A 237,718-nucleotide genomic window follows, 5' to 3' on the forward strand; every position below is an offset into this window, starting at 1 on the left:
GAGGGAAACACAAGAATCTGCCGCCGTGGCCAAAACTCACAGATCGAACAGTTGAATCAGCTGAGGAATCTGCCAGGGCGAGCTGCAGAGACGGAGCCCGAACACCCTGTCTTTTCTGAGAATTTTGATCCACTGTGGGGGGCTGCAGTGTCTCAGATACTTGAATGATCAGAATGCTCAAGTATGTTAGTTTAATGTGGACTCACACAGGACCGTGCACAGTAGTTAGTCAAGCAAGTCCGGAATGGCTTCACTCTGAAGGGTCATGAAGGACTTGGTATCGGTCTATGGTAGATGATGAAGAGCCAAACAGCAAAGACTTACCTGCTAATCTGCAGTTCCTTTGGACCAAAAGGAGTCCTGCAAGGAGGGACTCCACAAGAGGAGCTAGTGGAATTGGCCCTGGCTTGGATGCTCCCTGGACGCCTCCCTGCTGAGGTCTTCTGTTCAACGGGGAGGAGGCCTCTGGGCAGACGCAAAACCCAACCCTTGGATATGTGATGGAATAGATGAATCGGTCAATAGCTCCTCCAGACTGAGGTGTGGCCCAAGAGTCAGTTCCAGGCCCTTTTGTATTTCTGTTTTAAATGTCCGGCCTTCTGCTCCCTTATCGCAGTGAGGGGTTTGCATACCTCGATGATGAACAAGATCCTGGATACAAGCAGCTGAAATGAGTTTTTGTGGGTGTCTCGATTAGTGATAGGGTGAGAAGTTCTCGGAGTAGTGCTGCTGTTGAGAGGAGTCAGTTGAGGTGGTTCGGGCATCTCATGAGGGTGACCCCTGGATGCCTCCCTTTGGAGGTGTTTCAGGCACCGACAGCTGGGAGGAGACCAAAGGGTCCACCCAGGACCAGGTGGAAGGATTCTATCATTTCTCTGGGCTGGGAGCATCTCGGGATCCCCCAGTCGGAGGTGGTGGATGTTGCCCTGGGTTAAGGGGTGTGGCGTAACCTCCTGAAGCTGCCGCCCCTGCGACCCGGTAACGGATAAGCGGATGAGGATGGATGGATGGCAGGTGGCAGATTTGAATGCATCATTCATCTTGCGAGGCCCCATATGTTTAGATCCATATGCTTTTTTTAACTCAAGCTATTATCTTTAAAACCTGTAACACTGCGATGGAGGTCCGATTTCCTTCTTCAATCTTCACGCCACTCGAGGCTGGTGATTGGTTCATCCACCCGCATAATCGTATCTGCCCTTTGACTCCGTCAGGATGTGACCGACAATTATTCGCACAGTGGATTTCGAGGTTTCGGTGTCTTCCTAAAAACCGAACAGGGGCCTCAAATTGTGCAGCCATCCGAAATGCACTTTCTATTTTTTGCTGCAGAACCTTTGTTCTGCCTCAGAGCCGAGCGATGAGCCCTGCCCCTCTAATTAAGTGGCTGTAAACGCGGCGCAGCCCGGCTGCTCCACGGGACGAGAATGAGTTCTGTCAGGCCGATAAACAAGGTCTTTCACCTCCAAATTATCCGCAGAAAGAAAACTTCGAAAGCCGGCCTTTTTTTTTGTGACAGGCTCTGTGTCTGTAGCGGCTCTCGTCACGAACGACAACACAATAGCACTTATGTTTTGGGTGATGCCTATATTTAGGCTTTTACTATCCAGGTCCATAGGCGCCAATGTACGTTTCTGTAAGTGGATGTTTGGCCGGGCTCCTCCCCGCTCCAAACTAAACAAGAGAGAGCGCACGCAGAGCTGCCACTGAACCTCGCTGGCTGGATGACCTGAACCTCTCCCTCACGAACATCACGAAATCCTCCTCACTGCAACACTTTGGTGACAAACTCGACTGTTAGATCCATGAAACTAGCAAACAGAAACACAGGCTTTACAGTGAAAAGCGATTGAGCTCATGTGGAATGGCGTCATCTTCATTCCCATCCCATCTTTTTCTCTGCTCAGAAGAGCTCTGAAATGGATGCGGCGGACACGGCACAAAAAACAAGGAATCACAATGGCGTGGACCAAACAGTCATTTCTATTACAACACAATTCTCCACAAAAAAATACAAGTTTTCCTAACTACTTTGGCGGCTTTTTCAGTGTCGTTTTCTGACACAAACATACCCCAAAGCTCACCAGTTCACCTGGGTCCTTGACAGTGTTGCATGCTGGGGAATGTTGGACTATCGTACCAGGGAGCTGGAACCCTTGTGAAACTCCGGAGTGTGTTCTAGGGTGCTGCCGCTCTTTCGGCCGAACAGATTCACGCTACATCACCTAAACCTCTTTTCACATGAGGAAAAGTCCTCAGGATTCACAAAGATCCATGTTTGAAATTTACAGCCACACATTACCTGGATTACGGAATCGTCGTTTCGGAGGGTCAAATGATCGTAAGAATGCAATAATTATTGTACAAAATTGTTTTATATTTGTGATTTTTGTTGGCCAATTCACACAAGTCCCAGCCTCAACCCTGGCCAGTGAGTGTTTCCACCGCGGAGGGCATCTCCATTGGCGGCCATTTTATTTTGAACGGTTAAAAAAAAGGTGTCAATTTCTATCTCAGTAGACGACTTCAGTGGGACGGAAGTGCCTCCAGCTGTTCGAGGTTCCGCTTTGCCATGACTCCATAGAGTGGGGGAAAAACTGCTATGCCACCTTCCACATGAAAATACGCCAAGAACATCAACTTGAAATCGTGTCAGACCAAGTCTTCTGTCATAAGGGAGAGGGGAGTCTATGACATCATTGTTTTTGTGTAGCTGCTCTAACTGAGCAAAACAGACCTTATACAACATATACAGCCGACATGTCTTGGTTTTGACCAGTCCTTCCCAACGTAGCATGACTCAGCTCTTTGGCTTATGCAGTGACTCGGGGGGGAACTGAGCATCTCCATCAGAGGGCCAAAGTGGCTGGCTAGCAGACTGACGCGCCATGAGAGCGTCAATGTCCTCCATTGTTTTGTGGGCGCCACACAATAAAGCGCTTGTTACAGCCCTGAGGTTGAGCGCAGAACCAGCTCATCTGAGCCAAGTCCAACTCTGTGGTGGAAAAGTGCCCCGAGACTGTCGCACTCGTCTGCCATTCCAGCGCAGTGCTATTTCGCCGGCACTTTGCTTTGTCTCCGGCGGCGCCGAGGCCCAGGTCCGATTCTTTTTTCTTGTAATTATTCGTCAAGTAGAGGTGATAATCAAAATAAAGACGTATAAATCAGGCGTCATGGCTCGGCGCGGCGTTTCTCGCTCTCATCCGCGCGCACGCTGTTATTACGGGTGTGAAATATCGTCTCCCCTGACAGGCTCCTCTGTCGTCTAATAACGTTGCCGGCCTTCCTGGACTTCCCCGGCTTCTTTTATTTCAAGGGCTCCCTGCTCTAAATAACAGAGGGAGACAAGCTGGGCTCTCGCTGCAGTCGCCACACCTGGGCCCTCACTTCCTTCCTGCCCTCCCCGGGAATTCTTCACTTTCACCACCTGCAGAGGGACAGTGGTGAGGGGGGAGCCGTCCACTTTTCCTCCCACTCGCTTTGCCTTCAGTCCCTCTCAGCACCAGTAAAACCACCTGTCCAGGCTTGTTTCGGCGCTGAGACACACTTTTACTGCACGAGGGAGGAAGTGGACCTGTTAAAGATCCACGTGCTCTGGAGGAGAAAAGGCAGCGGACGACAAAGGTTCTTCAGACCTGGAGGTAGAGTCGGTGAAGCGAGGGTTGTGTATATAGCTCCCTCTCGTGGCCAGAAGCGTCACCGACACTTAGAAGGTTAAATTATGTCTCTTTTGGAAAAAATGTGGGACAATTTGGTGGCACATTTTCTCTCACCTTTCTTAGCTCAACTGTGTCAGACAATCTACTACTTTTTTTAAAGCTAAATATCGCTTCATGTTCTCCTCAGACCAATTGTCCTTTTGACACATCAATCCTCTTCTCCGCTGCTATTGCAAAAAGCGTCTCTTCTGGGATATCAGCAACAGTATTTTCAGTCCTATCAAGGTCATGGTTCTGTTTACTTTTATGCTTTTTCTGGCATCTCCACCTTACGTTTTCTACAGATCACTATATCATCCGCAAGCATCATGGTCCCCGGGAACGCCTCCTTACCCTCGTCCTTTTCTTTCGGACAAAACCATAGCAATAAAAAAGGGGAAAAGATGGCGAGTCTTTGAGTCTTAAAAATGACCAGCGACGTCTCTGATGGTATCCTTTTCGTTTATTTACAGAAAACAACAATATACAAACAAAACATTTTGTGATACAAGCAGAGGTCCAGTACGGTGTGAGATAAGTGAGGTACGCATATGTGGGAGAAGAAGAGCAGAGTTAATGGCAGCAGCTCCCGGTGAGGGAAATGTAGTTTATTCAGTCGCCATCTCATATACAATACAAGCAAGTCTCTAGCTGAGGCGTCTCTATCTCACGTGTTTGCTCATGTGGGTCCACACTGCTCTGTTTAAAAGATAAAACTGAACGTTAGCTTTAAACTGTCACAGATCACAGAAGACTGTCTTCTATAGTACGTAACAGACGTCGGTAGGAAGTACAATTTGACTTTTTTACATCGTCAGAATCGATGGTTTTAAGCTCGTAAAAAAGAACTGTTTACATTTACAACCAAGTCGATTAAATTCCTTTTGACGTTTCACAAGAAAATGAGATCTCATTGCTCATATATGTCAAACTTGGTGATGAAAACAGCTGTAGTTGAGAAATTGACGCGTACGATTAATTTAAATGTATTCCAAAATATCAGAATTGATAGTCAAATCTTTTAAGATTACTTTATATTAATTTAGATTTAATAGGTTTGTAATGTCTAGAGTTATTAGTTACTTAGTTATTAGTTCACTTATGGAACATGCTTTGAAAAACAACATTTGAAGCCAGAACTGACAGCAAAAAGTTCAACACTGAAGATAACAGAAATGACAACATTGGTACGTCTTATCAGCGTATTTTATCTAAAAACAGAGCAGTGTGGACGCAGCATAAAACCTCCCGACACTAATAAAGCCATTTCATTTTTGTAGCAGCGTTGTAAAAATACATCAACACTGCAGTGATGTCTGACGCGACGGAGCCCCACAACTTAAGACTAAATTTCTTTTTATATATACGTATATATTATTAAAATATTCTGGCACATTCACTCACTCTTGCACACGACAGCTTTTACAACCATATACATCAATAGAGCTCATAAAATACACGTATTGTACACGACTGAGATGATGAGTATAGAAAAATAAATGTACATTGCATAGGGAATATGCATGCAGGAGAGCTTGAGGTCAAGAAGGCCGTTCATCCAGTTATGATAGCTTTATATTTGAAGTCAGGAGAGTCGCGTTGGAAGCACATCAACTGTTTTCATGAAGCCTTGTCAGCAGAGCTAAGTAGGACCTCCTCTCGTCCTCCTGATGCCCGAAGCTTGACCGATATGTAACAGTGTTTTTGGTTACAGAAGCCAGAACTAACTCCTATTCCTCCAATCCAATCTCTCCAGGAGATCGGCTTCTCCACGCTCCTTCTATTTACTCTTCTGAGACCCGATCATCACTTTGGACACGAAATTGACGATGGCGCTGGCCGGCTGTTCCGGGTCGTGCTCCGCGAAAAGGTGACAAACATTGTCAGTGGAAGTGCCGCTTTTCCTCGCCACGAATCCGAATATCCTGTCGAAGAGAAGTAAAACAGATGCAGGTGAGTTAAGAAATACAAGGAAGGCGGCGATACGAGGAAGAAAACGTAGAATATTGAGAAGAAAAAAAATAACTTTTAAAATTGGATTAGAATACAAATAAATATTTAAAAAATATAAATACAGTATATTTGAAAATTTGAATTACAAATATTTTTAAAGAAGGATATGGAGAATAAAAAGGATAGCAAAGCCGGAGAACAGTACAAGGTACTTAAAAACACTAAAAATATCAAGTTGCATATGAGTACGCTAAATAGAGTTCTCTTCCAATTATGAGTTGGAAAAAGAGAGAAAAAATTATATAAAGAATGCATCAATAAGTAGACAAATATAGAGAAAATTAATAAATAAAAATGCATAGAAATGTATAGAAAGAGGAATGTACATAAAGACTACAATATATAGAATTTATAGAAATATAAATTTATATTTCTATAAATTCAATATATAGAATTTATAGAAATATAAATTCTATATATTTATATATTTATAGAAAATGTTTGTTATGTAGAAAAGATTTGTTAAACACTATAACACAAAACTATAGTGGCAGGTCAGTAGTATTACGGGTTGTGTAAAAGGCTAAGTTTCAAAAGTAGCAGGAGAAAGAGCAGTAGAAAACTGAAAGGGACGACAGTAATCATCAAAAAATAAAAAATATATAATAAAATACACAAAAGAATGTTACAAAAAACACTTCCATCAAGTAAAGAACAAATGGAGTTTGAAATAAAATTCAGCATGTCACAGCTGAAGTCTATGAGGAAGTAGAAAATGAGGACATAGTAAATAATATACGTAAAGTAAAGTAGAATAACAAAAATCATAACGCAGGTCGCGGGGGCAGTAGCTGAAGTTAAGAGGCCCAGACTATCGTCTTTATTATCTCACAATTCAGGGAGATGTAGTCTCTCCAGTATGTGCTGGGTCTGCCCCGGGGCCTCCGCCCACCTCCACTGGCTCCACTCCACGTGAAGAAGCAGTGGTTCTACTCTGAGTATCTCCTGAATGACAGATCTCCTCGCCCTATCACTACAGTAAAAATCATCTCCGCCGTAGCTTGTGTGGACCTCGGAATGTATGTGACCCCTCCTCAGGAAAGATCTCTCTTTGAACGACCCTGAACCATGATCTGGAGACGATCCTGGTCTGAATATAAATAGCAAAGACGAGCAGCAGGAGACTCACTTGGCGGAAAGGCAGCCTTCTTTCTTCCACCTAGAGAAGAAAAACAAGAGAATGAGCTCCTCCTGCTGGTCAGGGATTATCATGTTTTCATCGCTTCCTGTCTGTGCTATTCGGAGACGTTGCATCACACCTTGGTAATAACACGTTGCTCTGATAGCAACCTCGGAGTAGCAATCTGAAAAACCCAAAAATGACATGTTTTCAGCCTCAGCGATACTCACTTTCTATCTTGAGGGTCAAGTGCACAGAATATGACGGTGTTGACGTTGTAGTGTCTCCTGAAGAAGAGTCTGTGAGGAGACAGCGGGAGACAGTGAGACGCTGGGGCGAGCCCGAGTCTGTGTGTGTGTGTGTGTGTGAGGAGAGGCGGGAGAGGACTCACTTTCTCTGGTTGTCCGTGAGAGTGATTCCCTGCGAGGACACCTTGAAGTGGACCACCGTTGAAATGGGAAGAGGGCTGCAGCTCAGGGTCATGGTGGTGGCTTTCTGTACGGCCTGGACTCCGGTCAGAGACTCCATGTCCACCGAGCCCAGGTACCAGACATTACAGGCTGCCAAGACACGCTCAGTCACACACACAGGACAAACACGGGAGGACGGGTCGCCTCTTCCCACCTGCTCCCTGTTTGAGCAGCTCCGCAGCCGAGTTGGTGACCGACTGAGGCGTGGTGTCCACCACGTCCTCCAGGGGATCTGGGGTCACAACGACAGCCACTTCAATTCACGTTTCTAATCCAGAATGTTTGTGTGTGTGTGTGTGTTACCTCGGTCTGGGATGATGAGTTTACAGGGCAGAGCCAGCGGTGTGATGGAGTGTTGACACACAAGCGCAGTGAGGCTTCCTGTTGAACAGAAGCACATTAAATACCAACGCAGATGTGCGGTTCATCTGACAGGAAGCAGTCAAGTGAAATAAGCAGGAAGCTTGGAGATCCCAAACAGGAAAGTGTCTGAGAGTAAAGAGGACTAGCAGGGAACATAGATCTATTTAAAGCATATTTTATCCTCATAAAGTGCCAACATTTTAATACGGGTGCAGTTACAATTACGACCGTAGGGGGTCAGTATTTTGCAAGATGAGTTTGCAGTAAGCACTGACAGTCAAAAGTAGTCGCTGTTTCACTTGAGTCTGAACTGAAAACTGACTTATTTAATAAGATGTTTTGGTCTTGGTTCCTCCTGTAATGTAATTGAGGTACTTTTTCATTCCATTTTTAAATGCACGGATGCATGGATTATTAGATTAGATTAGACTGCCTTTATTGTCCCTGTAATGAGGAGTGTTTGTGTGTGTATTCACATGTTTGTAGCTTCATTTCATGCTCTTTCCTTTCTAGATTATTATTCTTTATGTAACTTTACATTTGCCACTCCATGTGTGCTTTTTAGGGGAGTGGGTGGATCCAAGCCATTGTGGTTTTACTTGGAAGAATTACATATTTATTGCATTTTGGGGCAAAGAAAAATAGAATTTCTTTTTGTGTACCACAAATAATTTAATATAAATTAAAATTAATGAATACCTTTTTACAGAGGGGAAAAATAATTTGATAAACTTCATGAAATAATGAAATATATTAAAATGGTAAATGATTTAACGGATGTTTTATTTGATAAAATATTGAAAATCATTGTGTTTAAAAGTTAAAATAGTTAGGTTAGAGTTAAGGCTTTTTTTCATTAAAAATTAAAACACAAAAAAACATGGTGATGGAAAATGTCTTCACAGTGGACTCACCAAAATAGGGCTCATTGGGGCACCCCTTCAACCGGACTCCCTTCTGTGTGCACTCGATCAGAAAGTGCCGAACAAGTTCATTGGATAGGTCGCCCCCTGTTGAAATAACATTTGTCTTCGGAGAATTCCAAGGAATCACAAACAAAAGTGTTTTTTATGACTTGAGATTCAAAGTCTGCCCTCAGTCTGAAAGTGAATGGGATTATGGTTCCAGAGAAGCGGCGGAGAGGGGGCGGGACGGGTCTATGCACGGAATGCTAGGACACAAAAGCTTGGAAAGAGGCCAGCTCCTTAAGATGGGTAAGGTTTCACGCTCAGAAGAGATCCACAAAGCCTATAGCTGAAATAGCCGAGAAGCAGCGTGACATGATGTCATCAAAAGTAGGAGGCCAACAAAAGCGCAGGTGTGATGACGGGAGGAATTTGTTGCTCACTGAAATCTACCTGAAACAATGGCACTACTCCAACTTCTACGACCCTCACCGGAGAAGCGTCTTCAAGAACTGCTGTATACATTCCAAAGAAACCCCCTTCTTGTTTGTGAAGCCCAAACAGTCTCTGGATACACATGTAACCTTTAAAAGTAGGACAAGAGGCCTCCCCGGGAGACGTTCAGTGTGGGCTCAAGGTCCGAGATCTTCCTTTTGTTGGGGGCTGAAACGTTAGCCGTCAGGCAATAGATCAGCGTTTTGCCTCATTACGATGACACCCGGGAGAAGAGCCCATAGTGGAGTGCTCACACGCAAAAACAACAACGAGAACATTCTCAGGTTCCAATTTACAGGTGAGTACAGTGGCCTGTAACTGGAGAAGGCTTTGTTTTTAGGTTGATTCCCAGGTTGTCTCTCGTCCTGGACCAAACCCACTGACAAACTGTGTGGGCTAAGAATTAGTTTCGGAAACACATTGGTTTTCTTCGGTAAACTGAGGCGACAGTGCGGCTTTCTTCTGGGTGTACATCATAATTTGGCCATCTTCACAGCCCTCACTCCTCACGGTTCATATAAAAAGCTTAAATACCTTTCTTGCCCTGCTGCAGAACAGAAGGTGGGGGCGTGGCCACTTTCATGGCCAGCCCGTACGCGCCTCTGAAGGAGTGACTGTCCCGCACTATGAAGCATCCTGGCTCCTTGTCCTTCAGGACTGAAATGGCTAAAAGAAAAACAAAAGATCATTTTGCGAATCAATCTGAAGGTCGAACATGAAGCATACCTTGATCCCTTGAGATGTCTGGCTTGTACCAGAACTTGGAGGTGTCCTGCACAAATTTAACGGTGACCTGCTTGCTGGTCAGCACGTCTGAAAAAGACACAGACTTGATAACCCAGTTACGGTGGAAGGGCGTTTTTGGCTGGTGAACTGCTGACCTGGCAGTGGGGAGGTGGTTCCTGCTGTCTGAGATGAGAGGTCAGGCAGAGTGTTGGGAAAGGGAATACTTAAGGAACTTCCACTGTGAGGACTGGAGAACCCACTAAGGGCTGGAGAAGCAGTCCCCAAGGAGTGTTCTCCATCGGATACCCGCTTTTTCTCAGGCAGATTCGGCGGCTGCATTTGGTCCAACTGCTTCCCATCCATGTGGCCGAGTAGGTCCCTTTCCATGCCTCCATTTCCCAGCCGTGTCGAGGTAGACGAAGGACAGTCCATTCCGTAGCCAAGACCTGAGTCCTCTTGCTCGTCCAGACATTGAGCGGGACTCTGGCTGAGAGCGTAGCGAGCCATTCGGCTTCGCTGGCTGCTCCGAGGGGAGCTGTGAGCGTTGGGCGCTGGGTGGATGTGAGGGTGATGAAGAGGGGGAGAGTGGTGGCCATAATCCAGAGACATGCTGTGCTGGAGTGGCGGTCGAGATGACTGGTAGCTGCTGAGAGATGAGTGACGACTCAAGACGGGATGCTCCGGCCACGACTGGTTCATCGATGAGCTTCAGAAAAAGACGCAGTTAGCATCAGCAATTCCTCTCTCAGACAGACCTACCAACCTGTCAGCTCTTTGGCTGGTGCCAACGACCGAGATGGACTGAACTCCACTCAGTGTTCGGTGGTAGTTCATGGAAGCGTCCACTAAACCGTCTTCACGGTTCGCCACTTCGGAATATCCTCGAGGGTCTGCATGAGCAAGGGCAAGTTTCAATATTGATTCTCATGACATAGCCCGAGTATCTCCGCTGAACCTCTCAGTGAGGTGGGATGAGGTGACATCGAGCACCTCTAATGTTAACCAACGTAACATGGGCAACACCGTAGAATACAAACGCTACCCCCTTCAGTAGCGCTAAAATCATTCTCCTTAATTTTCCTTGACAAGGCTACATTGTGGACGAATCAATATCAATACTGTCGGCTCCTCTTCTATGGGCCCGGCTTCACTCACTGTCATCTATATTTCTTTGTCATCGCTAGGAAAATATTTCTGTCCTCCAGGTTTTTTCGCGTTTGCCTCTGCACCCAAACTTCTTTGTAAGTCATTTTGACTCCCTGTTTTAGTTTGTTGGTGTTTACAGTCTTGAAGGCCGGTAGTTTCAGTTCCCCCAACCACACCTGTCACTTTATTGGACTCATTATTGAACTTTTTTTTTTTTTTAAACCTTTGTTGGAGGTCTCTAAATATGATTTGCTCCATTCCATTTGTATTATTTATTGTGTTATTTATTATATTTCTATAATTTACCCTTCTTATGAATCTTATAACTTCCACCAAGGAGGTCATGTTTTCAACGGTGCTGGTTTGTCTGTTTCTCTTCAAAATAACTTTAAAATTTCTGGACTGATTTGGATTAAACTTTCAGGAAATGTGTGGAATGGGACAAGGAACAAATGATTCTATTTTGGAAGTGATCGAAACAAGGTTTTTGTTCATTATTATCGCACATGTCCCTGACAGGGACTTAGTTTCCTGATTATGTACTTGCTCACAAATCCTTATTTCTTCGCTCCGAGGCTCACAAGCTCCCTCATGACACACCATTCTGACGTTTAGGGGTTCAATTCCCTCATGAACCAATAAAGAAACAACACATATTTTTATGTGTTGTATTGCTTTCCTAGTTTGGCATTCTTTTCTCTGTGCCAGACATAAAGTTTTTTTAAGCCCAGTCTGATGTGCACTAGTAAAGCGATGCTAAATATTTAGCAACATTAGCATTTTAGCAAAATTAGAATCTACAGCCTTTGTTGTTCATCGTAGTTTAAGGCTACGCTAAGAACACTTTCGTCAATGTCCTGACTTGAATAGACCTCCATGCAAAGAGAGACAACAAATTAAAAGAAACGAAATCAGAAAAATCTTGTTGAAATTCGTCAACTTGCAGTTGCAAAAATTTGCTTCTTCTCAAAATGGAAAGCAGTTTCTAAAAATAGTCAGCAAAACCACTCTAGGGTGAACTAGTTTTAAAGACTGGAGACAAGTGAACACCATTGTGTTTTTTGTTTTAGCCCTCTAATCCAGGACACCACAACTTTGGCTAACAGTGCATTAGCTTGGACTGTTTTGCTGCCTGTATTCAGGGAAGAGAATTAGATTCAAGGAAGTCGCTTCAATCATTCTCACAGTAATTCCAAACAATACAACGTATATCATTTCAGGTTCTGTCAAAGGTTCGCAACAAAGATACTTGTTCGCAAACAATGTCATTCAAACAGGCTAACCTTGCTAACCGTTAACTGAAAGTCACAAATACCATGAAGCTAGACAAGCAGGAGGCCGAGCTGACAGCCAGGATTCCATTAAAGTAGGGAACTCAAAGAGATTTCGGCGTGTTCCCGTCTCCCCACTGTGTACAGAGACACTTTAATAAAAGAAGAAAAGTTTGCTGTGACATGTTTCCTGACCCGCGGTAACCATGGAGATGTCTGGGCTGAGAAGGCGTACTGAGGACCCGGCTCCGTTCCCAGGCCTTAACGTCGTCCACAAGAAAAGTTGCCTCGATATACGTGTGTGGTATTAAATTCAGCCAAACTGCTATGTCTGCAGGAAAGACTGTTGTTGCTCTTCTCCAAAGAATCCAAATGTAAAGGTCGTAGACTGGTGAGGAGTTTCCCTGCTTTTCATTTGAGACATGTTTTGTGTTCAGGCCCGATCCCAAAACCACAACAGTACCACAAACAATGTCACTGTTGTAAGTCAAAACCTGAAACGCTGCGCTCCTCTGGTGTAATTGTGGTTTGCAGTCACACAGCAGACATGAAAGAAACATTCCTAAAATCTATCCCTGCATTATCTCGGTGGGGAAAACCTACCGTGATCCGTCCTGTAGCCTCCGTAAGACTGCACGGTCGGAGGGGTCTGTCGGAGCTGAGAGAATTCCGACATGTTTTTGACTGAGAAGATGAAAAAAGCATGAATCAGACTGCGTTCATCGGTTGAAGCGTCACACCATGTTGCAACTGTTTAGGACTGACCATATGGCGTAGGCGGCGATATGGGAAAAGCCGGAGTGGGTGGAGTCATGTCACTTCCCGCTTCAACCCCACTGTCCATGTCCTGTCCGTGTGTTCGACACTCTGCGCTGTCGCTTCTGTACAGCGCGTGCTGAAGGATAAAAACGCACATTTACAAACAAACCTGTGAAGACTGCGGACTTCTGGGGACGTACCTGAGATTTCGGCACGCTAGGAGAGTAAGTCCTCTGGTAGTCATCCGTCGCTCCCCATCCTGGACTGCAAAACCCAGGCAGATCCGGTGCATCACTTCCTTGTCGACTCAGGGTCCGAGTGAGCTCTGCCTCGCTGGACTGGACCGCTGGACACACAAGTAGACAGGAACCGAGCTCTTATTGGATCCATCACCAGATTCGATGAACGTTTATCTGATCACATAGCTGCCCACAGGGATGTTTTCAGGAGACAGCTGAGGAATGCTGACGGCCAGTGTTGGCTGTGGGGTGTGTGTGGGTGGCTGGAGGGGGTGGGGGTGGGGGGGGGGGGGGTCCAGTGTTGTGACTACTGAAGAGTGCTGCCACTCAGCACCAGGGTGTTAATTTGAGCCCTCCCCGTGAGCTCCGGCATGTCAACCCTGAAGAATGCTAATGATGCCGAGGTGCTAATGCCCAGGGGTCATTACTCACACTGTCTGGGGCCAAAGTTGATGACAAAAAACAACAAAACTGTCCCGCACTTACCCAAGCACAGCCAAGATATTTACATTTCACTTGGGGTAAATAAGGGAAAAGTTAAATAAACACAGTGGAAATTGCTATTTCATCCCATTTCCTGAATGAATATTGTGACTTTTTGGCATGAAATTCTGAAGGACTATCCTCCAAGCCATTCCTCAAGTACCTGAGGAGGCCGTTGGGATGAGAGTCAGGGTCTCGAACTTCACTTGGTTGGTTTTTAGCACAAGAACTTCAGCCTCAAATATTTCAATACATTGACAGATCAGTGATTTGAACCAGAGATCAGTATCCAGCTGCAGACAGCACCATGAAGATAACCTTTACCTCAGACAAAGAAAAGGCTCTTTCCTCGCTGGTGGCCCCTGAGGGACACTTAACATTGTTGATCTGTAATTTTCGAGTTCAGACTATTCGGGATTCTGTCCCAAACCCACCACAATTGTGGTAAGTAAATTTAGTGAAGTTGCTCTGTCACGATAAACAGCTGGAAAAGATATTAAAGCCAATGCTAAACCGAGCCGGTGCTGAGTTGCTGCGACAGGTACGCCTGAATCAAATATCCCTGCCTCCGGGCTTGCTTGTTCCCTGTTTTGGAAATTCCTTGAGGCCTCCCCATTTTGTGCCACCCTGCAACCACATAAACATACCAGAGTGTGATTCACACTTGAGCAGACACTTTTACAGCCCTTTGCCTCTGTGCTGAAAGAGCCCCGTCGGACTGAGTTACTAGCCGTGACGCACGATCTCCGAATGACAGGTGGTGTCGTGCAACCGGACTGTACGGAAATAATGCTGTCCTTAAGAAGTACCAGTACCAGTCACTTCAAAGATCTGTGAACGCTAGAATTCACCGCTGAGCACTTCCCTTTCTTTGGTCGACTATGCAGCTTTGATCCACAGTCAGCTGGGAAAACGCCAGTCAAGTGTCGCTACTGTTGTAGCGGATCAAATGATCTGCTTCCTATCAAGCCTTCTGTCAGCTATTACAGTGATGAAAGACCCGTCTCGAGTTCTTGCATCCTCTACCACGGCAAGGAGCCTTGTCACAGCAGTAATGGAGTGATACTGACCACAGACACACAACACCATGAATGAGTCTCTGTCATACGCAAAAGTATCCCACGCTATCCGTAACCAGCTGCTGTGGCCTATAAACGTCAAGACTGATCCATACCACGTACAAACATGGAGGTTCTGATCAAGAGGAAAGGTTGTCAACAGATTCCGAATGAATGGGACCAAAATACAAGTAACGTCCGACTTATGACCGGGATCGGTTCCGACCAAGCGGTCGGAAGTCGGATTGAATGTAAGTCGAATGCCATTCAAAACAGCCGACGCGAGGGTTATAGGTACCACTGTGGTGGTGGATCGCTGTGTGACAGTGAGATGCTGGGATACTGTGCCGCCGTAACTGTGGTACGCGACGTCAGACATTATATACAAAAAAAAAAAGCGTCTGCTGGCAGTATAGGTGGACGTGTAGTGATCCATTATGGCGGGTTTTGAGAGAGAGAATGTGTTGTCCTGGTGGTCTCCTGTAGGACCTCCTTGTGGCTGTAGGTCTGCACTCTCTTGCTTTTTGTATCATCACGATACACGTGCCGAGAAACACTGCCAGAATTAAATTGAAGGAGTCAAAACCACTAACAAAAAATGCAATGTTTGTTGGCTGTAGAGGAAAGTGCAATCTTATGTATTGTACAACACCGAGTCCAAGCCTGAAGCACAACATTTCAGGAACCCAGATATCAGTGGTATTTAATTAACGGGATCTGGTTGTCATGATCAAAAGCTGAGAGACATTCTTCAGCTCAGAAGGGTTGATGAAAGCCTCGCTCCTTCTCTTCATGTACCATTCCGATCCCCATCAGATAGCTCACCAGGCAAGTCTGGACAAGGAGTTTTTCTCAGAAGCATGTTGAAAACATCTGAAAACCTGGCAGCAACCCTGCTATTTCTGCCACTGAAGCACGCCAGGCGGGGGGGAGGAGGAGGGGGGTTGGCGCGCTTTGTTAAGTGAAGGAGAAGAATAGTTGATTCTACCTGAGAGGGGCATTTTTCTCGACAACCAGAGCACATCACCGCACCGCCACCAATCTTACCTGGCTGCTGCCTGTTTTTCAGCGTCCCACCGTTAGAATCATTGAACCTGAGTTTGATTCCGTTGGAACACTTGGTCCCAGAGCCGTTCACGTGTGTCCCGCCGTTCCTCTTGATGGAGTTGCTGTGGTTGGATATGGGCACGAAGGTCGGGTCCAGGTCCATGATAAGCTGGTTGAGCTGGTCGATTGAGTTGTCGATGTCCATGGTGAGGGTTTTGAACTCCTCGTCTCTTTTGTTGTTGTTGTTGTTGTTGAGCGTGGCTCGATCCTTGCTGAGGTCCGAGCTTCTCAAAGTGTCCCCGTCCCTGTTGGTGTCCGGCTTATTTTTGGACAGTTCTGTTGGAAGCGGATTGGCCTGTTTGTTTTCAGGGTATCGTTCTGCGTCACTTCCATCCTCTGGCATGTAGACGAACTGTTGTGCGGCAACCATCTGCTGTTGGCGGACCCAGGACTGTGTGGAGTAGCTCCCTTGTCTGTAGACATGCTGCTTTGGCATGGACGCACTGCTGGGATTAGAGGAAGCCACAGAGTTGCTCCTCGAGCCAAGACGACCCACTCGAGTGTCGGTATAGTTTCTCTCATACTCCTCCATGGGAGGAGGTCCAGCAGTATGGTGCTGGCTCTGCTCCTCTCCTGCCGGGCTGCTGAAGCCATCTGACAGCAGAGAGTTCTGGCTGCTCTTGTGGCAGGAGGAAGACAACGTCCCAAGGCTGTCCACACTGTGTAAATCATGACCTGTGATGACTTCGTCATCTAAGATGTCGGTCTCCCTCTCCTGAGGGCGGGGATCGCCGTTGATGTGCACTTGAGCCGGTACGATCTGCTGGATGCCCGTTTTAGACTCCTGGTCATCCATCTCTTCGAGGGAAGGGTCCTCCACTCCAAACCCACTTAGAAGACGCTTCAGCTGAACCTTCTCCTTCTGGCTGGGACCCTGGTTGTGCTTCGCCGCGGCAGCAGTGGTGGCGGCGGCGGCGGCAGGGACGGGAGTGGGTTTATCTGCCCACAGGGAAGTGCTAGACAGGCCAGAGTCGCTGCTGACAGAGAGGGCGTGGTCACTGTGGTCCGGGCTGGAAGTGGCGGAAGTCGTGCGGGTGCCTCGGGCGAGCGTTGCGTCTCCTCCGTTGGGGGTCCTCTTGGCGGTTGCCTTGTCCTGGGCTATGGCTTGCAAACGTGGTGCTGGAAAATAGAAGAGATGCAGCGCTTCATACACTCAGCTGGGACTGACAGAACACAACACTTTTCCAATAGTCGATCTGGGTTGGAAAAGTTACCGGAGATTATGACCTTAAAAGAAAGTGGCTCCTCATGTTTCGACAGCTGTAGGTCCTCACATGTCCCACCGTGTCTTTACAATAGCCCCTCTTGACCCTCAACTACCGCCTTAATCCTCCGACTACAAGAGCTACACACAAAGGTCAGTCGCTTCAGAAAGCCTTTTTTCGTCAACGCAACAATCACAGGAAAAAACCAAATACCCTTCCTCTTTCACAAACCACAGGATCTATGATAAAAGCTCTTTTCCATGTATCACTTACCCCCTCCCCTTACACAAACAACCCAGTGGAACTCACATCCGGACTCTGTCAGGCCTCCATGCAGGACAGTCTCTGACAAATCCCTGTTTCTGCATGTCTCCAAGCAGGAGTTCAAGACAGATGTTCCATCTTGCTGCCCCTTATGTTGCCCTGCCTCTATCCCCTCCCCCTCCATCTGTCTCAAGTAAAGAAGTCTTACCTTAGTCTTCCCTTCCAGGTAAGAACGCAAGACAATCCTCGTGTCCAGATTAACAACCCACGAATAGAAGAAAAGGTGGACGGCAGTCTGGAGAGCATGCATGGCTCCTCCACTGATAATAGTCAGGGTCAAACCGAGTTACTCCGAGTGACTTGGCTCTGCTTTCTTTCTGCGCTGAGAAGGTGAGAGTGTTTGCACTCCACACAAGGGGGGACCTTGAGATCTCCAAATAAGGGCACTGGAATGTAAACAAGTGAGGCGGAACTTAGGAGGGAAGGCGGGACGGAGAAAAGCAGTAACCCGACCTCTTGCCCCTCTATCAGGGGACTACCCCTCACAGGAGGGGAGAAAAAAAAGCCCTGAAAGAAAAGAAAAGAGGCGGCCGGAGAGGATCAGAGAATCAAAACAACATTCCCGAGACTTTTTAAAAGTCTTTTTAATCAACGCAATCCTCCCGGTGTCATGAAAAAGACGCATCCGAAGTAACGAAAACACATGTGCGTAAACTCAATGACGGATTTCTGCAGCGGCATTTATCCGACCTCCGACATCCGTCAAAACATTTATACGCAGCATTTATCATTTTGGTCGCAGCGGTCTGGCAGGTCTGTAAATAATCCCGGCTCCCGAAGCTCTGTAGCAGGAGGTCGCGAATGGCTATGCAATTATCATTCTCCCTCCATCTTAGTTCCAGCAAGCCCACAGCTCCAGAAAAACACAACAGCCAGTCGGAAGCATGATGAGGATAATAATCATCTTTGGGGTTTTTCCATCCCAAAACCAGAGCCTTCCGCGGGGGAGACAACAACCCTGGGAATTTTTCTGCACTGTACAAGCTGTGCGGAACGCTGTGTTCAAAACTGAGAACTAGCTGTTAGCTTTTCTTGCTCAGCAAACATTTGATAGCAGCAAAATAAATTCAGCAAAAATTTACAAAAAAAACGTGACTGAGCAAAGAATGTGATCACGTCTTGTTTTTAAGGACTGGTGGCAACAAGATGAACAGGTAGCTTGTTGCTTTACAAGGCAGTGATGTCACAAATGCTGTCATAGTTTTGAACAACAGTCAGCAAATTGAAGCTGAACTTATTGAGCTTCAGTGAGAGGAACGATACGCAAGATGAAGCCGCTAGTCATAATATAACCTTTGCCCATTTAAATTCTACAAACAAGGTTAGAAAAATGATTTAGTTTGGGTTACACTGTCAAGAAATGATGGAAATGTGTAGAAATAAAGGGTGTTAGCAGTACATTAGCTTAGCATTGTCAACTAACTGAAACTCAGCTGTTAAAACCTGTTGATAATTGCCATTTGTTTAAAAAAAAAAAAACAGGGAACAGGGAATGAAATAACATGTTGATTATGACTCATTTTGTTTGCACCAGAAATCATTCCAATAACTCTGTATTTATAGGTTTGCCTCACTGCTAGCTTAGCTGCGAGCTACACTTGTTGTTTATCAATGTAAACACAGCGCAAAGCCTGAAACTACTGGTAAATGTTTTATGCTATGGATGAAGTCTTTCTCTTTTTGGCTTAAATTTGTTCAAAAGTATGAGTGAATTGTCCAACATATCATGACATTTTCAGCAAGTGATGTTCACTTCCTTCAGCGTGTAGGTGAACCATCTGTTTGAAACTTGGAGGAGGTTTGCTCTACGCTTACGCCTTGCTAAACTCGTGGTTAGTTACCCTGTTTAAAAATATGCAAAAATACCAGAAATATTTCACATTTGATTTGGATGTTGATGTATATATATATATATATATATATATATATATATATATATATATATATATATATATATATATATAGAGTGGGCAGAAACTACTTTGAATGAGGAGGGTTGGCGCTAAAATTAAAAATAATAATAAAATAACAAAGTCCTTTAGTTACCTTGTAGACCTCCCGCGGAATTGAACCACTTTTTCGAATCCATTTGTGTCAAAACTGTCTATTTGTGGACAGTTTTGCAACTCCTTTTTACAGGCTAAGAGTGCACTCTTCTCTTTGCGAAGCCCAGGTTGAGAAACCACAAGATTTTGAAAAATAAGAGCCAGACAGTAGCGTATGCGAAAGTGACTTACTGCGAATGACTCTTCTTCAGGTGCCGTAGTGACATCTTCCTTCTTTACTTATTCCACTATTCATATTTATTTTATTTAGTTATCTATAGAAAAAGGTCTTTTAAGGTGCAGAAATTGTGATTTGAAGGCTTTTTTTTATTAAATCCTCTGATCCAGTGAAATATTCCACTTTATTAAAAATAAAAAAGTGAAATATATGTGTAAAATAAATATTAGATTTATATTTATTATCATTTTTAAAGAAGCTAATCACAGTTAGCTTTTTCATCTGAAAATCATGTCACAAATGTATAAAAGTAAGTAAAAGTATTCAATAAAAAGTACTCAAGAGAAATTAAATAATACTTTTAGGATCTTTTTAAACCCTTATATTTACGTATAAATGTGATTTGACAAGTCAGTATATATAATACATTCTAATATTTTTTTTAAATATTGTCAATGCTACCAGCACAAACGAAAACTTTTCCGACTCTGCTGGCAGGTTTGTTTTAGCCCAGCCATCTTTTAAAATGCCGCTCTTCATTCCCACTCGGGGATAAACACACTCTGGCTAGCGATTGAAGTAAATTAGCTTTTCTTTTCACAAGTTTAGCACAGCTGTGGCAAACGCTTTTTAAGACTTCCTCCGCCCGTGCGGCCGGCGAGTGACCGCCTCTCCAAGGGCCGGCGCGTCTGCCGGGGGAGCGCTGGTAAGTAGATGTAGAATTCCAACAAAGCTCCCAGTCTTCCCTCTCAGTTCTAGTGTTTACACGAGAAAACAAGCCTGTAAATATCCCACATGAATGCTCCGGAATACATGGCTTTGATGCCGCTCTTCTTTCATCACCCGAGGCAAGAATGAAACTTTATATGCTTCAAATGGATATTTTCATCAAGTCGTCTTATAAAATTGAGAAAATGAGGCCTGGGAATGGGAGGATGTGTTGGAGCGCCACCGCCGCGGCCTCTATTCTGGGAGGTTGTTGTGGTTGCGTCGCAGAGAGGCGACCGCAGCGAGGACAGGGTGGCTCTGACTGTGTGGGATGGTGGAGCTGCTTCTTGAGGAGTGACTGACTTCCTCTGAAGGGAACAAAAACTTCCATGCTAAAGTCAGTACCTTCGCCGTCACAGATGTTCTGGTAGGAGTCCCAGCGCGTCAGGGGGTCGGCCGTGTTGTAGTCCACCACAACATCCACGCCGTTATGCCATCTTTCAGCTCCTGCAAAGACATGACATCAAAGGAGGCTCCTTCGAAGAAGAAACTGAGGGGCCCCAGAATGGATCAAATGTGACCCTATACAAGACAACGTCTGAGTCGGGTCTGGTGCTTTCAGCCACTGTCTTTTCTTAAATTGAGTCAGGGAGTGAATACATTTTGAGATTTCAGGTTTGCTTCCACAATTCACAATTTCACTCTTCAGTCACCAGGTCGATGTCCACTTGTAGTAAAGAGTGACACATAACAATGGCCGTCTCCACGTTCAGGTTCTTATGCTGATGTAGCACTCAGGATTCTTAAGGCTCATGCTGTGTACTGTCTTGAGTTTTGCTGCTTGAGCTTGACAACGCCACCCTCAGGCCTGGCATGTGTACTACATCTTTTTTTCGTCGTTCTCAGTGGATTTATGTGGACACCTGATTTGACTCCATTTTTTCAGATTACTTTTTTGAAAACCAGAAGAGAAAAAGATCAGAAAAGAAAAGACAATTTTAAAAGAAAAAAATGTTCTTGTCGATTTACCAGTAAATGACAAAAAAACTGAACAGTTCTTTTGCTCCCTGATATAATATCTTTTTATGACGCTTTGTGATAATAACCAACAGTGGTTATTTGTAGACATGAAATGACACAGAAAATGTTTCTAGAAATTGACTCGCTCTACATTATTTTACTTTAAATTACATCCAAATAATGGGAGGGTTTTTTTTGCCGATAACGTGTTTGGGTTTTTATTCTACTATAAAAAGTACTACAGTATTTTACATTTAAATGCAAATAATCCCTTCATGAGGAGTGTTCTAAAAGGCGTAATAAATATACCATGATTGTTATTATTATTGTCATTATTATTATTGTTACTGATATTTTATCTGGTCTCAAACCCTGAAGCACGAATCAAAGCAGTTGACTTCCAAGCCAGACGAAGGTAAACACATGAAAGAGCAGCTCGCTCCGTCACACAAATCATTTCCACTGGTGTGGGCCTGCAGGGCTGCGCACGCTGAGCTCCTTTCCCACTCTGTCAGCACACACTTCACACTACATTTCCCCTCTGCAGCATTCCACATCGCATCACCCCGGGGGGCACGGGGGGGTGGGGGGTGAGGGGGAGTCACGTAATGGCACGGAAGCGGAGGGGAAAAAATCCCGCTTTTTCGACACAGTGTTGTGTTGTTTTGGACCTACCTGGAATCTTCTCCGGCCCCTCGGAAAACACCAGCTCCACTTTCCCGTAGTCGGGAAATCTGGGATCTGAAATGAGAATCCAGTCCTGTGAGCGTGTGGATCCGAGAAAATAAAAAAGCAGGAGAGTCAGCGGACCTTTGTTGGCGCTCTCCATGTCCTCCTTCTCGAACATCAGGTTGTAGCCCTGCACGGCTCCCGTGTGGAACTGCAGCCGGAATATCACCTGCCGCTCGGCCGTGATCTCGCTCTTGTGGTAGCACTTGATCTGGAGCAGATTTGGAGCAGAAGTTACGCATATCGCTGTGGAGGCAGGAGCATGACGGAAGAAGTTCTCACCATGATGTCTCCTTTGAGAAGCTGCGCAGGCTCCAAGACGACACAAATCCGACCCCTGTGGCCCGCGCCCACGTGACTGAGACACAAGCAAGACCTCATTTAGTTCAACCACATGATGCTCGGTCCCATCTGAGCACATCAAGTTCAAGTTAAAGACTGAGAGGCTCGGGGCCACATGACCCCTTTTGGCAGCAGCCCCTTATACACAACACGATAGGTTCTCAAAATATAGTTCAAAATGCCTCTATTTATCTAACAAAAAAGTGTCTTACATTAAGCGAACTCTCCTATATTCTTATTATAAAAAATCTGTAGAATATTGTTTTTTTTATATAATACCAATGTTATTACTATACTACTATATTTATTTTTATTTATTTTTAAACTTTATTTTCACCAATCTTATATGTTTATTGGAATAAAAATAAAAATAAAAATAAAAATACAAATAAAAATAAAAATAAAAATAAAATAGATAAAAATATTTTGTCAGGGTTCACAACTAGTTTCCTCGCTCGCTCCTGTGTGTTATGCAAGCAAGCTGGGGAATGTACTGCCACCTGCAGCCTGATAAGGTAAAAAACAAGGTATCTTCTTTCCATTTTTTAAAAATTTATTTAGGTTAGGTGTTTTTCTAAAACTAAACAACGTATTGTAAAAATTCATTTTTTTTCTGTGGACTTAGCTAAAGATTGAACTAAAAGGCAGATTTGGCCTCTGGGGCTTTTGTCCACTTCATTTCAGCAAAACAGTCCCAGATGAGTAAACATAGGCAGGAAAATGATCCTTGTACAGTGTGGAAAGTGACTTACTAGACTCCAGAGGAGTAGACCGCCTGCATGCCCTGGTACACCTTGATGTACGGTCTGCAGACTGAAAAGGAATTTGGTTAAAATATGTGACACCAGCTCAGTAAAGAACGATCACCTGCGACGGGGCTGGAATTTATTCTCAGAAAAGTGACGTTTACGAGCGAACAACCCGTAAAAATACGAGCCCTGCCTGCGGAGTCCTGTTTATTGATCTGCCTCTGATGTCGAGGTCCAGATGGCGTAGACGGAGAGCAGACCAACCTCCGGTGGAGTCGAAGTTCGGCATCCCGTGAAGAATGACGCAGTGCAGGAACAAGGGCGACGCGTTGATCTTCATGGAGCCGCTCAGAAGGCTGTTGAGGATCCAGACGTACCTGATAGAAGAGCATTGGAATTCACTGGGGAAGTGGGGCTCAGTGGCGCAGTGCCCTGAGGAAACCTCCCCGCTGTGATGTGTTTTTGGAGGCCGACTAAACCAACAGATATCGTTGGGATTAGCGGCAGATTATCACAGGAAGTCAAGCTGATCACAATAATTTCCACGGCAAACAGCCGCGGCTGGTGTGGAGTCGGGTGTCAGCGGCGCGAGACTCAGCCAGACGTTGGGCGGATTACAGGAGGGCGTGCTGGTGTTTTGGGGCTTACCGCTTCTGCGAAGGTGTCATCAACGCTGAGACCTTATCATCGTAGTATTTCCTCATGGCGAAGCGGTCCAACGCTTGGTCAGCACTTTGAGGGAGACACAGCAGATCTTTCAGGCAATTACGAACAAAGCTGGAGACTCAACCGCGGTCACTGTTAACCCTTTAGTTACAGCGGAGCAGGGGTGAAGGACAGGAGTGAAAGTTGGAGAGACAAGAGACTCCAGCAGGGAGGAAGAGAATGCTGGCTTTAAGTCAACATGAAGGGGGGGCGGAGGACGGAGTGTGTGTGCTCAGCTCGGCCATTCAGACCACATAAAACCAACAGGCTTTTCAGCGCAGCTCTGTTTCTCTCTCGTCATCCATTCACTGCCGCCTCTGCTCCATTGTCAATATGCCTCATTGTTTTACTATCTCTTCCTCTTTCTGCCCTCTTGTCTTCACCTTGGTGACCCGGTGCTCCTCCGGGACACAGGCCCCTGACCGCACCATGAAAGAGTTCATCATGTGGATGCAGGAATATTGTTTAAACATCATGGAATAGAGAGAAGCATCACAGGAGGAAAAGGGGAAATAGTGACTGAGTAAACAAGCCACACTATGTGACCCAACATATTGGTTTGTATGTTTCGTTATGATGAAAACTGGAACAGTTTATTGAAGGTGAATTGATCATTGGAAGGATTTTGATCAATGATCCAACAAAAATAAAATCATACTCTAGATTCTCTGTATTCATATGGATTTTGAACAATATAATAAAGGGAAAATAAAATGTATATGGAAAGAATTCCATGAAAAATATACATGATAAAAAGAATAAAAACAAAAACAGTCAAATACTATAGTACATGGTAATATATTGTTAAAATGTGTGGTATTCATGCAAATACATAGAAAGAAATCAATTTATTAGTATAAGCTTATTTTTTCTAAAATTAGCAAATTAGAAAAAGGGCTATTTTTATTTGAAAAATAAATGAAAAAAAATCTTATTTCGATAAAAACAGTAGAAGAAATAGAATGAAATAAAATAGATTAAAAGATAATCTGAAAAATAAATGAAGTTGTAAAAGGCATCTTGAACTATAAAAATAAACAAGAGAATAAATCTAAAATAATGAAAAAAAAATCTGCTTTCAAATACAATACATGGGAACAGCTACTTTATATTTATGAAAATGTATTAAAAGTAAATGTAAATAGAGAAAGGCAAGGACAGTATTTGTGCTTCAAAGAGTATATGACTCTTGGATGAAGCCTCTGCCAGCAATTCTTCTCTGAGGACCAACTCTGACTCCAACTAACGTGACCACCAGTGTTATGAGAAGTCAGTTTTCTCCCGGAAGCACGGCGTTCCCGAACCTGATCCCGTTTCCAGGAGCGAATTCAGAAGCCGAGATGCTTCGCAGCTGAATCATGCAACTCAATCCGCGGTGATTCACGGCTTTAATTGTGTGGTTTTCCCTTTTGGAGCTTTGACTCACGTCTAGATCACATAGAGGCCTGAAGTTGGAGCCTTTGACTAAATCTGCTGTGACACTTCTCCATGACCTCGGGAGGATTGTTGATACGGTTTTCCAGAAATGATTCGTCATCAATGGAACGGCTTCAAACAATTCCAAAGAGGATGAAGTTACCTGGCGGAGACGTCGGTGAAGTGGACGAAGGAGGAAATGATGACACCGATGCGGCCTTTCCCACCCTGAGGAGAGAAGAACGTTTGAGGTTCTCCTAGCTCTATTGGACCGTGAGTCATGTTCAGGCGTGAGGTGGAGGAAGGGCCCTCACCCTGCAGTGGATGACCACCACGTGAAGCGGGTCGGCGTTCAGCCAGCTCTCCATGGCTTTGCAGATGGTGCAGATCTTATCCAGAGGTGGAGCATGCAGGTCGGGCCAGCCTGTGTCCAGCGTCTGGAAGTCAAACATCACCACAGTAAGTTCACCCTCACAACAGTTCAGGCTGTTTCCAAGCACATCTGTCCCACAGGTGCGCTTCAGACGCTCACCTTCTGGTTCATTCTGGAGAGGTCATGTCTCCTCTCTGACAGGTTGATGATCTGCAGAGTCAGAAGAACAGATCACCAGTCGAGTCATGCGTGAGGGGAAGGAGTTTATCTTTAAGGTTTGGAAGGTCACCAAAATATACATTAGAAAATGAAGGAGTATCATACAGTCGGGAGGAAAAATGTTTATATTCATGTATAATTAGTTAACAAATATATTACAGTAAAATTAATATCATACAAATTTTGAAAATGATTTAAAATTATTTTTCATAGAGAGGATTAATAAAGTGTTGATAGCCTTATATTAACCATAAATTAAAAAAAAAATAATATTAAGTAGCAGCAGTCAGCGAAAAAAAAATGACACAAAATCTATTTTTATATTATATATTTACACTATTTTTTACCAGCTGAAACAATAATCTTTTTAATTTAATAAGAGAAATTTAGATTAGTCATGTGGTTAAGGATGAGAAAATAAAAAAAATGTTATTACTTAGATACCTATTATTAAAACAAGAGAACACTAAATAAATCGATAATGAAAAATTATGATATGAAAAAATATATATATATAAAAAAATATATACATAAATTTTGTATCTAAATATTTATTTTTTATGATTAAAAAAACTAGAAAAAAATAGAACAAATTCAACAATTTTAATTGAAAAATCTTTATATAGATATTTTTGGAAAAATGAAATAATTCACAATTATATATTCAAAATGAAAAAAAAAATATGACAGAAAACAAAATATAATAAATGTCAACTAAAAGCTTAACAAAAAAAGACCTTTGAGAAACAACAGTATCTATATTTGAAAGTTATGGAAAAAAGCAAATTGTGCATGTAATTCAGGTCATTAAATTTAAGGGTCACACGGGTCAGGCAGGGGTCAAAGTAGAAGAGGTCAGACCACAGTGGACTGAGCAGCAGCTTCTGTATTGATCTTGACAATAACAGATGAGCTGTGTTATCTGGGTCTTGGTCCATGAGCCGTGACATGATCTCAGCGCGGCACTGACCAGGTAATTGTCCGCATGCTTGGACTTGAGCATGCGGGTGACGTCCTTCAGGTTGTGAGCGTAGATCTCCTCCGAGCAGCCGCGCGGGAAGGACACGGCAATGATCCGCTCTGTGATGTAGGTCAGGTCCAGCTCGTATCCCTCCTCCATCTTCGCTCCCAGACCTTCCTGCAGACAGCGCACAGAGAGAGCCGTTACCACCATCCCACTCGCGGCCCGAGTCAATATTTGACGGCCAAAGTCCTCCGCTCCACTCATTGTGTCCAAGTTTCCCGCCGATATCTTCAGAGGGCGAGTGTGACAGTGGGTGTTTTGTTTGCACTGGAACGGTCAACAGTGTGTCACACTGACGGCAGCTTTCTTATAACAAGGGAGATGATTAGCACTTATCTCACAGCAACAAAGGGAAGATAAACTTTTCCAAGAATTCCGGTTGAAACCAGCGGCTGCAAATCCCAGAGACAGGCCGTGTCCCTCTGACCTCATGGTCATGAACTTCCTGTAACGGTGGTCTACCCCTCCTCATCCTCTTATCTGCTCATCTCAGGCCGCGCCGCTCCGAGGTGGAGGTCGTCCTAAAATAACATGGACGTCATGCACCAGCCGCTTCTGCTGAGCAAAGCTATGAAAATAATGTCACAGTATCCCCCAAATTCCGCCTCATGAGTCGGAGTGCTACCTCCTGAATTCACTTGCTACAGCTCAGCCGCCCATCTGCACGAGTCCATCACAAAAACAGACCATATTTCAGCATGACTTTTCTAAATCTTGATAGAAACTGAAAAGCACAAACAGATTTTAAGTCTTTGTTGACATGTAGCAGAGCCAGGATGAGCAGACGTTCCTCCTCCCACTGAAGGGAGTTGAAGTTTGAACCAATCACTACAGCACTGAACAACAATAGTGCAACAGTTTCTACCCTGAAAAGGCAAATTTGTGCCTCAAACTTGGCGTTAAACGTTTGCTGTGTCGACTCTTTTGTGTGAAAATGTTTGTTTTTAAATGTAATACACAGCTTGAAAATGCTGCCACATGTTGACAAACAACGATGTATGTTTTTGGACCGTGGGAGGAAACCTGAGTGCACAGGGAGAAAGTATCAACCCCACACAGAAAAGGCTCAAGAGTTGCTTCCAGCTGTAACTGAAGCTGTGACCTTCTTAACGTGAGGCTGTTTAGCTCAGTATTCAAGGGCGTATTATTGAGAGTTAAAATAGAAATATTATCAGTTTTCTCTTGGCCAGTTTTCTGGGGCGACATATCAACTCTTCATTTTATCTACAAATCTGCTATTAAGAATTTTGAAACCTTTATTTTTGTTTAAATGGATATTTTTTAACTCAATATTCTGACCTAACTTTTAACTGTTTTTAAATTTGTATTCGTTTTTTTTAATTTCTGCACAATTTTTATTTTTATATGATTTGTTTATATATTTAAAGCCCTAATTTACAGAAATTAAAATTTTATTTCTTAAAAAATCAAACATAAATTTGACCTAACACTATCACATGATTGTTTTTGCTGTGAATCACAGAATCATTCATGAACCATGAGACATTCAGTCAATCATCAATTCAGTAGTCAGTTGCGTAACAGTCTGATGGTCAAATCTAGGTCATTTCTAGACTTAAAACCTGAGTGTAACCAGTGTATTAACTGAGTCTGCGTGATGCTACTGTGACTCCAGCAGCTAAACCTGCGTATAACGGACGTGAACGCCATAAAAAATATCAAATATCTCTGTTTTGCTGTTGAGATTGTTTGCTGTGACTCAAGAATGTGTCACAAGTGAAGCCTGAAACGGCTGCAGGCCGCATCCAGGAGGGGGCCGGAGAGGGAGCCGTAAACCAGGAGGACAACTCTGCCACGGCTTTGACTCGCCCTCAGAGCGGAAAGAAAGAGGCCTGAGTGTATGAAGGGGTCATCACACAAAGCACCGTGGAGAGTGTGCTGAATAACAGGCGCGAGGGGTCTTTGGGGATCCCTGGAATTAATGGCACGGTGAGTCTGGATCCTCGGAGACTGGAAAGAAAAACTCCTGATGGATGGAGAATTAATTATCAGGTGCTTGTGCTCTGTATCTTCAGGGCAAAGGCCTCCAAAGTAAAAGGCCCTGGATTGTTTTGAGGGGTCTGACTGGAGGGATGGCGGGAAATTTGACCCCTGGCTGACCTCTGCGAGAATTTGACTTTGTAAATTGGTCACTTTTCAGTGTGTGTGGAGAGTTAAGCTTCTATAGGCTCAGGTTCTGTAGCCTCGACAGACCTACAGAATTTTCTGAGACAGTTTTGGGGTCACTTTCAACAACAATTGTCACCACAAAGATGTCATCCAAGTTGGGGATGAGATCTAGTATATTAGGCTCCTGTTCACAAGTGAGGGAAGGCAGGAGGCTGAGTGCCACAGGCCGATGAGTAGAGGGGCATCCTAAAGAACCGAGCCATCCCAGGGAGGCAGGAAGAAAGGTACCTTAACCCCGAGCGATTTGGTGACCCTCAAGTGGTCACTGGTTCCCTCGGCCTCTTGCCTTAAAAAAAAAGACTAAATCAGATGGGGGCAGGGCTAAAGTAGCAATAAGATTTGGACACCATCGTCCCTTGGAACTTCAGCCCCCAGAGTGGCGCCATCAGCTCGGTGAGTGGTGGATGACAGCAACCACGGCTAAGTTTCTATTCCATAGGATCTGGGCTCTGAGACATATATTGCAGTTGGCATGAACACGTCTTTGTAGTTAGGCTATGAGCACCACCCGTGAGAGAGACTAGCGTCTAGCAAAGCTTCAGCAGGCATCCCAACTGGGAGGATGTTCAAGGTTCAAGCCGTGACATAGTAGACCTAGGAATGCGCCTGTATTCACCCAGATCAGGAGGAAGTTTCTCCGTCGAAGGTGGTCTAATCGCTGCCCTATTGAGAAAAGTCCAGTCAAGTTTGTCAAATCTTAGGCTGTGTCCCATTTCTCACCCTAACCCTGGGTTTTGCCCGTTCACCTGTAAGTGTAGTGTGTCCCAATACACCTCAGACCGAGGGCACTGGCCGTTCACCACTTGAAATGATCCCTTCAAACCAAGGCGGCTCCGGAGCTGACTTGAAACCAAGTGGGAATATGAAGTGTGCAGAGGTTTCCAGGAGACCAAAGTACTTTATTTAAAACCAGTGTTGGATAGGACAACAGGGACTCTTTAGTAAGGAGGACTACTACCGTTTGTTGACTTTCTCTGGTATCACATGTTGGTCGACCGTGTCTGACAACATGAACAATACAACATGTATGTACAACAGTATGTTTTTATTTCTTCTGAACTAAAGTTAGCATCCACATCCCTCTAACAGATTTATCACCACAACATAGCGGCGAAGCCGGCTTTGGCTCCGCCCATTTCTCCTCCGTTGGTTCACCAAAGCGAGTGAGATGATCAGCGCCGATGCAAGAGGTTGCAAAAACTGGCGTTTCCAAAACACGGCAGCCAATGACACGTTGTCTTTACATGTGACGTCACTTCACTTTGTCGTCGTAGTGGAGGGCACTCAGAACCAAGTGCTAGTGTTACGTGCTAGTGTTAGGGTGAGACATGGGACACAGCCTTACTCTCAACTATTACTGAAGCGACTTCAAGTATTTGCACTTATTAAATTCCAAAACTATTAATCCGCAGCGCGACAAATGAGCGTGAGCTGAATCAGATAATTGGAGCAGGTTCACTTTGGGTCAGTGAACTGCTGATCACACAGACTGGGAATAGTAATATCAAAGAAGTTTCCACCTAGAAACTCGTAGTGCAACAAGAAAAAGAGCTGGCATGTTGTAAACATATCACCTCATCCGGATCTGGTTAAATCAGTTCGTCCAGCTGCTTCACATGATGGAAACACCTTCACAAAGTTCTTGGTGAGAAAAGATCGGATTTAAAGACCCAAGATTTACGTGTTTTGGCGCCTTATGACTCGATGAGTTACTTGTTTCCACAGATATGAATTGGTTTGGTAAATATTCTTGTCCTTAATTGGATCTTGGCACCACATGCAGGAACCAAAAGAGAAACACGAAAGTGAAATTCCAGTATGTTCCAGTAAACTCATGCAACACCCCTCCTGATCCAAAACCTCTCACTTCTCATACTTGTCATTCGGGCCGAAACGCGCCGTGCCTCAGCACGCACCGAACATAATTGCACTTTAATTTGCCCCAACTGCTTTTGTTCCCGGTTCGAGGCGAAGTATTAGCTCACAAAAACAGAAAAAGCCAGTGCCAAGGAGCTGAAATCCCTGAAGCCCACCCATGGCACTGTGAGAGCTGCCGAGGCCGATGTGAAAAAAAAAAGGCCAGATCTTCGGCAGACAAGCCGCGGCAGGTTTATTAAGATCAGGATGTCGGGGGATTAGGGTGTGTCTGGCTCCCCGCGCTCCAGCCCCTGCAGGTAAGAGCTTGACTGGGCAGCCAATTGATCTCACAGCTACGTCTATTTTTTTTTCAATTTTTACTAATGTTTCCTCCAGAAATGAACCCCAGTTGATATCAAAGACCAGAGCCACACCCTCCACCTGGAATATTCCATGAAAGAGCAGGGGCCTATCTGGACTCGACCATGTCTCCGGTGGGTTAAACCAGGCGAACAGTGACCTCATGGTTGTTTTTGAATCCACTGTGGCGACAGAAGTTGGCAGAAACCATGCATACTTGTCTCTCGCGGACAATAAAACTCGGCGGCGCGGCAGTAACGCGATCCATTAACATGAATTTACATGGTTCGTACATGTCCCGGTCTGCATTTTCCATTAGGCATTATTTAATACTTGTTTTCGCATTCGAGTGGAGAGTCATAAAGAATAAGAGGCTTTGAATGTCAAAACAAAACACGGCGTCACATGTTCACTGATGGACGTCACCCTCGCTGAAAACAAACTGAGTCATAATTCTTTACTCAATATAAATATTTTGGTCAAAATACGATGGGTTGCTGCACTTTTCTAGATAGCTTTTATTTTAGGGTTGTTATTATAATTCAGTTTCTTAATGTTCGATTCTGGACATTCCATTTGTGAATGTTACAATTTTATCATTGAAATAATATTCATAAAAGGCGTGTTATTCAGTTCAATGTAGCCAACACTAACACATCATCTGCAAAATGAGGCTGAAAAGTGTATAGTTGCATTTAAATCTAAGATAATAGGATTTTAATCGCAAGAAAATCACCAAAAGAAAGAGCACATTTTTCCAAATATAATGGCTCTACTTTAAGTTTCGGAGAGCCCATGTGCTTCTCCAACCTCTTTCATAATGTACTAGAGCCACTAAAGCAGTTTTTGTCTCACCGACCAGGTCCATCTGACAACCATGGCCTCTGACCTTGTGACAATGTTAAATAAGCTCCAGAGCTTAGGGCAGATTGTTCAACAATGGACAATGAACATGTAAAATCTATACAGAAAACAATGTATCAACACCAAAATTAGCCAACATGGTTACCGTTTTTTGGGGGGAAAAACACTTCTTTGGCGGTTTCCATTTGAGGCATCTACAATAAGTTCATCACCACATCCATGAACCTCATTGGACATCATCCTCTTTTGCCCTGTCACATCCATCACCAGCATTGGTCTCCTCTCCACTCATTCCACCCTGCCTGCACTCTCTTCTGCACGAGCTTCAGTTGACTGAGCTGGTGTAGTTTGGCCATAGGGAGCAAGCCTTGACACTCACCGGTGTCTACGAAGCCCTTGGCAACCTGGGCAGACCACCCCTCAAAGGTCAGGGCTGTTTAAAAGAAACAGTGGAAGTTTGGCCCGTAACACAGCCACTAAACAAGACATACAATTATGATACATAACTACAACCTGCAGCTAGAATTGACTTTTACCATATGGAATTACATGCGCCAAAATGGACGGTGAAATGAGCGCGGTGACATAAGCGTTTCGTAGCAGTTACACCGAACTACCCGCTAGGATTACGCACACATATGACAGCAATCAAACAGCCCCTTCCCCCGGTTCCACTCTGACATGTTTGACACACGATTTAGCTGAAGAAAGCAGCTGAGTCAGGCTGCGCTGGAGTCGACATGAAAAAGGAAACATTTTAAGCGCTGTCATAACAACTGGTTCTATTTTGTAAGGGAGAGTAAACTGCACAAGCCGCCGTTCTGTTTGTTTATTTCAAACTTAACAATCTCCTGTCTGCAAACCTGAGTAACGCCTATGGTGCCATAAATGCTTCAGGAAGTCTGGCTGCCTGCAGGGGAACCGACGGGCTGAAATGTTCTTCACTATTTTCAGTTTATGTTTTTCCTCCTGTGGAAATGTTGCCACGTGTTTGTTTATCCAGGCGTTGTGCAACAACTCTTTTTTCCAACTGCCCCTCGGCTGATAGTTTCTAACAGCCCATTCTCCAGGAAGCGATTTCACAGAGTTTAAGAAAAAAAAAAATCATTAGTCTGATGACGGTGAAACAAATGGAGTGGCATGTTGCTGGAAGGCTTTTATTTCATGCTCAGGAGCTTGTTTGTCTTTCCTTCCTGGTCTGTTTGTAGTCAAAACTCTTATGCAACGCAACTGTGAAACGCATTATTATTCCCGTCCTGGCTTTTTTCTTCAGGAAAATTTTTGACCTTTTGCCTAATGGTTAGCTAGCTAGCTAGCTAGCTAGGGATGCAGCTCAAACATCAGAGCCTCAGGAAATATTCTCAAGCTCAAGTTTTTCAGTTACAGTCCAAATCCATCCAGTATCCCAAAAGATATTTCCCTTTCTAAGAATGCCACATAGCGGGATGGCGAATTTTGCGAGTTCCAGTTATTGAAGTCGGGAAACAAGATAGTGGCAGCCATGAGAGCTATTGTCACGTGTGCCTTCTCAGGATATAAGCAGCTTGGAGGAAGGACGGAGAGGAAACAGAAAAATCTCAAAATATGTGTGTTTGCTGTAGCGTATTTCATTAATTCAAACATCTACTTCTTGTTTACATTCAGGGAAGCCATCTTGGATTGCATACTCAAGGTGGTGATCACTTCCGACTAGTTTCTGCTTTGGTTTAATGGACCTTTCAATAGGGCCCAACATCTGATTTTGAAAGGCAAGTTCAGGCTTTACGAAAAACAAAAAACTGGTCCAAGATGGACACCGACTAAATACAGGGTTCTTTACCCCCAGTGTAGGCAATACCATCCTACTGTAGCCACATTAGGGGATTCACATTTTCACAGACCGTAGTGCCCTCACCATCCTGGTTTCAACATCCAAGGTTAAACTAGGGTTAGGGCTAAACGCAAGGCTAGATTTATGCCTATGATCTGACCTAGTCTCTAATCGAATGAGCACTTTGTATTCCCTGGTAAACATACCAGAAGGATGAATGACATCGTACTATGGTCAGTTAAGCGCTACGGAAACCCCCAAAATCTTAGTTCTGTTCTTGGGTTGAGATGGAAATACCAACCCAGCAGCTGGGCTTTTTTCTGTCTCCGTACATCCTTCACCGTCCTCCTTAATGGTCCACCTTAAAAGGCCTCCGATGATGGTAAGGGAGCGCTAACATTGCGAGTCACACTTCATGCAATGCGTGATGAAAACTGGGGTCCAGCATAGATGCCCCTATGCTGCTACAGTGCTGGGGAGAGCCAAATGCTAAAGAGCTAATACGTAGCAGAGTCATCAAGGCTGAGAGAAACACCTCAAATTTACCTGCAGACGGATGAAAATATGTTCATTGTGAGTCATAATAACTGAAAAATGTGGGGTAAATTCATGTAGAGAGGCGTTTTGCGCTTCAAAATAAACTTAGCTGAGGAATATGCCGAGCGTGACGGAACATTTAAAGATGCTGAAGGGAAACAGTCCTGATCTCATGTTGAACTCTCAAACGTCGTATTGGATATTGGATAGGAAAAGCCAAGGCAGACAAGACTGCGAGTTCAAGGAACTTATTATCAAGCCAGTTTTGATCCAAATGACTTCTATTTTCTTCATATGTGGGCGAGGCTGTCTGCAGCAAAATAACTAGCCCGTTAAAGAGCTCAGAAAAGACACAAAGCCACAGTTTGTTTGGGTTTTTTTTTTTCCCTCTCCCCGGTCCTGGAGCCATATGTACGTACTTTCATTGTGGTTTCGACACCCATTGAAAAAGAGCCCGAAATAAACAAAACCATGAAGTCCATTGAAGACAAAAGACGGCGTGTGGCGGGCGGTTTTATGAATCTGGAAGTCTAACGTGTACTTGGAGATTTTTTGAAGGCGAAAAACAACAACAGCCCGAGTTTACTGTGTGCGCTTAAAGTATTCCCTAATTACCGCGTTCTATCCCAAGGTCATAGAGGAATGCGTTCCGACACGGATGGGGTTCCCACTCTTATTATTCACGCCATCCCCCTTTATTTCTCTTTTTTTCTCCTCTGTTTAATGGCTCACACATGGCCCCCATGAAACCAGTTCCGCTTCCAGTACACGACCCCGATCAATCCAGAGCTCATTTTTTAAAAAACGCTAAGCAGTAGGTGAAGTGGCTGGAGGGCAGATATTATTCATACAAGTGACCTGAAAATAGAACAACGGCTATAATTGCCAGTTCTGGAGAAAGAAAAAAAAAAGTTTCTCATCTCTCCCTGCTCTGTAATTATAAGCCTTATCTTGAAGGTCTGAAACCTTCATGCCGCTTGAAAGAAAAGGTAAACGCAGGTGTGTCCGACTTCATGTGAGCGACAGGTAAAGAGGACGACAGCTGCTGTGATGTAAGCAACAATGGCTGCCGGAAAATCTACAGCCCTCCGGCCACAAATACCACGCAGCAGCTGTGGCGGTTTAGAAAAAACATTATCTCCCAAATTGTCCGACGGTTTATCCAGCGTAGTGACCAAACTGTTTCTTCCACAATAATGCCTTCCATGTGGCTCCCATTATGTATAAAAGGAAACCTAAAGGAAACCCGAATTACAGAAAGCAGGATAGACTGAGGAGGACGTTCAGATCTCATGATCCACGAGAACCATTTCTCGGAGCAAAATGAAATACGCAGTGGAAATATCATATATTCACAACCGTTTTGTACAAATAAGCATGATTTTTGTCATGAACTTCTGGTTATTACTCACATTGTTTTGGTCTTTCAATATCATATCTTCATGTTTGTTGTTATTGAATTATTAGAATCTAACACATGCTTTTGTTATTTCTATTGTATTCCTTTTCCCTCATATTTTCAACGTTTAAATAATATTACAATTATTCAACTATTTATACTCACATTATGTTTATTTCGATATTCTATATATATTTTCCCAAGTATTTATTTGTATTTATTTATTGATATTAATGTCATATGACAACTTTAACTCATAGTGTACCATGTAGAGATAAAAATGAAACTTTTTTTTTTACTGTTAATCCTCTTTTTAAGTCGTCACCTGATCAATAAACTTTATTCATCTTTAAATGCACCTCCACAAAATACTTTTAATCTGAGGTGTTTTTTTCTGACCACACTGCTTTATTTTCGGTCGCATTTTCGCGCTTTCCTTATGTAATATCAGGGCATTTCTCTGACTGACTTTAAGACCATCGCCTGCAGCAGCCCACATTCTCCTGACGACCTTTCGGGGGGCATAAAACGTCATAAAAGGAGTCTTTTATTTTGAAAATATCACGAGATCAATGACTGCCCCGTTTGAATGGGTCTCTGTGTCCCTTCATTTCTGCGAACACGCACACACTCGCAGACACGCACAGCCAAGGTAAATATTGAAAGCGGTGGCCTGTTTCCCTCTTTGAATAAATGGGCACTTCATAGACCCCCTCCGCCCCCCACACACCCTTCCCCAAAAAAGTTGAATAGTAATCCAGTGCGTGTGGAACTTTAATCCTGCCTTTATGTACTGACTCGCCGGAGATCCAAAAAAGCCCCCGCGGTAAATGATTAACCCCGAAAAACAGACAAGTTTAAAAGGCTCTTACTTTTGAGGAGACTGTGATTCGGAGCTTCTCTTTGTCGCTCAGAGCCGCTGGCCGTCACACGCGCGTATCGAGGCGCATTTCTCTCTGCAGGAATGTGGCCCCTCTGAGTTCTCACGGACTTGCGCGGGTCCAAATGGAAGTCCGCGCTCGATCCGTGTTGATCGGTCGAATCTCTGCGCACTTCTTCCGAGGCGAGCAGCCGCTGCAGCCGCCACAAGTCCTGGCACGGGACGGTCCTCCTCCTGGCGCTCGCTGTTCCCTCCCCCAAAACATCCTCCCTCCGCGCGCTCCATTTGTTCTCACCCGCTCCCCTCACACGCAGACAGACTTCCTCCCCCTCACACCCCCCGAGTTGTTGGACCCCCTGGAAAGTTTTTTTTCTATCTGACACAAACAGTTTTAAAATAAATCACACTGTTATGAAACATTGAAAAGGCAATCCAGCGCTTTAAAAGCCGCAACAACGTTCCGTTAAAACATACGTTAAACGAGTAAAATACACTTTTTACGACGCTCTATAACGGCAGATGGAGTCTTTAAAGGGAAAACGTCGCCAGCAGTTTCTGTTTAAAATTCCGTTTAACATGCTACAAATATGCATTTATCTATCGAATATAACTTTATATTTTTGTTTTTCCAAACAAGCACCAACAGTTAAGTTGCTATGATATTTGTCTTCACATTTCAGAATAAGTTAGTACTAATGTATGGTATTAACTGTTATTTTATTAATAAATAAACTATTTTAATGTGTTCTACATACAACATTGTCCATGTTCTGCAATGCATCACAATATTCAAATCAAATCAAATATTATAGTAGAATAATGGTATTCAACTGTAACTGCTGCATGTAATTTAAAAAATATAAAAATAAATAGTGCCGACTCAAGTCTTTCTTGGCCAGCGTCCAATGTTTTAATATTTGAAAGTCCTCTTTTGCTGTTTTTACCATGATTTATTCTCTTTTTTGCGCCACAATAGTAAGGAAGGGTGTCCTTCAGTGAGTTTTGCAGAAGATGGAAATTGGTTCATTCCGTTTTAAACTATTTTTATTGAACCTTTCTTGTCCTGTAATTTATTCATCAGTTCATTAGTCAACATTGTAGGTTGATAAATAAATGAAATGACCTGTTTTTAAACTATTTTTTGATCGCTGTCCTCACCACACCCTACGTGACCAACCGATGACTCAGCATTTACCTTCCGCCTGCCCTCAAGAGAGTGAGGAAGTTGGTCCGTTTGGTGCAAGAATATTCTATGCTACTGATTTGCTATTTTGAATCACACTTCAAACACAATAACAAACCCGAACTTTGGTTGTATTAACGTCTTTATTTCTTCAATCGTAAAGCAAGCCATGTTAAGTGATCAGCAGTTTCGAAAATCAGGCAAAAACACTTGAACTCAATAATAAAATGTTTCTATAACAGACACAATACAGCAAGCTACAAGTGTCATAAAAAAAACCAACAACAAATTGTTTAGGCGTGTGACGCAGCACCGCTACACAATGTGTCAATGAAGCCATATATTAATATCAAGACAAAACTATTCATTCAACTTTCCAACTTTGATCCTTAAAAAGATGAAATCACCAAATCCCCCCCCCAAAAAATGCAAATCCATTACAATCTGTCGGCGTCGAAACATACAGTATGTCTACCTGTGAGCTATTTTAGCAAAGCTAGGGAGTAAATATGGCGGACAGCGCGGCTTGTCAGTGGGTGCTAGAGCTGTGGGTGGTGCTGCTGGAAGAGAAGCTGAAGGTGTAATTTGAAGAATAATCAACGCTTTGTCTTCGAGATCCGTTTCTGGAGCTCGGGCGGGAACCAGGCCTGGATCCAGGGTTGGAGACGTTGTAAGGGCTGCTGATGCCTTTGCTGGATATAGAGGAGGCCTGCAGCAACTTCATTCCGTTGCTTTCTTCCACCATGCAGCTATCCATCGCGTCCTTGTATGAGATTTTCAGCTTGGTTTTGGGGCAGGTCAAGTTCTTCTGGTGGGTCTTCACATCCTGAAGCTTCTGTGCCGCCTGGCCGTCGAGCCAACCCTTGCGAATAGCCTCTTCGATGGAAATCCGATGTCCGCTCTCGGGCTCGATCAGGCCGCCGGTCAAGTACTGGAACTCCAGGAACCTCTGACCGGCTTCATAAGGCAGCCATGACTCCTTCACAGCCTGAGCTGCAGACATCTTTCTTTTGGTCTTCACATCCTCAAAGCCGTTAAAGGCTTTCTGGGCGGGTTTCAACTTTGAAGCGAAGCTTTCATCGATGACGCATTGATGGACAGCATCCTGCAGTGACAGCCTCTCACCTGTGGCGGGGTTTATTATACCCCCGGTGCACACTTGCGCCTCCAACAACCTCTGTGCTGTTATGGTATCAACAATCCCTCTTTTGAGCCCCTCTGCTATAGTTATCTTCTCCATGGTCTCGGTATCGAATATGGCTCCTACGGGACTGTGGTCGTCGAACATCTCAGGGGGGGAGACAGTGATGGAAATACTGTTGAACCGCCTGCGGACAGTTGGGGAGGACGGCGCAGCTTGGGTGGGGCTGCTGCAGGTGACCATGTCTTCAACACTGCTGGTGGAAATAGTCATCTCGCTGCTACTGCTCCTGCTGGATATCAAATCGGCAAACTGCGTCAAGGACATTTTTCCAGAGCGATAGTTATCCATGGTCCCTTGGTCAATGATGGCACGCTCAAGGCAGTCTTGGATGTCATACTTGGTGCCGGTCTTCCTATCCACGATCACGACACGTGCAGCTCCATCTGATCCTGTGATTGTGATTTCCTCCCACTCACACTCCTGTTCTGACAAGTCTAAGAAGGTGTCGTAGTCAATCAGCTGCTTGTGATAGGCCTCCCTCACAGACATCTCCAAACCCGTGTCAGGATCAACAATCACCACCCTCCTTTTGCGGAGGACATTGGTTCGGCTTTCCTCTGATGTTTGGGCCTTATTTTTGTCTCCGAAGGGCAGAAGAACTAGGCCTGTCTTTGGATCTGTAATGCAACGCTCCTTCAGCTGAAGGTACGTGAGGTTCTCTTTGGTGTTGGGGTCAAAGAACCCTTTGGTGTCATCTCCCTCATAAGTCAAAATCTCATTCATTTCCTCGTCGAAATATCCCCTTTTGTATGCGACGTCAACATCGATACGATGACTCTCTTTGGGATCGATGATTCCTCCGCTGGCGATTTGAGCTTCAAGCAGGCGGATTCCATGACCCTTCTCAATCAGATCCTTCTCGATGGCCTGGAAGAGGGAGATGGTCTTGCCCGTCGATGGGTCTCTGTAGCCAGTCACTGCCTTTTCTGCTGACAACAGCTTGTTCTTAAACTCCTTACCGATAAGAGATCTTTTGGCAGCCTCCTCAACTGTCAGGAAAATATTGTTCACCGGATCAACAATGAAACCAGACGCTGCTTGGGCCTCGAGGAGCTCCAAGGTGGTTCCTCTCATGAGTAGACCTTCCTTCATCGCCTGGTAAAAGGGCATGATTCTGTCTTCCGCTTCGACATAGAGCCCAGCGATACAGGTCGAGCCATAAAGGTATGACTTGAGCCTGTCCTCGATATCCTTGCTGGATATTTCGCCTCTGTTGAGTTTGGCCAGGTCGGTTTCGTCGAGAAGCTCGGCATTGACGAGTTCAGTCAAACTGACTTCCCCTCTCAGACCCTTCACCGTCATTGGCTTCTCTGGACCGCGCAGCAGGAGCAACCCATTCACAGGTTCTATCGTGCATTTCTTGCGAAGGTCGCTGTAGCTGATTTTGTCTCCTGTCGCTGGATCCAGGTAGCAGGTGGGTTTTTTATTCAAAGCCCTGTACAGATCCTCGTCAATGAGGTTGCGATCTAAGGCCAGATCCTTAGGGAGGAACACACCCAGCACCGGGTCGATGATGCCTCCCACGGACTCTTGCGCCTGCAGCAGGCGTACCGCCATGTCTTTGTCCACTCTACCCTGTTTGCAAGCCTGACCTACAGACAAGACTTTGCCACTGAATGGATCTTTGAAGCCAACACTGGCAGCCTCTGCTTTCAGCAAAACATCTCTGTCGTCTGTGTCGACAATCCCCCTGGAACAGGCTGTGTCCACCGACATCTTTTCATTGAACGTGGGGTCCACAATGTAGCCAGTTGCTGCCTGAGCTTCCAGGAGCATGATGCAGCTCTCGGGACTAAGGAAGTTTTTGTTTTTAGCTTCAGTGAAGGGCATTTTTCCTTGTGAACCTGATGTAATTCCAGAAATCACACCGGTGCCTTTGAGGGGAACCTGGATGTCTACGGCAACGTCATCAACCGTTCTTTGTCCCTTCAGGAGCTGCTCCAGGGTGGCCTTGGTGATAATGCCGCAGTCGCAGAGCTGGTGCGCTGTGACCTTGCGGCGGACACCATTGAAAACAAGCTTGGACGGATCGATGGTTGGGAATTTCTCATCGGTCTGGGTCTGTCTGGCAAGAGTGCTGGGCCTCTGCTTCAGCCTCTGTATCTCTTTCTGCAAGGCGTCTCGTACAAGAGCCAGCTCGGCCGCTTCCTTCTCTGAAAGCAACAGCCTGCTCTTGAACTTCTCCTCAATAGTACGGAGCTCTCTCATGAGCCTTTCGATCTCATTCTTCAGAGAGAGGCGTTCCCGGTCGGCCTTATCCCGATCTGACTCAAACTGGCGGATCTGGCTTTCTTTTAGCTCAAACTGACTCTTCATGTATTTGGAATCTTTAAGGGTAGAATTGAGCTCGTCCTGAATGCGCTGCTTGTTGCGCAGCTCGGTCTCCAGCGTGATCTTGATACGGTTCAGCTCTTCTTCCAGGCGCTGGTAGCGGAGCTTGTCCTGCTCCAGCATTTTGAGCTTGGACAGCAGGCTGTCCCTCTCCATCTGGAGCTCAGTGTACTGGCTTTGAGACTCATGCACCATCATGGACGTCTGCAAAAAGAACACAGGGTTACGCCGAGCACAGACACACTTAAATTTTGAGCAGAAATTTCATGCATGGCTGCAGAAGCATTCGGAAGTTAGTTGAAAGCAGTGACACTCCCAACACTTTTGTTGTGGCAGCCTTGTGAAACATGCAGAAGCAGGAGCTGATTGAAATGAAGTAGAGATGATCCCGCAATCAATACCTCAAGAGATTGCTTTCGGAATTTCTCTATTTCCAGTTCTAACTTTTCTCTCTCCGTGGTCAGGCCATTGATGAGCGCCTGGAGCTCCGCCGTCTTCTTGGTGCTAGTCTGCAGCTGGACGTGCAGGGCCGCGATCTGAGTGGCGCTCTCTCCGTCGATGGCGTCTTTGCTCATCCTCAGCTCCTCCCGTTCCTGTCTGACCGCCCTCAGCTCCTCCTCCAGCCTCAGCCTCTCCTTCGTCAGGTTCTGCGTCATCGTCTTCAACGTACCGATCTCGGCGGTGGTCTCGTTCAGCTGGCGGCTCTTCTCCTCGATGGTCCGGTAAAGGCCTTCGTTTCGCTGGTTGAGCTCGTGGACTTTAGCCTGCTCTTGCTGGAGCTTCTGTTTCAGAGCCCTGAGCTCGGCGGTGATAGCTGCGAGTTCTTCTTTTGTTATTCTGTGGTCCTTCTGGCTCCTGTCCAGGGCGTCCTGAAGGGACCTGAGATCCTGCTCGTATTTCCTCCCAGTGTTGGAGGCTTCCAGCTGGATGGACTTCAGGCTGCTGATGGTAGTCGTGTGCTCCCTGCAGGTCTGCGTCACCCTCTCCAACTCCGACTCCAGCCTCTTTCTTCGAGTGAACTCTTCCTGGTTTGCCCTTTTCTGTTTCTCCAACTCAGCTTCCATTACATCCAAAGAGTTTTGAAGGTCTTTGATGCGGGTCTGAAGCCTGACAGAGCTCTGCTCGGCTTTGGCTTTTTCACTCGCCTGCTTCTGAAGTTCCACTTTGGTGATGTGGATCTCTTCCTCCGACACTTTCAGCCTGTTAATCGTATCGACTTGGGACGCGTTCTTGGACCTCAGCTCAGCTTCTGTCTGCCTCAGCTGATTGAGCTCCAGCTCTAACGCTCTCCTCTTCTTGCCTTCCTCCTCCAGGTTGAAGGTCAAGACGCTGATTTGCCTGCTCTTCTCCTGATTACCCTTCACTGCCTCCTTTAGATTCTGCTCATCGTCTCCTCTCTGCTGCTTGAGGGTTCTGATCTGAACCTCCAGCTCACTCCGAATCCGAGTCTCCTGCGCCACAGACGCCCTCTGCTGGTTGGCTTCCAGCTCGGCTCTGTTTTTCTGCTCCTCAGCGTAAGACACGGACTGCCTGAGTCTCCTCAGCTCCTCTTCCACATCTCTCTTCTCCGCAGCGAGCCTGTCCAATTGCAGTCGCAGATCTGCGGTGTCCTCTTCTTTCTTCTGAGAGGCTTTCAGGATGGTGGTCTTGGTGACGTGGATTTCTGACTCATACGTCTGCTTAAGCTGACTTATCTCCTGGTTGCACTGTGTTCTTACCTTTGAGATATCAGATTCAGCAATTCTTCGACGTCCTGTTTCCTCTTCTAACAGTATCTTCAGCCTCTCCAGTTCACGTTCCTTGTCCTTCACTGACTTCTCTAAATCAATCTTGGCCCAGTTGAGCTCCTCCAGCTCTTTCTGTCTGCGCCGGATGACTCCCTCGTACTCTTCCTGCTGGCTGGCGTAGCGCTCTTCGGCCAGCCGCTTCTTCCTCTTCTCTTCTTCCAGCTGGTACTTGAGGCGGGTCAGCTGCTCTTGGAGTTCCTGGATCTGAGTTTGTGTGCTGTCCAGACTCTCCCGGGCAGCATTGACTTGGAAAGCCGAGGTTCTTTTCACTTCTTCCATTGAGATGAGCTGCTCTTTGGACAGATTGAGATCCAGCTTGTACTTGGCCAACAGATCTTCCAGGGTCTTGTATTTCAGGCCTTGATCCTGAAGGTTCTCTCTGAGGAGCCTTAGTTCTTCCTCAAGCATTTCAATCCTGGTGTTGCGGATCTGTGATGGAGCACAAAATGGTGCGTCATTTATATTGGCATCATAGACTACATCTGAGGTGGTCATGGGTTCAGTGTGACACCCACCTTCAGCTCCTCCATGTTCTTCAGCAGCTCACCAAGGAACTTGTAGTAGTCGCCTGAGCGGGTGAGCAGCTCAATGTAGTTGGACTGAACCTCAGCTGCCTGTCGTAAACACATAAATGAAGATTCAGTTTCAATAAATCAGTCATGAATCTGGATACTACACACCTGTTGTGTCATATACTTTATGAGTAGATGCACGTTGGATTAACTGTTTTAACGGCTGATGATCTGCTTGAACTTGTGTGGTGAACAAGCGCTAGCGCTAACTAGTCAGTGGGCGGTCTATTATCCAATTGAATTGAAAACATTATTAAGCAAATGTAAGTGGATGAAATAAGGCATTTATAAAACGGATTTAAGCTGTAAATATATAGTAGCTGTGGTTTGTATGGACTAAAGTTGGTGGCTAAGGCAGTTAGCATTCAGGAGCATTGCTAACTTCAACATTTATTTTTTAAGTTGCGATTATACGGCTTTTAATTTAACAATAACCAGAGATAGATAAAACCAATAACACTACAGTTTAGATTGTGTTCTCACCTCTTGTCTGACGACAGTAGCTGGCGACTGTAGCATCGTTCTCTTGATGGGAATGTTGAGCAGAGTCTCCAGGCCGGAGCTGTAGGAAGCCAGCTCCATCTCGTAGTCCTGATAACACGTCACAGAGTTCTCATTATTTCCACCCTTGCTGCTGCGCATTCCAAGCAAAGACAACTCCGCACCTTGATGGAGGCAGCAAAGGTGTCCGCGTCTTTCTGGACATGATCTACTTTCTCCTTTTTGCCAGCAATTTCACTGTGAAGCGCCTGGAAAGGTAAGAAATGTAAATTCATAAGTGAGTCAGGCTCATGACTGTCTGTGGTGCTTTTATTATTTCATTGTAAAAAAAGGCTAAACTGTTAGCGGGTCATTGAGAATTTACATTTCATATTAGCATCAAGCGAGTTGATACCTTTTGCTTGTTGAGGTGTTCCGTCACCGTCTGGATGTCATTGAGCTTGACCGTCTGGAGACTGTCCTGGCGCTTCTTGGCGTCCTTGATCCAGTCCTCAGCCAAGGTCCGGTTCTGGTTATAATCCTTGAGCTGCTTCTCCTGCTTGTCCATCTCCCAAATCCTGAACAGAGTCAGTGGAATGAATGCATCGATTTCATTGGAGGTAAAAGCACAGCGGACTGTTGGCTACCTGTTGTCTATCTGGGCATGAATGCGGCGCCAGCGGTCCGACATCTGACACACCAGCTCGGAGAACTTGGACAAATCCACGTCACACTTGTGGTAGGGATCCGTGATCTGACTGTTCCAGTGGACGGCTTTAGACAGGTCCGACTCCATCGCAGTCAGCAGGTTTCTTTTCAGCTCCAAGTCACTCTTCATTTGCTGAATTACAAAACAACTTCATTTAGTATTTCTTCTGCACCACAAAATAAAAAAAATGGCTTGTAACCTCCAATAAGATATATGACCAACCAACGTCACATATGATTTTATGTTTACATTTACATTTTTTTACATTACATACAAGTGTAATTCACACCTTAAAATTAAATAAAAACTAATGAAACTGTGTTTAGAACACTTTAAAATATATATTTAAAAAAATTCAAATCTATATTTTCAGGTCTGTGAACATTTCATTGTACAATTATTATATTATTATGTTACAATAGTGCAATTATTCACTTATCCTGTGAAATAAAATTTAAATTTTTCCACGTACTGTGTAACATTTTACATAAAATGTTTTTTTTTTTTATAAAAAATTAATTTGCTTGCAACCCAACTCACAGTCCTATACATCTATATTTTCAACTTATTTATTTATTTTAACTAAATCTATATTTATTGTCATTCAATAATTTATTTCCAAATGATTTGTTTTAGAACGTAGTTTGACATCCACCTAGCTTCATGTCAGTTAGCTACGCAGCTCAGAAGTACAAACCTTGAGGGTGCTACGATAGTTGTCCAACTCCCGCGGGTCCAGGGAGGTGGTCTCCTTCTCGGTCAGCCGAGCCTCATGGACTTTGATGATGTCCTCAGCCTGGAGGAGACTCTGAAGCAGAGCTTGGAGGGCAGACAGTCTGGACAACAACATTGCAAGACAAACTTATATTAGGGTTTTATGCCAGTAACATAGTGGGATATGAACACAAAACATGAGCTCTCCATCATGTTTTGAGTTCAACGCTGCTGACCCTCAAGCATGTTCTGAAACTGAAGCTCACCTTTGGATGTAGGCGGAGTAAAGTCCCTGCAGGCCTCCGAGTTTGGCGTTGATGATTTCCAGCTCGGAGCGCAGGAACTTGGCGTGCTCCGAGTCAGCAGGGATCCCCTCCAGCTGCTTGATGATCACCTCTCTCAGACGGATGTACTCGTCGTGAATTGAGTCCAAATCTTGGTGCACGTTCTGAGAACACACACACACATACAGGGATAGATGACAATATTCAGCTGACAGTTAGGTGGCGTGAGAGGGGAAGCTCATACCTGCATCTTCTGGATGTGGACGGCGCACTCGTGAAGGCCGTTCTCCCCCATGTGGACGTGGAGGTGGCTGGTCAGGCCCGACTCGGCCAGCTCCAGTCTGCGTCGGATCTCCTGCAGGCTGTTGAGCAGACTGAGGCTGACGGCAGGGGCCGGCGGCTGCACCGACACCTTGGTCACCGTGGTCTTGGTCACCTTGGAAGACTTACTGGTGTCCGGTTTTGTGGGCTCCACCTTGACCACCTCCTCACCTCCTAGCAGAACCGAAAGAAAGGAAAGGGTGAGATGAAATGAAACGTTTGTTAGAATGAGCCAAGCTCCGAGCAGCACTGACTGTATGAGGGCAGCTGAATGATCAGTGTATCGTAGTGGTTCTGGGCTTTGTCAAAGTGGCTCTGGATGTTCTTCTTGTCCTCCTCGCCAAACAGCTCTGAGCCCTGACTGGTGCGCAGGAACTCTTGGTAGTGGGTCTCCAGTCGTTTGATGAGGCTGCGGTACTCGTCTGGACGCATCTTGGACAACTGGTGCGCAGAAGACGGTCAGTCAACGGAAAGAGGGAGCGTGGTGCTCACGGACTCACCATGCTGACTGTCAGGGAGTTGATGTAGTTGATGTCTTTCAGGCAGTACTGCCACGAGATGAGACTCTTAATGTTGATGTACAGTTGGTTCCAGATGCCCATGATGGCTTCATAATACTGCTCATTCCTAATGGACGAAAGTGCAATTTTAGCATTTACAATGACATTTTCCACCACCAGGGCGCCTTGTATCGACGCAAGAAGCCAGCGAGCAGGAGCATTTCACCACGTCTGCTTTTGCTGAGCTTCTAATTCGACAGTTGAACAACTAAATAGCGTGGATGTAACGTTTTATGTGTGGATATAGCTCAGAATTTGCTGAACTGCTCGTAGAGGCAGTGTGTTGTAGACCCTTAGGTTTCTTTTATCGAATATAAAAGCAGAAATTATTGAGCCATAAGAGCCAGAATTGAGGGAATATTTGGAGAAAGAGGACACTGTTTGTTCACTTTTGTGTCTAGTTTTGTGTCTAAAGACAGTTTCTCACGCTGGGGTCAATGGGATTAACGGACAGACTACACAACCCAGAGGCAGCCAACAGTGTTAACTGTAGATTCAACAGGTAGTCTTAGTGCCAGACATTAACCGCACTTTCTCAAGGATTTGCATCAAAAATATATATTTTTTTGACTGCCCGTTCAATAACTTAATGTCATCATTTACCACAGAAATGTCCTTTCTGTCCTGACTGTTTAAAAATAAATAAATAATAAATAACAAAATAAATAAATAAAGTACTAATAATAATAATACTAGAATTAATATTATTATTAACTATTAATAATAGTATATTACTTATAATAATAATAATAATAATAATAATAATAATAATAATGCTATTATTGATAATAATAATAACGTTATTATATTATTATTAGTAGTAGTAGTAATAGTAGTCATAGTAGTAATAGTAATAAAACAATAAATTGAGATGAAAAACCAGATTAGTACTATTATTTAAGTATTTAAAAAGCTAAATAATATGAATTTAATTACACATCTATTTGAACCAGTCAGAAGGTCACGTGGATTTCAGGAAAGCGGCTAAATAAACGTGTCTTTCAAGTTTCACTTCTCACTTGGTGGCGAGGCCGATGCTGAGCGGGTTGGGTGGGGGGATGAGCAGACACACGGAGGGGATCAGCATGTCCAGACCTCCAGGACCGGTCACCAGCCACTTGCTGCGCTGCGAGTTGTCCTTCAGGATGCCCTCGTTGCCCTTCAAAATCCCTTTCTGCAGCACCGAAATGAGAATGACTCCCACTGCTTTTCAGGTTTCCTGCACCTGTGTCTGTGTGTGTGTGTCTGACCTGGTCTTGCTTGAAGTCACACAGGGCCTGGACCATCACCTGGCCAGTGTTCCTCTCCTCAGGGTTGCGAGGTTTGAGCCTCACGATGCTCTTGGACTTGTTGACCAAACTTTGGACTTGACGTTTGTTCTCCATGATGCGCTCCTTCTCTTTCTGCGTGGCAAGAAGTTTCGACTTACGTTCATGACATGACTATATAAATAGACTTGCTGTAACCTCAGACAGGTCATATTTGAAAACTCTTACTCCTGCCTGAACAAAGCTAAAAGCAATTATCTTTTGAGTAAACACTCCTGATCTGACCCGATAAGAACCCAGATCTGTCTGGAAACGCTTATACTAGCAGCCAAACCAGTCAAGCAGGTGAGCTGCTCTAATCTCATATGTAGGACAGTGTTACGCTTGGTGACATACAGCCCGAGGCGTCCGCCATTTCAAACTCACCTCCAGGTTCTTGAGCAGCTCCGTGAGGCTCTCCAGAGGAGTGTTCTTGTCGCAGGTGAACTTGTTGCGAATGTTCTCGTGCTCCCTCTGGAGCTTGGCGTAGGTGTCATTGGCCTCCTTGAAAAACTGCAGGAAGCGATGGCTTTAGCAGGAGAAGGAGTGGCCTGTAGGGGGTGCTGATAACTCACCTGGCTGTAGGCAGCATTCTCCTTCAAGTGGACGTGAATGCACTTGGTGATCTGGAGTAGCCAGCTCCACTGGGTCTGCAGAGTGTCCATGTAGGCCTGCAGGTATTTCAACGTCAAAACCCAAATTATCCGAAGCAGCGGTGACACCAATCGTACCTCAATTTTATCCGAAGCGGGGTGGTTGTTGCTCAAGAGTCCATCTGCTTTCACTTTCAGCTTGTTCAGCTCCTTCTCCTTCTCCTCCAGGTCTCTCATCAGCCTCTGAGACGTGGATTCAGACTTGTTTAACACCAAGCGCTTTACATTAACACGGGTTTAACAGTCCTACCGAGTAGCTCTCTTGCTTCTTGGGGATGTACTGGTCGATGTTTTTGTCGCCCCAGTCGAACACCAGCTCCTCCTCTTCCCTCTCGTTCACCCACATGATGGCGCGGAAGATCTCCTCGATGATGCCCTGCAGCTCTCGCAGCTGTCCGATGCGGTTGTGGGACATTTTCTAAGGTGTTATGGAAGAAGAAGTTTCAATCACAAACAGCAAAGAAGGAGCCAGCGTTGCCATATTATTGGCATTGGGCAAAGATTTAATAAAACTCCAGCAGCTATTCCTAGTTTTATGTAAAGACACTGCTCTTTCTTTTTTTTAAAAAGAAGCTCATTCTCTTCTCCAAAGCCACGGAAGCTAGCAGATGAAGAGGGATGACTGCAACTAGTTCTTCCTGATGATGCTTATGTCGGGTCACGGCATCCACTGGGCCCTAAATGGCCTGCAAACCATGGGTTTGAGACCCCGCTTTACACTTAACACAGTGATGGAAAAATCACCTGCAAACTGTCCCATTCTTGGTCCAAAACATGAAGATTGGCTCTGTCTCCACGCATGTTCTAATGAATAAAAAAAAATTGAGTCATAAATGAGTTTAAAACTTGAGTTAAAGTGATACCGAACCACAGAAGTGAAGCTCACATACCAGGTCATCTCTGGCCCGGTCCACCTCTGGACTCCTCTGGAGTGAACTGTGAACTTTGCTGTGGCTCATGATCTGGTTCTCGATGGTAGCAGAATCGTCCCCCCAGGGAGCCGTCTCGATCATCCGCTGTGGAACAAAGTGAGCTTGGTTCAATTCCTTGAGATTTAAAGGTTCGTTTGGAATAACTGAAAGATTGTGCAGCTCTTTTTTCCATGCCTTCTGCACTTTCTAACAGAACCATTGACCAGGAACTGAAGAAGCATCATTGTTCTAAACCATGGGAACAGAAGGTCCCAGGGTCTTTCAGGGACACCACACTGTAAATCTCTGAACTGAGAGTGTTTCAAAGAGTCTGGCCAGTGGCAGTAAAAATGTGTTCCAAAGTGACTGTTGTTGTGAGTGATAGAGCTTCAACAGTTGCATGTTAAAAAGCGAGACCACCCGGCTGCCACACTATTCCCCTTTGATTTTGAGAAAAGATGGAATATTTAGGAGATTATTTTGTAGAACCAAATAAAGACAGACAGATAGATAGATTCAATATAATAATAATAATAATAATAATAATAATAATAATAATAATAATAATAATAATAATAATAATAACAACAATAATAATAATAATAATAATAATCCCATACGGTATAAAACCAGTCTATTTTTGGTACATAGCTTCAAACATTTGCTTTTTCTTGGCCCGACAACTAGATGTCAGCATTTCACACCCCACAGTCAGGAGGAAACTATTCCAACAATTCCTCCCCTCGCTGTCTGAGCTCAACTCTGATAAGAGCGTTCAAACCAAACACCAGGCCTCGCCCTTCACATTTTTTTTCCCTCTTCCACCCGTCTCAAGCCTTTTGTTCTCTTGCCACTCCCTTATTTTATAACAGCCAAAACATCGAGTTAGACACCAGCGATCGAGCTGGTGCAAAGGTGCAAATACCAGTGGAGTTGTATAGTCATAAAAAGAGGCTAAAGTGTGAAGGGAAGATAAGGGTAAACAAGTGCAGTACTTGTGAAAGAATAGACCAGAGGTCAAGATCGAGATGGAGGTCTGGCTGGATTGAGGGCGTTTTCTCACGAGCATGTTTGAGCAGCAACGCTGTCATGCCCTCAACATCTGACTACACAGTGTCACATTTCACACTCTTATACTTCTCCTTCGCCGCCATCACGGCCGCTCTCTCTCTCTCTCTCTCTCTCTCTCTCTCTCGCTGTCTTCCTGCTTCTTTGTTTCCAACCTCCTGCATCTCGTCTGGCCTCTTTTCACCCATGGATCAGGTTTTGGCAGCGTGTCCAGATGGTTTCAGTTTCAGGAGGTCAGAATATGCTGTAGAGTGAGTTCATCCCCTATACCTCCCCCTCCACCCAACTCCATGCATGAACTCAGACGTGTGAGCACTTGCAGATGCGAGCGCACACAGCGCTTCTGATGCAGCCCAGTTTTTCCTTCAAAACATCACACAACAATCTCTGGATGCTAGTAAAATCAAACACCCATCGTACTACAACTCTATTACACAGACGTTTGAGTTCTGTTGAACGTAAGAATTGTTTTTTACATCAATAATGTTGATGCAAATTCATATTTTAGTATTCATTAATAACATTATTTCTCTTTCCACAGCCACACCACTATGGCGCCTTATAGATAAGCGAGGCAGGGAAGCCAGATAAGCCCTGGAAGGGTTGTGTAAAAGGCAACGGAGCTCACTTTGATGCAGAATCACAGGGAATTTATTTTCTCTCTAAAGTAAATCAACTCATCACTTCTCGGACTCAGCCTCCTCTGACAAAGCCCCTCTATTTACCTCCTTCAAAGGGAGCCCTCCCCTGGGGTTTGGAGCCCCCTGGATTGCAGCAGAGAACTCGACTCGAAGTTTAAATCGAGGGTCTATGCATAATTCATCACTCTCTCCTAGCAAAACACAAATACTAAAAATACAAAGAATGTGTAGTTTGATTTTGATATATATATATATATACTGTATATATATTTTTATGTAAACAAGACAAATAAATGAATAAAAATAACTTATGTTTTACTTTTTTTTAAAAACGGATTTGCATTTTTTGTATTTTGGTATTTAAAGTGATTTATTTTTACATTACAAGTTCATTCTTCATTTTTTGTACATTGTTTAAATTTAAAAAATATCTTTTAGCAACATATTAAAGCAAATATTTTCCATTAATGACAATTACATTTTCTTTGATAATGTCCTTCCACAGGGAAAGAAATATAGTTTGATTTTATTTTTTCTATTTATTAATGACTGTAGACATGTATATACATTGATCTTCATCCATCATTCACTTGTTACTGTACCTTCTGCTGGGCTATCCAGGCAATGGCGTCATTAAAGAGCCTCCCTCCATCCATGGACCCGACACTCCCTCTGTTCCGCCTGGTGGTCATGGATCCCATCAACTGCTGCTGCATCATAGAATGCATGTGCTGGAATTGGTCGACGCTGTGGATTGTCGTAAAGACAAAATGAACATCTGTAGCTGAACACTAAGTGCACAGTAAGTAGTGCTTTATTACACAGAATTATCTCCACATAGTTTGAGTTCACTTTAGCGGGGCCATTTTTAATATTGCCTCTCCAGTCAGCTGCCAAACTTGAATCTTTAAAGTCCTATACAGCTGAATAATAGAACTAAAAAGTCCGACCTCCTGAAGACATCGTTCGGGACACGCATCTGCTGAAGATCCCGGCCAACCAGCTTCAAATACTCCATTGATTCAGACGCAGCGATCAACAGCTTCTCCACCTCCACGGCTGGACCCCCCTGCACACAATCACACAACCATTTCCTCTTCCTGTTTTACACATTCTTCTCCATAGGCGCCGAGATTTTTTTTTACTCACATTCTGCAGGATCATTTTGGCTCTCTGCAGATATTCCTGACACTGGCTTGTCAGGAACATGGCCTTCTGTTGTGCACCCTGGGCACTGCCATGAAAGACAACAGGATTTAGAGCTCACTGCTAACAACAGATACTGTGCATGAAGTTTGCCTGTTTGTGCTTGAAATGATGAGTTAGAAATATTCTAAGTTAGAAATGTAATTATGCTGCACACACACACACACACACACACGTATATATATATATAGATGGATAGAGAGATATAGATAGATATATAGATCAGTAGTATTTAAGTTATTGGAATGATGGAAAAAAAGGTCAAAAACAAAATAAAAAATAAAAAATTCTGCATTAATATTGTGTAAAATATAGTAATGAACAGGTGAGTAAAAACCTTAAGTGTAAAACCAAAGTGGAGGAAACTCATTGCACAGAGAGCTAAATCATTTTTGGGTTGTTTTGCTGTGGAAAAGGAGTAAAAGTTTTATTGTTGTTAATGATTGTGGTGGGCAGAGTTTACAGCGTAAAACAAAGGAAGTGGAATGCAGGTGAGAGATGGGAAAACAGAACAGGAAGCGTAAAAGATAAGTAAACAGAAAGGACGTCAGGCTGCATATAAATGCGGCACTTGATTATTTATTAATTGAATTAAATATAGTTTTAAAAAGGACTTGGAATTGTGACATTGCTTGATCTAAACTGAAACAGAAACACGTATTTATATTGAATACAGTTTGAACCACTTTGTTGTTTGGAATAGCTATATTTATTATTGAGCAAAAGTGACACAGTATCGCCTGAGAAAAGCGATATATCAGTGACCTTGTTCTAAACTTCGGTGAAGTCAAGTATTTTTCAAAAATAACGAAAAGTTTGAAGACGAGGACCCTTGCTAACTGGGACAAAACGCGGTGATGAATGAATGAAGGAGCAGATTTGGTATTCGAGTCAGTTTTGTGACAGTGGCTGTTTAATTTTCACGAGTTTTCCGTTTAACCCGCCACAATTTGCTTTTGCTGACACAGTAGTAGCTGGATCCATGTCGGCAGGTGTATCGGGGGTCTCTCACCTGAGTCCTCCGCCGCCGCCGCCGCCGCCCACCGTACTCATCTGGATCCTCTGCCCCCCTCCCCCCGGCATGGAGGACCTGGAGAAGGTGGACGTGTAGTGGTATCCTCCTTCGCCTCCCTGGTAATCCACCGGAAAGCCGTTGCCGCCGACAAAGACATCGTTTCTGAAGCTCGGACTCGACAGATCGGGTCTGGAGTTGCTCCTCAGGCCCATGGAGGCCAGTCTGGACGTGGACCCTCCGTACTGGCTCATGTTGGAAAGTGTTGTGGAAAGTGTTTTCTCCTCGCTGCTGGCCGGTCAGAGGACAGACTGCGCCGCTCCCCTCCCCGTCTCCTGTTGCGCAGACTCTAGCTGTGGGCTGAATAGACGGAAGCTTTTTGGGGCAGAGAAACCACACCTTTACTGTGGTGTTTACGAAACACTGCTGGGAACCGAACAGCCGAACACTGAGTTATCCGCCTACCCTTCACTTGGCAAACGCAAACTTAATAAACATAACAAAAGAATAAAAGTCTCAATTACAACGACGGTTGTTTTCTTTTAGGATTCAAAAGTCGATCAATGCAATACACCTGTTGAGTCGCAGTCGCCAGTAGGTGGCAGTATACGGGGTAGCAAGCGAAGTGAATTATGGGTAATGTATGCTAGTGCTAACCGCGTAGCGCAACTAAAGTAGCCACTTTGAGGTGAGCTTCGGCAACTTATGGCAGTATTTGTGAGTTTTATCAGAAATAATTGAGTTTTTCTCCACTTTTATATTATTGTATATTTCTTTTGAAAATGTTATCGGAATAAAAGCCGAGAAAATATTCGTGACTCACCGGAATTCGCTTAGCATCTGATGAGTTTTTCAGTGGTTTGCAATGAGCTTCATGGCACGGAAATTCAGTTGATAACAGTTCTCAAAAAACTTGGGAGGCAAAGTTGATGTTAACAAATGTGAAATATGATAGTTGGTGGTCTGACTAAAATCCCTGCATATTAAATAACATGTGAATGACAGGTCGTGTTTTATGGTTTACAAAATGGCGACGTGAAATCAAACTATAAGATCACTTTTAAAAACTGAATTGTTTCTTGAGTGTTCAAGCCATTTTGTCAACAGCAAAAGTGCTTCACAGAGCAGAAATATAACACAAAACAGAGATGAGAAGTGATGCCATGAAGTATTATCTTTTATATTTGACACTGCTGGCTCCAGACTTTTGTCTTCTTTTATCAATGCAAGTGCTGCAGCCATGTGTAAACTATTACTCATACGCACTGCTTGCCATCGTTCGAAGTAAGTTAACAGAAAAAAACAGTAACCCCTTTGAATTTCTTCATGCAAAGGCAGATTTTATTTGTCAGTTATTTGTGTTTACAAAATGTGGGTCCTCTCTTAGAGTGAGCAATGGTTGTCTTTTGGTCCTCACAAACCCTAATAAATCAGCCGCTCGGTGTGTCATGACTAACGGATACTTCCATCCACACCCTGGACCGTTTACTCACCTATTTTTTGACTTGTTGCCAGGCGATGAATGAGTAGCGCGTACAGTATACTCGTATTATAAGTTTATCTTTCACATTTTATACACACAAACAACATTTCAGCATGTTCACATAGGAATACAATTGTTTATGTATAGCAACAAGCGAGTGAATGTTTATCAAGCAGCATCTCGGCTTTGTTGTGATACAATCTGGCTGTTCAGTCTCATTTCAATGGAGCACAGCAAATGCTTGCGTTGTTGACAGCACTTTCTCTGTTGTCATGGTTACATCAGTATGTTCTACTATAACATTTGGCTCAAACATTCTTCCTCTCCTCTCAGGCGAGACCCAAGCTGATGGCCTAACTCGACACTATTTCACAATCGACATTTACGCCAAGTACAAGGTAATTATTCACTTTCAATTGAAATATTTTTTCTACTCATTTCAGGCGAAAATAGCCCAAAAATGCTTTTAACGTCACGACCTGATTGACACTTGTAAAATCTGAAGTGCCCTTTCTCACTTGAGCTACATATTTTACTTCTCCCGAAGTGTCGTGCGGCAGCCCATTTGTCACCACGCACTTGGCTGCACTCACACACACAGAGATGGGCGTGTTTGACATTTGAAAAGAGTGAAAGGGAGTGAGACGTAGACAGCTCAGGAAGGGTCTTACATTCCTAGCCCCAGTGTTTATAAGCACTTCTGGACACAGTTTGACATTACGACTTCATTACAGTTGACCGTGCTATCTAACAAGCACCATTCCGAGTAACCCTATCTTTCCTCTGTCACTGAACTCCCAGGCTCTGGGAACGTGTAATTATTTTACTCTGGAACCGATGACACAACTCATCTGTTGCAACCACCTTTTCTTGACAGGCCAGTCTCACTGACACACCTAACCTGAGGATACGCCCAACATTTTTGCCTTTTAACCTCAGGTGGGTTTTCCCTTTTCTTTAATTTATTTTGCCAATACAAACAACAGACTGCAAGACTGAGCATGACCACAATTCCAGAAACTCACGGTTGGATCCCACGCCCTCACAACTAGCGCCGGGAGCATTGAACCACTTGATGAAAGCGATAAAAAGCAGACTGTTTTATGTCACATTTACGATCATCAAACACAGAATATCAACGATTTAATTTCCAAAATAAACCACCCTGTTGGTACATATTTAATGATTATTCAGAGGGCAAAGCTTTATTTTGGTTTTCACATAGGCCTCCTGCACGCTGTCAAAGTCTACTGGTAAATATTTAACATATATTGCTTGGCTAAGTACACTAACCACCTGAGGATTGGGCGGTCGATACATTTGGGGGAGGAGGGAACTTGCTGCTGCAGGAGAAAACAGCTCACTGTCTGCACTGTGAAATGAATCAGCCCAGTCACGTATGTTTATTGAAAGTGAGTCATGATAACAAAAACAAAAAGCAGTTGGCAGACATTTGAAGACATTCGTCAATCCCAGACACCTGTGATGACATCGCCAATGTCATGTACAAATAAAGTGACAGCAGGTCTGTTGACTTGCATCACTGAGAGTGTCTCGCCGCCGTTTCCAGCGTCCGTGCTGGTGGTTGGTCGATCAAACCTGCAATCACTTCAGTAATATTTATTTTGGTGATGTTGAGTGTTTTTGAAGTGACAAGTGGTAATATGTGCATTTCAATATTTAATTATGTTTCTGGATTATGTTTATGTTTGTTTTTGCAATTAATCATGAATAAATTTAAAAGAGGAGAGATAAAAAAAAGTACTTAAAATAAAGGTTGCCAACCAAAATAAAGTCCGTAAAATTATGCTTTTACACATGTGATCATACTCAGTTTACAAGGTCAACATTAAAGTTTTCACTTTAATGTTGTGAACCATATTTTAAAATTAAAATGTAATATTTTCTGATCTTGAATTATCAAGAATTTAAATGCCATCTGATAAAAAAGGTTTCAGTCATGGTTTGATTGCGTTTGAACCACGGTGAACAGCAGGTGACACACCCATGCTTTATCGCTCCAAAACGCCTCTGTGTGTGTAACCAGTTCATGACAGACGCAACTTCACTCTCATTCACACACAAATCTGGGCTGACTCACCCAGACGTGGAGGGGTGTGTCCCCTGGACACACCTGAAGCAGTTGCTAGGCAGGAAAACATGCAGATTTGAATGATAACAACGGTGTAAAAAAGTGTTACAGTGTAACAGATGAAAAGCTTCTGTTGCAAAGCAACCCATGTGATGTCTTATTGTTCACTTCAATGTATATAGGATAATGTACATGTACGATGTGTGGGATAAAAAATAACCATCATAAATTTAGAAACATTTGTGTAACGTGACTATAAAAAATCAATACAAAAAATCCCAACAACAAACCCATATCTGGAGAGATTAAAAAAAAGCACGAGGTCATTTTTTGGTGTCATCGTTTATGTAGAAAATTACTCACCTGCAGGTGTCGCAAGTGTGCAGCAAAAGTCCTTGATATTGTTAGCGTGATTGACAAAGAAAAATAGTTATATGTTTTGAGGGGTTTATACCAGACAGATTTTGATCGATTTGAAGCTTCATACACCACTTCTCTGGGAAACCTTCTAAAATTGAATAAAATCCGGACTAAAACCTGTAATGTAAGTAAATGTAACAGTGGCCTGGATGCGTTAGCACTTTGCGGTCTGCAGGGGGGAGTATTGCACAGCTCACCGCTGAATTGAAAGCTGTGGGAATTTGTAGTCACATGGCCAGATAAATATAGTTCACAAGTCAGTAGGTGTGATTCGAACCTCGCCACATTTCATTTTATCATATTAGTTTTATGTGGAATTTGTTCCGAGGGAAATAGTAATGTGGAAATTTTCAGTCGATATGAATCAAAAGTTGTGTTTCTCAAAGGATAGAATAAATATTTATTTGTGAACAATGATGTTTTCCCACACAGTGTTTTTGTTTAAGCTTGTTAGGGTTCAAGTTGACCTGGATGGGAAATTGCGAAAGCTTATATGTTTTTCAAGTACAGTTATGTATTGTTTTAGACATTTATTCATTTATTGGCCATTTAAAAAATTGTTTCATTGGACAGTTGGCTTGTGGTGAAGCTCATAGGTGTCAGGTGTCAGTTGAAATGGTTTGGACTACAATGGTAGCTGGGTTCTCGACCACAATCCGTTCCAGACGGCCGTTCGAGAAGCAAATTGTTCGAAATCTGAATCGATGTTTCCCATTACAATGAATGGAAAAAGCAATGATGCGTTCCAAGCCTTAAAATAGTCTTTTGTAGGAGTGAATGTAGAGTGTCTGCTGCAGGTGGCTGTTCCTCTATGTGTGTGGCCGCTGCATGTGGGAGGGGTTGCCGAGTGAGTGAGGTCTCTCCAGAAGTGAAGAGGTGCCCGGTGCGTGTCCAGCTCTGAATGTGCGCTTCTGTGCAGTTTGGCTGTGACAAAGTCATAAACCAAGTCACGCTCTGTCCCAGACTCGCCTCATCCCTGTCCCAGCTCCAGCCCACAACAGGACATCAAACCCTGGAGGAGAGGTGTGGAGAGCGAGCACCTCCCCTGTGACACTCTACCACGGTCCAGTGTGGAGACAGGAAAGGTTTTACAACTCAATATGAAGAAAAAACAGTCAGTAAATGGAGCTAACGGGACACGTCTGCATACAGAGGCTGCGTTATACACAAATAACAAAGTTGTGGCGCACGTTGTGTTTTTGCCAGCTTCTTTCGGGGGCGTTCGAGTTCTGGATTTTCGTTCAAAATTCGAAGCAAAAAAATCTTGAAATTTTTGTTCAAACTCCGATTTGTTCGAAGTCCGGGACGTTCGAAAACCAAGGCACCACTGTACTAAGGATTTGATCAGCTAGGGAGGAGACCACAAGGCGAGGCCAGGTGGAGAGAATGTATTTTCACTCTGGCATGGGAACATCTTGGAGAAAGGGATGTTTTAAACATTATGGTAATTTGTTGCCATCAAAATGCGTTGATTGTACCAGAACAATTTTACATTTCATGATTATGAACGTAATTTTAATAGTTCATCACATACAGTGGTGTCAAATCTGGTCGTACATTATTTGCATTGAGAGATGACACAAAGTATATGAAATAGAATTAAGAATACTAACATCGATGGTTCACATTTTATGATAAATAAAAGTTTGCTGTGCAGATAAATTATAGTTGTGCGTCCCAGACAGTTGTGAGGTCAGTAATGTAAGAGTTGCCAAAATGTGACATTCGAACAAGAAACTAAAGATTTGTCTCTGGACTCCAGATGCCTTTAATGCTCCATAAAAGTTACAATATTTGTTAATCTAAATTGATTTTATGCTTCAGATTGATCTGTGATCATGATAATCTTAGAATTTAAAAGAGGTTTCACCTCATGAGACGATTGGATGCTTACGTTTCTGATCTCACACTTTTCATTCTTGAAGAACCGTAATATCCTGACGTCCTGAATGCACCACTGGCAAGCATGACCAAAGTCCTTAATAAAGATGTCCATTGTAATATTGTAAAAATCTAGTGACAAAGTGGTCACTGACAATAAGGAAGTTATGCCATGGAGATTCTTTCTTTTACTATCTCCAGACTTCTTGAGTATTATGGTTATCACAGACGAAGAGAGCCTTGTCACAATTTCATACCGTATCATTTAGATTCCCCTCCCCCCCAAATTCTTGCTCCAGCTACTGAGTCATTACTACCTATAAAACATATCCCTACCACAAAATTAATAATTGCCACAGTGTGTCAATTGAAATTGACACAATGATATTCACATGTTGAATTTGCCAATATATACCTTACATTATAGCTTATTTGAAAATGCAGCCTGTTTTCTGGATCATGTAATGTACGTTTGTGTTGCTTTAAGTGCAGCATTCGTGTAGGTTCTTTTCTGGTCAAAGCAAGTGCGGACCACTCCCCTATCTGTGCGTCAGGATAAGGCCAGGCATCCAAACAGTATATTGATATAATCATGTATACTGGCGAGACATAAACATGAACGTTTCCCCACTTTTAGCTGGTGCCATTTGAGACAATTAAATGTCGTGAATCTATGGAGCAATAAAAAATATTTGAATATGGAATTAAAATCTTAATTCTAAACATGGAGTTGAATCCTAAAATTTACATTTATATACTCACAGTTATGACCCTAAGGGGGAGGTCCTCCAACATCTGGGAGTCTCAGAGCAGTGCTGCTCTCGCTGCACATGAAGAGAAGCCAGTTTAAGTGGTCCAGCTTTTTTAGAACGCCTCTGTGGTAAGGTGCTCAAAGCATGTACTGGGAGGAGGACCTGGGGCAGACCCAGGACTCACTGACTATACTTGCTATTCCAGAGGACGTGGAAAAAGTTTGCAGGGCAAGGAAAGTCTGGGCTTCTTTGCAGCAGTAGCTGCCCCTGTGACCCAACCTATATAGATAGATGGATGGATATATATTGAGAGCCATTTCATTTGACATCTAATATTAAGATTTAGGCTGAAGATTTAGTAGTACTCTGTTTTAAAAAAATGCCTTAATTTTTTTTTCCACCCCATATATCTTTGTGGCCTTTGTACGTTCTCCATCTGCTCATGTCGGTTTTCAGCATGGTCTCTCATTGAGTTTTAGTTGTCACATAGTGTTTGTTTGAGTGACAACCGCTCATATATGACCTGATGTAGTGACCTCCAGGGGGGCAACCTGCCTCACACCCCAAGTAGCTGGGATGGACTTCCTGTAACCTCTGAAGCGTAGGATTGCAAGGTTGCTCAAGTACTAAATTTTTTTATATCCCCACAATATATCTATTAAAATGACTGAAATGCAACCAGTATTTTTTTTACAACTAGATCAAATCTACCTTGTTTATTAGAAAATGATTACATTTTTAAGTAATTACTTCTTAATTCTCATAAAGAAGGCTTCTATTTTCCACTATTACTAAATCTCGTTATAAATCATTGAGTGGAAAATCGGATTTTGATTTAGGCAAATAGGCTTCTCCGTCACCGAGTGGCAGCCTATGCGCGCACAGGTGGCCATGTTGGGTCGGCGTCAACAACAATACGCCGCCTCGACGCTGCGTTTTATGGGCAGGTGTGTTACCTGCGCCCCCCCCCCCGCTCCTCCGCCTCCTCCCAGGGAGACACTTCCTGGGACTCGGTTGGCTCGACTCCTCGCCGGCGACGAGCACGATGAGTTAGAGAGCAGCGTTTCCCTCGTCACTGCAGTCCGACGGAGGGAAGCGCTTCCTGATCGTAGAGAGGTGCGTCTTATTTCCACTCCATTGATTGAGTGCACACGGCTTTCACCGCCGGAGCTGGGGCACTGACGCATTGTGGAGTCGACAGGGGGGAGCACTGCAACCCCTCCTTCTCCACACAACATCTATCGGCGGAGACGGAGATGGCCGTGGTGCAGCGAGACAGCGAGGACCATCCACCGGAGAACGGCTTCGTGGCGGCGGACACCGCGACACCCGGGCTGCTGACGCGCATCGACGGATCCGTCCTGCCGTTTCTCGGGGGATTCGGGAAGTACCAGAAACAGCTGATCGTGCTGACATGGATCCCGGCGTTATTCATCGGATTCAGCCAGTACTCGGACAATTTCCTCCTCGCCCAGCCCAACAACACATGTATCCAGCCGCTGGCCAATTTCACCAATGTGACTTGGAGTCATGCGTCTTTGTCGGGGAGCCCGAGGAACGGCAGCCGCGGCCGGCCGGTTTATGCCAATGGAAGTTACGGCGCCCACAATGACTCCGCGGACATGCAGTGCAGGTGCAACGAGTGGACGTTCGAGCTGCACACGGGGCTGGTGCAAAACGTGGTCACTAAGGTAAGATCATCCGAGGGTGGGCATCAGCCCGCCGTCCACACCCCTCCCCAAACGGCGTGTGCTCCCATCTGACAGCTCACTGTGACAGAGCCTCATTAATGGATTTTTGCCTCCTAAATATCAATTATTCATCCATTCTGGAACTAAATTTATAGTGTGCCCCCTTCCACCATCATCCTCTCCCTGGAAAATACATGCATTATGTATTATAGCCGCTCAAACACACTCTTATTTATCATGCCTTCCACCTTATGAACAATGGAACTTAACACTGTCTTGCTGATAATATCGGTAGGTTTGACTCGAGCTCTTGTGAAGTTTAACCTTAAATATCAAGCCCACTTTTGAGGCTGATGTGATGATCATTTTTTGCATTTTTTAATCTTAATGAATCAAACTGTTCTCTGATTTGAAAGTAACTTAAAGGAAGATATTATCGGCACAAGAGTGGCCAATAATGCTTTCCTCATAAAAAGCAATTGTTTACAACAACAACCCCCAAATCTTTCTTTTAAGTTGCATTAAAACGCATACAAAAAGTGTGATTAATCGTGAGTTAAATCTGCTATAGTGCGATTAATGGCGATTCAAAAATGTAATATATCGACAGCCTATGCATTAGTACAAGATATAAAGGGCCAAACTCCACTTCGGGGCCACAGTGATTGCCCAAAGTGAGGTGTTGCCTTTTGGCTCCACCAGCTCAAGAGCTAGCAATATTTGTGTGGCCTGATGCACAGAATAGATATGGTCACTTTGATTTGGAGTAAAGGTCATCAGAGTTCTCTGTTAAATAGCGCAACTCCATCCCTGGCCAAACATCACCCGCCCATCACGGCCCTAACCAAACACGGGGGAGAAATCGACGCATTCTGTAAACTTTCAATCTTTAAACCATACTTTTACGTCTTTACCTTTTTATGGCTGTGAATTCCCACTAAAAACCTCCAGACCTTGAGGTGATTGTTGAGATCAGAAACTGGAGGATGCAAAGTTGTCAGCTATAGTACTTGAGAACTCTGAGCCTAGATGGTCACTTCACAATTCTATATTTCTGGTATTCTATTATCATTTGACTCCCTTTATTTATTTATTTATTTATTTATTTTAATCAATGCATTCCTCTTACATCTTAGCTTGTCCTGATGTGGCGTTAAGCTAGCTGTGGCTTGTTTAAGTCTTACACCTGTAGACAGGGTGTGCAAGAATACAGTGTATATCATTCAATTTTTTTATTATATTTATCTACTGTATATAGATAAACAAATGTAGATAAAGACAATTCATTATGGATAGAGTCCATGTTGTGGCTAAAATTATTTGCCGTAGTCTAATACAAAACACAAAAAACACTGGCTGATAGGCAGCAAAATTAAAAGGGCTTTTATTGACTCATGAAAGATTGTGTTTGCCTCTCACAATCAAAGCTTGATGTGACGCCAGCGCGGTTGGAAAGATTGTGACGCGGGAGATGCCAGCAGCCCATCTGCTAATCAGTGATGTGATCCAAATTTAAATACAGCAAACTGTGGCTTTTGTATTGAGGGAGGAAAAGTGAGTCTTGATTCAATCCTTCTCGACGTTTGAGTGATTAATGGGTGGAGTCACTTGATAAAACAAAAAAAGGCTCCTGACCTGCGGCTGAGTGGATAGAAATGGGATTAGGGATTGTGGGTGGCTCATGGTTATGATGGGAAAACAGCTGAATTCTCACGGTTAGACAGTGAAGCACACACGACTGAAGTTAGGTTAAGTGGATATACTTTGGACCAAGTTCCTTTTTTTGTCTCTGAAAAGCTCTTTCCGACCTGTACTTCCCTGTTCGACTTGTTCTTCAGTCACTACATAGGAAATTCAGCTTCATTGACAGATTGATCAACGTGGTATGAGATCTTGATAAACAAAGAAGTGAGTTTTGTGTGGAGGAGTTTCGTCTTTAAGCCTTCTCCAACGGAGCCACATTTTTGCCCTCACCCGTCGAGTTTTGGGTAGTGACCCAAAGAACTAGATGCAACACAGTCGGCTGGACTCTCGCTTTGAGATAGGGTGCGAAGCTTGTTCATCGGGGTGAGGTTCGAAGTGGAGCTGCTCATCTTCCACATATCTTGACTGGAAGCATTGAGTGTTGCATTATAGGTTGAATCGGATGCTGCCGCTTCAGGACAGATCTTGACAACAAACGCACTATTGAACCCCATACGTTTCAAAACAACACCATTGAAGTATTTTTGTTTCACTATTTTCAATACAGTCAGACGAGTCGCATGTTCGTCAACTTGTACACGTCATGTGCGACAAGTTGACTTGTCATTAAGATAGTCCTGACTAGTTGACTGTCAATATGGTTGAAATTTAACACATAACTAGCACTAATGGCTATTTACGACACGATACTCATGTGAGCCTGTGTGTTCATCAACCTGTACACATCATATGCTGTCGAGTTGACTTATTGTTTAGGTCGTTGGGGACCAGTAGTTGGAAACCTAGAAAGGAAACTGAAATTTTCATTCATTTACAGTGGACGTCGTCAAAAAATATGCACACGTAGTTTTGGCAAAAGTGGCTCTTATCCTTCTTCTTGGACATGTAAGTGAATATTAGTTGGATTTTCTAAATATGTTGTTGTATTGGCCCGTTGTCAGAACTGGTAACTTGGCTGTAGTTGACCATGAAAGTGAATCTGTATCAACGGGTCATCTCTCATTTGGCATTGAAATGTAAGGTATTCAAAAATAGAGTGGCAGATTTTTTTTTTTTCGGGGACCTAAAAATTTGACACAGTCACAAATGTTATCATGAAATATTTCTTTTGTGTACTGATATATATATGTATATATATATATATATATATATATATATATATATATATATAGACAGTGTGTTCAACATTGAACCAATAAAATGAATAAACCATCACGTCATCTATAAAAGTTATTTCTGTAGATATGCTGTTGCTTTTATGTACCAAGAATGTTGTATTGACACAAGTATCGCTGCATCACTGACAGGCCTGGACAGTTGGGGAGAGTGTAAAGCTTTGTTCACCTTTCTCTATGATCCATGCTGACTACATTCTGACAAGGTCACCGCCAGGGAATTGAATCAAGGGCACACAAACAAATCCCAAAATGGAGACGCAGTTGAAGTAGAATTGATCCCTGCACTTCTGGTGCACTTTGTTTGTATTGACAAGCTGCTGACAAAACCCTTGTTTCCCCCTCAAACTCCACACAAATAGGGATGTGTGACTGTATTTCAGGAAGTGATGACTCGGCATTTCTCTCATTGGAATGCATAGCACAACTTCACATGACTAGTTTAGCCCCACAGCCTGGTCTCCGGGAAGGCGAGCGGCAACTAATGAAATGCAGCGACACGCTGAAGCCACGTGACTGTCATCGCTGTTGAATGTTGAGAGCAACATGAACAGCCTCCGGTTTCCCTCCGTGTTCTCAGAGCTACTGTAACGCCGCACATCAGCACCCCAGAAACGAGGCTTTGATAAATGTGTCATAGGTGGAGGTGTTGTCAATGAAGGGACCCAAAGTGGTTAATGTGAAGGCTGGGTCTAATTGAGTCTAAGCTCTCCTCAGGGTGCATCTTAATTAGACCGAGCTGCAGAAATGAGACTGTATCATTACTCAGGCAGTCTCTCGGTAACCTTCTTTCACTTCGCTGTCAGGCGCTCAGGCCGCCCGAAACACAGGCATTCACTTATATGAACAGAGCCGTTTCCTCAGCTTATTGTCCAGAGTTGCCCTTTCACACAATTAGCGGACAAAAGCAGAATGTCAGGTGCGACACATCCTCACCCTGACTGAGCATGGAAGTGATTATTGTATTGCATGTAAGAGACAAAGCCTTATACCTAGCTAGCCCAGCCTCCAGTATGTTTCTATCCTGAGCGGGCTTTTAGGTCGGGGGTGTCTGGGCGTCTGCTAAACGTGAAAAAATGGATCTCGACTGTAGCTTGGTCGCCATACACCAGCATAATCTGGCGGCCGAGCTACGCCAATTTTTTCACGTTTTGCAGACGCCCAGACGCCCTCCTAGCTAAAATCCTCATCCTGAATTTGTATTACGGCCATGTATTTCTTCAGTCAGCTTGAAATACAGTCACTCACAAGTCCAGAGTCATAGTGCTCTTTTTTTTTATTGTGCCAGCTTTTTACGAATTTATCAATGTACACAGAGACATGCAGTGCTGCCCACACTTTTTGCCTCAACCTTTTCACACAGCAGTTAGTGCCTCGGCCTCCCACCACTTTCCCCTGGCCACCACACATTCCTGCAGCGTTTTCAAGACAATATCATGGCCCCTTTAATTCCTTACTTTCCAGGGTGCTTTCACCATCCTCTCCGTTTTCTTTCTTCACATCAGCTGGACGGTTGTACAGCGTATGATATGTAGACAATCTTCAACGCTTGATTTGAGTTCAGTAATTTCCGGACGGTGAGTTGCTCGGAACGCTGTTGCTTAAACAATGATGTGGCTAATATATGGATTTACCACCAAGATATTTACCCTTATCTCAGACCAATGAAACTACCCTTGTTTTACTTCCATTAAAGCGCTGAATGTGGTTGTAGGAGGTGCTACTTGTCAGCAACTTTTGTGCATCTGGCTCCATCAAAGGTTTAGGTTGTGCTGAGTTGGTGTAAAGTGATTACTACTTATTGTTCCAAGGTTTGTCCTTTCTTTGTTTGGAATAAAGGCGTGACGTTTCCAAGTCCACTTGCCACCCTCTGGTAAGGAGCACCAGGTTGAGGGACACATTTTGATGCAGCCGGTGGGATAAATGTATGACAATGATGCAATGTAAAGGCGCATGGGCTGGTACAGCCAGACCCACTATCATCTCGCTGGAGGCTGCACACCCACAGATCTGAAAGACGATAGTGCGCATGAACACCCATGCAGGCCTCACTGCACTGTGTCCCTTCACTCTGTTTACCCAGCTGGTTGGCTTCTTCCACAGATCCGGGATCAGTGCAGGACACTTTGAAAACGGCGTCAGCTGCGAAGCAATGACCCTGATGTAGAAAGCCTGAAAGCACACAATGAACGCCACTCACAGTGTCAGCTGGAAGGAAAGACACTGGTGTGAGCAGAAGATAAAACTCTGAGCGCCCTTGTGCTGTACAGGCTGCATTCTGATAAGTGTTGTGTAGTGACAGGGAGGGGCGTGGGAGCTTATCGTTCTCTTTAGGTGGCTGTAATGGAATGTACGAGTGTGTGGCTCATCCGCCAGACTATTCCAGTTTTCATCAGATCAGGCAGAGGTTTGGAGCGTACCAAAAAAATAAATAAATAAATAAATAATGCTGAAAAGTGGGACAGTGATGATAATTATTTCATTCACTGAACTGTAATAAACAAAGAAAGCCTAAAGACTATTGACTTGTAAGCTTCAATGGATCCAGATTACAAGTCGATACAGTCTTTCCTCATGTTTGCAGCACTATAGATGGCAGGCGGCAGAGCAACAGGTTTTCATCTGGGAAATATGGCTTCATTTCCCGTTCATGCAGCACGAGACACAGTGGTTCATTTCCACTTGGTAGCTTTATTTAATCCAGAATGACAAATGGAGTTTTATATTTAGCAAGACGAAGATTAGGGTCATGGTTAAGGACGGTCCGCTTTGGTCGCCTCAGTGTTGTTTTTCCCGCTGCCAAGTTACATCTCCTTGCGTCTCCGTAAGTTGCCTCTCCTCCTCATTCCCTCCATAGCCACTTCTGACCCTGAACAATTCTGCCGCAGGATGCCACTCCAGTATTTCTGCACTTTTATTTATCTTTCAACCCTTCTCATTGTTTCTTTTGGCATTTTCCATCAGGGGATGCAACAACAACCAATCTTGATCATCCTTTTCGGTCACATCTCTCCTCTCTACTTCCTCCTCTGTTGCACCCATAAACCTCATTGGTTGTCTTCCTCTTCTCTTTTACCTGGTACCTCCATCACTCGTTGTCCTCTCCACCTCATGTGTCCGAACCGTCTGGCCTCCCGAACTTCATCGCCAAACTTCCATCCCTCTGATATATTGATTTCTATTCTTGTGCTTCCTCATCACTCCTTGTGACAACTCTGTGTCTCTTCCATGTCTCACCCTGCTTCCTTTGTGTCATCAGTCTCTCATGCACCGTGAAGTTCTTACTACTGTCCCAAATGCTCCAACTTGTTTTTTGTTTGTTTTTTACTGTACCTGAATTATTGTTTTCAAGCAAAACCAGCTTACAAATATTATGTTTCCATATCTTTTTTTACTTGTGATTTCTGGAGTTTCACCTGGTCAATGCGTTTTAGTTTTTTGGGTGAAGCAGTGTATCATTAGTACTTGGTAGCAGACTGATATTCTGCGTGACGCTCTGTTGCTAGGCAGTAACTATGCAGCACTCTCTCGACAGGCTCCTTCCACACATCATTTTTTCGCCCAGCATCTCCGCGCCTCATTATTAAGCCTTTTCATTTTCGTACCCGCTGCTGATGTTCATATTTTACACTTCTTATTTCATCCTCACCCACAATGCCTGCACTTTGCGATTCCCTCCCCCCCCCCCCCCCCAGCTCCTCGCCTGATCCCCCGTTGCTCCCCCCTCCACCTTCAAATCTGTAGTTCATCGAGTGCAGAAATGTGCAGCTGTAGTCAAGTGCGTCCTCAAGTGAGCTAATGAGACTCGGCGGTGTCGGCCGATCATTGCGGTCTTGTCATTTGAGAGTGGTCAGCAGACATCCCTTAGGTTTTAGACTGATCTGCTTCGCTTAATATGTCTGGAAGGAGGGAATCAATTGGAGCTAACTTGAGTAATCACATCTGACGGAGGTTTCTTTGGCAACTTTTATTTAATACTTAAATGAGGAAGTGACTATCGATCATGTCAATAAAACGCATTCTGCAATTGGTCATTTAATGTGCTTTCTCAGTGCGGTCCATTTGATCATCTCAATAGCAAGAGTTGACAAAAGCCCAATGGACTGTCCAAGCATTCTTTTTTTATTCTGTCACACATGTAAGCTGAGGTTTTTGTGAAGTGTATTAAGCACTATGTGTTTTTGTTTTTCATTCATTTGCGTTTAAAGTTGTAATGATTCTATACTGTTCAGTAGTATTTAGTTGATTTAGTTGAAAAAAGAAAAAAATAATCGGCCAAAAATGTTATCGGCCAAACAAATGGCCATCGGTAGTTTGGAAAAAAAATATGGAAAATGAAAGCATGATTCGATTAGTTTTATTATGTCATGTTCAAAACATTCAATATTAAAACAACGAATGAATACCGACAACAACAACAATGTTGCTCCAACTGAAAGAAGAATCAGTGTTTATGCTGACATCCTTCATGTTATTGAGTTGACATGACAGAATATTGAGTGACTAATACAGGCACATGATCATTTGACTCAGGTGTTGACTGAATGACGGATGGTTGGGATCCAAGGTAGTTCCACTTATGTTCTCATCAGCGTGTATTTCCAATGTTGCCAAAGTGCTTTTGGACCTTGTTAATAATGCATGCTCTTTAAATAAAGCCATAATTCGAAGCCTGATCTTTTATTATAGCTCTTTCAACATCTGTGATGAGTCAAATCTGCCGTGTCAGAATTTGGAAATGTGCTGATACATGCTCGGCCAGTCGTCCTCCTCAGCGTGCGGTCATGTAAAGTGTGACCACATGCTTCAGGGTCACACTGGTTTGTCACAATAGTGAAGGAGGTTCTTTTATTTTTTTAAGTGATTGCGTAACAGGAAGTAGTCGGCCTAGCGTAGGACTTTTTCTCTGCTGACATCGATACTGAAATCATGAATGAGCGGCATTCCAGGATCATGTGATGACTGGGTGGCTCTGGGTAATCCTTGAGCGTTCCATTCTGAGCAGGTCACTGTGCCGGAGGTTATCAGAGGTTAAAGCCCCACTGAAGGAAATATGGCGTGAATTTAAGTCTTTGTGAGCATGTGTTTAATATTGTAGGCTCTGACTGTGTAGGCAGTCGGGTCATCACAATGCGAAAATTGCAACTTCTATATCAATATCCAGGAAGATACTCGATGTCATTTTTCATCCCTCAGTGATTTAAAATCATAATAATTCAAACTTCAAAAATCAATCGAATACAGTAACATAGCCTAAGAAAGAAATAAAATCAACAACAACTAGCTTTAGTAAAGTAGCGTTAGTAAACTTTCATACAGTAAGGAAAACGGGATCCATCAATCCATTGCTCACCATGAAGGCCATTGAGTCCCTGTCTGTGTATTTTCCCTATCTAGTTATTTGACAGTAGTATCAATACTTTCGGAGAACGTTTTATATAAATCAGCAAGCCATTGTTGTGCTAATGCATACCTTCAATCATTCTTTGTTTGCATACCTCCTTTAAGACTATTACAATAATTTGAGTCAACATTTAACTCCGAAAGAACAGAGATAAAGGGATACATTTATTATTATTATGTATTGTAAATCATAATTGGACAGTATAATGTATACACTACACACTGTATTCACCACAAAGCAACATTAAAAATAACAGTCCTTTTTGGTTTTCAGTTGCCACTGATTTTATTGCGTTCACCTGGTAGTAAAGAAAGACAAATATTAGCTTTGTAATTGACGTAAGTCCTGTTTGGTTGCTGGTGAATGTCATGTGACTGGTTTTACCCATGTTAGGTGGTGTCATGTTCAGCCTTGTTTTTCTTCGTAGGCCAGACATTCACGTTCCAGAATGTCATCCTAAAATCTATTTCTGCGCACAAGTGCTTGCCAAATGATGTAACTAATGAATACTGATCGACCGTAGCCAACACAACATGTGTGGATATTCAGTCTAAAGTTCACTCGTCGCTTGCTCCAGTGATTAAGCCGCCATGTTCACATGTTCATGAAGAGTCGAGCTTGTAATGCCTCTTCATGTGTCGCATGTTTGTTTGTGTTCTGTGCGCGGCTACTGTGTTGACATTATTGCTCAAGTCAAATATCCCTGCTGGAAGACAAATTTATTCTAATCTTAAATTGATAAGTGGCAAGGAATTTTATTTGCGTCACCGTTGTTGTACCTATAAAGTAGTGTAGTGTAGTATGACGCATGTTGTCACATAATGTCTGGGAAACATGCAGGGAAGTCTCTGAACAAACAAAGGTGGAATCACCCGACGAGACCAAACATATTTACAGTCTTATAGTTCAGAAAAATGCTGCATTGTTTGCTGCTAAATATCTAGTCACTGGGTCCCCTGCTGCATACCAACGCTCAGCTGCATTAACAGTTTTCCCAGTGAGCGCCCAGTGACCAGGAGGCGAACTCGCAGCCTGCTGTTTCAAAATATGCCCTTATCATATTTCAATGTTGCTTGTTTGGTGTGGTAATAAAGCTTCATGAACGGGACACAGGTCGCATGTGATTCTGCTGCCCGTCGGAGGAAATGGTATCGTGTTCTTATGTAGGAATGATGCTGAAATGCAGAGGTGTCTGTCTGCTCTGTAGCATTGAAGGGTTGTGTGATATATGGACTTTTGATCTGCTGTCATGGGGAGGCCTTGTTGAAACCAAGTCCAAAGTTCATCTTTCATGCTAGGAGCTGTACAGCAAGGTGTTAGATTAAACACACATGAAAAGTGTTCCATCTTCAGTTGAATTGAAAAATGCATTTCATTTATACAACTAAAAAATGAGAAGTTGGCCAAGCTTCACGATCCACATCTTTCATTGTGAAGTAAAAGAACTTGTATGGTGCTGAAAAAAAAGTAGTCGACTGAAGTACTTAAAGCAACAAAAAGTGTTTTCCCAGACACAATACAACGCTTGACCTCGCCAACATAACTATCCCCTCATGTTCAGTTTGCCACGTACAACCTTTCCAGATGTTCAGTTACTGTCTGAAGGGACTTTCTGGGCTCTCAAATCCGTGAGCTTCGTTGACAGCTTCACTAACACAGTAGAAATGAGTCATATCAGCAAATATTAGAATAAACATTTGACCTTGGTAGCAGAGGTTTCTTAAAACTCGAGGCTTAAAATGCAGAGGTGCTGTATTTCACGTGTCGTTGGCATGTTTTCGAGTGTTTTGTGCCAATGAATGACCTCGCTTTTCTTAAGTTGGTCACATATGGGTCGCTGTGTTTGTCATGCCCTCTGGCTATGTTCGCTGCCTCTTCCTCGCTGCTACTGCTGTATCTTTCATTGCTCCTTTGTTTTGTGTTGCTCTGGTTTGTTCTGTGTTCCTTCATCGTCTGAACTTTACATCTATCAGCTTTATGAATGAGCAAATTGATGCCAGTGAGGAGGTTTAGATGAAATGCTTTTCAAATTCAGCCACTTTCTAAAGGCTCCAGTCGTAGATTAGTTTGCCTTTATTCTTCTCACAATGTGCCGCCTGGAAATAAATGTCAACTTCAAACACCTTTTTTTTCTTTTTGTTCCTGTCAGAATTTTAAATCATTGGAGTAGTTTATGCTTAAGTTGCTAACTTGTACTTTCACGCTGTTCTTTGGTCCGCTTGAGTCTTCAAGTTTTCTTACTTTGTCCCTACAGTGGAGTCTGGTGTGCAATTCGGCATGGAAAGTCCACATCGCCAAGTTCTCCCTCTTGGTGGGTTCCATTTTCGGGTACCTAGTGTTCGGCATCCTTGCAGACTGGTATGTAATTTCAATCCGTAATTTGAGCCCAGTATTCCCTCATCATTTTTTGGTTCTAAGCTTTTGATTCCTTTTTTCAGGTTTGGCCGCCACCCGGTGCTGATCATATCCGTGCTCTTCATGCTGGTGTTCGGACTGACCGTGGCCTTCTCTGTCAACGTCCCCATGTTCAGCACGCTGCGTTTCTTTGAAGGCTTCTGCTTAGCCGGCATCATCCTGTCTCTCTACGTCCTCCGTGAGTGTTTGAGTGTTTTTTTATATCTTTTATTTAGACTACCAAACACATCCTGGGGACATTTTGTGGCTCGGGTACCGTCAAATTGTCTACAAATGAGCCTCTACACTGATAATTTGGTGTGAAACAGCAAGTATTTGTCAGCAAGGATGAGTGAAGGCTGGAAGAGTGGATCGAAACCCAACGGTCTGTTACCAACATACTCCAGACCTATTTTTGATCAGCGCTTGCTGTAGTCTGAGTACAAACTGAGCCGCTCTCAGGCTTTTTGTTTTCAGCTCTAAAGCTCGAGCCGCAAAAAACACCTGCATTCCGTTTGGCGGTATTCACTTCGGGTAATAAGCGCCACTGCAAGAATTCATTTGAGTCAAACTGTGACCGAATCAGCTTCGTTCTGCTGCTGCTATCAAAACATCCGATTCAGTGGCAGGAGCATCCTTAATTGGATGGCTTCTGTCTGCTGTATGATATTAAGCTCCTTATTTAAATAATAAAACTAGAGATTAGAAAAACCTTAATGAGTTTGTGAAGATACAATTTGCCATTTCTGAGAGGCTTTTTGTCTTAACTTAGTGGGGTGCTGGCAGGATGATATTTTTGAATAAATATCAGGCATTTATAGCTAAATAGTTGTGTATCTGAACTCCTAAAATAGTTGCAAATGAATGTCAAGTTCACACATGAGCGTGAGCAGTAACCTTCTAACATATTGACCTAAATGTCATGAAACGAATGATTTCTCATTACATCAGCCTACTTACCCTGCGAGTGAACCTGTTCCATTAAATGCGGTCCAGTCAGAATAAAGGCTGTTTTACTGCTAATCTCGTAGCCAGTCGGCGACATCGCAGGATTATTTCCGATCGCGGGAGAAAGTCGCCAATATGCCGATGTAACGTCTCATTAAATGATCAGTTTTTGGTGAGCAGCAGCGGACGCTTTCATCAAGTGGAATATTTCTTGGAGCAAAATCAGAGCTGGGCTGCTCAAAAGCGTCTCTGGCTCCATTGTGGAAGGAGGCGTTAGTAGCAACAAGATGATGAAGCGAGAAGCCTTCCGTGTCCTTGGCTGTCTAATTTACAACCCATTGTGTTCCATGTACCTTATAAAAGCTTCTCCTAAAATAGCTTGCTAATCGTCTGGCACAAAAGACGAAGGGAAGATGAAGGTCGGCGGAACAAGGAAGTTATTAGAATTATATTAGAAGGTGTTAAACGATATCGACCTGTATTTTGTATTTATTATTCAGTTCAGTTTGTACCAAGGGACGTTCCCTTTTTGGGGCCGTGTTGTTTTGTGAGCGTGTCACTTTGCTATAATGTTCCACATTGGTGTTTTGATCAATGAAATCTGTGCTCCCCTGTTTGAAAAGTACTCAACACATTAAACACAAAAGGGTTCAGGAGGAGGCGAACTTTTTTGTATAGATTCTGTTGCCATACTGGCTCCCATATTTCTGATAAGGCCTGACCTCTGTCACATGATATTTACCCTGCAGCCTCTCCATATTGACAAAACTCTGTTCAAAAAAAGGCTCTGCTGCACTGAGTCAATCTTTTTCCACGGCAGGTTCCATTTAACATGCCGCGAAAATTCCATACGTTACGTGAAAGTCGGCATGCTGTAGCTCTGAAGCCGAGTTAGTCATATGACATTTGTGCGTGTAACCTTGCAGAACACATGACTGTCTTTGGTGGCTGGTTCTGTTTGACTCTGCTTGTGAAGGAAAGTCTGAGACAAATTCTCTGCTTTGTATGCGCTGAGCTCAGATGACATTATGCTCTTTTTTTGAAGGCTACAACCACAACACAGTATTAGCTTTCTCGAGGAGACGAGTTTACATTTTAAAATCCATCAATAATAGCTACACTTTTTAATGACACTTTATGCATTTTCTTCATTCATTCATTTGTTAATTCATTCAATATTAGATGGGTTTTTTTAATCTATTTAAATTGTAAATTTTGCATAGACTTATAGTAGCCTTTTATATTAGTATTATTATTATTATTATTATTATTGTTTTTGTAGCTTCACAAAACTAATTACTAATTTACTGATTCATTTTCAACCTAAGTTTATGCTGAATGACTGGAGCTGAACCATAAAAATCCCCTAAAAGTCCAGTGGCTGAGTGGAGTGTCTCCAGCTGATCTTGGATGTGACTAATGCACTGCCACCATTAGAAGGAGAAGTGAGACAGACCTGTCTGCCTCTCTCCACATTAACACCCACCTCAGGTGAGATTAAGGGAAATTAGACAAACATTTTCCAGAGTACTTCTACCATGCTGCTGCCCTCTTGGCCAGAGTGACCCGCACGCCTACAGCTGGCGGGTGTTTTCTGGCACTACTGTAGCTCTTGCTACACTGACTGTAAGACCGAAACACAGAGACTGAAGGAGGTGCAAAATGAGGATCTGAAATCGGTGACTAAGGAGTATAAAGCAGTGAATCATGGAATGGCAAATACCGACAAGCATGTATAATGATTTTTATCATCACAGACCAAAGATGCTGTTTTCTTCAGCAGCCCTCTTTATCTGTCTTGGTGCTAGTGTGTGTCTTTACTTCTTAAGTAACGGTGGCGTCTTGTTAGGATGCCGTCCTGGTTATATTTTCTGGGCATTCTTGTCTGTGAGAAGGCCCTGGGAGATCTAATCTTGATGACCTGGAAGTGGTTTGGGGTTAGGGAAGTCTGGGCTGCTTTGCCTCAGGACTTGAACTTTAGAAGATGGATTCAGCACAAATAAAAAAAGGAATTTACTGAAATGAGTATCTGCGACTGGAAGTCAGGGCCGTCTGGTGGACATTGTCTTTGGGGTGTAGCTTGATGTAGAACTGCTACAGTGAGGAGGCTGCTCATCGTCAGCTTAACTTGGGACTTGTTCTTTGATGAACAAGTCATGTTATTCTTGCTAAATAGCAGTTAGTACATGGATAAAATGTCTGTGTGAAAAATCGTGTAGTAATGACAGTGGCGTTTAAAAATTTGTGGAGGATCCTACCGAACGTTTAGGGTCAGCCTCTGGTCCTCTTAACAGTTTGTGGCTTCACATGCAACAATGAACAATAATCAAGTACCTCGAGAAGCCTCAGCTACAGATAATAAACTGCAATTTGAAAAACTTTTCCTTTTTTTTTTTTTTACATATTTTAAATGTCATTCAACAAGCTTTTGGTGCTCTTGAATTTATCATATGTCATAAATGTCAGTAAATGGATGTCAAATGGAACTCCAGAGGCCTGGACTAATATCGATACATATCACACAATAGAGCAGCAGCAGGTGCCAGGGTAGCTGTCAACACTGACTTTGGACTCAGTTCTGTATACAAAGTACATGTGCGTCTTGTCTTTCCAGGTGTAGGTCACCTTAGTGACAGGTATCAGCTCGATGGTCTGGCGCTGGGAAGAAAGAGAAAACGTGTTGAAAAAAACGCTAGAAACTGCTCACGAAGAAGCAAATCAATGGTGAAATTGAAGTGAAAAACCCACCTGATGTAGGATTCCAGTCGTCTCTGAGAAATTGTTCTTGTGTTTATCGACAAGGCGCCGGGAAGCTTCAAGCACAGAAGGGTCGGGGAAGCCAAGAACTGGGAAAACCAGCAGCAAGACAGAGCAAGTTCAAGTACAAACAGGAGTACTCTTCTCTTGTTGTGGAGAGAAATGTGTTATTTTGTGTTCACCATGGACTGTGTGTCTTTAAAGAGCTCTTTCCCAGACGTTTGGCTCAATCTTTCCAACTTAAGTCCAGTAGATTTTTCAACATCAACAACATCAGTGTTGTTGTTCCTAGAATGATTTAAGACTGACTGGACTCCCAACTTTTCTTATTTTTTTAAATGAATGAATCGATCGTCTTGCATCTTTAGTAGCCCAGGTTGAGCGCCTCACTCTACCGCAAGCTACATGTTGCACAAACCCAAAACGCAGCTTCACATCAACAACTTCAAACATGGTTGAATTCATCCCGTGTATGTGTTTTCATGTCAGGATGCTCTGGCCCAAAGCTTTTCTCCTCAAGTGTTTCTACCAATGCTATCTCGAGTGAACGCTGAAGAGGAACGCTGGCTGGCTTCAGTCTCTCCATTGTCCTTTACTTTCATTTCCAACGGTCTCTGCCGCGCCCACACATCTGAATTTCCCTGCATCAAAACGGATTAGACAGGTTCCCTTGGCAAAAATGGCTTTGGTTTAAGAGCAGCCTTTCCTAATGTATGGAGTAGCTAAACCTATAAACGATTGTTGTGCTGATCTTACACGGCTATAGAAAGTCTCCCGATGGAGTCCCTCTATTTACACTCCCAAGCCCTGACGTTGTATCACAAAGCACCAGATGGGTCACAGAGGACCATGAAGTGCCCAATAGCTCAGCGTCATGGTCCAGCTCATGCATTTTTCACAGTCAACACGCTCCGCCCCGCACCTAACCTTCTGTTGCCTCCAGCACAAACACGCTGGAGATGAATAGCTGATTCATGCTAGCTGGCCGCACTGCTGTTTATTTGTGATGAGCTTGTGGTGACTGGAATGGGGTTGTGGGGGCAGTGGGTGAGGTTCATTCGGCCAAAGGCTGTTGTTTTGAAATCATTTCTTGAATGGTTTTGGGACTGGCTCAATATAATCTTAGTACCTGCTGCCTGTGGTGGAGTGTCCAAGTGGGAGGAGGCCCAAGGCAGACCAGGGACATCACTGGAGAGCCACTATTTTTCTAACAATAAGCATTCTTGGGGTGACGGAAGACTGTGGCAACTTTCCGTTTATCGGCAGTAAACAAATGTTTTGTTTTTTCCCTGACAGACAGAATTACACTCTTTACACTCTGCACTCTTTTTAAATGTGAGCTCACGCCTAGATCAGAGGTTGCGAGTCTGTACGTGCTGAGGGTGTGAGTGTTGAGCAGTGGTGTCTGAATCAATGTGACTTAGTGGAAGGTACAGATTTAAATGGGGGGAAAATATCACATGATTGTCTAGGGTGATGCGTCATGAGCCAGCAACTTCTCTGTCTGTAACCTTTGACATGAAGCATTTGCAGAGCAGGGCTGGTAATAGAGAAGTGAGCTGGCGAAACACAGCCGTCATTGTGCCCATCAAACAGCAGAACTAGCTCAAGTGAAACTGGATGCTGCCCTTGTATCTTGTCCGCTCATTCCGAAACCCCTGCAAAGTTTATAGCTTGGTTTGTGTTTCTCTTTTGGCAACATATCTCTCTTTTCACCCAGCTATCTGTCCGACTATAATTATATTTTACTTGAATATCACTGGTATAAACACGTCTTATTTTATTCATCATTTAATGATTCCTTGTAACATTTCCAAGGGTTATTTTTTTCCCTCAAATAAAAATAATAATTACAAATAAATGTGACATACAAGTATTTTTTGCTACTAGCAATGTAAGGAAAATAAAAGCTTCAGTAAGTATATTATTTTACCCACAGTGCACCAAAATTGCACCAGGAAAGATGGCATTCCTTCTGTCTCCATCATGGCTGTTTAGTAAAATCATGCATATATTTCTTAATAATGCAATGTAAGTTAGAAATACAAAATTGCTCTGCACTCATTTCTAGATTATCATTTAGAAAGTGACCTCAATTATGAGTTAATTTTGATATTTGCAGCCGCTCCGCGCCACAATGGAAGCGTGTTTGCTCTTTTATGCAGGTTGGCATCAGGTTCCCGCTGCCGCGTTCATTATTTCTGCTTTCATTCAATGTTTTATTAAAAATGTCATGGTTTTGGAATTGCATTTTTCATTTGCATAATGACCGACGATGCTCGTCCCCATGTGAGCACAGAGTCTCGCAAACAGATGACAAAGCCGTTGCTCAGTAGGCGACGTTATTGTTCTTTTCTTGTGTAAATATAGAAGTGTTGCTCAGAGTTGCTCGGCGTTTGCTGTGTGACTGTTGTTTGCTTGTTTGTTTGTTGAGTCTAGTGAAGTATACGACACAAGGACTGGGTTATTTTTTACCATCTACATATGCGTCAATCATTTCTCTTGATCTGCCACTTTATCCTTGAGAGGTAAATACAAGAGTTACTGGATCTGCACTTCAAATCTGGGAATGGATTTGTGTACTCTTCACCAGCCCATCATTGTGTTTCGCACCTGCTGAAGAACTCATACAATCAGTGCCTTGTCTTTAAAAGACTATTGAGTTGATCAGGAGTTTCTGAGCTTCCTTCACGAGTGACATATTGAGCTGATGATACGTGGGATTTTTGGAAGTATGTGTTATAAAAACTGCTTTTGCAGAGTCGGCACTAGTGCTTTTATTTCCTGGTAGCTATAAATCTAAGCTTGGCGTGAACCTGTTTTTAAATAGCAATGAAGCATCATTTCACCGTGCAACATCAGATTTTGTTGCATAATAACCACAGTATCTGTGCCAGTACTCACCAGAAGAAATGACCAAAAATTGAATCAGTTTTGTGGGGCATCTGACAGGAAGAAGCGAAATGTCTCTGAAAGTAGTCGCAGTAAAATGTGTATTGGGTATTGGATGTTATGTTCATTATTTTAATATGGTTTTAATTATGTAAATATAAATAATCATGGCCAATAAGTGACCCTTGTTTTCCTGACAGATGTGTGCCATTTCCCCCTCATAAACAAGTAAACAATACCGAGTTGCATCCCCAACTCTCACGGATTACCTTGGCGTCTATGCTGCAGCACTGACTACGAGACTAGAAACCCCCTCTTTTACTTGCATCACCCCAGATAATACGTGTGTGACATAACCTAAGCTATCTCACGCCGCTGCTCCTGAGTGAAGTCCAGGCATTGACAAAATCATTAACAGAAACCTTTGCACTTTTCCTCCCCCGTTGAGTGTGGAAAGCATTAATAGCTTTATCATTTTTGTGGTCCTGCAGATGAATCTGTTAATCAGTTATTGCTCCACTCGTGTCAGCCGTTCATCACCATTTCCTTCTCCCGCAGAGCTTAAAAGCTAGTTTATTGTTCCGAGCGTTTCGTGAGTGGGAAGGAGACGGAGGGGGGGTTAGAATATACAAACCCACTCAGCCGCAAAAAAATGATCAAAAGACTCCCCTTGTGGCATGTTACTTATGGTTTCATTGCTGGGAATGTCGGCGCCCGCGGCTGATGCCGGCTATTTGGCATTCTTTACAAATCCAGATAAGGATCTTATCAATGACTCTGACCTGTTCAGAGCCACTAGATCTTTTTCAAGGCTAAAATGGGGCAGGAGTGACCTCAGGATATTTCTGTGCTCTTCAAACCCTCCTTTATTTATGAGGCTAACTGAACAAGTGACACTTACTTTGCTATCTTTCCTGGTGTCAGCGGTTCGTGCTGTGAAGTGAAATGGATAGCATTCTCACCGACTGTAGAGATGTATTCGCATCAGTCGGCACAAAATTGAAAGCGGTGGCGACTGCACACCAAATAGACATCATCCAAATTTACATGCCACATGTAACTCCCGTCGCCCGGTTCAGTGGACCCTGTCTGTTCAACTGTCGCTTTTAATTACAGGTCCCTGACTCTGCATGGACACAGCAGTCAGTTTGTGTTTGGTTTGACCTCGTCGCTTCCTGGGCGCTCTTTCCATTTCCTTGATTTCAGTTCACCTCTGAAAACATTCTATTGATTGAGGAATAAATTATGTGTTATTTACAATGTGCATACCTGATCATTCAGCTTTTGTCATGATGGTAAGATGAGATAGATACTGAGTAGTATTTGAATTCATCTGTGGACTCTAGGGTGCTGTCTTTATTCGGGACCAAAGGTGTAAGAATACATTGAGACGCAGTATTTTGTATAGTGATATTTTTGGCTGAATTGCATGCACATGCAATTATCTGATTTTCCGTCTTAAAATGATGGATTGCAATTATGATTGCAATCCAAAATGATTATTGCAATATATTGTTGCAACAGTATCGCAGTATGCTGCAATGTATCGCATCATCATCATCGTATTGCAAGATACCTGCCGATAGACATAGATAGTTTTTTTTTTATTCTCCCCATTTTTCACATTTTTATTAAGACACTCTTGTCTGTCACCGGATGCGATTGTGTCCTCGGAGCTGCTGTAACACGACGTCAAAGCATTTGAAGCACATGTAAGAGACGCTATTACGATAACACAAAATTTACCAGTAAATCTGATTCATCTTGTATCATCAATATTAGCCGACTACTCCGTTACAAGTCAGAGCTGAAACCTTTCGTGGTGACCAAGTTTTCGAGGCGACTCACTACCTTATAGGTTGCGGCCCTTAAAATTCTTACTTTACTGCCAAAACTCTGTCTAGTCACGTCTCTGTTTCGATTAATATTAACCACCATGCCAGTACTTTTCCAGTTGGCGTTTCCAGTTGTTACCGTAACGTCCTAAGTATTTGTGTTGGATGAGTCTTTCTCATTTGGGAAACTTCCGCCGGGCTGCACAGGAGATATAATGGCCTTCCATTACTGCTGGTATTATATAGCTACTTTACAATGCATACAGAGAGCTTTTCAATCTCTGGTGACTGCAAGCAAACACCAAGGTTCACTAGGTCTTAATCAGGGAAATGCTCTTTGCTGACAACGCTGTTGTAGCATGTCAGTCAAGGGGAGGAGAGACCCATCAGCTGCTCTGCACATGCCTGACATGAGTGTGGTTGCAGAGCAGGTCTGTCTTGGTTTGCATCTTTCAAAGTTTGTTTGTCAGCAAGGCATAGGGGCTGCTGAAAGCTCTTCGCCCTAGCTGTGGAACACAAAGTGAAACAATGCACCACCACCGAGTGAGCACTTTTTAGGGCTGCCTTTAAGGCCTAACCTTTTGTTCAATTGCTAAAATATTGAACCTTGAATTCATTGGGTTGAAGATGTTTTTTCACCGCACTGAAGTCTAAATAAGGCCTGGTGAAACTTGGGTTCACCTTGATGACCTTCTGGACGATCGCTTGAGGCGATTACCAACCAGAGCATGCAGAGGGTTGATGGCTGGAGGCCAGCAAGACCTCATGTGACCAGCAGGAAAGGTCGCGACACGAGCATGTGGTGTCAGGAAGTGCATGCGCTGCTCGCCAGCAGCGGTTAACCAATCAGTTTGACATGTAAAACAATGGCCCGCCTTCAGAATTGAAAGAAAACTGTGTGCTCCGAACAAGAAGGTGTGATTCATTCCCTTGTTTCACCAAAGTCAGCAAACCAGCAAAGCTTCTTTTGGGATTATGTCAATTGGATGTAGTCTCATGTTGATGATGTAATTTTGCGCCATGTGGATCCAAATATATTCATCTTTTCACTTCAATCCCAATTCAAACTCTTCATCCGTTCACAGACTCAAAAAAAAAAAAGGTTCTGCCTCACATCTTTTTGGAAAATATATATGTCAGTTGGAGCGACTTCAAGTCTGGCATTATGAGAGTGCTGATCAAGTTGGTTGGATTAGGGTCACAAGTGTAAGAAGCTCAGGCCGCCGTTGATTTCCTCTCTCCTTATTCGGCAGTTTAATAATTAATCATAATTAATATTCTCTGGATGTATTTTTAATGTCTGGCTCCCGGCCCCAGTGAGCTTCCATCTAGTACTCATCACTTACAAAGTATGTCTCTTCTGCTTTAGTTCTTTTCTCTCTGGAAAAAAATGGCCAAAAATAACTGAAAGATTTTGTTCTTTAATGTTCCATTAAAATATGTGACATGAACTACACATAGGAACAGAGGAATTAGAGCTCCGACAAAAGAGCGTGGCGTCCGTGGAATGCAGTACTGGAAGTGTGCTCCCCGCACAACAAGAAAAGATTTTTGTTTGCTGCACATGACTGTGTATACGCAACTGAACGGTTCAAATCCGGAGCAGCGTGTAACTGGTGAATCATCACTATTGTTCCAGCAACAGGGGCTGAAGGAAGCACAAGGTTAGTTGGTTCAAACTCAGCGGGGCTTGCACCCTTAGCCCTGCGCGATGCTTATTGGCTTTGTCATTCCAGCTGCGATAGTGTCTGAGAACACAGAGCATTATTCATGTCCTCAGAAGGGGCCAAGTCCTAATTGAAATTCCACTCTCCTTTACTGGAATGAGTGGGGCGGCCGAAAAACCCACCGTATTATTCAGTTCCCGTCACCTTGAGAGACCCGTCCGCAGACAGTGCTGCAGAAACACCCGTTGTGATGGGAAACTCGACGGGGGAAAAAAAAAAGTTGCTTCACTCCGAGAATGTCGGTTCCAGTGGTGTTTGGCGGCGCCTCATTGGTGCAGCAGGAGCAGGCGTGTGTTTGCTGCTCGCCAGTGTGGCGTGAATGCTAATGACCCCGCGATGAATAAGCGCCCCTCTGATCGAAGACGAGTGAGCACAAAGAACTTCTTTCTATGATGTTCATTCTTCTAGCTGCCCACCACCTCAGGCTTGTCACAATCGCTGTGGAATTTCTGGGATATTCAACAGCCTGGAAATTGTGTTTATTAATGTGTACGACTTTAATGAAATGATATTTCCAAACATTGATGAATTTATTGAGGGATGTAAATACGTATTGACTGGTTAGCCTCACTTCTGTGTAGCTTTGTGCAGGTAGCATGTGCTTGCATTAGCATGACAGGGTAGAGAACATCAAGAACTTGTTGTTATTGAGAAGCAGTGAGAAATTACCATATTCTCTGGAATCATTAAGACATGTTAATTTCTGTTCCTTCAACTGGTTCCTGACTGAGGTTGGACTCCAACTTGCTGCGCCCCTGGCTCCGCATCACCACGAGGAGTTTGAGCGGCGACGGGTCGTAATGTTCAGAAGTGTGGCTTCATTTTGTTAGCAAAGATTACGTTTCTAAAGGATGAGCAAACCCCTTGGACACCATGTTAGAATGGTGAAATAGTGTTCCGTGCGATGCCACACTCGAGCTAACAGCTAGCATGTCAGTTAGCACGGAGCTAACTTGTTGTAAGTTTTAGATGTTGTGAAGTGTTCTCGGTTTCTCACCTCCTCATAATAATAACTGGAACTGAACTATGGAGCTACACTGAACACATGGTTTCAACACATTCAAATAAGGCCTTTTGATGTGGATGTTGATCCGATATTTTATATGAGATGCACATAATATTCAACCACATAAGGAAGCTATGTTCCATTGGGTGGAAGTTAAAGATGGCCGACGCCCAAATGGATTCGAAGCATTTCATTCATTCTCATCTAGAATTATTCTGTGAGGCTAAGGTCTATTAAATTATTCTGTTAAAACACACCTGAATGCTGCTGATATGGGGGAATGACAGCATGCTGTGCTTTCTCCTGCCAGGAATTGAGCTCTGCCTGCCAGGATGGCGTTTCTCCATGACCATGGTGGCCAGCTTCGTGATGCTGGGTGGTCAGCTGCTGATGCCTGTGGTGGCCTACCTCTGCCGGGACTGGCAGGTGCTGCAGGCCGTCATCATCTGCCCGCTGCTGCTCATGCTCTCCTACATCTGGTAAGCAAATTTTGTCTTGTTTTTGTGGTATTTTTGGTTACACCTTATAAGGATTAGGGAGCTAAATGTGTTTTCCTTTGAACAAATGTGCTCTAGTGACGCTTTACTGTCAAAGTAAATATTTAAGAAGGACATTAATAATTCACAAACCGAAAAGTGACATGTTCCCAGATGCTATAAGAGTCATTTAGAGGCTTGTTTGTCGTAATGCGTCCGTGTTGCCCTCATATTTACTTTTCTTAATCAGGCCAGACCGAATTTACGAGCGCAAACTGCCTTCTGTGCAGACAAAAGCTGACTGTGCGCATTCGGAGACACAGCCCATTGGGCCCAGTCGTTGAAACACTGCAGCTGATCACAGTTTGCTGAGTCGTGGAAAGGGCTCCGGATCCCTGGGAAGGAGTCCGGCCCACAAATCAGCGCCGCGCACGCAGGAAAAACACAAATAGATGAAGTCACTTTCGGGGTAATGCTGATTGAGCTGCTGACACTCTGGAAATATTCCGCCACCACTCTCAGATCTGTCTTGTTGAAGGGGAAATACAGCGCAAATCTCACTCGGCCAGGCCACGAGATTTAATACGTTCATTAAGGAGAGATACGAGTCGGCCTTTTAACAAGAACATTTTATGGCGGTCATATTTCAAGTCTTATTAACGAGGATTCCCCCCCCTCCCTCCTTCCGTCAGGATCTTCCCTGAGTCACTGCGGTGGCTGCTGGCCACTCAGCAGTACAGCCGCTCAAAGTGGATCATGGCGTTCATAGCCCAGAAAAACCGGGCCAACAGGGAGCTCGACACAGAAAACATCCTCACAGGTAATGAAAAAAGAAAAAGCTCTTCCACTCAGTACCATCCTCTAATCTTATTTTTGACAGTCGAGGGGTCGTTTCCCTGTCATATCCTTTTTCCACGTGCCGAGTGTGGCACATTGACAAGATTATCACGGTTTCCTGTCGAGTTGCCGTGGCAACGGACCCCTCCAGGGGTTAGAGTGGGTGTTCGACATAACATTATGGCACTGAAAAACTTTGTTATGTTCATTATTGCTGAGGCTGGTGGACAGTCGGCAGATGGATGTGGGTTTGAGGGTCAGGAGGAGTCACAGGAAGCAGACTGGAGCTGAAATGGAACCCAGGACGGCAAAGTGTGTCTGGTGAAAGTCTGAAGGAAAGCGTTGTTTACGTTGGTATAGTCAGTAAATTAACAATGAATAAGCCTCAAGTTTAAATGACGGCTTGGACTACACAGTTGTACAGCGACACCCTTGCTAGCTTGACCTTGGGAAACGTCAGCTGCAGAAACTTTATGAGGACTAGAAATTAGAATTTCAAATAAAATGCAAATCTAAAAACGTAAACACACTCAATCACACACACACAAGCAAAGAACCCAGAGACACACATTTGCCTGGAGACTAGATACATAGGCAAAACCCACACAAAAACACTCATAAGTATTCACCTGGAGTACTAGTACTATACACCATCCTGAAATTAAAATGGTAGTCAAGAGACTCACAGAGAAATTTGCTTAGGGATAAAAGAAGAAGAGCTCAGACACATGGGAGAATCTGTGTGGCTCACTTGGAGCTCCAAAAGAGAAGCACATGCAAGTAGAAACACACTGGAGGTCACACCTGGCATTGTTGTGAGTCAGCATCATTATTCCAGGAGATCATGCAAACAAGGAGACTCACACAGGTGACGACAGACACAGAGATGTTACGCTGGTATCTAGATCAAAAACGGTGTGTGAAGTCTAATGGCTGCGCCGTTACACAAGGCCATGGCAAAGTCCCTGGAGGACTGAAAAATCTGTTGGAAATCTGAGAAGATACTCAGGTCATCTGTTGCTGTGTTTCCCAGGATCCACACTCTCCTCCTGATGAACTCTTATGTTTGTCTATTATTCAATTCAAACTTTAGTTCAGCTCATTTGTCATAGCAGATTTAGCTCGGCAGAAGTCGTTGATCATGAATTGGCGGGGGATGTTTAGCGCCGCCGCTGTGAGCGGGAGGGAAGCATGAGCGATACAACCGGAGATGCCCTGAAGCACTCGCGTGTGGAATGTCGTCACATGAGTCAACATGAGCACAGAGCAACACAAAGCTGTTGTGTTACTGTGGAAACTCACACCTTGATTCCAAAACATCGACGGAGTTTCATGTCATGTCACATTTGATCCAGTTTGGGCGGGGCTTCTCGCCAACTGCTCTGCTGGGTACAACTCCCCTCTGACAAGACAGGAAGTGTAGTTTAGTTTTGAGGAAGTTGTTTCTTGGACTCGTGCATCCCTGTACAGAAACATCCCTGTTTATAGACATTTAAAGTTGCTAGTGAACTGATGAACTGCAAGAGGAAGAAGTGTGTTAGTTCTAAGTTTAGTTTCCTAAGTCAGTATTTTAACTGCATCAGAGTAGCAGGAAAGGGAAATTATATTTGGCTATATTTCTGTAAAAATATTTGTATCAATCCTGTAATATAAAATATGGATTTCATCTCACAACATACGGGAAAACGTTATTTTGTATAAATGTTTTGAAACTCCTTTAAATGATGTGATGTCAGTATAAAATGCAAGTAAAATAAAACCGGTATGAGGAAGAAAAACTACAAATGTTTCAGTTATGAAAAGTAGTGTGAATTAAGAAATTGGAAATGAATTTTACTTCAAAATTATTATATCAGCAGCTAAATAATAAGAAAATGATGATACTTATAATTCTTTTTCATGTGTTGTTTAATAATGTTTTAAATTTTATTGTTTAGATACTATTATATATATAATATGAATCCATTAATGTTATTTTACATCCAAATATTGACTCAGCTTCCCCCTTTGTGATGGCCTCATATGAGCTTTTGCTTTGTCAATATTGGCGTTTAATTGGAAGCTGCTCCGTTTACTATCCTGCCATGTTTGTTTTCATGGGCCTGTGCAGTGGTGTTATTGTTGTGATTTTGTTTGTCTCAGAACTTCAGAAAGCTCTTCAGAAGAAGCCAAAAAAGACGTGCATTGTGAAGATGGTGGGGACGAGGAACCTGTGGAAGAATATCGTCGTCCTCTGCGTCAACTCGTGAGTGGAAGCCATTTTCATCACAACATTAGAAGCAGCGTGTGTCTAAGTGTGTGCGGAAGTGGCTGCTGCCGGTCAGATGCTCCTCTAAAAAGACGGATTAACCTGGAAACTTGATACGGTATTGATCAATAAGCATCTCTACTTATGCTCAAGTGGTCTAACCTACCATTTGGATGCCGCCGGCTCCCATCTCCACTTTTGTTTTCTCTCTTCACACACCGCAGCTCGACCCGCGTTTAACTCTGTTCCAGACCAGTCAGCATAAATTTTACATGAGCTTTGTCTTTATGAAATATGAGACAGAGGGAAAAAGATGGAGGGAGTGCCTGCCTGCTTCTCCTTATGGCTTTCTGAGGACCAGTGTGGCCATGTTGAAGAGTCACCTGGCTGCTTCATCCTTTCAGATTTCTGTTCATCTCCATTTTGTTGCTCCTAGTAGAGTGAAATATAAATATCTGCCGTTCATTTCCATCACTGTAATTTATCATAGAAAATGTATTGGTTGCTGAAAAGATAAAAAGAAAATGTAAGGATCATCATGACAAAAAGTGTGTTTTTAAAGTGAAGTGAAACTTAGAAATTCTAGAATGAAATATTAATTATTTGAGTGTATGTGATGGAGCTTTATCTTCTTCTCCGTCAGGCTCACTGGCTACGGAATCCACCACTGCTTCGCCCGCAGCATGATGGACCCGGAAGCTCTGGAGACCACCATGTTCCACAACTTCTACGCCGACTACTACACCATGGCGGGCATCGCCGTGGCGTCCTGCCTGGCCTTGTGTCCGGCAGTGGGACTGATGGGGCGACGAGGGGGTCTCCTCATGTTCATGATCATCACTGCTCTGGCCTCGCTGCTGCAGCTCGGCCTGCTCAACTGTGAGTTTTGTGTGAAGCCGAGTGGTCTGCTTTGCCTCGGTATCATGGAGACACGACTTGTGAACAGCAGCGGCGCTTCATCGTTTCATCATCCTGAGTCTCATCAGTTCTGGCTGCTGCCCAGCCGTGATGCAATGAGAGTCCATTTGCTTCAATGATGTCATCGCCGGTGAAGAGAGGATCAATAGTGGCACACAAGCTGGCCACATCTGTCACCGCCGTTCACCACGTGAACTGCCAAACTCTCACGCCTCACCCTTGTAATGGCCTGCTCCGACATGGTAGTCAATGTGTACCCAGAAACTGCTCCGGTACACAACTGCGTTTACTCACTCACAACCCGCTGAATGTTTAACCAGAGTCGGGCGTTGTAATTGTTGTGAATCGCTGTGTTGACTAAAAGTTTGCGCTAATGTGTCTCATTCTTTTCCCTCCAGTGCTGGGAAAGTACAGCGTCCACCTGAACATCGGTAAGATCTTCACTTTCTGAGCCACACTACATGAAGCATGACAGCAGTATTGAAGTTGTGCTCTGCTACCTACGTGTAATCCTGGCACTCTGATTTCCTCCCATAGGCTTGTCAGCCAATTGAACTATATTCCTTCACACAAATGAATGTTTCGACTTAACAAGTCATCCATTCTACTCTATTAAAATCACCTTTATCGATGAGGTTTTTCTGGACCTGGCTGACTGGTGTGTGTCTGTGTTGGCGCTGCAGACAGGTCAGACATGCTGAATAAGAACTTCTCCATCGCCTTCTCCATCATTGGCATGTTCTCCTCCCACGCCGTCAGCAACCTGAGCATCTTCTTCTGCGCCGAGATCACGCCCACAGTCATCAGGTGAGCTGCCCTCGTGGGCCTCCTTCTCACAATACACTTGGCTTTTCAGGACATCGCTTCAAGTCTCACCTCGAGTGTGAAACAGAATCATTGACACGTTTTGGTGTTGAAATATAAATAATAGTCGACACTGGAGCTGTGGTTCATTTTAGGAGCGCGCCATCTGCTGGTCAGCAGGTGGCGGTGAAAGGGTTTTAATAGTAGCGCTGCAGCGCCCTCTGTTGTCGTATTGTGGATCCTACAGACGTTTTTGCCGTGAAATTCTGAGGGAGTGTGAGGTTCATTATTTCACATTCTTCTCCGTGACCTTTGACCTCCTGTCCTTTACATGCACCCTGGTTTTCCCTGTTCTTTTTCATAACCTCATGGTCGTCCACTCTGCAGGGGCGGGGGAGTGGGTTTGGTCCTGGCCAGCGCTGGCTTCGGCATGTTGACCGCCCCCATCATGGAGCTCCACAACCAGAAGGGCTACTTCCTGCACCACATCATCTTCGCCTGCTGCACCCTCATCTGCATCATCTGCATCCTGCTGCTGCCCGAGACTCGCTTCCAGCCGCTCCCCGAGACCCTGGCGGACGGCGAGAACTACACCCGCCAGCCTCTCCTCCCGCCACGGAAGCCCGGGGAGCAGCGCCTCCTGCTGCCCACATCTGAGAGCGCCAGGGACTACACCCGGGTGCACGACACGCCGCTGCACGAGGCCGCCGCCACCGTCGTCTCCACCATGGACTCCGCCGAAGAACTGACCGCTGCGGCCCACAAAGAGGACCCCAAAGACCCCAACGGTCACTCTGTGTTACCGTTCTCAGAGACCCCTCTGAGGGTCCTTGGCCGGGACACCGTCATCCACGCCAGTAAAGAGCGCCTCCTGTCTTCCTCTCCTCCGCAGAAGAACCTCACAGACCCACTTTTAGCCAAGGAATCTGCCGCCGAACTCTCACACCAGCAGAATGAGGTGTCACCCCCTGATCCTGCGGCCGACCCCTCCGCTGCTGCCCCCGCTTCCTCATTGATCTCCACCACGCCCATCATCGAGCCGGTACCCAGCTCCACTCTGGAGTCCCCAGAGCCGCTGGTCAACAACATCGGCTTGGAATCTGACACACCTCCGCCTGAGGCTCCGCCAGTCGCCTCCGTCAGCGCGCCCTCTGCTGTTCATGTCACGGACATCACCCCCGAGCCACCGCCCTCCAGCTGCCCAGACATTCCTGTGATATTAGAAATGGAACAAGAAGACTCCCTCGTTCCTCTTGTTGTTGCTCCCCTGCCGTCCAAATCTCCCTCTGATAATGACCCTTGTCCCACTTCCTCCACCCCCCCGAGCCCGGTTACCATTTCCCCTTCACACACCCCTCCCTCTCCTCTCTCAGAGGACTCCTTAACTCACACCACTCTACCCTCCATTCTCCCGATCACAGACATTGTCCACCCCCCTGAAACAGACGTTGCTCAGCCTGCACAGGACTCCTCTGGCTCCCTCCACCTGGACTCCATTCACTTACAGGATCTGGGCCGGTCAGAACCAGCCCCCCTCTCTCTGATCGACTGCACAGTTTCCTCCCCGATAGACTCTGAAGTTCTCTCCATGAGAGACAGCGCTAGCACAGAAAGCAACACTGTTAACGGAGAGTTGTGACTCACCCGCACACAACAGTCAGACGGGGAGGAGGTTTCCGGAGCTTCCCTCATCAACAGCAGGCTGGGTTTAGGAAGATACCATCTCCTCTTCAGTTCTGAAAGTCACCAGCCGAAAAAAAAACAAAACAAAAAAACACAGAACTGGGCAACGGAACGCACCAAGAAGAACGTCCCGCGCAGAAGTGTCGCCTGAACAGGTCAAAATTTCCCGCCATATTTTCCGCTGTCATGGTCAGAGGGACGCCGAAAACTAGCAAGGCCAAGTCTACACGTGCCAAACGTCGTGTTTCGGTGGAGCAAGGCGGGTTCAGAGCCAGAAGAAAGGTTTTCAAGTTTAAATCAGCCACTCTATCAAGATGTTTTTCTTTTAGCATCGCCAAAGTCCACCAAAACCAGCGTGCCAAAATGAAACGTGGAATATCATTTCCGAACCAAATTGCATCAGACAGACTGAGGAAAATGTCGTACAAATAACTTTTTTTTTTTTACATTCTGACATTTATAGTGATGTTAAAAAAAAGTTTATTTGACGTTCGGCAGTACATTAGTGGTAGATGTTTGCGTGTACTGTCAAGAGTAGCATTCATCTTCTGGATTCTTAGAAAAAAAACTTGAAATTTTGTTCATTTCTGATTTAAACTTGAACCTTTTGAGCAAAACATCAGTGTATCCGAGTTTCAAACCGCTTCAAATGTGGTCTTTGACCCTCTTTGGCCTGATAACAGCTTGACTCTTCCAAATGAACTCCTCCTGATAGCAGGGCTTCTGCTGGCTGTCGTCCAGTCCCTGTACCGAAGCGGCCATCTTTCCTCGCAGTATTAGTGGCGCCTTATTCTGCGGAGCATGAGAATGATTGACAGACAAGCAACGGCAAAACGGCACATTTTTTTTACAGCAAACACGTGCTCAAAATATTTCACGTTTTGGTGCTTTAAAACAAAAACCCGCCACAAATGAGTCCTGTTTGATGATGTCATAGCAAGTCACACCCCACCAAGCTCCACCGTCTTTCAGGGAGTGACATGAACAACGTGCTGCAGGTTTCAAAGTCCAGCTTTTATCACCTTTTGTTGCTCGCGATATCAGGAAGCCTTTTGTGTGAAGGTTGGAGCTGCACCAACCTTTCGTTTCCAGTTACAGACTGAAGAGTTTAAACCTCACCAAACTTTAAAATCCCTGTTGACGCACCGAAAAAGGATTTTAATTCCATGGTGCAGCCGGATTCAGAGCCCAAGTTGTCAGTGGCTAGCAAGAGCATGTTTTAGCTCAGAAGTACAACTGCTGTTGCGCTGTTCTCCCTGAATTTCTTCTTAAAAATACACTCAAGTTTGACAGTGGCATGTGAGTTGGCTAGTGGCCGCGTGTTTAGCTCCACACCTTCAGTTCCGAGTCGCAGGTTTTCTACAAATGACAAACCAGTCTGGGTCCTAAAAAAGTCTTTCATTTGGACGTTAAATTCTTCAATGCCAGTGTTGGTTACTATATGTCCCATCAGGTGGCTAGTTAGCTTCTCCTTTAGCAAAGCAATGTTGGTCACTAAAGGTGTCAGGTCTCAACCGACTATTCATTTGAAATATGCAGCAACAAATGACACATAAATAAAACAACCCCCAGCTGTTTGCACATCACTTAAAGAAGGCTATTAGCAGGTTAGCATGGAGTGGAGGCTAACATGCTAAGAGGTTTTGAAAAGTCAGTTATTTGGTGACGTATTGCGTCGTAACAAGAACAGAAAACTTTTACGTTGCATGTGCAGGAATTCACAACTCACATGCTTCGTGAAAAAAGTCGGAATCTATTGCTTTCACTGGCGACATACTAGCACTGGTCGCTCACGACTTACTGCACAAGTTGTGAGCCAAAACTTGACCTGGTACTTCACTGACTGATCATGTCTCCCGTGTACGCCGTCTTCAAACGCAGCTGGATTTTAACCAGGAAAGCATTCAGCGTTGGAGAAGAATTCCACTGATGTGAACGTTTTTATGTTGATGTACGGCACATGCATGCCACGCTGCTACACAGTCCAAGCACAAAGCCCTGTAATGTGAGTCGGAGGCGTCTGCTCGGTGACGGACGGAAGAAAAACGAAACAAAAAAAAAAAAAGGGAGTGGGAAGACAGACGTTCCATTTTCCACGTCTGCTTCCGACGACTGTTCGGCGTTGTGACAAGACGACTCAGCACAATACAAGTGCCGACGAATGCTTCCATTTTTAAAGCAGGTATTTTCACGATACATTTTTAATCGGGGTAAAATCGACGCCGTCAGCACCAGCGGGAGCATCGAGTTGGCCACTCGCAGGCGAACAAGCAAAGCGGAGCGACTCTTGCGTGAAGAATAATCGACACTTTCAACCGACTAATTTTCAGGAAGGGAGCGTTGAATGAATGTAAAAACAGAATTGTATCATTCTTTAATTTCTGGTTGTTTTGTTATAACATACATGATGCACTTGTACATAAAGCCATACCTGTTGTTAAATAAACTACTATTTATTGATCAGCTAGCCTGTCTGTTGTGTCGCCATGGCTTTTCAGCGAGAAGGTCACAGGTTCAAATCCAGCTCGAGGCGACTCTGTGTTTGGAATTCTGCATGTTGATGCGAGTTCACTCCGCACCGTGACGCTGGACCGCATGCGCTGGTTATCGTAGCGTTAGCCGTTGCGTCGGAAATGGAAATCCGAACAGTAAAACGCCTCACAATTTCGCGATTATAATGTTACGGATTCTATCGGGAAAAATCTGTAATATTCCAAGTAAAAAGTGATGCACGACTTGTGATCCTTTTTCAGAAAAAAAAACTGGCTGGTGACCGTAACAGAAAATGAAAAGGAAAATCAGTAAGACTAGTCATTGTCCCTCCTCTATGGGTCCTTTGATTTAGTTACGTAACTTACGCTGCGTTCCAGTTTCCTCTGGAATAACGTCCAGTTATCCAAGTTGAAAAGAAGATTGTGACATCCACGATAGGAACATGCTTTGTTTGCAGCTAGAAAACCCCAAGAATGCAGAGGAAACACGCATTCATGAAATGTGTTTGTTTTTTGGCGTGTGTCATTGATTCAAAACTACTTCCTGTTTACGTTCGGGGAAGCTATCTTGGATTGCAAACTGGTGTGGATTCTCCCACATTCAAACTGAGCTAACACTAGTTAGCGTTAGCCTTAAGAAACCACTGTTGTTCACTGTACAGTGTTATTTTTTAAACCGTAAAAACATATTTATCTCCAGAATATTTCTGAATATGAAGCCTTTTTTTGCCCATCGATCATTTAAAGAAGGCTTTTTACAAATGAACATGACTTGATGCTAATTTGCTCAGCGGTCTCATATTTTGAAAGGTCATAGATGCTTCTAGATTGTGAAACTGTAGTGTATCATCGTTTGAATTTGTGCGACCTTGCTGACAATGTGTCACAAACTTCGTCATGCGTGACAAAGACGCTGAATAAGCGATATTTATCAGCGCACTTCTTTTGTCCAGCCGAGCTCCTCCTTCGCAGAGGATCATCCCGCCGATTCAACCTGGACTGACATTCCACGGCGAGAGGTTTCGACATCTGCTCGGCAGCTGAATCACGAGTGACTGATCGCAACAGTGCGACCAAGAAACCAACTCCCAAACTGGCGCACCTTGTTTTCTTTATTACGCCTGCTGAGTGATGAAGATGAGCTCTGCCGTCACGTGGCCTCCTGCCAGACATGTACAGAGCTGCCACAAACACAATGCCGACGAAACATCGTGAATGTTCTGGGAGAAAACCACTGGCTTGTAACCTGTGCTTCGGCTCTTCTGAGGCCACGATTGACTCCAGCTGGTGGAGAGGTTGTAAGTATGTCTCCTTCTCATCTCTGCTCCTCATGGTTGTAGTCAAGTCGCAGGCCGGTTGCCTCTGAAAACAAACGTTTTAACAGCCCATGAAGATATTTCTGTCAACATGATGACGCATCACAATAACGCCACCTACCTGATAATACAAGAAAATGGCACCAACGTCCAATCCCTGCTACGCTAGCCTGTTGCTAACCATCTGATGTTTACCTGAAATACATTTGTTTTTGTGTTAGTGAACAAACAAGCACAATCTTTCCCCCAAGTGACTTTTCGTTTAATTTCTCCCAGTGAGTTTTATCCTGTAAACTTCTCTTTTTTTTTTTTTTTTTTTTTACCAGTGTTTTATTTTTTTTCTGGTCACAATTTCTTCCAATGTTTTTTCTTTACCCGTCACTTTTTCCTTCTCCTTTCCAAATATTTTCTTTATGCTCACCTTTTTTCAGTGACTTTTAAAAAAAAATTTATTCTTAATTTATTTTTTTTAAATCGGGTTTCGTACATAGTACTTTTTTGGGTTCGTACATTATTTCAAATGTATGAACAAACAAAGAAAAAAAAGTAAATTGATGCCTAGATTCATTCAATGTTCTGATCATGTTCTGTTCCTCAGACTATTAAATGCAAGGTCATAAAGTGAACAACAAACGTAGCTCAGTCGTGGAAAAAAAACAGCCATATACTTAAATAAGTTGTTCAAAATAAGCTTTTGTTGAACATGATCTCTGTGTTTGGATCCCTCAATGTGTTTGGTCCCTTAATCCCTCCGCTGTTTTTGTTCGAAACCCATCAGTGAGATGGTCATAATGTTTAGTCCCTGTGTCGTTTTGAGTGAAAGCAAGTATAACTGCTACTGTTTGCATAAAGAGAGCAGCATCCTGGAGGAGGAGGAGGAGGAGGAGGAGGAGGAGAAGGGGGGTGATGATGCTGCAGAATCTCCAGCGCCACTGCATCAAGCTGCTGCGCTCCCATTGGCCCGGGCGGATGCTGGGACGCTGTGACGTCACCGACCCGCAGCCGGTCCCTGCATCTCTCCGGCTCAACAGTCGCCGTGGAAATGCTGATTCACTAGAACGAGCAGGGAGCGAGAGCAGCGCCACAGCAGCGGAGCCATGAGGGAGATCGTCCACATCCAGGCGGGTCAGTGCGGGAACCAGATCGGAGCCAAGGTGCGGGGACTCGGCTCACATCCGTTCTCACACTGGACCTCAGATAAGTTGCTTTAGATTCGGGGCGTGGTGTCGCCTTCACGGACGCCGCAGTGACCCGCGCGTCACCGCAGAATAAACGCCCCAGGAACACGTGGCGCCGCGCGTCTGCTTCGTGATGTTCGGTACAGACACGTTGCTCCTGTGTGTCGCAGTTCTGGGAGGTGATCAGTGACGAGCACGGCATCGACCCCACCGGGAGCTACCAAGGTGACAGTGACCTGCAGCTGGAGCGCATCAACGTCTACTACAATGAAGCTTCCGGTAACCAAGCATTCAGTATTAGGTTATTAATGGTGAAATGTCTTGAGAGACTGAAACCAGTTTGGCGGTGAAATGAGTCACAGGGAGGCCGGAACAAAGGTGGGTCGCGGGGGCAGCAGTAGAGGTGAAGACGCCTGGGATTCCTTCACTTGAAAGACCAGCTGACACAGGAAGAGGAAGTAAATCATCACAACCGTTTATGTTTCATTTACTAAATATTAACTAAAAAAAATGATCAAGGATAAAAATGCATCTTCAATTTTGTAGGTGAAAACAACCAAGAGTGATGGATCAATAAATCATGACCTCATGCAACGTAATCTCAGGAAACAGGAAGTAGCGACACAAAATAAACCAGCAAAAGCAGTGACTTCCTGTCTCTCCTGGCTGACTCAGCTTCCCACGCTGAAAAAAAAGAACTTTAATAATGCTAATCCCACCTCTGACGCCCCCTGTCTGCAACATAGTCATTTGGACTGAGAAAAATTCAACGTAAAGTCTTTTGAATCTGCTGTGCTGACGGACTCTCCTGGCATCAGCCGCTGCTATTGACCGTACTTTCCATGCTGCTGTGCCAGAACCAGCCCTGGCTCCACTCACGGACGCACCTCCCTGACTCTCATCCTCCGACCCCACAGGCGACAAATATGTCCCTCGTGCCATCCTGGTGGACCTGGAGCCCGGAACCATGGACTCTGTCCGCTCCGGCCCGTTTGGTCAGCTGTTCAGACCCGACAACTTTGTCTTTGGTGAGTCTACAATCCACCCACAACACCAACACCACCCAAACACCAGGCGCTTCACCGCACTCTTCTCTGAAAACTAGGCTTACATCCAACTGTGATTCAGAGGACTGGTGACCTTTGAGTCATTGTTTATCTCCTCCGATCGTTTTTCATGTCACATTTTACGAGACTGACATTTTTGTATTTAATCAAAAGCTTTTATTGGACCTATTACCGAATGTTTTTTGGCAACCATTGCCCTACATTCTCGAGAACATACCGTGAATCGCCGAAAGTCTAAAAGGTAATACACCAGGTAGCTACAGAGAGTGTTACCCTTAGATATTTCGCCTCCATTTTCACCCTTATCGGGTCAATTTTTTTGTTTGTGTCTTCAGTCGGGAATGTATTGTGTCGCGGTGGCATGCGACGTTACCGATGGCGTTTCTTGTCTTGATAGTCAGCCCCCGTTGGTGTGTTCCCACTTACGCCCCCTGGTGACTGTAGGATTTCCAGGATGGAAAGTGGGAGAATCCTAACCCCCTCAAGTACGCAATCCAAGATGGCCCCCCGAACATAAACAGGAAGTAGAAAAAAGTATTCCGCAGATTTGTGTTTCCTCCTCTGATTTTCTAGTTTCAGTTGTCGCAAATTTATCGTGAAGTTGCTTATATCCATGCGTGAGAATAGACTTTGTGGTCACCATTATCTTCTCCGCTCAACGGGAACGGGGCATGTATCCGTACGCAAAGTCAAAGTAAGGTCGTTCTCCACCTCCCGCAGGTCAAAGTGGAGCAGGAAACAACTGGGCCAAGGGTCACTACACGGAAGGCGCCGAGCTGGTGGACTCGGTCCTGGACGTGGTGAGGAAGGAGTCGGAGAACTGCGACTGCCTCCAGGGCTTCCAGCTCACCCACTCCCTGGGCGGCGGCACGGGCTCCGGCATGGGCACGCTGCTCATCAGCAAGATCCGCGAGGAGTACCCGGACCGTATCATGAACACCTTCAGCGTCATGCCGTCGCCCAAGGTGTCGGACACGGTGGTGGAGCCGTACAACGCCACGCTGTCTGTGCACCAGCTGGTGGAGAACACGGACGAGACCTTCAGCATCGATAATGAAGCTCTGTACGACATCTGCTTCCGCACGCTGAAGCTGACCACCCCCACCTACGGGGACCTCAACCACCTGGTGTCGGCCACCATGAGCGGAGTGACCACCTGCCTGCGCTTCCCGGGACAGCTGAACGCGGATCTCCGGAAGCTGGCGGTCAACATGGTGCCCTTCCCTCGGCTGCATTTCTTCATGCCGGGGTTCGCCCCGCTCACCAGCAGGGGGAGCCAGCAGTACCGCGCCCTCTCCGTGCCGGAGCTCACCCAGCAGATGTTCGACGCCAAGAACATGATGGCCGCCTGCGACCCCCGCCACGGCCGCTACCTCACCGTGGCCGCCATCTTCCGCGGACGCATGTCCATGAAGGAGGTGGACGAGCAGATGCTGAGCGTGCAGAACAAGAACAGCAGCTACTTCGTGGAGTGGATCCCCAACAACGTCAAGACGGCCGTGTGCGACATCCCGCCCAGGGGGTTGAAGATGTCCGCCACCTTCATCGGCAACAGCACGGCCATCCAGGAGCTCTTCCGCAGGATCTCGGAGCAGTTCACCGCCATGTTCCGCCGCAAGGCCTTCCTGCACTGGTACACCGGAGAGGGGATGGATGAGATGGAGTTCACCGAGGCCGAGAGCAACATGAACGACCTGGTGTCCGAGTACCAGCAGTATCAAGACGCCACGGCCGACGAGATGGGCGAGTACGAGGAGGACGAAATGGAGGACGAGGACGACATCCGCCACTGACGCGCGGCGTGGCGCGGCGCGGCGCTTCTCCCAGCTGAACAATGTTCGCGGCTGCCATCCTCAAGTTTAGTCTGAAACTGAGTCATCGAAGGCTCCAGCAGTGAAGTCATGCTTTGCTTATTGCAAAATAGGTTTCAGAAAATGACCTGCTTTGAATTGTAAGCGCCAAATAAAACCCTGACCACAGTTCATCTGTCTCACAGTTTGTGCGTGCGTACGTGCGTGTGTGTGTGTGTACTGGTATAGCTGTCCTTGTCGGGACTAATTCTGAGGACACTTTTACTTGTGTGAGCATTTTGCATTGTGTTGACTTTTGTTTTTGCCGCTCCCTCCAGTCCAAGCCTCAATTTGAGGATCAAAACTTCAGTTTCAGTGGATGCTTAAGTTAAGGGTGAGAGGCTGGGGAAAGGGTTATGGCAATGAGAGGTCCTCACAAGGCTAGAGACACACACAAGCTTGTGTGTACCTGCTTTATTCTTCTTACTTGTTGGCCAGTTCTTGACAAAACACTGTCCTTGTGAGGACCTGACGCTGTTGTGACAGGTCCCCACAAGGACAGCGATGAGAACCTGTAGCAGTTGCGTGTGTGTGTCTGAAGCATTCCTCGGATTGTGTTGGGATGTGTGTGTGCTTGTCTATAGCTGGTGTGTTTACATGTGTGTCGCAGACCTCTACTATTGTCCACTGTGTTTGCTGTCCTCCCTTTGAGTGCAGTGTCTTCCTGGCGGAGCAGGTCTGTGCAAACGTCCTCATAAGTCCTGTTTGTTGGTGTCTACTGCAGGATTGTGCGTACGTCTTCCGTGCAGTTGCGTTGTGCGTCTCTAAAATAGCCTTGTTGGTGTTCATGTCCTCACAAGGGCAAGTGTTTTTGGTGTGTACGTGTGAACCTGTGTGACACTGCAGCAGGCCTGAGGGTGTGTGTCAGACCGGTGTGTGTTAGCCAAGCGCAGAAAGACAGTCCTGGAGTTGATCCATGATCCATCACCATCACAGAGCAACTTGTCAAAAACCCACTCTCCGACTGAGAAATGTGCTGCCGCTCCGACCGCACCTCCAACTGTCAGCAGTGGAAGGGATTTTCCCTCCGTTGTAAATGAAAAACATGGTGTTGACAGACGACTGACACAAGTCAGTTTTGTACTTTCTTTTCTTTTCTTTCTTCTTCTGTGGGCAAAGTAGGATGCAACCAAGCCTGGAGTCGAACCCCTCCGTTTCCTGGCGGCCGCGAGCGGCGCTTGGTATTGCAGGCATCCTACGGTCAGACGTCTTAACATCCGAAACTAACTCGCACTAATGACTTCCTGTTTGTCTGTGAAAAGTTGGCTCCACCATGTCAGACCGCAGACAGGAACCAGCCGACCTGATTCAGAAGATAATGGAGGCTGTCAAAATCCTTTGTAGGCAAACTAGTCCCAAGGTGATGCGGGCAGGCTGAAGGCCATAGAGGGAAAGATAGTTCCATTTCAGACGCCAAGAGGAAGTCGCTCGGAGCGAAAACGCTCCCTTTGGTCGGAACCAAGTCATGTCGCCTGAATTGTTTTTGGGGTTCAGTTCACTCTTTCAATCACTTTAAGAAACGTCGGGAATCAATGGTTCCCGTCCAAGTCAAATTTCACAAACCTGATTTTCCACCGGCACTTGTTTACACGAAGCCTGACCTGACTTCTGACACACTTCAATTCAAAGTATTCACTTTATAAAAACTTCATAAATTAACACATTAACATATTTAAGTAAATTTTTTAAATTCATTTTTAGCGTATACTAGCTGTCATTATTTTAGCGAAGCTAGAACTGGGGTTCAGTTGGAGGTACATATTAAAGTCTCTCATTCTTCATGACACTGTTTGTGACCGACTTTTTGCATGAGGAGGGACCAGTTTATAAATCTGAAGGCTGGAAGTGGCCCACCAGCCTCATGTTGTTTACCCTACTGAGGATGAGCAACTCGGGGCTGCGGCATAAAAGTTTAATTCCATTTGTCATGAATTTATTTTTTACTTCTGTTACTTCAGAAGAAAAAAAAGCATTTAAATCTAAATTAATTTTTAATATATATTTTAAAATCTTTTTTTTGCCACAGTTATCATCAAAATAAAATGAAGAATTATGTTATACCGTTTATGTTGCAGATGTGTTTATTGAAACTATATTATCTAGATTTAATTTGAATATAAACAGAAATATCAAACCTAGGTACAATTTGAAACAGAACATTTCTTCCTTATAAAAAATAAATAAATGAATAAAATAAAGTCCAACATATGGGACATAAAGAAAGACTTACTTAAGAGTGAAAAAAAAAAAGAAAATGTAAATAATATTTCAGGTGAAGAATCCTTGATTTATTTTCAATCATATTTTATTACAAGGAAAACCATGTGCACATCTTCTGCTCCGACTCGAGGAAAGTTCATCCTCAGCGCCACGAGCGACACAGAATATTTCAGTGCATTAAAAGCCATTTCTCATTCATGAGCCCGACAATAGCGTTATCAAGTTCCCGCACGCAAACACACATCCCAACCTAATTACATCTGCATTAATAGAAAAAAAAATTTAAAAAAGCATGTTCCAACATGATGGCAGAGTCCCTGCAGGAGAGTGCAGGATGCTCATGGGCAGACAGCAGAAAACTCTTCGATCAGTTGCTGGTGCGATTCCCATTATGTGCAGTTTATTTAATATTTACAACTGTCAGGGTTTTGTTGCATGGCACCAACAGGCCATATCCACACAGCGCCCTCCGCAGGAAGATCTCTATTTTTTTGCCTTTAAATCTCTTGTTATGAGTCACACACACCGGAAAGACTGAGCTCTACGAAACACATGGCGGGAGTCTGTCCTGCTCTATCTGCAGCATCGGGAATACTGGAGGGCTTTTTCGTGGAATACCGACATCCAAAAATCCTCGGAAATTCTTTCAATTTCATTTGAGCTCATTTCTCAGTTCAAGTTATTCTGAATTGAAGTGGACGCAAATGTAATTTTCAAGTGCGAATCCTAAGTCTAACCAATCAGATGACTCACATTTTATGGGGAGAGACACGCATAAATCTGGAGGTGTAAAAGTATAATAAAAGAAGACAATTATTAACTAACAGCGAGGTGAGCCTCAGATGAGTTTGTCCGAAAAAAAAAAGTCACAAACCAACAAGCTGCAACAAGAAGACGACAAGAATGGCTGCTTTTAAAGGCTAAAATTCAAGCTTTGCACCACCGGGGGTCTCTCTGTGCACGACCCTGCCAAAGATGCTACAATGTGAGCTTCGTCCAACTGAGGAGAATCCAAAAGAAAGCGACAGCTGGAAGTTTGTCGTCTTTTTAATGCGTCGTATTCATTTGACTCATCAGACACTGGCGACGTGCATCAAGTCAAACTGGTCTCCAGTGGTTCCCTGAAGCGAGCGTGCGTTGGCTGACCTACATCATTTTGAATCATCTCTGACAGGTATTTCGGAGTCAGGGGAGGGGTTCGTGATTTGATGTTTATGGGTTTGCGGTGCCAAATCTACGCTCTGGAACTGGAATCGGCTCTTTCGGTGACTGACACCTTCTTGTGCTGCACGACAACCCTCTGGCTGGCCTGCGCTCTGGGTGCGGCCGACGCGGTGAAGTCCTCGTGTGATCCCGCTGAACCCAGTGTACCGCGTGAACTGCGGGAAACAGTTCGGCCCTGCAGCGTATGGCCGGGCTGCAGAGACCCTGTCTCAATATAACCCCTCTCAACATGTCTCCCACCCGTGGAGGAGCCGTTCTCCACCACTAAGACTTGTCTGGACTTGGTACCGTGTGAGCGACCGTGCGATCCTTGACCGACGACTCCACTCATTCCAGCCTGTCTATCAACGAGTACGACGCCCTGAGAGCTTGGGATGCCGCCCACTTGGACCAGGCCTTGCGATAAGCCGACCTGGGCCACCTGACCGACCGCCTGCTGAGCACCTCCTGTGACAAGCATCATCTGGGGATTGGACTCGACCACATACATGGGTGTGGCCGCGTAGTACATGGCGGGTTGCTGAACAAGAACCGTCTGACTCGGAATCACAACATTGTCCTGAACTTGTACCCTCGACAAGGTAGAGGTGGATAGTCCCGAGGTGTTGATCCGGTCCCGGTTGGTGTGGGTTTCCGTGTGAGTGTGCACGTGGGTGTGGCTGGACGGCGGCTTCACCGGCGACACCGGCCGAGGCGGAGGAACAGAGACCTTCGTTTTGACGGACTCCGTCACAATGGTGGATCCTTGGCAAATTTGGGCGAGGGTTTTGAATTTAGGCCCCAGGTCATTCAGGAAGTCCAGGTTGTCGTCAGGGTCGAGGAGGCTGCAGCAGCCGACGGAGCCTGCCAGGGACCCTTCGCCTTCGTAGTCGAAGATCTCCAAGTTGTCCGTCAGCTGGGTCTGCTGACTTGCGTGCTCAGATTTCTGCAAAAGTCACAAGTCTGGGTTAAGGGATGGGACTTGCAGTGGCGGTGAGAACCAACAGATGATACTCACGCTGAGATAATAGCTTCCCAGGAAATCACGTGACAGCGCCATTCCGTCGAAGACCCCGCCACTGTATCCACTGCTGTGCTGCCAAGTCATCACCCCTCCATCCATGTAGTCCAGGTTCTCAGTGAATCCGGATTTGTAATAATGCCCCGTTCTCTCCATGGTTTCCATGTCAACGTTGTGAGAGTAACGTCCATCAGCGTGTCCGGCTGCACCCCAACGGCTTGTGTCCACCATGCCCCCCGCATGTAAAGTGTCGACGTTTTTGGTGGTTATTTTGCCAACGTTGCCATGAAGCAGGGGCACCTCCTGAGGGGTCAAAAAACAACTGTTATCCTACACTCAGCATGTGGTTAGTGAAGGCAGCATAAACGGGCCTTAAGGGGCTCATTGTGGAGTGTAGGTTCTCCCTAAGTCTATTCTTTCCACCCCAGAAACATTGGATTCTTGACCTGTCTTGTTGACACAAGTGTCAACGCAAAATACGTTGAGCTAAACCTGTGCGTCAGATTGTTCTTTCCCTCAAGCAAGCATCAAATAGTCAGCTGACAAACCTTGTCTTCTCCTTGACTTTCCGTGTGGTAGGAGATCAGGTGCTGCTTCGTGTCAATGGGAATGGGCTTAAAGTCTCCTGAAGTGGCTCCACACAGACAGAACAGCAGCAAGAGGGGCAACACTGGAAGAACAGACATCATGTTAAACAGGTCTGCAACCTGGCTGGTGAACGTTCTACGTACAAAGCAGGAGCAGGAATCCCAGCAGCATCAGCAGAATACCAGGAGCGCCGAATTCTGACGTCTTTCTGTTGCGGGCCAAACAGGTTTTGGTGGTTTCGTGGCAAGTGCAGACCACCACGTCCATCACCTGCAGGTCAGTGCACGACTTCCCCTGCTGGTCTTTCACCAACAACTGCACCTTGTAAATGCCTGGCCAGAGGCTCGCTTGGTCTCTCAAGATGGCCGTTGTGTCTGAGCAGAGATGAAACAATTATTTTCTATAAACTGCATTACAGGACTTGGCCTTGCTGCGGCCCACCGGCCTTGAGTTGGATACCCCTCGCTTTATCAACCCTGTTTCATGAATTGAGTGCAGCACTGCTCAGCAGCATGTGGATGCTGAACCTCTGCTTCACTCTGGAAGACGCTCGGCATCATACAATGCTCACGGTTGCTTCTAAAAACAATGGCTACCTTCGCAACTCCACTTTGTTCGTTCACTCCCGACCAAACAGCGGCATAAGTGGGCAACCCACAAGGCATACCAGACGTTGGTCAGTACACGGTCCACATTGGGGTCGTAGTTTTGTCCCCACAGTAGCAACAGCCATTTAATAGATCTCTTGCCTGTTTTAGTTGCCCGGGAGCCGTGTAAAAATCGGCCGGTTGTAGCCTCAAAAGAATCGGTATCGGCCAGGAAAAGGGGAATCTTAAGTTAGGATGCTGTCCACACAAAAACAGATTCCGGGATTTACCGTTATAATGCTCTACTGTCCACTTCCCGGTGCTTCCGTCCGGAATGACCTGGAAATCGAAGGGTGCCGAATTAGGGAAGTCATCCCCGTCTACAGCAGTGACGAAGACCACGTTGTCCTCAAAGCACATGGTCTTGGTCGTGGCGGTCAACTGGGGGCAGTGATCGTTGAAGTCCTCCACCTGGATGGCGATGGTCCCGGTGGCCGTCTTGGATGTGGAGTCTACCGGGAGCGACGGTTGAACGCGAGGTTCCCAAAAATGAGCCACGGTTGTGGGCCTTACCTTGCGTGATGCAAATGATTTCAGCGTAGTACGTTCCATTTATCAGGAACGTGGACTCTCGGTCAGGCATTTTGTTCAGCTTAATTTCTGCCGTGTTTTTGTCCACGATTAACCAGTTGTCTTCGTCCCGGTATTTGGCGTATCTGAGAGCAAACAGCACCAGGATGAGAGCACGTGAAGGACTGGACGTGAACGGGCGTCTTACATGACGTTGGTGGCCGTCTGCTGAGTGTCACTGTCGATGGCCGTGTACGTGGTGATGACCTTATTGATGGAAACTGAGGACGAGTCCTCGGAGATGGTCACCACTTTGACGCTGGGCTGGAAACGAGGCCCCTCCTTCTGGTTGACCACGTTGATTTTCACCGGGTAGGTTTTCGAGGTGGTGGAGCCAGAGATGGTGTGGCTGTACGCCGCCTTGTTGGCCACCACGATCCCCAGGTTGAGCTCCTTTATTTCCTCGTAGTCCAGCGCCTGTGGAGCCAACGTTAAGTTCCCGTCTTCATCCTAAATGAAGTGGCTCTACCTTCGTGATCGTGATGACACCCTCGTTGGTCTCTTTGTCGGTGGTGATGGTGAAGTAGCCCCCTTCGTTCCCGGAGACGATCCGATAGACGGCCAGCCAGTTGTCGGTGTGGATCAGATCCTTGTCCAACGCTTGGATCCTCATCACCTCCATGTTCACCGTGTTCTCCTCCACCTTCCCTTCATACTGAAAAAGAAAACAACCTCACCAACGCTCCGGCAAAAATCCCAAATCTGGGCCTTCATACCGATTCTTTCTCCAGGTAAGGAACGTTGTCATTAATGTCCAGAAGTTTGATCACCACTTCCCCTGTCACAGTGTTTCCTCCAGACTGTCCGTTCAGGTCTGCTGCTCTGACCATCACCTTGTACGTATCTTGTGTCTGGAAACAAGATTAAATCGGGGATATAAAAAGTCACCTTTTCAGACACATTTCTACACGGTCCATCGGCGTTCCTGTTTCACACCTATTATTTTAGTGATTTATATAAAAACAAGATAAATAGTGACACATTTGTTTTCCAGATATATTTAAATTGAGGCTTTTTTTTACATTTTTATTCTTAAAATGTCACACAATAGTGGGTAACTAGATACACTAGACTGTCAAGAACATGGCTCATGTATTTGGAGGTCGTCCCGAATGCAACTTCAAGTCCAGTGAGGCGACACCATGACTCACCTCTCGATCGAGCGTGCTCTGCCTCACCATGATTTCACCGGTCTGAGAGTTGATCTGGAAGAAGGCGGCTGAACTTCCCTCAATACTGTAGTAGATCTTCGAGTTGATGGTGTTTTCTTTATCGGCGTCTGTCACGTTCACCCTCATGACGACGGTCCCTAAGCAAGCGCCAGAGACAGAGTGAAAACCGTCTCAAGACTCGCCGCGATCAGGTGGCTGAGTCAAACCTACCTGCTCGACTGGACTCGTGCACGGATCCCACTTGATTCACTCTGATCACTGGAGGATTGTCGTTCTCATCCAGGACAGTGATCTTGAGGTCGATATCCTTTTCAGCCGGACGTCCGTCCTCGTATTTTGCACTCCCGATCAGCTGTAAGCCACGTGTTCAGATCGCAACTGTGCTCTGACTGGGACTCCTTAATATTGTTGGACTCACATGATAGTACTCGATATATTCTCGGTCCAAGACGGAGTAGATCTTCACGTAGCCAGTTTTAGAGTCGACACCAAACACGCCGACGGGAGGCTCGTTGACCCCGGGCCCTCGCAGCGAGTACACAATCCTGGTGAAGTTCTCCTGATCGGAGCGAATCTGGAGGGGAACCACACAAGATTCCTGTCGCTACTTTTGTTCTTCTGGATTGAGTGTCCGATAAGTGTACAAACTATGTATATGAGAAAAAAAAAACATGAAAAGAAAGCAACAAACTAGGACTGTAAAGCAATAAGATTTTTTAATCTCAATGAATCGACAGTTAACTCACGATTTCCAAATGTAGCTAAAAGGAAGACTTTATCAAGTGGCTAACAATGCTTAGCATGTGGTTGTGTACCTGCTCTAAAGCTACATTTAGAACAGATATAAAATGTGTGATTAATTTGCCATCAATAGCGAGTGAACTCATTGTCCTATTAAAAATGTCATTCTATTGACAGCCCTACAGTAAAAGTACTGGGAGAGTGCCGACCTCCACCAAATACCTCCGCGTTTTTGTTTGTTTTGTTCTCTTTTTAGTGAGTCATTTAACGGCCTGATTCCTGTACTACTTCATACAAGAAATGCAAAACCGCTATCTTAAATAATACCACTAACAAAGACAGGCGAAGTCACGGTCGTGTTTGTGTTTATGGCTAAGTTGTTCGCCATGCAAGCTCACTGAAGAAAACTTTATTTCTCAGCGTCTGTGTTGCGTAACAGAGTTTTTTTTTCTTTCAAAGAACATTACCTTCCGATCTGAGCTATAAGCCTTGTGTCAACAAGCAGAGTTGTGTGTATGAATGTGTGTTTTGTCGGTGTAATCCTGGGAATTGAAGTATATTATTCATTACATTCATGAGAATAAAAAGTCTGTCAGCGACAGCTTTGTTCAGGTAATCTCCCAGATTAACAGAAACGTAGCCTGAAGTCCTTCCCGGCAATTATGGGATTGAATGAAGTGAAAGTCGATGGGAAAAGCGCACTGACCCTGGCGATGCTTTCCAAGCCTGAGTAGTCATGGTTCTCCTTCAGTTTTCGGGGGGCAGAGATCCACTCCCTCTTCTGTCTCTGCAGCACCTCGCGATTCCCTCGTGCCTCGACAGGAACAAGCTGGCAGACAGAAGAAGAGCAACATGTACCTACTGGAGTTCAGCCATGAAAATAAGAAAAATATTGACCCAAGCTTGTGAAAAATAACTTGCTATTTCAATAAAACACCGCTTCCAAATACATACAATTCTCAAAATAAATACTGTATATAAAATAACTAGTTTAATTTTAATTTGTTTATCCATTACTTATGGAGTTTGAGTCACTGAAATAACTTACCATATGACTAATATTTTATGACTGTCCACTATTACTGTTTTATTACGTTTCAATAACAGATATCTTTTAAACAGCTCAGCATTACCTGTATTATTTACTTTACTTTTACTCTTTTGTCTGTTTACAATCTGTCTGAAGCAGCAGGAAGTCGTCGACTTATTTTGTTTCACGATTTCAGTTCATAAAATGGTGAGCAGCAGCAGAGGAAATAAGATGGTGCGTTCACGTTCAATCAGGTCACGATTAAATAAAAGGGTTAAATAAAAGGTGACCTCCCAGTAAAACACGTCTCATAGAACAACTTATATAAAGCATACACTGTTTTCACTGCTTTCCCTTCTGACAGAGGGAACTCGACTAGTTCGAGCAGCCAAAAGCCACACCTGCGTTCAACCCGTTACAATACAGATACGAGTGGTGCGTTTACTTACCGACAAGTGAATCGCCAGCAGAGCCAACAAGGCGCATTTCAGAAGCATGGCCGCCTGTTTGGAGATTAAATCCAGTTAATCCCGATGTTGAATCGCGATCTCTGCGCTGTATTTGTCGTCTTTTGTCTCCGGTGTGGGACAAACTTTGACCCTTTTTTCTCAGGAGGAGGAACTGCTCCTGAAGAGGGCGTGGTCTGGAGGATCCGCTCCTGGTAGCGCAGTTCTCCTGCACCGCTGACATACCTGCAATACTTCCATATACTTCCTTTTGTTCTCCAGTGCGGATTATGGCGGACCGTAAAACAAACAGCTCTGCTGGTCAAACAAACTGGACAAGTTTTTGGACGACGGGAAAAAAAGTGGTGGAGTAGTTGGCAGGAGGTCAACGCAGACTGGAGAAATACATACATTTATCAGCAGTTCATACACAAAACAAATATGTAAATAATAATAATAATAACAAAATAGTATACAGATAAACAAATGAATAACTGTGCATCAAAAAAATCAAGAGAAAAGAAAATCTGATACTCAGTGGTAGTTGGACTGTCCACTACTACTACTCCTGCAAGTACCACCACTAGTACTATTACTCCTAGTTCTACTACTACGACTACTTCTATGAGTGCCACTTCTTCTTCTTCGACTATTACTGTGAATAAATGACTATGGAAAGGTGATCAGATGTGTGTGTACAGATATTCATGCTGAAAATGCGTCTGGAAGATAGAAGTATCTTTTTCGAAACGGCCAGTAGAAGTACAACTCTACGACTAATATAGCATTTTTGGTTGATGCTTTTACTTCATCGAGGGAGAAACTGGATGTCAGATCAAAGTGTCTCCTCAATAAATTAAGTGCTTCATCGATATTCTAAAATATGGAAATGTAAAAACATGCGCGCGGGTTGCCACTTGTAGAGTCGAAATTGCAAAATCCAGCAGCTCTGTGTTTGTTCTCACTTCCATGAGAAACATTTCTTGTGTGTGTTACATTCTTAGGTTCACCGACACACACACACACACACTGAAGGCTGTGTGTCACTAGGCGTGTCTGATTTATAGATGTGACACGGCTGATAGAGATGAAAAAAAGCAGCGCTCTGGCACAGCTAACTACGGTTCCTTGGAAACCCTTTGTGGTCAAAGGTGTTCTTGAAGCTGACACTATCTCCGCTGATATGGCTGTTTCGGTTCCAGCCCATTTAGTTTCAACATCTAAACTGTCAGATGTGACCAGCTACTCCTTCCCCAGTAGCAACTAAGTGTGACAGTCATCATATAATTACACAAAATACTTTTATTTTTCTTCATTTACGTTGTTTAACTATGCCCGGGTTCATGGCTGTGTTTCGCGTGTAGCTCCTCCCTCGCCCCTTTTATTTGGGTCGCATAACACGACACTGACATGGTGCTGAGCTAACATGAGCGCATGAGTTTGTTGATGCAAATAAAGCAGGATGCAGCACATGTCTGATGTCTGTGGATCACGTTTCACCTGTTAGAGTGACCCAACTGCTTCTGTAGGCCTCAGTGTGCTGAGGGAGGGGAGGGGAGGGGAGGTCACCTGAGGGCGCCGGTAAACAGCAAATGAAAAGTAGCGTTGTAGCCCATACAAAACAAATGGAAGCTGACAATCATCTGCCCTTTGTAGTGGCATAGTAGAAATGCTGTGGGCCACTGAAAACTGAATTTTAATGACCATCCACAACCCTAAGAGTTGCTTCATTTCCACATGAAGTAACATTGGACAAGGTATATGAACAGAAATTATAATTATATAAGTAAATTTAAAGGTCAAAAATATCAAGCGATGACTAGAGAGAAGAAATTCCGTTTCATTCTGCCCATACCAAACATTTTATGTTTCATACTCAGCCATTTATCGTCGGAACTGGGTCGTAACCGGAAGCACTACTTTTTTAAGGAAGAAGAACAGATGCACTCTGCACTGCATTTAAATCGAGTTTTACCCTCTTTTAGCTTGGTAACTGAACAGATTTTTAGACTATGTATGATCAATTCATACTCCATAGTTATGCATATTCAGCAGCCCTCTTTAAATACAATTGAAGCAACACAACCAAACCAACACAAATTTCTTATGAAACAAAGGAAAAACTTCGCTTTTGAGTACGTTTTGAAGTAAAAAAATACACGTAACGTATTGGAAGCATGAAGCTTATCTAATGTAATCTGACAATATGGGGTCAGATAAATGTGAATAAAATATTTATTTTTATTAGAAATATATTTATACATCAGATATTTTTCTCCAATAAGAGCTAGATTTGGGGAAAAAAAATAAAAATTCTCAATGTTTATGGTGTCTTTGCTCAACTGAAACCACAAGCTTTGATTCTGTGGGAGTGGATCTTTGAAAGTCTGTAATTACTAGATGTTACCAACATTTAAAGAGAGAGTCAAAGAAGCTCAAACAGTCCGTGACGCATGAACAAACTGGTTGTGCTATGACTTCATCCTCACCGGTAATAATCACGACGGCAAGACAGTTTCAGCCCGAGTGAAAGAACAGTCTCTGGCGGGAGCTATTCGTCATCACATTCCCAACTCTCACCCAGAGATTTGTCTCACCCAAACACTACCTCACGCAGACAAGGTCGAAGCCATGCCCTGAGCTCCTTTGGCACTGGTTCAACAGAGAATAAAATGACTCGCAAGACTTTCTTAGCTCAGGGATATAGATCTCGCCGCAGTAAACCTCTGGAGTGTTATTAGCATGTACATCTATCTTTATTACATGGTGTCTGACAAGCAGACTGCAGGTGACTTCAACTTGAACTCCCAAAACACAGTTCACCGCATGCTTGCTAGCGGGGTATTTTCACCTCTGGAACAATTTCAGACTCAAAATACAGGCGCCAAATGTGGCCCTTGGTCTGCGCTGACCCGGCCCTCATGAGGGCAGCGTGAAACAGAGCTTGAAGAATACTATTTTGTGATTTATTTCACTATTATTATCACAACTATTTTTAGCTTGCTCTATTCAACTGTCCCTCACAGAAATGACTTGAAACATTGAAATGTATCGGTAATAATACAGTTGATGGGGATATATTACCGTCCAGATTCCAAAGCTGGAAAAAATGTTTTGACCCATATTTTTATTAGAGGTGAAGGCTGATTAAAGAAAGTAAATTAATCGCGATAATCGAATTAAAAATAAATTAGAAAGTTGATATCAGAATGGTGAAATTGAAGTTAAATCTGTGCACTTGAGCCGATACATCAGGCTGGACGTGCACTACTTATCAATGAAGTGTATAATGCAGTGGCCTGAAAAATGCTAAAGAAACGTATTTGCATTTAAAAAAAAAAGTATTAGTCAAAATACATTTAAATCCTGTCCCTAATTTTAAATGTTGTATTCAACATTTGAGGCATATCAAATAAAACATGAATAATAGTGCTTTATATTTGGAACAGTGCATGCTCATCCTTTTTTATTCAATGGTTAACTCCCTTTTATTTTCCCCCTCTGTCTTTCTAAAAACTTTTCTCCATACGTGTGTGGCTCCTCTGGAAATGGAACCCCTGCACAGCAGCAGTTGCACTCCAGCTCACAATGACTGTCGAGCTGAGACAGTTCAGACCGCTGTGGTGCAGCAGGAGAGCCAGACAGGTGTGTAGTTGATCTTCTGCTTGGTCTGCAAACACTGACGCGTCCTCGCCTCACCTTCTTTTAGGCGTGTAAATAACCGAGAGGATACACTGTATTTTGGGTTTGCTGCTGCGCCTCTTTCATTTCAGTCGCCGCCCTCAACAGAGGCTTCCTGACATTTTCCTCACCTTTCCTGTCCAAGCTGCCTCATGACTTCCCTCTGCTCCCCACTCTTTCCCACCAGCCGCTATTCCAGAACACTGGCCTCAGTGTTTCTGGCCCCGGACTCTCATTGTTATCAGTAATTTAGAGAGATTGTGAAGGCCTGGCTCCGGCAGCGCAGCAACCCCCTCCGCCAAACACACACCCACCCACCAGACCCGACAGAGTGCACATTCTTGTCAAGTTTAAAAGAGCGTTTCACTTTTGTTCCTCCTTCCACAGAGCTGGAGCCTTGGGAGGGGCTTCGTAGGTCAGTGCTCATGGCAACCTCTGCAGACCAGATCCTCTTGAAAAACAAGAAGGCTGCCAAATATTTCACTGCGCACATGCAGAGAGGGCTGAAGACAAACCAGTGCCGTCAACCGCAAATCGGCTTCAACTGAACAGCAAACACAGTCTAAGAGCAAACACATAAACAGTCATTGCAACAATTAATAGCATGTAATTACGCTGACATGACAATACGTGTTGTACTTGATGAAACAATGGAGCAATTACTCAAATTTACCAGAATAGATAAGATTCATGATGTGATCTATTTTCATCACTAAGTGTCCCTAAAATGTCTCACAGATTTTTAAAGATGCACACTGAAAATTATTTCATTAATAATTAAAATATTATTTTTAAAAAAATAATTTTCCGGGTTTTTATTAACTTCTTTTTACTGTATTATTATTATTATTATTACTTTTATTATTATTATTATTAATTAAAAAAAACTTTTTTTTAAACTTTCACTCAGTAAAAGCCTTTTAGAATATTACTTATTTCAAATGTTATTCCATGTCCTATATATATATATATATATATATATATATATATATATATATATATATATATATATATATATATATATATATATATATATATATATAATATTTCCAATGAGTCTCATCTGTCAACACATTTCAAACAAGGACTTTAAGTGTGGTTTGATGCTACAAAGAGAAATCTACAAAGACGAATCTCCTCAGAACCATGTAGTTTTGCGGAGTGTAGCTTTTAGATTCGGATTCTCGCTCTATATTTCCGTCTGTCTCAGAAAGACGAACATAAATAATGAAATTGGGTCGCAACAGGGCGCAACAAGTGCTGGTCTCTGTCTCCCCCTGTCGGCGGGAAATGGAAGCGTTTTACAGTCAGGAAAGTTAGAGGTGTGATCGCAGCGGTTCGGTACCGGGTCGGACTCACTGTCTCTGGGTGTGGCGCTCTAGGCGTGTCCGGGTATTGACTCTCTGCCAGCACAGGCGCCGTCGGAATCCAATGGTAGCTCCGCGGACCAGTGGTGTCTTGGTGACTTCACCGCCGGATTCTTCACTGTCCAGCTCCAAAATGGCGAAGACTTTATTATTGAACACCTGCCTGCTGCTGGTGAGTCTTTTGAACAAGAACCGCGGCTTTAAAGTCCCTCTTCATGCCGTTAACTGCTCCGTTTTACCGGTGAATTCAGCTCCTGTCCCAGGTGGAAGCGTGTTCCATGCCAGGGTCGCGGTACCTCGTCGTACCTGGGGGAGTCGAGGTCGGACGGACGATCACTCGAGGTGCAACAGCCGCGCTGGATGGTGGTAGCTAACGCTTCCGGAGCCCTCGCTTTCAACCGTCTCCCTCTTGTTGCTTCAGTGGAGGTGACCGACTGCGACCCGGGCTCCGTGCAGTTGTCAGTGGAGGATCCAAGTTTCGAGGTCCACGCCAACGGAGACGTGGTGGCGGTGAAGCCGGTGTCCGTGACGGCGGAGGGTCGGACATTTTACGTCCGAGCTGTGGACGGCCGGGGCTCGCGGGCTCAGATGGAAGTCCACCTCCTCAGAGGCTCGGTGGACGTGAGACAGGTGGGGCTGCTGGCCACAGAACTCAACACTTCGAATGCTCCTCACGGTCTGAAAGAAGCCAGAATGAGTCTCACAAAAATGAAAATGACTATGTGTAAAAGTGCCTGCAGTCCAGAGGAACGAAAGTAGGCCTTCAAATAACCTTTTAAGCAAACAAATATACACATTTCTATTTGACTATCAGCATGTTAAGACGCTCCTACTGCACTCTTTTATACATTTAATATTTTTATCCAAAACATTTCTTTTCAATGTGTATCTCTAAGAATAGTAATCTTAAGATACATTTTACTCAAACATTTGTGGAGCAAAGATGTGAAATGAATGATAAAGAAAGGCCCTATTTCAGATTATACTGAGTAGTTTCCTAGTTACAATAAGTTTTATGACATTTAACCTCAGTGAAACCACACGCTTACCAATGATACCAAGAACTAGTTGTACAAACAAGCAAAGTTTAGTAAACTAGAAGAACAAACATCTTTAAAAAAATGAAAGCAAAATAATAATAATTAGTGCAAAGATAAATCTTGCCAGTTATTACTGAGCTAAGCTGAATATTAAAACTGTATTAACTTCAGAAAATTCATTTTATATCTATGTATCTCTGCCATTAAGTTGAGAGTCATTTCAGTGTAACATTGCTCTGAATTAATCTGGTACATATAAGCTACTACTACTATTAGTAGAGCTGTTTGCACCAGGAATAATAATCATAAAAATAATACTTTTTAAAAATCTGTATAAATTTTTCAACATTTGGTTGCAGTTTGTTGCAGATTTGTGGATCTGTAAAAATGAAATATTTAAGTAAAGAGCTTTTATTTATGTTTAACCTTTGTTATTATATGTTTATTATTAATTTTTTGTGAGGGTGCTTACAATAGATGTGTGAAAATGGAAATGTGTTGACATTATATATATACGTTTATATATATATATATATAAAGCTACATTTTTTGTTAGTTGCTACAACACTATACAATTGAGGTAAAGAATAAAAATGACTACAAAAAACTGAATCTGTGAAAATGGAATACAAATAAAGTAATAATAAAATAATGCATTTACCGCTGGCATTTTAGAGCATGAAAATAAAAGCAATAATTAAGTCTCTCAAACCAAAGACAAGAGGCCAGTCCACCATAAAACATGATCAATACTATGCATAACACTCACTGTTGCTGTTACACTGAACTGTTTGATCACAAAGTCAACAAGATTGAAGTAAAGGTTAATTAACTCCAATATAAAAGTCAAGTACGAATTATAGAGTCACAAGGAAGCAGAAGCTGCTCTTGATATATAATGAGAGGATGAAGATTTTTGATTCTGCATCGGACCAGAGTTCAGGCGCTGATATGATCACATGAACACATGAACAGGAAGTCAGCGATGAGGCTGAAGAAATACTGTTCACTGAGTGGAGATCAACATAAAACCTGTATATTTTAATAAATGCTGACTGAAAGCTGAGGTTTGGGAAGATGCAGCAAATAACTGCGATAATTGAGCGAAACTAAGAACATTGTGAGGAAGGAAGGAAGCCATCATGTGCGTGAATAAAACTACGTTTCATTCAATTCTCACAGCGCCAAAAACGTCAAGAGTTTCTCCTGAATATACTCTGTTTATTTCAAGCCATAAATGCAGATAAAAAGAGAAGTGAGAGAGAATAAAACGGGAAAGTGAAAGTGCTAAAGATACTTGTTTATGTCTCTGTGTCTCAGCCAAAAAGAACAGACCTCCTCAAGCGGACGAAAAGAAGATGGAGCCCGCCACCATTCAACATACTGGAAAATGAAAAGGGGCCTTTTCCCAGGGAGATCGAGAGGGTAAGGTTGGCATGTGTGTGAGCCATGAGCCGCCAGATGTTCTCACCTCGCAGCTTATCTTTGTCGCAGATCGTGTCAGTAGACATGCCAGTTGCAGTGACTCACATCTGATCATTGAATTCAATGAGTCACGCCTAACCCTCTTTGTGTGGTAGATCGTCTCTGACTCCGAAGCCAAGTACGACGTTTACTACACCATCACCGGTCCCGGGTACAACGAGTATCCGGTGGGCCTGTTTCAACTGGACTCCAAGACCGGCATGTTGAGTGTGACCGGGCCGGTAGATCGAGAGCAATTCCCCAAGTTTGTTGTGAGTTTTCGGTCCTTTATTGAACCCCACAAAGCAGCCAGATCCCGAATAACATCCATCCCATCCATTTCCAGCTGACAACACGAGTTTTTGACGTGAAAACAGGCAAGGAGACGGACCTTCCGCTCCCCATCCATATCGTTGTGGATGACATGAACGACAATGCTCCAGAGTTCCAAGGCTCCATGCAGCTCTCTGTGGATGAGCAGAGCAGGGCAGGTCGGTAAAAAACGCTTTGTCTTCTTTGTCGCAGATGAATTGCAAGCGCTTGGTCCACAGGGACGGTGGTGGGGAAGATTAATGCCACCGACAAAGACCAGCCGGGAACCAAGCACGTCAAGATTAAATACACTCTCCTGAGTGGATTGGACCTGTTTGCCATCAACCCGTCGACGGGGGTCATCACCACGGTGACCAACACTCTGGACAGAGAGGTGAGCTCGGATCACGTTCGATCCAGCTCGTGCATCTCGACTCAGACTGTCTGTGTGTTGGAATTCAGACGCAGGATAAGTACCTGGTGACCGTCAAACTGCAAGACAATGACGGCGCAGTGGACGGGAACCCCACCACGGGGACGGTGACCATCTCTGTCGGCGACATCAACGACAACCCGCCTACCTTTAAACAAGCCTCTGTGAGTGATACCGCTCATCCAACCGGTTGACCCTCACGACCGTCACACCTTTGCTTCTGTTTAGTTCAAGGCCGACGTCAAAGAGAACGAGAAGGACAAGCTCATCCTGCGCATCCCAGTGGACGATAAAGATTTGATCAAAACGCCAAGCTGGAATTCTAAATTCGTCATCAGCAAGGGGAACGAGAACGGAAACTTCAGGATCGACCGAGACCCCGCCACGAACGAGGGGCTGCTTTATGCCGTCAAGGTGTGTGAGGAACTTTCAGTGGCGCCGTGATCGCGTTGACCTCCGTTTGTTTCCAGCCACTGAATTTCGAGAAGACTCCGACCGTGAAGCTGGAAGTCACGGCCCAGAACGAAGTCCCCCTGGACGGCACCGCCGCCAAGTGGAACACGGCGCCCGTGGAAGTGTCGGTCGGCGACATCGACGAAGGACCGGAGTTCACCGCCCCGACCGTTCGCTTTTCTGTCAAGGAAAACACGCCGAACGGCACCCTGATCGGGAGCTACATCGCCGTGGACCCGGAGACCAAGACCAGCGACGGCATCAAGTGAGACCCCCTTTTGAACTCTTCATGATTGAACTCAAATAACTTGTATTCGACACAGGATTTGAATCTTCATTTCGTCTCAGGTATTACAAAACCACAGACCCGGGAGGCTGGGTCACCGTGGACCGGAACAACGGCGAGCTGCGCGTCGCTAACACCATCGACAGGGAGTCCAAGTTGGTCAAAGACGGATTATACACCATCACTATGAAGGCGGTCGACGCAAGTATGTGGATTTTTAAAAAACAGTCTGCTTGATGTTGGTTCATGGGAACTTGAGTTGAGCAACTTGTCGGGCACGGAGCCATCGCCACTTATTAATCATCCGGGCATCGGTATTGTCTCATGTAGCCGAGCCCCACCCAAGACAGCATCTGTCTGAACAAACCCTGCCCTGGGTGCAAAACCAGCTGCGGCTGAGGAGTGTCTTTTTCATGACGCAGAGTCAGTGAGAAATCTCCAGACCTGGATGAGCTGTACGTGGACCTTAATCGTGCGACAGAGGTGTGACAACTGTCACGTCAGGATCGCTTCATTTTCATGACTGAAAACTGAAGAGAGACGCCGTACTTGATGCCATGGTTTCGTGTCGGGTAGGCTACGGAAGGGAAGGCAGAGTAGTGTTTATGGACTGGTTGTTCTATCAATATTATTATTTATAAATTAAGGCAAAGTATATGTGGTTGCAAATGTATTTTTAAGTACAATGGTACCTGGGTTCTCGACCACAATCCGTTCCAGACGGCCGTTCGAGAAGCGATGTGTTCGAAATGTGAATCGATTTTCCCATTACAATGAATGGAAAAAGAACTAATGCGTTCCAAGTCTTAAAATAGTCTTTTGTAGGAGTGAATGTAGAGTGTCTGCTGCAGGTGGCTGTTCCTCTATGTGTGTGGCCGCTGCATGTGGGAGGGGTTGCCGAGTGAGTGAGGTCTCTCCAGAAGGGAAGAGGTGCCCGGTGCGTGTCCAGCTCTGAATGTGCGCTTCTGTGCAGTTTGGCTGTGACAAAGTCATAAGATCTGTGTTACGTTTTTTCCGGCTTTTTTCGGGGGCGTTCGAGTTCTGGATTTTCGTTCGAAATCCAAAAAAAAATCTAGAAATCTTTGTTCGAACTCCGATTTGTTTGAATTCCGAGACGTTCGAAAACCAAGGCACCACTGTAATATAGTAATGGTAGAAGTATAGTAAGAACAACTAAAAAGTATATATGTATGCCTTTCTTTTTCGCAAATTTGTTTTAATAATAAAAACAATTATCAAATGGCAAAATCAATTTCAATATCTGCCGCAGGAAAAAAATATAAAACTCATTACTCATGCTCATTACTGCAGTTTTTTTTACTTATTTTTTTAATCTTATGTTTTGATTTAATATCTTTTATTTATTATTGTTACTATTTGTTATTGTTACAATTTCTTGAAAAACAAGATAATTGAGTCCTTAAAGCAGGATGTATGTATCGGAAGAGGAGATTAAAGTATCTTTAAGCCATATTTTACGGTGAAATCAGTCAAATAGTGATTGATTGTGAGCAGATTGAAGGATTAGAGGTGTTTGAATATGACAGCAGGAGCTGTAGTTCCACACTGACCTCCGTGCAGGCAGAGAGGGGCCCTTCAGGCAGAGGGAAAGTGGGTTTTGTCAGATCCTAAAGATAAGCTAAAGGAGCGAAAAAAACTCAAAAAACTGGTCCGGACAGAAATGTGTGTGTGAGTCAGGATGAGTCTGGGCGTGACCCACCTTCCGCACGTGAACACCGAAACCGGCACAGTGAGAAATGGAAAGTGCCGCCAAACGTGTGTGTGTGTGTGTGGTAGCACTTTTTTGTCTTAATATTTGCTGGCTGTGAAATACTTTCTATTTAATCTCACATTTTTTATGCTGCATTAATCGGTCCATATTGTGTTTCTGTAAAATGCATGTGACATCAGACGTAAACTCAAATAAGTCAGAGCTAAGTGCAGTTAGCATGCTAACATATTCAGAATATTCGTATTGGTTTAACAGAATGTTATTTGAAGCCTGAAGGGAGCGTCAACTATCATATATATATATGTATACTCTCCAGAGCTGAACCTCTGTATGTGCTGCAGGCTCCAAGACCGGCACAGGAACAGTGATCCTGGTGGTGGAGGACGTCAACGACAATGTCCCGGTGGTCCCGCCGGGTGCGCTGGTGCTGTGCGAGAAGGAAGGCGAGCGGGGTTCCGTGCTGGTCGTGGCGGAAGACTTGGACAATTCTCCGCATTCTGACCCCTTTAGCTTCAGTCTAACGAAAGACCACGACGGGAAGTGGTCTCTGACGCGATCGAATGGTAGGTCACATGCGATCCTGCTGGTTTTTTACGTCCTCTGTGGTTAGTGGCGTGTTTAGTTTAGATTCATTTTTAAAAAATGCACAAAAATAAATATGAATATAAGTGTTAAAACCACTTGTCATGTAAAGTTTGAGGAGTTTTTCCTGTTAAGCCAGTGTTCAGCTCACTTAAAACACATGAACGCTTATTGGTACAATATTTTTTTAATGAAGAAATCTGATTTATAGGCACGTCAGCCATATTGCAGCAGACCAAGGAACTCCCTGTCGGGATCTACCATGTGCCCGTGGAAATCGCAGACTTGCAAGGGTCTTTCAAAGAGCAGAAGGTGAAGGTCCGGATCTGCCAGTGCCGCAACGGGAAGTGCCTCAACAAACCCTTCTCCACTTCCCTGGGCCCCATGGGATGGCTGGCCCTGCTGTTGCCCCTCCTCCTGCTGCTCCTGCTCTGTAAGTGCACCCCAAAACACACGTGTCCCCGTTCCCGAGAATCACTCGCTTCCTCCTCTTTAATGCAATGCTTCCGCTGCCATAAGTGAAGACCGAGTGCCGTCAGAGACGCCTGCACCTGCATCAAAACAATCATGGCTTCTGCTGAGTGCAGTGCTAGCAGATGGCTATTTTGTAGCTACGTCTCTCATTCTGCACGTTGCTTCCACAGTCTTGCTGCTCGCCTTCTTCTGCTCCACCAAGGGCGAGAAGCTGTCGCTCCACGACATGGGCGGGACCGGCGGCAACCTGCTCAAATCGAACATCGAAGCGCCGGGAGAGGAAGTGGTGAGTCGAAACAAAATGTTCCGCAAGCCGCCGATCTCTTGGTCGCCTCCTCTAAACGTGAACTGCGGTCGACAGGATTTGAGTCTCATCCAGGCTCCAACAGCACCCGAGATGGACACGTCCACCAAGGTGGGCGGCCTGCCCCAGTTCACCGGCCAGAAGAGCTCCAGCACCATCGGCATGCACGATGGTGCTGGAGGCTTCTACACCACCAAGACGGACGTGAGGGATTTCTACGCCTCCAACTACGAGTCCCAGTACAACAATCAGCTGTACAGCGCCAACCAGCTCAACACCCTCAACCGGGGCATGATGCAGGACTCTGCGTTTCTCCACACCTGGCAGACCAACGGCCGCTATTTACACGGGGTAACCTGCCACTTTACCCTCTAGCTCCTGCCCTACTGTCGGACTCTTCCGCATTCCTGCGCCTCTCTCTCCGTCTTGCAGAAACTGGGCTACCTGGGAACGGAGGAGGACGGCCGCTACGCCGATGACATCATCCACTCCTACGGCTACGAGGGCAACGGCTCCAGAGCCGGCTCGGTGGGATGCTGCAGCGACTTCGCGGAGAATGACAACCTGGACTTCCTAAACACACTGGGACCTAAGTTCAAGACTCTGGCTAGCGTCTCCAAAAAGTCATGAACAGTGAAACCGCAGCCCTGAACACGAGCGAAGTCAAGCCGAGCCGCGGTTCTCCGTTAGAATAGTTTTGGTATATTTTTCTGCTCCAAGTCTTTTGCACTGAAAACTCCGCTGAAACTGTAAATATGTTTTGTAAGCTTGCGTATGCGTTCGGCTGCGATGGGTATTGAATCAAAGTTAAACCGAAGTCATGATTGCCGGTGTGTGATTCCGATGGTGTCGTGGGTGTTTTGATATAGTTTTATAAATAACTGACGGTAGGAGCAAGCAGGTCTCATTGTTTTCAAATCAGTATTTTGTCTCCCTAATTCCACACGTGTGCACACTCACCGTGCACCGTGCTCTGGGTTAGGGTGTGTCTTCAAGGCCCCGCAGCAACATTCTGACAGTGATCCAGTGGAGGTTGGCACTGGGGTGTGACCGCGCTGACGGGCCTCCGACTCAGGTTGCTGGAATTTCAGTGTTGTTGCGTTCAAAAATATCAAGATAAACATGTTAAAAAGGAAGCGTTTTTATGAGTGTGTGGATTTGTGTCGCATTAAAGAATCAAAGGTTGAATTCTGAATCTCCTGGTAATAATTGTGTCGTAGAATTCGTCAAACATTTATTACAGTTAATGTGTAGACTTAAACTCAGAGCGTCACAGACTCCAATTCAGCAGAAGCGAAGCTGGTATGTGGAGTGGTGACCTGTCCAGAGTGTCCCGCGCCTCACGCCCGATTGCCAACTGTCGAATACACCTTGCAACCGAAACAATCCTCTTAGTCAGCACTTTCACAGTCGGCTCTTTGTCCTCACACTGACAGTGGTGAATTATTTACTGGGCGTGTCCACGTGAGTTTGCTCCAGGTGCAATAGGACACTTGGTGCTGCTACAAACAAACGTAACCATCTGAAAATGATCGAGTTACTGGAGTTGCACGACCAGCTCAGTCAGGAAGTGTTTTTTTTTTTTTTTTGGCAGAAAAATAACATGCATTAGACTGTGAAATGGAGTATTTAAAATTCAAAAATAAACATGAAAATGAAAATATAAAAAGAAAACAATACAATAAAAATCAACAAGAAGTATAAGACATTTTAAAGTGAAATAAAAAAATATGTAAATATATATATATTTATATATATATGAGTAAATATATGCTAACTGTCATGTTTTAGTCTGTTTTTTGCATTATATATATATATATATATATGTATATTGCACATCCATGCCATAATTTTTTTTCAGTCAAATTGATGCACTTTAAGTCTTTTCTGTTACAGACAAATATTAAAAAAAGTTATTCATTTTTGTAAGTTGCTCTATATTACTTTCTTTTTTCTTTTATTTAATCTTAACAAGGATACAATGTTATGCAGAGGTGTACTGGTAATAAGTTTATCGACCAATGGTACAATTTACAGAGGAAACGTTTGGTTCTACCTGAAAGTTATTGAGAAGCACTGATCTGATCAAGAAGAAGAGGCTACAAACGCTACCAAGTCAGAAGCCCTCTTGGAAAGTTTAATAGTACTGCTAATAATAATAGTAATAAGAAAAAGAAGAACAGCTGAAACTGAAAAAAATACATGTAAAAAACGAAAATTCAGCTTTAAGCTAAGAAAATGGGAAACACCCGATGAAAAAAAGTTAAACTAAATTATGGCACACCCAAAAGTGAATCACAATATCATGACGAGTTACAGTGTCATTGGGGGTTGTGTTCAGTACCTGAGCAGTGAGTTTGACATACGCTACGATACGTTCAACGGATCAGAGAAAGCATTTGGCGGGTGATGAACTCAATTACAGACCAACGGCACGGTTGCATTATTAAATAGCGGAGTTAAAATTGTTTGGTTACAGAAAGCAAAGCTATGACTCGGCATCAAACGTGGGCTTGAAAATATCATTAAAGGCCCTCGATAGAACCATCTGCCGCGTAGTTACGGCGCCGAGCATCAAAGATGACGGAAGAGGTGGGAGGATGAAAACACTGGGAGGGAAATGAAACCGTCAGAAGTCGGGCTGCTGTTAAAAATACAATATGATCAGCGGAGATTACCCCGTCACTCTTAGAAGCTCCTTTCCTAAAGTCCCTCTGGGGCCAATTAGAAAGTCCTGAAGAGTCACTCGAAAGAATGAGAGAAAACAGGATCTCAAGCGACTTCTTCGTTCCTCACAAGCAGAACCTTCCTTTTTAGATTTACCTGGGAACTAAAGGGTGGCCTGGATGTTGGTGTTGCGTGGGAACCTCGGTCAGGTTGGTCCGATGGCATCTGTGGAGCGGACCAAAACACCCTCACCACTTCTGATTCCATGACTCGCACCCCAATGTAAACGCCGGCGACAAACTTGTTCATGAAGTCGCTGCTTTGTGTCCACACTTATCGGAGCTGCTTGAGCATCTCCTCCACTGGCTTCTGTGGAGATGCAATTAATTCCAAAGCAGCGGCGTGAAATTAATTTATTGCTGGTAATTAGTTTTGGCCATACTGCGAAAACAATCTCTCCACGTTGCGTGTTTGCAGTCTTCGAGTCCCGAGGACACTTGGATCTGGAGTGTCGCCGTCAGCTGCCAAGAACTGGCGGCGGAGAAACTTCTTAACCTCCTGTTGACTTTGGCCTCGTGGGATTTATGGACGTCGATGGAGTGTGAAAGGTACTTTGGCAGTGATCAGTACTCATGACGGAGTAGTGGTGCCCGCGGAGACTCGGCAAACCAGGTCACACACGCTGTATACTGTAAATGGAATTTAGGTTAGTTTGTGAATAATGGAGTCTCTCAAACTCAGGTTAGTCACTGAGATAGATTCATGGAGCAAACGGTAATTATGTACAAGATGAAATGTCTTCCCACTTATGGCTCATGGAAGTGGGGTTACATCCAGGGTACTACAAAAAAGGGGGCGGGGCACAGTACATCAGTGAAGATGTAAAATAAAGGCCAGTTGTAAAGAACGTTAAAAAAAAGTAAATAAACACCTACATTAAATGAGATTAGATGCCCTTAATAAATATTATCAAGTTAAACAGCAAATATAGGACAAAATAATGAAGTGCAAATGATGAAAATACATGAATAGTAAAGCACGATATTACAAAAATAATTGTATTTTTCTCATTTATTTTGAAAAATAATATAATTTAATCGAAGCATGGAATGGGAGGGGAAAGAAATTAAATTAAAATTTACAAGAAAATAATCTAAACAAATATGACAACAAATCCTAACCGGAAGTGGAACACGCGGTCACCACTCGGAGCTTGGTTGACATCCGGTCGAGTTTGCGTCACTGGTGATGAGCAGGAGGTAAAAAGTATGTATCTCTGAAGCGTGTTTTTTACTTTTAACAGCAGGAAGCGATGATGAATTAGATATGCGCACGGTTTGCTGTCAAAACAGTGGTAGCACTCGCACTTTAGGCGCCTGTTGAGGTGAAACTGAATTTTGCTAACGAGAAACTCCTGTTCGTTTCTTTCAAGGTGAGACTTCCTGGAGGTTTTTCCACCTGTGGCATCGCGACAGCTGCTTTCTGCTCTTCTGGTGCGACGCTACTGGATTCCACGAGTCGGTGACGTTTATTTCCACCGTTTTCCGTCTCATTTCAATGAGCAGTGGTTGTGCTATCACGAAAGCGCCCACTAGGTGGCAGGCTTGTCTCTCGTGTGAGTTGAAGCGCTTGACTGGGAGGCTGTGACAGACCTCCTCCTCCTCTTCCTCCTCTTCCTCCTCCTCCTCCACGTGTCAGGCGTGTAACTGAACACCTGAAATCACTTCAATTAAGCTGCGGCAGCTCTCGAGTGAAGTGATGTGACAAGTTGTGGCAGGAGCCTGGTCACGCTTTAGCGTGGCGTATGCAGAGTGTACAGTTATCACATGCTCTCGCTCGCCCTGGCTGCTCTTTGCTGTCACGTATCTAACAAGATCGCAGCTTCCTGCCTCATCATTATGACTCCAGCAGGATTGGTGCTGATCGCCACCTATTTTTATCCTCAGCGGGGTCAGAGCGCTGGTGAGGACACACCAGCCTGGGAAGATAAACCACCAATCGCGCTTTAAAGTCTCCCAATAACCTTTTTATTCTTCATGACTTTGGAGCAGATAAAAGGTCCCACATGACCGCTGCTAATTACAGGGTGGGGGGGCGCTGTGACAGTGATAGAGCAGCGTCACACTACTTGCTGATGTCGTGTTTTTCTTCAGTGTTTAATCGAGGAAATATTGTTCGTGTCGTTTTCTGTGGGGCAGATTTGGCTCATCGGATAGATGGAGTGTGGATGTGTGAGTGGAAGCTCACACTTCTTGTTGCTTCATGCAATTCTTTTTCATTTGTTGCTAGTACATCACAACGCCACCCTTGGGCCTAATACAGTGGTACCTCGGTTTTCAAACATCCCGGAATTCAAACAAATCGGAGTTCGAACAAAAATTCTAACAAAAAAAGAGATTTTTTTGCTTCGGATTTCGCACGAAAATCCACTCCAGGGTTTGATGTCCTGTTGTGGGCTGGAGCTGGGACAGGGATGAGGCGAGTCTGGGACAGAGCTAAGTGACTTGGTTTATGACTTTGTCACAGCCAAACTGCACAGAAGCGCACATTCAGAGCTGGACACGCACCGGGCACCTCTTCACTTCTGGAGAGACCTCACTCACTCGGCAACCCCTCCCACATGCAGCGGCCACACACATAGAGGAACAGCCACCTGCAGCAGACACTCTACATTCACTCCTACAAAAGACTATTTTAAGGCTTGGAACGCAGCATTGCTTTTTCCATTCATTATAATGGGAAAAATCGATTCAGATTTCGAACAACTCGGCCGTCTGGAACGGATTGTGGTGGAGAACCGAGGTACCACTGTATGTGTATTACAGGGGCGACATACACTGGTGGAAAAAAAAGCTTTGCGACTCTCTGTGCATTCTACGATGTTGCTATTGGCAGGACGACTAAATGTAAATTTGGTGATGTGATAGCATACTGATGTTTTAGCTCAGTTTTGAGCACATTCCATTCTGTTTGTTTGACTTGCTGGGAAGCACTTTGGTTGCTAGATAGCCATGAAAAGAGCTATACAGGCCTGCACCAAGCATGAGCAACTCCATTTATCGTGACCTTTCACAAATTCAAAAATAACTTGGGCTTTAAAGTGAGGCTGTAACAAAGTAAGAAGCTTTGCTCCACGAATTTGTCCGCTAAATTGCAGGAAATGGTGGTGTTAAAATGCAGGGAAAAAAAATCTTCCGCTCTGCTGTTGTATACGCAGTTGAAACCAAAAATAAAATTAGGTAGCTGAAGAACTGTGGTACCACAGTTTAGTACTCGACACACACCTTGTATTCTTAAGTCATTCATCACTGGGAAGGTCAGTGTGGGTGGAGTAGACTGTGATCCTGTGCATATGGGTATTGAAGCAAAGGGTTAAAAAAAAATTGGTTGAAATGGAATTGTAATTGCCGCCTCCTTGAGGAGGAACGTACGGCCAGTAAAAGTGTACTTCAGCGCTAGCTCCCAGTGGGCTGGTATAAAAAGCTTGATGTTCCCTGTGTGTCTGCACTAATGGCTTTGTTTAGGACTGCGCCTTTTAAAGTAGACTGCTAAGGACCAAGAAAGAAGATGTGCTCTGTTGTCTGTCCGCCGACAGAAAATATTCTAAAAAACACAGCAAAAAGCACCGTAATGATGTCCACTTTCATAATGCGTTTCGCTTGACGCTGAAATATTGAAATGCATTTTTCCGTTTCACCACCACGATGTGATGCTATATTTTAGGATGATAAATCTACCAGTATCTATATCATTCCCAGCTCTCTTGGCCCAATATTGAGGATACAGTGGGCTGGATTTGGCCCTCAGGCCTTGTCATTGACTTTATCATAATGCTAAACTGAAATATAAAACCAGGATTAAAAGCCACACTATTGTCTGAACAGTCGATGTAGCGAACTATAAACTCGAGGCAAGTCAGTGGATGTTGATACAAGGTAGCGGTACAGTCAGAATAAAGGAAACATCCTGCATGAACCTACAAAATCCCAACGTCATGTTGCACAGATTGCTCTGATTTAAAGGCAGATTGTAGGAGGAAGAGTGTTAAGCAAGTGGATTACGGTATAAAACCGAGCTGGGGACTGATGTCGGAGTCTTACTTGAGCTTTCCACTTGCAACCCCTGTTGCGAAGATCCAACCCGCTGATCAGACCGTCTTTTTTTTCCCCTTTAACTCTGCTGCTCCGGTATCCACGGCAGCAGGTCTGGCTCGGCGTAGGGAGACTTCAGCAGACTGCAAAACACCTTCTCACGCCGGGGTTATGCCCTGATAACCACACCGAGAATTTAATTGGCCCGCTGCACATTTGACTTCAGGGAATGTTTGGACTGTGCCGGTGTCAAAACAAGATGAGCTAAAGGTCGGAGCTGCTGAATGCTGGCACACCAGGTGATGAAAAAGTTGAACTCTGTTGGTGTTATTTACCTCAAAATGCTTCAGAACATCCATGGAAAATGTATTTGAGAATGAGTGTTCCTTAGAGCTGGTGGGATAATACCAGTGTGGTGGTGGATCCTAGTCAGCAGTTTTAAGCGGCACCATGTCGTATTGCCCAGGAATTGTTTTGTTTTTATGGTCATAAGTGGAGGCGCTATTTCAGCAACATGTATTTGGCTTCTTTAATGCTGTAGTGTTGTAGAGACGGGGAGGACAACAGCCCTCTGTGACAACACTGCAAGTCTATGAGTCACATATTCGGTGGAAATTTATCTCACAAAATCTGTTGCTTGAAGCTGTAACTCCTTGAAGGAAGCAAAGGGAGGGATTTCAGACCTTTGTTGTACTGATGACAGTAAATCTTTTAGCCACGAGAAGTCAATGAATATCACTCATCTGCAGCCGCTGTCACCCGCTTCGTTCTTTCAGATGTCCTAGCTGTACACGCTAACGTTAGTGCCGCGGGCAGCTGTAGCGTTGCTGCCATGGCAAAAACCATCATAATCATGTCCATTTCTTTGATGCGTCTAGTGACGCCAAGTCACGTGTCATTACACCAGATGGAGGGTGGTCGCCTCGATCAGTGGTGGGACAGAACCAAGATGATCTGGGCGCATCACGGGCGTAGAGTATATTACTCTGTGGTCATGTCGGTCAGCGTGAAATAACGTCTATCTTAGCCCTGTCTCAATTAGGGCTGAAGTCAACTACCGTATTTTCCGGACTACAGAGCGCACCGGAATATTAGCCGCACCCACCAAATCTAAGAAGGAAAATGGATTTTGTTCATACATAAGCCGCACTGCTCTATAAGCCGCGGGTGCACCATTGCTGTCTGCGCCACAGAAAATGCATGAGGATCACTTCTAGCGATCCTCTAGTACTAGTTTTGAAAACGGGGTCCAGTGTCGAGACTGACTCATGAAACAATCTTGCCAATGTTCTGAACTCCAGTCATGAACTCCTCACATCTTATTCACATTTAAAGTGTTCAGAAAGCGCTGTTTTCACCCTCCAGTAGATCGTCTGTCAGCAGAGCTGCGGACCCGTGGGCGAAAACAGCGCAATTTGAGCGCTTTAAAGGTAAATAAAACGCCCGTGATGTCATCGGTTTGATGTGACGAAGCTCAATATTTTTGCCAGCAAAGAGCATGCTCATTAGACTCTAAAAACTCGGGATGCTCCGAGAGACAGGGAGAGCACTCAGCTGAAGTAGCTGTCTTCAACCTCTTTCATGAAAGTTCTCACTCTGGACGGTTGCAAACGTTTCAGATTGACCGCGAACGCTGCATCTGACACACACAAGACTGCAGCGGATTCGGTCCCGGTTGATTCCGTCTTAAAACGACACCTGAGAAAGGCTGCTCATCTGGCGCGGTGAAATTAATGATTATTTCTCAGGCAATATGCTTCGCGTTCTGAACGTCACGCTCAGACCGGCGAGTGACCGCTGGTTCCTGCAGTTTCACTTTCATGAGCACCAGAAAACTCTCTGTGCTCCGTCAAGTGCTGGTGTTTTAAATATCGCATTGAATTCGTGGGGTTGACGCCCTTTAACGTGCATGTGCTGCAGGATGCAAACTTGACATGACAGACTGAAAAAAGCTTCCGCATTAGACACGCCGTTGCCAAGCGAGTGGCGAGTCGGGAGGGAGGAGCAGACGCATCACAAACCGCGGGCGGTGCCTCATCAGAACGGCTGCTGTCACATGTGATCGGATTTTGTGACCAGCAATGACAGGCAGTGGTCGGCATTCACAGATCACAACGAGTTCAGCCTTTCATAATCGGTGGCCGATTGATTGGAATATCCCTGTAAAAATCAATATATTGGCCGCATCGTTTTATAAGCCGCAGGGTTCAGACCGCGAGAAAAAAGTAGCGGCTTATAGTCCGGAAATTACGGTAATCCATATTATTTTTGTTTCCGCCACATTTAAACTTCCAATTCTTCTTAAATGAGAATATCTGTTTTTAAAGATGAAATCTCACGTGATCAAACACATTTAAACAAAGTGGAAACATCGAAACAAACGCATAACATGGAGGTGGACTTGAACACGACGTGTTTTTCTCCTGAAAAATTCCAAAACAAACATCATAATGACTACAGTCTGTTGCTTGTGAAACTCAAGACATATGAAGAGACGGACCGCTGCGGATGGGAGAGAGATTCACCTCTCAAGATGAAAAAAAAAAGCGTTTTCATGGTCACCAATTCAGTAAATGTCAAAACTTTCTCTTCAGCTTCAAGTTTTAGCAGTTCTTGATTGAATGTGTTTTTAGCATAAATTTTGGATGACAAAATTATTGGTGTTTATTGTGATGAACTCCGTCCAGTTAGACCAAAAAAGATCAGCAAAATATCCTTCACCTAAGAATGGGTCGTGACCGACTGCACCTGCAGTGAAGCAGCTTCAAAATAACAATATTCATGATGTTTTCTGACCCAGTGGAACTGAAACACCAGTATTAGACTCCCAAGGAGAATACTACTTCACTGTCCGTATCCACGTCTGCCTCAACTTGCCGACTACTTTGTAGCTTCTATCCGGCTAAGTCTGGAGAAGCTAATTCTCACTGACAATCTTTACATGTTGATCCCTTTCATGTACTAAGACTGAAATCAAAAGGCATTGTACGTCCGCCAACACTGACACAAGGGGGATGGAGTTTATTGATTTCCTGTCCGTCTTGGATTAACACGGTCCAATCAGGAGGCTCCATATGCAGCAACGTCAGCGCAGTGCAAGCAGACAGTGAAAGGAGAGCGTTGACAGAGGAAAACACAGAGATTGACGTTGTATCTCTGGATTGCACTTCAGAATTATCGGCAGTGATGGATGAATTGGAGACATATTTTGATGCAACAGAAAGACTGCCGGACGAGTCATGGTCTGTCTGAAAGATATAGTGAAGTATGGAGAACAGATGACAATGCAGAGTGCAGAAAGGAAAGTTTATTTCATTGTTTTTTTAATAGGTATAAAACACACAAACAAATACTACAAATAAATAAAATCAGTAGTGTATATGGATTTTGTGGAGCTGTATAATGGAAATTACAAGAAAAAACATGTCATTATATGCAAATATGGAACCAAAGCAGTCTCACATGTACTGACAATTTTTGTGACGTAAAAATAAATGTCTGCATTTTCGTTTGTTTGGGTAACATTGCTTCATACTTTCCTCGCGTGTCCTGGTTGAAAACTGTATTGAAATAATGTCCAGTTTTTGGAAGGTGTGGAACCCAGTCTGCTCTGAGTTACGTCTAAGACCCAGAACAGTTTGTGACATTGTAACTAGTCATTCTCCAAACATGTTCGGGGCTGGGAGCCTGATGTGAACGTGGAGTTAGCGGCTGTGTCAATATTTATTCTGTGGCAGCACTTACTCGGAACAGCACCGGAAGGTTACCACTAAGTGTTATTGTGAGTCTGAGTGCGACCTTGGTGCTTCCCCAAAGTGTCACAGTGTTCACGTTGTGCTGCTTTGTTTACACCTGCTTACACAGGTTCCATTCAGCCAACAGCAGCCTTGACCCATTTGCTTTACACGCGCGGTTATGTCTTTGTCGCCGAGGGTTCCAGGCTCTGCTGGAACCGCCGCCGTCCTTCCGCCTCGCCCATTCAGTTTTTTCTCATTGATTGCCCTCTTCCTCCCAGAAATCCCTTCATCTGTTGTGAGTGGCAGGTAGAGGAATGATGGAGGAGTAGAAATCGATTTCAGTGCGTTTGGCAGTCGTTCCTTCATTCTAACCTTTCATCCGCTGCGCCGAGAGGTCAAACCGGAGTGCCGTCATTAGCAATTCTGACTTGGTGTCGAGAGTTGCAGCAGCACCAGACAAATCCACAAATATGTGTTTGGAAAAAGCCTGTTTCCCGCGGAGGCTCTCTTTCATATTTCCCCAGGTTCAAAGTTTTCCAACAATATGAATTACTTTCTGATGATTTATGTTCCGAATCCTGTGAAATTAGCCTGTGAACAGATGTATTGGGTTCCTTTGGGACTGGTGTCGTAGCAAGTGAGGGTTTCACTCCTCTGCTCCTTTCATACCTTTTATGGGCAAATTTTCTGGTTCTCGACATGTGAGACTGCACGAGAGTCTTAGCCTCTACGACCACATTCTTGCCTTCATAGCAGTGGGTCTGACTGTGAGTGTGTGGCTATTCATTGAGGGTCTATGGTCCTTGCGTTCTGGATCTTCGTGTCTTTGCTTTCTGACATGTTGTTCGGGCCTCAATTTTGTCTACGGATCTGTGGAGCACGTCTATGGTCCTTGGCCTCTTAAGTCCTTTACAGCCCACTGCTCAGAGCCATGTGCCAAGGGCTTTGGCTTCTGCGCCTTTGGAACAAAGGTCTGTCCGTGAGTTGTTGGTCAAGGTCTGGGACCAAAGTCTTGGCGTCTGGTAATTTGGTTCTGGGAGTGTCTGGGCTCTGGTCTCTGGCCTCACTGTCCAGACCTATACTGAAGGTCTGGACCATTGGGACCGGGACTTGGCTTCTTTACCGTGAACCTGAGGAGTTCCTGGTTCTGGGCCTTTAGAGCTAGGGTCAGGACACCTGCGATTTCAGGGTCATGTCAGGATCCTTGGCCTTGAGTCTGCAGCCTTGTGAGTGTGGTGGTTTTGGGGACTGGGTTCTGAGTATGAAGTTCTATAATAGAACAACTTGTTTCTCTGAGATCATCATGGTTCCATACAGGCGTAAACTGTTGCACCTCTTTGTTTGGACTGACTCAAGTATCAGCCTGTTTATCATGCACACGTTGATCTACAGTATTGACTGAGGCAGCAGCTAAAACCACAGGTCGGATGGAGTGACCGACACGTGCAGACTTTCACCTTTTCAGCGGCCGACGTGAAACTCCCCTCCCCCCCTTTGATCGACTCGTGCCTCACCTGCCGTCTGTGATTAATTCCCAACACCAGCGACAGCAAATTGCAGCCTTGTGATTTGAGTTTCTCTCATCAGCGACCTCCTTCCTCCACTTTCATAACTCAAGTTTTTTCCCCGAGGAGGTTATTCACAGTGATTAAATTCATCAGCCGATATTATATTGGTATTTATTGAACATTGAAGGGAAGAGCAAAGTAGAGGTGAATATTAAATCAATACATTTCTGCAACATAAGACGATGTGTAATAAGATATATATTATATTATAATTATATATTATAATCTATACGTTTGTTGAGGGTGCAAATATTTTTTAGTCGTATAGTGACCAACTTTTGGGGGAATTACAGACGTGTCCAGATCGGAGAACGTGGGAGGAACCCAGTATTTATCAAGAGTATTTTTTGGTGCTAAACACACTTGGATTAAAACAATAATTTTGTATGCTTTTGTTTGCTTTTGTTCAGGGATGATTCCTCCATGTTTGTTGTTGTTGTTATCATCCTGGCTTCCACGTGTCTTGTGCATCAGTGTGATCAGTGGAGCAGCAACTCCTGCACTTACAAAGGTTCCCTGTTGTCTGGAGAGCAATGAAATTACATTATTTCTTTCTTGTAATGACTTAATCGTAATTGAAGTTAAAGCCCCACCGCTACAGTTTATACAAAACATAGGTTAGGATCTTATGTGAGATTCAATGAAATGGTTAAAAGCATGTTAAAGCAGCTGGTCGGCCTCGATGAATCCACGTGGAACAATGGTAAATGATGTTTGCGTCTCGGTGGAATTGTACAGTTAATGCTTGGAAAGCAAACGTCCCTGGGCGACGGCCTCGCGCACTGACTGACGCGGTCTCTCGGCGGCAAGTGGCCGCAACAATAGAGAAGGAGGGCAGATGAAGGTTGCATGTAATTACCACTACCCTCCGGCTTAATTAGGTCACCGTTATGTGAAAGGCACGAGTGTGTGTGTGAGTGAACGTGATCCTATAGAGAGTTCGTTTACAGGTGCTTTTTAAAAAAAAACTGAAACGTAAGATAAGCTGCTCGGCGCATACGCTCCACACTGAGTCTCTCACGTCTTGTGGTGAGGGTAGTTTGAAACCTACTATCTGCACTAGAAACTTCTTTTCCAGCGAGACGTTTGTGTCTCTCGCTGTTGAAGATGTGGCCGAGTGATAATGGTATAAATTCACTTAAGTTTATTGCTGCCAAGACTCGGCCACATTGTGATGCAGCGCCGAGCGTTGGACTTTGTCAGTGAATAACAGGAGATGAAAGCTTATCATCATATTGTTTGTTTTTCTCTTGTAGGAATCCAGTTAAGCCGCCCGCGCAGATAACAGATAGTGATCAGACATCCAGATGAAAGTAGACAACAGCAGTCCCCGCTCGTTCACGCCGCCGACCGCTTCTCTGTGTTGGACAAAGTATTCCTCCAACCTGAGGGGCTCGGCGTCTCAGCTGATTTTGCAAGACTGACATGCTTGTGCTGGGCAAACGTTGCGTATGACCAGAGAAACCTTTTCTACGATGGAAAGGCCCGAGGCTATTACGAAGGCACCAGACTCTGAATGAAGTTTTAGTCTTTTCAGGTCTATACAGGAGTCACAGTGATGATTCGGTTGCATGGGAATTTCATTAGCAAAACTGGCTGGTGATGTCATCCCTTTGTTGTCGACTTTACTGGAGTGGAGGGGTGAGGTCATGCACCTCTTTTGGTGTTGCAGCTCACCACTGAAATGACTGGAGCTTTGTCCTCTCCCCGAGTGTTTGGAAGCTGAGTCACAGAAGGATGTTTCATTTAATGGCTGTGAAGAACTGGCCATGCTCGACTGATCTGAACCCGTCTAGTTCCAGGTTCACCCCGGTGCTGTATTGGGTCGCCCCATGTTGGAATTTCCCACTCTACGCTGATATTTTTCGATGATATTATGAACGTCTGAATGAATATGTGGAATTCTCCATCCATTTGTCTTGTCCAAGGTTGGATAGCTGGGGCAGCAGCCTCAGTAAAGAGGCCCAGACAACTCCAGTTTTTCTGTTTTTCCACTGCCATATGAGGTGTCAGGCTTTATATCTGGGGTCCCACCACATTTAGCATGCCCACTACAACTCACGAGGGAGGCCTACTGGACACATCCTGGCGATTCTGTTGGAAGTTCAACTGGCTTTCATCAATGTGGAGGATCAGTGGTTCAACTCTGGATCACTGAGCTTTGCTACATACTGTCACTCTGACAGAGAGTCCACACCCCCATGGTAATGTAATGTAACGTAGCTTTGCTCTTCAAACAACTTTCAAACCAACCACTATAAATAATAATGACAGGACTCTGAATCCACCTCTTGCTGCCACCTCATTTCCCATGCTCCAGTCTCAAATCCAGGCTTAACTAAACCGGGGAATATCAACCAAATTTGGTGCCCTGAATGTCGTCCACAGTGGTCAAAGGCTGCACATGATGAATATCTAGCAGTCCCTCGCGTAGCACTTTCTTCATGCACACATGACCCACTTCTGCTATCTGACATTTCATGCGTTCTATTCTATTTCATATGTTCCACTGCTGCCTTTCTGCATCCCAATGCAACTCACTCGGGAGTCAGCCATATTGACTGATTTCAGATACTGTCATCACGCAGCAGCGGCGGCGGCGGCTACTCATTTAATCATCGCTGAATTATTCCAAGGTGACATTACTGCCTGCATTCCGCATGTTATGATGGTTTTTTCTTTCTTCTTTCCGGTGCTTCATTTTTCATTGTCATTTTCAACTGTCATCCTTTAGTCCCACTCTCTTCTCTCGTGTCCTTGATCTAAGTAGCCACTGCTTCTGTGAGCGCGTGCGTGCGCGCGGCTGTTTGCTGGGAGAGAAAAGCTAATGATGTTGGCGCGCACTCAGGGCTAATTAAAATTCTATAAATATGTTGGGGGGTAGGTGCCGTGATGGATGTTGTGTGTCAGGAGTCGGGCTACAACGAGGGTTCGTGGAGATGTCCTGGTGATCAATACAGGCGCGTTGTATGCGTAACACTGCGTATGCATTTAATGAACCAACAGTTTTATCTGTTAATTGGTGGTCAGGGCGCACCTTAGCTCGTCCTCATGCTGCGCTAATCCTCCCAGCGCGGACGCCCTGATAATAGCCAACTAGTTCACACAGCAAATCTGTGGATATGCGGTTTATTTTTACTTTTATCTCACTGGTGCTTCAGTTCAGGGCCTCTCTTTTCCCAGTTAAACACATGCATATGCTTAAAATACATGCCTGAATTATCGGCCTCCAACGCTCACGGACTTTGAAATGCGAGATCTCTTTTGCATTTCCTGCGTTCAGGTCTTTCCAGCATTCCATATATATATATATATATTATAAAATTGAAATTCTTACACAAATATTTTCAAGACATTAAAAGAGCATTAGTTTAAATAAGGTGATATAAAAACTTGAATACAGCCATCATCGTTTTTTGTGCCACTGTCAAACTGATGCAAAAGTTAATTAATAGTTCTGGTGTCTGTTGTGCTTGTGTGACCCCAGATCCTTGTGACCTCAGAAAACCGAATATTTGGGTTCATCCGGCTAAATTCGGATTTTTAAAAAGCGGCTTAGTCTGACTGCTGGAGAGAATTTTGAATTTCTCTTAGTCGGACCACGGTTTAAGGAGACGACATTACCTCCATGTTGGAAACTGTTAGCATGGTTGCTAAGTTAGTCGAGGATCACACCGGTGAGCATAAGTTCCACACTAACTATTTCAAGTCCACATTTATCGTTCTGGTTATACAAAGAAAACACAATCTCCGGAACATTTCATTTTATTGATAAACTTGCGAGTTTACTCCCAAAACCTGCCGAAGGAAGTGTGTTTATGATAATGACAGCTCCATGACACCGATGTTGTAGAACCATCACTCTGACGCCCTGATTCTGGCCCTCCAAACTATTTTAGCTACATTATTCAGTCAGCATGATCGCTGTCTCCTCAATATCTGTCAGCTTCGAGCTCAAGGCGCCACCTCTTGTCACAGAGGTGAGCTAGTCATAGTTCGATTTTGTAAACTGGTAGAACACAACGTGACAAAATCGGACTTAGCTGCTTAAGCTAGTCCAGGAAGTGGAATGAGAATTGAGAGTCCTGTATGGCCGGCTATATCTGTGTGTCATCTGCATAGCAATGGTAAGGGCCCTTGTGACAATATGGCAGGAAGAATGGAGGCGGTAAGTGGAATGGGACCTAAAATCGGCCACTGGTAAATCTGGCTGTGGATGAAGAGGTTCCTTTTGTAGAGTGATGGCATCCTGTCTAAAAGATACGACTGAAACCATCTAAGTGATGTTGACATAGCGCAGTGCTGGTTCTACTTTCTAAACAATGAAACTCATACTCAAAACTAGCTTCCTGTGGTTGCACATAAGAAGACGGTATTAAAGAGAAAAACAACTCGATATTGGTGCGATACTGGCAAGTCTGTCTACAACAAGCCTGTACGCAGCAAGTCGGGACTGTGTGAAGCCAGAAAGAGACAAATAGGGAGCAGAGGGACGCGAGAGGAGCCAGCTGGAGTTCCTGATAAGTTACTATTCTTACCGCGATTCTTTCAACATACAGTATCTGCTCCGTGTCTGCCTTTCATTATCAGCCGAACATCTTGACAGTTGCCAGAATTCTCTCATGTATGATATGAAAGCTTTTATACATCAGCACTCAGTGCGGCGCAGACGTGTCCTAATAAGACTTCATCAAGATTTCACTGATCACCCAGTCTTTGCTGATATTCTCGGATTCCGACCAAAAATCGGATGAAAGGGTGAAAGGAAGAAATGGAGCCGTGTTTCTCCTCATCAAAATCACATTTCTAACTGCCTTGTGCTGTCGGCTGATAAGAATCCGGACTGTTTTGTGAGTGCAGGGGGCCGACGTGGGCCCAGTAAACACCAGTGTGTGATTATGTGTAAAATGAACAGCAGGGATGTTTCAAGTTGAGGCTGCAGCAGGGTCACCCCCCGCGTGGCTTTGCTAAACTCAGCACAGCGAAGCGAGGAGGCAGAACTGAAGAGAGCAGTGCCAGAAGAGCGAGCAGTGGTGCAAAAGTTGACTGTGTCTTCACACTCCTCCTCAGTCTCTCCATCTCTTTTTCTCCAAATTTGATATCCATGTAGTAAGCAACAGCACGAAACTTGGGTACAAATGAAGGAGCAGGTCCCAGACGCTCCACTGCGGTGACATTTAAAAAATGTTTTTCTCTTCATGAGCCGATCTTTTATTTTTGTTCTGTAGTTTTCCCCACTTTTTCACCGCTATTATTTTTGCTTTTTTGCTTATCCGCCACACGCATGTAGCGCTTTCATAACCCATTTTACCAGCCACGCGGTGCCGCCACGCGACGGCGATGATTGCTGAAGCTTTGTTTAAAAAAAAAATTTAAAAAAAGGGAAAAATGTCTTCTGCTCAATTTTCTAGAATTACAGTTGCCATCTTCCCACTATGTTCCGGCCTCTTAAGGCGCCTGCTAAAATGGCGGTCAGTGGTTTTGATAATAGCTGGAGCAGGCGCCGTCGTCGGAGCGGCAGAACCAGCGGCCATTAGGAGAGTAGCCAAGAGGGGTTACTGCACTCCATTATGTGGGAGTGTTGGGTCCAGATTAAAATCTCATTCAAGGAAGCGGGAAGTTCAGAAAAAAAAAATGTCTTTCATTCCTTCAATTGGAACCACCACTCCATTTCATTAGACATGTAATTTCTGCTCATCAGACAGCGACTGGAATTGGTGCCCCGAAGGAGAGGTTCTTTTTTAAATCAAGTCATTGGTGCCGCAGCCGTGGCCCTGCAGATGAGCAGGAGAGGGGCTGGAGCGTCCTGCCGCTCCAGTTACAGCAACAACAAGACAGATCGCAGGTTGTACTCGTTGTATTAAACAGAAATTGAATTATGAATCATGTAAAAAAAGGTCTTGGATACAAGCGATCGAGATGAGTTTCCTCCGCAGGGCGGCTGGGTGCTCCCTCAGAGATGGTGTGAGGAGCTCAGTCACGCGGAAGGAGTAGAGCTGCTGCTCCTCCACATCGAGAGGAGTCAGCTAGGGTGGTTCGGGCGTCTGTTTTGGATGGGTCCAGGCATGCCCCGCTGGGAAGAGGCCCCGGGGAAGAACTAGGACACGTTGGTGGGACCATGTCTCTCGGGTGTCTTGCAAACCCCTCTGTCCCCCCGAGAAGAGGAGGGTGTGGGGGACAGGGAAGTCTTGGCATCCCTGCTCAGACTGCTGCCTTCGCGACCCGGTCCCAGATAAGCGGTTGAGGAAGAAGATAATATACTTGGACAGCGATCTTTCTTTGCATTCGAGGCGTTAAATTAACATATTTGTATTGAAAAACAATGTCATCTTGCTGATGAGTTTACCTGACATTCTCACGTTAGAATGCTTTATTTAGTATATAGTAAAATGAACCGACAAAAAGTAATATTCGTGATATCACAAAGGTGTTGGGGAATTGTATTTTATAGACAACCATACGTAGATGAAACTAAAATATAAGTTAGACGATAAATCAGCTTCACACAAACACACAAACCCGAAAGGGAAGAAGTAATAGATGGTGTCAGATCACACAAAAGAGAAGTTCCAAACCAACTGAGAAAAGTTCACTGTGTCACTGAGCTTCAAGAAAACACAGCTCCTTTTCTTGGGTTGCTTCTTTCAACCCCCTTTTTTTTCCCCAAAAAATGTTTTCTGATAATGATGCGCACGTTTGATAATGTTCACGACTTACCATTATTATAGATTCGGCTGTCACTCGTCCTTCCATTTAGGAGGAAGAAGCCGGTCCTTCCGCCACATTCTCAGCGATGACACAACAGCAGCCCACTCGCTCACTGAGCTTATTAGCCTGACTCAGACTGTGGACGCCCATGCCCGCGACCATTTAACCATATCTGGAGGAGGTCCACACAGGGCGACCGTGGTGGGTGGCATGGAGCTGATCTGCTCTTTGTACTCAACCCACCAGCCGTGACTGGGATTGGAATGATTGCGCCGGGCACTGTATGAGGTTTCATTGATCAGCCGCTCAGTCGACACATCCAAACAGTCCAACACAAGGAAAACCGGCTCCGAGAGGAACTAATGGAAGCCCGAGAAAGCAGAGGTCGCTAAACTGGACAGCAGTAAAGAGACTTTGAGAGACCAATCACAAGGCTCTCGCTTTGTCACGGTGTGAGCCCAAAAAAGCGGGGCACCTCTTTTGACCCGCATAAAAAGAAGTGAGCATAAAAATTTCAAAACGTTTCATCCACTAACGCTTGGTTTTTATGTCCTTCGGCTGCTGCTTCTGAAGTCGTAGATTCTTTCTTTAATAGCATTGCCTGGTTGGAATCGGTTTTTACAGAAACTCTTCCACCTCAACAGTGCATGGAAAAGGGAGTCTTTTCTGGTAGATGCTAGTAATGGGACAGATCTGTAGAACAGGGACGGACGAATAGTGCTCTAATAAAGGTGACGTCAAAGGGCCCTGGAACTGGACTATGGTCAATCTGTACAAGACGTTTTTGGTCGGGTGTTGATGAAGACTGTCTGTTTTACGATTTGAAGAATGGCTGGTTGCTCTGTGTCTCTTTCAAACTCTGGATGTCTGTGATCAGAGATGGATCATTACTAGTTCCCTTTTGTCATGTTTCCAACCTTGACAGTGCCTTGGAGGTTTGGGGAACAGCACCAAAGCAAGTGAATGTGTTATGCTAAGTGTCACTGATGGAAATCACACGGTTCTTCAGCAAGCAGTTTTGAAAACCAGCTGCCTCTTTCACTCCACTGCTCTCAAAGTCAAGGCAGCTCTTTGTGAGGTGGAGGTGAAGAAGTGTTCCTCGCTTTTTCTACCCCCCGCTGAAGGCTTTTCGACTTGAAGAGGCCTTAGTGGGGCAGTGTGGGGTCAAGGATCTTTCAATGTCACTCCACCGCCGCCTTCATGACATCAGTGATACTCATTGTGGCGACCTAGATATGTGGGAGTAGACATTGAAGATGAAAAACAGGAAGGATTTGCGCTCACTCGCTATGTATGTGTGAGTCAATGCTACATGTCCAGTGTTCCTGTGTAGCTGAGATAGGGCCCCGTGATGCCGCATCAATGTCTATTAACACCCCGAAGTTACCCCCTTTTGTTAACCACGAAAATTCCAGACAACGGGTTCTACTCTGACAATTTAAATCAATATCTTTATGTATCTGTTTGGATGATAAAATTGCATCCTGCTTCAGTTTACTTTCCTTTCACCGGGTGGTGAAACACTGGAGCTTCCCGCTATCGCCCACATTATCTCTTCCCACTGTGCAAACACCTGGAAGAGGAGAAACGATAAGAGGCCCAACGCGTGTGCTCCCCTCCACGAAGAGGATTGATGCGCTGAAAAAAAGAAGCACGATTTGTCCCCTTTGCAATCATCGCAGCGTTAAAAAGAGCCATCCAGGGAGAGCGATGCGCTCAAATAACCAACCCTGTCAGCCGAGGTCCCACTGCCAGTTTGATTAAACTTTGCACGACTACAGGCGAGCACCCCAGAGGCCCCGGCTAACAGAGGGGGCTCGGCACTGTGGGTCAAGGGTGCACGCCGCTGTCTTTTACCATTAATTTTCACTGCAGGTTAGTGTCGCAAAACCCCAAACGGAGCTTGGCAGGAGTGTTTCCAGCATCCGAGCAGCTGGTGTGTGAAGTTTTTAAACCCTACTGAGCTCCAGGTTTAACTCCGCTAACTGTCACTCACAGAAGAGTGCGAGTTTCTATCGCGCACCTGCAGAAGGAGAGATTCCCGAAAAAGTCTTTCTCTCACCTGCAAGTCTTGCAAGACATCTGAGCCGGACTGGGGGGTCTGACCTACATTTACCATCGCGACTCACACGGCGATCTCTGCAAAGAGCTTGTCATGATGATTCGCCTTTTCTGTTTTTTTTTTCTGGCCAGATGTTTCCCATTTATCCTGGAGAATTAAAATTGTTTAAAGGTGCGTTACTGTAAAACACTGTTTCCTAAATTGTGAAGTGCACATGGTTTTTCTGACGTAGCCGAAAGCTAACTTTATATTGCGTGCGTTCATTTCTGCATGTATCTTTTACTTTTAGGGACGTTCACTGTATGGATTCTGTCTCGAGTCAAAGCATGTATTACTAAAAAATCTGGGATGTGAACACCTTTGAGTCCACCTGGAGAGGTGGATCTGGCCCAGACTTCTCTTTGGATGTTACCCCAACGGATACAGTCCATAATGTTCAAATTAGTTTGTATTTGAGAAGAAAATGACGTGACGAAAGACGTTGCTGTTTTGAAAGTGACATGCTCATCACTGGTGACTGCTGAGACAAAACACTCAGTCGTTCTTGGAGAGTTAGTCTACATCCACAAGGAACGTCCTCCCCACGCTTTTCGTGCTGGTTTCAAAAAAGTGCTCTAAAAAATGAGACCCTCCACTTGGATCCACAAAAACGATTGAAAATGATGCCAGGACTTCAGGGGCGCTGTAACATGTGAACATGTGTGTAAAGTGTGATGTAAACAATGACAATGTGATCGTGACTAATACGGCAACTGACCCATTTACATGAATCAGATGTTCGGCTTAAAGTTGCGCTAGTTCAAAAAAAGAGAGCCACGCCATAGTTTGCCAGGTTGTTCTTGTCATGAAGTGTTCAGAGTTCAGAGTGTGATAAGAGAGGAGGAGCAATGCTGTGATGAAATCCTTCTCAGAAAGTATCGGATCCACTGCGTTTCCATATCCATGTTAGTTTCCAAAAGTGTGGGACACTGTGGACGGATGTGTCGGATTCATGTGGACAAAAAAAAATCTTTACGTTCAAACTTACTAAGGGACTTAGTTTCACCGGTCCACTGTGCCACATCACATTTTGTCGTATCCACGCAAGTTCTGGGTCAGATCGGCCATCTGACCCAGAACTTGCGTGGATAGAGTTGTTTTTTTTCTCTGTGTAGACGCGGTCTCACTGACCCTCATACGACAAAATGTGATGTGGCACAGTGGACCGGTGAAACTAAATCCCTTAGTAAGTTTGAACGTAAAGATTTTTTTTTTGTTGTTTTTGAATGAAGTTGAGTGAAGCACAAGACAAGCCTGCGTCTACGCACCTTGGATCTCCAGTTTGCTCGACGTGAATGATGCCAGGTGTCACTTATTGAAGTCAAGACCACTTCAGCACTTCATTTGCCTTTTGAGGAGAGTTTATTAGTATACAACCAAAAAGAGAAATTCTGAAGCGACTACGAATACTGCTTCAGCTAGTAAAATTTGGTCACTTTGCCAAGTGCTGTCCAAACTTTGAAGAAAGTCTTTGGAGAACTTGAGCGGTGCTTTGTGTTTTAGAAGCGGCTGAGCCAAGGCTGCTGCCACTCGAGTGTGTGTTGCTATTCTCACTGTTGTCGATTTGAGAAATAGTAGTTGTCGATACTGTTGACAGAGTTTGTTTCTTTCCTTACTTTTATTTTTTTAAGGACATTGCCGACACGTGACTCATGTTCATACCAATATCATTTCATATTTGAAAAATCTAACTATCAAACTAAGGAAACGCTTTGCTTTTAGTTGCCGATTTAATTTTTAAAAAACTTTTTTTTAACTCCACAAAATACCTCTTGACTTATGCTGTGTTCCATTTGTAGTCAGTGCAGAGGAAATTGCAATAGGATTTCCAATTTAACTGGTCAAGATTCAATATCGGGTCCTTGGATTACCAGTTCCAAGAGCCAATGGGGTGTAACTGAACACATAATGGTTGGTCTGTAACATCGCGAGGATAAATGGAATGAGGGTGTTGACAGAAAATTGACCTTGATGTAGTTCAATAAGGATTTCAAATTTTACTTTCTACCATTCTGGCAGCAGCAGCTCATTCGCAGAGAGCTCAGATATGACAAGCAAAAACTAAAAAAATTGAAGTCCTGTATTGAGTATTCGGCCAATGTAATGTGAGTAAACTGCCACCAAGAATGTAGTATGAGATCGCAGTGAAAAACAATTGGACTCGCACCTGGTAATATCAATAAAGTCAAATGCTTATCGGCCAAATAGAATTGAAAACACGCCCTGAAACACACAGTGATTTCGGGACTGCTGCACTGTTCATTGGCGCCTGTTCTCCTGTGACTGTTGCTGGCGAAAACCTCAGTGTTTGTGAGTTAAGTGAAGTTGTTTTGTAGACTGCGCTCAGAAAAACTTGTTGCTACAATCTACAGGAATATTGTATAACGCCAGGATGTTTTGTGTTGGTGGGTTTAATGTTTCTCTCTCTTGAACTCACCAGAGAATAAACTTGTGCGGAATCTCCTGGACTGCAGTCCACAACGACTCATACATTTCTTTGTGCTTGTTCCTTTAATGGGGTTTCAAAGGAGAATTCTGAAGGCACCGTTAGATGTTTGTCTTCATTTTTTATCATGAAGAATTCTGACCCGAGAGGAAGTGAAGGAGACGCTGCAGAGATGAGGGTCGGAGTCGAGACAGCGGTGGAAGGAGAGTTTTGGCGACGGCTGGCAGTGTGGTTCATAAATGATCCCAGATGATGAGGACAGACGAAAACCTGCACAAATATTAGCCAAAGTTGGAGTTTTTCCTGTAAACATTTCCCACCGCTGATGAGCTCAGAGAGGTGAAGCTGTATGAAGCGTGGAGGAAATGTGTTTTTTATGGTGTGTGATTATGGTGATTATGTCTGTGTTGTAGGGAACCTTGGGGAGAAGAATGCTCTTCATTTACATAAATGGCAAAGCTTTAAAGCCTTTCAGTCTCCTAGGTGAAAATTAGCAGCTCTGTGTGTTGCTCTGGATGTTTCCACTTCAGAAGGCTGTTTTTTTTTTACTCCGGCTGAGCTGGGAATGAAAGGGAATCGCAAATGTACAAAATATCTATAAGTGCCCCTTTGGGTGAAAACAAATGAAAGTGCCAACCTTTCAGGATGGTGAACTGAAACGACATGAGATCTGGGTGAAATATCCTCCCAAGTCGCTGCAATGACTTTCAGGAGGATTGTACACTTTCACCGCCGGAAAGGCGGAATGAAAATACTGGGAAGTGAGTCCAGGCGCAGCCCTGCAGAATGAGAAATGCTTCTGCTAAGAGCAGACTCATTTATCAGCATTAAGTCAAATAAGGAAGCGATAGAGAGAAGTGCTGGCGCTGGAGTGAGATAGTGAGGGGGAGGTGCCGTCTGAAAGTACAATACTACAGTCCATAAAGGCTGTATTTTCAAGAGTTGTGCAGCCTGTCTAAAGGATCAGTCGCAGTTTTCAACGTCGCTTGGGGAACAACATGCCTCAGGGGTAATAATAGCAATAATTATTCTTGTTAATGTGTTGTTTATTGTTATTGTTGATATTAGTAATATATACTATGAATATAAACAAACAAGCAAAACGATTGCGCTATTTTAAGATATGAAAGAATGGAGATGGAAAACAAAATCTGATTTCTGGATAAAAAATTGAAACAGACAAACAACAAACAAAATCTTCCTGTTGAAAAATACGGTTGTAAAGGTTGTGACCACAAAACTCTACCCCTATGATGTATTGAAGAAAGGCAATAAATAAATACATTTTCATAAAATATATATATTTTTTGAAAGATTGAAAAAAACATCTGTATGTATCAAAAATTTGAAAAAGACGACAAAATGCAAAAAAATTAAATTAAAAATTACTGTAAAATAGTCACCTTCACAAAATTTCCCTAAAAAGTTCACAAAAATTGTCTGAAAAAAAAAAGAAAAGTCGCAGAAACTTCTTGAAATGGAAGGTAAAAATGCTAGTAAATGGCAGGTCCCACTCTATTGAATCTTTGAAAAACTTGGAGCCGGAGGTCAACATTTTTGTTCTCATGTTTTGCTGGAAAAAAATGTTTCTCAACATGTAAAAAAAAAAAACAAAACTAAGAATTCCAGAAAATGTACAGGGAAAAAAACCCCAACCTAATGGTGCATGAATTACAAATCTGGCAGGTGTGGAGAAATGTGAAAAATGAATGCGTGAAGAAAAACAAATCCATGTCACTTTTAAATAACAGACTTCGCTGGGTAAAGCGTCTGAATATCCAACAGCCGGTGAGCGCCATGCTTCCCTTTGATTAAAGGTCAGCGCGCTCCTGCGCGGCGGCGTCGCTCGGAGCTCCAGCTGAGGTTCCTGACACCATCATGCCACAGTTTATTCCCGAGCTCCATAGGACAATCATCTCTCGGAGCTCCCAGTGGCGAGGTCACATGATAAATCACCGCCGCCTCGTCCAGTGGCGTAAGAGAGACGTTGACAAGTGCATGAGGAGCTGAAGGTGTCGCCTGAGAGACAAAGGTCAGACTCTGACTGCGGGGCGAGCGGGTCACTCCTCACCGGTCACGCCAAACACTCACTTTGTCCTTCTAGCGCCACTGGCGGTTAAAGCAGGAGCCATCTGGAGATGGGATTCACTCTGTTGAACCATTTCAGTGGAACTTAAAATGACACGGTTATCTCACTAGATCACAGCCAGATGTTTGAGCGAGGGAGTCCAGATAAGGGTGTAGAGTCTTGGTCAAGGCCAGGACTGAATATGTCGACCTCTGTATTAGCAGGACGATCAATAACAACGCTCAGTCAGCGGGATATTTAACAGCCACCGAAGAGAAGGCTCGGCAGACCAAAGAATGCTGAAGGATCTGCTCACTCTCCCGCTGAACTCTGACCCCTGACCTGCCAAACGTGTGGCACTCCTTCCTTCCTTCATCGACACTCTCAACAGTCAACTTGTGCTCCCACTAAATCAGCATGAGTTTGGACAGGGTCGTGATCTTTGCTGGACTGGCTGGTGTTGGCTTTGCTGTCCTACTTTTGCTTGGCTCCTCATATTTGAGGTGTTTGATGGCGATCCTGGGCTCTTGGCCTCCTCCTCTGGCTGCTGGCTTGCTCACTTGGCTGCACCTGCCTGCACCTCACATAACACTGACCTTATTAATACAAGATCAATTTGTTATTTGGCAGCGCGTCTGAACCTGCCTGGACCGCTCAATATCTCCTGATGAGGAAATGATTCAAAGTGTGTCAATGTAGTGGAAAAAAAACCCCACATTCCACTTTCGCTTGAACTTCCCTGCACTTGTACTTGTACTTCTGATCAATTCAGAAGTACAGAGGAAAAAATGGCTCTTGAATGTCACATCTGAATGTCAACAAATTCCCTTTATGACTGGCTGCAAAACAATTGAAGAGTCTCTGTCTGTCTATCTATCTATCTATCTATCTATCTATCTATCTATCTATCTATCTATCTATCTATCTATCTATCTATCTATCTATCTATCTGTCTGTCTATCTATCTATCTATCTATCTATCTATCTATCTATCTATCTATCTATCTATCTATCTATCTATCTATCTATCTATCTATCTATCTATCTATCTATCTATCTATCTATCTATCTATCTATCTGTCTGTCCATCTATCTGTCTGTCCGTTCATGCATCTATTTATCTATCTATCTATCTATCTATCTATCCATCTATCTATCTATCTATCTATCTATCTATCTATCTATCTATCTATCTGTCTGTCTGTCTGTCTGTCTATGATCTATCTATCTGTCCGTCCGTCCATGCATCTATCCATCATCTATCTATCTATCTATCTATCTGTCTGTCTATCTGTCTGTCTGTCTATCTATCTATCTATCTATCTATCTATCTATCTATCTATCTATCTGTCTGTCTGTCTGTCTGTCTGTCGATGTATCTGTCTATCTATCTGTCTGTCTATATATGTGTCTGTCTGTCTGTCTGTCCATCCGTCTGTCTGTCCATCTATCTGTCTGTCCGTCCATGCATCTATCTATCTATCTATCTATCTATCTATCTATCTATCTATCTATCTATCTATCTATCTGTCTATCTCTCTGTCTGTCTGTCTGTCTGTCTGTCGATGTATCTGTCTATCTATCTATCTGTCCGTCTATCTGTCTGTCTATCTGTCTGTCCATCTATCTGTCTGTCTATCTATGTGTCTATCTATCTATCTATCTATCTGTCTGCTCACCCTGAAGTATGAATAAGCAAAGAATTTGACCTTGGAATGGACTCATACTTTTTTATAAACCGTCGAAGAGTTGGATTTTGGCTGTAAGATGGTTATGAGAAGTATTTGTTGTCTTGAACTACGAAGAAGACTGTAGTTGCTAGCAGTGTTTTTTTTTCCATTCCCAAACCTCAATGCTGCTTGCGTGTTGAGTTACCTTGATCGTTTTTGACTTCCAAACACCAACCAAAAATACGAAATCGACTAGTTATCAAGGACGTTATTTCACACAACAAATCAATAGCACTTTTCAGACACACGATTTTTGTTTTGCTCTAAATCATTGAAGCTGAGTCAGCCACGTGGCGTCACGCGCCGACCTCTCTCCTGGATGACTGCACACCGCCGGATGTGGCGACGCTATTAATATAAACATTGATAATGACTTCTCACCGAGAATCAGAGGCTGACAACATGTTTTCCACAATAGCGACAGGGCCACCCAATTATCTACAGATGTTAACTTCACACAATGCTGCTTCGCCACATCTGCTTGTTGGTGGGAGATCTCATTATAACAAGCGTGTTTTAAAACCTCAACATTGCGCGCAGTTTGGCACGTTGTGTCGAGCGTCACTTCCGACCGCTGTAAGTTTGCACGTCGGCATGAGCACTTTTGGTTTGCCAGCGCCTCCGTTATGCCTCCAGCTGTTTGATCATATTTAAATACTTTCATTACATCTAAATCAAAGTACTCTTGTGGGATCAGAAGTACAGTGGTACCTCGGTTCTCGACCACAATCCGTTCTAGACGGCCGTTCGAGAAGCGATTTGTTCGAAATCTGAATCGATGTTTCCCATTACAATGAATGGAAAAAGCAATGATGCGTTCCAAGCCTTAAAATAGTCTTTTGTAGGAGTGAATGTAGAGTGTCTGCTGCAGGTGGCTGTTCCTCTATGTGTGTGGCCGCTGCATGTGGGAGGGGTTGCCGAGTGAGTGAGGTCTCTCCAGAAGTGAAGAGGTGCCCGGTGCGTGTCCAGCTCTGAATGTGCGCTTCTGTGCAGTTTGGCTGTGACAAAGTCATAAACCAAGTCACTTAGCTCTGTCCCAGACTCGCCTCATCCCTGTCCCAGCTCCAGCCCACAACAGGACATCAAACCCTGGAGTGGAGCCTCGGAGGTGTCGAGAGCGAGCGCTAATCTCGAAATTTTTGTTCGAACTTCGATTTGTTCGAAGTCCGGGACGCTCGAAAACCAAGGTGCCACTGTAATGGAATTTTCTGGGGGAAATCTTTCCAACAACTACACCAGCAACAATACTTCTAACAGGAAGAAGAATATTTCATTCAGCATTTTTGCCACAGGTGCCCCTTTTCTCCCACCAAACTATGCACATGTCTGGTGGTGGGGTGGGGCACACTATTATCTTGTGGGGTCCATTTGGCCCTCAAGTTTAAGACCCCTGCTTTACAGCACAGAGAGAGATTGAATTCACCATCAAGTATCCTGAATGGCTGTCTTCCTCTCCTCTTTCTTTCGGCTGCCGCCTCCAACGTTGGTCCAGCGCGCCCCTCTCCACATGTCCACACCATCTGGCCAGCCTAATTCTGTCTGTAAACTTCTCCACATGAGCTGTCCCTCTGATAAAATCATTTCTGATCTTGTCCTCTCCAGTCACTGCCGACGACAGCCTCCGCATCCTCACCTCTGCTCTTGTACCTCTGCCCTCTGTCTTCCTGTCACAGCGCTGGAACAAGTAACATGCTCTCACTTTCCTTTTCAAAAGTATAGCTCTGAACATGCATCTATATCCTCTTTATGTACCTAAAAAGTGGATCCCAACATCTGTCACACACAGCTGTCATTGTTTAGCAAGCAAATACAGACATAATAAATTGAGTTGACTCATCCTCATGCACAGACTCTAGGATTCAGCCGCTGCTTTCAGGATTGCTTTTACTTTGAATTTATTTCAATGTAGTCAAGGAAAAAGTGCGCAGAGGGTTCGACATTTCAAATCACGGCTGTAGCATTGCGGCTTCTTCCAAGGACACAGTTGGACGGTGAAGATGCTTGTGTGTGTGAACCTTCCAGCAACAGGACGTGTGGTGTCAAGTGGAGGTCTCATGCTGATAATAAAATTGGCTCCTTTTATGGCAGAAGCGTGACATGAAGATCCCCTGCAGGAGAGGGATGATGACATATGCGCACACTCGTGAGGATGCGTATCGCTACACTGCCGGTAAGTCGCCTTAAAATATCTTGCATGTGACGTTGTTGATGGCTGATTTAGGCAAATGCCAGTGTCGCCATGTCCAGGGTTATGTTTAAACTCGGGGTGGGAGTCGATTTAAAAAAATGAATCTAGTTAATGAGAGAATTTGTGATGAATCTCAGTCAATCGCAGTTTAATGGTATCAGAATATTTGCCACAAGAAGCCACATTTGAATGAATGTGGTATATTACTGAACCAGATGATGGACCCATCCATACATTTAAACAACAAAATATTGTTTATTTTGCATCAGTTTGACAGTAGCCCAATAAATGACGATGGTGTCTGTATTCAAGTTTTTATATCACCTTTTTTAAACTAAAGCTCTTTTAATGTCTTGAAAATATTTGTATAAGAATTTCAATGTTATAAGAATTTCAAGTCCATTCAGAGTAGTGGAAACTCTGGCCATTGTGTAGCGAAAAACATCCCTGAACCAAAGCAAACAGAAGCTTTTGTTTGCTTTTGTTCAGGGATGATTCCTCCATGTTTGTTGTTGTTGTTCTGATCCTAGCTGCCACGTGTCTTGTGCATCAGTGGGACTGAAAGGTTCAGTGTTGTCTGGAGAGCAAACTGTTAAATAAAAAAATAAATTAAATTAAATTTGTTGTAATTAATTAATCGTAATTATCTTGTTAAAGTCCCACCACTAGTTTAAAGCTCCATCACATTATATTGTGTTGGCAGAAGCTCCTCACTGGTTTTGAAATACAGTTGGAATTAGTCAGTTTCAGTTTTTCTCTGGAATAACAGCACACACTGTTGTCACACTGTAGTGTTTTTGGCTTCAGTTTGTTGTTGGAATGTGGGACGCAATCAGAGTTCATTTAGAAACCCATTACGTCGTCAGTCCCCAACGGGTTTCGCACGTTTTTATTTGATTGTTTTGACCGAAAATAGCAGATTTTGCTGCACTTTTTTTAAAAGAATTGCTGTGGAAGTTGTGGTCATTTGTGGCTCTGGAACAACCTGATGGAAAATAAGTGCCTTTTCAAATGATCTTGCAAAAAACAGTGTAACTTTTTAGCCTAAAAAAGTTGCTTTGATATGCTTTAGTTGGTCAGCTGCTCATTAATAAAGGTAATATGAACGGTAACTGGCCATATGTTACAAAGGTACGGGATGTGGGGTGTTAGAAATGGTGTCAAAACAGATGGATCTCGCAGTGGTCAGCCATGTTTGTTTGCGTCCGCCTAGTATGATATTCAGGTGACGCCATGCTGCGCTAGTAAGTTTCGCATTTTAGTTCCGTCTATTACACATGTTTGAGTCGCACATGACTTCATCTCGATACGGATGAAGCGAATATGATGACGCACATAGAGGGGAAAGAAGACGTGACTGATGCGCGACAAACAGTTGAATAAAGTAAGAGCATGAGAGCATTTGAATCGACGGTTATCTTTAATACATAGCATTACCTTGGTACGCTGAATGTTACACTCAGTGTCTTGGACTAAACTTGGCTAAAGTCGGTCGGTTCACTTCCGAAAAAAACAACCAAAAGTGCTTCTTGCTACTGTGCTCAGTTGCTTCTGCAGCCGCTGCAGCATGAATCACCATGTTTGCAAACGCTGCCCTCTAAGAGGATGTCGCAGCCATGGAGGCTGCAAATACATGACCTTTAAAGCTGCTTTGTTGAGCAATCTATTCTTGCACACATAGCAGGACGCAGCCTCCATGTCCCCAGTAGAGTCAGGTTGATTGAGCATGTCCTAAATTGGATCAACCGCATCTCGCACGTTGGGTCCGAGGAAACTTCTGGACCGCACTGCTGCCAAACCTTATTGTGATGTATCATGAATAATGTGACATGGAAAGCCACTTCACTCCCACTAAAATAAATCATTTTAATTGGTCCTCGCTTTGAACTTTAGTCTTTGGTCATCCATCGCGATTGAAAACTTAGATTTTGCTCACTTTAGCCATGCAAGTATACGCGTCAGCAGCAAAGTTTTTATTATTTTTATTCATATGTGAGGACTTTTTAGGGCAGAAAGTGATTCTCTAATTGAAGAATTATAAGAGTAGCATTCTGTTGCAGTTGACATCAGCATCAAAACAACACCTCAAATGTTTGCTTTTATTCACTAGTGTTTTCTAATATGGCTACCTCACCTAAGAGCCTGTATGAGCGACATATTTTAGCAATTTACCGTCAGAAACACGGGGATTTGTTCCCCCCTGTTTCCTTGTTCAAGTTATTTGTCGATGGTATTTTTCAGGATGTAAACACCAAACTGTGTGACACTCAGTGAGATGAGCTGATTTCAGAGCGTGGGGTGTTTGTGTCGCAGTCCTCCCTGTTCACTGCTCTCTCTGGAGAGAGTGCACTTGTCATCGCTCTGGCAGACAAGTTATCCTGCTGCTAAACTGTTCATTAAGACAGTGACTTGCTGGCAGAAGATCAGTGGCCGGGCGAATCACTGGAGTAGACTTTGGATTGGCTTTGAGGGGTTTTTCTTTTTTTTGGAACACACAGACGTGTTTGTGAAACGTTTCCTTCATGGGTAGAGTTCAAACAAGCTTGGCTGCAGTCATCGGTTTTATGGGACGAACTCGATCTGTTCTGCCTTAGTAGCAGGGTCTGTAGGAAAACCACAAATCTCACTCCCTCTCAACCAAACACACACTTCCTCATCTCACTTCCCCCCTGCTAAAGCGTGACATATTGACTGTCATCTCATGCAGTGATGGTTGGGCCGCGAGCGCCCCCTAGAGGACGGCTAAACGTTTTCTTGCTTTACACCTTTGGGCTGTGAGGGCGGCGAGACGCTCAGTTTTAATACACTTACAATACTTAATACAATACACTGAGTCACTGAACTGACTTGACAGCTGCAAATCTGTGATAGTTACCAACTACGGCGAAGTTCTTGAAGACAAAAATGATAAATGATGTCGTCCCCTCCAACAGTAAAAACTGTTCATGATAGTACCTGTTGAAGCAGTTTTATATTTATATATTTATATTATTTATATTCATTTTATATATATATATATATATATAAATTGTGACATTTTATGGCAACACTTTTATTTACACTTCATTTATATCTTCTTTGGAGTTAACATAAAATGTACTTTTTTATTTTATGATCTTCAGACATGGTTTTATTATAAATATTTGATCAAGAATTGTATTCCATTTTTCCAATTTTCTCTACAGTTTGCATCAAGTGTTTTTTCCCCCCTTTTCTTTAGTAAATTTGATGAATATGACTTGCACCTGGTTCTACTGCTTTTCGATGACAAATATCTTTGCAGTGATTCACAAGGCTTTGGTTTGTTTACGTGTAAGTAGATTAAATATGTTTATTGATCACGAATGAAACCAAGATTAATGATTCAGTTCTAGTACTTGAATGGGTCCTGGGCCCATTTGTTCGGGGAAAGGTCGGGCCCCGAGATCAAAAAGGTTCTGAACCCCTGATCTAATGGACTGTAGCATCTGTAGCGGCACTTCGAGACATTAAAAAATGGTGGTTTAGATAAGTTCAGACAACATGGTTTAGAACCTTTACTTTGTGTAGGTCAATTGTTTTAACATATCAGACAGTCAGGTGAAGCACTGCCTACGGTGTCAGTAAGCGCCTCAGGAGGGGAACATCAGTGTTGCCGAAACATCTTGGCGAGTTTTATTTTGAGGACCAGTCCTGGTTTCCACGTATTTGTCTTCAGAGAGGAGTAGCTCTGATGGTGACATCTAAGGCCGCCAGTAGTGACCATTGTCGCGGAGGAGTTGGCAAGTGTGGGAAACGTTTGATTCAATTGAAAGCCTATTGCGTCAACACGTGGAAGGCTAAAACCTTTTGGGACGGAAACGTCTATTTGACAATCATCACTGAGTGAGAGTGAGTAAAAAACAATAGCTCCGGAGTTTGGAAGCGGATCGGTCAAATCCGTGCCTTTTCTTCACCTTCCACTCTGCGTCACAGAAACATTTTGCCTTACAAACACTGCATATAACTTAATTCACAAGAGGAATAGTCCCCTGAAAATGCAACATTTTAGGAAACATCCTGCATGTTTGAGTCGAAAAGATTCCGTGGTATAGTGAAGTCACACAACTGAGCATCGATCTGGTGAGGGTGACTACTGTACTTCAATGAGGAATACAGGGAGTGAATGTTCATATGCAGGACTTTCATCCACATGCTGATTCAGTGTTTTTTATGTTGTGCAACAGCATCTGACCGTCTGCTCACCCTGTGAATCACTCAGTCACATGTTCTTCAACACATATTCTTAACTATCACAAGGTGAAGTTCTGTCCAGGCCGATATTTAAACTTAGTAGTTGTTGATGTGTGGAGTCTGGCGGTGCATAAAGTACTTGGTTCCTCGCGCCATCTGAGCTGCTGAAAAATGTTCCCGTTCACTGAGAAATTCCTTGATGGTTACAAATACTTCAGAGATCATCACCTCCTTTCAGCAGCTTTTACTGGACTGTTCCCAAATGTTAATGTGTGTGGAGTGAGTTTAAAGGTGGGAACCTTTCACAAAAAAATGTATTGGACTTGGAGAGAAATTCCCCTGACAGTGTTGCCAAGTGAAAGCGGGATTTCCATGGCTGTTTATTGAATGAGCTGCGCTGCTTTCGTCCTGTTAAAAGGAGAAGTGCAGATGGACGCTGATGATTAGTCAAAAGTCCCCAGTCCGGTCCATTTCCCCAGAGCCACGTTACGAGGGGAGACAAATTTCCAGCCCGTTCGCTCACAGCCGCGAGCACTGAAAAAAAAAAAAAAAGAAAAAAAGACCCTCACCTCTCTTTAAATGTTTCTGCTATCAGAGTCGCGAGTGCCAGTCAGATCTCAGCGGAGAAGAGGGGAAAAATAATGGATGTGACACATTAAAGATGGTCGCCCCTTCTCGACTAAAAGCCCTCCACCTTCTCTCCCCTCTCGCCGTGAGGTAGACGATTGCTCAAAGCCGCCAGGGCTGACGGTGGCTGCAGATGGCGCCGTGCCAGGGGAGCGAGATCCGCAACGCGAGCGAGCAGCTCCTGAGATTTTAATTATGCCCTAAAAAGGAAACAGGGAAACAAAAGTGAGAAGCGGTGTCATATTAATAATTTATACTCAACAACAGAGCAGCTGTGGGACTCTGAAGGAGTCAGAGCTCTTTGGAAAAGTTCTCCAACATGATCAGTCACTCAATATATTTCTTAGATGAGGAGTGTTTGTGAAGGAAGTGCAGACCCACTCTACTGACTGGTGGGTCTAAAAAAAAAAAAAGGAGTCAGGTACAGAACAATGTTTGGTCTATGAAGTATTGTTCCCCATAAAGTCAGAGTCTTGACTGAAAAGGAGTCAGTGATTTGATCGTCATTTCAGTGTGGGAAGGATGCTTCCTGGACGAGTCAGAGACAGTGTCATTTATCATTGACATGAAGCGACATGAAAATGTCCCTCTTGACTTGACTGTGTGGTGTCAAGGTTTGACCTGGCGCACTCCTGGACCCTTTCAAAGGTTAAGAAAATGTACTTTTTACTTGAAGGAATAATTTTGTATCTGATCCTTGGAAGCACTTTCAAGGTACAGGTACAACTCTGATGATGTATCTTGAAGGTACCGAAATAAGACTCGCAGATTCACACCAAACAACTAGGCGACACTAGCACCTGAACAGTTGCTGGTTCCAAGAAAGCGGCTTCCCCCACCACACCAGTCTGCCGGGGTTGGATCTTAAGCTGGTGGAACGTCAATGTGGTGCATCAGAAAGTCTAAAGTGGAAGAAGGAAGCCGCTGTTACTGGGTCCTTCAGAAGCAGAGTCACGAGGTCCCAGCTAGCGCCACCGATTGGCTTCTCTTCTGTTTCACTTCTGTCACTTGACATGTGTCGCTCAACAGCGCCACAGGTTGCCGCACGACAGGTTGCCTCGCTACATTGACTTGTGACTGACATGTAAGTGTAAACATACCTTTTGAAGTACGGGATCAAAGGTCCCAAATGTAACACTATTTCATGCTGTTGAATGGTAGCTTTTAGCTTTGTAACACATGAAAAGAAACGTTGCAATATTAGTAAACCCTTGTGTTCCTTCCTGAAAGGACGACTAGAGGTTTCAGTGATAGAAGAGGTGTCCAGACACAACTTTGTACATTAGTTGGGTCAGTCAGCGCTACACATTTGCAGTAAAATATGTGGAATTAATCGATGCCAGAGTCACATCTTTTACTTTAAATATCTTGGATAAGTGGCTTTTAAATTGATGTTAGATCCCAGTGGAACATTATGGCAAGTTTCTTTTGAGAAATGATATGTTTCGGTTTTTAGCGCCTCGATTCTTCTTTGTCATGCTAGTCAGCGAGTAAATGAATGCCTACACTGTTTTTTTTTTGTCTTACTAGATGCGCAGAAAACATTTATGTTGAATGGTTTTGTCATGAGGAATGGACCCAAGTGCAGTCAGTGCTGGTCGACAGATGACACGTGAGACGAGATTAAATCTAACAGTTTAATCGATGGAGACAAATAAATAAATAGACAGACTAGTGACTATGCACTAAAGGCGCAGACGGGGATGAACACACTGGGAACTGGGAGAACAGAAAACACACCCCGAGCTAAGCCCCACAAGGTGGCAATAAACTAAAAGCGTTCGGTGGCGGTGGCTATTCACACGCACACATGACGGGTAAACTAAGCGGATATATGTTTAACTGAAAAGTGAGACCAATAACTGCTCACACGCGGAATGAATGGAAGTTTGAAAAGCTACGGAGGTAGAACGAGGAAGGACGTGAAACAAAGAGTTGTGACAGAATAAGAATTCATGTGCGGGAGGAATTCAGAGAAGTCGAACACAGGAGTCTTGGAAGAGTTTACCCGAGTGGAGAGTGGAAATCTACCATCTGGCAAACGTAGCTGGCGTTGGGAGGACTCTATCTCAGAAGGGATTGATGAGACAGTGAGCGCTAGCTGCGTTGGCCTGTAAAGTTGGATAGGGAGAGAGGAAACGGAAACGAGAGGGAGTAACAAAATAAAAGCACAAGGAAGGGATGCGGAGGAAATACAAACAGAACAAAAACAGACAGATTAAAGTGCGGACATGACGGGTTTACTCAGAAAGGTCTTGAGCTATTGCTACTGTACGCAGTCCTAGTGCATCTGTTAGCTTAGCTTCTAGTCAGAGAAGCTCAACACAACAGCAAACGTGTTGCTACAAGGCACCAATCGTGGGCGGGATGGACACTAACTTTGCATGAAAATGTAAACATGGTTACAGATGCTTCTGTTGTGAAGGTTCCAGGTGAAGTTTAACCTGCACATCCTTGACTTCCGGCGATATATTAAAATCCCCCGTCAGAATCCAAACCTTAAGGTCAGGTATTCTGCTGACAAAGCCGACTGGAGTTGATCCCGCAACACCTGCTGTTAGGAATGTCAGGGAGACAAACGCAAGGCCTGGAAATTGTTTTTAACAAATGGCAAACATCTGTAAGTAATGAGGCGAAGGATCATTTCCACTCCCAAATTTAATCTGTTATCCGTGTAAGTTTGCTTAATCGTATTCCCTCTAATTGTTTCCGCTATGCGGCGTCTGATTTTATTAAAATGAATGCGGAGTCATTTATGCTCATAAACAATATGCAGCAAATGCTTCTCGCACCAAGTTTGGGGAGGAATAATGCGACTCCACGAGGGCTCGACGCATAAATTAAAAGCTGTTTCACTCCAATAATGAAATATTGTGAGGCTCATTTGTTGAGGCTGAGAGCCGCCGCCTGCTCCAGCTATTTCAAGCCATTTAGGAGTTTCCATTTGGCCAATTGCCGACGGCATTATCTATATTGTGTTGATACGCCATAAAAATGGAGTCAATACATATCGGATATATGCCTCATTGCAGAACACGCGGGTTGATTGCTGCTGTGTGATTTATTCCCCAGGACAACGACGGGGGAAATGCAGTAACAGATTGAAGACAAATAGATGAATAATGAGACAAAGATCAATAAATGAGAAATGGGCATAAAATGAGCGCACAGTCGCACTATCACACAGTGGTGGTGAGTGGTGAGTCGCCTGCTTCTCCCGTATTCAGCAGTTTGTCATGCAGCCTGACAAAGAGACAAAAAGCGGCTTTCAGAAGGCCTGACTCATGCAACCACACATCTCTGCCTAATGGGGGCCGCCATCATTCAGCATGAAAGGGAGGCGGAGACGTGAGGAGCACTGGTGGAATGTGAGATAACACGTAGAGCGTCTCAGGGATTGTCATGTTTGGCCGTTGTCGAGTCACATTTCCAGTCCACGGTTTCTCATAAAAAGGAGCTTAGCTTGGTTTGCTCATCGTGGGGGTCAGTCAGAGTCCGGAGCTCTTCAAACAGGAGACGGTCATGAGAAAGCCATGCGACTCCTGTCAGACACTGGCAACCGCTAACTGAAATTAAAGTGGAATTGGAAGCATTATTACTGCCATTTGTGAACAGTTATTATATTGTTATTATATTATCAGAGAAATGCTGAGATGAGCGGTAACCAGGATACTGAGTGGTGCCCTCTGACTGACCTCAACCTACATGCTAGATTTTTACTTATAGTGTGTTAGTCTTTTTTTCCAAGGAAGAAAGTGCCCATTTTCCTGCGATAATAATGGTAATAAAGTAATAATTATAATAAAAAAGCAACAGAACGTATCTGCGCCAAACAAATCAGAAAAAACTGTAATATTATTATTAATAGTACTGATCTAGTAATAATAATAATTATAAAAAAATCTTGTTGTCTAATCTGAGAAGGAATATTAAATAATAAATAATATATAAATTAAATAATGTAAAATAAATAAGTACAAATAAATACAGGTAAAATTTTAAAAATCATTTCAATCTAAAAAAAAAATTACTTATTTGACAAATATATTTTTTATATGGTATGAGTGTCGAAAAAATATATATGTATAAAGAATTTTAAAAAGTATAAAAATCAAAAGATACATTTTTATACACTTATATACTTTTTTTCTAAAAATAAATAAATAAACATTGTGACGATAAATATTACATAAATATTTTGATGTTTTTCAAATATTCAGGATCAACATTTGCAAATCTGATTTTCTTATGTGCAGAAATCTGGTGTTTGAGTTTCGTCTTTGACTTACAAACCATTTTAAAAACCGAATCCATGTTGCTTTATTGTCATGAACAGGAGCGTAACGCCAGTGAAGTTGTGTGCTTCTGCTCATCAGCCGCGCGCGAGTCGATTTTAGCTCATTAAAATGTGCTAACTGAAACACCCACTGAAGAACTGTGTGCAAAAAGATTCCAATTATCCTTTTAATGAACGTGATGTGAAGCCTGCGTCTCCAAAGAAAAATAGATTTTTCTTTCCCCCCCTCCACTGCAAATGGCAGAAAGTCAAGCGATTGTGCAGGTTTGATGAGCGTATTAAAGGACGCGGCGGGATCCGAGCCCTGCTCTCTCTGTCTCTGCCAAACTCTGGTGCCACATGTGAGGCTGGGGGTTATGAACGCGGCCCGGATGAAAGGCCACAGGACAGGAATGTCAATGGCACGGGACGCGATGGCATGCGGAGCCAGCCGATCGGTCTGGAAGATAAGGTAAAGCAGGCCCAGATTAGATGGAATGAGGCGTTTGCCGGTGATGGCGACAGAAGTGATGGAGAGCTGTGCAGTGCATCATGGGAGGATATATCACCTGCTCCGCCTCCCCTCTCCACAGGAGCAGCCATTACGGTGATTGATTCCTTCTTGGTCCCGCTTTCCTTGTTTTCCTGTCGCGGTAGGAAGACGGCTGAGGGAGGGAGGAAGGACTCGTGCTCAAGTCCATCGCTACATTTCACCAGCTCTGTTAGCCACGCCACAAATCAAGAGTGTATTTGTGAATTGTTTTTCGCTGGATTGGTTAGCGCCTCATAACTTCGAGTCTCACGGTCAGGTTGTCAAGCGCGCAAAACAAATGGGAAGCCAGTGTTTTCCACCACCTTCCTGTCTGTTTATCAGCGCTGAAATGAGGATCGATTTCTTTCTTTGGTGTCTGGTTCAAGAGTTAAGGAAGGTCGATGAAGAAAGAGCTGAGCCAAAAGGCAAAGCTATCGATGTGCTGACCCGATCTAATCTCACTTGGTGGTCACATATTTTGGGTCGCTCCCTGGGAGATTGGTTGGGGAGTCGTTCAGGAAGCCGCCATCTTGTCTGAGTGAGGAGAGGAGAGGAAGCCCCGGGGCAGACCCGAGCTGCCACCTCGACTTGGCAGTCGTCTACATACTGTTGGAAAATGGGTGGAACTGAATACGCAGCCAACTACAGAGAGGTTTTTGTTTGATATATTTTGTTTTTTTTCTACTCAGTTTGCATAATAATGGAAACAAATTTGTCATTTCTGTATGAAGAAGTTTAATGTACAAATATTTTTCAATGTTTTCTTTATATGAGATAATTTTATACCATTATATACAATGTATTTAAATAGAAATATTTCAAAACTAAAGCTGCTGTTCTTATGAAATATCTATCAATATTTAAATGTTTTTTTTATGATTATTATTTGCAGGAATATGTGTCTCTGTCTGACCGGGCTGCCTTTTAAAGGGAAGACACATTTGAAAATCTATTTTTACAAACAGCTGCAGCACATGTTGACTCTGTTCATCCATGTCAGTGGTGCTCCCACTCCAGCTTCCCTCCTCTTCCCAGCGCTCAGCAGCTTCTCTTCAATTCCCTTTCCATCTTGTGGTGTCCAAAGATATTAGAAGTTGTTCGGGGGCTCTTACAATGATGTGATGAATCTTCCGCCTGCCCTCTGTTCTGCTGACGCTGGAGCTGCAGCGCGACTATGAAAGTGTCTCCATTTAATCTTCATCAGCATCATGGCTGTCATGGCGACCGTTATTACCTCGCGCATCATCTGCGTCCAAGTCTTTGTCAGTTCATCGGAGAAGATCGCGGATGATTCAATTATTTCAGGTGGTTAGTTCACGCCGTTGAGAAAAGGAGGAAATGAATCATGACGTCTTTGACTGTTTGCTAGTAGCGTCTGCTATTTGGCTATTAAATCACTCGACAGTGTTTGTCACTCACGTTACAGTGCACTTTGATTTATTTTTAATCTTTTTTTAATTCACTTATATTTAATCTATAAAATAAAATAAACATTTGAATAGCAAATACTTCAATCTTCATTTTAATGTTTTTTTTTTATTCAGCAATTTTTATTTTTTTTTATGCATTTATATTTAGTCAATAAAAACCAAAAAATATTTAGAATAGCAAATATTTTCCAGATTAGTTTACCAAAAAAAAAAAAAAAAGATATGTCTTGAGAAACAATAGGAATATAATTTTGGTGGACAAAATGAAATAAATCAGTTCCATTCTTTCATTTATATGCAGACTGTTTGCTAGTAGCATTTGCTATGTAAAACAAAAAAAACAATACTTGAATTAATATCTTGAAGAGAAGCTATTTGCAAATTTAAAAATGGGTTTGAACACAAACAGAAATCATTACTCATTTCATTATTAAATCACTCAACGGTGTTTGTCACTCACATTACAATGTGTTTCAATTCATTTTTAATCTTTTTTTAAAATGTATTTATATTTAATCTATAAAATAAAAAAGCATTTAGAAAAGCAAATAATGAAAAGATTAGTTTACCAAAAAAAATGTATATATATATTTTGTGTATATATATATACATATATATATATATGTATATATATATATATATATATTATAAGCAGTATAATATAACACTTTAATCTTGTTTTTTATTTATTTCTAATATTCAGCATATTTTAAATATTTTATAATGGCCTTCAATTCTTTTTAAATATGTCTTGAGAAACAGTAGGTTCAGTTCAGATTTTGTCTGTCTCCTATCCCGGCATGCCGGGGTTTCAGGAGTGATGTCAGAGCTGATGTGAGGGACACTGGATGTCAGCCTTCACCATCTTCAGCTTGGAGTCGCAGGCCAGCGTGAAGCAACTCTCGCTGTGAACCTTTCTCTGTGGATTTTGTCCCTGTGTTTGCGTGGGTTTCCTCAGGGCACTCCGGTTTCCTCCCACAGACCAAAAACACAGCGAGGTTAAACGATGACTCACCGTTCGATGGGCGCCAACGTGCCCTCTTTCTTGCCTTCTTATGATATATAAACGCCAGCCTCTAGAGAAGGATGCATGGTCTGAGCTTCCCTTTGTTGCACACATGACTCATTTCATGTTCAGAAGTTAATGCTGCAAATGATCTCAAAGATGGCAATTTCGCCCAAATCTCCGGTGTTAACAAAAAAGCCTTTTCCGTCTTGGTCTCTCTCCTCCTGCGGGGGGATTTTCTCCACTTCTGTGTACCCCTGTTTTCACATTCTTTCATCACAGCATGTGGATTCCAGTGGGCCTCCTCTGCTTTATTTTCCTTGTATGAAAACACAGTCTGCTGTTTATCTCTACTATCAGCATCTGGCACTTATTACCGAGCGACGGGAGCTGGGATTATTAGGATCAGGAATACAGAGACGGGATATATGGCCAGGTTAATAACAGCAAACTCTCCTGAACGCAGGCTTTTACCTCCACCACCGAAGCCCACCTCCAACTCAAGACAGCGTGAGAAAAACCCCTCAAGCGAGCGCCTCTTGGAAATCGGCGGAAAATAAAAACACTTCCAACTCCTCTCATATCCCTTGTACATTAATACATTTATTACCCCCGATATAAAAGAACCCCTAATCCAGAGCGACAGAGGAATAAATCTAATCCCTAATCTCACTGATCCCTCACAAAATCATTCAATTACGCTCCACCACTGAGCGCGGCGCCACGCTCACGGGGAGCGGGAGCCAAGCGAACAATCTCCTTCCCCTCATTACAAAACCAGACTCAATGAAACATGGTAATGAAATACCGCACACAGGCAGGATAATAGCAACAGCTCCTTCCCAAAATATGCTGCCGTGCTGCTTTATTACCATGAGGAGGTGGCGCCTGCGCACACACATAACAAGCCGCAGTGAAACATCTAGTTACTGTACTCGGCCGTGGCAGCTCGCGATGGGGGGGGAAGAAAAGTCGGCAGGTGAAATTGAAGTGACCTGGATACATTTCTGAGTGGCGAATGTCTTCGGCTGGTTTGCGATGAGCTGCGGGGTTGGTCTCTTGTTAGCCTGTCGCCGTTCACCTGTCGCTCATTAACCACTTTGACCTACTTTTTACATCAACTGTGCCCCACTACACACACACACGTAGGACACTTCTCTGCTGGAATTAAACACATTTCCGTGGGAAAATTTTAATCCTGTGTGAGAGCAAAGCGGTTTCATGGTGGGGGCTGTCCAAGGATGAGAGTGAAATACTGGTTTTGGCAGGTCAGGATCTGGGTCTGATTCCAGTTTGAGGTAACCTTGACTTTGACAGATTGAATTCTGCTTCTGATCGAGTGTGTATTATGGCCCGTTGATGCCCCCCTTACGAATGAAATTGTACCTGACAGTTTCAAACAATGTTAGCGTCGCTGGTCACATACGTCTGTGCGTTCTTTGCGTTGGTATTGCTGTTCACCACTATATCCTCCAGGGGGAGCAGCCAAGAGTTTAAAGTACAGTGGAACCTCGGTTCTCGACCACAATCCGTTCCAGGCGGCCGTTCGAAAAGCGATTTGTTCGAAATCTGAATCGTATTAATGCGTCCTAAGCCTTAAAATAGTCTTTTGTAGGAGTGAATGTAGAGTGTCTGCTGCAGGTGCGCTGTTCCTCTATGTGTGTGGCCGCTGCATGTGGGAGGGGTTGCCGAGTGAGTGACGTCTCTCCAGAAGGGAAGAGGTGCCCGGTGCGTGTCCAGCTCTGAATGTGCGCTTCTGTGCAGTTTGGCTGTGACAAAGTCATAAACCAAGTCACTTAGCTCTGTCCCAGACTCGCCTCATCCCTGTCCCAGCTCCAGCCCACAACAGGACATCAAACCCTGGAGTGGAGGTGTGGAGAGCGAGCACCTCCCCTGATCGGTCCGCGCACGTTGTATTTCTTCCATCTTTTTTCGGGGGCATTCGAGTCCCCCCCACTGTTTTAGTGGTACTGCTCCGTTTGGTCCGTATCCTTGAAACGCGTACAAAATGGACGCCGAGCACGAGCTGAAGGCTCCGGATCCCTTTGTAACTTTGAGCATAAATGGGCCTTTAGTCTCTGGAATTTGTCACGCGGGACTTTATGGGAGAATACGATCGAAGTGTCGTCAGCCACACCTCAGCCGTTCTTCTGTGTGCCAGGACGTGAGTCAATTCAAACACCTACGCATCCACTCAGAAGGCTGACTTCTGCGTTACTGTCGTGAAGGCAGCGGCTAAAGAGGCCCTGACTGTCCATTCAGGCATAGTGAAGAAACTCCTCCCACTCTTCTCAATGTTGAGGGGAAGCAGAAGCAGTGAGTGAGCTCAACCTCAGCCCTTGACCACAGATGTAGACCATAGACTGTGATCTTTGACTCAGACTCACCCTCAAAACCATAAATCCATTACCCCATGACTTGATGCTGCAGCTTGCCACAATTCCGGAGACTGGAATTCAGATTAAAATCGAAATTATTTTACTCAATAATAGTTTTTTTTTGTCCTTAAAATTGACTTTTGAGGTCATTTATTTTCAGACAAACATGACTCCAGCTCTCTGCGTTTTGTCTTGTGTATTCCAGTGCGGTTATTGCACCGGCGCTGACCTTTTCCATGACGGTGACCTGCTCTGCTCCCAGACTTCTTCCTCATGTAAACAAATGTTGGCTTTTGGAAGTTAGTTCAAGCAGACCAGCATTCTGTGTGCGGGGCGTGGAAGGTTGGAGGAACTAGTTTGATGTATGGCAGCAGATGCCCACTGCCAGATGTTATAGCGGCCGACATGAAGCTCTGGCATGAGGCGAGTGTTCAGGGCTGGCCACGTACTAATTAATCCAATCCCACCCTGGTCTCACAGAAGGTCACGCGCTCGGAATCTGCCGCTTTCAGAATAACTGAATGTCTGATGATGTCTGCGCGGAATGTGGTGAATTCATGTTCCATGGAAGTTTCTGCGTCTGAGAATGTGTTCATTTCCGAACAAGGCCAACTCTCTGTGCTTGTGCAGGCTCCTCTTGGTGGGAGTGTATTATGACCGGCGAGCATGTCTTCCAGCGAGGGGATAAATTGAAACAAGATGTGGCGGCCCCTCTCTTCTTTGAAGGTGTTCCACCTCATACCTCTGATGCTGCCGAGAGTAGGAGTACGACCATAAAAGGACACTCTGTTTACCTTAACCTGCCAATGTCTGCTTGCCAGATGTTCCCAAGTTTGTCTTTCATCTGCTCACACGAATCTTGTTTTTATTTTTACAGCGAGTTTGTTTCTCTGCCTTCCTGAGCCGAGTGGAAAGCCAAAAAGTCAGCGCTGACTCGCTGGAGGCAGGAGAGGCTAAGTTGGAACATTGTTTAATTTGCCGGGGCGAGCTCGCAGAGATGGAGGGATTTGGGTGGAGAGCCACGCAAGGTTCACCGCTCTCCACGTCGGCCTCCCTCAACTGATGAGGACATTGATACCGTGGAGACGAAAGGCTGTAAACACGGCCTCCATTAGCTGCTCAGGATTGGTGAACTTGAATACACATGTCCGACCTTTGCTCGAGTCAAGTGCTTCCATTGGATTAGTTACCAGTGAACTGCTATTGAGAGCTAATAGCTGTTAAGAGCTTTGAGTGAAGCGCAAGGACGCACTTTGAAAACGTACTACGGCAACATAGAAACAGGGAGACTCAGACAAGGAGAGACACATCATATAGAGCCGGGCAACAGAAGCCTGGGACCACTGCATGGCCAGCACTCACGATGCATATATCAGCAGGAAGTTATCGTACACAATATACCGCCAAACACCATCTCCACGATGACAATTCTGCATCTCACAATAAATTCGATAAACACGCGGCTCACTCACTGCATTGGACTTGGACATGTGAACATGGTGCTCTCCAGCTCCGGGGCGTTTGACAGCCGACACCAGCGTGTGACAGTTGTGGAGAGTGTGGTGGACTTTGGTTCTCGATCGTAGTTTTAAACTTATTTTTAATCCAGGGAACCTTTGATAATGACGCTGGTCGACTCTGAGCCTCTGGATCCTTGTTTATTTTATTAGATGGAGTGGTCCTCATAGGTTCTCTGACGCAGCCGTCTGACTTGGTTCACGTCAACACATGCAGGTCTCCCGCTGCGCTGGCGCCTCGGAGAAACACCCTGGTGAAAATAGTCCCCATTAGGGTTCACTGATCGACGACACACTCTCACAGGCAGCGCTAATGCTACGACCCAGCATCAGTTAGGGACCATCAACAAATTCTAAAGCCTCAAAGTATTAGTGAAATCCTCAATAAGGCCATGGAAAACAAGCATTTTAGGAGAGAGAATCGTGAAAAGGTTCTTCATCACACAAGACAAAGGACTGAGAGTTTGTATCATGATTTCGAGAACAGAATGTGACAAAATGATCATTTATTCACATTGGTAAAACAGTTTCTAGAGAGACAGTAGTGTCCAACACATGGAAGATGAAATGAAATGTATTTACTGAACTTTTCTGTCCATGTTTCCGGACATGCAGGAACATATCTCGGCCTGAACACGTGAATGCCAGGTGGCGCGGATTAGCCAAACATTCCACGGTGCAGAGACGGTGGCATCCTGCCCTGCATTTATTTATACAGCAGGTTGCTTTGATTGAAGTCTTGGGTTACACTTTGTGGAAATGTTGTCGCTGGGGGAACAACCTCTTGATTCAAATTTCTCTAAGATTACTTTTTGGCTCCTGGTTTGAGGGAACGTGGCGTAAATATTTTTCTTTTTGTTAGGGAAATCCGACAACAGACCAACCACCTTGTTTGTCGTGTTGCCGTTGTGCAGGACTCCACAAGTGGAGGGAAAGGCTTTTCATCTCTTTAGATTTTCCCAGTACACTGTTCCCAAATTCATTCCCAAAGCAACTGCTAATGCGTCAAACTCTTACCACGCTAAGCTAATTTTCTCCTAAATGTATTCAGTTTTGTACATTTCTTTGTCTGCCGTCTACCTTGTTTTTATTTTTGTATTTTTGTCTTTTCATTGTAATAGTTTTCCTCCCTTCATTTTCATTTCTCTCCTGGTTTGGTGAGCCTCCTGCTCTCCTGCCTTTGTGTGTATTTTCTGTGTGTTTTCAAGTCATACTCATAAATTCATAACATCCCATGACGTGGTTTGTCAATAGAATTTGGCGGGGTGGAAAAATAAGCTTTTTGAGATGCACTAACATAAAGCACGGAGTATTCCAGGGTTATCTGATCTCTGGCTCTCTTCCTGTCCATACGGAGTAAGATGTGCTAATTTGTCTCATCTTTGTGGAGCCTTCTGTCTGAATCGGCTTCATTTCCCTTATAGCTCCGATCCCTCTAGCGATTGCTCTGAAATGAAATCTCGTCTCTGAGCACTTTTTTTCCTCTAGTATCTGAATGAATGCATTACCATTAAATCCTGCCTATTAAGATGAGGGCGCAGGATACTACCTGCATCGGACGTGCGTGCTCATGCATCACGTATCTCCTCGGAACTGAACTGCTCTCACATGCGGCAGGGTAAATAGAGACCTCCCTGCCTCACTACTTCCATTTGTAAACAAACCTGGAACAAACTGTAGCCTGGCAACACTGTACAATACGTGGAAGAATATAAAATATGCACCGCAGCGAACATGGTTCAGTATCGATAAAAGAATAAGTAATTACTTTCTGCAAAAGTTAAACTTCAAAGTTGCTTTTTTTTAATGCTAAGAATTTGTTTTGTATATAACCAAATGAAACTTTCACGGAATCCTCTTTTAGTTGAACTGATTTGGACGAAGTTCTTCTCACTGAACCTGCGGTGATTTTGATTTGAAAGCCGTCATTGAAATGGAGCCGCGGTCAAGACCAGTCATTACAAGGCCTTTACAGAGACAGGGAGCTCCGCGGTCTTGTACACTGGAGGCTATGACTGACGCTGACTCTTTATTTGAAAAATAGATACTTGGAGAACGAATGTCTTTGCTGGAGAAGAACTTTATTCTATTAACTAGTAGAAAATCCGCACTTGTTTCTTACATCTTTGTCGGTGAGGTTTGAAAATACGCTTGAAAAAGATGTTAATCCCTCATGTGCAGGTGAATCTTTCGACACTATCTATCATCCATCTATCTGTCTGTCTGTCTGTCTGTCTGTCTGTCTGTCTGTCTGTCCGTCCGTCCATCCGTCCGTCCATCCATCTATCTATCTATCTATCTATCTATCTATCCATCTATCTATCTATCCAACTGTCATCTATTCAGGTATATCCATCTATCTATCTATCTGTCCGTCCGTCCGTCCGTCCGTCCGTCCGTCCGTCCGTCCATCCATCCATCCATCCATCCATCTATCTATCTATCTATCTATCTATCTATCTATCTATCTATCCAACTGTCATCTATTCAGGTCACCAAGTCACTTGCAACTTGGAAGGGTTTTTAAAAGGTAAACGTGGGTTGGACCATGCGAAGCTTCTTACCATTTAAATTTGCAGCTTGGCATTAACTTTCACTGCCACTAGTAACTGAAAGGATCAGGCCTTGTGATGCTCCCGGCTCTAAAAAAAAAGGGCCCTGGCTGTTTGTTTAATGTATGCTAACACCTCGTAAGTCCAACGAGAGCTGCAGGGCTGCGGAGGTTTGACCGCTTAACTGTTGCTGAAGGCAACCGCTCTGGCAGAGCGCCTCAGAGCGCTCTTTCCTCCAGCTATTTTTACCATTTGGAGGAATCTCTTCATCACATGACCTCTTCCCAGCTGAAGGCAACCTGGAAACCTGATCAACAAGTGCTGCGTGTCGTGTTGGAATCTGATTTCACTCCCCACCACCAGTGATGGATGAGATCCCAGGACCTGAAAGAGTCTTTCCTGTTTGGCAATTCTTTCAACCCAAGCACCCTTAAAATCAGAGCAGCATGGAGACGTGCATCAGATCTCAGAAGCCCCACATGAAGGTGGTTGGGAGGTCACATGTGTTTGTTGTGCAAATGAAAGTGTCTCACGGATCCACTTCACCTGAGATAACACCTCCAGTGTACAAGACCGCAGCAGGAGACAAGGAGGAGCTGGAGTCTCTCTGTCACTTCAGGCCAGAACAAAACACAACTGAAAGTGGTTTCCTGTGTGAAAACAACTGAACCTTCAACATCAATTGAGAAGGACTGGTTTGTTTATGCACTGAGTCATATGGACAGTCCAGTGATTATATGTTTCAGCGTGTGCTACGAGCAGGGTCAACTATGAAGCTGTGGAATACATGCTTTTTTAGGTAAGAAAATGCCTGTTTTAAAGCCCACAAATCAAGTGAAAAGTCAATGTGTGATGAAACCACAGTCGCACAAGGTGAACCATGACTTGACCAACATCCATAAACATTACCGCAACATTTACCTTCGTAAAGGGGGCGGAGAGAAGGTGTACATCTCCAACTTCTGTGGTGGTGGACCACAGCATCGAATCGAACCCAAGTTTGTCATGGCTGTCTGTGGGCTCAGACCCAGTTGCTGAATTGTTGCAGGTTGACAGGAGACTTGGGAGATTGAGGGTAGGTTTAACAAGGTTTATTCACAATTACGCGAGAACACAAAAGACGAACAGGAACGTAGACACCAGAACACAGAACGGGAAATACACTCAAGAGTAGGGGGGAAACCTGATGAGGCGAATTATAATCCAGACCCACAAACGGGGACAACGCAAACGCACTCGGAAATAACGATGACGAGATGAAAACAAGAAGAAGAGTTGTACAAAGAATTCACACACGCTCAAATGGCGAGAAGCAAGAGACAGAAAACTGAGCGAGGAGCACAAACTAAGGAGGCGGCAGAAAGAAGGTCAATCACACATGGAATTTAGAAATATACAACAGGAGCACGAGAGAACGGAGGGTCAAGAGAGTTTACCATGAGAATGCGAAGCAACCATCTGGCAACGCAGACTGGAACCCAGCTGTAGAAATCAGTGGAGTCTGATCCGTGGAATGGGATCCAGTTGCGCTGCTGTGAAGCTGAAGAGAGAGATGGAAAAGAAAACGACACACAGGAACACCGGACCTAACAAAATAAAAGCACAACAGAAACGAACCATGACAAAGTTGGATACAAGGTTTCTTCCATCGTCCTTAGCACCACGTAGCATCACAACATTTCTTACCCTGTACAAAGCTCTCATTTTTTTTTCCTGACATCCCACGTGGAAGAGACAAAACCCCACGTCCCTTGCTAAAACGAATCCAACTTGAATTGTGCTTCAGTGCTTTGCCTGGCATCAAAAGTGAAAAAAAGATTTTAAGGGTCCCTTTTGTTTCCGCCTTCTTCTCCGTAATAATGCTATTTAAGCAGAAGCGATCGAAGAAAAACAATGCGCTTATCTCGCAAAACAAAGCAGCTCTCAGATGCCTTCCTGTTCACTTACTTTAGTCACATCGTACATCATGTCCTGCTGCTTTTATCACACGCAGCGTTGCACTGGTGAAGCCGGAGGAGACCTTATTAACAGGAAAGAGGACGGCGTTTGTGCTATCAGCAAATCTGAATGAAGAACAGTGAATCTGCGGTGTGCTTGAATTTGCCCAGGAAGAACTACAGGGAGCACGCCGGGATCTTCTGAACTATCCAGACTTATTGTGTCCTCCTCACACGTAAATACTCCCACCATGTGCAGCATGATATCAGATGGCACCGATATCGACTTTTATATTAAACCGACGCCAGCTTGTTTGGCCGTGCGCTGAAAAAAGATATAGCAATATATCTCAAGCTGTATTTCTGACAAAGAAACAGTATGTCGGCTGCCTCTTGAACCCTCAGACCAGCAGTAATAAGCCACTCTTGCTGTTCCCATGGCAACCATAGGTACCTGTAAATCAAGCCGGGCAGCGATATCTGAATATTATGGGGCTGCTATTGAGGTATATGAGGGGATTATGGATGTGGACATCTTGCTAACGCTAAATGAGATGATGGAGATTAGAAGTTGGGTCAGAGCAGGACAAGATGGCCTTTAGAGTGAGAGGAAAAATGGTTCTATCCTTTCAGAGATCAGAGTCATGACTATAAATAATTCTGCAGTTCCGAGGCTTGAGGGGAAGTGAGAAGGAAAACCCAGCAGACAGCTTGACCACCCATGTCTGGTGTACCTTTCGCTCAAACCGCAGTCTTCAACGCCCCGCGCTACCTCACAAGCTTTTCAGTCGAGTTCACGAAATATTAACACCAGTGGAGCAGACATAACTCTGAATGTAGCCTAAGCAATGAAACACAGCGCTGAGTCACCGACCCTTAAAATATCGACATGTCAAACAAGAAAATTTAAGTCGCGCCACACCTCTGATGCTGCTTTGAAAGTGCCATGAAAAATTGCGAAACTAAAATTCAGAACAATAGACACGACAGTCCTGAACTTTGACTTGAGAATTGCACTGTTAGCACTTGCTGGCAGCAGCTGTCAAAACAAGACACTAAGTTTCAATCATTCAGTGTCATTCACATCTGGACCTGTTATAGTGAGGTATAGTATTAGAGGTTATGATATTAGCCTTGTACACAGTGATGTCAAGATGGACACACTTCTCTCAGCTGACACAGTTACCCACTGTAATGACCTGAATGCACAGATGTTTCCGCCTCAAGTTTTCCTTGTCACACCCCACCTCCACCCCTGTGAATAGCCAAATGGTAATGTCATTCATTGTTGGTCCTTGACCCTCTTAAAAAGTGCCAGGGAAAATGGGTGGAGGGGAACTGTTCTCTAATACAACTGAACTATTTGTTCTGATGTTTTTATATGTTTTCAGATGTAACTTGCCTTTTATATTGGATTGACACAACCCGAATTTGAACTTGTATTGAGCGATAATTTAAGGGAGATGAAGAAGAGAGTGCAGTTATGGTGACCTTCGTGGAGCAGAAAGGGAATCTTCATTGGACCTGACAGATATACTGAGGCGGTCAATGGGAGTTGGCTAAAAAGACCAAGCTTAGAACATGACCAATGTTTCCCTCTAATCTGTATATTATTTTGAGAAGGAGCGCAGGAAAAAGGGGAAGAAAAAGACAAGCATTTTTGGTGTGGTGAATGAGGACAGGAGAAGAAACAGTAAGAACAAGAACTAAAGTTTAACCCTGGACTCATACTGGACATGGTGACTCATGCTAGAAGTACGCATCAGCAGTTCCCTCAATCGCGCAAGAGTTGCAACATGATCATACGTTGATAAGATAGACTTCACTGATCTCACAAAGGAGAAATTCACTGAAACAGGAAAAGTGTTAAAAGGAGGTACAGAGCTCCTGCGACACGCAGCTGGTCACCCATCGCCATCTTGGAAGCACTTCAAAGATTGTGTCTGAAGTATTTCGTCTGTTATAGTGTTCTTAAAGGCTGCTACGTATATGTAATGAATATATAGAGGGATATAATAATTCTCATCAATAATGTTGATCTATATGAATATAGAGCGAAAAGAGCGCCTCCGTGTGGTAACCACTAACCCCAGATTTTTTTTTTTTCGTGACTGACAGCGTCAGTTACTGGGGCGGATTATGTCCTTCATTTCAGCCTCTAATGCATCAACGTGCAACGCTGAAAGCTGACGTCTTTGCTAGCATCGGACGGTCCAAGTGACCATGAAGTGCATTTTAGCTGTTCGTGTCAATGGTGTGTTTTTATTCTCCTCTAAATCTAGCCATGATTTTTTTTTTTCCATTCAGTCGCTGGATTTTCACACCAACTAGAATACGTGCATGTTTTTGATGTTTCAATTGCCTCCTGAAATCCCTCCTCTTCGCTTTGATAAAAGCGACAATGTTTCCAAAGAGCTGCTTGATTAGGCAGCGCATTCGTCGCGTGGCCCCGCGGCTGTTGTCAGGATCGTCTCTGCTCCACTACCACTGCTGGTGAGATTTATCCTGTTTGCTTTGGTAGTAGAAACACATCTCTCCTCCCGAGCAGATATGCACCTTCACTCCCTCGAAAGAAAAACAATATTTTCACAGGAAAAGAAGAGAAAAGCATCCGCAGAAGCGCCTGCGGGTTCTTTTCACAGACAGATATATAACACTTTTGGTGTTCCTTTGTCTGCTGAGTTTTAAGGCTACTTCCACGCCTTATTTATGTTCGCTGCACTTGCTGTATGATCACGGCACACCGGACTGAAAAGAAGATTCCTGACACTTGTACCGATCCATCGGTTCCTCTGATGTCCCTGTTGCACGTGGAGCAACAAAGAATAGGGTTGTTTAGGAAGCACAATGACACGGAGAGAAGATCATGAAGAAGTACAACAAGATGTAAGTGCTCAAGTATGAAGGCTAAAACAAGTCTTGGAGTGCTACTGCATTCGTGTCTTGTTGGAGTTGTTAGCCATTGGGATGCTACGATAAGCAGGCAGTCGACTATAACCGGCTAACTGACAATTTACATACATTTGTCTGTTTTCTATTGACTATACACAACAGTATAATCTCACAACTCTGTCTTTTATTCAACATCTAGACGTCATGGCAACTGTGAAGATAGTTGGTGACTAGTTACAGCCCTAGTTTTTGGATCTGGGACGTGGGGAAAATGTCCCTCTACCACAGTGGTGGCAGTAGTATTGACGGCATGTTCACATAAGATTACGAACCACCGCATGAGAGACGAGCCAATTTACTGACTCTCCTCCTGTCACAGTTCATGCTGCTCTACTTCTTAATATCACAACCAAACAAAGTCATGGCTAGAAAGCCACGCAGAATTCGGCGGGATGTACGTTAAATGTTTGGTGCCTGTCTATTGACACTGGACTAAGGTTCATTTATGCTCAATGTTACGTACGGCTATGGATACGGACGGAGCCTTCTGCTCGTGCTCTACGTTCATATTGCCTATATTTCAACAAAGCTAAAGGATACGGGCCGAAGGTACCACCGTAAACCATGGAGGCAGTGTTGCTGTTACTACCTGATATATAGCGTGAATGAGTCACGAAGAAGATATAACAAAGGCGGAAATTCCCCATCTCCAGTTGCCATATATTTAAGGGCCTGTTTAAGGTTTATTTTGGAGCTTGTCACTGTCATAAACGTTTGACTCTGGGCTGCTCCCCCTGCTGGATATATTGGTGAATAGCAATAACCAATGTAAAGAAGGCATGTGACGCTAAAAGGACGGGTACAGTTTTGTACGTAAAGGGAGCATAAATGGACCTGTAGTATTGCCTGGGATTCATCTTTTTACCAAAGGTAAAAGTCCCGGTAATGCAAAGCTTAAAATTGACTGATATCATGCTCCAGATGGGACTGAAACCGCTGGTGATTTTTACTTTGTCTTGTGTTATTTATCCCATCTGTGTAGCCCCCAAGACAAGACGGACTAAGTTTGGACAAAAGAAAAAAAAGGCCACATTGTCGGTTTCCTACCAGATTGAGTTGAAGCATGAATTCCTGTGAATATCAGTTAGTTTGAGTTATGTCTGCACCTTTAGAGTCAACAATTTAAATGGCATTACTGTGATTAAACTGTTGTATTTCTTCACATTTTCACATGACAAGGCTCCACTGTAACTGTAATTTTGAACTCGTGGAGCGCGAGCCTGAAGGCATCCCCCCGTCCAAAAGTACCCGCGTCAGAGGAATATAGTCAAAGGACTACACCACACTCTAAGGCCTGAAATGACTGCCCTGGTGCTGCTTATTTTGAAGCAGGGGAGTGTAAACCTGCTGTGAAAGCTGCCACTTCCACTGCACTCGCTGCTCACAACTGACTTTAATTGTCATTGTCAACCACGACAGGTGCAGAGCAACATGACGCCCGACGATGGCTCCGCTTTTAAAGATCCTTACCGCCTCTTTTTTGGTGATTTGTCATTGTTATATTGTTGGTCCAATTAGTCGGTCGCACCTTTTATTTGCAGATGGAGCCGAGCTTTTCATTCGTCCCTGTGTCCTGTTTTAGTGGCAAACTATTGCAGTGAAAGCCAGATGAACCCTCAGCACCAGCCGTGTCACTGTGCCCGTGCATGTCCACCTGTTTGGAGGTGAAGATCACGCGAGTTACCCGAGTCACAGCAGCCAAGCAGGAATGAGATATTAGCTTCATACTTAGACTTAGACTTAGACTTAGACTTTCTTTATTGTCATTGCACAAAAACATATCACGATATTATGGCAACGAAATTTCGGTCTGTGGCCTCCGGTTTCCAAAAACAAAACTATATGTCCAAAAATAAATAATAGATAAATACTAGTCAGGAAGATGTACAAATCAACAAAACTGAAATGGTGCAGGTGACGTAAGAAATATCGCTCAATAGACATATAGTACCCGACAAGGAGTTAAAAACCAAGATGAATAGGTTAATAGTTCAATGATGCCGTGGAGGAGGAAGAGAAGGTCACAGCAGGAGGCGTCAGATTTCAAGTCCAGTGTTGATAAGTCTAAAATATAAATCCAACAGCAAGTATTTCCAAATGCCAGGTAACCAAGTCCTCATCGCTGTCCTCTGTCACCTGTACATGTCCTACTCCAGTTCTTGAAAAACCATCTACACTTCCATTGAATATTCATAAGCCCGAGAAGGAGGCCACTAATGTGAGGGTCCATCGAGCCAAAACACTTCAGAACTCCGAGTAAAACATGTCTTAACAATGTCTTTATTACCAGGTATTTTGTTCAATAGTTTTGTTTATTTATTATGAGGGACACAAAAATTGCATTGGTCATTAAAATCTAAATCCAAAAGAAAAGAATTGGAATTCCATTTGGGCTTTTGCTCTGACCTCACACGGCGTAGGGCCACATGTGGCCCTCGAGCCTCACTCCGCCCATCTTCCGGTACAAAGCATGGAATCAACCAGAACAACTTGCGACTGTTTTGTAACATACCAGTGTGTATTCTTTAAAGAAAATTCATGACTGTCAGTGACGGTTACGAGTCAGTGTATCGGAACATCTGTTTGTTTTGCACATGGAATCTTAGTTACGTAATACCTAGTTAGCTATGTTACGTCAATTAGCATGTGCAGACTTAGCACATGGGTTAGCAACTTCACGACGACATGTCCATCTGCAGTGCTCCTGTCCCCTTCAACTTTCCCGCTTGTGACTGGACCGTAACGTGTTGAAACACAATACTCAGATGGAGGCCAGTCATTGTTGGTTTATAGTTGACATCAGAGTGAGTCTCAGGTGACATTGATCATAAACACGCCAAGTCGAGACGTCTATTTGGTGTAGCACCAAGCATAGGCTGTCCATGTCCAGACAGGAAGACAGGAAGTTGCTCTGTTTTTGGGGAGTTGTATGGGATTAGCAAGACGTTTCCGAAAAGCCCAAACGGAATGTGTGAGTGAATTAAGGCTTTCGATTCGACTACACATATTTTTGTTGTTCTGTAAGCTAGCAAGGCGGTATTTTTGCTATTGCTGAAGCCCGATATTTATCAGAAACTGGAATGAAGGCCCACAGTTTTGCCGTCTTTGGTGAATAACAAGATTAAAGCCACATTTAGGGAAACACCTGAGGCAGGAGCAGCAAGGCTTTGGAGACGCCATCTGTCCGTTGCTTCAGTTGCTTCGCTAATAATCACTGAGACACCGCTATAGCCGGGGAATGCTGCCGTATTCCCGGGATTCACACAGCCATTGTCTCATTAGTGGAGCAACCGTGACAATTGATGTTACAAAGTCGCGGCTACCTCTGGGCCAGAGCCCCTTCTGGGTTCCACGGGGGGTCAGCAAGCTGGTGGAGTCAAAGTACCAATGCGAGAGAACGACGGAGCATGACTCCTCTCCCAAGCGCGAGGGATGGGACTTCTCTCAGAGATACAGCAGAAGGGGAAGGGAAGAAGAAGAAGTCAGGCTTATTATCCGAGCCGCTGATCTTGCGAGGCGTCGCTCTGCGTCCACCGAGTGTGAATTGTTATGGCACACAAAGCTCAGCAGCTGCTCCACGCTAATTGGTGGCCTCAGGTGAGCTGGCAGATGATGCTTCCACAGACACCTGAACAACACCAGTCAGAGTGAAGGCATCAGAGGAGCGCCGCGCGACTCATGAGCTTTAATGAGGAGCTACAAGCCCAGCACAAAGCCAGACGCTGGATCATTTGATCAGCTTCTAATTGTCAAACAGACGAATGTCATGAGCCACCAGCGTCGCCATATGTCTTCTCCATGGGACTCACCTGCCTCAAATGTAGCTTTGACACCCTCTGTTGAGTGTCAAGGGCGATTCGGAGCGGAAGCTGTCAAGTCCATGGAAAACAGCTCAGGAGCATGAGTCAAGCTGCCTGAGGTGGACGTTGACCCGGCGTCTTAGCGGCCACTTAGCCCGTAGATCCAATAATCCGGTGTAGCTGGGGTTAGGTGAGCCTGGACTCCCACACCTTCCTTTTTCTTCATTTGCATGTTGGCCTTTTCCACTGATCCCTTATGGACAACCTGATACTCAAGTTCAGTCAGTTCAGTCAGAGCGCTCAGATCAAACAGATCTGAACTGTTGTCACTTTCCAGCAAGGTAGCGGAGATGATGCATGAGGAAGGAGCTTGCATGTTGAGGACGCGACAAACTATCAAAGCACAAGCCTCTGATATCCCCAATATTACTGCCCTACATTTATCAGATCTGTAGCAATGGACTGTTGGGGACTGTTGGACGCATTGGAAATCTCTTTGCTAGCAATGAGTGCAGTTGGACAGCATTAGCATTCGTAGCATTACAGTGCTCCCTAGCACAACAGTAGTTGAGAAGGAGAGTGGGTTGCGCTCCTGCTACGGTGCAGCATTCTGAACAGTGATCTTACCTCCAGAAGAAAAGTTGTGCACGGCATTTAGGAACGTCAACAAAAAGCAAGCATCTGCCCCAAGTCTCACTCTCAACTTCTGAAAATGTTGAGTTATTTTGCCTGCACACAGACGACGACATGCAATTGTACTGTCATTTTTGGCTGGATGTCTTCAAGGTTTGTTTGTAGCATTACATCAGCCAGTTTCTCTATAGTGGGTGGAGAAAACCATCATTAAATCACTATTTAAAATGAGCCCATCCCACCTCTGACACCATTTGACAACATTAAAATATCGTCCTGCAAAGCTAGACGCAAAAGCTTCTTACTCTGGATGAATCGCTGCTGTGTATCAAGCATAAAATGTTTATCTTAGCGTTGAAGCCGTTGACCATGGGACAGGAAGTAGGCACGAAACAAAGATATAAATGATTCTCAATCACCGTCAAGCTTCAAAATGTGCGTATTTTAAAATCATATTTGTGTTCATGGATTGAATATGGAACTGTTTTTAGTATATATACTTGGTCCGGTGTACTGTGCTTGAACTACTGACATGGAAAAGGAGCATTTGGAGCAAAAGCAGTTGGGGTTGTCTCGTAAATGAATAACAACAGTGATGAAAGTTGGATATTTGGAGCTAAATCAAAGAGCGGTTAGGTCTGACCTGACACGAAGGTTTGTCTGACTGGACATGAAAAGACTCTCCACTCTCCTGCGTGGCTCTGATACGGTCTGTAGGAGGTTCAGCATTAGTCCACAGTGACCTAATGTGATAAGCATCCGGAGCTGATTCCTCCCAGACTCCCAGTGCTTCATCACAGATGATAAAGCCTGTTCTGGTAAGGCCGGGGGGGAGGGAACCGAGGAGATGGAGGGGGCGCAGTGGAGTGAGTAAACCTTTAACAAAGGGCAGAGACAGGCTGACGCACTTGTGCGCCCAGCCAGTTACCCCCCTCTCTTGGTTTCTCTCTGCCTTCTGCTTCAGTTGTCAGGAAAATTGGCAAGCAGCGGGGATGTAAGAAGCTGATCAAGTTGACCAAGCTTCAAACTCAGGAGCCAAACTCCAGAAACACTAGAGGTCCTCCCAGTTGAGAGAAAAAAACAGCAGAGTATTTTTAGAAAGCGCTTCACAGCTGTGAAAGTTCAGCGCGGCAGCCTCACTTTGTCAGTCGGAACTGGACTTGGATGAACTTTGAAAACTGTTGGGTCTCAAAGTGAAAGCGGTTGTTGAACGGTGATCACGGTGTGTCACAGTTGTTTCCTGAAAGAAGGCAAGAAAAAAAACCTTGACAGAACCAGATCCGGGGTTGAACTCCGAGTTTGCAGAAGTCTCAGAGAAAAAATAGTCTGACTTTGATTTTTTTTTTAAATGACAAAAAATAGGAATGTAAAAAAATGCTTTTAAATTAAATAAATACAATAAAAAAAAATAAGAAAATCTTAACTATTTTTCAGTCTTGTTTTTAAGAAACAAAATTGTAATTTTCTAAATCAGGCTTAAAAGCAAAATTGTTAAGAAGAAAAAAAAGTAGAATACATAACCTAGTCTCCTGAGCTCACAGGTTGGGTTTATTATTGAGTATTGCTCAGCTTTTGTTTTATTTACATATGGTTTGCTGATCTGGGCATTTTCCTGTGACTCAGAGTAGAGCCTCAGGGTAGAAACAGGCATCAGCATAATGATGGTGAATTCAATTCTCATTCATTTTTGAGCTTAGTGCAAATAGGTGTGGAAATTATTTTAATAATAATATTCAATATTTCCACCTATTTATGGTATTCCAATCCTTTCATTTATATATATATATATATATATATATATATATATATATATATATAGGAGGAAAAGACCTACAGTCTCTTTGATAGTTCGCTCAAGATTTAAACAAGACAGCACATGATGTTCAGGTTGTTGCGTGTAGTCAGAGTGAACGCACCACCAGTCGAATGAATAACCCCCTGCTGCCTGAAGGTCAGAGGTCAGGATTCAAAATGTGTGGTGTCTGTCTTTTGGGGGGGAGCCAGTTTATCTTCTCAGGCTTTGAGAGCGACACGACAGCGTCACCTCTGCGAACACACGATACTCAGTGCATCAATAAAACACCAGCCCGTACCAAAACAAACCAGGTGGGCTCAGCACTGAAAGCAAGAGGGGATTTTCTGTGGTGTTGTTGCTGGAGCAACAACAAGGCACAGCTTCAGTGACTTATATACCTCCCACCGAGTGCAGCTCGAGCCGTGGGAACCTGTGCAGTGGGGCCTCAGCTCCTGCTCGTGTGCGTGGACTGTGGAGTGTGTTTTAATTTACCAGCAGGAGAATGTTGAGCGTGGAGTGATCAACCTTTAGAGGGAAGATCTGCTGCTTTGGGAATGATTAGCGTGTGACATTTGAACATCAGACTGCTGAAGGCTAAAATACTTAACGCAAAATAATGGTTCAGTTTCCCTCGATGTACTGTTAGCTGGCTCTGCAGTGTGGTCTGAAAAGGCTTCTTTCCTATGGTCTTTCCATAGGAGATGTGACCCGGGTTTCCACGCTGACCTGACCCGCCTCCACCTCTCCTCTCCACCTTGTTCTGCTCTTCTCAAGCATCATGAGTCAATTCTCCAGGAATAGCCCCGTGGAGTTTTTTGGTAAGTCTGATGTCATTTGATCCAGAAACACAATTTTGTGATTCAACCAGACACTCTCAACAGACTTCCTCTTCTCAAAGATGCTGATATTGAAAAGCTATTTTCAGTTCGGTGCAAACAGCTTTCACCAATTTCCTTCCTTCTGTCATGGGATTGTGGTCATGTTCTCCAGAGCTTTGGTACCAACGGTTTTCATTTCAAGGATTTTCTCTTCACTGCGTCATATCCTTTTTCTTTTGAGTGCAAATACATTTTTGGTAATGGAAGGACGGACATAAAAAAGATTTACGCACTTTCACTCGGGGCAACAAAGAAAAAAAACTGCCAAAGAAACTTTGTCTTGTTTGGTTTACAGTGACTGGGAGTTTTATAGCAACAGCAGGGGAAACATGCTGGTGGCGGTTTCTGCTCATTGACACTTCCACTAAAACTTGGACTGCGTTCCTGTGTCTGCCTTAAAACCACCGTTACAGGAGCACAAACCCACCAGCGCCCGGTCCTTCTGCTTCATTTAGCGGGTAGGGAAAGTCGGGTGTTTGGTTTGCGTCGTGTCCGCGCGCGAGTCTGGCTCTGTTTGATTGTCGCATCGCGGCTGTTTGGTGTGTATGAAGTGAACAACTGGCTGGAAACGCCAGCGATTATGGAGCGGAGATTGTCGAATGAGGAGCCTAAAGTCAAACAGAGGCAGTCAAACAACAGCTGCTGTGTACAATGAAGCTACAGTGGAACTGGCAGCGGTTCAGTCGGCATCTGCTGCGGCCTGGAAGTGCTGGTGGACCCGACGTGATCCGCCGAGTTCGTTGTATGTTCTTATAATACTGGTAACATCGGACTTACAACCGGGACGTAAGTCATATTGGACGTAAGTCGGACACGAGGGTCATAAGTACTACTGTATAGGATACATGATGTCAATCTGTTGCGTTTTTAAGCAACTTTTTCTGTTGAATACTATTATATACCAAGCTGTTTACAGCTGTAACTGTCGTACGTGTTGCTTGGCTGCTACGTGCTGCGGTGCCAGACACTGAATACAAAAAAGAAAAAAGCATCAGCTGGCCGTGGACGTAAGTCGAGCAGGTCGTACGTTGGATGTTACTTGTATTTTGTGATGCATTTAGCAGGACTATATCCCAGCTACCTTGGGTGGAAGGCGCAACATGTTTTATATGTTTGCAACTACAAACCTGTCCACGGTTCTCCTATATATTTGTGAGTCAACAGTACCCTCTGGCTCATGCAAACTCTCGTTCCTCTTGGTTAGGAATTCCAAATACGTCTCCATGTAGGAAGGGATACCAAGGGGACACATCGTCCTCGTCCTGAAGAGCCATTAAATCGAATGCGGGGTGTCGGACCTCTGCCCCACCAATGTCTTCAGCATTTAACGGAAGCAACAAATGGAAGGTGGAGAATTGTCGTGAAGTTCAGGTGTAATAGGATTGGCTGAGGTTTATCGCCCCCACTCTGGTGTCACTCTGAGGGACGACCGTGAAATGAACCGTTACTCCTTCAAGCAGGTTTGTCAGCGCAGAGCCGTGGTGGGTATAAAGAATTGGATTATCCTCGAGGCTAAAAATGGGCGAGTGCAGGTCTGAAGGGCCAGGGAGCGTCTTATTGTACTGCAGGTCCTGCTTGCTTTTATGTCTTTAAACGGATCATGGTTGTCTTGGTGGCACCGAGCCATCTGTCCAATCCATTACTCGGATGCAATTTACGAAATGTGCAGGAAACGGTGAAACACGAATGAAGACCATGGCGGAGTAGTGTCCGGTATCATGGGGCCTTGAGCAGCTGATGTTTAAAACCTTTTCTGAAGATGGGTTCGAACCGTTATATTAGCAAAAAGATGTTATTTGTCAAGCGGGTTTTACTTCCTGGTGGATGACACTGTACGTGTCAGCCAGTCGAGATGTGTTGGTTCTAGCAGAACATGTTTGGCGAACGATCTGCGTCACAGATATAAACGTACAGTGTGAGGCAGAAAGTGCCATTGAATTCTTCATCAACCTTTTCATTCTTGAAAAGGTTTTAAAAAGTCAAAGTGTGACCAGCAGATTTGAAGTCATCCCCTGGCAGCAGCCCAGACAAATCCAGCTAGTGGACCTACACCGGTAGACACAACCACCAAGTGTAGTCACAGCCTCCCTGAGGATCACCTTCATGTTGGACCATGGGAAGGCAATGGAATGTCCAGTCAAGTATCTCTTCACTACAAAGAGACGGCTGGAGCTCGTGTCTAACAGAATCTGGTTATCGTCCCAGACACGAGCGGAGTTTGGTTGGACTGTAGCACCTCCTCTCATGAAGAGAAGCCAGTTGAAGTAGCTTGTCTTCCAAACTCCGTGATTTGCCAGGAGAGGGAAGCATGAACCTCTTAACTGCCACCCAACATATATATACATATATATATATATATATATATATATATATATATATATATATATATATATATACATTCGTCACTCGGACTCCTCTGATGTGCACTTTTATTCAGTTCCGTCGCTCTTTCTTCCCTGGATCAGGGTCGTGTGGAAAGAAAGGTTTGATCTAGTTCTCCCTTCCTGGTTGTGGTCTCGGGTATTGGATGTGGCTTTGGTTCCACTTCTCAGCTCTGGTCTTGTTTACTGCGCCTGGTCTCAGAAGTGGTTGTGCGCTTGGCTTCTGGTTGTGGTTTGTGTGTGAGAGGGAGAACGACAATAGTTATTATTCATGATGGATTTTACATTTATGGGGACATAAAACTAAGTGGAAATATAGATGTGGGCACCAGTGTTATCACTTACCAGTGTTTGTGATAAGAAAAAAAAAGTCTGATTCTATCAAACATGCCTGGATTTTTACAGGTCTCCCGTCACATCTGGACGGATCCGGACCATCAGCAGCCGGGCTAAAGTTGCCATACATGAATGCTTAATGGCCTGTTAAATAAAATCATCCTCCTGTGGGCACCTTGACAGGTTCCCTCCTCCTGCTCATCATGACAAACCGCTCCAAACCTGAGTGAAGGAGAAACGTGTCTTCCTGCTCCGGAGTTATGATTTATGCAGCCGAGGATTTGTGCATGATAAGTGCTTGTGGTTATATATATTTATAAGGAGCACATTCCGCGGGAGAGCGATGTGGGGAAAGGTCTATTGTGTGGTATGTAAATGTACGTGTCTACCTACGGGCGGCGAGAGTCCCCAATTAACCTACATGTTGTCGTCAGCCGCGAGCGTACGTTGGTCCCCGGCGGGAACCTGGTGACATGTGGAGGACAATCAAAGCATTTAGCTGAGCATTTCAGTGTCAAGGTGGGAGATGCTCGATGACGTGTCTTCTTAAGTGGCTTTTGAACATGGAATGGTCGTTGCTCGGTATAAAACCTGAAAATGCTTCACCGATATTGAATTGGGACAGTTGTGAGAAGGGCCCGGATGAGGAGGGCACTGAAGGGCCCCTCAGCAACATGTTCCTCTATGTGTGTGGCCGCTGCATGTGGGAGGGGTTGCCGAGTGAGTGAGGTCTCTCCAGAAGTGAAGAGGTGCCCGGTGCGTGTCCAGCTCTGAATGTGCGCTTCTGTGCAGTTTGGCTGTGACAAAGTCATAAACCAAGTCACGCTCTGTCCCAGACTCGCCTCATCCCTGTCCCAGCTCCAGCCCACAACAGGACATCAAACCCTGGAGTGGAGGTGTGGAGAGCGAGCACCTCCCCTGTGACACTCTACCACGGTCCAGTGTGGAGACAGGAAAGGTTTTACACCTCAATATGAAGAAAAAACAGTCAGTAAATGTAGCCAACGGGACACGTCTGCATACAGAGGCTGCGTTATACACAATAACAGAGCGTTGTGGGTCAGCTGATCGGTCCGTTTTTTCCGGCTTTTTTCGAGGGCATTCGAGTTCTGGATTTTCGTTCGAAATCCGAAGCGAAAAAATTGTTTGTTCGAACTCCGGGATGTTCGATATATATATATATATATATATATATATATATATATATATATATATATATATATATATATATATATATATATATATATATATATATATGTGCTTGCTTGTGCTTGTGGTTATACATATTTATAAGGAGCACACACGCCAAGAAGCCGCTCACATGTGCAACTTCCTGCTGTTTTTAAACCTGATGCGCCTCTAACTTGACCACACACTTTCACCACAGAACCATGGAGGGAGGGAGGGATCCTTGTCGCAGCCACCACGCCAAAGACTGTCTGCACCGCAAAGCTAACAGAGCTGACGTGACGTCTCACTTCAAAACTTTATTGATACTCATGGACTGTCAAAGTTTGCGAGTGTCAAAAGTTTGCTTTGTGGTTTAAAAGTTCGCGGAAAACTAAAAGCACAACAAAATAAATGTGCTCCAAAATGTGAAGACAGAAAGAATAATTTATGAAGCAAGTTCAGGCAAAGAATGCTAAGGATTTGTCTGGAAACTACAATAAAATCATGAAAAAGAGTGATAAAATCCAGTTATTTAAAGCAAGTAAATACATAAATAAATCATGATATATTTTGACATATTGCCCAACCTTTCTGGACACATTTGAAACAAATACATTTTCTGCAGTTTGTTTCTGCAAATAGTCTGGCAGTTTTTCACAAATGAACAGGGATTTTCTATTGGACTTTTAGCTCAACTTCACTTTGGCCGAGGTTTTTTTCAATGAACCAAGGCTGCCGTGGCTTGAAAAAGGCTGGAAAACTGACTTAAGGTACTGTATATACCAAGTCACCCATGAAGCAAAAAGGGGTGTCTACAATCGTCACCCTCCCCCCACGTCCAAAACCCAACCTCACTTTTTGAACCCCATCTAAGGCTGCGGTAGTGAGGAACAGCAGTTCTACCTTGAGTGTCCCCTGGATGACTGGCCTTTTCACCCAGGGACGAGTGCAGCCACTCTGCCAGGGAAAGCAATCTAAGCCTCTCGTATTCTACTATGGTCAATTTCGACCATTGTTTTTTGAGTCAGCTCTCTTTTCTCATTACCGCTGATGCGCCAGTCCATGACTCCATCGCTTCCCTCACTCAAACAAAAACAGCAGGGCTTTCACATGCATGAGGTTAGTCAGGTGAAGTGTCTCTCAGTGAACACTTAATAAGACAATAATTCTCTGTTGTCAACCCTCCAACTGTCCAGTGTCCTCTTAAGAAAGACATCAAAGAGTCCTCATCCACTGGAGCTTCTGAGCTGAATCGCTTCAAACAATACGCAGCATCGGAAAAGTTTGTGTTTGATTCATCATTTTCCTTTAGATCCGACTGCGTGGTTGGACTCAAAACAGTTTGACACCTTCTCCCGGCACGGAAGGGTGGAAGCTGCGTGAGGTTGAGTTAAGACGTTCGAGCTGTCAGTGGGTGAATGTTCGTCATTTGCTCTGATTCACGGGGAGTTGTGTCAAACATCGCTGGAAAATTACAGGGAACACGCTGCATTATAATGGAAGCTCTGTCGACGTTGTTATCCTGTTAAGGGGAACGTAAATAAATGCCTCCGACTTATCAGTCATGAGTTTGTAGTCAATATACCACAAAAAAAGACCGTTTTCGCTGTTTGAGCAAATCCTCGCCGAGTTTACAAAAACAGTTATGAATGACAGTTTATCTGTTTTTAAAGGTGAGAAGCTCATTCATCCGTCAGTCAGTGCAAAAATGTACATTGCTTTGGGCAAGCTTAGTGCATGTTTGGGATTCCCGGGTCCAGCTGGTGAAAAGGTATTTACGTTTTTTTCTTCAGTGAGCTGTTTCGTCTTAGCAAATCTCATATTCATAGCCGAGGCAGATTAAATGACTATTAATAAATTCATGTCCTCACCGTTATGGAGTGTGCGATATATGAAAATCCTTGAGACAAAAGCATCAAATATTTATATGTGCCTGGTGGTTTCACATGATTTCCACCCCTTTAAAAGTATTGCCATTGATTTATTTATATTCATGTTGTTCTTACAGCGACGTACGCGCTGAAGAAAGGAACATCATCCTATATCTTTGCCTGTCGCTGCACGTGGAAGCAGCCGTGTGGGAATATCAAACCTCCGACTGCTATAATTGTTGCTCCTCCGCAGGAGATCAGTGGATGGTAGGAACTGAACGCTATTGAAATGCGTGTGACAGGATTTACGTAACAGGCCGTCCATCTCAACTGGATGTAGGTGGTCTTGACTCTTTTTTTAAATTTTTTATTCTTTTTTGAAGCAACTTTTTCATGTTGACTCTCAACTTTCTGTGGCAGCTTTCGTGCTAGTTTCAGCGTCTTCGGTGGTGCGACAGCCTGCCATCACATATGCACATTTTTAATTTCATTTTTAAGCTGCGAGGGTTCATCTGTGAACCACTGCCATCTTTGATTTCAAAGTGGTGAAGAAGTTGCGTTGGCTTGACAGATGAGAGTTATACTGCAACTGTGTGTGGGCGTGTCAGCAAGTCGACACTTCTGAGACTTGGTTCTGGCTCACACAGTTTTCCGTTGGACTCTTGTTTGGGGCCAGTTCATTCACTCACCACCGCAGGAAGAAGTGTCAAGTCAGATGCATTACGTTCAGGGAAGTCGTGAGGAGAGAGTTGCTGGGTAGGAAGTGAGTCCCACACACCCACATGAACAAGTCAGATTTAGCTAAAGAGTAAATCCACCTGCACTGGAAAGCAGATCATTTGAACTGGTATATGAGAAAAGACTAGATAAGGTCAAAAACAGAAAGTGCATACAGTGTGTACCTCACCCTCTGGTGTGATGGTATTGAGTCATACACACCCAATTTTGCAAACAACAGGTAAAAGGAAATACAAAACTTTGTCGTCCAGGAAGTGAGATGGGGTTAAAACAGAGAATCCTTTTCTGGTCTGTGGGATTCTTTAACAGAATGAGTGTTTGTTTTTTCTGTTTTTGGAAAGCTGACTCGGTTGTTTTTGTAAAGATCCCTCTTTGCTGCGTTTTTCCACTTTTTGTAAATAGCCACTCAGATCAGATTCAGATTTTTTTTTTTGACTACTCCATCGTTTTTTTTGAGTGTGGATAAGAACCCTGTGACACTGTGTAACAAATATAATACGCCATGAAAGAATGGACTTTATTGAGATTAAACTGCAGAGTCCCACAAACCTACACACACATATATATATATATATATGGAGAGTTTTCTTGCCCCAAGTGGTGGAGTGCAAGTATCTCGGGGTCTTGTTCTCGAGTGAGAGAAAAGGGGAGCATGAGATTGATAGATGTGTCGGTGCAGCGGCAGCAGTGATGCGGTCGCTGTATCGGACCGTGGTGGTGAAGAGGGAGCTGAGTCACAAGACGAAGGTCTCGATTCACCGATCGATCTATGTTCCCACCCTCAGCTATGGTCACGAGCTTTGGGTCATGACCGAAAGGATGAGATCACGGATACAAGCGGCTGAGATGAGTTACCTCCGCAGGGTGGCTGGGTGCACCCTTAGAGATAGGGTGAGGAGTTCGGTCATCCGGGAGGAGCTCGGGGTGGAGCCGCTGCTCCTCCACATCAAGAGGAACCAGCTGAGGTGGCTCGGGCATCTGATGCAGATGCCCCCTGGACGCCTCCCTGGGGAGGTGTTCCGGGCATGTCCTACCAGGAGGAGACCCCGGGGAAGACCCAGGACTCGCTGGAGAGATGATGTCTCTGGTCTGGCCTGGGAACGCCTCGGGATCCCCCGGGAGGAGCTGGAGGAGGTTTGTGCGGATCGGGAAGTTTGGGCTTCCCTGCTCCGAATGCTGCCTCCGCGACCCGACCCCGGATAAGCGGCAGAAGAGGGTGAAGGTGAAGGTGAAATATTTAATGCAAGAGTGTGAGAGCTAGTGAACTTTTGCAGGACAGGAAGTGAATCTGACGAGTAAAATCGTTGAGTCCTACAACGCCAGTGTAATCCATGTAGAAATAACAAGCAAATGCAAGACAACGAGAAAGTTTTTTGCTTTGCGGGAAGTGACTGTGTTGAATCATGGAGTCCCAAAATGCCATATTGGTTGTTTACGGTTCACTTTGCGATTGAAAGCATGAGTCAGTGAGATGGGACTTGCTGGACAGGAGTACGGCAGGTGAAAGAGTCCGACGTTGGTGAGTCAAGTGAGTCAGTGGAAGCCAGATCCAGGCTTCTGTGCCTCGACGTTTCTGTGGCCTGGCACTTGGAGGCTGTTTCACTTCAAATTGTTCTTAGAAAAAGTGTGCATTACCGCCTGACCTGTTTCTCCATAATGGCCCATTATGAACAGCACCCGTTCTGAACGTGGTTCCACGCGGTGGTCTCTTGCGACTGGTTATTCAGACCAGTGGTTTAAAGTCGAATCCATGTGAATGAGTTATGAGCTGCCGTCACCTCTGGTACGAACACCGACTTGACCGTGACATTTTTAATTAACCCCGAGTACAACACAGGGGCGAGTCGTGGCGCACGTCGCCGCGCGCAGCTCTGCCTAATAGAGCGACCGGCCACAGATATCGGACCGAGTCACAGATCAAATGGGGAAGTGACTGACTTCGACGAGGGCCAGGGTTTGTTCTACTTATCCAGTGATTAAGGCAAGCGCTTTATTCGCCTGCAGTTTCCATGGAAACGCCTCTTGATTTGACAAGCGCAGCGCGTGTCTGAGGATATACAGCAGTGTGTGGAGTTGAAATTGCACAACCTGTGCGCCAAACAAGACGTACCTGAGAGGCGAGAGGAAGAGGACGCGTTTGTCACCGTGACAACCACCCGAACTGAGATGCCTTGTTGACCTTAATCCTAAGACGCTAGGTCGCGCTATTGTCTATGGCTTTCATAAATAAATCAAAGCTGAATGTTTTCATGTCCATTTTTCACCTTTCAGCAAGTCAGCCTTCCTACATTTGCTCATTTATTTATCCACATTCATATGCCCATAAATGGAGATGTGTTCCACATGTTTGAGTTTTGAAGATACGGCTGCGGCCATTTTAACGGGTGTTTTTGTACGTGTCTGAGAGAGTAATGTGAGTGCACATGCATATCATTTTCTTTTATGGGAGCGTCCACAGAGTGCGAGTGTGAGAGGTGTTTGCAGCATATGTGTGTGTGCAAGATGAGTGTGTCTGAAAGTTTTGTTATCTGTGTAAGACAATATATATTGTAATGCTTGTGTAACAGGTTTCATAAGTGTGTTTTTAACAGGTGTGTGCAAGGGTTTCCTACATGTGTGGGTTATGTTGCGTGTAACAGAGGTTTCATATACATTGTACCTCGGTTCTCGACCACAATCCGTTCCAGACGACCATTTGAGAAGCGATGTGTTCGAAATCTGAATCAATGTTTCCCATTACAATGAATGGAAAAAGAAATAATGTGTTCCAAGCCTTAAAATAGTCTTTTGTAGGAGTGAATGTAGAGTGTCTGCTGCAGGTGGCTGTTCCTCTATGTGTGTGGCCGCTGCATGTGGGAGGGGTTGCAGAGTGAGTGACGTCTCTCCAGAAGTGAAGAGGTGCCCGGTGCGTGTCCAGCTCTGAATGTGCGCTTCTGTGCAGTTTGGCTGTGACAAAGTCATAAACCAAGTCACTTAGCTCTGTCCCAGACTCGCCTCATCCCTGTCCCAGCTCCAGCCCACAACAGGACATCAAACCCTGGAGTGGAGCCTCGGAGGTGTGGAGAGCGTGAGCTAGTGTGGTCAATGTGTGTTAAACATGTGTGTGTGTGTGCAATGAATATATATGTGCCAGAGCTTTTTTCATATGAGTGTATGCGGTATGTAATACAAGTGTATTTCATATGTGTGTGTGAGAGAAGTTTCATTTTCATAAGAGGTGTGACCTGCTTCTAGTGTGCATGTACAGGTTGCACATTGTATGTAATGTATTGTCAAATGTAATTTCAAAATGTGTGTGGCAAATCTTTTTCAGTTGACAAGTGGAGTCGAAACTAAAGCTCTGACTTCATGTTGAGGAATAATGAAGTGAAAGTTTCCGGACTCTGAGTTTGGTCTCGGTCAGCTGTCGACTAATGGCCCGTCATACGCCACAGGAGAAGTGCGCACCATCACTGACGTGTTCAGGAACATTTAGTTCCCACATGTTGCAGTTTGATTCTGAACTGAGGTGGTGCCTCCGTCCACTTTTCCAGGCTTTATTTTAGGCTCCAAACATTGAAACTGTGTTTTTTAGTCGGTTTCCTACATGAAACGATGCTGCTGCCCACAGCCCGAGTCTTGGCTTCACAGTGAACTTTAATGGAGTCATTTGAATCATGGGCAAAGTTAGAAGTCTAAAGTCAGCTGGGGGTAAAAGACTCATGATTATGACTATCATTTATAATTGCAGCAATTGAAATCCACAGTCGGCTTCTGCTTCGACCGGTTCACCTGTCACGTTGCCGGAACCGTCACATGCCAGGCCACCTGTCTGTGTCCACGCAGAGAAGAACAGTAATCTAAGACCAGAGGTTGTCGCACGGCCAGCGGGTAATGGTGTGGATTTTCTTTCAAAGTTCGGAAAATGTCTTTCAGTCGACAATCTGTCACACAGACGGAGGCGGCTATTTGGTCAAAGAGGGGATGTTTATCAGCAAAGCAGGAAATTGCTGGAGAGGTTTGATTCCCAACGGGGCGTTTCCATGTGGCCCCGGTTGAATTTTCATCCTACAGCCTGGAAAATGTAGCCTGTTTCCAACAAGTTACAACTCCTGGATACTCAACTCTCCAATGGATGACATAGCGAGTCACCAGCAGACTGCAAAAGCACGAACTGGCTTTGTTGGTTTTAGTGACATGCAAGTGATAGAAAAGTTTTAGTTGGTGCAGTGAGACCCGCAGCCAAAGCCCCTCAATTGCTACGGTACACGGTCAAGTTCAGAGGGCAGCGGGAGTGACGGGAAGCTCGAGATGACTGGCTACTGAATTGTTCATGTTTCTTTGGGGGGTTTGTTGTGGTCAACAGCAGCCTGTGTTTTGCTGCTGTAAATAAAAAGACACATTGTGCCTGAAGGAGTCGCTACAGTATTTAACACTACCACGCTTAAACTGCTCTCAGCCCAACTCTGCGGGTGGTTTTGAGGTACGTTCGTGTTCTCCTCCTTCTTCTGGAGTCTTGTTAAAAAAATGTGGGGCTATCTGTTGGGTGGCTCGTCTGAAGTTAAGGAAACGTCAACATGGTGGATGGGAGAGGCAGATGCGAAGTGGGAATGATGTCACAGCTGCGTTCAATGCCTTCCAGTTATCAAAGTCGGAGAAGAACTTCTCCATAAACGCGCTCTGTTAGCAACTAGAAAACCCCAGGGTTTCCACCACGCGTGAACTAGCATGGTTAACCGCCACAGCATCAGAAAAAATATCTCTTTTTAAAGATGAAATCTCACTTGATCAAACGTATTAAAACAAAATGGAAACAAACGGATAAGACACAGCGCATCATGGAGGTGGACATGAACACGTGTTATTCGCGGAAAAATCCCAGAAGAAGATTCGTAATGACTGAAGTCTGTTGCTTGCGGAACTCAAGTTGCACATTCCGGCCAGACATAAGAAGAGATGAACCGCGTGAGGATGCTGTGGATTGGATCCAGAATTACTTCTTCTTCTCTCATCTTCATCTTGAAACCTGCAAGATGAAGTGTAAACACAGATTCACAGAATGTGTTTTTTCTATCGGAGCATTCCACTCATTCAAAACTTCGGCTTCCTGTTTACGTTCAGGGGAAGCCATCTTGGATTGCACAGTCGAGGAGGTTAGAATTCTCCCTTTTTCCGACTGGGAAATCCTGCAATACACCGGGAGACGTCATTAGGGGGCGTAACTGAGAATGTCCCAGCATTGCAGCCCTCTGTCCGCTGCAGGAATTGAAAGCAAAACAGGCTTGGATGCCACCTTCTCTTGGTCCAAGCGTGAGTTGTGGATTCATCATTTAACTTCTTCATCTCTATTTTCCCTCTGTAAAACATGTTTGACTCACGCCCCGGAACTTTCAGATTTTTCAAAGTTGGATGCTGCGAATGTTGATCCAACGTGACCCTGTTGCCCCAAACATCACACATTCCTCCCCCCACTGCTCCGCAGTTTGTTGGCTTTTTGTCTAAATCGGTCGCTTTAATTCTGTTTGGACCAGATGATCTGTGAAAGTAAGGACCGCCCCCAAAATGACAGCGGATGAATTCACTTTTCAGATGAATTAGATCGCGATGGAAGAATCCTCATTAATGGAAGCGGCTGCAAAACAACCGCCAGCTCAGTTGCGTCTCCCGAAATTATTAATATACAGTCAGTGCCGTGCGTTTGTTCTTTTACATCAAACTCGCTGCCTTCAATTTTTCATCACGCTAACCCTGTATAATTTATAATGATTTCCGACTTTCCTTCTGGCCTCCACTGTTTGCTTCAATAAAAAAGGGCCACAGTCTATTCAGCGCCGTCCTCGCTGAGAGAGAAATTTGGTCGCTTTTTTTTTTCCACTTCATGTGGAGGCGTTATCTTTAAAAAAGAAAAAACACAGCGCGCTTTAGTTTGTGAAGGATTTATTCAGTCCTCCCAGCGTGAAGATGCTCCGCCGCAATCGGGGTCAGCCGAGGTTCACACGACAATTAAATCACTGAAATTAAAGAGTGATTTCAGAAGAATCCTTTGTGCCGCAACATAAGGGAAGGCGGAATTTGGGAGGACATGCTAAGATTGGCTTTCATGGTAGCTCAGGGCGAAGTGCGTCACGCACAACGGCGAACACAGAGCTTTAGCAGGCTATTAATTCCCCGTTTGCATGTCGGTACAATAATCTTCCTGGTTGAGATTTAATCCAATCGAGCGCACGTGTTTGGATGGTGGGGGAATTTGGTCTTTTGGTCCAGGTCTTACCTTTCACCGTTGAATCATTTCAGTGTCCAAGACTGGACTGTTTGTCTCAGGTGGCGGAGGGTGAATTCTGAACAGCCAGATGGATGTGACTGAACCTTGGTTTCTCCAGGCGACCTGGAAATGAGGAGCCGACCGTGAGGGAAGAGAGGAGGAAAAGGAATTAGGCCTCTTTGTCTAGTGGAGGGGAAAAGCCTCGGAGACGGAGACGTCCATTTACAATTAGCCAAGTTCTGCCCTCTTTTTTCAGCCGCGGAAGAAAAGACACTCTTGATTCATTTAGTTGGAACGTGCTTGATATCCTATGAGACACAGTAGACATGACCTGTGTGAGCTAATGACCAAAAATCCTGCCATATAAACGGCGACTAGAAGGTTTGCAAGCTATGTTTGAGTTAAATCCCTCAAATATGCTTTTGTCTGCAGCTCTATACCACACTCACTCGTGAACAGGACCTCAAAATACTCCTCCGCCTGGGAAAGGGTCTCATCTCCAACCAGAATCTTTTGCTGACTGAGAACCATGGTCTCATACTTCATCGTCTGAAGTTTGCTAGAAATGTCCGCAGTGCCTGAACCACTATATAGAGCCAAGTTTGTGAACAGCACTGGCGTGTAAATGGGTAAAGTGCATGTAGGTGACAGGAATTTGACGGATGACTCTTGTTTTTGTCAAGTGAGACCTTAAAAAGATGGTCCACGCTCTGTCTGTCTGTCAGCTGGTTGGCTCGCAGAGTCGAGGAGTTTTGCTTTGTGAGTTGAGTTGTAGTCACGTGTTTCACTCGCGATAGCGAATCGGTAGCTCGGCGACAGGATAGAAACTGAAGGAACATGGGTGACAAACAGGGAACTAGTTACGAGAATCAGCCCACCAAACAAACTTGTTCCGAAAGAAAGGCTCGCATTCGGTTGTGTGGCTGTATTTTGGATTCAACCCGGGTGACGTGAGTCGGTCTCAAGTCATTTGCATGGCGTGTTTTTCACTCATCGCAGCACCGCAAGGTGACGCCGCAAATATTTATCAGCACCTCAAACTTCACCACAAATTTGTCGAAGCCGTCCAAGGAAAGCGGTTCGAAAGTTGTTGAACGACGCTGGCAACTATTACGGAATCCCTGCACAATGCAACGCCATACCCACATAACTCCATCCGGAGTAAAGAAATAACAGAGGCAGTTGCTTTCCATATCTCAAAAGGCTTTGAATGCCATAGTCAGGGTTATATTTGTTTATCATTGACTCCTTAGTAGATTGTGTTTTATTTCTGCACATTTATTTTACAATTTTTGGAACCATTTGAATGTTTTTCTTTATTCCATTGAATCCTTTGTCTATAGACCATTTTGCCCCAAAAAATCTTTTTGGTTCTGCAACTTTGCTTTGTCATGGTTTATGTGTAAAAAATCGCGATTTCAATTCTTAGCTAAAAAAAGAATTGTGATTCATATTTTCCCCCCAATCGTGCAGGCCAAGTTGAAAGCAAAGTACGATCACTCATTGTACCAGTTTTGTGTTATCTTTGGCCAAAGTTTTATTTTATCCATGAGCTGAACCTCCTGTCCACCGCGCTACACCTGGTACACAATGCACTGAACGCCGGCAGATCCCAGACCCTTCAAGGGAGCGTTTCAGATTCATGACTTCACAACAGTGAAACCTTGATATCTTCACCTTAAGATTTTGGATCTGTTGCTAGGAGTGGTGGGTTTGATTCCCAGTGGACTGAGCTGCGTTGGACCGAAGCACTGTTAACATTCAGACCTGTTTATGAAGTCCTCCTGTCGCAGCTGTTTGATATTTGCATCGCGACAAAGGGTCATTGGTGCATTGTTGTAAAAAGAGAGTGAGTGAGCAGAAAAAGTGATATTTTTCAGAAACTCTTGTAAAGCCAGATATGATGTTATCAGCATTCCGACGGCGGCAGACAAACCCCCGACTGCTTCACAGCTCTGCTGATGGCAGACAAATGTGGAGAGAGCGAGGAGCGGGGAGAAAAATGGAGGCAACGTTTCTCTCAAATATGAGAAATCATTCATCAGGAAGGAACTGCGGCGCTGACAAATGTTTCCTCTTCACCAAAACCCATTTCATTTGAACCACCAGGAACAAATAAATACATTCATGCAAGGTGCAGCTTAGCGTGTGTTTTAGTGAGATTTATTACAGCCGGAGCAGAAACACTCTTGTTTCAGGAGGCGTTTCTCTAGATGTTATTTATGTCCAATTGCTGCGCTATTTAAAGGTCCTTTTTATTCATTTTGAGGTCACTTTCCCAAGGCTGCTGTAAAGGAATGTGTCGAGTCACTCGGCTAGTGCAGCACAAGCTCAGCCTCCTGCTGACTGCCACATCTCCTCCCTGCAAGTTCTGACTCAAGTCAAACAGCTGACATGATCTGGACATCAATGGCACACGTGCACTGGACATCTCCAGAGCTGGTTAAGCATTGTGTGGATTCCTACATTGGTTGTGTCACATAAAAGGCGTGTGACAAGTCTAGTCTTTTATCGATGCGCCAACTCAGAATCAGAATCAGAAACTATTTATCTGGAGGAAAATTGCTTTTTGTTACAACTCCTGCTCAAAATAAAAGAGTCATGAAGAAGAAGCAGAGAGAGTGACTGACATGGAAAGTTACTCAAACAAACATGCAAGATTGAAATACAAATAATTACATAATAATATATGCTACTACATACAAATAAAAAGAACAGTATTGGAAAACGGTATTTACAGTGTAGTACCATATAAAAATATAACATTTCAAGCTTTCCAGACCAACTGCATGACTCATGCAGCAGCTCTGGATTCTCGGAACCGAGGTGCTTTCTCTCGGACCAGGCAGCGGAACCGAAGTAGCTGAGTCATTCTGAGGGAAGTAAACAACACACTGAAAGTGCTTGTTGCTTCACTGTGAGTATTCGTTTTCAACCAACAGTCAAGCATGTGATGTAGAAGGAACTGAACGAACGTGACAATTTTGTGTTTTGGCTGATGCATTTTGTGGACCTGGCTGTCGAATATGACACGCCCTCTGATGATGTCACAGTTTACAAGCTCAATTTTTTTTTTAGCAGACGTGAACCAACTTTCAGGTTCTGAGCCACTTTTTTTTCTGTCTGAACCCATTGGCGGTTTGAAAATGACATTCAGGAACCAGAACCGGTGCTGGAGTGAAAGCCCTCTCAATAGATCCTTCAAGATCTCCTGGATCCAGAACTCTAGTTTTCCTGATATGGACATTATTCTGTGGGAGACAGAAGCGGTGTAGGTACCAAATGTGTCCTCCCTGCCGCGGAGTGATGACGTCACATCCGGCATATACGATCTTTTTTTTATGTTTCAATAAGCCAGAGGAAATTAAAATCATGGATTTCAAGGCGATTTCTACCACATGTGTAGCATTTATGTCCACAAAATACGATGTTTGTCATCGAATCGTTTGCGAAGTTTATGTTCGTTCTTCTCCGCGGGCTGCGGAACAAACGCGTCGTGATTGATAGACAGGTCACATGATCAGTCAGCACCACTGACTGCAAAGAAGTCTTTGTTTCCAGAATCTAAATTGCTTGACTTTTCTTTTTTTTGTCTTGGTTCAAGGCTGTTTGGCTGCTGCACTAACCTGCCGTGTTAAAGCTCAGCACCCACAGGTCTGTGTGCAAGTCGATTGCCCAGCCACTGAAACAACACACTCAGGGCCAAAGCAAGTCGGGGTCCGACCACTTGTCAAAGTAAAAGCCATTAAAACAAATCAGCGTGTTAAGCTCTGTGTGTGGAGGGGAGGGGGGGGGGCGTGTTGAGGCTAAAAGACTCGGATAAAAAAAGCCGGGTCAGTTCGAGGAACGAAACAATGGACTCGCTCGCACAATTAGACCTTTGATTTCATGTGGAATTATCAACGAAGCAATTATTATTTGGCTCCGGGGATTTGGTGTTTTCCATTACTGACTTAATTCCCTCTTTTAGAGTCCATCTATCATTGTGTCCGCTTATTCAGAGGCGTGGAAAAACAGTCGAACTAAAAATAAATGAATTAATAAGGCGAACATTTAATATCCGAGGAGAGAGGAACCCGACTGTCGCCGCCGTGTCGCTGCGTGTTACCGGGGACTGACAGCAAACGGCTGGTGGGTGGACAGTGAAGTGGAGTCAGAGTGAGAGAAGGGATTCCAACAAGGCTCACCTGGTTCATAAAGACCCGTACATTGGCCAGGTCCGTAACATCTGTCTGCGTATGGACAGCATTTGACTGAAATAGCACGGCTGTTTTAAATCCGTCTCGCGAGCTGGGAGAGGAGGGGCCCCCTGCTTCAGCAGCATCCAGAGTGTGAGCATCACCTTCACAGCCTGCGGGGCACAGACCGGCACCGTGTGATTTACAGGTGTACGCTTGCTAAGGATTTGCCTGGCATCCGTTTTTGACACAACGGTTCGAGAGTCTTTCACTCTCTGGAGTGCAAAATTGACCAACCAGAACCGTCCTGGCAGGTGGGAGCTGAGCGGCTGCACAACATCTCGCAGTTTTTGTTTATGTTCCTCACCTCTTGGTGTTGCTTTTACGTATCATCTGAGCAGCTTCATCGACTGCTGGGTTGTTGTCTGTCACCTAGCTTCTTCATCCAAAATACATGACACCTCAGCCAGCACTTGACTTTTCCAGTCCTTCACTCATATATAAACAAAGTACCCACAGTGAGTTTGCGATCACCTGCTGACATTTTGGAGATAAAGCCAAGGAATAAAGGTCTTCCTCCCTTCACCCATGATGCCTGCTACCTCTGGGGAAAGGATCTGGAGAACGGGGTAACCAGTGAGAGAGCATCCTCAGGTCACATGCCTGACATTTCCGCACTAAGACGTCCACTTCCCCAGACTTATGTAAAGCCATATTTGTGTTGAAATGATTGAAGTTTCCACCATAAACACTGCGATGTCACGACAGATCCTCTTCAAGTCTAGTCAGTCAGTGTCTCCACAGCACAGCACTAAATATAAGGCATGCTACGATCGAGTTTTTGCTGTTGATCACAGACACCGATCACATGGATTGAGAATGAATTTGTCATCCAAACGATGAGACCGTCTGTGTACGTGATGTCAAAGCATGAACCATGAAATCATTTTAATTCAGACGTTTTAATATAGAAAAATAGAAAAAAAAATCTTGCAGAATGCAGCAACTACTCTGTCAAAATTACATTTCATTTGATGTGAGATGTCGCAGTTTGGTGAGTCTTTTGAGACTTTGAAATATTTCAGTGAAAGTCAGTGAAATATTTACATACTGTTATTTACATACTATTGTAGCAGGACTCTGAGACAGAGAGCTCTGCATTTCTGAAAGTTTCAACTCTGAATGTTTTTTTTAAAGTTTCAGATTCAGGTGGCGGACGAACGCTGCACCCGACAGATCTGGTCGTTTCGGTCTCCGCATGAACGACACCTGAGAAAAGGTGGTCATCTAGAAAGTTATGATTATTTCTTGGGCAGTTAGCTTTGCGTTCCGAATGTCACGCTCGGACCGGCGGGTGTTGCTAAGCGTTAGCTGCACCAACAGCCTGTGCTGAGGAACCAGCGGCCTCACTCTCATGAGCCTGGAAAACTCTGTGCTCCGTCAAATGCTGGAGCTTTAAATGGTGTGTTTGATTTGAATTTTCCTGTGCATTTGCTGCAGGATGCAGACTTTACCTGAGAGACTGAAAGAGGTTCCATGGCAGAGCAGCGAGTCGGGAGGAGTGGACGCGTCACAGCCAGCAAGGCTGCATCAGAGCGCTGGCTGTCACATGTGATCGGTTGTTGTCATTGGCAGTGACAGGTAGTGATCACTGAAATCGCCTGACCACGATTGGTGACCGATCGATCGGAGCATCCTTACTACTTCTACTTCTACTTTTGTCACTGACCACTGATATACTGATATACAATGGAACTTTCAGTCTGTTGATATAATGGGGAAATGCAGAGTTGCAGACTGGGTCTGTCCTGAGACCTCCTCCTAGCTGCCCTCAGCACCTCCCCAAGAAAGTGTCCTAAACACTTAAGCCATCTCAACTCTACTCTGAGTCTCTCCCATCCAGAAAAATACCATTTCATATATGGAATCTTGATCTACGTACAGATTTGTGCGGCATTCTCCTCAATTGTCATACATTTTTTCCCAAGTATTAGTACCTTTCATAAGTCATTTCAACCCATGGAATACTTGAACTCGTGTCACCGTCATCTAAAGTGCTTCATTTTAGTGGCAAATATTAGCCAGCGCTGGGACTGAGGAGCATGTTCAGTTCATCTTGACAATAATATGACAAAGCGGCAGCCGCGCCATTCAATTGCGAACAAGCGCCATGTATTATGTCGTCCACCAGCAACGATTTAATACCCTTGGAATTGCAGAGACTAGCGGGACGGTTTAAATAGATGTATAAATCTCCGCCTGCAGCACGGAAAGCTTATAAACTTTGCTGTAGTTCGTCTTGTCGGCTGGATTTTTAATTATGTTCAGATGCTGCGGAAAGTGACCGTCACCGCCAGCACAAGCTCAAGTGGAAATAAAGGTAATCTAATCTGTTTTTATTTAAAAAAAAGGAAGAAGTAAACAGAGGCAGGGGACTCATCTGCTAACGGAGAAATACAATCTGGTCCTGTAAACCCAAAAAAAAAAGGGGGTCAGCGGGGGGTTTCAATGAGGCGGGGCCTGTTTCATAGCCATGAAACTTTATTCATCTGCCGTTCAAACATCGCACTTCGCAGACTGCAGTTGAGGTGCTTAACTGGTCGGAGGAGCCTGTGTAAAAGCCAGGAGCTGGAACATGTTGCGGACACCGCTTTATATTCCTGAAAGCTCCGTGGCGGTGCTCCAAAAGGAATAAATGTAATTAACAATTACGGCGGGCCCCGCTTGACTTCTCATTATTAGAGCTTTCTTCATGTCCTTGGCCTTTCCTGTCCGCCTGGCTTTTCTCTGGGAAAGGTTCGAGCCAAATCGAAGCGCAGGCTGACAACTGCGTGTGCGTGTGAGGGGAGACACAGACCGGGGTTAAAGTGGAGACTTGTTTTTTTCAAAGTACATTTTTGGCTCTGGCTTCATCACTGCGGGTTAGAAGAACTTCCTGCAAACAAGTGGATTATAAAATCCATTTGCGAGCCTTGACACCGCGCCGTGTGCCGATCTGACAGGAAAAGAGTAGGTGGGGATGTGCAGACGCGGAGCGCGCCGTCGCACATCCCTGTCTGCTGCAAACCATTAGGTCCAGGTGAAGTGGCTGATGGATGATATCTCTGTCTGTCTCCCGTACTTCCCTTCCAGTCGAGTTCGGAGCGTGACCGCCGGAGCTCTGGTGGAAATTTGGAAAGTCACAGAGTGAATCCACTCTCGCAAAAACCCAAGTGGTGGAGGAGGGAATTCGAAAGTGGAGTCACGATAAGGACAGGGATGCAGGGAAACCGTATCTGTTTTCATGATATTGACAAGAACGTATTTTCCCCTTTTCGTATAAATCACCGAGACCACAATGTGTGCATGAAACTTGTTCTGCAATAAAAACTAAAAACGTATTTAAAATTTTGTGATGAAAATCTAATCTAATATTTAAAATACCAGGGTTAGAATGCCATAAAATAATTTTGTAAATAAGCTTCTAAGTCATTATAATAAAAAATAATGATGAAAAAAACTTAATAAAAATAATCAATATTAGTTATACAAATTGAAGCAATTATTATTATTGTTTTTTTTAATAATATATAATTTGAAATATTGAAAATATTATGGAACAGTTTTATACCGGGTGCAGAATGTTACTAAAACATGATCACAACAAAGAAAAATAAAGAAGGACCAATGGAAAACAATCTGTTATTTACTTATGCATTTACATAAATATGTATGTGCATATTTAAATAATGATGAATAATGAACAGATGATTAAAATGTCTAAAAAATATTGCAGAACGACACAAGTAGCAGACGCTTACACAGAGTCAGAATCATGTTGTGTTGTTTGAATAATAAAATATATTAAAGAACATTAGAAGCTTTTTGTGACACTTGGTATCACCATAATATTATTTTGTTGACCTGTAGCCATTAGCTCAGTTGTTGAAATCCTTGCTGAAAATGACCAAATAAAATTTCTGAAAATTAACATGCAACGTTTATGAGCCACAAAAGAAAGCGAATGAATCCCTTCGTCATTCTGACGGCGAGCGCCAGCACTTCTGTGAGAGCGCTTGGTTTTGTCGGACTGAAAGAAGCCGCTGCATCACGACCGAAGAAAGAAGCTCGATGGCATAACACACTTCAGTTTTTCTTTTGTCTGGCGTCATATTCGGCCAGAGCATTCACAGTGCGTGATAAGTGAGAAAGAGGACAGAGATCAAGTACGTGCTGAGTCATGTTTCACATCAAGTGGATGCAGAAATATTCTCAACGCAGGATTTAATTCAAGAGAAAGTGTATGTATGAGTCGACCCAAGACAGAATTTGATTCTTGCACTAAAGAAAATCTGGATGAACTGTTGCCGGGAGGAATCCAAAAATACATTTATGGATTTTACACCTACAAGTCTGCGCTTTTTTTATGTGTTTTTCTGCCGAGCGGCCGCTGTTTTTTTTCCAGCGAGGCTCCCGGCGCCTTGTCCAGCAGCGGGTCACTTGTCCGTGGGCCACAGTTTGGAAAACTACAACTCAAAAGTTGCTCCTTTTCCTTGTTACTTCAATCAGGACTCCCCGCAGCAAATCAAATGCATGATTGAGTCGGGTCGAGCTGGACGCCAGGAGCCCTTTTCTGATGCAACCATTTCCACTTGACCAAACAAAGAGAGCTCTCAAACCGCCAGGCCAGTCGAGAGAGAGAGAGAGAGAGAGACTCGGGTGGTACACAAGAGCCGAGCAGCTCTTCAGAGCGAGATCTTGTCTGCAGCGCGGCCAATAGTCACTTCAATAGTGAGAACACAGTTGTGTATTCTATTTATCACACACACTTTATCACACCTGAAAATATTCAGTTACCTCCGAAGTGGGACGTCGGAGCTGGGAATGAGCTGAATTTTCTGAAAATTCCAGTTACTGAAGTCGGAAAAACAAGATGGTGATGTTCACGAAAGCTATTCTCCTGCATGTCATGTGCCGGAATGCAAGCAAGTTAGGAAGGGAAACAAAGAGGGAACGCAGATTTGCTGAATGTGTTTCATTTATTCAGAATGTCTACTTCCTGTTTACGTTCCGGGAAGCCGTCTTGGATTGCGTTGTTGGGGTTGGCAGGATTTTACAGTCACATGTACACAATATATATTTAAATATTTCGGGTTTCCCGACACGGTGCTTCCCAATAGTGGGAACACATTTGTGTATTCTATTTATCTCTCACATTGGGCTACTTTATCACACCTGAAAATATTCAGTCACCTCGGAAGTGGATCGTCGGTGCTGGGAATGAGCTGAATTTTGGAAAATTCCTGTTGTTGAAGTCGGAAAACAAGATGGTGACGTTCAGGAAAGCTATTGTCCCGCATGTCATGTGCCGGAATGCAAGCAAGTTAGGAAGGGAAACAAAGAGGGAACGCAGATTTGCTGAATGTGTTTCATTTATTCAGAATGTCTACTTCCTGTTTACGTTCAGGGAAGCCATCTTGGATTGTGTTATTGGGGATGGGAGGATTCTCCCACTGTCCAAGTTGGAAATCCTTCACTAACTGTAATGCAACTTTAGCGACTTGTTGCTAAACATGCTAGCAGCAACTCGCCATATTTCCTTTTGTTTTGCAGCTCCTGTTAGCCAGAAGAGATGTTTCATTTTAGGTGTATGTTGCTAAGAAACACGAACATCTGTTCGTAAAGTCACTGTAGTTTAGGTGCTTTACGGAATGAAAGAAGTGTGGGCAGAAAGAGAATGTTACCAGGGCCTGTGGGGGCCCTTTAAATGTGACCATCATGAGGTCGCTGTCATCAGACAAACTTTCACAACTTTTGCTCTTTATTTCTTTGACTCATTTCCGATGAGGCTGTGTGTTTTTTTGTTCCTGTGATTTCAGTTAAAACTCATGACCCAGTGAGGAACTGAGAGGACGATGCGTGTCTTCAACTTCAGGTTCAAGGTTCATCTCAAACTGAGACCCACATGAGTCAGAACCGCGGCTGCAAAATGAGTCTTAAAGCACAAAACACTGACAGACACTGGATGGAAGGCGGTCACACGGAATCCACGTCACACAGACGCGCTCTCGCTTTGGTTTTAGGGCAATTCCACTTATACGCTAAATTATTCAGTCTGCCCTGGAAAACAACTCCTGTCGTGAGGAAAGGAGGCCATCGTGGTGTGTGTACACACCGACTGTGACTCCATGATGTCATCCGCCAATCCTTGCTCCAGATTTAAGGGGGCTGGAGTGAAGACGGACTATTTCCATATTTGGGCATATTTAATCAAAGGAAGTCACGTTTAAACACAGCAGCGACAACTTCTCTCTCCTTCACTCTTCAGTCTGCCTGACAGGTAATTAAAGCCCCGCGAGTCTTGATCCATCACAACATGACAGGGACCAACTCCACTTTGATCATGCACAGCACCCGCCTTTTACAGTCACACACATACAATATATATTTATATATTTCAGGTTTCCCGACGCGACGCTTCTTATCTGTCGGAGGACGTCTTGAAGCGAAACACACTTGTTTGAACATAACAAGAGAACAAATTAGGCAATTCAAGTAACAGCCGACTTACGACCGGGATCGTCACATTGGACGTATGTCGAATGCCATGCAAAATGGCCGACGCGATGGTAGTAGGTGTTATTGTAGTGGTAGATCGCTGTGTGAGAGTGAGAAGCTGGGATACTGTCATACGTGTTGCCGGCCTGCTACGTGCTGCAGTGCCAGACTTTGAATAAAAATAAATAAGCATCTGCTGGCCGTGGTTGTAAGTACAGGTGGACGCAAGTCGAGCAGGTGGTAAGTCGGATGTTACTTGTACAGTGGTGCCTCGGTTTCCGAACATCTCGGAATTCGAACAAATCGGAATTCGAACAAAAATTTCGAGATTTTCTTGCTCGGGATTTCGAACAAAAATCCAGAACTCGAACGCCCCCGAAATAAGCCGGAAAAAAACACAACATGCATGGACCAATCACCTGACCCACAACGCGCTTTGTTATTGTGTATAACGCAGCCTCTGTATGCAGACGTGTCCCGTTAGCTCCATTTACTGACTGTTTTTTCTTCATATTGAGGTGTAAAACCTTTCCTGTCTCCGCACTGGACCGTGGTAGAGTGTCACAGGGGAGGTGCTCGCTCTCCACACCTCCACTCCAGGGTTTGATGTCCTGTTGTGGGCTGGAGCTGGGACAGGGATGAGGCGAGTCTGGGACAGAGCTAAGTGACTTGGTTTATGACTTTGTCACAGCCAAACTGCACAGAAGCGCACATTCAGAGCTGGACACGCACCGGGCACCTCTTCACTTCTGGAGAGACCTCACTCACTCGGCAACCCCTCCCACATGCAGCGGCCACACACATAGAGGAACAGCCACCTGCAGCAGACACTCTACATTCACTCCTACAAAAGACTATTTTAAGGCTTGGAACGCATTAGTTCTTTTTCAATTCATTATAATGGGAAAACTCGATTCAGATTTCAAACAAATCGCTTCTCGAACAGCCGTCTGAAACGGCGTACCGAGGTATTTGATGGAAGGAGAGGCGGAACATCACAGGTCAACATCATTTTCCGACTCTCAAGAGCTTATTGTTGCAGTCGCAGCAGAATCCAAGCCTCAGTTGGGGGGAGCAGTCGCCAATTTGCTCACACCAGATAAAGGAAGTTGAAGGTTCACATGCTGTTTGTGTCACTTTGGCAGTCCTTCTCAAATAGTGGGGCAGGCCCCCCTGGGGGGGTGTGGAGCGATGCTGCTGCCATACTAGACTAAAATGTAATCGCACATCCTCTTTATTTCAGGACAATTGATGCACTGTAAGTCTTATTTTTTTATTGTAAGTTGATCTATATGACTTCCTTTTTTCTTTTCTTTCATGTTAACAAGGATACAATGTTATACAGAGGTGCACTTATAATTTTACAGACAAATGATGCTACTGACAGAGGCGGCGGAGAGTTGGGGGGCGTGAAACGTTTACTTCTTCCTTTGGAGGGCGCAACAGGACATAACTGAGAAGCAGTGCACTCTGGGTCAACATGCAGTCAACAGCAACCCCCCACTCAGCTGACTTGTGTTGCACTGGTCGCCCTGTGCCAACCTGTGACTCAGAAGACGCCGACTGCACCGCACCTCCATTTGAAACTTGCTTGAGATGCAGTGGAATCCCCATGACCCTTGAAGTCCCGCTCACATGGGCACGTCACGTATTTCTGCTACCAAACACTAGCATCAGTTTTAAATGCGAAAATGAAGGGTCTGGTTCTTGGTACGAAGATGGGCAGCGCCACCAAAGATGCCACTTCTGTGCGTCAGATTTTCTTTTTATTTAAACTCTGCGCAGAAGCCTTTCTTCTTCCTGAAGTGGTCTCCATAAATAGTCGCGGACATCACGCGGCTGCCCGGTATCTATCGGCCGTATTTCTGTTGAAAACATTGCGCCTGAACAGCTGCCGGCCTTTATTCATGGGCTCTTTATTTATCCTTGTTCCAGGACGGCGGCGCTCTCAGCTGGTCGGACCAGGTCCCAAGGGTGGCGGGGACCTACAGGACAGGTGAGGAGCTTGCAGAAGTCATTATTGTAGGAGCAAAGGCTGGTGAGCAGGAAGTCAGTATTTCAGTCTAGAAAAAGGGCGTAGCCGGATCAAGATTCCTGCCTCCTCTTGGTCTCCTGTGGACCTCCTGGATCTCTCTCTCCGTTCTCGTTCGGCTGTCTTTGTCTGAGCTCGCGGCTTGTCTCTGACAGACCGCCACTTGAACATTTTTTCAGGGTTTTTTTTGGTCTGACATCTCAAACAAACGAAAAGAAAGCTTCATCCAGGGGCCCACGTCCACCTGAGTCCAGGTGAGGTCACCTGACCAGTCCCTCTGCCCCGCTGAGGCCTGTCTAAAACGCCATGTTTGCGAACAACATGACTCGTGTTAAGCCGCCTGCAACAGCATTTGAATGCTAGCGACTTGAATAACTGCGTCTCAGCTGACTCCACGCAGCCCGACAACGTTCAAACCCGTTGTACAGATCAAGTAAGGAAGTAGAAAAGGCCATTAAAAGATGAATCACAGCGAGTGTTGTGTAATTAAGAACCTTCCTGAAACCATTAAACTGCTCAGTCGCCGGAGCAGCAGCAATTTTACAGCGCACAGACTCCGATAGTCCATTAGTTTGATCTACGGGTCGCAGAGGAACCAAATTCCGCTGGCAGACTTAAACGCCGTGGAGAGCGTTGGGCTCACAGTTGGTGACACAGCGTCATTGCGCCACGTGGCGCCGGCGACTGTCACGCTGCATCTGCTCTGCACTGAATAAATATGAATATAAATGGCTTCCTTTCTCCACAGATGTGACACACCGTTTAATTACGTTGTGGATCTGGGAGCGGAATTTGTCGGCGTTTATTGTGGGACTGCAGTTGAGGGTTAATACACACCTGAGCGCGAGCAGCGCCATGAATCTCATTACCTAAAGGAGAAGGGGGAAGTTGTTGAAACTAATTTCATTTAACCTGTAAAGCTTCAGTTTTCATCTACACGCTCAGCTGAAAATCATTTCTTTGAAAAACGAGTGCAGGTCTTATATTTTTGTTTTTTTTTTAATATTAATTTTATTCCATTTATTCATGATCTTTCCATTATTTCTGTTTAAAAATGTATTATATTATTATTATTATTATTTTTATGTTGAAGCTATTATATCTTTCGATTATGATTATTACTTTGTAATACAGTATCGACACTATTTTATTTCATTGTCTTCTTCCGTTTTTATTTCTTTATTTGTATTTAATGTATTTCAGTTCATTCGCTTTTCTGTATTTCTTTTTCTCCTTTATAGTCCTGTGTACTCTAATAATAATATAATATAATATAATATAATGTAATGTAATGTAATGTAATGTAATATAATATATTACTATATAATATTATTATATATAATATAATAGACAAGAAAAGTTGGAGTTATGCAACCTTTTTTATATACTTTATTCATATATTTTGTCGCCCCAAAGTTAAGTTTATATTTTTTGTTTGCTTGTTTGTTTTATGTATTTGTTTTTTCACCTTTTAATAGTGAGTGTTTTTCTCACGCTTGTTTTATTTCTTTGAAAAACTTTTCTGCAATGTTTATTTTTATTTATTTATTTTTCTTTTTTTATTATTATTTTACAAATTTTCACATAGTTTTTCTTCATGAAGTTATCAGATGTGTGTGTGTACGGACCATTTTTCCCACTTTCTTCTTCATATTTCATATTTCCTCAGATTTGTTTTCTGTGAGGAACAGGATTTATTTTAATATGTATAAAGCACAGGTTGAAAAAGACATGTTTAGGACCCTATGGTGTATGATTCGGAGTCAGATGTGGCCCTCGAGCCTCCACTTTGATCCCCCTGAGCTAAAACAATCCAAGGAAAGCGTCACGATATCGATATTAACGTATTGATTTCCCAACAGAGTAAGTCCAATGATCCTCCATCTTCAGCTCTCCTGGTCTCTTAAACAACCGCAGTCTAAAGACGAGAAGTGTTTGCTCACACTGCGAGTCATTTCACTGCTCCTCCCTTTGAGCTCCATCATTTCCATTGAACACTAGCATTTCCCTGTGAAATGGCGGCTCCACTCGAGGACCAATATTGTCTACATCTGCTGGGATGGTGGGCGTGCTCCCGACGCAGCGCAGGATTTCTGCTGAGGACCGGAGCGAGTGGCCGATATTGTTATAAATGATCTCTCAGCAGGTGCGGCGCACGGAGCACCTTTAAAAGTGCAGGAATCATTTGTCCGTGACATTGATTTCCCCTCGGTAACACGTCTCCGATCCTGCGTTTGGAGCCTCTCCTGCTCTGGGAGTCTCTCAGACGAGGACTCAATTGCTCCCAGCCAATTTCTATTTTCAAGAGGAGTCGATGATTTTAATGGTCGTGGCTGAAACACGCGGCAGCTACAGGCGTCAGTGTCGTGTTCAGGCTAACAGCATCTTGAACCTGACTCTTCTGTGAAGGTGCTGCGTCGGCACTGAGTCAGTGAAGCTGCAGGTGATCAGCTGAATCCAAGTGACTTTGCTGGTGAGCGTTTCCTGACAGTCTGTGTGTTCATTTGCCTTGGTTTGTGTTGGACAACATTTTGAACATTGTTTTCTTTTCACCTGCACAACCACTACTTTTTTATAAATGAAATCTCTTTTCATTATTCCTATTTTATTTACATTTCTTTCTTTAAGTACTTTTACTTTATTTAATTAATTAATTTATTTATTGGGCAGAGCATTTATCACAAATACCCAGATTGACTTTTTTTCATTGCTATTTAATTTGATTATTTTATGTTTTAGTATATTTTTGTATATATTGTATATTTTATATAATATCTGATATTTTTTCCCCTTTAAATGTCAAGATTTTCTTGACATATTATCATTTTTCTTTTGTTGCAGTCAAAACATACTGCAGCATTAAGCATATTTTTATTTTTCTGCATATTTCAGTATCTAAAATCAACTCGTTTACTATTTAGATTTTGGTTTCTCATGACTGAGTGTCCCAGATTTTTTGGTTTTACTTCGAGTTTTTGTTGCATGTTATCCTGTGTACTCCAATATATAATATAATATAATAGACTATAATATAATATAATAGACTATAATATAATATAATATAATATAATATAATATAATATAACATAACATAACAACACATAACATAACATAATATAGTATAGTAGAGTATAGTATAATATAATACAATATAATAAAAAATAACAAAACATAACATAACATAACATAACATAACGTAATATAGTTTAGTAGAGTATAGTATAATATAATATAATATAATAAAAAATAACATAACATAACATAGTATAGTATAATATAATATAATATAATATAAGTTTATTATAATGTAAGAGACAAGGAAAGTTGGAGAAATGCAACTTTTTTTATATACTTAATTATTAATTTATTAATAATGTAATCCTAGATGTCACTTATGTATTTACTTTTTCACTTGTGCCACTGCAAACCATCCTTCTGTGACCTCTCTCAGCTCTATCCGTGAACCTCAGTGTTCTTCCTCTGCTTCACCTCCAACATTCTTGATCCAACAGTGGCTCTCCTCTCCTCCATCCGGCCTCACCAACTTTGTCTCCAGCTCTGATCCGCTCCTGTCTGGTCCTGACAAGCTCCGTGTCTTCTTCAGGAGGAGCCATAAGAAAGCAGAAGCACTGTGAACCAAAGTCATCTTCCGCCCTCGTCCCCTCAGTCAGCTGGTCACTTAGCGCATGCTAACTTCACATCCAAGCGTGTATCCGCCGCGGCGGCCGTGACAGGCAGATCGAGCTCGACACCAAGTCGTCCATTAGAGATGATGAAAGAGGCTCATTTGCTTGATGCTGTTTGAAGGAGGGAAAATGATCTTCGAGTGCTGCAGTTTATACTAATGAGACGTCTGGTTAACCTCCTGATTTTCGAGTGTAGCGAATAAATCACCGATTTCACAAGCGCTTCTCTTGGCTCGGCTTGTTGTCGAACACAGAGAGTTTTTCTTTGAAGCCCAGATCCCTTTTGTGTTTGCCGTCTTATACCCGCAGACGTGAATTTTTAATTGGCTACATTAAATCTTGTTGCGTTTTCTGCTTCTCAAACACGTGTTCCGCCGACCTGATGCCGCCATTGTCCGCCTTCACCGTCCGCCATTACCTGTGCGTCAGTTGTGGTCGCATTTTTCAGTCCTTTTATTTTCAAAATATTCATCCCTCTCTGATTTAAGACTCTGACTGTGATGTAGCATTAAGATTTGAAGGGAAATCAAGATCAAAGGCGGCGAAGAAGAGAGTGCAGACAGGGTGGAATGGGCAGATGATGCTTGAGTCCATCATAATGTGACATGCTGACCTCAGATACTGTAGCTTCTGGACCCTCCAAGTCCATCGCTGGCATTTTTTTTTCCCAAAATCTATTTGTTGAAACTTTTATTTGACATTGCAGGTGGGAGTCAGTCCTTTTAAGGTGTGTAAGAGAACACAGTCTGGAATTTTAGGGCAATAAAGGACGCGGGAGCGTTGAGTCCTAAATATACCACATATAGTTAGTAAAAGTGTCGAAATGAATCGTGATGTTTTCACTTCTTGAACACAGGGGGCACTGTGTGCAGCCTAAGTTCGTACTTAGACTCATCTCTTGAGATGAAATTATAATTTCAAATACAATTTTCATCTAAATCGAATGAGATTTCTTCTGAATACAAAGCAAATGTGTGGTTCATTCATTATTCAAAGGGACCACAGATGAAAGATAATATTCTCGTGCCAAAATAACTCTGAATCAAACAAGCTCAGCAGCGTTTTTCATTCCGTACAAAAGAGGCTCAGCTCAAAAGAGTCGCGCAAATTCGCTGCCGTAATTACGACGGGGCCAAACATCCGCCTTCATCCGGGGCCTCGGGATCAATGAAAGCTTCCTTGTAAAGGCCAGCGCTGCGTAATGTGAGGTAGATTTGATAAAACACTCCCAGAAACTAATTCATCTTTCATCCTACGACACTCTCAAGGTCCTTTGGTTTCACATGGCTCCATTCACCAGTAAAAACATTCTGTCTACGGCGGAGTAACACTGCACCTCCACGTGAGCAGTAGAGAAACACAGTAGACATTCAGAGGAGTATTGGTTTCATAGTGTGAATAATGTTTTAGGAAGTATGTCTGTTCACGTGCGTTTCCCACCAAACCTCTTAGTACAGTGTTAAATACTCACAACAAAAATAAGAGGAGTCGTCCGAGACCCAGATCAGCTGTTTTACTTTAAATACATACAATTACAAGCCATCTGAATTCTGAAATCCAAGAGTGTGATGCGACAGTCAGTGATTCCTTTTTTTTATGCATTATTTTTTCATTTATTCTACTCCATTTCTCTGTGTTTATGGTGTGCCAAGATTTTTTTTTTCCCCTTTCACTCACTTAATCCAATTTTTGTGTTCTCATGCATAAATACAGTATTCTTGGATCTTCATTTTCTATTTTTTTTCACATTTTTTCCACCCAGTTTTGTCAGATATTTTGTCACTTATTATTTTGTGGAAATTAATGTTGATTTTATTGTATTATTCTGATTTATATATATATATATATATATATATATATATATATATATATATATATATATATATATATATATATATATATATATATATATATATATTCTTCTAAGATTCTGAAGAAGAAGAAGAAGATTATTTTGTGGAAATTAATTTTGATTTTATTGTATTATTTTGCTTTATATATATATATATAATATATATATTATATAATATATATTATATATATTAATCCAATTTTTGTGTTCTCATACATAAATACAGTATTCTTGGATCTTCATTTTCTATTTTTTTTTCACATTTTTTCCACCCAGTTTTGTCAGATATTTTGTCACTTATTATTTTGTGGAAATTAATGTTGATTTTATTGTATTATTCTGCTTTATATATATATATATATATATATATATATATATATATATATATATATATATATATATATATATATATATATTCTTCTAAGATTCTGAAGAAGAAGAAGAAGATTATTTTGTGGAAATTAATTTTGATTTTATTGTATTATTTTGCTTTATATATATATATATATATATATATATATATATATATATATATATATATATATATATATATATATATATATATATATATATATATATATATATATATATATTATATCCAGAACATTTATATTCCGCTTCTTCTGTAATGTCTTATTTCCTCTCCATCCATCCCTCACTCATGAAAGAGATCCAGAGAACTCACCTCACCATTCCATGATAACAAACTCATAAGAGCTGACAGTCAAGGCACCATGGTTGGAGAACCCTGCAGCATGGAGTCAAGACAGTGCTTTAACAGTGAGGTGTTTTGGGAGGACGCCCTGGGGCAGACCGAGCGTCTGTCAGGAGGGACCCTTCTTAGTTCAGCTGCTGCCCCCACGACGGTCTGATGGTTAGCAAAGGTGTGTGAATATTCTTGCAACTATGTCACCCGCAGATCTATGGACATATTGACTGAGCGAAACAGTAATATGCTTTATTCCCGCAACATGAAGACGGACAGCTTCACCGCTAGCAATTCATCTGGCTGCTGAAGGTGGGAACATGCGCCTCAATTGATTCTGCTCTGTTCCCACAGTAAGGATAAGCTCCGGCGATTTGTCTCCATAATTACGACCCTAATTCTGCAGCCGCAGTCAAGAGGAAAAAAAAACCTCCTGTAGCATTATAATATCTGATTTCATTGGTTTGAACACACGGGCTGCAGTAAGTGCTAAATGATGCAGAGTTAGTGTCCCTGCAGAGAGAAACAACTCGGCGACGGCGAGGAATCTGTGAAACTATTGTGAGCTAATTGTGTTACATTGCGGGATGAATTCATCTCAATACATCACCAGAGGAACAACGGCGCCCGCGGCCCAATTTCCACACTCCAGTCCTCGCCGTTCTCACGGTGAACAAGGGGATGTTTGCCATTATTTTAGTTGTTATGAAGGTCATTTGCATAAAAATGCACTTCAGACATGCGCCTCACTTTTTGTTTCCCGGCGTAAATGTTGCTGAGGCCATGAAGCTAAATCAACATTTGCTTCTCCGTCTTACGTAACGCTGAAATTGGCCGCCGACAACCTGCTTGAGTCAAAGGGAAATGTCAGGAATGGACGGGTTGTTTTAGTGACATTAGAACTGCAGTCCTGATTGTTTTCCTTCGTGGTTCAGACGCCCCGAATGAACACAGTGGTGGTCGCTTTCCTTTCCATTTATTTTTTTTATAGCTTATATATACAATTTTTATCCCATTATTATCTGTAGATCGATCCAGCTCATAATAATAACTACAATGCTAATTGTTAGCATTAATAGCTAGCATTATCATGGGTGAATTTCAATTCCTTCCTTAATCTTCAACCTCAGTCCTCAAACCCTTCACCTTCACCTGCTTATCCGGGGTCGGGTCGCGGAGGCAGCATTCGGAGCAGGGAAGCCCAAACTTCCCGATCCGCACAAACCTCCTCCAGCTCTTCCCGGGGGATCCCGAGGCGTTCCCAGGCCAGACCAGAGACATCATCTCTCCAGCGAGTCCTGGGTCTTCTCCAGGGTCTCCTCCCGGTAGGACATGCCCGAAACACCTCCCCAGGGAGGCGTCCTCAAACCCAAGGAAGATTTTGTTCCTTAGAAACAGGACACTCCTTGATGCAGGTACGTCCTTTGCCTGTAGGGGGCAGCAATATGCCAAAGCGGCGTTCCGTCTGTCAATTCAGGAAAAGAAGAAGAAGAAGGGGGCGAAGACGTGTCACATCCGTGTCACTGCCTGATGCGGTCTGCTGGAAATTCCGGGACTGGAACCGGAAATTGCGCATGTTTTACCAACTGACGCACTGGTAAGCGAGTGCGTCCGTGGTTATATCGCGCACAGGCGATGAAGTTTTTTTTAACTTTTTAAAATTTTTACTTCTACAGTCTAGATTAAGGGTTAGGGTTAGGTTTGCGCAGTTTGGCTGTGACAAAGAAATAAACCAAAGTAACGCTCATTTACCACAAACCGGTTCATTGGTAACTTCGTGCTCCAGCACCATCATTTCCGGCGGACCACATCACGCAGACAGACCGGATCGTACTTACGCATGCGCGCAAAAACGTATAATTTCCAGATTTTACTGTTAAATATCGACTAGTTTGACAACTGCGCATTCTTGTTTCTCATCCGGTTCCAGTGGACACATTTGGTGCCTACACCAACACACACTTGATAGCATGCTAATGCTAACAAGCGAGTTTCAGTGGCGCTTTATTGTCAGCGAGTGAACACCAAATTTAGTTTCATCAAAGATAGAGAAAATACCTTGTCTAATGTTTAAGCAGCATGAACTGCTATGATGCTAAATGCTATGCTACGCTTCTCTTTCTTTATAGTATTTGTCACCATTTATTCAAGCATTTTATTTCACCAGCACTGCAGGGTAACAGGTCTATTCTATCATGACGAAAAAAAAAGGGGAGTCTCAGTTGAACTTTCAGCTGTTGAAGTGAAGAATTTCATTTTTCATATCATTCATTCCGAAACTAATTCTGCATAAGCAGTTTTCTCCAGCAACTTCCTAAACTCCCAGTGACTTTGCAAACAACAACAACAGTCAACTTTCCTTCGCCGCGCCGTCTTCAGTGCTGTCAGGTGACAGTTTGACACGTCTCCTCATCAGAGCTCCTTTTTCATTCTATAACTGTTTGCTTTTGATGATAATCACGCGCGACTAAATTTAGCCATCAAGTTGCTTCCGTGTCTCTGCGAGCGAGCGAGCGAGCGCGTGCATGCGCCGGGCGTCCTGGATCTTTCATTTCTGCCGCGTGTTGACATTTAGAAAGATCTTTCTGCCTCTGAATGCACTCTTTATGATCCAGGTGAACCAACGTTTTCCTCCGCCTCGCACCGTCCAGACGCTTATTTGAGGAAGTCATTACGCCGCCACGGCGTCTCTGTTACGGTTCATGACAGTAGTTTTATTAGTCTTTTATCTGGGGCTGACAGATCACTCCTGTATTGAAGCGGCATCTGCTTGCTTTGTAATTGCTGCAAATGCAAATCCGATATCATTTAGTTCCTCTGTGCTGGTGTCAAATTTCCTTTCATTACTCAAATGAGTGGAAATGTCATCAGGGAAACCTTAAAGAAGAAGAGTCGCGCTGTTGCAAAGTTGAATCTGAGTCTTTTGTGTGAGGCGGCTTCCTTCACCACAGCAGACCATTTCAATCGATTTGTCTCTTGTGACCTCTCTAGTATTTTCTTCCTCCCTAAGTCGTCCCTTCATGGTGACCCGAGTCCAGTTTTGCTTATGTGTATGTAAAAAAAAATGACAAGTGAGAGTCCATTAAAATAATATATATGAATAAGAGTTTTTTTTATTCTTCACGCTTCAATATTTCAAGATAAAAAAAAAAAATACAGTGGAACCTGGGTTCTCAACCACGATCCGTTCCAGACGCCCGTTCGAGAAGCGAATTGTTCAAAATATGAATCGATTTTTCCCATTACAATGAATGGAAAAAGAAATGATGCGTTCCAAGCCTTAAAATAGTCTTTTGTAGGAGTGAATGTAGAGTGTCTGCTGCAGGTGGCTGTTCCTCTATCTGTGTGGCCGCTGCATGTGGGAGGGGTTGCCGAGTGAGTGACGTCTCTCCAGAAGGGAAGAGGTGCCCGGTGCGTGTCCAGCTCTGAATGTGCGCTTCTGTGCAGTTTGGCTGAGTGGAGCCTCGGAGGTGTGGAGAGCGAGCACCTCCCCTGTGACACTCTACCACGGTGCAGTGCGGAGACAGGAAAGGTTTTACACCTCAATATGGAGAAAAAACACTCAGTAAATGGAGCCAACGGGACACGTCTGCATGTCTGCACGTCCGTGCACGTTAGGATTTTCCCGCTTTTTTGGGGGGCGTTCGAGTTCTGGATTTTCGTTCGAAATCCAAAGCAAAAAATCTTGAAATTTTTGTTCGAACTCCGATTCGTTAGAATTCCCGGACTTTCGAAAATCGAGGTACCGCTGTATATGAATTAGTTATGAGGTTTTTTTTTTAAATTCTTCACACTTCAATATTTGATTCCAGAGTGATGCAATTGAAGTTGAATCTGTGCACATAAACATCCAGTGCTCCAGTGTTCTATCCTGAAGAATTTTGAACTTAAATTTCCGCTCTCTTTTAGTCTCCATCACAGTGGATGATTTAGTCACGACATCACAGTCAACCTGGAATTGGTGACTGAAAAATGCCCCCTGGGAAAAGAACTTTTAGTGGGGATTAATCTGTGTAACTTGGATCAATTGACCGGTGACTAGAGCATCCAATCCCGGCTGCTTGGGCGAGAGTCTGTCTCAGAACATATATACGCTGGTGCCTCTGGAAATGCCCTGTGAAAACCCTCACTAGAAAACAGGCTGTCCACCACTGTCTGCCCTGATGTTGGTGTATTTGGATGACAATTTTTGGAAAGTCCAAGAATAAATAGAGGGGAAAAAGAAAAGAAAGAGTCCCCTGCCAAAAAATATACTACTCCATAACTGAAAAAATATGTACTAATATGTAGTAATGTAATGTACCATGAAGCACTGGTACCATCCTTTGCTTCCAGGGCTTCTTGCACCAAGCAACGCTTCAAGCTTCATCCAGAGCTTTATCAAGCATTCTCCTCATACAGCCATGGAGGCAGCGCCCTCAGCTGTGACGCACATCTTAGACCCACTGAACTCAAATAGAAGTGGTGGAGCTGAAAGTCTGTTCCACCCTTGTACCAGTCAGGAGCGAGAGATTGAGGAAACACTCTCACATTCACGGATAAAATGGTGTTGCCTTGCTCCAGTCAAAGCTGTGGTTTTACAGAGAGAGCGCCCTCCATTTCCCCTTAATGCCGACTCTTGAACGATTCCAACGCAGGTTCCAGTGATGCTTCGCTCCAAATGTGAGACAGTTGGTGCTCATTATGTGAGATTATGTACAGTCCATTAGTCCGGCAGCCTAATTACGAAGGGCAGACGCAGACGTTTCTTGGGAACATTGCGGATACATGTTGGTTCATCTTCACACAAAGTTGTTTCTGTCTTCAGTCCTCGCACTCGGAATGGCGCGATACAACAGCTGTGTAATGCCGCTGCCTTTAAACAGCGAAGTAATGAGGGCGTCTCCGCCAAATCACCGCCCACGCGCCGCCGTTACAGACAGCACCACCAAGACAGACGATAAGGTGCCGTGAAATGCATGCGCGCACATTCTTCTCATGATTTAGAAGAGTCGTGGGAGCGGAGGCGTGAGAGGAATAGTTTTATAGTCATCACTGGATGTTCACGCCCGAGGATCAACTGCGGGGCGGCTCGGCGTTTCCGAGGGATGCTAACTGCTCTTTAAGGTTCTTTTCTGAACAGGTCACCACGTGTTTTCGGCCGCTTCTTCTTCTTCTAATAACCTCACGTTCAAACATCAGTATCTTTGGTCCGATCACAAAAGATAACTGCAACCACAAAAACGAAACTATAAAAGGGTGTTTGTAGTTGTCGTTCTGTTTTTGTGGTTACGCTTTTGTGTTTTTCTTCTTGTAGATGCACTTTTCTTCCCATTTGCCCTTCAGGTTCACAGTATTGAAGGGGCCCTAAGATGCAGTTTTTTTTCTTCAACAATGAAATCTCGCATCTCAATAGAGAAGCTTCACGTTAAAGCACAAGGCTAGCTAACGTTAACAAAATGGCTGCCTCGCTCAAAATACTCTGCTTTGCATTGATATAGGACTACAAATATGGCGGAAGCACATCACTCTTTTCCAGTTGACCGATATTGTCACCGAAAACATTTAAAGCAGCTTTAAACAACCTGTTTTTAATATAAATAAAACTGTACTTTTTGTTGACTCATCCCATGGCATAATACGGGGGTGGGCAATTTTCAAAATTTTCTCAGGGCCCAGGTTATATATTGTGACCGTTGAGAGAGGCAGACAAACACAAAGAAGGGAGAGTAAAAAAAAAAATTGAAATAAAAACCATGTGCAATTGAAATTGCACAGAAAATATTGGTTTGTTGTGTTTTATTTAATTTAAACCACATTCCATTTAAAGAGTCTCGATGTGTCTCATGCGTTTCAAAATCTACTTTCAATTCTGATGTATTTTAAGGGACAAAAAATACTGCTAAAAATAGCCAAAGGAAAAGACGAACAGTTAAGAAAAATAATAAAAACAAGAAAGTTATGTTTCAGTTGCATCATACTGAACAAAATACTATGCACAAGACAAAAATGTCAAAGACAAAGTCAGTTTTGTAGTTTTACTCTGACTCCAGGAGGGCCACATAAATACAGTCAGAGGGCCGTATTTGGCCCCCAGGCCATACTTTGGTCTGGCGTGATATATTGATGTTAGGCAGTGCCGTTGCGACTCTGCCAAAGCAGCCTTCCGCGTTGGAAGTTGCGCTAGCATCACGCACAAAGGAGAAGTTGCTGTATACTGTATGACCCTCATATGTGGCTCTCATCCTTACTGGCACGAAAAACGGATCATGTGCTTCTATTGAAATCTGGTGTGCTAACGTGGCGATGAAGGCTGCTTTCAACAACATAGGACGCAAAAGTCCACTTTCCCAACCTCGCTATTTTGCGCCATGGGAGTGAGGGGGTCATCTTTGCAGGACCTCTGTTGACTTGTGAAACCACGTAACGTCACGCTTCCAACTGCGACGCTGACTTGCGTACTGACACCGTCTACAGTCTACTGAGCTGAACCAGAGACTTTGGAGGAAGGTGAAGGGCGGCAAGCGTCTTCCATCCCAGAACAGTTCCTGATGTAGGTGTTTTAAAACCTCATTTTAGATGACGTCACCCTGTAAATATAGTGAGATTTCTTCGCTGCTGCGATGCTTTTCCAGTACGTTTTGTTGTTTTTAAATGAGTTCAGCCGTCGACATCTGTGGAAATGTCAGTTCATTTAAATTCACTGTTGAATATATCTCTTTTAGTTTTCATCTTTCTAAAGCTTCATTCAGCCTGTTTCTCTTTCCCTGTCCCTCAGTATCATTAACATGTAATGATCAAACGTGAAGGACAAATATGATCTGCTGTGTGTAAACAATGTGATTGCCACTTAGCAAAACAGAAGCCGCCGCAATTATCTCTCCGCCGTTTGTCAACATTCGTATTTTTATTGGGGATTACATTTCCGACAGTTGGCGCAGACGGTCAAGGCTGATGTTTGACTCCGTTCCAGAGCACTCGGAGTCTCAGGCATATGCATCGATAAATAAAAACCCAGGTGACTCGAATCAACACCTCATTCATGGAGGAGCCGTTGTTGCCGATAAATGTCCCATATGCCACTTCAGTGACCCAAGATGGCTGAAAAAAAGTCTTCCATACGTCTTGCTAAAGTGGTGAAGAGAATGATTCAGTTACCCTGGAAACCAAAAACCAGCCATGCAGAGATTCACAGTCACATTTCTCACACGCCTGTTCTTGTTTCAGCACACATTATTCTTTTTTACTGTTTTCAACTCAAAAGCACAACGTTTTGCTTTTTGCTTTTTTAAGTCAATGCCGGCGTGGAAACGTCAGGCAAGCATCCGACCCAAGGCTGCTGCCCATTGGTTTGCTTTGACTCACCAGTTTGGTTTTGGTTTAGCCAAGAGAGCAACCAAAACAGCGCTGTAGCATTTCACTTCAGGTTGTAGCCAGAGAACCATGGGAGAGGACGAAGACTTCCTCTTTTACAAACCAGTTCTGAGCATGGTTCAGCTTCTGTTTCAGTTTGTCTTTCATTTATGGAGCCTGGAGTTTTGGATCAAAGCTATGGAGGGAGGTGGGAGAAGAGCTTTGCTTTGTTTTTTTTACTTTTATTGAATAATATATGTGATATTATGTGACCCACATTTGAAGTATAAGAGGTGGATCAGGTGGTGTCCAACAGAGTTGAACACCATGTTCTAATGTGGCAAAAAACATTTTCTGAATCATTCATTCATTCATTTTTCTCTCCCACTTCTCTCCCACCTTCAATAGGAGTCTGAGCTTACTGCAGCTACATGGGGTAAGAGGGATGGGACACTCACAGGAAGACAACCTCCCACGAGCCTCAACCTTAGTGACTTGAAGTGACGCCCAGTAAATCACTAGTAAGTGGACACTCATTCGTTGATGACGTTTCTTCGCTTCACTCTGTAGCCACTTAATGCAGGATTCTCTTTAGAATCCTCAACTCTTCCAGGAGTTTCTATTGGAGTTCATGCTTTTCTAAAGGCTTCTTTCTGGGAAGCCTCTGGATTCCAAGAAGTAAATGCCTCATCGCCCCTTTATTAGCATGGTTCCAATGGTAACTTTAGAAGGAAGAGTGATCTGACTGGTGTGACTCATGTCATGTGGGACAGCTGGTTCTGTATTGGGTCACGCCGATGACTGCTCAGTGGACAGAAACGCTAAGCTAAGGAACGACCTGGCAACTGCATATAAATGGGTCAACCTCATTGGATGGTTGGATGGATGCAGTGGATTAAGAGGTGCTGCAACTATTACAGTGAAACCTTGGTTTTCAAACGTCCCGGAATTTGAACAAATGAGATTGAGATTTTTTTGCTCCGGATTTCGAACAAAAATCCAGAACTCGATTGCCCCCCAAAAAAGTTGGAAAAAACTAAAAGTGCGCCGACCGATCAGCTGACCCACAACGCGTGTCCCGTTAGCTCCATTTACTGACTGTTTTTTCTTCATATTGAGGTGTAAAACCTTTCCTGTCTCCACACTGGACCGTGGTAGAGTGTCACAGGGGAGGTGCTCGCTCTCACTCCAGGGTTTGATGTCCTGTTGTGGGCTGGAGCTGGGACAGGGATGAGGCGAGTCTGGGACAGAGCGTGACTTGGTTTATGACTTTGTCACAGCCAAACTGCACAGAAGCGCACATTCAGAGCTGGACACGCACCGGGCACCTCTTCACTTCTGGAGAGACCTCACTCACTCGGCAACCCCTCCCACATGCAGCGGCCACACACATAGAGGAACAGCCACCTGCAGCAGACGCTCTACATTCACTCCTACAAAAGACTATTTTAAGGCTTGGAATGCAGCATTTCTTTTTCCATTCATCGTAATGGGAAAAATCGATTCAGATTTCGAACAATTTGCTTCTTGAACGGCTGTCTGGAACGGATTGTGGTCGAGAACCGAGGTACCACTGTACTTTACTTCTACGATATGCATTTGTGAGTAAAGTGGAAAAATATATTTTTTAATCTCAAAAAGTGACTCCTTTTGTTCTAGTGAGGGTTTTTCCATCTGCAGACTCTCACCCCAGCAGCAGGGGCTGGACGCACGAGTCACCAGTCTGGAATACTCGAACTCGTAATAACCTAAACTGGGGACACGTTTAATAGTTATTTTACGGTTAGTTGTTATGTTAAGATAAAACTTGTTGGGTATCTGCTCACTACTTTAGATGTCACCAGTTGTCAAATCTACTTGCTACATTTGTGATGTTCTGTTTTACTTTCTTATTATTTTGAATAAAAATCAACCCCTGGATTGACGGTACCTCCGTTTCCGGGATGTTGTTAGCCGGACACAAAACCGCACGGTTCTTCGCCAGAGATGGAAATAAATCACCGTCCGCCAGCCGTTGTGCTTAATTGTCCTTCACACGGCGCCTGTATTCGTGACGCGCGATGGCGAACTGCTAGTCAAGGTGAAGGCGGGCTCATTTGGCCCCCGAGCCAAATTGACGTAAATGTCTAATGAAGCGTGCATGAGACTCCTGACCCTGGCAGAAAGTGTAAATTAGACACCAGGGCATCAACATTTTGGCTTCTGACCTTCTCCGTTGTTTCAGTATTTTCCATGGAAAAGAAAGAAAATGGGCGAGAAGGTGCTGAAGCCTGCCGCCGCCCTTTCATGTTTCCCTCAGCTTGAATGTCTGGGGGTGCGACGCTTCATATATCTGCCGGCGTTTGAAAAGCAAAGTAATGAACTCAGCGTGGAACCTCATTAACGGCGGACCATGAATATGCCTGCCCAAAGGTCAGAAGTCCATCCTACTGTATGCCTGACCTTGTCCCGTTCGTTTAGCTTCAATATACTCACAGAAAGTCCACAACATCAAGTCGTGGAAACAGGAACTTCTCCTCGAAGGAAGTGTCTGCCTGATGAGTCTATTTTTAGATCAGCGGCCTGCTTGTTTATGACTTGTTTTAAATGGAGGACAGGCGGCAGCTCGGCCAACAAAAATGCTTAGTCAGCAACTTTGTTGCCTTGACATGGCGGAGAGAAGCCAGAGCTGGAGAAACAATGACCTCATCTCACTGAGACTGAAGGACTTAAACATGCACGTTTGGTTAAGCTACCGAGCAGCGGTCACACCGTCGTCTCCCATAAGCACTGAAGAAGGCACTTCTTATTCTTTTGTCAATGAATGAGAGCTGGTCATTACATTTTAATGAAGGAGACTCATTTACACTCTTTAATATATCTGACTAATCAGCCTCCGGAGTTTTTGAGTGAGTCACTTTCCTTAAAGGCTGATGAAGTAAAACAAGACGTTGTTATTACATTTGAGCCTCGGTATTCAAATGATCTGCTCTCGGGCGATTCAGTTGTTGAAAAGAGGTTTGGGAAATGTTTGGAGAGGAGTCACATCAGGAGTGTGGTGCATTCATGATCGCCCTCCGGAGCTCATCGCACGATGGAGGTCCAGATAAACCTTGGATTCTCTTGTGCTGTATTGTGGAGCGGGATGTGGGAGAGGTCACGTGCGAGCTGAGTGAGCCCAGTTGGGGCCCATTTACATCTACATTCAGCATCATGGGTTGGGAAGTATAGAAGGTTCATGCATTACAACAGTTACGGCAGCACAGTATCTCAGCATCTCACTCTCACACAGCGATCTACCACTACAGTAGTACCTATAACCCTCGCGTCGGCCATTTTGAATGGGCATTCGACTTACGTCCAATCTGACTTACGACTGGTTGGTCGCAACCGAAAAGTACAGTATCCCAGCATCTCACTCCCACAGTGGGATGTTACTTGTATATATATATATATATATATATATATATATATATATATATATATATATATATACAAGAAACATCCGACTTACGTCCTGCTCAACTTACGTCCACCCGTTCTGATGCCAGCAGATGCTTCTTTTTTCGGAATTTAATGTCTGTCTCCGCAGCACGTAACAGCCCGGCATCACGTACGACAGTTACGGCAGCACAGTATCCCAGCATCTCACTCGCACAGTGGGATGTTACTTAAAAAAAAAATATATATATATATATACAAGGAACATCCGACTTACGTCCTGCTCAACTTATGTCCACCCGTTCTGATGCCACAATCTATGGTGCGATACTGCGGGCCCAAACAGTGGAAGCAGAGCAGATGGCGGTTGAAATCGGGTATAGTACCCCCACAGTTCACGCAATCTCTCCTGTCCACTTCCATAGCTTAGGATGAGAGCTCTATGTTTGCAAAGATGCAGATGGTTTTGTACAACAGTACTTACTTTCTTGCAATAACATCTGTCCTCAGTGCGTGAAAGAGAAAGGTGGGTGAGGCATTATTATGCCACCCTCTTTTTCAGGGGGTAGTCTGCCCCCATTGGTTGGTGAGTTCATGGTTTTTTTCTTCGGTGCTGGAACCTGGTGAGGGTCGTGGCCCCTGCCACTTCCTCATGCCACACACCAGTGGCTCCTCTGAAAGGCAGCATCAGACAAGTAAATACGGTGCTTCTAACCTCCTTAGGCTCTGACCACGAAGCCACTGTAAAATCACATGTGAATTTGATCCAAAGTTTCGATTGAAGAATGTTTTTTTTGTCACAATAGTCACATTAAAGTCCATTATTTAGCGAGTCGATTGCATTTCGTGTTTTGTAACGGCAAATTTTCGGAAGATTGACGGCACCGCGGACAAAGCGTTTCCCCTCATTTTCAAAAGGCTTCTGTCCTTTTGGAAGCGGTCCAAGTCGAGTAGCCTCCTTACATGGCTCCATGTCCACTGACCTGGAGGAAAGAGTGCCCACACCTACATGTCATCATCACTACTATAACGCCATCTGAGCGGATGTTCTGTGTCTTCCATCCAATTTTATGACCAAAAAAAAAAAAGTTCTGCCCATCAAAGCAGCACCGGCCCACGTTCACAAATCATGCTTGATATAATGAACGCAGCGTGGCTTCCACCCAGCGAAGCCTTGCCAAGTCTGTATTGATGTATCTTGACTAATGGCTTTTGTTTCTTTTAAATGGCTGCGTCGGCGGTGTTCTAAGCCGCCAATAAAACAAAGCTTATGTCAGGAATAACAACACATCCTAATTACAGAGTTTATTTGACAAATGAGCCTTTCATTTCATATCCATCGCACAAGATACGTGAAAACACAAGTAACATAATTAAAGATTCAATTGGGAGACAGATGTTATCCGGTGCCGCTCGTGCCAAACTTGACTGAAGCTCCAGTTAACCGGTGACTCGCTAGGTGGAGTCTTCTGGAGTCGCTTCCAAAGATGAGGAAAGAGAGAAGGACGTACACAAGTGAAGCAAAAGGTTTCTTGAAAACTGTAGTGGACGGAATAGTCTGTGTGGATACTGGGGTTTGGAGTCAAAGATGGAAGCTTTGAGTTTCTTTTTTCATCTTCAGTTAAGCAAAGACGCCTGTGTTGTTGTTGTTGTTATCTTATAAAGCTTTAAACATAGCAAAACGCTGCTGAAAGATGAAGACAAAAAGGTCAACAACTGCCCGAACTAAATACTTCAAGCATTAGTTCTCCTTGTACTTGTTACGTAAGTCCCCCTGCAACGATGCAGTCTTCCAGCAAATGTAGTATGAAGTGTTATTCCCTTTTTGAGTTTCGCACTTCTGGTGTCTCTGCAGCATTAATCTATCATCTCTTTTACTGTTTCATCACTGTTGCTCCGTTGTGAGATTCTCCAGCGTAACTCTTCATTTCTCTCCGAGTGTTGGACTGTCAGAACTGCCCGCTGTGGTTGGATGCTTGAGAGGCTTCACTTATAGGATGGTGAGGCACCGTCAGGTGCATACACTGAGTGCTGTGGATGAACTAGCTGCTGTCTATCTGACATTATAGCTCAGAAAAGCAGACTTTTCCAAGCGTATTTTTTTTCTCTCTTACTCAAAAGTGCTCCAAGTTCAAACCAAATGTTCCAGAACGATGTAGTGAACTTATCTGTGTGTGGCATCGTAACGCTCTGAGCAAAAATACAAACAGCACAGATGAATACTACATCATAGCCAGTGGTGTGGGACAAAGCAAGGTTGTTTTTCCGGGTGACACTTGACAACAAATCGACAAGAAAGTGACCAGGGAGGGCGGGGCTTGGGTGTGTCGCACACTGCCCGCATTGTTGCTGGTAAGTCTATAAAGCCTTGTAAAATTTCAGAGGTTTCAGAAAATGAAAAACTTAACTCCTAATATATAGCTCACTTTCATTTGAACACTTTTGGGCTCATATTTACCATCAGCTCACCAGCTGTTGCTGAATGAAGATTCAACGCGGGCCACAAATGGGGGTTCCAATGCAGGTGGGGTTACTCCTGTTGACAGGCTAAGGGCGCTTTCACACTGCGGGTTCTGTCTCGGGACAAAGCTCTTTCGATGATGTGAACGCGAGGGAGTCGGGTTTTGGCCGTGGACTTGATCCCAGCTGCAGACCTGCGCTTTGTCTCGGGAAGAACTCAGCGGGTGGTGAGCTTCTCACCTAAGGTGACTCGGCGCTAGAAGCCGGAAAAAAGGGAGATCACCAGAGGCGCAGAGGTGCGAGGCTGCACAGTAGGGGGTGAATCGGACTCAGGCCACCCAAGACCGAACCCGCATGTGAAAAGTCCCTAAAATGCAGTTTATTCCTCTATCTTGGTTGCAACACCCAGGTTATGTCCAGGATTAGCGTCGGGTGGAGGCTCAACTCAAGATAAATTTCTGCCTGTTTATGGGCATCGTCTCTGATCAAACCACCACTTTTTTCCGATATTCCTCGAACAGGCTTTTAGCTAGAGGGGTGTCTTTGTGACGCCCTAAACTGAGAAACATGTGAACAAATTTCCTATTGTATCCTATTCACAGTGCCATCATACTGGTTACCATAAAAAAAAGGGTGTTTCTCCTGCTAATTCCGCTGAATTAGATCGAAATCCGTCGATTCTCATGCCATCACAGGCGCCATATTTGTTTTTGGGTGAAATCTTGCGGTTATCTATTTTGTATTTCTCCTGTATTTGGTTATCTATTGTATATCTATTTTGCGAGTTTTGATTGTTCGACACATCTGAGAATGATCTTGCTGTTGATGTTGTTTTAAACTGTTGTTTACAAAACTCACTGAAAGCGGAAAACTCCAAAGATGATTTATGGTCGTTCCAATGGAGCCCATTTCCACAGGATTAAATACTGTACGATGTGTTGTTTCAAGTGCTTTCAAAGATGTAAGTAGACCAGTGTTTGAGGGTCACGTTCCTTCTACTGTCAAGTCTCATCTCCCTCATATCTTCTCATTCGCTCCAGTGTCCATCGGTACATCTGAGCCCTGACTCGTCTGATAGAGACCTAAAAGTTGCACAGTTTTCTGTGAACGCTCTATCTGACACCAAACTTATGCTGGCGCTACAATATAAGCGAATGCGATGCTCTCACACATGAAGCCCAGACCTCACAGTCCCAGCTCTGGGCATCAATTCAGCGCCAGAGTCTGGTCTCTGCGCGCACATCATCACCCATGGTGAATGTCAGGGGCCACCCATGCTACATTTTCCTGTCGCTGACAAACAGCAACTTTCCCTGCTCCAGGATGTTGTGCGACAACAGCCTCTACATTTCACATCTTGCCACAAACAGGCATAAAACACCGCCCGTTGGGACGCATTTATTAATATATCACAGACAATGTGTCGTATTGACCCAGATACTCCAGGGACGCTGATGAATATTTGATGAAAGCCCTTTGAAACAAATATTTGTATTCCTACAGCAGCGGTCCAGAGCTAGCTAAATTGCCGAATAAAAAGCTTGAATTGAAGTGTGTCTTTAGCGTCGCTGTGGTACAGGACTTGTGTTCTTTCATGTGATATCCCCCCTCTCCGGCTGCAGCGTCCCGCTGACACAGCAGCTGTGAGCAATGCGCGTGTGGCGGGAGGGAGGGGCGGCGGCGAGCCTGTGAGCTGAATAACAAATCTAGCATAGCGCACACCTGAGGAGCTGTCACTGTCATAATCGGCCGTTTATAATGCACGGCAGAAGGAGGAAATGAGGACACAGTTGGTATCAAAGCTTGGTCCCTATCGTATCCTTTTCTTCTTATCCCCTCGTGGCTGCATTGGAAATTGAAAAGGTGATGTTTTTCTTTTTTTCCCAGAGTTATCGGTCAGCTCTCGGAGTCACGGTTCTTGCATATGGAAGAGCCGATAGCCGGCTCTCCCTGCTCTCAGTCTTCATCCCGCCTATTTATTTCTCATGCTGTTCGGCCCAGCAGGTTTGAGACTGAATACGGCGCTCAAGGTGACACGCGGCTGCTCACATGATTGCCTCCGTCCCTGGGCGTCTCGGCGACAGCCGTCCGGCCCATTCAATTTCCCTCCTTTACGAAAATACAAGAGTCCCTGAGCAGGTGGTACAAACCCACACCCCCTCCTGGTGCTGTTTTGGTGAGACGGTAATCTGCGGCGCAGGGGCCAGCAGGTTGACTCACATCCGGCTCTATATCTGGTGAGTGTGTGTGAGTGTGTGCGCGTCCACAAAACTTCCTGTTCGACAGCCTGCCTGATATTTTTCTGCCGGGTCAGCACAGACCGGGCCAAGCCACCACCATGAAAGAGTAAATCAATGAAACCCAATTACATCCCAAGAAAGGTGAGAGACAAATTGAGAAGCTTAAGAAGCAACGACGGAAGAAGTGCCAAGGTTTTTGGGTGAAGGACAAGCGACTCAAACATCAACACCGGAGCGGCTGTCCAAGTCACAGCGCTGTGAAGACTTTATCGTGCTATTATGCAAATTGGAAAACACTCGTTTGATTTTTAAAGACCTCCCCTGATGAATCATAAGTCTCTAAATGAATTAAAAAGCCGAGAGAAATGGTGGTTGATACTCTGCTGACTGCGACTTGCACCAGATCATAATCCTGCTCGCTCTGTCGTGGAGGAGAGGTCCACCGGCGTGTCGGAGCAGGTGCGGCGGCTGCAGGAGAATCGTGTTCTAATCTTATTAAAACAACATGGCGGCGTGTGAAATCGGCTAAGCTGTTTGTCGCGCTAATCCGGTTTTAGTTGTTGGCAGTTAGCTTTGATTTGAATGCAGAATATTATTCAGGCACTTTAAACTCCACTTGCAGTGGAGGACGATGGATACTTGGTTTACGGCTGGCTGGCATTTGGAACGTGACTTTGGTCCTGGTTTGCTTCCAGTTTGAGGCTTCATCTTGGTAGTGTTGTAGTGTCCGTGCCAAGACCACATCTCTAAGGTCTTGGGCCGGTCTTGTCGAGCTGGGATCAGGAAATGGGCTTTGATTTTGCTGAGGTTCCATAGGTTCATCTGGATTTACGATGACCAACACACCTAATGCACCTGTGTTCTGCTTGGTGCCAGTCTTGACTCAGTGTTGCCTCTCCTCGGTCTTGACGCCTTGTCTCCCGCCTTTAGAGTCTCGTCTTGGTCTTGGAATGCTCTGGTCTTTACTAGGTCTCAGTCAAGTGTATTGACTCGTGAGTCCACCATGTGCTCCAATTTCCTCCCACTGTAATAAGGACTTTAAACCAGGAATACGTTCTTAAAACTGACCCACAGCCTCTGTCACAAAACTGATTATTTCCGACTCTCCAGCTGTGTTAACACCAGAATTTGACTCGACCACAAGTGTGTAGACTTGCACAGTGTCCAGGGTAGCTGGGATAGTGTGACAGCACCCCGCAACCCAAAGGAGTTAACAAGGGATGACGAGAAAGTAGTGAATGACGCCTGCTGCCAAATTCTCTTGAGCTCAACTGGAGACCAGGGGCCTATTCCGGCCCTCCAAATCAAGTCAAAGCAGAGCAATATGGAAGTACTGTCGCTGTAAATGTTTAAGCTAAGCTTCAGGAAGAGACATTGTCAACGTAAACATTAACATGGGAACATGTGGAAAGTAGGGAATTTGATAGAAAGCAGGCAAATGTTTGTGTTACTTCTACTGTGTTATGAGTGTTTGACTCCCCTGCTCTGTTGTGACCTGATGAGTCATGTCCCAGGACTTCCTCCTAGTTGGACATGGACGCCTCTTATCTGGACCTCTGTCATGGAGAATCACATTCATTTGTGTGGAGGAGTCACAGTGGGCTACATGGGAGTTGAAACTCAGCTTAAGTTCACTGTCTTGGACTGGCTTCAGCGTTCACCACGGATCTGTGGTCAGGCCACCAACACAACCTTGACTAGGTCTTTGCGACATTCTTGAAATTTGTTATAACACTAGCGAGAATCTCATGGACACTTCTCCGATAAAGAAAGGATACTGTTGAATAATGCGAGTCCTTGGAGCTCCACAAGAGAAGGACGTCTCAGTTGAGCTGCTTCACTGGACTGGTTGTCGATCCGCCATATAATGTGAAACAAAACAACAACAATGAAAGCCTCAGAGTGTCTTGAATATGAGTCAAGGTACTTCGGTCGCCGTCCCAGTCCAATGTTCGACGGATGTTAATCCTGTTACTGAAAGATCACGTGTCAATCGAACCCCTGACCTCCCCGAATTTCTTCCAGATAAAAGGATAGCAAAGAGCAGGCGAAAGTACAGCTGTGCAGTGATGAAAGCATTCAAATAAATCCATCCATTCACTCGCACTCGTAAAGCACACATCCCTGACTGTCGGCTCGGTGACCTTGTGTTTTTACAGTTCACCAGCGATAAGAGAAAATACATTCCACGCAACGAAGAGCCATTCTGTTTGGTTCCCTGAATTACAGCCGCAATAATTCCTCTTTGAACCCACCTTCACGGTGGAGAGGAACCTGCGCGGTCCCTTTTATTTGCGACGTGGCGGCGGCCTCTCTTTTCTAAAGAGCGTCATTAGATTACTTCCGAGCTTATCTGTGAGTGTAGCAAACCATCGAGTGACTTGTAAACAACTCAAATTTCAGATAAGGTGAAAGACATTTACAGCCTTTTCATTGGTGTGGAAGCTTTTCTCTGATTTTATTCTCCGATTTACGGCAATCTTTGCTGAAATTACCCTTCTGGACTTGGTTGAAATTATGCCAATGAATACAAGGGCCCCCGTGAACCCTGTGGAAAAAACTGTTCAGCACTGGGGTTCAATTCCCAGCAGCTCAAATATAAGATCACCCTGTTTGATGGTTATCTGCTAATGTCATGATTTTTTTGGGGGGTGCAGACATATATTTATTATTATATAGAAAAAAATTTCTTTTATATTTTCTTTTTTGAAGGGGTATTATGTGGGGGTAAATATTGACTGTCGTGAGGAATTGGGTGCAAAAAAAATGTGAGAAACAAAAATGACAAAACAGAAAGTGAAGCAGAGCAAAATTATATATACATATATATATATACATATATATATATATTGAAACATTGTCGTTTGTTTTATTTTTATAAAAGATTTCTTCTTTATTCAACAATATACATTTTTGAAATACAAGGGTAAAAAAATATATTATGTATTAAAGTTAAAAGTACATGTTTTTGCGTAATCAACATGCAAAGCAAAATTTTATTGGATATTGTTTTATGTTTTTTGTCTCACTCCCTTATTGGGGTTGTTGGTGGGTTGGAGCGTATACCACCTTGAGTCCATCACAGCAAACTCTATTCGTCATAAAGGTAATAGCATGGTGCCCAGGGACCCAAACAAAGGCCGTGAATTGGCCACTTTTGGCCCCCAAGCCGCAGAGTGCTGGTCTAGTTTGGACCATCTCCGGACTTATCGCTTTCTATCTAGAATGCTGCTGACGTAATACTGTTAATATACTTGTAAAACAACCGGTAAAACAATGTCTGAGATTCCACCGTGTTCTGTCAGATCAAAACCGAACAAAAAAGTCCCTGCTCCTCCAGAGTTCGCCACATTTCGCCTTCATCAAGATATCAATCATCGACCTTCCCACGCTGCACGCAGCAGGCAAACGTGGCCTCCAGTGAAGCTGCCACAACCCTCAAATTGTTGTTCACAGCCGTGCGCTCCAGCCCTGCGCCACAGACGGCGTCGGCGATGTTGCTGCCAGACTTTGCAAAGCGCCACCGCGCCTTGATTTGTTGACAGGACGGTGGCACCAAGCTGCTTTACTGCCACGTCTTCTCACAAGAAAAGACAAAACATCATCCTTGAAGCCACAAAAACCAAAGCACTTCTTCCCTGGCTGAAAACAAAGTGTCGCACGCGACGCTTTTATCGTCCTCTGACCTTGAGTCCCATCCAGCATGTTTGTGGAGTAGAACCACGTGTGTGTAAGAATCGGCTCCTCCGGCTTGGTTCACCTCCATTGTTCCAACGGCATAAAAGATTGAATGAGGCGCTTCGGCGGGAGCGGCAGATAATGAGAACATTACAGCGCTCCTCGGAGATCCCGTATTGAATGCATCACAATGAAGCTTGATTGGAATTGATGATGGCTTTGAAGACTAGACTGTTCCGATCCACGCACTTATTTGTTCCGAAGCAACCTTTGGCATGCGCTCGATTTCCAATGACAAGGTAATTTGCAAACTGTTGAAGGGTCAAAACAGGGAGTTTACACAAGAGGAGAAAGTCGTCTGAAGACTCGGTATTGACACAACAAAGCTTCATCTTTTAATGGATAGTAGCTGAAGTGTGGCTGTTCTCTGGGGTCCATGCTGTCTGCAAACGTGTTACCGTCAAATCGGACTAGGGTCACGACACACAGGGGGCTATTGTTTTCATCTGAAAAGTCAAGTAGCCTGGGATTCGAACTCACCTAGACCACCGAGTTGAACAGATTCAATGTTGGACTATTAGTGATCTAAATTGTGCGTTTGTTGTTTTGCTGAAGATTCGTATTTTAATTTGAAAGGTTATTCCAGAAGTATTTTCAGTAATGTACACTTTTGTTGTAATTTACTTGGCGTTTGACCGAGCAAGGCACGAGGTTTGTATACGATTTCTTTTGTGGCGTGACATATTTTATGTCAACCTTATAGAGACGGAGAGCCTGTGGGGACCATTTTGTTTTGGTGCGTTTGGGTTTCGTTTGATTTCTGAAGGGACGTAACGAACTTTGCTATCTTTGCTAACGGGATTGGACGTCATTGCATGCGTGTTAAATGTTTCGATATGTTTGTTTCAGCTCTTACGGTGAGTCACCTGCCATCCACGATGTTTAAGGATAAAGCTGTAATAAAGGGCAACAGTGAGCATCAGTTGGACGGTCATCGATGCCACACCTAGCCCAAGACCGAGACCAATGAGGGGGTTGAGTCCAAGACCAAGGCCAGACTGAAATCAGAATAGAGGAACATATGTCTGTTGGTCATAAAGACACACATCTATTTGTCACTGCAAAAGAAAAGGTTACATCAAGAACTGAAAAGATTTCGTCGGAACAATCTCATGTCTGTTCTGTTTTCAGTTTGGTCTAGTCTTGGTCTCGGTCTCGCCCCTCATTGGTCTTGATCTTGACTCTCAAAGTCTTGGTCTGCTCGGGCCTCAGTCTTGACTCTGTCTCAACTACACAACTACAGCAGTAGCTCCTTAACCAGTCTTTGACATTTAAAGACCAGTTCAATAAGAGGCGGTGGCTTCCAGAGGGCAGGGCAGTCCCAGCATGCATTGCAGCACGTTGTTTCTAATGTTTCCATGCTAATGGGTGACTTTACCATTGATACCATAAGTTTCACTGCTGGCCGACAAAGTGGGCTTTCACTCCGCCAGTTTTGGCTCCCAAGTCTGATTCACCCCCTGCGGAGCCAATTTGCTCTTTCACTTTCAAAGCTGCGTAGTTACGTGCTCACATTGTATACAAGTTCTACTAGGAAAAAGACGCCCTCACCTGAGCATCCCCAGTCCTATGAAAAGCAGCGCTCAACCGCAACTATAAAACTCTAGTGTTTTTCCCAACGATTTTCCCAACTCTTTCATGGCTGCGAGCCACTGCCCCAGGCGAAGTTTCACACCACATGCTGTGCGCTTGCTGGAGAAGTCCGCCACTGAATCCACCTCTCCTGCTGGACTCAAGTAAGACCCGAATCTTTGACCCGAGACAGAGCTTGCCGTCACTGATGTGAGGTAGCGGCTGACGTTGAGCCACCATTTTGGTCACATAACCCTCAGATGCTGTCTTAATAAATTATGTAAATATAGTTTTCCTGATAAAGATAGTCATATATACCTCTGACGGGCCATTTTTTGTGGTAGAAATTCAGATTATTAAAATACCAAGGAAAAAAAAATTGTTGTTTTTGTTGGTGTTGTTGTTATTTAAAAAATATAGAAAAGTTTTAGCTCATAAGCAAGAATTTTGGAGAATTTTGGAAGTACAAAAATATATGAAATAATGAAAATATGAGATATGTGGAAATGCTACTAAAATAAATGCGATAATTTGTTCTTGATAATGATATTCCATGATGTGCTTATGTATGTCCAATACATTCAAAATTTGCGATTGGACAAATAGGAATGACAACGTCACACTGGTAGTCAGAAGTGTCAATATGGCCGCCATTGTGTTTAGCACAGCCATTGGCATCAATGCTAGCAGACAGTTAAGAGCCTAATAATTAATCCGCGTGCGAGTTATTTGAAGCCCACACAGACGGATCCCTGGCGGGATTCACGGCGAGTGCTGTTGTGAGGCAGCAGCATGTGCCTGTGCATCCCAGTGTCTGGGTCAGTTTGTGTCGAGAAGGAAGGAGCAGATGTGTCCCAGAAGTTCATCTATATTTGGCGTCCTGTGGAAATCACTGAGCTCTGCATTTACAGCCCAGCAGTATTTCTGTATCAACACAAACTCAGCATGAAGAAGTGCGGCAGATTTAGAAGTGTTGCTGACCCGGCCCATTTTTCTTCTGGTGTCATCAAGGCCACCGCGCTGCACAGCAGCGTCAGATGGAGGTGTGAAGTCACGGGCTGCCTTGGCCCACCAGCTCTCGCGGACTCCTCTGATAATAAAAGTCAAGTGCGATGTCAGCAGCGCGGCGAACATGCATCATGCTGCTGCCTCCGACACTGTCGACAATGTTATCTGTCGGCCCAGCGACAGGCGCAGGAGAACATGGGCCGGCCCGGTTCATGCTAACCCCCCCTTCGATTGTCCGGAGTGACGCGCCGCTCACCAGGCCCCGAAATTGAAATGTGCAACATGATATTGTTTGATTGAAAGCGCCAAGTCCAAATTGGATTCCCACTGTCGCCTCCCACCCTCGCGGCCGAGCCACGCGCTGATGAAAGATAGCCGCCTCTGCATTAATCAAAGAGATGGCGCATTTTGATCCCACTCTCAATTAGATGAGATTACAGAAATGTGTACAAAATGCGATATCAATTATCCACAAGTCATGCAGTTTGATCTCATGCCTGATTCAGCCCGGGCAGAAAAGGTGCACGTTGTATCGGACTGCAGCGGAAATGGACGTGTTTCTCTCATAGCTCAGGAAACATTTAGGTCTGTTTTGTCTTTCACACTTTTTTTTTCTTCAGTTTAACCAAATACGATCAAGGACGTCATTGTAGGGAACTAATTGAGTCGACATTTCAGCTCTTAGTTTCGGATTTATTTCTTGATGCAGCTTTTTTAAAGTCATCATTATTCTAACCGTTTCATTGGGAAGCAGACCTCAGCAACAGAGCTGTGTAGCTGCCTACTACCATCACTATGGGGATGAACTGAACAGGGCTCTATAAACAAGAATCTGGTTTTGTTAGAGTCTGGGAGGAAAGCAGAGTGCACAGTGGATCGCATGACAGTTTGGCTACCAAGCCATTTACTTATTTTTCTTCCCTTATCAAAACAAATGAATGACAAAGTGCTGCAGTCTATCCAAGCGGAGTAGGGGACACCCTGGAAAGGTCACCAGTCAATCACTAGACACATAACCACTTGTAAGGAATGGCGCACTCTAAACATAGATAGCATCATAACAACAATCTGATGAATATTTCCACTTTTATTTTCCAGTATTTATCACCATGATGGAAAAAAAATACATATGGAATTGTAAATATATAATTTATTTGGATGTATTTTAATTTGTATTGCTATAGTGTTTGTTTACTTTTTCCTAGTTAGTTTTTTCATTTATTTATTTCCTGATGATGGCAGTCTGGTCTCTTCTACGTAGGAATGATACGAGTGCCGTCATCCTGAAAAATGAAATGGGGAAATATTTAGAGAAAAAAAACAAAACAGCGAATATTTATTTCCATTTGACCGTGCTCTTTTCATATTTCCACATTTTTTTATTTTTCGTCCTTTTTTCCTACAGTATGGAAGGAGTGCCATAATCCTGAAAAAAAAGAAGAATATTTAAAAAAAAGGAAATAAAATGGAGTTATTTATATATTTATCTTGAGATTTTACTCACTGTTTATTTTTTCCTATATTTACAGATTTAGTTCCAACTTTTGGTGTTTGCACAATTCCATACAGTATGTAAATAAATTGAGTCTGGATGTTGAGACAAGAAGCAGAGTCTCAAAGTCTTGCTGTCGTCTTCTAAGCTTGGGGTCAATTTTGTTTTACCTTCTCACACAAACCAAAAAAGCCCCCAAAAAAACGTCACGACTATTTCTGTTGCAAGGCTCTGCTCGAACTTTTGCTCATAATTGCGGTCAATGTAAAAGTTATGTTTCTGAGAGACACAGACAAGTAGGAAGTGCCCGTCTGACCCTTCAGAGATGGGATGGTAATTATTCCTCAATGACAAGTGGTCAGTCTGAGGTAGTGGGAGACGCTCCTCAGCAGAAGTGCCTTGACAAGTGTCCGGCTCCCTCTTCCTGCGTGAGCATGTTGAGTACGATGAGCTATCGCCGCTGTTTGTTTGGGCTCACGATGCAGTCACTGCAGTGGACGGTTTGGTTTGTAAGAGGAGGAGGAGGAGGAGGGCAGCCGCTGCAAAACTCGAGATGAAGGAATGTGACGTCTCGGCTCCGTTCGCCTGCTCCTCCCTGACAACCTCCAATACGTTCTCGTGTCACAGATTAAATCTATTCCACCGCCGACTAGTTAATTATATGTCAGCGCCGCGACCGAGGTAATTTAACCTTCATCAAGCGCATCAGCAGATAATGTAAGGAAAATTATGGGCTGCATATTTCAGTGGAACATGAAATGGGCTTTGCTCATAGATTCAGGGATTAAGTGGAGATGAATTAGCGGAATGCAAAATTCAACTGCGATGGAGTCATTTGCGGGAGCTGGTGAGACGTCGGCGTGGGAGGCGGCGGGTGTGGGGTGGAGGAGCAAACAGACGGATTAAACCAGACCAAAGCACTGACGATTAATAATCCGTACGATCACATGGGCCGTAAACAGCAATTATCTAAGGGAGGCCTAAACACCCACGCGGTGATCAATAGCGTCTGGTGGAGAAATCACAACGCAACTTAAAAGAAATGCAAAGAAAAATCTTAAAGCGCTCGCCTCGGATTAGGATGCAGCAGAGGCGACGCTCACAGACGCTGCTGGGTTCAAGGGAATGCGCTGTCTGTTTCACAACTTCTTTGTCTGGTGTTTCATTTCTGCTCTCGACAGACATTTCAGACCGGTGGCTGTGACCTTAGCCGACAGGAAGGGATGTCAATTGTTTTTCGGTTTCTCAATTTCAGTCGCACTAACTGACGTGCCATTTATTTTGTCTTTATTTTAGTGGTTTATCTTATTGTAAGACAGGTAATGTTAGTGGATCCGGGGGCCAAATCTGGTCCACCGAGTGGTTTTCTGTGGCCCACAGATACAAACAGTTGGGCGGAGTCAGTGGTGAGCAACAGAGACGCTGAAACTAGCCACCAGACTCTCAGATTCTGTCGTGTTTATGCTGTTGTTTTCTGTCATTCAATAAAAATTGTCTTCTGACTGTTTCAAAAATTGAGACCTTGGTTAAGTTTGGCTGCGTTCCAGTTACCTTGGAAGAGGGAAGTCGGATCTGGGAGTTATGTCACTCAGGAGTTCAGTGCGTTCCAATGATCAAAGTTGTAAAACTGGTGACTAAAAATGGTGACGTCCATGTGACTGGACGTAAGCTACTTGTTGATAAATACGTGCTTCATCGGCAACTAGAAAACCCAGGTGATGAAGAGGAAAAACACTCTTGGACTGGTACGCGGGCAGTGAGGATGTAGGATTTCCAAATTGGAAATGAGAAGTTGAGTAAATTGATATGGACTAAATTGTACCACCAGTCAAAAAAATGTATCATGATCATGGTGCATAAGTTGCACTAGATGGTAAATCACATTTTTGGGTGACATGTATCTTTCCAAATCTGCTGGAGGAAGCGGTAACTCCATAAATTTTCTCTGGCATAGTCATTACTATTCACCATTCCTGACAAGAACTGTGACGTGGATCAGAACGTAGACAAGAAGCGAGGCGACTGAGAAACAAGGAAGCAAAGGGGAGAATCTGCTCTCACCCGGTCAGATGTAGTGTTGCTGATCATGTGATCATCTGGCTGACCAGATTATTTTCCTGTTTAAAAACACCCAAAACCACCATCGTTGTGGCCACTTCTATGATACGTGTTGTGTTTTGTTGTGGTGACTCTTAATCTCACAAGGTTTCTGGCTTGGAGGACGACACAACACTGTTGACCAACATATTTAAGAGGAATATATAAATCATAATGGGAACTCATTAGAATGCAAACAATAAATAATAATATATAGACATCATCGAATCTGTCCAGATTAAATTATGGGACTACACAATAACAAACACAACAGCA

General features: G+C 44.2%; 6 protein-coding genes and 1 long non-coding RNA gene across 13 annotated transcripts; 4 read left to right on the forward strand and 3 right to left on the reverse strand.

Annotated features, from left to right (window-relative positions):
• Nucleotides 1–4,154: 4,154 nt before the first annotated feature.
• Nucleotides 4,155–36,994, reverse strand: LOC128769173 (tensin-3-like). Of its 4 annotated transcripts, none has more exons than XM_053882553.1 (27): nucleotides 36,780–36,994; nucleotides 26,837–27,004; nucleotides 25,807–25,857; nucleotides 25,589–25,711; nucleotides 25,438–25,502; nucleotides 23,802–23,885; nucleotides 23,418–23,530; nucleotides 23,157–23,217; nucleotides 22,345–22,420; nucleotides 22,144–22,273; nucleotides 22,009–22,074; nucleotides 20,719–20,820; nucleotides 15,794–16,972; nucleotides 13,167–13,312; nucleotides 12,973–13,102; nucleotides 12,811–12,891; nucleotides 10,554–10,680; nucleotides 9,946–10,496; nucleotides 9,791–9,877; nucleotides 9,599–9,730; nucleotides 8,579–8,674; nucleotides 7,605–7,682; nucleotides 7,456–7,533; nucleotides 7,223–7,391; nucleotides 7,062–7,130; nucleotides 6,841–6,870; nucleotides 4,155–5,623 (listed from the first exon to the last, which is right to left on the reverse strand). In XM_053882553.1, exons 2-27 carry the CDS (start codon nucleotides 26,984–26,986, stop codon nucleotides 5,479–5,481), a joined length of 4,119 nt encoding a protein of 1,372 aa, XP_053738528.1. In that variant the 5' UTR covers nucleotides 26,987–27,004; nucleotides 36,780–36,994; the 3' UTR covers nucleotides 4,155–5,478. The 4 variants fall into 4 exon arrangements, with proteins under 4 accessions (XP_053738528.1, XP_053738527.1, XP_053738526.1 ...); XM_053882552.1 differs by lacking the exon at nucleotides 36,780–36,994 and adding an exon at nucleotides 27,516–27,617 and having other exon boundaries at nucleotides 26,837–27,411; XM_053882551.1 differs by lacking the exon at nucleotides 36,780–36,994 and having other exon boundaries at nucleotides 26,837–27,679.
• Nucleotides 36,995–38,105: 1,111 nt separating this feature from the next.
• On the reverse strand, nucleotides 38,106–54,253 carry LOC128769063 (desmoplakin-A-like). 2 transcript variants are annotated; one of them, XM_053882345.1, is made up of 24 exons: nucleotides 53,731–54,253; nucleotides 52,662–52,746; nucleotides 52,463–52,581; nucleotides 52,115–52,259; nucleotides 49,783–49,908; nucleotides 49,637–49,696; nucleotides 49,143–49,310; nucleotides 48,971–49,075; nucleotides 48,815–48,910; nucleotides 48,627–48,752; nucleotides 48,183–48,335; nucleotides 47,952–48,106; nucleotides 46,873–46,999; nucleotides 46,627–46,813; nucleotides 46,296–46,546; nucleotides 46,034–46,215; nucleotides 45,751–45,889; nucleotides 44,992–45,185; nucleotides 44,760–44,922; nucleotides 44,530–44,613; nucleotides 44,348–44,455; nucleotides 43,808–43,906; nucleotides 41,907–43,721; nucleotides 38,106–41,709 (listed from the first exon to the last, which is right to left on the reverse strand). In XM_053882345.1, exons 1-24 carry the CDS (start codon nucleotides 53,982–53,984, stop codon nucleotides 38,500–38,502), a joined length of 8,151 nt encoding a protein of 2,716 aa, XP_053738320.1. In that variant the 5' UTR covers nucleotides 53,985–54,253; the 3' UTR covers nucleotides 38,106–38,499. The 2 variants fall into 2 exon arrangements, with proteins under 2 accessions (XP_053738320.1, XP_053738321.1); XM_053882346.1 differs by having other exon boundaries at nucleotides 43,224–43,721; nucleotides 53,731–54,251.
• A 1,312-nt stretch (nucleotides 54,254–55,565) lies between these two features.
• Nucleotides 55,566–93,317, forward strand: slc22a23 (solute carrier family 22 member 23). Of its 2 annotated transcripts, XM_053882348.1 has the most exons (11): nucleotides 55,566–55,611; nucleotides 56,091–56,152; nucleotides 72,587–72,690; nucleotides 72,771–72,925; nucleotides 84,202–84,370; nucleotides 85,060–85,187; nucleotides 87,347–87,449; nucleotides 88,096–88,331; nucleotides 88,769–88,801; nucleotides 89,054–89,177; nucleotides 89,562–93,317. In XM_053882348.1, exons 4-11 carry the CDS (start codon nucleotides 72,811–72,813, stop codon nucleotides 90,811–90,813), a joined length of 2,160 nt encoding a protein of 719 aa, XP_053738323.1. In that variant the 5' UTR covers nucleotides 55,566–55,611; nucleotides 56,091–56,152; nucleotides 72,587–72,690; nucleotides 72,771–72,810; the 3' UTR covers nucleotides 90,814–93,317. The 2 variants fall into 2 exon arrangements, with proteins under 2 accessions (XP_053738323.1, XP_053738322.1); XM_053882347.1 differs by lacking the exons at nucleotides 55,566–55,611; nucleotides 56,091–56,152 and adding an exon at nucleotides 61,330–62,049.
• A 2,365-nt stretch (nucleotides 93,318–95,682) lies between these two features.
• LOC128769101 (tubulin beta-2A chain) lies at nucleotides 95,683–98,892 on the forward strand. Its single transcript, XM_053882416.1, has 4 exons — nucleotides 95,683–95,819; nucleotides 96,014–96,122; nucleotides 96,761–96,871; nucleotides 97,631–98,892. The coding sequence occupies exons 1-4, from the start codon at nucleotides 95,763–95,765 to the stop codon at nucleotides 98,701–98,703; spliced, it is 1,350 nt and encodes a 449-aa protein (XP_053738391.1). The 5' UTR covers nucleotides 95,683–95,762; the 3' UTR covers nucleotides 98,704–98,892.
• Nucleotides 98,893–101,056: 2,164 nt separating this feature from the next.
• On the reverse strand, nucleotides 101,057–114,009 carry LOC128769099 (desmoglein-2-like protein). 2 transcript variants are annotated; one of them, XM_053882414.1, is made up of 15 exons: nucleotides 113,439–114,009; nucleotides 108,402–108,455; nucleotides 107,629–107,751; nucleotides 106,600–106,755; nucleotides 106,392–106,533; nucleotides 106,161–106,318; nucleotides 105,726–105,860; nucleotides 105,479–105,664; nucleotides 105,158–105,426; nucleotides 104,953–105,095; nucleotides 104,670–104,891; nucleotides 103,936–104,166; nucleotides 103,753–103,874; nucleotides 103,202–103,507; nucleotides 101,057–103,129 (listed from the first exon to the last, which is right to left on the reverse strand). In XM_053882414.1, the coding sequence occupies exons 2-15, from the start codon at nucleotides 108,447–108,449 to the stop codon at nucleotides 102,215–102,217; spliced, it is 3,156 nt and encodes a 1,051-aa protein (XP_053738389.1). In that variant the 5' UTR covers nucleotides 108,450–108,455; nucleotides 113,439–114,009; the 3' UTR covers nucleotides 101,057–102,214. The 2 variants fall into 2 exon arrangements, with proteins under 2 accessions (XP_053738389.1, XP_053738388.1); XM_053882413.1 differs by lacking the exon at nucleotides 113,439–114,009 and having other exon boundaries at nucleotides 101,058–103,129; nucleotides 108,402–112,817.
• Nucleotides 113,338–122,162, forward strand: dsc2l (desmocollin 2 like). Its single transcript, XM_053882415.1, has 16 exons — nucleotides 113,338–113,618; nucleotides 113,698–113,788; nucleotides 113,868–114,076; nucleotides 115,807–115,911; nucleotides 116,067–116,222; nucleotides 116,297–116,441; nucleotides 116,502–116,656; nucleotides 116,725–116,859; nucleotides 116,924–117,109; nucleotides 117,166–117,413; nucleotides 117,497–117,639; nucleotides 119,508–119,729; nucleotides 119,960–120,181; nucleotides 120,393–120,508; nucleotides 120,584–120,877; nucleotides 120,959–122,162. Exons 1-16 carry the CDS (start codon nucleotides 113,511–113,513, stop codon nucleotides 121,154–121,156), a joined length of 2,733 nt encoding a protein of 910 aa, XP_053738390.1. The 5' UTR covers nucleotides 113,338–113,510; the 3' UTR covers nucleotides 121,157–122,162.
• Nucleotides 122,163–144,801: 22,639 nt separating this feature from the next.
• Nucleotides 144,802–180,205, forward strand: LOC128769656 (uncharacterized). The gene is made up of 3 exons (XR_008416420.1): nucleotides 144,802–144,853; nucleotides 149,731–149,812; nucleotides 180,176–180,205. It is a non-coding gene; the product is annotated as an uncharacterized LOC128769656 (long non-coding RNA).
• Nucleotides 180,206–237,718: the final 57,513 nt, after the last annotated feature.

The sequence above is a fragment of the Synchiropus splendidus genome, chromosome 13, assembly GCF_027744825.2.
Source record: "Synchiropus splendidus isolate RoL2022-P1 chromosome 13, RoL_Sspl_1.0, whole genome shotgun sequence".
In the NCBI taxonomy this organism is placed as follows: Eukaryota; Metazoa; Chordata; class Actinopteri; order Syngnathiformes; family Callionymidae; genus Synchiropus; species Synchiropus splendidus.

What these genes read in the sequence shown, in the direction of transcription:
- LOC128769101 (XM_053882416.1), top strand. Translation starts at nt 95,763, where the DNA reads ATGAGGGAGATCGTCCACATCCAGGCGGGTCAGTGCGGGAACCAGATC. An exon ending in CTACTACAATGAAGCTTCCG is followed by an intron (nt 96,123 to 96,760) that starts GTAACCAAGCAT and finishes CCGACCCCACAG; the next exon opens with GCGACAAATATGTCCCTCGT. An exon ending in ACCCGACAACTTTGTCTTTG is followed by an intron (nt 96,872 to 97,630) that starts GTGAGTCTACAA and finishes CACCTCCCGCAG; the next exon opens with GTCAAAGTGGAGCAGGAAAC.
- slc22a23 (XM_053882347.1), top strand. Translation starts at nt 61,615, where the DNA reads ATGGCCGTGGTGCAGCGAGACAGCGAGGACCATCCACCGGAGAACGGC. An exon ending in CCTGTCTCTCTACGTCCTCC is followed by an intron (nt 72,926 to 84,201) that starts GTGAGTGTTTGA and finishes TTCTCCTGCCAG; the next exon opens with GAATTGAGCTCTGCCTGCCA. An exon ending in CACAGAAAACATCCTCACAG is followed by an intron (nt 85,188 to 87,346) that starts GTAATGAAAAAA and finishes TGTTTGTCTCAG; the next exon opens with AACTTCAGAAAGCTCTTCAG.
- LOC128769099 (XM_053882414.1), bottom strand. Translation starts at nt 108,449, where the DNA reads ATGCTTCTGAAATGCGCCTTGTTGGCTCTGCTGGCGATTCACTTGTCG. An exon ending in CTTACCTGGAGAAAGAATCG is followed by an intron (nt 105,665 to 105,725) that starts GTATGAAGGCCC and finishes TTTCTTTTTCAG; the next exon opens with TATGAAGGGAAGGTGGAGGA. An exon ending in GTGTCATCACGATCACGAAG is followed by an intron (nt 105,427 to 105,478) that starts GTAGAGCCACTT and finishes TTGGCTCCACAG; the next exon opens with GCGCTGGACTACGAGGAAAT.
- LOC128769173 (XM_053882551.1), bottom strand. Translation starts at nt 27,094, where the DNA reads ATGAGTGGAGCGGAGGACTTTGGCCGTCAAATATTGACTCGGGCCGCG. An exon ending in GTCTACTCCTCTGGAGTCTA is followed by an intron (nt 22,421 to 23,156) that starts GTAAGTCACTTT and finishes CTTGTGTCTCAG; the next exon opens with TCACGTGGGCGCGGGCCACA. An exon ending in AGACATCTCAAGGGATCAAG is followed by an intron (nt 9,731 to 9,790) that starts GTATGCTTCATG and finishes TTTTTCTTTTAG; the next exon opens with CCATTTCAGTCCTGAAGGAC.
- dsc2l (XM_053882415.1), top strand. Translation starts at nt 113,511, where the DNA reads ATGGTAGCTCCGCGGACCAGTGGTGTCTTGGTGACTTCACCGCCGGAT. An exon ending in GGCTGCTTTATGCCGTCAAG is followed by an intron (nt 117,110 to 117,165) that starts GTGTGTGAGGAA and finishes GTTTGTTTCCAG; the next exon opens with CCACTGAATTTCGAGAAGAC. An exon ending in CCTCCTGCTGCTCCTGCTCT is followed by an intron (nt 120,182 to 120,392) that starts GTAAGTGCACCC and finishes TTGCTTCCACAG; the next exon opens with TCTTGCTGCTCGCCTTCTTC.
- LOC128769063 (XM_053882345.1), bottom strand. Translation starts at nt 53,984, where the DNA reads ATGAGCCAGTACGGAGGGTCCACGTCCAGACTGGCCTCCATGGGCCTG. An exon ending in CCAAAATGATCCTGCAGAAT is followed by an intron (nt 52,582 to 52,661) that starts GTGAGTAAAAAA and finishes GATTGTGTGCAG; the next exon opens with GGGGGTCCAGCCGTGGAGGT. An exon ending in CTACTGTCGTCAGACAAGAG is followed by an intron (nt 43,907 to 44,347) that starts GTGAGAACACAA and finishes TGTTTACGACAG; the next exon opens with GCAGCTGAGGTTCAGTCCAA.